Source organism: Rhinatrema bivittatum, chromosome 8 (assembly GCF_901001135.1).
Source record: "Rhinatrema bivittatum chromosome 8, aRhiBiv1.1, whole genome shotgun sequence".
Classification (NCBI taxonomy): Eukaryota; Metazoa; Chordata; class Amphibia; order Gymnophiona; family Rhinatrematidae; genus Rhinatrema; species Rhinatrema bivittatum.
Window position 1 is genome coordinate 210,596,846 of NC_042622.1, and position 253,937 is coordinate 210,850,782.

At 46.0% G+C, this 253,937-nt stretch overlaps 3 protein-coding genes across 6 annotated transcripts; 1 reads left to right on the forward strand and 2 right to left on the reverse strand.

Moving 5' to 3' along the window:
• The first annotated feature begins 6,186 nt into the window (after positions 1–6,186).
• On the forward strand, positions 6,187–119,877 carry POM121 (POM121 transmembrane nucleoporin). 3 transcript variants are annotated; one of them, XM_029612946.1, is made up of 13 exons: positions 6,188–6,713; positions 15,163–15,378; positions 33,911–34,072; positions 60,197–60,277; positions 60,770–60,941; positions 61,091–61,182; positions 63,250–63,323; positions 66,810–66,934; positions 73,938–74,040; positions 87,932–88,108; positions 90,329–92,047; positions 114,815–114,928; positions 115,333–119,877. In XM_029612946.1, the coding sequence occupies exons 1-13, from the start codon at positions 6,223–6,225 to the stop codon at positions 115,428–115,430; spliced, it is 3,624 nt and encodes a 1,207-aa protein (XP_029468806.1). In that variant the 5' UTR covers positions 6,188–6,222; the 3' UTR covers positions 115,431–119,877. The 3 variants fall into 3 exon arrangements, with proteins under 3 accessions (XP_029468807.1, XP_029468806.1, XP_029468808.1); XM_029612948.1 differs by having other exon boundaries at positions 6,208–6,299; XM_029612947.1 differs by lacking the exons at positions 114,815–114,928; positions 115,333–119,877 and adding an exon at positions 109,352–109,641 and having other exon boundaries at positions 6,187–6,713.
• Positions 119,878–126,379: 6,502 nt separating this feature from the next.
• On the reverse strand, positions 126,380–151,387 carry NSUN5 (NOP2/Sun RNA methyltransferase 5). The gene is made up of 10 exons (XM_029612949.1): positions 151,187–151,387; positions 150,141–150,263; positions 147,632–147,803; positions 146,239–146,344; positions 145,986–146,124; positions 145,735–145,850; positions 135,963–136,141; positions 135,274–135,484; positions 129,264–129,425; positions 126,380–128,752 (listed from the first exon to the last, which is right to left on the reverse strand). Exons 1-10 carry the CDS (start codon positions 151,280–151,282, stop codon positions 128,635–128,637), a joined length of 1,422 nt encoding a protein of 473 aa, XP_029468809.1. The 5' UTR covers positions 151,283–151,387; the 3' UTR covers positions 126,380–128,634.
• Positions 151,388–171,550: 20,163 nt separating this feature from the next.
• On the reverse strand, positions 171,551–232,974 carry TRIM50 (tripartite motif containing 50). Of its 2 annotated transcripts, none has more exons than XM_029613671.1 (7): positions 232,870–232,974; positions 211,649–212,136; positions 198,684–198,779; positions 179,058–179,288; positions 178,076–178,098; positions 176,103–176,227; positions 171,551–175,165 (listed from the first exon to the last, which is right to left on the reverse strand). In XM_029613671.1, exons 2-7 carry the CDS (start codon positions 212,051–212,053, stop codon positions 174,612–174,614), a joined length of 1,434 nt encoding a protein of 477 aa, XP_029469531.1. In that variant the 5' UTR covers positions 212,054–212,136; positions 232,870–232,974; the 3' UTR covers positions 171,551–174,611. The 2 variants fall into 2 exon arrangements, with proteins under 2 accessions (XP_029469531.1, XP_029469530.1); XM_029613670.1 differs by having other exon boundaries at positions 232,785–232,878.
• Positions 232,975–253,937: the final 20,963 nt, after the last annotated feature.

A 253,937-nucleotide genomic window follows, 5' to 3' on the forward strand; every position in this document is an offset into this window, starting at 1 on the left:
TGTAGTGTTTTCCGCTGTTAAATCCGCATAGTACATTATCTGTTAGAGAGATTAGTAATGTTTCGGTGCTATAGTGTTTTCTGAAGCCATGTTGTGAGGGGTAGAGTATGTTATTGTTATCTAGATGTTCAGCTAGTTGCTTTTGTACAGCTTTTTCTATTAATTTAGCAAGCATAGGTAAGTTTGAAATAGGTCTATAGTTACTTAAGACATTTGGGTCACTGTTTTTCTTTTTCAGTATTGGTTTTATTATTGCATTTTTAAGTGAGTCTGGCATTACTCCTTCGCTAAGTGATAGATTAATTATTTTGGTTATTGTGTAGGAAGTTATATCAGCTAGTTTTTTTACGTCCATGGTAGAAATGGTGTCAATTTTATGTGGGGCAGGATTCAAATTTTTTATCATGGATTCCACTTCGATCTGGGATACCTCGTCAAATGTGGACCATTGTGTCACGTCTCTTTTGTGCATCTTGATTTCCTGCTTTGTTAAGATCGGAATCTTCGCTTTAAGGCTTGTGATTTTGTCTGAGAACTAGTGTGCTATATCGTTGCATTTATTCTCTTGTGAGGTTTGGGGCGCCTCTGTTTTATCATTAGTCAGATTTTTAACTATGTTAAATAGTGTTCTCGGGTTGTTTGCAAATTTTTCAATTTTTGAACTAAAGAATAGTGTTTTTGCGTCAAGAATTACTTTTTTATAATAGGCTAGTTGTTTACTAAATTTGGTTACATTTTCTGCTGATTTGTCTTTTTTCCACTTTTTTTCTCAGATTTTGTTTGATTTCTTTTATCTTCTCGTTAAACCATGGGTTTTTTTGTTTGGGCTCATATATTTGAATTGTTCTTGTGGGGTTAATGTCATCTGCCAATTTACTCGTGCTCATCAGCCATTCTGTTGTTGCGGCTACACAGTCTTTGTGGCCAAAGTGCATTAGTGTTTCTTCTAGTTTGTTTTTTAGTATTTCAGTGTTAAAAGGAGGACGATATTTAAACTCTAAAGGTTCATTTTTCTGTATTTCTTTTGGCTTTATGCATTTAATAGTGGACTGAATTAGGAAATGGTCTGACCATGGAATTTGACTATATTTAGTGTTCATGTGTTCAAGGAAGCTATGGTTGATGGATGTAAGGTCAAGTGCATGCCCTGCTTTGTGTGTAGGTTTATCTGTAATTAAAGTGAATCCTAGTGCTGCCATCATATCGTTTAGTGTCTGGCATGTATTTGATAATTGATACACGTTCATGTGAAGGTTAAAATCTCCAAGCATGATGGTTGGTTTGGAAGTGTTTAGGTTTATTGTTAAATATTTGATTAGCGGGGATATGTTTAGGTCAAGTAGGCTGGGGGTGTTGTGTTCCACGCCCACGGCCGTCCACGGGCGCGGCCCCCTACCTCTTCTTTTGACCAGGCCAACGGCAGCGTCGGGGGCGACTGCCCTGCGCCAGGCTCGGCACCCCCGCGCAGCGGCGCAGGCCTTCGGGCTAGCCGCCGGGATCGGAGCCATCCCTGCTCCTCCCTCGCGGCCGCTGCTGCTCTCCTCCGCGTCCTGGATCCAAGATGGCTGCCGCCATCCTTAGGCGCGAGGCCGCGCCTCTTCACTAGATTTAAAGGGACCTCATCCCTTTAATTGCCTTCAGCTGATTCCTATCCACAGAGCCAGAGGAAGTATAAAAGGAGACTTCCTCTGACCATTCCTTGACTTGGCAATGTCTCCTGTGAGAGTTGTTTGAGTCTGCTTGCTTCGGTGAGTTCCAGCGTCTTGATTCCTTGTTCCAGTTTGTTTTGGTTTCCCTGGTTCCTGACTTCGGATCGGCTAGCAGTGATTCCTGGTATTGACTTCGGACCGGCTAGCGGTGATTCCTGGTATTGACCTCAGACTGGTAAGCGGTGACCCTCTGGCACTCGACCTTGGACTTCCTCCTGACCATCGTCTCCAAGGGCCCACCTAAGTCCCAGCAGCCCGGGTCCCTATGGGCTCCTCCCGGGGGGACCACGGGCTTCCAGGGGTGAAGCTCCAGTCAGCCCTTGCACCGTACGCTTGCTCCTGGACCTCTCTAAGGTCCACCTAAGTCCCAACGGTCCGGGTCCCTACGGGCTCCTCCCGGGAGGACCGCGGAGTTCCAGTGACGAAGACACACCTCTGTTCCTCGACGTCACGACTCTTCATCCGCCTCCACAGTCACGCCTGTCTAAGGTGCCGAGGGTCCACTGGTCACATCTTCGGTTCCTGCCTCGCCACCTGACGGGAGACCCTACAGATCTTCCTCCAAGGTATACCATCCTCCCGTCGGCCCAAGGGTTCACAAGCCTGAGCATAACAGGGGGAGCAATAAATAAGTCATATTTGAGTGTGTTCAGTATCAAATATTGCAATTTCATGGTTTCGAGGGGGTGTTGTTGGAATCAATTTACACTTGAATTTTTTTTTCAGTAATTAGAACTAGGCCGCCTCCGCGTTTATTTATCCTGGGAATTGAAAATGTGTCATAATTTCTGTGTGCTATTTGATTTTTTAGAATAATGTCAGATTTTTTTAACCAAGATTCAGTGATAGCGATGAAACTTGGTTTGATGTCGTACAGTAGGTCAGTTACTATTGGGAATTTCTTTGTTATAAATTGAACATTTACTAGAATGAAAGTTAAAGTTAACAGTTTATTCAGATTTAATGTGATTTGAGTTTTAGTCCTTTTTACTTGGATGAGATTACTTAAGTTAGTTTCTCTATTAGCTAATGATTTATAACTTTCTTTTGATTTTCTCAAGTATTTGTATTTGTTGCTGTACTTACCTTTGTTGATGCAGATTTCAGAGGGTTGTGTAGACCATCCATCCCCTCCTCTTAACGATTCCATCATGCGTTGATTTTGGTGTGTGTTTTGAAGTTCCTTTTCTTTTGGTGTACCTCAGGCGTACGAAGGGGCGTACAAAGGGACATGCCCCTTTGTTGCGCTCCTTCGGCGCACGACACTGGCGTGCGGCGCCTCCGGTCCTGGGCCCTCTTTTTAAATCCCCTTTTGGCGCGCTTTCCGACGTCAGCACGTCGGTAGCGTCAGCCAAAGGGGAGGGACCTCGCTGTCTCTTCCGGGTCCGGGGGCCTCGGATGCAGCGTCTGAAAAAAAAGGGAAAAGCAGAGAGAGGTAGATTTTAAAAGGTGCGCACGGGAGTAGATTTGTTCGCGCAACCTGGCGTGAACAAATCTACTCCCGATTTTATAACATGCGCGCGCTGCCATGCGCATGTTATAAAATACAGGGTCGGCACACACAAGGCTGTGCAAAATCGGCAGCCTGTGCGCGCCGAGCTGAGCAGCCATCCTCCGTTCCCTCCGGCCCCCCCCACCTTCCCCTCCCTTCCCCTATCTAACCCACCCCCCAGCCCTAACTAATTCCCCCCCACCTTTATTTTACGTTACGCCTGCCAGCCAGCTGCCAGCGCGCCATGTTCCGGTCCAGGGGCTGGTCCAGAGGCCGCGGCCATGCCCCCGGAATGCCCGTGGGCCGGAACCACGCCCATGGCCCTACCCCCGGAATGCCCCAATGACGCGCCAGCCGCGACACACCCCCCGACACGCTCCCGCACTCACTTCCATACATACCTCCATGCTGCTTATGTGTATCAAGCTCACCCTTATCTCCACGTACCTTGTATCAGAGACTCCCTCAGCCTGCATAGAATTCCCTCTAACCAGCACCCAGCTACAATCCAGCTCCACAGGTTCCAGCCAGCCCCAGCCTCCTTGCCAGCCAGTACTCTGCTCCACAGGTTCCAGTCATCACCCAGTACTATTCACTCCTGCTTCTCTCCACCTGGAGGCACCCCTGCAGGTGGTGTTCTCTACATCTGACCACTGCTTAAATGTAACAGATGGCGAAGTTGGGTAAAGGTTTATCACCTTGCTTGAGATGAATCAATGTAGATCCTGAGGTCGTGTACCTGGCAGGGTCATCAAATACGGATTTGAACAGTTCCAAAAACCCAGCAAGGTCTCTCAGGATGATGTCATCGTGCTCCCACAGCGCAGAAGCCCAAGCTAGTGCTCTTCCATCCAGATAAGACAGAATATATGTGGTCTTGGCATAAGCTGTGGGAAAATGGTTAGGTTGAAGAGCAAAATGCATACAGCATTGGTTAATGAATCCTCTACATCTCCAAGCTTCCCCTGAGAAGCGTGTAGGAGTGGAGAGAGGTACAACAGTCTTAACTGTCACTTCTGGTGGTATTTCTTCTTTACTTGTGGTAGTAGAAGCATTCATCTGTGAGTGCAGTAGATTAAAGGCCACAGTAAAGCTATCCAGCAAGTTCTGTTGTTCGGAGATTCACTGGGCCAGGCCTGGAATGGTCTGCAACATGGTGAGCTAAGCCGAATCCATGGAGCTAGCAATCTGTTATGTTTTCGAGGTGTTTGGTGGATTCTTAGGGCAACAGTGATAGTGATTCCCGCAGGGAAGAGCAGCACCAGGCTAGACTCAGTTGCACAGAGAGATAGTATCTTTATTATGCAGCTTGTAGAGTTCACCAGGGGTGGCAGTAGAGAGGAGTTTCTGTAGCACCAGTCTGGGATCCTCGGCTGAGGAGACCCGTCCCACAATGGTGGTGTAAGGCTCCGATGCAGGTATTCAGTGAGGAGCTGTAAGTGAGACAGACTGGAGATGTATTCACTCACTCTCTTGTAGCTGTTAAAGATAGAATTCCAGCAGGCTGAAGAGTTGGAAGCAGGCACCAGGTTAGACAACACAGGCCCTCGAGGAGCGAGTACCTGGATTCAGTATAGGCACCTGTAAAATAAGCAAAGGGCCCCCGAGGAGCGGGTACCCAAGTTAGTAGAACCCCAGAGGGTGTAGAGAGCTTCCAGCAGCAGCGAGAAGCGGCAGAGCAGCTTAGACTGGACAAATCCAGTCCTTGCTAACTCAATGGTGGTTAGCAAATGGGCAGGCTAAATAGTCGGAAGTAGTGACGTCACTCGAGGGGGACGACCCTGAGGTTCGCGCCAACTCTGCAATAAAGACGTGAGGCGTGTGCACGCGCACGCCCTAGGAGGCCCTCAGGTAGAACATGGTGGGACGCCACGCCATAGCCGCTCCAGGGACGCCGGAGGGTGCGGCATGGAGACGCTACAGACGCCATTCTCCCGAGGCTGGTGAAGAAAGCAGAAATAGAGGTGAAGCATGTAGGACGAAGCCGTCTGAGTCCAATGGACGCAACAGTCATCTGGAAATCTGATCACCTTACTCATCGTACCTCTTTCCAAATCATTTATAAATATATTAAAAAGCACTGGTCCAAATACAGATTCCTGAGGCACTCCATGGTTTACCTTTTTCCTGTATGAAAACAGACCATTTAATCCTACTTTGTTTCCTGTCTTTTAATCAATTTGCAAGCACCAAAAGGACATCTCCTCCTATCCCATGACTTTTTAGTTTTCTTAGAAGCCTCTCATGAGGGACTTTGTCATGGAATGTTCCCCAATCTTTATTTTTTTTTTGAAAGCATAAACAACTGATTTACATGTTCTTGTTCCTCTCCAATCATGATTTTATAGATTTCTATCATATTTCTCTTCAGCCATCTTTTCTCTAAGCTGAACAGACTTAATCTCTTTAGCTTTTCCTCATAGGGGCACTGTTCCATCCCATTTATCATTTTGGTGGCCCTTCTCTGTAAGTTTTCTAGTTCCACTATATCTTTTTTTGAGATGTGGTAACCAGAACAGCACCCTGTACTCAAAGCGCAATACAGAGGTAATATGATATTCTCTATTTTATTCTCCATTCCATTCCTAATTATTCCATAAGTTTGGTTTGCTTTTTTTGGCCACAACCACACACTGAGCCAAGGTTCAACCTATTGTCCAAGATGACACCTAGATCCCTTTTCTGGGTGGTGATTTCTAATATGTAATTGGATTATTTTGGGATAATTTTTCCCTACGTATGTCATGTTGCACGTTGCCACATAAAATTTCATCTGCTATTTTGGATGTGCGATTGCGTACATATTAGATTTCACCTGTCCTAAGACTCGTTTATTGACCTCTATATCAGTGTAACTACCGGATTTAGTCTTAAACAGAAAAAAAGGCGGGAAACCTATCTTCCACCTCTCGCCTCTATGGTGGTTGCTAGGCAGTAGCGGTGCAGTGACGCACGGCCGTGTGAGAGGGCGCGCGCAGGGCACGCTGGGATATTTAAGTCCTCCCGCGGCGCGGAGACGCCATGTCTCCGGCGGGAGAGGGCCTGGGGCAGCGGCGGAGACGGTGGCGCGGACGGCGGCAGCAGCCGGTGTCTCAGAGGTCGGTAACGGTAGCGGCGGCGCTGGTGCTGCTCGGGCTGGCCGTGGCCTGCACGCTGTTGCCGACGCTGGCCTGGCTGTGTCTGGCGGCGCTGGGTACGGCCGCTGCCGCCGGCTGCTGTTGGGGTTACTGCGGCACTGAGCTCCCCTTGGTTCCCAGGCTCGCGCTCTCCCAGGATGTGCGGCTGAATGGGGCCCCGGGGCAACGGAACCGGGCCTGGCAGCAGCAAGAGGAGGAGGAGGTGGTAACCCGGGCAAGGGCCTTGGAGTTCAGCCCCGTGGATCCGAGCCTCATGGGTAGCTACTTGTGCAGGTCTGAGGCCCCCACAGCCGGAGCCAGACCGCGGGACATCAGGGAGCGCCTGGCTAAACCCAACCCGGCTTTACCCTCCCCAACCAAAAGGCTTTCCTTTGGGTAAGAAAGGATTAGTGTCAGGTAGAGGAGAGGACATGTGTATGACTTTACAGCCTGATGTGGATGCGGGAAAGCACTGTATGTTTGTGTATATATTCAGCCTAGTATGGGCAGAAGATACGTCTGTGTGTACTATATGCAGCCTAGCAGTGTTGGGAGATGTCTATATATGTAATCCTTGCGGGGAAGATGCGTGTCTTTTATATACAGCGCAGAGAGGTGACCCTTGTGTCTGTATGCATGTATATATAGTCCGGTGGGTTTTGGTTCCCATTTCCAATATATATTTTTTTTTTTAGCTAGTCCAATAAGAACATAAGAAACTGCCATTATTTGTAATTACATCCTAGTGCATGGTGGTATTTGTAGTTTCCAATTACTTTCAGTGAAAGTGCTGCTGACAACAAAATGCATCAGAATGGACTTGTCAAAAATCTAGGACTGACACAAAATCTCCCTTCTGGAGTTGGGAGCTTTGGGAAATGTGCATAAGAGGAGAAAGTGTAATAGGGGTGGTTAAGTGTTGTATCAGTAGATGCTGCTGCTCTCTGGCCAGGAGATGTATGTATCTGACCTATAGGCAGGAATTTGAGGGTGATGGTTTATTTATATGATCTGTTGCATTGTATAGAGGAGTTGCAGTTTGCATATAGATAGGGACCGGATAAAATCTGTATGTTTATACAGCCCAGGAGAGGGGAGGACAGTCACACTTATATGTGAGTTGGTGCAGATGCGTGGGCAACACTGTATAACATCACCTTGTGTGTGTGTTGGTGAATGTGTGCATAAGACAGGGATTGTAATGTATGGTGAACATAGTTTGAGGAGAAACTTTATTATGCTGGTGATATGGGTGTGCAGTATAATATTGTATTTATATTTGGTGTATATTGTGACACTATGGTGTAGTGTGTTTTTGTATATGTAATTGAAAATGTGATGTGTATACTGTGTAGATGCATTAAATATACAGCATATTAGTGGATGAGTTTGACATGAGCTTTGCTACCTTACTTTCAAGAAAAAATCTAAGCTGTGGCTTTTCAGCCAGGTCTTCCATAGTGAGACCCCATTTCCACTTGAGCTAAGTACCTGAACTTTTAATTAAGCACTTTGTTATATTCCTCTAGTTCCCAGTGCTATTCTAACTGCAAATCTGCTCACTGTATGTTATGTTTTTCTATACAGGCATTTGTCAATAGATATCACATCGGTGTATAATTTGATTAAAATGCCTTATTAAAAGCATTAAAATAGTTAATGAAAAATGAAATACATAAAACTTAATACAATAAAAACATTTAGTGCCTATAATTAAAATTATAGCCACTAAAAGGACAAGATAAAGTAAAGTTTTAAAAGAATTTAGGACTCTGAAAATGCTTTCTGGAAAAGCCAAATTTTTTGAGTGCTTTTTTAAAAGCTTTAGTATCTGATTCGAGCTGTAGAACCTGAGGGAGAGTGTTCCATAGCAATGGAAAGTGCTCTTTCACGCATTGCTTGCTGACCTGGTATTCCTCTAGGGCAGAGCTTTCCAAAGTGTGTGTCGCGACACTTTAGTGTGTCGCCTGCAGTGTGCCGGTGTCACGCAAGCCCGGTGCACGTGATGGGGCGGAGCAAGTGGTATACCAAGGAGAGGTCAGAGGGAGCCAATGCGGCCGCCAGTGGACCTCATCCCACTGGCGGCTGAGTAGTTAACCATCGCTGTGCTGTGCCGGAGACACAGCAGGAAGATCGGCAGGGCCGTGGTGGAGCTCATGTCACCACGGCCCGAAGAAAAAGGTCACGTCAAAACGTGCAGGTGCTCCTCCTCCTTCCTGCCCACGTGGCCCCGGAAGAAAAATGTTGCCAGAGCCGCACGGGCAGGAAGGAGGAGCACCTGCACGTTTTGACGTGACCTTTTTCTTCGGGCCATGGTGACGTGAGCTCCACCATGGCCCTGCTGATCTTCCTGCTGTGTGTCTCCGGCACAGCAAGAGATGGTTAACTACTCAGCCGCCAGTGGGATGAGGTCCACCGGCGGCCGCATTGGCCCGAGAAGATCAGGGCTGCCGCAGAGCCCATCCTGCAGCGACCTGTGAAGAGGAGGCCCAGAGGTAAGAGAGAGAGGCTGAGGGCCTGTAGAGTGCTTGTATGAGATGAGTTGAGATTGTGTGCATGTATGAGGACCTGAATGCAGAGACAGCATGTGAGGGAGACAGCATGTGGGAGTGAGAGAGAGCCTGGGTGTGTGAGAGTCAGACAGCATGTGCAAGAGAGACTGTATGAATGATTGTATGAGAGAGTAGGTGAGAGTGAGAGCCTGTGTGTGTGTGTTTGAGGGAATAAGATAGATGGAGAGAAAAGAAATTAGAAAAAAAAGACAATATGAAATGAATTGGCAAAAAAATAAGAAAGGGAAACTGGAACAAAAAACCTGTGACCAACCGATTAGAAAACTAAGATCAGACAGCAAAGGTTAAAAAAAAAAATTACTTTTTACTGATTGGCACATGTAATCTTTGGTAATGTGCAAGAATAGCATTTTCTCTATGCGGATCTCACAATGTACGAGATCAACATGGAGGAAGTGGAAACCCACGGGGCCTGCACAGAGGAGGCAGCAGAATGGGCTTCAGTGCCAGTAGCAGCAATCGGCGCCTCCCCAATAGCCATGCGGCATCAGTGACAGTGGCAGCAGAGGAATGAGAGGCTCCGAGGTTGCTGACAAAAGAAAGAAAGGGGGTCTGCCTTTAGTGTGTGAATGTGACTCTGCCTGGGGGTGTAACTGTGAATGCATGGGTGCCTGCCTGAGGGTGTGTCTGTGTATGAGAATGAATGGGTGTCTTCCTGGGGTTTGTATGTGTGAGAATAGGTGCCTGCCTATGTGTGGTGTATGTGTGTGTGTGTGTGTGAGAATGAATTGGTGCCTGCCTGGGGGGTCTGTGTGTGAGAATGATTGGGAGCTTGCCTGGGTGTGTGTGTTTGTGTATGTGAGGGAGCCAGAGAGAGTGAGCATGAGTGTGTATGAGAAAATCCAGGGGAGGAAGAGTTTGTGTGGAGGGGGAGAGAGTGTCTTAGAGCAGCGGTTCTCAACCGGTGTGTCGCGACACACTAGTGTGTCGCCAAGCACCGGCTGGTGTGTCGCGTGCTCCCGGTCTCTCCCGCTGCTCTTTCTTCCCTGCTGCCGTTGCTGCCGGGCTATCAACACGTTCAAGCCCAGTGGGAACGGCAGCAGTGCTAAAAGAAGCTGTGGCACTTGTGGCTGGCCTTTTGTTCTTCCCGCGCTTGCCCCCCCCGTGACCCGGAACAGGAAGTGATATGCGGTGCGTGGGAAGGAGAGAGCCGTGCCGCGTGATAAAGTAGCAGCGGCGGCTGCAGCATCGGCCCCTGAGCAATTGAAGCAGACGGTAATTGAGAAAGGAGACAGCAGCTTGAGCCTCCCACAGCCGATGGGATTCTACTTTCTTGGCTTGCGGGGGCTGGAGGAGGCTGCTGCAGCTACCATTTGTGCTCGGGGAGGGGCGGGGAAGAGGAAGTGAGTGAGAGAAAGAAGCAGCCAGCCTGCATGTGATTGAGAGCATGTGTGTGAGTGAGAGAAACTGGTCAGAGAGCTGATGTGTGTGTATATGTGAGAGACAATGAAAGTGACTGCTCAAGGAGATGACTAATGTGTATGTGAGAGTGAGAGACATTAGTCAGGGAGGTGACTGTGTATGTGTGTGAGAGAGAGAAAAAGCGTTGAAGTGAGAAATCTGGGTATGGGAGAGAGCATGGGAGTAAGAAACCTGGTGTTGTGGGGGTGTGTGAAAAAGCATGGGAGTGAGAAGCCTGATCATGTGAGAGAGAGCATGGGAGTGGGAAGCCTGTGTGTGTATGCATGAGAGTGCGAGACTGGTTGGGAAGGTGACTGTGTATGAGAGAAAGAGACTGGTGTGTGTGAATATGAGAGAAAGAATGTGATTCAGGGAATGAGAAGCCTGTGCAGTGGAGAGCGAGCATGGAAATGAGAGAGAGACTGGTGTGTGTGTATGTGTGTGTAACAAAGTGATTATGGGAATGAGAAGCCTGTGCATGTGAAGAGTGAGCATGGGAGTGAGAAACCTGGGTGTGTGTGAGACGCAGCATGTGAGGGAGAAGCCTGTATGTTAGACAGGACATGGAAGTGGGAAGCCTGTGTGTGTATGCATGAGAGTGATCAGGTGACTGGTGTGTGTGAGAAAGAAAGTGATTATGGGAATGAGAAGCCTGTGCATGTGAAGAGTGAGCATGGGCGTGAGAAACCTGGGTGTGTGTGACACAGCATGGGAGTGGGAAGCCTGTGTGTGTGTGGATATGCATGAGAGAGATCAGGTGACTGGTGTGTGTGAGAAAGAAAGTGATTATGGGAATGAGAAGCCTGTGCATGTGAAGAGTGAGCATGGGCGTGAGAAACCTGGATGTGTGTGAGACACAGCATGGGAATGAGAAGCCTGTATATCTGAAAGAGAACATGGGAGTGGGAAGCCTGTGTGTGTGTATGCATGAGAGAGATCAGGTGACTGGCGTGTGTGTGTGAGAGAAAGAAAGTGATTATGGGAATGAGAAGCCTGTGCATGTGAAGAGTGAGCATGGGAGTGAGAAACCTGGGTGTGTGTGAGACGCAGCATGTGAGGGAGAAGCCTGTATATTTATTTTATTTATTTATTTACTTTTATATACCGGTGTTCGATATTACATATCACATCGGTTTACATTTAAACAAAATTTGCAGGAACTTATGCGTTACCTTTGTCAAATACATTAAACATTTAAATATGGGGATTGTTAACAAGGGATATAAAAGAACATGGGGAATGGCTAACACTATGGGATGCACGAAGGGAAGCACAAAGGGGAGTGCCCCTTCAGCGCGTGACGCCTGGTGTTATGGCGCCGTTTAACGTCCGTCACAGTCCTCAGTGACATCAGAGGGGGGGGCGGGTCTCTCAATCGAGGATCACACACCTCCCCTCCCCTCCCCTCTTAGTTCCAGATGGATTCTTTCACCTTTTTTTCTTTCTTTCTGTCTTTATCATCACTGTTAGTTATTTCAGGGAGCCCGGTGGTGATGGTGTGTGGCATCCCTGTGCATATATCTGAAAGAGAACATGGGAGTGGGAAGCCTGTGTGTGTGTGTGTGTGTGTGGATATGCATGAGAGAGATCAGGTGACTGGTGTGTGTGTGTGTGTGAGAGAAAGAAAGTGATTATGGGAATGAGAAGCCTGTGCATGTGGAGAGAACAAGCATGGGAGTGAGAGACTGGTGAGTGTGTGTGAGACAGAGAAAGTGATTATGAGAGTGAGAAGCCCATATATGTAAGTAGAACATGGGAGTGGGAAGCCTGTGTGTGTGTATGGCATGAGAGAAACTGTTCAGGAAGGTGACTGGTGTGTGTGTCAAAGACTGTTTGGGAGATGATTGGTGTGTGAGAGACAGAAACTGGTCATGGGGGCATGACCGGTATGGTGTGTGTGTGAGAGACATGGGCATTAAGGAAGAGGACCATGAGTATAGAGCTTAGCCTCTACTGCTGCTTCTGCTGTGTGCTACGGCCTGCATGGAAGAGGAGTAGGAGAGCTGCTGGAGGGGGTAAGTAGAGGTGGCTTTTTAAGTTTATTTTTCTTGATTGACTGCCATTTTAATTATTTAATATTATGTGATGTGTCTGCTTTTTTTGAAATATTTTATTGGTGTTTGGAGAATTTTTAATAGTTTTTGAGTTTTTAATTGTTGGATGTTATTCTGTTCATAGCTGTTTAGAAACATTTATTCTACTTATTAGTATAGTTTTACAATTATTTCTGTGTGGGGATCTATAGCTGCTTGCTAGTTCTGTTTTCCTAATAAGAGGTGTATTGGTTTTTAGGGCCTGATTTAATATTTATAGTGTTGCCTTTTCATAGATAGGGTTGCTCCTGTTTGGGTGTGTTCCATAATACAGGTGTAACTGTGTGCGGATTAGTTTATGTGCATTACTACAGATCCTGGGAGTATGTTAGGTCGGTTCTGTGTCTGTTACCGAGATGAGAGATTTTACTAGCATGTAAGAGTTTTATCAGTCTTATTTGTTGTGTTTTCTCAAGAGGACATGCATTGGTGGTAAACTGCTGTCTTTTCATAAGTAGGGCTATTGAGCCTGGAAGTAGAAGGAGTTTGAGTTGCTGTTACTGAGATGACACCAGAACCAGAATATCTTTTTTGTAGGGTGAGTTGTATGGGGAATGTCTTAATTCTGCTTTACATCCATTATTGTGGGTCAGGGGGGTTCCCGTGGATGCAAACTGTACTTTTACATCTAGCCCCGTGACGATCATGGGTCAGTGTCACGCATGTGAGAACCATCTGTCAGGTGTGTCCCGACAGAAAAAAGGTTGAGAACCACTGTCTTAGAGCCTGAGTGTGTCAGTGTCTGTGAGAATGAGGTTATGGTGTGTATAAAAGCATGAATGTGTATGTATGTGACAGTGTATGTGTGAGAGAGAATAGACATGTGAGTATGTGTAAGAGAGAGGATAACCTCCTAATCCTTGTTAATATGAGGGTGACTGGAAATCAAGAGCTCCCACATATGGACAGCAGGTGCTTTTTAAAATCCTTATTAGTTTTAATTATTGAGTGTTTGATATATGTGCTGTTTTGAAATATTTTATTGGTGTTTGGGAAATTGTAAAAAATGTATATGATTTTAATAGAAATTCTATTTATCTGTAGTTTTAAAATATTCTTTTCTTAGTATGGTTTTACTATTATAACTGATGCTTTGTTTCTTGATTTTATTTGTTTTATGAGGAATAGTGGTTCTGTTTTTCCATTGTTAATACAGTCTGGCTTCTTGGGGTTTCCATTTCAGTTTTTGTCTAATTTGTGCTCCTTTATTTTGTATTCTGTATTTGGTGAGGGTCTGTCTCTGCTCTGTGTTGTGACCATGATGAGAGATTCTGCTAGCATAGGGATCTATAGCAATCTGGTTTGTTTTGTTTCCTCAGTAGGTGGTGTATTGGTATTCTAGGACCCAGTGTAATATTTACCCTTGCTTTTTCAAAGGTTAGGGTTATTTTTGTTTGAGTCCTTGGTGATATTACTGTTATGTTACGATGGGATTGCAGTATAGATTTTAAGTGTCTTTTGCAGGGTTTTGTGTTAGTTCACAATGTGCCTGGCAGTGGAAGGTGTTTGTGCTGCTGTTACTGTGAGGTGACACCAGAATTTGAAAATATCTTTTAGTATGATGAGTTGTAAGGGAAACATCCAAGCTCCATTGTTTGGGGAAATTTCAGTGGATGCACAGTTACAGAACTGGAGGTGCAGGATTTATATTGACATTCTGTCCCTTCCTATAAATTCCAGACTTCACTCTCATAGCCTCATTCAACTAATTCTATGTGGCTATCAAATAATTTTATAGTGTGAAACTGGCCAGCTTTTTAAAATTACACAGAAGAACCTTTGGACTTTTTTTTATTAACACCAAATATTCAAAAGCTGTGTTCATCCCATCAAGCTCATATATCTCATTAGAGGTAAATTGAATAACACATTAACTTTGTTTTATTATTATTACTCATAAATTATAACATTAATCTTGGAATATTATATATTTTTAATATAAAAGGTTTTCACAAGATAGGTTGTGTTGTGAAACATTTTATTATGTATGTATTTAAGGACACATACATAAATTGTCGAAATACATTTCATTCGTTTAACCTTTAACCTCTGGTTTGCTAGTAGACTGAATTACTGTCACGAAATTTTGTCTGAAAAGCTTTTTTTTTTTTTTTTGGAAAGCTCTGCTAAATTTGTTAAAATCCACTTTGAGGCTATTCTTGGTAAAAGATGAACTATAAAATGTATATAAATCTAGTATTGTCAATTTTAATGACTTGCTTTCCAGAAATAAGGGGTAAAAGTAATGGAATTCTATAAACATTTTATTTTAGAGGGTATTTTTTGTTTTTTGGAAACAGAGTACTTTTAACATACTTTTTTCCTTCAATTTATTACTAAAATAACTTGACTTATATTTGTAGTTCACATGACCTGCAGTTATTGGCATATCAGTTCCTCATTTGATTTATTGAAGAATCCTGGCATCCTGATGTTCTGCCTTCCCTTTTTGTAAAGCCTAATTTGAAATAAAATGTTTATTCTCATCCTTAGTTCCATAGTGTCAGTCATGATTTCTATAATTTTCTCCTGAAGTTTCTTGCAGAAAGAAGCTGTCTGTAGATTCTTGGTATGCATTAGCCCTTCTCCAGCTTCTGTTTTGGCTATTTTAATGGAAAACTGATAAGAAAATGAAGTAAAAAAAAAAAAATTAAATATGGATATGTAGGCTGCATGCTACCTGAATTGGAGCTGAGAATAGAACAGGTCAGTTTTCAGAGCTCCCAGTGTGTACACTTTTTTACACATAGCATAATATTTCCTTTTCTTTCTCTTTAGGGAATCTCGAGGTATGGCAAATCGTTATAGGATGATTCCTCGTCGGCGATACCCCATTCATCAGCCGCAGTATTCTGCACTGGGATCCCTCCCTATGGTGCAGTGGGATGGTTATCAAAGGAAAAATGTGTTGTCTTTAAAAAATTCCTACATGGTGCATAGTCCTGTCACGGTGAAGATAGCGCCTCTAGATGTCAACATCTCTCGTTCACAGCTGTAAGTTTACTATTTCTCATTCCAGAAGCAACATACTGAGTTGAAAAGGGAAGACAAGGCTTCTATTTTTATCCACACGAGAAGAGGCAGTGTAAAGTCGGGTGCCTCTACTAAGCCTGCCAACAATATGGTGGTGGCAGCCTAGTGCTGTGTGAATTCTTGTCCAGTTAATGACACATTGGTGTATGACACAAAACTGCAAAGAGATTGAATATGTGCAGAATATACTAACTGGAAAAAAGAAGGGATGGAGGGACATCCTAGAAACCTTCAAATATTTGACAGGCTTTAATAAGAGGTGGTAGCACCAAAACCTTGACTTGTAAGAAGACTCACCTGGATGTGATAGGAAGTGATCCTGTAGCTTGGACCTGCTCTCCAGTTGATGCCTTAGACCAGCGGTTCTCAACCGGTGCGTCGCGACACACCAGTGTGTCGCCAAGCACCGGCAGGTGTGTCGCGTGGCTCCCGGTCCCTCCCGCTGCTCGTTCTTCCCTGCTGCCGTTGCCGCCGGGCTATCAGCACGTTCAAGCCCAGCGGGAACGGCAGCGGTGGAAAAAAAAAAAAAAGCTGTGGCATCCGCGGCTGGCCTTTTCTTCTTCCCGCGCCTGCATTCCCCCCCCCCCCCGGACCCGGAACAGGAAGTGGTGCGCGGGAAGAAGAAAGGCCGTGCCGCAAGAGAACCCACGCCTCGCGCGCCATCACGGCACACATGGGGAAGCGCTGCTGCGGCCGTATGGCCAACCGGTCTTCCTGTTCGGGGGGGGGGGGGAGCGGAGGCGCCGCGTGCAGCTTCCGCTTCCTCCCCCCAATGCAGGAAGATCAGCTGCCTCTCCTGCTGCCACCCGTTCTCCTGCTATCTTCGGGCGTCGGGCCGTATGGTCCGTCTATCTTCCTGCTTGGGGTGGGGGAGCGGAAGCGTCGCGCACAGCTTCCGCTTTCTCCCCCAAAGCAGGAAGATCAGCTGCCTCTCCTGCTGCCACTGGCCTCCTGCTATCTTCGGGCGTCGGGCCGTACAGCCCGCCGATCTTCCTGCGGGGGGGGAGGGAGGAAGCGGACGTTGTGCGCTGCGCTTCCGCTACCCCCCCCCCCCCCCTGACAGGAAGTTCGGACGCCCGAAGATAGCAGGAGGCCGGTGGCAGCAGGAGAGGCAGCTGATCTTCCTGCTCTGGGGGAGAAAGCGGAAGGGAAAGGAGAGAGCAGCATGAGCCTCCTGCGATCGATGGAATTCTTCCTTCTTGGCCTGCGGGGGCTGGAGGAGCAGGTACCGTTTGTGCTGGGGGCGGGGGGGGGGGGGGAGAGGAAGTGAGTGACAGAAAGAGAGAGAAGCAGCCAGCCAGCCTGTGTGTAAGTGAGAGAATGTATTTGATCGAGAGTATGTGTGTGATTGAGAGAAACTGGTCAGAGAGCTGATGTATGTGTATATGTGAGAGACAATGAAAGTGACTGCTCAAGGAGATGACTGATGTGTATGTGAGAGTGTGAGACAGTCAGGGATGTGTGTGTGTGAGAGAAAAAGCATGGAAGTGAGAAATCTGGGTATGTGAGAAAGCATGGGAGTAAGAAGCCTGGTGTTGTGGGGGTGTATGTGAAAGAAAGCATGGGAGTGAGAAGCCTGATTATGTGAGAGAGAGCATGGGAGTGGGAAGCCTGGGTGTGTGCATGTATATGAGAGAGACTGGTTGGTAAGGTGACGGTGTGACTGGTGTGTATGTGAATGTGAGAGAGAGAATGTGATTCAGGGAATGAGAAGCCTGTGCACGTGGAGAGCGAGCATGGAAATGAGAGAGAGACTGGGTGTGTGTGTGTGTAACAGAGAAAGTGATTATGGGAATGAGAAGCCTGTGCATGTGAAGAGAGTGAGCATGGGAGTGAGAACCTGGGTGTGTGTGAGACACAGCATGGGAGGGAGAAGCCTGTGTATGTAAGACAGAACATGGAAGTGGGAAGCCTGTGTGTGTGTGTGTATATGCATGAGAGAGATCAGGTGACGGGTGTGTGTGAGAGAGAGAGAAAGTGATTATGGGAATGAGAAGCCTGTGCAGGTGAAGAGTGGGCATGGGAGTGAGAAACCTGTGTGTGTGTGAGACACAGCATGGGAGTGAGAAGCCTGTATATCTGAAAGAGAACATGGGAGTGGGAAGCCTGTGTGTGTATGCATGAGAGATCAGGTGACTGGTGTGTGTGTATGTGGGAGAGAAAGAAAGTGATTATGGGAATGAGAAGCCTGTGCATGTGGAGAGAACAAGCATGGGAGTGAGAGACTGGTGAGTGTATGTGAGAAAGAGAAAGTGATTATGAGAGTGAGAAGCCCATATATGTAAGTGGAACACGGGAGTGGGAAGCCTGTGTGTGTGTGTATGGCATGAGAGAAACTGTTCAGGAAGGTGACTGGTGTGTTTGTCAAAGACTGGGAGATGATTGGTGTGTGAGAGACAGAAACTGGTCATGGGGGCATGACTGGTATGGTGTGTGTGTGTGAGAGACATGGGCCCTAAGGAAGAGGACCATGAGTATAGAGCTTAGCCACTACTGCTGCTTCTGGTGTGTGCTACAGCCTGCATGGAAGAGGAGTAGGAAAGCTGCTGGAGGGGGTAAGTAAAGGTGGCTTTTTAAGTTTATTTTTCTTGATTGACTGCTATTTTAATTATTTAATATTATGTGATGTGTCTGCTTTTTTTGAAATATTTTATTGGTGTTTGGAGAATTTTTAATAGTTTTTATGAGTTTTTAATTGTTGGATGTTGTTCTGTTCATAGTTGTTGTGAAACATTTATTCTGCTTATTAGTATAGTTTTACAATTATTTCTGTGTGGGGATCTATAGCTGCTTGCTAGTTCTGTTTTCCTAATAAGAGGTGTATTGGTTTTTAGGGCCTGATTTAATATTTGTAGTGTTGCCTTTTCATAGATAGGGTTGCTCCTGTTTGAGTGTATTCCATAATACAGGTGTAACTGTGTGTGGATTAGTTTGTGCATTACTACAGATCCTGGGAGTATGTTAGGTCGATTCTGTGTCTGTTACAGAGATATTTTACTAGCATGTAAGTGTTTTATCAGTTTTATTTGTTGCGTTTTCTCAAGAGGACATGCATTGGTGGTAAACTGCTGTCTTTTCATAAGTAGGGCTATTGAGCCTGAAAGTAGAAGGAGTTTGAGTTGCTGTTACTGAGATGACACCAGAACCAGAATATCTTTTTTGTAGAGTGAGTTGAACGGGGAATGTCATAATTCTGCTTTACATCCATTTATTGTGGATCAGGGGGTTCCCGTGGATGCAAACTGTACATTTACATCTAGCCCTGTGACGATCATGGGTCAGTGTGTCACGCATGTGAGAACCATCTGTCAGGTGTGTCCCGACAGAAAAAAGGTTGAGAACCACTGCCTTAGACATTCTCGGAGCAAGAGTATGTTTCTCTCCAGGGTTGTGTGCCCAGAAAGGAAGGGTTAGGACTGTTGCTGTAGTTGGTTATTCAGTCATTAGGAATGTAGATAAGGATGGCTGGTGGGTATGAAGATTGTTTGATAACTTGGTTGTCTGGTGGGAAGGTAGTGGACTTCACGCGTCGTCTATATAGGACTTTAGAGAGCGCTGGGGAGGAGCCAGCTGTTGTGGTATGTATGGGTACTAACAGCATAAAGTGCAGAAGGGAAGTTTTGGAGGCTAAATTTAGGTTCTTAGTTAGGAAGTTAAAATCAGAACCTCTAGTGTTCCATTCTCAGAAATGCTTCCTGCCCCATGCAGCAGAGGCAGACTGAGCTCCAGAGTCTCAATGAGTGGATAAGATAGTGGTGCACAGGAGAAGACTTTTAGATTTGTTGGAAACTAGGGAATGTTCTGGGGAAAGGGAAGCCTGTTCAGACAGTGTGCACCACCTTAAATCAGCATGGAAACTTGGTTGCTGGCACCAACATCTGAAAAAGAAAGCTTTTAAATTTAAACCACGGGGGAAAGTAGAGAGTTTAGAAACACATGGCTCAGAAGGAGGTATACTTAAGATACTGGCAAAGCAGGGAAGTTGGAATATCCCAATAGAGGTGTTATAGTAAAGGATAGCCTGGTTGGGTTTAAATAATACACAAATATGAATAATTCCAAACTGTATCTACTAATAAGCAGGTTGTGAATACAAATAGAAATGACAAATACATTTACAATATCTATAATATGAATGTCAGAAGTCTGAAAAATGGAGTTGAATGAATTTATAGAGATGAGGCCAGTTTATACAAAGGGATATATCTATCCATGGATGAATACAAATCTCTATACGTTAAAAAGATAATTAAGGTATTTTAGTTCCTCCTAGGGTGACTAAGCTGTTTTTTTTTGTGTTTTTTGTTTTGTTTTTTATTAAATCATAGGATCAAATCAGTTTCTTTTGATTTGCCTTTAGGGGGAATCATCAGATGAAAGATCTTGCTTTTTTATAGTAATGAAGCTTGTCTCTAATAGAACAAAACCTTTCATCAGCCATTCCTGAAAATGAGGCGAGGTTGTATGTCCAGAATTCAGTTCAGATAGCATCATTAGAGGTCAATATTCAAAAGCCATTTAGACAAAACTTTTCAGTTATCCATCTGAATGGCAAAATGTCTATATCCAACACCATATGCGGCTACTTTCTAGCCACATAAGAATGTAGCTGCGTAAATTGGGGGCAGGCTGGAGGTGTTTCTGGCAGGAGTGGCTCACTCTGGGCTGTCCTAGAGTTAAGCCAGTTAAACATAACCGGCTTACTTTAAGTTAGCTGCTTGCACTGCTGAATATACCTGGCTAATTAGCTGAATGTTTATCTGGCTAACTAGCTGAGCTGCATAGCAAATGAAAATGGACCCCATTAGTATATAGTTTATCCACCCAATGATTTACAACTACAGAGTTGGCATTATTGAATTAAGGGGCTATCATTTGTCCCTACTTTTCCTATGTGATCTGTTTGCAACATGGTTTGTTAAATTCTTTAGAAAATTGCCCACTTTTTGAGTATAGTAGGGGGTCATTTTCTGTCCCTTTTCGCGTGCGATAGCTAGATATGGGCAGAGTTGGGGCGTTGTCAGGGTGGACGCCACGGAAGCTTTGCTGACGGCGAAAAGGTAAGATTCCCCCCCCCCCCCCCCCCCCCCCCGTTATCGCTGCCAGTAGCACGTGCCCAATAGCACCACCTTTCACGGTGGTGCTATTGGGTGCGAAAGCCGGCAGTGATAACACTGAGGTAGTGTGATCGCTGCCGGCTTTTGCAGCCCCACCCCACCCCCTTACTGTGGGATTCACAAACCTTTGCAACGTCAGAAAATCCTGCCCTAAATTTGTGTGAAAATCTAGAGATTTCTCTGGATCCTCCTGATCCATTGATTGTAGCTTTAGTATTTTGAGATTTGAGTGTGATTGAGCAGAAACAATATTAAATGTAATCTTTCTGTGAATGAACATGGAAGTGATGAGAGTTCATACAAGGAAAAGTCTTTAATAAACCTGCTTGTAAGGGAGGTGGCATAGTAAGCATGGACAGATCAGTATATTGCAGAAGTTAAGTATCAGTCATCCAACAACTTCAGTATAGGTTGATGTGTTTGGGGTTTTACAATCAGGACTATGGAGCAATTTCCTTACAGCTAAGGAATTTTGTATCTGTATGAAAAGTATCCCATGATACCTAGCTTTTATATTGTTCCTAAGATCCATAGATCTTTTGGTACTGCCAGGTTTGCCCAATTGCTTTGGGAATAGGGTTATTATTGAACCAGTTGTTTAAGTATGTAAATAGGTTACAAAAAGCTAAGATTCCACAGATCACTTCCTATATACAAATTCAATTTTATCTCATGGTTGCATAAGTTACTTATGCTGCTTAGTTACTGCAGATATTACTGCATTGTATACTAACATTCCAAAAGACTTGGCTTTGCCTATCATTGATATAATTTTAGATAAGCAGGGTTATTTGGTTCAACGGAGGGAATGCATTATGCAATTAGACTTATTGGCAGTGTTGAATAATTAACTTTTACCAAAACAAAAATAATTACCAGCAAATCATGGGGATAATCTGTAGCTTGCTTGTATGTGGGCTTCTTTGAACAGCAGTTAATGTATCAATCTGCCTTTTTTGTCTTATGTTTTGGTAGAGGTTTGACAACATATATTTTGGATTAAGGACAAGTACTGTGGAAGAAAGCCAGTTATTTTCAACATGATTAACACTTTTGTTGTACATTTAGTTTACAATATAGTAGCATGGAATGTGTCACTTTTTTGGACATTATGATTTATTGGATTGCTGAGGGGCTTTTCACAACAATTTACAGGAAGCTGGCAGATCCACGACCTTCGAGTGAGAGTATTCCTGAAGGACAATTTTTGTGGCTTCATAGACTTTGCATTGCTGATAGAGAATGTAAACAAGCATCTGCTATGGCACAAAGGGTCCTTAGTAGGGAATATTGTTAACCAAGGTTAAGAAAACACAAACAGGATAACTTATGCTAATCAAGTTATTTGATTCTCACATAAGACCCATCTCCTAGATTAGTATGTGCAATTTCTTATTCTAATTGATCTACAGCTATTAAACAGATAACTTTGAAACATTGGGGGGTGTTGCATGCACACAATTTACAGAACCACCAATTTTTGCTTGTTTTTAATTACACACTGATTATAAAGGAAAGTATCTGTGCTAGGACTAGTTTGGGTTCATGCACTGACTATAACGAAGAATGGACAAATTCAACTAAAGATACTATACTGTACAAGATATCTACTCAATTTGATTGCAGTACACAAGTGGTATGCCCATTTGATAAAACCTACATAGGACAAAGAAAATGGTCTATTAGAAGTCACACATTCGAGCATAAGAGCTGTATACACATTTGAAAAATCAGGCCCCTCTAGTACAACATTGGACTTCTTATAAACATACTTTGGACAACTTCAACATTTTTATTATATCCAAGGCTTTATTAAAAGGGTATGGTGTTTCCTGTTCAGCAGGAACATTTTATTTTTGTGGCATTCTTTAAATCTTTTTGAGCTTAATATCGATTTTGAGGAGTGGTGTGTGGTTTGTGTGTGTTTTTTTTTGTAATGTGGACAATAGTATTGGTCCCTGGGGGTATGAGCCAATTTAGTGCATTTTATTCAAATAAGATAGCATTGACTTAATTGGTTCTTGTAGGTTGCTTGATTGGCTTTGTTGCATTTAAACAGTGGTATTTGTGTGGTGTACATAAACATTGTTAAAGAACGGCATTCTTTAAAGAGTTAGAATGGTTGCTGCTTGAATGTAAACAAAAAAAAAAATTTTTTTTTAGCAGTTTTGAATCATTGAGGATAAATGAGTCATGACACTTCAGGGAACCATACCTTATACCTGTCAACCTTTCACCTAAGGACAATAAATACGTGGCTGACACACAGTCGTCTCACCCTTAATGCAGCAAAAACTGAAATCATACATTTATCCACTATTCCAAATTCTACCTGTGCCCTTCCAACAGAACTTACCTTTGAAAACGGCATCATTTCCATACTTAGCCAAGCATGCAAACTAGGTGTCATTGATTCCAATCTATCCATGGCTACAAATATTTCAGCTGTTACAAAAACATCATTCTATAAAATCCACTTACCCAAACCTTTACTCTTTCCCAATGATTTTCGATCCGTTTTCCAAGCTCTGGTCTTGACTAGTTTTGATTACTGCAACTCACTATGTATTGGATATTGGTCTTCCTGACCACACTATACAACCTCTCCAATTGATTCAAAATTGTGCTGCTACACTTCTTACTAATACCTCACGCAAAACTCACATAACCCCAATTTTAATAACAATTACACTGGCTGCCCATTCATCAACATGTACAATATAAACTTTTGATGATTCAGTTAACCATATAGAGGAAGCAACTATGTAAATGGTCCGCTATTCATCTTTACCAAACACCTCGTCACTTATGTTCCACAGAGAGAAACTTTCTTCAAGTTCCCACTCTAAAAACTACTAGATTAGACTTAACCCATAACCAAGCCTTTTCTGTTGTGGGTCCCAGACTGTGGAATTCTTTACCCAATTCATCTGTCAATTCATCATTAAACATGAATTTTAAAAAGCCATAAAAACTTACCTATTTTCATTAGCTTTTCCCCCAATCTTAATCTCTTTCCACTTTCTCAACTTAAGGATTGTTCCAACCTTGCATCTCTTTATTCACTTATCCTATTCTTTGACAAGTTTGTTTTAAAATCTGATTACTAATCGTATTTTATCAATTATGTATGTTTTAAATTGTAAACCGCCTAGATCAGTCTGTATAGGTGGCATATAAAAGCCTTTTAAATAAAAAAAAAAAAAAGCTGGATGAATGTGAAATTTTTGCAGATAATTCTGGTCACATTTTTTTCTTCTGCTCATGGTGGCCTGAGTAATGAGCATTTTGGGATCAATCTAGTTCCCTGTACATACCCGGATCAGTCCAGACTCCTGGGTTTTGCCTCCCCACCAGCAGATGGTGACAGAAAAAGTTGACAGACTCTGCCATATATACCCGGGTGCCACCCAGTCTGCCAGTATTACTGTCTCTAGCAGATGGTGGGGTTGCCAAACTCAATCTTTACTTAGTAGCTAGGTTTTTACCTTTTTTTCGGTTGTTCAAAAGTTATAAAGCTTTTTAATTAAAAAAAAAAAAAAAAAAAAAAGTAAAGTAATATTGATAAGTTAGACAGGATCTTCTTTTTGCTTCAGAAGGTTACCAGTGTGAGTGCTTCAGCCTCCCAGGGGGTTGGCAAGTCCTGAGGGGACTATTCCCCCCTGGTGTGAGGCGGCTGCAGCAGGGGTTGAGAGCCTCTTTTTGTCTAGTGCAGCAGATGCTGGGGTGATACTGGGGAGACCAGATCACTCACTCCAGCATCACCAGCCAAGGATCACTTCGTCAGACCAAGTTTAAAACAAAAAAAAATTTTTTTACTTAATTTTCTCTCCGTTGTTTCTTTGCTGCGGCTGTGTGGGCACTGCGTTTAATCACGCATCGATTTCTTACTGTGCGGGGCTTTCCCTGTGGTATATTGATACCGCGTGTGCGGCTCCAGTCGGGTGCGCCTGTCCCGAGACGGACTCTGTTCTGCCTGCCTTCCTGGCGGCGAGTGACCTCAGCGGGGGCCCGGGGGGGGGGGGCGTTCGCAATCTGTCAGTAGCACTGGCAGTAGGGGAGCTCCCAATTCCTCCTCCTTGTTCCTTTCCACTGAGCACGGGAAACGGTGCCATTTTGGATGCCTTTGCGGCAGGGGAGGGGAATCTCCCGCCGCAGCTTTCTCCACAATGGCCAGCTCAGAGGCCACGATCTAGCACACCGGCAGAGCCCATGACACAGGGAAATGCCACGATACAGATTCGGTTGATTCTGACTCCTCATTTTCTTCTGAGTTTGTGCTGGTCATGCATAAAGCCTTTAAGGCCCAGAAAGCTAGCAAGAAATGCGCTATTCCGGTGTTGGAGCCGTTAGTCTCCTCCTCCTTCTCGGGCGGCCCAACCCCTGATGGGGGTTGAAGGGGACAAGGACCAGCAGCAGAGCGCTGCATCAAAGGCGATGATCTGAAGGTTGCTCATCTGTTCAGAAAGGAGGAGTTGCTTCCTCTCATTCCTCCCATTTTGAAAGAGTTGGGAATAGACTCTCCTCAGGAAGAAGCACGCTATGGATCCAGTGTTATTGGGCCTGAGGGGTCTGGCTACTTTTCCATATTTTTCTGTCACGGATCTCCTGTTTCATGAATGGGACACCCCAGATTTGGGGTTGAAGGTCACTTAAGGCGATGGACAAGCTTTATCCACTGCCTGAGAAAGCATTGAGGTGCTTCGGGTTCCCAAGGTGGACGCCGCAGTTTTGGCGGTGACGAAAAGGACCACTATCCCGGTCACAGGGTCTCAGATCATCTTTGTGTGGAGTGGTCTGAAAAGAGGTAACATGGCATCCAAGACCACGATTGCCCGGCGCCTCAAGGAGGAGATACACTCTGCGTATTTACTGCATGGTAAGCCCTTGCCTGTAGGGGTTCGGGCACATTCGACAAGGGCGCAGGCAGCTTCCAGGGCAGAATGCCAGCAGAGGAGAATCTGTTAGTCATGTCTGACAACACAACAGTGGTCTACATCAACCGCCAGGGAGGAACCAGAAGCCAAACAGGTGTCCATGGAGGTAGACTCCTTAATGACGTGGGCGGAAGCAAACCTGCAAGGGATCTCTGCCACCCACATTGAGGGAAAAGACGACGACATTGTGGATTACCTCAGCAGAGCGAGTCTAGACCTGGGGGAATGGAGGCTATCAACCACAGCCTTCCAGTTGATAGACTGCTGGGGAACCCCAGCCATGGATCTTTTGGCAACCCGGTCCAACTCCCAAGTTCCCAACTTCTTCAGTTGTAGATGAGACCCTCCATCCCAAGGGATCGACCTTCTCGTCCAAACCCTGCCACAGGAGGACCTGCTGTACACCTTCCCTCCATGGCCATTACTGGGTGGGATCATCCGCAAGATAGAACACCACAGGGGGCTAGTACTTCTAGTGGCCCCAGACTGGTTAAGAAGACTGTGGTATGCAGACATGTGAAGATGTCTGGCGGGGAACCCCCTGTGCCTACCTACTCCAGCAAGGACAGATCTCCACGAAGACCCAACTCTATTCTCTTACGGTCTGGCCATTGAGAGGACTCTCTCCTGAAGAGCAGATACTAGAGGGCAGTAATTGACACCCTGCTCCAAGCACACAAGTTTTCCACATCTTTAACTTATACGAATATGGAGAATATTTGAAGCCTGGTGTGAAGACCACAACATCCTTCCGCAGTCAGTCAAAATTCCCATGATCCTGGAGTTCCTGCAGGACAGCCTGAAGGGGTTGTCTCAACTCCAAGGTTCAACTAGCCACGCTGGCCTGCTTCAGAGCCAAAGTGAATGGCATCAGTCTGTCCTCACATCCAGATGTCTCCCGCTTCCTGAGAGGGGTCAAGCAAATCTGACCACCACTAAAGTGGCCAGTACCCATATGGAATCTCAATCTAGTACTCTACTTCCTAGCGGGAGCCTCCTTCAGACCTACATGCGGTCTGTCCCTACGGCTCCTGACCTTGAAGACTGCATTCCTAGTGGCAATATGCTCAGCCCATCACATCTCCAAACTTCAAGCACTATCCTGTAGGGAACCGTTCCTCAGATTCACACCAGGATCCATACAGCTACGCACTGTCCCCTCCTTTCTTCCAAAGGTGGTTTCTCATTGCCATCTCCAGACAAGCATAAGGATGTGGAAGACTCATGACGACTTCGCCATCTTAACGTCGGCAGACTTCTAGTCCGATACATGGAAAGATCGCAATCCATACGAAAGACTGACCACCTATTCGTACTTCACAGCAGGAAGAAATAAGGGGAAGCAGCCTCGCGGGCAACCATAGCCCACTGGATCAAAGAAGTAATAAGGCAGCCTACGTAGAGGCAGGCAAGCCTCCACCTCTACAAGTCAAGGCCCATTCTACTAGAGCCCAGGCAGTGTCCTGGGCAGAAACCAGGATGCTGTCGGGTGGCGACGTGGTCCTCCATTCACACCTTCTCAAGGTTCTACCGCCTAGATGTTCAGGCCAGGGAGGACACAGCATTCACAAGGGCAGTACTAAGTGGGCCATGGGCAGCCTCGCACCCGGCTCGGGAGTAGCTTTTGTACATCCCATTGGTCCTGAGTCAATCTGCTACACGCTAGGAAATGGAGAAATTACTTACCTGATGATTTCCTTTTCCTTAGTGTAGACAGGTGGACTCAATATCCCACCCACAGCTGACTCAAAATGCAGAAACCTCAGGTGACAATCCCCAAGAGGAAGACAAGCATGGGTAAGCCAGTCTTACCTCTAGTTAAGAAACCCATAGTTACCAGGTGTCGGCATTTCTCGGTTGACACTGGCGGTCTCCAGCTACAATTCACGTCAACTAGTTCAAGTTATGCAAACACACACACATCCACCATTGCTTTTTGAGGAGAATACTGAAGAGTAGAGCTCCCTGCACAGGTATATGTAGTGCTGACGTCAGATTGAAATCTGACTCCGTCTCCAACTGCTATCAGCACACTGGACCCATTGGTCCTGAGTCATCTGTTTACACTAAGGAAATTATCAGGTAAGTAATTTCTCCAATTAAAAACCTCTTAAAAATAGGAATGCTTTCACAATCTTTCTAAATCTCAAATCTGATTCACTGCATATCTTCTAGGGCATAGAATTCCAAAGTTCAAGGCCTAAAATAGAAAAAAGCTTTAGCTCTCATAACATTGAATTGAGTTATTGACAGCACAGGAACTATACTTATACATTGCTGCAGAGCTGAGGATGATTTGGCCCAACATTCCACTTGTTTCTTCGAAGTGTCTAAGTGTATGGATTTATGAATTAATGTGAGTAATTTAAATGTAATCCTTTGGGGAGCTGGTAACTAGTGCAAACCTTTTAAATGAGCAGAAACACGATCTCTAATTTGTAATCCAAATAGTCTTTAACTGTGGCATTTTGGATTAATTGGATAATCAATAAATAGGAAACCCTCATGACAAATTACAGTAATGTTAATACAATGGCTTGAATAACTAAAGTCATGAGAAGGATCAATCGTAACTTAAATCGCAGTCCTGGCTACCTTCTACATTTGTGCAGTTAAGTCTAGAATCAAGATAAAATCCAAGTTTTGTGCTTGAGTTACTAACTATAATGTATCCCCTCCCAATATAGTTAGCTGTGGTGCAATAGGCAAAGGAAGAGATCCCAACCATGAAACTGAGGTTTTAGCACCCCCCCCCCCCACCCCGACTTCTCACGTGGAAGGTGTAACTGCATAATTGTCAGCATAAATCAGATAAATTTTATCTGCAGCAAGGATAACTCCCGTAAAGGTTGTTTAAAAAAAAAAAAAAAAAAAACTGCAGACAAGGATAACCCCTGTGCAACTCCTCACTCATTAAAATACCAATCTGATCAGTTGCCATCCACTTAAAACTCTATCGAGAAGAAACAAATCACTATAAAATACCACCTCCTATACTGATTTAAGACATATATCGTGATCAGTTTTGAATATGAAATATCAAAGGCTGCTTTAACATCTAGCTGTGGTAAGTGAGGTGCAGCACTCAAAGATGCACAAGACAGACGTCTGCAATCATTCTTAAACAGTCCTTTGACGTTGCTGCTATTTCTCTACAAATAATGGCCTGCTGCACAGTGGTAACACGTGCCTGCCTATCACACACCAGAAGCAACACCCCTGGGGAGGCCATGGAACCAGCAGTATCATTCCTCGTGGACGCGGCTTCCGAACTGGTGTGCACCACAGCTAGAGGTTTGTCATCAGCTGTGGCAGCCAGGAGGCAACTCTGGCTTCGAAACAGGTAGGCAGAGTCTTCCAAAACGAGGCTCACAAGGATGCCCTTCAAGGGATCCCTCCTGTTCAGCAGCAAACTAGAAAAATTGGCTTACAAATGGTGATCCCCCACTGCCGCGGCTACCGGAGGACAGGAATAAGAGAAACCAGCGACCCTTCCCCCTGATCTTCCAGAGGCAGAGGATCACAGTGCTTCAACCCATATAGAAACAGTTATCAAGCACCTCGTCCTACAGACAGGAACCAGTCCTTTCGGAACAAGCACAACAAAAGGGGAACCAGCTCGGGTCCAGGCCCCAGCCGCACCCCACAGTGAGAATCAGCCAACCTGTCTAAAGGAAGAAGCAATAGGGGGCAGACTTGCCCTATTTTACCAAAGATGAGTCGATAACTTCGGACAGGTGGGTCCTAACCATCATTCGGGAGGGGTACTACCTGGATTCCCTCTGGACAAGTTCGTGGAATCCCCCTGCCACGACCCCTCCAAGAGTGTGGTAGTGGAAGCTACACTGACCAGATTACTGGCACTCGAGGCCATAACCCCAGTACCTCCACAGCAAATAAATAGTGGGCATTATTCCATTTATTTTATCATCCCCAAGAAAGAGGGGACATTCAGGCCCATCCTGGACCTCAAGTTGGTCAACCGCAACCTGAGGATTCCTCGTTTCCGCATGGAAACCCTACACTCTGTAATAAGGGCGATACAACCGGGAGAGTTTCTCACCTCCCTGGATCTTTCGGAAGCCTACCTACACATCCCGATCCATCAAGAACATCAGTGCTTCCTACGCTTCAAAATCCTGGACCATCACTACCAGTTCCAGGCACTACCCTTCGGGTTAGCCACAGCACCCCAGACATTCACCAAGATCATAGTGGTGGTGGCGGCACCCTAATCTAGACGATTGGTTGATCAGGGTGAAATCCCCAGAGGAAAGTCACCAGGTAACCAACAGTCAGAACTCTACTGGAGAGCCTCGGATGGGTGGTCAACACAAACAAGAGCTGTCTGCAGCCCTCACAGTCTCTAGAATATCTAGGAGTCCAATTCGACACCAAGGAAGCAGGGTCAGACTGACTCTGACAAGGAGATCAAAACTGATGAACCAATTGCAAACCCTGCTGAGCGAACCTCGCCCTACAGCATGGGATTACCTACAAGTCCTCTGTCTCATGGCATCACTCTGGAGGTAGTGGCATGGGCTCATATGAGACCCCTACAGCGCTCACTTCTATAGCCATGGAATCCACTGTCCCAGAACTACGCCGTTCGTCTACAGCTCCCGGGCAGAGTCCGGACTAAACTACAATGGTGGCTACAAGACTATCCTCACAGACCTGGATCCTGCTCACCACGGACACCAGCCTATGAGGTTGGGGAGCACACTGCGAGGAACTAACCGCCCAAGGGCAGTGGAACGCAGAAGAGTCGGGGTGGAACATCAATCGCCTAGAAGCTTGAGCAGTCAGACTAGCCTGCCTATGGTTCAGTGTTAGACTCAGACAAAGTGGTCAGAGTAATGTCGGACAACGCCTCAACAGTGGCCTACATCAACCGCCAGGGAGGAACCAGAAGCCAACAGGTGTCCCTGGAAATAGACCCACTAATGTGGGTGGAAGTGAATCTCTAGGAGATCTCAGCCGTACACATCACCGGAAAAGACAACATCATGGTGGACTACCTCAGCAGAGAAAGTCTAGACCCAGGAGAATGGAAGCTGTCGACCGCAGCATTTTCCAAATGATAGTAAACCATTGGGGGAATACCAACCATGGACCTTCTGGCGAACTGGTCCAAAACCCAAGTTCCCAGTCCCAGGGGATCGATGCTCTGGTGCAGACCTGGCCACAGGAGACTTATTCACCTTCCTGCTGTGGTCCCTATTAGGTGCAATCATTCACAAGATACAACTACATGGGACCAGTACTTCTTGTGGCCCCGGACTGGTCAAGAAGACAGTTGTACACAGACATGCGAAGACTGACAGGGAACCCCCTGCCACTTCCTCCGCACAGAGACCTGCTCCAACAAGGGCCGATCCTCCACGAGGATCCAGCTAGATTCTCTCTTATGGTCTGGTCATTGAGAGGGCTCGCCTGAGAGCGGATACTCGGGGGCTGTAATAGACACCCTACTCTGAGCACACAAGTTCTCCACATATCTAACATAAGGATTTGGAGAATATTCGAAGCCTGGTGCAAGGACCACGACGTCATACCATGCTCAGTCAAAATTCCTACAGAAGGGATTGTCCTTCAACTACATCAAGGTACAGGTGGCCGCATTGTCATGCTACAGAACCAAGAGCGACAGCATAGTCTCTCACACGGACGTTTCACGCTTCCCGAGAGGAGTCGAGCACATCCGCCCACCCCTAAAGTGGCCGATACATCTTTGGAATCTCAACATGGTCCTAGATTTCTTAGCAGGAGCCTCCTTCAGCCCCTCGGAGGCCTGTCTTTCAGACTACTAACTTTGAAGACAGCATTCCTGCTGGCAGTCTGTTCAGCCAGTCATATCTCGGAGCTGCAAGCACTGTCCTGCTGTGAGCCGTTCCTCAGGCTCACCCCGGGAACCATCCAACTATGCATGGTCCCCTCGTTCCTCCCCAAAGTGGTATCTCTCTTCCATATCAACCAAACCATCTCACTACCATCGCTGGATGAGCATAAGAATGTGGAAGAGACTAAAGTCTATGCCACTTCAACATCAGCAGACTCCTATCCAGATACCTGGAAATGTCGGAACCCGTACAAAAAATGGACCACCTATTCGTTCTTCACGGCGGGAAGAGGCAAGGGGAAGCGGCTTCGTGGGCAACCATAACCCTTTGGATCAAAGAAGTCATCAAGGCAGCCTACATAGGCGCAACCTCTACAAGTCAAGGCTCATTCTACTAGAGCTCAGGAAGTGTCCTGGGCAGAAACCAAGATGCTGTCACCCGCCGAGATCTGCAGGGCGGCGACATGGTCCTTCATTGCACCTCCTCCAGGTTTTACCACCTGGATGTTCAGGCTCGGGAGGACTCTGCATTTGCAAGGGTTGTATTAAGTGGGTCACGGGCTCCCACCCAGTTCAGGAGTAGCTTTTATACATGCCATTGGTCCTGAGTCCATCTGCTACACGCTAGGAAATGGAGAAATTACTTACCTGAAAATTTCATTTTCCTTAGTGTAGACACTCAGCATCCCACCCACGGCTCCCGTTACTCATGGAATTCTCAGGGGACATCCCCAGGAGAATGGTGAGTCAAAGCATAAATTGTCTTGAATCAGCCATTGATGGAAAAAAATTAATTTAGCTTGTGCCAGTCCAAATGTTAATGACTCCATAGAATCACATGAGTGCAACTTTTTTTTTATTTTTATTGAAATTTTCAATTATATAGACATCAGTAACATGTCACAGAAAACAGTGATATATAATCACCAGAAAAAATTAACAAATCTACTTCCATATTTAAGCCAGATCTTGAATTACAATGAAATTGGGGAGAATCAATACAAAGTAGAGCAATACTTAGTATGAGTGTGCAATTTTGGTCAGATGCACTGATCCATATGGACTAGGCTTATATAATATCAAAGCTGCCACACCACTCAAATTCAAGCCCTGATGGTACAGTACAGCCTGGCATTAGGATACCAGTTTTCTCAATTTTGTTGGACAATACTGGAACATAGTTCAACAAATATAAGTGCAAAAAGTCTTTTCTGGTCACAACTTCAATATAATATTTTTATTCATCAATACGGCAACTCCTTCATAATAACCACTGGTTTATATAGCAGTCCCCCGACATGGACGGTGTTTCGCCTGTCCGGCTGCTTCGGGGGTGGGGGTGCAATTTTTACAACAAGACCATCTGTAATAACACAAACACATACACATTGACCCAGATATTATCGGGCAACTAGGCATAACAATATCATGTTATAAGAAGACAAATACAGCAAACATACCTTTGTTAATAAATCCAAATTTTTAGTACAGGAGCGCCTTAGATATGTAACATTGACAGCCATTTAAACCCTCAATACTGGAACATATACATAAACCATGTATTGATACACTACTATATTCTATATTATAAATCATCCAGGAAAAGAACCTCAAATCCATGTGGACAATTTAAAATACTCAGTGTAGTGTGTGCCAGCAGTGAATAAAGCAAAAATATTAGGAATTATTTTAAAAGGAATAGAAAAGATCGTAATGCCTCTGTATCAATCCATGATGCAACCCACCTTGAGTGTTGTGTGCAGTTCTGGCTGTCCCATTTCAAAAGGACATAGTGGAACTAGAGAAAAGGGCAACAAAACTGATGAAGGGGTTGAAATGGCTCCCTTATGGAGAGAGAATGAACAGGTTAGGGCTCTTCAGCTTGGAAGAGATGACTGGGAGGGGGCATGATAAAGGCTTATAAAATTGAGTGGGGTAGAAGAGGTAGACTTTTTTTTTTTTTTTCTCTTTTCAAAGGATAAAATATCACGACACATAAAGCTAACCACAGCAGATTTAAAACAAATTGTAGAAAGCATTTTTCACTCCATGCACAACGAACTGTCTTCACCAACCTGAACTGGATTTGAAGTGATAGCCTAGAGTTGACAGGTTCCATAACCCTTTGGCAATTCAGTGAACCATCTTTCTCTTAAACATGAGAAAAATACTAACCTAAGAAATTCCATGCTGGGTCAGACCAAGGGTCCATCAAGCCCAGCATCCTGTTTCTAACAGTGGCCAATCCAGGCCACAAGAACCTGGCAATTACCCAAACACCAAGAAGATCCCATGCTACTGATGCAATTAATAGCAGTGGCTATTCCCTAAGTAAACTTGATTAACCCAGAGCATTTGCCTCTTAAATCTGGTAGATTTTGTTCCCTTGAGATTAGTTAGTATAGAAAAGTGGTTTTGCTGTTGCATTCTAATCTGGTAGAGGAATAAAGGGTAAAGTTTGCCATCTATGGAAAATTGGCAGACAACTGCTGCAGCCCTCTGATACAACCACATGTGCCACTCGGCCAGCCACAATGAATTTCTTGGCTACATGTTCCTTTTATTTATTTATTTATTTATTTATTTCCCTCCTACAGCGTTGACCAGCTGCTTTCTCCAGTGCTGACAGTCTCACCAAAAAGAAATGCACCAGATCCATGTGCAAGGGAGACAGTGCTGAATGCCATCAAGGACTGCCGTAAGAGGGTGATCGAGGAGGAAGAACAAACTGCCTCCAACGGCCAGGAAAATAAAAGAAGGTAACAGGAAACTTGGAATGTGGTACACTGGATTGGTTGATTGCTCTTTGCTGCCCTGCCTCATTCTTATTTTGGCATTTTTATAAAACATGCTAAATGTGATTCTAATGACTGAGATTTAGTAATGGGATTGTTCAGCTGTGATATAGTGAAATTGTTTTCCAAGATGTAGGGAGATGCGAATTTTCTTTTCTTACAGTCACCATACACAAATCATTTCAGAACTTGTAGTACATATCTTGTCAGTAATTATGCATTTGAGATTTGTTGGTGCCCTGTCATTCTTAGGTAATCAAATTGCAAGTGATATGCTTTGTAATACTACTGCTGCTTTTTTTTTTTGTGATCTAAGTCTTTTTCTCAACCCTTTCCTGGAGGCACACGTAACCAGTCAGGTTTTCAGGGTTGCCACATTGAATATGCATAAGATATGCAAATCTTCCTAATTATGGATATCCTTAAAACTTGACTGGTTAAGTGTATGCCCCCAGGAGAGGGTTGGGAAACTGATCTAAGATTTTCATCAAACAGGGCAGACAGAACTGCTTATCTAACACCATTAATACTAGTTCAGACCAAGGGTCCAAGCCCAATATCCTGTTTCAAACAGTGACCTTGCCAAGTCACAATTACATGGCAAGTAACCAAGCATTAAATAGATCCCAAGCTACTAATACTGGTGTCAAGCAATGGCTGTTTCCTATTGATTGTTTACAAATTTCTCTTCCAGGAAATGATCTATACCTTTTTTTTAAACTCTGCCACATTAGCTGCCATAACTACATCCTCTGACAATGAATTTCAGAGCTCAATTGTGTGAGTGAGAATTTTCTCAGATTTGTTTTAAATGTGCTACTTGCTAACTTAAATACAAGGACTGGGGGCACTCCATTATCTAAAAAAGTAAATAACAGATTCACATTTACCCATTAAAGTCCTTTTATGATTTTGTTGATCTCTACCATACATCCCCCTCCCCCAGCCATCTCTTCTCCAAGCTGAACAGCCCTAACCTCTTTAGCCTTTCCTCATAGGGGAGCTGTTCCATGCCATTTATCATTTTGGTCTCTTTATACCATGGCAACATTGTCCAAAAATATGCCATATCTTGCTCTTGGCACATGGCCATTATTGTGGCTGTAAATATCATGGCAAATTTAGGCATTGTTATAGGTTAACCATTGATGTCTGACATCCAAGAAAACAAGTGGTGGTTAATTTTTTCACAGATTATGTAGTCAAAGCAACTTCAGATATCATTTACGCATAAAGACATTTTAAAAGAACAGTATGATAGAGAATTTATTTTTGACCTGGCAGTTTTCTCCTTCACTTTTGGGCTCAATTGAAACCAAGGCTAGGATCCTGCTGTAGTCAGCCTTCATTCACAACTATGTGGTCACTGCAGTGACAATCTTTTTGGCCAGAGATTGTGGGCTCCTTTCAGAACCTTGCAATCATGGATCCTGAATACAGTGATTTTAAGCTTCATCCTTGAGCAATGAACACAGTTTCCTGCTTCTAAAATGCCAAGCATGGCCTCCATTGTATGCAAATATATTATCTTATTCATTCAAGATGTCTTGAAAACCAGAGCTTTGTGTGTTCACAGGACAAGCAGGATGGTAGTCCTCACATATGGGTGACATCAGGATGGAGCCCAATCACGGAAAACTGTCAGTTTCCAGAACTTTGACTGCAGGGTTCCCCCTTCAGTCTTTTTCCTCGCAGCAATAGCCTCACAGTAAAGGAGCTCTGAAGAGATTCCTGACAGGAATTTTCCTCACGGAATTACTAAAAGTTAAATTGCCCCACAGGGGTCCCTGCTCTACCTTTTTATAAGTCCGCAGAACTCCGGTAAGTCTTTACCCATTTCCCATCAATTACTGTCTAGTTTGGCCTTCGCGGCCTACTAGCCGTCGACTGTACCGCGGCTAAAATTTTTGCCATGGCGTCTGTTTCATCGGTGCCCGGACTGTACCCGCACCATATCTATCAAAGACCCTCTTAAGTCTGTGTAATGTATTTAGGATGCGAGCACGATGTCTTGACCTGCACCAAATGTGCCCTAATGACACTGAAGGGTCGCAAGGCCAGAATGGAGAAGATAGGAACTTCTCTTCTGTGCTCAAACCCCAACTGAGTCCATTGCATCGACCGTCGTCAGAACCAGCACAGTCGACTTCGTACCAGCATCGACTTCTCGGCCATCGACACCCTCTACTCCCCCCTCGGTATCGAAGGGAGAAACCTTGCCATTGACACAGTAAGACTCGCACCATCGAAGGAGCGAAATCATCGTCTGAGCCGCTGTCAAAGAAGCCCCGTCCAGGAAAGGCACCGACCATTCCTGTGACCGGGTCTCCGAGGCAACCCTCACCCGATCAGGGATCGGGAGCCGCGACTCTGCCTTTAACAGTGGTCCCTCCGGCTATGCCTCTGCCTCCTTCTGTTCCGGAGCTGGGGCTACTTGCACCAGGTCTCTGAAGAACTGGACCAGATGGTCCAGGAGGCCATAGACAAGGCGATGCAACGTCTCCAGGTTCCTCCGGCAGTGCTGGCACAGCTGCTATCCAGGATGGAAGCGCTTATGGCCACTCTTCCACCGATGGCTCCAATGCCCTCCCCACTGACAGCATCATCGGGAGGAGAAACACCTTGCGCATTCCTCCATCCAGAGTTGGGCCTCAACCATCAATGCCGATACACCCCTTGCCACTGATCCAACCATCGGTGCAGATACGTCAATCGGCGCCACAGTTATCCATTGATGCCCTCAATGCCTATACCGGTGCCTTCACCATCATCGGTGCCTCCGATGATTCCTTCGGAGCCTAGACCAGGACCTTCAGGTATCCAACCACCCTCTCCCCCCTCTATTTCCTAGAGGAAAGGGTGTTGCTCCTTATGATACCTGGGGAGATGATACCTCATCAGACACTGATGACTTGCCTTCACCACCTTCACCCACAGAGTAGAAAGCATTCTTCTCCAGAGGACCTCTCATTTATAAAGTTTTGAAGGAAATGGCTGAATTGGTTCCTTTTCAATTGCAGACAGAACAGGATGATAGGCACCAGATGATGGAATTGCTCCAATTCCTGGATGCCCCAAGGTAATCTCTATTCCCGTCCACCAGGTTCTTCTTGATCTCTTCAAAAAGAACTGGGAAAATCAAGGAACAATTGCTCCAGTACACAGGAAAGCTAACACTACTTATTTAGTACAGTCAGCCCCAGGTTTTCAGAAGTCATAGCTTGATCACCACTCGGTCATGGTAGAGTCTGCACAAAAAGGTCAAAACCTCTCATCTAACCCTCCTGGTAAGGAACAAAAATTCCTAGACAACATTGGTTGCGGAGTTTTCCAAGGGTCCATGCTCATCTCCCGAATTGCTGCCTATCAGCTTTATAAGACCCAATATAACAGTGTCATCTTCAAGCAGATACAGGACTTCTCAGACTCCCTGCCTCAGCAATTCCAAGACAAACTACAAACCCTTGTAAGCAAAGGTTTTGAGGCAGGCAAGCATGAGATCAGAACATCTTATGACATTTTTGACACCTCTACCAAAGTGTCTGCAGCTGCTATTTCGGCGAGACAGGCCTGGCTGAAGTCTTCTGACCTTCACCCAGAAGTGCAAGACAGGTTGTCTAACCTGCCTTGTGTAGGAGATAATCTGTTTGGCAAACAGATCCATCGCATGGTGGCTGAATTAAAAGATCATCATGAGACCCTAAAACAGCTCTCTTCAATGCCTTCCGACTTCTCCTCAAAGCAGCCCTTTACAAAGGACTCTAAGAAGTCATTCTACCGTCCAAGGAAATTCTACCTGCCACCAGCCAGATCCCATGCTACGAGATCTTATCAAAAACCTCAGTCTCGTCAAACCCGAAAACAAAAACCACAAGCAGCTCCCCAGCCCGGGGCCAGCTTCAGGTTTTTGACTTCCACTTGGAGAGCAGTAGCCAGATTGCTCTGTCGCACATGCCAGTGGGAGGTTGACACTGCCACTTCCACAACATGTGGCATTCAATTACATCCAACTAATGGGTATTGGCAATCACTGCTCAGGGTTACCATCTGAATTTTCTTGCCCTGCCACCGGACTCCCCACCTCTGCAGACGTGGAGAACGTCTGAACACTCCATTCTTCTGGAACAAGAGGTCTCCCTCCTTCTCCAGTCAAGAGCAATAGAACCCGTTCACACTCTCAGCAAGGCTTAGGGTTCTATTCCAGGTACTTCCTAATCCCCAAAAAATCGGGGGGTGTCCGTCCTATTCTAGATCTACGGGCCCTCAACAAGTACCTCCAGCGAGAAAAGTTCAAGATGGTCACCTTGGGATCGCTTCTACATCTTCTACAAAGAGGAGACTGGCTCTGCTCTCTGGACCTCTAGGATGCATACACCCACATTGCGATAAGTCCAGCCACTTGCTATACAAAGTTATTCCTTGTTACGCAATTGTTATTTACCATGACTTTCCTGAATGATGTTATTGTAAAGCACTGCTGCTAATTGCTATGTTTTGTTCTCTGTTTAGCGCAGCTGCCAAGTTCTGTTGAATGTAAACCGATTTGATGTTACTAAACGAATGTCTGTATATAAAAGAATTCAAACAAACAAACAAACAGCTCATCGCAAGTACCTGAGATTCCTAGTAGGCCTCAAGCACTATCAATACCAAGTGCTTCCATTCCGCCTAACATCTGCTCCACGAGTCTTTACAAAATGCCTCGTAGTCGTCTCAGCATTCCTCAGGACACAAGGTGTTCACGTCTACCCCTATCTGGATGATTGGTTAATCAGGGCTCCCACTCAGCAAGCTGCTCTGTCATCCCTCAGTCTAACTTTACGCACTCTAATCTTGTTAGGGTTTCTCGTCGATTACGACAAATCCTACTTAGTCCCATCTCAAACCTTATCGTTCATTGGGGCAGACTTGGACACCTTATAGGCAAAGGCTTTCCTGCCTTGACAGCATGCACTGACTCTTGTCTCTTGCTCACCAGCTGCAGTCTCAACACGTGGCAACTGCACACCAATTTCTCATCCTCCTAGGATACATGGCATCCTCAGTCCATGTCACACCAATGGCCTGCTTGGCCATGAGGCTCATGCACTGGACTCTGAGGTCTCAATGGACTCAAGCTACCCAGCCTCTGTCGACCATTGTCCACATCACAGACTCACTCAGTTTATCCCTTGCCTGGTGGAAAAATCAGACCAATCTCCTCCAGGGATTGCCCTTCCAGGTTCCAAATCCTCAAATGATTCTCACCACCGAAGCTTCCAACCTCGGATGGGGAGCTCACATAGCAGATCTGCAGACACAAGGGTCTTGATCTCCAGAGGAAGCCAAACACCAAATTTCCTGGAGCTTTGAGCAATAAGAGATGCTCTCAGGACCTTTCAGGATCGCCTATCAAATCAGGTCATCCTAATTCAGACAACCAGGTGGCCATGTGGTACAACAAACAGGGAGGCACAGGCTCCTTTCTTCTGTGTCAGGAAGCTGTGCAGATATGGGCAGAAGCCCTCTCCCATTCGATATACCTCGGCCACCTACTTGCCGGGAGTGGACAATGTGTTGGCAGACGAGCTGAGTCGCGTCTTTCAACCGCACGAGTGGTCTCTCAACCCCTCTGTAGCGAATTCCATCTTTCAACAATGGGGATATCCTCAGACCTCTTTGCGTCCCCTCAGAACCACAAAGTGGACAACGACTGCTCCCTCATTTGCAGCGAACACTCTCAGCCCAGAGTCGCATTCTCCCTCTCATGGGCAATCAGTCTACTTTATGCGTTCCCTCCACTTCCTCTTCTCTCAGACTCTCGAAGTTACGTCAGGACAAGGGAACCATGATCCTGATAGCACCTCACTGGTCACGCCAAGTGTGGTTTCCAATACTTCAGGATCTCTTCATCCACAGGCACATTCCCTTGGGAAAAGACCTGCTCCTGATCACTCAGAACGACGGGAGCCTACGCCATCCCAATCTTCAAGCCCTGTCCCTGTCAGCATGGATGTTGAAAGGTTTATCCTTCAACCACTTAACCTTTCAGATCCAGTTTCCCATGTCTTGATTGCTTCACAAAAGCCTTCCACGAGAAAATCTTACTCTTACAAATGGAAAAGGTTCACGTCATGGTGTTCTTCTCAGTCCCTTGACCCTTTTTCCTGTCCAAACCCGAAGTTTCTGGACTATCTTTGGCATTTGTCGGAATCAGGTCTGAAGACCTCTTCCATCAGGATGCATGTCAGTGCGATAGCAGTCTTCCATAAGGGTATCGGGGATGTTCCATTATCTGTACAACCCCTTGTAACTCGCTTTTTGAAGGGCTTGCTCCATGTAAAGCCTCCACTATGTCCTCCAGCCCCTTCTTGGGACCTTAATCTGGTTCTGGGTCGGGTTATGAAATTACCTTTCAAGTCTCTTCATTCTTGTGACCTTGGATATCTCACATGGAAAGTGATCTTCCTTTTGGCTATCACTTCAGCTCGCAGAGTTAGTGAATTGCAGGCTCTAGTTACCTATCCGCCTTACACTAAACTTTTGCAGGGCCGGGCGGTACGCTGCACTCACCCGAAATTCTTACCTAAGGTAGTTTTGGATTTTCATCTTAATCAATCCATCATACTACCTAGCTTTTTTTCCCAGGCCCCATGCCAACCCAGGAGAACAGACTCTGCATACCCTTGACTGTAAACGGGCTCTAGCGTTTTACCTAGACCGTACAGCAGCCCACAGGGAAAACACTCAATTTGTCTCTCTCCACCCTAACAAGTTGGGAAAGCCTGTGGGTAAGCAGACTCTCTCCTCCTGGTTGGCAGACTGCATATCCTTTTGCTATCAGTAAGCGGGCATTCCATTTAAAGACCATGTCAAATCACACTCTGTGAGGACCATGGCAACTTCAGTAGCACACCTTCGATCGGTGCCGCTTCCTGACATCTGCAAAGCTGCAACCTGGAGTTCACTCCATACATTTGCAGCCCACTATTGTTTGGACAAAGCTGGAAGACAGGACTCCATCTTCGGCCAATCTGTCTTGCGTAACCTTTTTCCATCGTGATGTACCAACACCCTTCCACCTGCCCGGTAGGGTGCGGATGCCCTTTCCAAAAATCCACCCCAGTTGTTGTGCCTGTTGCACGCCGTTGGGTGCATTTGGTGCAAGTCAGGACATCCTCAGCTCGGTACTTACCCATTTGTGAGGACAACCATCCTGCTTGTCCTGTGAGAAAGCAAATGTTGCTTACCTGATGTAACAGGTGTTCTCACAGGACAGCAGGATGTTAGTCCTCCCCCGCGGTGTTGGGTTCGTTTTAGTTTTACTTTTTAGGCACTGCCTGTAGCTTTGAAAATCAGACTGAAGGGAGACCCCTGCTGGCTACAGGGTCAGTGCCGTGCTGGGCATGCCCAGTAGGGGCCAGTCAAAGTTCTGTTAAACTTTGACAGAGGTTTTCCGTGGTGGGCTCCATCCTGTTGTCACCCATTGAGGACTAACATCCTGCTGTCCTGTGAACACCTGTTACAGGCAAGCAACATTTTGCTATACTCCAGGACTGGAGTTGACTGTCCCTACCCCAGCCAGTCTAGTTTTCAGACTGTCCTGATTGAATAGGCATAAGATTTGCATACAAATCTCTCAAAACCAGATTGGCTAATAGGGTATTCTAGATTTGGCTTGAAACACTATTGAACAGATCCTTCCTTCAGAAGGAACTGCTAACATCTCTTTGAGCTCACTTAGTATCCTGGGATGTATCTTATCTGGCCCCACTTTGTTTTGCTAGTTCCACCTAAACGTGTCTGTAAATGAGGTGATGTCTACCTCACGCTCATATGAATTCTTGCCGACCAGCAGTGGACACCTTCCAAGGTCTTTACTGAACATCAAACTGAAGAATGTTTATCTGTTTTTTCCTAGTCTCTAGTTACATTGCTTCTTGCTACCTTTCAATGTTAATTTCGCATCTGGCCTTCCGTTTTTTTTCTCTTGGCATACCTGAAAAATGTTTTGTCCACTTGCTTTATCTCTTTAGCATTCATTTCTTCCACTCGAGCTTTTACCATCCTGTTTTTCGTTTAGCTTCACAAGATTTTTCCCTATATTCTTTTTGAACTCCTTTGTACTTTTTATGAATGCTAATCTTTTTTACTTTTTAGCCACCTTTTTAGAGACACTGAGGATGGCTGAGCAAATCTTATGGGCTGGATCAGGAACCACGCGGACTCCAGCCTTTTCTTATGCAATTTCAACTTTAGTATTTGAGCCATAAAATATAATTAAAGTATAACAACTTTCATGTCAGTGTACTTAAATATAGTAGAGACTGAGCACATCACAATTTTAATACAATTTGCATGCCCAACCACCACCCCATCCCCCATGAATCCTACATACAGAACAAAGATATCACAATCATAACTCAACTAAACTAGGATCAGACTATGTCTTAGAACAGTGTTTCTCAACAGTTTTTCCCATTGTGGCACACCTGACAGACCACGCTCACATGTGACACTGCTCATTACAATTCATGGCGGAAATTAAAAAAAAAAAAAAAAGTCCAGTATTTTTATTGTTAATGACACAAAAGATACGTATTCTGTGTGAACAGAAATTGCATAAATAGTAAACATCCCGCCCCAATTTCCAACACTTAAATAGTAACCACCTTACCTAAGAAAAGGCAACACTGAAAAATTACACCAGGCCTTAAGACACCAATACATCTCCTGTTAGGAAAACAGACCAAGTCAGGCTGCTATAGAGCCCTACACAGAAACTACACAGCAGCAGAAAACCTCACCTGAATCACATGTGCTGATCCTCACCTAACAAAGAATAAAGAGACCAAAATGCATAACTAGAAGCATGCAGACAAAAACCGAATTGGAAACCACAAGCAGCCAGGGTCTCTGTATGCAGTGTAACAAAGGAAAAAGGAAACATCACCCATCCTTATAAAACAAATCAAGAAATATAAAATCAGTAGCAGTAAAACCATACTAACAAAAAGAACAGATTATTTCAAAACAGCTGATTAATGGAATATCCAATTAAAAACTCATATCAAACATTTCTAGATACCAATAAAATATTTCAAAATAGCAGACCCAAAGACCCAGTAATGAAAAATAAGGATACAAAAATTTTGCCCTGCATACTTGGAAACCTTTGATATAAAGGTGCCCTGAGATTCTTTTGAATTAGGAGGAGGGATGGTTTGCTTGCAACTTTCTCCTCTCTCTCTCACACTGGCTCACAATCGCTCACATATACACATGCTTTTTCTCTCTCACTTATATAGGCTCTTAATTACACATTTACACACATGCTGTCTTTTTATCTCTCACATTCTCATTCACATGCTTACAAACATGCTCTTTCTCTCATTACACACAGGCTCTCAATTACATACTCACATGCTTTCACCTAAACCAGCTCTTAATCATACATACACATGATCATTCACACACATGCTTGCTCATTCACTCCCCCCCCCCCCCCCCCCCCCCCCCCAAACCTAGCAGCAGCCTCCCTCATTTTCAGCCCTTGCGGAGAAAGGTGTCCCATCAGCTGCGGGGGTTGACATTGTTTCTCATTCTACTCCAAGCTGTGCTGCTCATCTTTTAGGCTGTGCCTTTTTCTTTTTTTCGGGCCGATGCTGCCCGCTCTAGCATGGTCTCTTCTTCCCGTGCACGCACCTGCTGCTCGCCACTTCCTCTTCTGGGGCACGGGAAGAACATAAGAAATTGCCATGCTGGGTCAGACCAAGGGTCCATCAAGCCCAGCATCCTGTTTTCCAACAGAGGCCAAACCAGGCCACAAGAACCTGGCAATTACCCAAACACTAAGATGCCATGCTACTGATGCAATTAATAGCAGTGGCTATTCCCGAAGTAAACTTGATTTAATAGCCGTTAATGGACTTCTCCTCCAAGAACTTATCCAAACCTTTTTTTTTTAAACCAGCTATACTAACTGCACTAACCACATCCTCTGGCAACAAATTACAGAGCTTTATTGTGCGTTGAGTGAAGAATTTTCTCCGATTAGTCTTAAATATGCTACTTGCTAACTTCATGGAATGCCCCCTAGTCCTTCTATTATTCGAAAGTGTAAATAAGTCACATCTACTCATACAAGACCTCTCATGATCTTAAAGACCTCTATCATATCCCCCCTCAGCCGTCTCTTCTCAAAGAGAGCATGCTGGTGCTGCTGCGTTCCATCCGGGCGGAGGACCTATTTTGCTTGGGTAGGGGGAGCAGCTGGGTCAGCGGGGACCGGGAAGTGTGGCGACACACCTGTGTGTTCTTGGCGACACACCAGTTGAGAACTGCTGTCTTAGAAAATAGTCCATCCATACAAGAGAGAGCAAACTCTTATTAGCCTTCATAATAAAGGCCAATCAGAGGCCCCATCCCAAAGTCAAAACAAGACCATGACCTAGAATGTCCACCTCTTAAAAGGATCCCACATCTTTTCAAATCTAGCTAAGATACAATGGTGAATTCACAGCTTTCAAACAATAGGCTATTTAACACCTAGCAGCAAGAAAGATCTGTTGAACTTAAAAACCATGTAGAAGCTGCTGTCTAATCAGGGAGGCTTGGGAGAGTGTAACTGTAAACTAAGTTAAAGACTTCCCACCAATAATTTTGTTAGGGCAAGTCCACAACATGTAGAGAATTGGGTACATTCTACCATAATCCCTCTAAACCAGGAAAAGCTTTAAGCCGCTCGGGGATAAAATACCATCTCAATAAGACTTTATAACTGTTTTCTGTAGTATACGCAGATATGGAGCTTTTCTTCATGTTACCAGAATCTAAATGGGACTTAATTTTTTAACTCATAAACAAAATCATGTTCCCAAGCCATTCCATAGGATGGTGTAGTAGCTGGGTCCTAATTTAAGGTAGGAGTGATTTCTAACTTGTAGAGCTATCTTCTGTCTGCATATTCACACCACTCTTCAAATTGCATTTTGCCTAAAAGCAACTGTTTTGAAATACCCCCAGATTGCAGCTAAGACATTTTTGTACATATAGGAAACATGAATCTTTAAAGAATACATCACAAAGTTCTGAAAAGGGGATAAATCTTCCATCTGCCCAAAGCATCCAACCTAGAAATCATATGGTCCATTCATCCCCGTAGATAACAAGCCTCCAATCCTGGTCTAAAGTCCAAATTATGACTAGAAGAGCTAAGAAAATAACTTACCCACAAGCTGCTTATGCCATTGTTTCCAAACTCTCAGGGTAGTGTCTGACTACGGCAGAGTATTAACCAAGTAGATTTAAGTTGCCACATCGATGCCCATAAAGGCATTTGTCCCACTGTAGCCTGTTCTAACTGAACCCACTGTGTTCCTTTTGTCTATTCCAGCCTATGATAGCTCTTAGTTGTGCAGCTGCATAGTCCCTCCCAATATGGGGAACCCCCAGTCCTCCTTGCAATTTAGATCTATACATAACATTCCTCAACACCCTAGGACGTTTGTTTCCACATAAACACGAACAGTCTTGTGCCACCTTTTTAAGTGCATTAGAAATATATATTGGTAAAGTTTGGAAAAGAGAACCCTGTCTCAGCAAAACAATTTTTATCACTGCAATGCATCAAACCAAAATACAGCATTAATCAAAGGAGAGTAGTTTTAAGGTAAAAATCGTCCCAACCTGCTACTCACATTAATGCCTAGATACTTAACTTTTTTTTCTTTTCTTTTTTTTTGTTCATTTAAATAAGAGCTGATGCTTCAATAAAGAAGTCTGAACTTCTGGTAGCAAAAGATTCAAAATCTTAGACTTCTCCATGTTTAACTTGAAGCAGACACCCTATTAAAATGACTTCTCTTCAACCACTCCCTGTAAAGAATTCACTGGTTCAGTTAATGTGAACAAGATATCGTCTGCAAAGAGTGAAAGCTTGTAGATGGACCCCCATGTGTAGTCTCCCCCCCCCCCCCCGCACGCTGCAGTTTGCCTTACAGTTAGGAGCTCTGTGAGAATTTTCTCACTACTTTTCCTCATGGAAGTTTTCATCACAAAAATTTCCTCAGGGGTCTCCCATCGTGACCTTTTTCTCAACACTCTGTGAGTAATTTCCACAGTCTTCAGTCTGTTCCTGCTACCTTGTCTTCGGTTCCCGCAGGCCACCAATTGTTTACACGCCCCTTTTTTCCACCATGGTGACGGGCTACAGAAAATGCCCGGCGTGTCCGCGTACGATGTCACTTACTGACCCGCATGATGTATGTTTGTTTGTTTGCCTCGGCTCATCACATGACGTACGTCGATGCCCCAGCTGCACACAGATGACCCCGAAGGGCAGGCGTGCCCACCTGGAAAAAATGGAGTCTCCTGTTAAAGACTAAGCTAGCTCCATCGACATCTACCCAGTCGTCACCAACAGGGACATCGTCAAAATCCATCGATAAACCTTGTTAGGTGCAGCAAGGCAGTGGTGACCCTCCATCACAGACAACATCCAGGGCATCGGCATAGTCTTCCTCTGTGCTGGCGAAGAACTGCACTGAGGGAATAACTGGCACAGACGCAATTCCACACCCAATGCCGGCACCAACACTGCATTGGCCTCTGGCTATCGAGCCGATTGAGAAGAGGGCACTGGGAGAGGAGCCTCCAACCTCCTCTGCTCCAGAGACCCTGAGGCGATCCCCACAGATATCTGTGCCTGGTACTGAGCCCCCACAGATTCCTGTGGAGGTGCCAGTATCACCTAGCCTCCCCCTATAGCTGAGTTACCTATGCCAGCTTCCAGGGAGGAGCTGGACAAAGTTGTCAGACAGGTGGTCCTTGATGCCCTCCAGAACCTTCATTCACCATCGATGCTGGCTCCCATACCAGCACAGACACCAGAGCCATCGTTCTTTACACCGATGCTCGACCGCCTGGATACACTCATCAGTGCCCTTCCGACCCAGCCTGGGCCATCAGTACCAAAACGACCTACTGAGTCTCCAAGATCCTCGGAAGACGAAGGTATGGACTCTAGTCCTGTTCCAGCTCTGCTTCCATTGATGCCGGAGCCAGTTCTGGTCCAGGGCTCTCTGGATCGAGGCGCCAGTGGTTCCCTTAGATGCCATCGGTGCCTCCATAGATGCCTGCACATTCTGGAGTCTCCATAGATGCCTCCATAGATGCCTGCACATTCTGGAGTCTCAAGCCTTTTTCCCTCCCTCAAGATCTCAGTCAGAGACCCCTTTTGATCCATGGGAGGATGTTGACACAGACACTTCTACAGAGGACATACTCTCAGAGCCATCTCCTCCAGAAGACCTCTCCTTTGCTAATTTTATAAAAGATGTCCGACCATTCCTTTTGATCTAATCACAGAGGACACAAGTCATAAGATATTGGAAGTCCTTCAATTTGCAGATGCCCCCAAAGAAACTATGGCCATTCCAGTCCACAAAGTGCTCTTGGATCTGCAACATTACCTACGGGAACACCTTTGCACTGTCCAACCAGTTAATAGAAAGACAGATGCAACTTATCTAGTCCAGCACATTCCAGGGTTTAGGAAGCCACAGCTACCACACCAATCAGTGGTGGTAGAATCTGTGCAGAAGAAGGCCAAAAGACTGCTCCCCCTGGAAAGGACCAGAAATTATTGGATGGTTTTGGTAGAAAAGTTGTGGGGTGGTGTGTTTGTTTGTTTGGTTTTGGTTTTTTTTTTTTAGGGCTCTGTTAGTGTCACACATAGCTGCCTATCAATTATACATGACACAATACCAGAGGAAGCAGGTCCAAGGGATAGTGGATTCTCTGCCTCAACAAGAGCACCTCACTGCCATTCTCCAGAAAGGCCTCAAGGCAGGAAAACATGAGGTCACAGCTGCATATGATTCTTTTGAGACAGCGTCTTGCTTATCAGCAACAGGAATTAGTGCCAGAAGGTGGGCCTGGCTTAAGGCATCTGACTTGCACACAAGTCCAGGATAAGCTCCCTGATCTCCCGTGTACTGGAGATAATCTCTTCGGCGACAAGATTCAAGACGCAGTGGCTCAACTAAAAAATCATCATGAGACCCTGCATCAACTTTCCACAGTGACGGCTGGAACTCCCTTCTCTGCTCAAAAAAACCATGAGAAGGGACCCTAGAAGATTCTTTTATCGCTCACACAAGTACTGCTCACTACATCTCGCGTGAGGACATCCATGGCAGGCCAAGACAACCAGATCGGTCTGCCCAGCCTCTGGATTTTGAAATCTGTCCAGAGAATAGCAGCCACTCTAGCAATCCAAGACCAGAATTGCCTGTAGGATGTCGCCTACACCACTTTATCACCAACTGGCTCCGCATTACACCCAACCAATGGGTAATATCCATCATGACCCAGAGATACCATCTAAATTTCTTCATGGTATCCCTGGAGTCACCACCCAATCCACTGTGGATCCGAAGAGATCACACAAGTCTTCTAAAGTCAGAATTGTCCACCCTACTGAGCTCCAGAGCTGTGGAAACCATTCCCCTGGCACAGCAAGGCAGAAGGTTCTACTCCCGCTATTTTCTAATTCCAAAGAAATCAAGCGGCCTCCAACCCATCCTAGACCTCTGCAATCTCAACAAATTTCTACAAAGAAAAATTCAGGATGGTGTCCCTATGGCCAGGCTTGCCATAAGAATAACTCAATAGACTTTGAAATCTCAGTGGCTACAAGCCACTCAACCTCTTTCCTCCCAGATCAAAGTAACCGACCAGCTACATCTCACTTCTCTGGTGGACAAATAATTCCAACTTGCTGACAGGTATACTCTTTCAGCAACCAGTTCCTCAAATGACCTTTTTACCACAGATACATCTAACTTTGGGTTGGGGAGCTCATGTGAACAACCTTCAAACTCAAGGGACTTGGACACAATTCAAAGCAAAGTTTCAAATCAACTTCCTAAAGCTTCAAACCATACGCTATGCTCTATTTGTGTTCAAGGACACTCTCTCACTCAAGACTGTTTTCATACAAACAGACAACACAGTTGCAATGTGGTACTTGAACAAACAGGGAGGCACAGGCTCTTATCTCCTCTGCCAAGAAGCTGTGCAGATCTGGGCCTGGGCCCTTGCACACGCCATACATCTCCAGGCCACTTATCTGACAGGCATACAGAACGTAGTAGCAGGTCGCCTCAGTCGACAGTTCCATCCCCACGAGTGGTCTCTGGATCCTGTGGGAATGAGCAAAATCTTCCAATGCTGGGATCAACCATCAATAGACCTCTTTGCATCCAAACTGAATCACAAAGTGGACAGATTCTGCTCCCTGCACAGGCAGCAAAACACGTTAGCCATGGATGCCTTCACTTGCCCCTGGAACACAGGCCTCCTATGAGCGTATCCCCCGATACCGCTGATAGCCAAAACTCTCTCATGAAACTACAACAGGACAAAGGGTCAGTGATATTCATAGCCCCGTATTGGCCTAGACAAGTATGGTTTCCCATGCTTCTTGACATCTCCATCAGAGAACCTATTCATCTGGGCACAGCGCCCAATCTCATAACTCAAAACCACAACCTGTTTTGCCACCAGAACCTTTAGGCCCTGTCCCTCACAACCTGGATGTTGAAAGCCTGATCCTACAACCGCTCAGTCTTTCAACTAAGGCTTCTCAAGTGCTTGTAGCTTCACTAAAGCCTTCCACATGAAAATCCTATCTAAGTGGAAAAGATTTACCATGTGGTGCACTCAAACAGGTATCTGCCCCAGTCCATCTCTGTTAGACTATCTCTGGCACCTTTCAGACTCTGGTCTCCAGATTTCCTCAGTACGTGTACACATCAGTGCCATCTTAGCATACCACAATGGAGTAGGGGGATTCCCTGGTAACAGCACAACCCCTTGTAAGTCTGTCTATGAGGGGCCTTTTACAACTTAAGCCCCCTCTATGGCCACCAGTTACTGAATGGGTCCTAAACATAGTACTTATAAGGCTCAAGTGTTCCCCGTTTGAGCCTTTACACTCCTGTGATGTTAAATTCCTTACATGGAAAGTTCTTTTCCTACTAGCCATTACATCTGCTTGAAGGATTACTGAGTTGCAAGCACTTGTCACATACTCACCCTATACCAGGTTCCTCAATGACCAAGTGGTCCTCCATACTCACCCTAAATTCCTTCCCAAGGTGGTAATGGACTTTCACCTTAATCTAGTGTCTTACCAACCTTTTTCCCAAGGCCTCACTCTCTCACCAGGGTGAGAGTTTTACACACCTTGGATTATAAACGTGCACTTGCTTTTTACCTAGACTGCACCACAGTCCATAGGAAATCTACCCAACTCTTTTTTTTTTTTTTTTGTTTCTTTTGGTAAAAACAAACCAGGAGTTGCAATGGGCAAGCAAACTCTCTCCAACTGGCTAGCAGACTATCTAATTCTGCTATGACAAAGCAGGCCTTCCCCCTCCAGGGACCAGTGAAGGCGCACTCGGTAAGAGCCATGGCAACCTCAGTAGCACACCATCGTTTAGTACCAATTGCTGAGATCTGTAAAGCTGCAACATGGAGCTCTCTTCACACATTTGCAGCACATTACTGCTTAGACAAGGAAGGTCGCCAAGACTCTGCCTTTGGCCAATCAGTCTTGAACTTATTTCCAGTATAATCCCAACTCCTTCCACATCCATCTACTGTGATTTGCAGGCTGCCTCATTTTTCCCAACAGTATACCAATTGTATGCTGTTGGTTCAAACAAATGAGTCAGCCTGTAGCTTGCTAATCACCCACATGTGAGGACTATCACCCTGCTTGTCCTGGGAGAAAGTGGAGTTGCTTACCTGTAACGGGTGTTCTTCCAGGACAGCAGGATGTAGTCCTCACGAAACCCACCCGCCACCCCGCGGAGTTGGGTCCAAATCAGTTTTATTATTTTTATTTTTTCGCTCACACCTTTTGCTACAAAAGAGACTGAAGGGAGACGGTGGCTACAGGGATTATTGCATGCTCAGTGTGCCAGTCAAAAGTTCTAGAAACTTTGGCAGAAAAGTTTTGTGATAGGGCTCCGTCTGACGTCACCCACATGTGATGACTACATCCTGCTGTCCTTTACAGGTAAGCAACTCTGCTAAAAGTGAAATCTGAACCCAGTCTTTCCACTTGGAGTTGCTATTAAATAGTACCCAGGTATACATACATTGGTCAATAAGGAAAAGGAGAGAGATGAGACTGAAAATCAGAGCAAATGAGGTCATGCCCTATATCATGAGCCACCTGTTCCCAGAAACTGTCACCATTTAACAAAGGATCCCAACTTTTCTGAAAGTATGGTAAACAGTTATGACATATAGCTGTTAGGTAGGTTGATAATAGTTATATAAGCAGCATGTTATACCCTGAAAAGATGGTATCTCAAATGTGCTTCCAAAACACACTATCTCATCTATCTGCAATACAAAATTTGACATTCATCGTTGGTGAGTTGTGAGTCCCTCAGCTGGCATACCAAGCAAAAGGTAGCAAACATCACACATGCCTCATCCCCACAATAGACGTCCAATTGTCAATCTGTCGCTATAAAGGCATTATTTATTTTTATATACAGACATTCGATCGGCAATATCACATCGGTTTACAGTAAACAAATAGATCAAATAAGAAATTGGCTGCTTATTTTTATAGAGTACTTTAGAAACAATATTAACCCCAGTAGTGTAACTGTGTGCTTACAGAGTAACTTAGAAAACATGTTTACAACATTAGTGTAAATTTAAAAATGTTTATAAGAACATAATTAAATTTAAAGAACGAGATGCTAGAGCGATATCGGCGAGTGTCAATGCAGTACATTTCTAGAGTTTCTGGGGGAGGAGAGATTCTTCTGGGAGATGGTGGTTAGAAGACATTAGGTCACTGGAGGAAAGGCTTTTTTGAAAGAGCCAAGTTTTCAGGGTTTTTTTTAATGTCATGGGTTTGGTTCTTAGTTGTGCTGGTAGATTGTTCCAAAGAAAGGGTCCTGCCACAGAGCGTGTTCTCTAACTGTAGTCAGGTGTGCCGTTTTGGGAGAGGGGATTGGGAGGAGCCCGAAGTTGGTGGATCGGAGGTTCCTTTGGGGGGTGTAAAAGCGTAGGGACGTATTTAGCCAGTCCATCTTGAGTGTTTTGTGGATGAGAGTTAGGGCTTTGTATTGTATTCTGAATGTGATGGGTGGCCAGTATAGGTCTTTGAGGATAGGTGTGATATGGTCAGATCTTTTGCTGTTTGTGAGTGATAATGCTGCATCGGTCTTAGAGTGATGGCAGTGTGGCCAAGGAGGAGGGTGTTGCAGTAGTCTAGTTTTGAGAAGAGGAGTGTTTGGAGGACTGTTAGATTTCTCTTGAATAGAGAAGCAGTTTGAGTCTTTTTAGGACCTGTAGTTTAAAGTATCCATCTTTTATCACTGTTAATGTGTGTGGGGGTTGTTTTTTTTTTTTGTTTAAGGCTTAATTCGCTTCTAGGAGGATGCAGAGGTAACTTACTGTAGAGGTTATTTTTTCTCTGTGGGATACTGTGCAATCATGGCTGAGAGCCATGGTGGTTTTGTTTCTTATATATAGTATTTCAGTTTTATTATGATTGCAAGAGTAGCTGTGGTGTTTGAGAGAGATGTCCCAAATTTTTAGTGTTTGGGTTTTTTTTAGGGGGAGCAGGATTTGGACATCATCTGCGTAGACATAATAAGTTAGGCCTAATTCAGACAATTTACAGAAGGGAAACATGTATATGTTGAAGAGGGTGGATGAAAGGGATGAGCCTTGTGGGATGCCTTGAGGGAGGGGTATTTGTTTGGATTCTGTCTATTTTTACTGTATAGGTTCTGCCAGATAGGTATGAGTCGAACCATTTGAGTGTGGTGTTGCTTAGTCCAACTTCTTTTAGTCTGTTTAACAGCATTTCGTGGTTAATGGTGTCTAATGCAGCAGAGATGTCTGGCAGAATCAATAGGTAGGATAGTCAGTGAGGGTAAGTAGTAGTTTCCATGCTGAATAGTTCTCTGAAACAGTATTGAGCTGGAAATAAAATGTTCTGGTTATCCAGATGCTTGGAGAGTTGGTGGTTTTTTGTTTTTTTTCTAGGATCTTGGCTATAAAAGGGAGATTAGAGAGAGCCTGAAGTTTGTTAGGTCAGATTTGTCAAGTTGGGGTTTTTTAAGAATTGGCTTGATGACTGCACATTTGAGTTTGTCAAGGAAGATACCATGTTCAAGTGCTAGGTTGATTGTTGGCTATGGGTCTGGCAATGATGTTGGGGATTAGTTTCAGGAAGTTTATTGGGAGAGCCGAGAGGATGTGCGGCTGGATTTGTTTTTTGGATAAGTTTCAACTTCAGTAGATGTGATTGTTTTAAACTGTGCCCATGTGGTTATTAGGTGTGATTGATTTTGGAGTTTCCTTGTTGATGTGAGGGATATTTGGAAACTTTGGCACGGAAAAATTGGGCTAACTCTTCGCAGGTTTTGGTTGGATTATTATTTGAGGGTGACTTGTGAATAGGTTGAGTCAGGTCTGGGACATAAGTGAATAGGGTTCTGGGTTTAAATTGATAGTCATGAATCTTCTTTGCATAGAATTCACGCTTGATTTTGTCAATCTGTTTTGTATATGAATAGTAGGGTTCTGTATTTGTCTTTTAGGTCTGGTGTTTGGTTTTCTTCATTTTTTTTTTTACAGCTTGTCTTAGTAAGCATTTAATATTTAACTCTGGGGTGTCCCATGGGGCTTTATATTTGGATGTCTTAATTTCTTTTCTTATAATTGGGCATATGATATTTCTACTTCCGAGTTGGTAATCCAGGAGTTTACTGCGGAGTCGGCGTTATTCTTGTTTACAGATTTTAAGGTGTCTGGTAGTATTTCTGTGAGGTCCTCACTGCTGCATGGTTTGAATTCATTGTATTTAGGAATGTTTGTTTCCGTGTGGGGATTTTCGAGTTGAAGTTTGGTTTGTATAAGTTTATGGTCGGACCGAGGAATGGTGGTCGCCGTGGGTGGGTTGTTTGAAATTTTTTCGTTAATAAATATTAGGTCAAGGGTGTGACCCAACTTCTGGGTTGGGGTGTGGATTATTTGCTTAAAGCTGCTTGCCGTCATGGTGTCAATGAGGAGTTTGCAGGTGGGAGAGGGTGGTATTTTATCAATGTGGAGGCTGAAATCTCCCAAGATGATTGCAGGGATGCCCATATTAATGTTGGTTGAGATTGCTTCAATAAGTGGGATTAGGTTGCGTTTGTGATCCTGGTGGGGCGTAGAGCAAGAGAATTTGTAGGTTTTTTGCTTTGAAGAAGCTTATTTCAAAGGGGTGGACTAACTTCTAATTTATTTTTTTTTAAGGCCATGAATAGCAGACCACCGCCTTTTCCTTTCAGTCTGGATATGGAGTAGATGATGTAAATTGATTTGGGTAGTTGGTTGATGAGGGCTGTCGGAGTTTTTGAGCCATGATTCGGTTACACATAATACATCTGAACGGTTGTCTAATAAGAGGTCGTGAAGAATCGTGGTTTTTTTTTTTTTTTTTTTTTTGTCACGGCTTGGGCGTTGAGTAGGAACAAGGTTAAGATGGTAAAGGATGCCATATGGGCATTAGGGTTGATGGGGATAGCGGTGAGTGCTCACAGGTATATTGTATATTTTGTATTGTTTCTATTTGTATTCCTGCTGTGGTTTAATTTTGGGATTGAGTGATAGATAGCAAGGATGTTGTAGTAAGAGAGGTACTCACAGGTGGTGATGACGCTGAAGTTCAGGAGTGCTGTGGGCAAGGCGGTGATGTTGGTATAGGAGGCAGGCTTTGAGCTGGTTTCCTGGGAAGGTCATGTAGACTATGGTGGGAGCAGCACCAAAGGGCAGGCCCCTGTGGCGCCTGCGTTCCGAGTCTGCCCTTAAGGGCTCCTGAAGCGCTTGTGACGTGTCCAGTGGGTGGGCTTCTCTGCCCGGCGGAGGAGGGGCGCAAGGCTCTGCTGGGGGGACCAACGAGCGGTCCAGCAAGGCCCTGGACTCCGACAGGTCTGCACCGGTCATGCTACAGTGCCACCAGCTATGCATGTAGGTACCTAATGCACTACGATTTCTCCAGCACAGATCACTCACAGAAGGATATGCAATGCAGCCGAGCAGGGGTCAAATGCCAGACAAATAATTTGTAGCAATTTTCCTGGAGACTAGCAGAAATTGAACACGTGCTAGCACTGGAGTAAATGGCGTACCGATCTTCTGCACGCAAATTTCCTAAGTCTACCTCCCATGCATGTATATGTGAAAATTTAGCAGGTATGTGCCCATTAAGCAGGCCATAAACTTTAGAAACTAAGCCATGTAGCTTGTCAACCTGACCAAAAAAGTTTTCAAACAATAACCTGCCTGCTGTAAGGCTGATGCTTTGTCATGCCTAATTTGAATATATTCCAAATAATGTAACGTCTTCAAATGATAGTGGCAGATATCACTGGGAAGCATCAGTGCACAGTTACAAAGTAAATGATCCACTTGTGGTCCATGGTTCTTCCAGCTAGCAAAGTTTGTAGGATGTATGCACATAGGGAAGGTCACATTATGAAAAGTGTGAAAGAGAAAAATAGGAGCTATTACCAACCAATTTGGATTTCCACTGAATCCAAGTTGTTTGACTAATGGGTAACAATTTAAAGAACACCAAGTTGGGTGTGGTTGCCACGGGAGTGCAGATAAAGGCATTGACCCAATCTGTGCCTGTTCAAGTAAAATACATTGCTCTATAGCGCAAATCTATGAAAATCGAGTAGTGCTTGAAGCTGGGAGGTCGCATAATACCATAGCAAATTGGGGACCCCTAAACCACTCTGCTTCTTAGGTTGAAACAATATTGTCCAAGAAACCCTAGGTGGATTTTTTTTCCTCCCAAATATAGTCAGTGTGGAATCGCCACAGACAAATATATAGGTAGGGTTAAAAATAGACTTCTTGAAAGAATATTCATTTTAATAGCTATGTGACCCAGCCATGAGAAATGTTCCTTATTCCACTTTTCCATGTCAGTTTCTAAAGCCTTCACCAGAGGTGCATAATTCAAAGTAAACGAGTCTGCTACATTAAAATATCTTGGGGTTCATGTTGGTTCTAAACAATCGCTTAGCCCAATGAAATGGAAAGTCCTGTCAATTTGAACAGTAGACTCTCATCTAATTTAACATTCAAGATTTTGGACTTATCAAAATTAACTTTAAATCCAGAATCCACACTATAAAGCAGCTTAATTCAGCCGAGACACTAACGAAGAGCATGGGTTGGAAAGGAGATCTGCAAATAGAGCTTGAACTGCAAGTCCCCCAACAGAACCCCCCCCCCCCCCCAATCTGATTGGAGAGGCAGACCCTTGTAGTAAAGTTCCAGAAAAAGGGCAAACAGTAAAAGGGATAGTGGGCACCCCTATTGCATACCTCTGCCTATTGGAAAGCATTCCCCATAGCCCCAATTAATCTTCACACGAGCTCATGGTGAATCATACAATTTTCTCAATCCACTGAATGAAGAGAGGATCAAACTGCATTTTCTGCAGCATTTTGAACAAAAAGGACCAGTGCACCGTATCAAATGCTTTCTCCAAATCGATAGACGGCAGTATAGTGGGAACATTTTCTTTATGCACCCACCATAACAGATCAACAATCTTACAGACCTTGTTTGCTGCCAACCAATGAGGAATAAAGTATACTTGATGCTGCTGCTGATAACCAAAGCTGGTAAAATATTCAGGCACTCGACCAAGACTCTAGCCAAAACTTTGAAGTCCAAATTAATAAGAGATTGGCTGGCAGGACCCGCAAAAGGTAGGATCTCTGCTAGATTTGGCAATAACTGAGATTCCAGCCGCATTGGAATTTACTTCTAAGGAGCCCCCTTCCTGAAGAGAATTGAACATAGCCAGAGGAGCAGCTACAATGTGGGAGAAGCGTTTATAGTATCCACCAGAGAGCCCATCTAACCCCGGTAACTTACCCACCTTTAAATTCTTAATGACCTGCAAAACCTCAAGAGTACTAATTGGGCGATCCAAAAAAGCATTGTTGCTCAGGAGAGACACAGCAAGAGGGAAGAAAGTTACATATTAGTATCAGTTATGATTTTGTTCAAACTATAGAGATTTGTATAAAACTGCATAAAGCAGCACCAGATATTAGCAAATTTGCTAACAACCCTATGTGGTTTTAACTTGAGCAATAGAGCTCTGAATATGAAGAGCTTTCAGGTGCCTGGCTTTATTCCCACCCTCAGAATATTCCTGTTTAGTTAATTCAAGTTTATGGACCAGCATACCATCTAATGACTGACCAAGCCATAGATGGTTTCCGAAATGTGGATTTGGATTGGGTCCACATAATGAACGCACGATAACTGTAATCTCATTTAACTGGGAAGGTTTAAGTTCCTTTTCTTTTCTACTTGCAAAAAAAAAAAAAAAAAGGCTCATGAGAGTAAAAGGCCCCATATGACAGCCTTGAAACAATCCCAAATCAAAGGCTGTGAAAAGGAAGTATGGGCCTGCAGGTGGAAATACACTCTAATTTGCTTACTTTAAGATGACTCATTAAGAATCTGAGTAAGCTTTTGTTGAGGTGCCAAACTCATTGACCGCTATCCAAATCCTGACTAGAAATGTCCACCAAACAGATGCGTGGTCAGACCAGGTGGTAATCCCTATATCAGCTCCCACTACTCCCTTTTTTTTTTTTTTTTAATTTTTGTAACTACTTTCTTATAGATCTATCTCAACTGTAATATGATCTATTGTGGCTAGAACTACTTCTTTGCAGAAGGGTCTGCAGAGGGGTTTGGCTCTATATTCTCTCAAAATATGTGTGGCAGTGATACAGGGGTTGCCATACATTGGGGGCAGTTCCTTAGCAGCACATGTAGATGTAGCTCATTTCTTGTGAGGGGTTAAACACTTGAGACCTCTGGTTAGATTGGTTCCCAGTTGGAGCCTTAAGCTGGTCTTAAAGGCCTTGGGAGTGTCTCAGTTTCAGCCTCTTAAAGTGTTGCTGAAAGTTCTGACTTAGACTGGCTTTTTGGTCATGATTGGTTTGGCCAGATGTTTCAGACCTGCAAGCCTTATCCTGTAGGGACCCTTTTTAGAGAATCATGCTGAACTGTGGTCTTTGCTTTTCATTTGGGACAGTCTATAGGATTGTCAGTTTTTAGGAGAGGGTGGCGTTGTGGACTTCATGTGCTGGGTATTTGCAGACCTCTCATTTGTGTTTGGTTATTTATAAAACCGCCGGCTCTAGGCAGTGGACAAATGTACATAATTAAAACAAAAAGCAAACACAAGATAAATCGTACATCTTAACCACAATAAAAATTGCTATACCCTCATATCCAACAGTCTCTTCAGCCTTGCTAAACTGTATCAAGTGAGCATGCCAGACAAGAGCAAGGGGGTTTTAAATTACTTTGTACAGTTTAATAAAACATACATTGAAAGGATTTGAGTTCCATAGCTCTGGAGTAGCCAGAAAAAAGGTGTGTGCTCCAGTCTTAGCTAGATGGGCATGATTTGAAGGTCAACAGTTATTGTTTGTTTGGATCATTTGTTAACATTATTTAACAGGCACAGGAAGGATCAGATAGCATTGAAGTGTACAGTTGCTAGATGAATTATACCCATGCAATGGCTTCCTTATATTTGTAAGGGTCTGGTGCCAAAGGGATTGTGGGCTCATTCCACTAGGGCCCAGGCGCCATTGTGAGCAGAGTCTGTCACCACAAGAAATTTGCAGGGCTACTACTTGGTCTTCCTCGCATTCTTTTGTCAGATGTTATCACTTGGCTGTGTAAGCTGGAATGCTTTTTATTTGCAGTGAGTGTCTTTGAAAGTAGATCTTACAGGGTCCCTCCTAGGTTGGTTAGCTTGGGTACATACCATTCATCTGGATTGGTCTGGTAGGGATAAGGTACAAGATTTCTACCTGCTAACATTTTCCTGAAGTTCTACCAGACCAGTCCAGTGTCCCACCTGTGGTGTTGCTCATTTTGTTTAGTCAGTATTATGAATATGGCACTATCTGACCTTTAGTATCTTCCTAGTATGACAGTTTCAGTGGTTTAAAAGGTTAACAAAGTCTTGGTTAGTATTGGCAAGTTCACCTCTGCTCGTGGGGAAGAGTTGTATTGAGAGATTCATACTGACAGGCTGTAAGAAAGCTGCTTTGTCTCCATCTGCTGGTAGGGGAGAAAAACCCATGTCTGGTCTGGTGGGGCATCATAAAAGAAAACTAGCAGTTAAGAAACCTAATTTACCACTTTTGAAATCCAGGTCTTTCATCTTTGTGTGGCTGCTTCTCTCTCTTTTAGCCCTTATATCGACCTATAGCATGTGATCATTGGTGCCTAGTTTAAGCACCTACTTGGACATTAAGAGTATTGGGCTCAGCTTTACCGTCTGTCCAGTTCATCATAATTTGAGCAGAGTCCTTTAAGACATCCACAATCTCTTTACTTACAGATTCTGCAGAAGGGATGCTTCAGCCCACATCCGGCAGGTTAAAATTTCCAATCAGCATCACTTCTTTCCTTTCCACCTTTTGGAGATCTTCGCCCAGATCTGTCCATTTCATCTGAGTTGGATTCTTTTGTACACTGACCAATGTAAATGGAAGTGCCATTGTCCTTTTTAAGACTACCCACAGTGCTTTCTTTTCCCTCACTCCCTGCATTTCTTTTGCTTGGATGCTTGATCTGCTTGATTTCAGTGCTTTAAATTTATTAAACTTGATTTCACACCCCTTTTTATCTTTGCATATACTATCTGGTGTGACCTTGTTTACTCCACACTAACTGTTGGTAATGGTGGCAGAACGGATTCCAGGTTATAGTGTTCATTATTAATTTGCTTCATTGATGTCACGCTAATAATTTCTGATCAAAGTAATCCATTACATAGTAGAGCAATATGTGCAAGTTTGATCAATAACTACTTATTTCTGTCCTCCGGCAATAATACCAGTTGTTCATACTCTGTATACTGTCTCTTCAGCATGTGTTGGGAGCTACTTTTACTTCTTAGGCAACCAAATTCTGTGTGTGAAATATTGGGGATTCATTTTGTCATTCTGTCTACAGACGTCATGACAGCAGTGGCAGTGGGCAATCTGCATTTGAATCACTGGTGGCCAATGGAGCTCCTGCTTATCTAATACCAAAGTAAGTTCTCCTGTAGCAAGGAAGTACAAGAAAGGTCTGATTTTTGAGTGGGGATAGAATACCTACTGGCAAACTGCTTGTCAGCAGTTACCTGTGCATGTATCTGCAGTACCTTGCATCCTTCGGCATTGGAGGCTGTGCACAATGGCTCCTAGTGACAGCTAGGTATCAAAGGGTTTTAAAAAAAAAAATTTTTTGTTCGTTCATACTGAAGGATACAGAACTTTTTATATTACTCATGAGAATTTGCTGAATTAATCAACATGCCTACTGGCAGAGTTGCGTTTTGAGAATTTTTGCCATTTAAATGTTAATCTTATACTAATCTTAGTTCCTCTTGTGTATATATTGTTGTTTTAAGTGATTTATATTTTAATGCATTTTGTATGGAATATTTTGAGGGGAGGTACTGTAACTCTATCATTTTGGATAAGTCAAAAGACCCATGTTGCTGTGTCTCTAACCCTCTCACCTTTTTTATCTCTCTCCCAGGCCAGGGTCTCTAAAGAGAGGATTGAACTCACAGTATGTGGAGGATCCTCTGAACAAAAGGTCTCGTACATCCTCCAGCAGCTCTCTAAATAGCACATCTGCCAGAGGAATCCTAAGTTCTGTACGGAATGCCATCACCAGCTCCTACAGCTCCACCCGTGGCTTCCAGCAGGTACAATAAAACTCATGTGTACCATGCCTTGGACTTCCCTTAGCTGTTCGCTTCAATTTACATCCTTAACTTGACGACCCACAATTTTCATACACGCTAAATCACCCCCCCTTGGGAACTGCATGGACCTTTGTCTTTTTGGGTTTCAGAAATGGAAGAGAATTGTTCGCAGCACCTCTGCATTGTCCAGCCTATCATCGTCACGTTCTCAGACACCCGAAAGGCCAGCAAAGAAAGCAAAGTAAGTGCATTACAATTTAGTTTCCAAATGTCTGGTGTGGAGCTTAATCTGCTTCTCTAAAGAGCAGATGGGACTATGAAGTTGATGGCAAAGTGCTACCACTATCTTGTACAGTCACTCTCCTTGCTTGTGGGACTTTTCAATCTATGAGAACTTAAGAGGGGATGGTGTAGATCATTCTCTGTAGTGATGAGCTATTCCTAACTGCCTTCATCTTAGCTTTACGGATATCTTTATTAGTGTATTGCCAAAAAAGTAGTGGGCTAACTTGTTGCTAGGCATCTGAGGCTCTTCAGGGTCCCCTTATATCCAAGAAAAATGGGGAAATATGAACAGCAAACAAAAATCTGGCTCTTCCTGAACACTAACTATATACATTATGGCAGTGCTCTTATTGCAAGATGACAAGTTGAGTTTTTGTTGGCATCAACAAGCTTAACAGTTGAAATTTTCTTAAACGCAATTTAAGTTTCCTTCCTGCCTCTGGGCTTTTTTTTTTTAATTTTGTACTTAGTGTAGCTTTTTTTTTCCCCAGGATTTGACACCAGGTCCTAGTTTTTAGATGTCAAAGTGACCTGGCTCTTGGGACTTTTCCAAGCCTTTTTTCTTTATCCTTGGGATTTTTTTAACTCTGCTTATTCTGGTGCTTTATAGGAAGATCCCCTTTTTGAAAGCTGTTGGGAATGGGGTGCAAATGACCCATAAATGTTTCTGGCGCAAAATTGACTGGTTCCTATGGCATTGCACCAGGAATGTATCTGTAACTTTTTTTTTATCCTGTTCTCTCTATGCATCTGCTGCTTATGCCTTCCCTCAGTGTTTCTACTGTAAGACTGTATGTATTGTAAATTAAGTGGGATATTGAGCCAGATGTCATGATTTGTGATGTTGTTGAAGGCAGAGCTACAAATGTGTGTTTTCTGTTCATAGCCCAGATAAGTGGGTTTTGCATTCCTATCAGCAGATGGAGGCAGAGAAGATCTTTTCAGGCACTGCTACATAATCGAGAGTGCCACCTGCAGTCCTTCAGTACTTTTCTCCAGCAGGTGGCTCCTTGAAGTCTTAGGTTCCTTCTTGGCCCATCCCTCAGGTAGAGCAGGGTGAGCAGGGGGGGTTGGATATCCCTGATCTGGCTTGGCCCTCATCTTCCAGAGGGAAGGAAATCCAGGGTTCCTGGTTCCCTTGTCCCTCTGTACTCCTCACCCGCAGCTGTCAACATCCACAAGCATGGAAGTATTCATTTTCTTTTGGCTTACCTTGCTTTTTTGGTTGCTTTAAAAAAATAAATAAATAAAGGAGAGGAGCTTGGTGGCAGGGCTGACTGTGCACTGGGAAGCCAGAGACTCAGATGAGCAGGGACGCAAGTGATTGGGCTGCTGGGCCAGGGCAGCACCTGAGGTATTCAGTGTGCTAGCTGGGAATTCCTTTAGCAGCAGGAACTTGTTTACTGCTGACCGCAGCATCATGGCGCCACCTGCTGAGCCCAGGAAACTGTCAGTTGTGGCCTGAAGTGATCACTTGTCCCACTTGTCTGGACTGATTTGGGGTTTGAACTGGAAAAGAATTTTTGGTTCTTATCTGCAAAGTTTTTTCTGGAATGCCACAGATCAGTCTAGAAGAACATCCCCCTTGATTTTTCAAAAGACCTTCCTTGCTTCTGGATGTTGCTCATGCAGTTTTAAGTAAAATGAATTGGTTAAACAGGGTTGCAAATTTTAATGACCCTTGTTATAAGAGAGGGGGGACCCTAGTTTTATGGGACTCCAACTGTTGAGTTTCTGCTCACCCAGAATTTTTTCGGATTGGACATCTTGGCTTGGGTATGGGTCAATACTGAGGGACTGCAGGTGGCACTCCTCTGTATAGTAGTACCTGAAGAGTTGTTTTTTTTTTGTTTTTTTTTTTATTCTCTGCCTTCATCTATTGGTAGGGATACAAAACCCACTTATCTGGACTGATATGTGGTATTCTGGAAACAAAAATTAGCAGGTAAGAACCAATTTTCCTTTAGTGATTGGGAGGTGAAATAACTCCAGGATTCTGCTTGTTCCCTCCCTCTTCCAACAGAGAAGATGAACTTCTGCAAACCAGTGCATCTCCTCCTGAGAAACCAGGTGTGAAGAAATCTCCTCCAGGAAAGGGTGAGTACAGTATCATATAAACATAAACATAGAAATGACAGCAGAAGAAGACCGAATGGCCCATCCAGTCTGCCCAGCAAGCTACGCACTTTATCCTTTTTTTTTTTTTTTTTTTATCTTTTTCTATCACCCGCCTGTTACTATTGGCTTCCAGTACCCTCCAGCCCTAATTCCCCTCCACCCCACCACCAATGTAGTGAGCATCCAGCTCAATTAGGGGTAGCAACCACTGCAACAAGCAGGCCACACCCCTGCCTCATACTCTTACCCATCCCTGTTTTTTATTTTTTGGGGGGGGGGGGGGGGGGTTTGAGATGGCAGCCCTCCATCCTTCGGCTCCGTGAAGGTGGAACACCAACCACTGGCATCCCGCTCCGTGAATGCCTCTGTGGCTACTGCCGCTCCGTGCAGTGTTTTGCTGCCTTTTTATTCACATCCTCTAGACTTGATGGACTCACAGTGTTTATCCCACGCCCATTTGAAGTCCTTCACAGTTTTAGACTTCACCACTTCCTCCGGAAGGGCATTCCAGGCATCCACCACCCTTTCCGTGAAGAAATACTTCCTGACATTGGTTCTTAGTCTTCCTCCCTGGAGCCTCAGCTCGTGACCTCTGGTTCTGCTGATTTTTTTCTGATGGAAAAGGTTTGTCGTAGTCTTTGGATCATTAAAGTTTTTCAAGTATCTGACAGTCTGAATCAGATCACCCCTGCGCCTCCTTTCCTCCAGGGAGTACATATTTAGATTCTTCAATCTCTCCTCGTATGTCATCCGATGAAGACCCTCCACCTTCCTGGTCGCCCTTCTCTGTACCGCTTCCATCTTGTCTTTGTAGATATGGTCTCCAGAACTGAGCACAGTACTCCAGGTGAGGCCTCACCAAGGAGACCTGTACAAGGGGATAATCACTTCCCTTTTCTTACTCGATATTCCTCTCTCTATGCAGCCCAGCATTCTTCTGGCTTTTGCTATCGCCTTGTCGCATTGCTTCGCAGACTTCATATCATTAGACACTATCACCCCAAGGTCTCTCTCCTGCTCCGTGCACATCAGCCTCCCCCCCCCCCCCCCCCATCGAATGCAGTTCATTCGGATTTCCACTCCCCATATGCATGACTTTGCACTTCTTGGCATTGAATCTCAGCTGCCATATCTTCGACCACTCTTCCAGTTTCCTTAAATCCCGTCTCATTCTCTCCACTCCTTCCGGCGTGTCCACTCTGTTGCAGATCTTCGTGTCATCCGCAAAAAGACAAACCTTACCTTCTATCCCGTCCGCAATGTCGCTCACAAAGATATTGAACAGGACCAGTCCCAACACCGATCCTTGTGGTACACCACTTAACACTGCTCTCTCTTCAGAGAGAGTTCCATTTACCATCACACATTGTCTTCTGTCCGTCAACCAGTTTGCAATCCAGGTTACCACCTCGGCACTCACTCCTAAGCTTCTCGTTTTATTCACCAGCCTCCTGTGCGGAACCGTATCAAAAACTTTGCTGAAATCCAGCCAAGGAGCTGTATACACTTTCTATTTCTTACCTGGAGAGAGAGAGATGACTGGCAGCAGATGGCCCTTTGCCCTTACTATGTCACAGCCAACTCAGTTCAGTAGCTATTTTACTGAGCATGTGCAAGAGTTTATGCATGTGCACACTGCCTCATGAGCCCCTCTTTGTCCGAGCTACCACACAGACATGGTCCAGCCTCTTATAGTTGTGTGTGGTTTTGGTTTTGGTTTTTTTGTCCTTCATGCCCTTTTACTGCCTTGTACTTTCTAAATTTTCAGCTTTGCCTCAGCAGCTCCTCAAACTTTAATTTCTGGAAAACATTTTAAAAGAACTGTGCATGGAACTGCCTAAGATCAAGAAGTCCTCGGTTGCAGCTTTAAGGCTTGCATCTGTGTGCACTGATGCCCATCATGGATATATACGCTCTCCTCTTGCTGCCTGGTTGCAGACAAAGGTCCTCATATTGCTGCAGCTCTTGTCAGATGTCTGTAGGGCACACCACCGCCATGCCTGCAAAACAAAAACCTTCAGGAAGGTGGTAAGATAAAGCCTCAGATTGAAGCTTAGCAATAGAGCTGCTCATCCAGGAGCAAGGCATCATCCCTATCTCTCTCCCACAAGCACAGGAAAGCCCTCTCCTTCCCAAGCCATATGGCAACAGTTTCCAGATCTATCTCATGCCAGATGTTGACTATGGCGTGGAAGCATGAGGCACGGAGAAGAGCACCTAAACAAAGTGAGACCCCATCATATATATATGATGGTAGTGGTGTGCCCTACAGACATCTGACAGATAGATAGAGAGAGAGAGAGATATTATCTATCTTGCTCGCGCGCTCTCTCTCTCTCAATTGACAGGTTCCATTACTGCAGGACTGTGCCAAGGCAGGCCCCTCCTTTCCACCTCATCCTTTCGTTCTAGACCTCTCATGATCTTAAACACCTCTATCATATCCCTCCTCAGCCGTCTCTTCTCCAAGCTGAAAAGTCCTAACCTCTTTAGTCTTTCCTCATAGGGGAGTTGTTCCATTCCCCTTATCATTTTGGTAGCCCTTCTCTGTACCTTCTCCATCACAACTATATCTTTTTTTTGTGATGCGGCGACCAGAATTGTACACAGTATTCAAGGTGTGGTCTCACCATGGAGCGATACAGAGGCATTATGACATTTTCCGTTTTATTCACCTTTCCCTTTAATTCCCAACATTGTTTGCTTTTTTTGACTGCCGCAGCACACTGAGCCGACTATTTCAATGTGTTATCCACTATGACGCCTAGATCTTTCTTGTGAGGGGAGAGGTTTAATTCCTTATGATACTGTGCAGAGCAATTTCTCATTGGACTTGCAAGATGGAGTCCCATACATTCAGGTGACACTTTATCAAAGCTTTTTTAAAAGGTAAGACTATGTTTGAGGGAGTTTGTGATAAGGCTGACAGCATTGCCAGGTTCATCTCAAAAATGTATGCTATGTTGAACGAAGAGCTGAGAGTTAAAGCCAAATACATTCTTGCTTGGGGGAGAGATCTCCATGAGGTTATAGTTGATGAGACATCTTGTTGCTGCAATGACTGAATTGAGGTGGGAAGGGGCTATCAAGTAGATGGGAGGGAAACCCTTGGTAATTAAGAAAGAAGGCTTATGGTGCTGTAGCCTAATACAGCCTGGTTTAAGTTGGGAGCCTGAGGCAGTGGAAGTAAACAGCTGGGGATATCTATCCTGATTTATATGCACCAAAAACTTCTTGGCTGCATATAACCTGCATTTTTGCTATGAATTTTAAAATGAGAAACGTTTTAGCAGCTTTGCCCTTGTTAGTAGAAACTGTTCTCAGAATTTAAGCACACTTACTCACATACACCCCAGACTGAGGGAGGAGTCTTGCTGACTGAAGCATAGATATATTTTGAAGGCTGCAGCAAAATTACAAGCCACCTGACTAAAACTTTTTTTTTTATTTTTTGTTCCTTATTAGTCCCAGAGACTCCTGTGCTGAGGAAACAAATTTCTGCAGTTTCCTCGTCCTCTCCTGAGAGTGGAGGGAAACGCAAGCGCAAAATCCCACTCCTCCTCTCACGGCGAGGAGATCCGCTGACCCTGGTAAGCTATGTCTCTGTGCTCTCGTAATGGTGAGCTCCATCTCTTCTCACTTTTAGTCAGTGCATAATTGAAGGTGTCTGGACTGGAAAAATATTTAGAAAAGTAGGTGCCAGCCAAGAATTTTTTTCCTTTTCCTTTTTTCTTTTGCTTTTTCCTTCTGTTTGTTTTGTTTTCTCACAGGACAAGCAGGATGGTTGTCCTCACAAATGGGTGACATCGAGGATGGAGCCCAACCACGGAAAACTTGTCAAAGTTTCTAGAACTTTGACTGGCCCCTACTGGGCATGCCCAGTACGGCACCAACCCTGCAGCCAGCAGGAGTCCCCCTTCAGTCGTCTTTTTTCCGCGCAGCAGTAGCCACGCGGTTAAGGAGTTCTTACCACATTCCTGACAGGAAATTCTTCTTGAACTTCTTTCAAGTAAAAATCGCCCCACAGGGGTCCCTCTTCTATCTAATTTAGTCCGGTGTTTCGTTAAGTTTTTGGCCGGTTTTCACCGACTTCCGTCAAGTTTGGCCTTCACGGCCTGCTGGCCGTCTACCGTCCCGCGGCTAAATATTTTGACTAACAGCCATGGCGTCAGGGTTCCGTCTGTGCCCAGACTGTACGCACACCATGTCTATCACAGACCCACACAGAGTCTGTGTATTATGTTTAGGGAGTGAGTATGATGTCCTGACTTGCACCAAATGTGCCCTTATGACACCAAAAGGTTGCAAAGCCAGAATGGAGAAGATGGGACTCCTGTTCCATGCTCACACTCCGACGCCGTCCATCGCATCGACGTCTACGGAACCGGCACCGTCGAAGTCCCTCCATCGGCGGCAACCTCCCGGTGACCGGCTGCCATCGGCGTCTCCACGGCCATAGACTCCTGTCCCTTCCCCCGAAGATCGTGGGGATCGGAGGGAAAAGCATAGTCATAGACATCGCAAGTCTCGGACCATCGAGGAATCGAAGTCATTGACCTCGGTACCGTCCGAGCCGCCACCGAAGAAATCTCGATCAGAAGTGGCACCATCCACCTCTGTTTCTGAGACACTGAGGCAACCCTCTCCCCATCGGGGTTTGGGAGCCACGATTCCACCGGTGACGGTGGTCCCTCCGGCTCAGCCTCAGCCTCCCTCTTCCGCGGAGCCGGGTATTGTTACCCCAGGTCTCCGGGAAGAACTGGACCGGCTGGTCCAGGAGGCCATCGATAAAGCGATGCAACGGTTCCAGACTCCTTCGGCTCCGACTCCGCCACCGAGAGTGGAACCAGTCACCAACCAGATTCCAGCAGCGCTGGCACCGCTGCTCGCCCGGATGGAAGCGCTAATGACCGCCCTTCCACCGGTAATACCTGGGTCACAGACAGCACCGGTGCGCTCCCCGATGCCAAATTCATCGGGTACGGAAACACCGTATCGAATTCCTCCTTTGGGAGTAGTCCCATCGATGCCGTGTCGTCCATCGCCACCGATACATTCCTCCGGGGCGATACGTACATCGGCTCCATCGATGCCTTCGATGCCCGCACCGATGCTTCCAAAGGTATTCTCTATGCCTCCGGTGATTCCTTCGGAATTTTCGGAGCCTCAGCCGGGACCTTCAGGTATCCAACCCCCTCGTGGTCCTCCAGGTCAACATACTGACCCTTATGACACCTGGGGTGATGATACTTCCACAGACACCGATGATTTACCTTCACCACCCTCTCCTGCTGAAAGCAGAAAGCGTTCTCCCCTTGAGGACCTCTTTCACAAATTTTGTGAAGGACATGTCTGAGTTGGTCCCTTTTCAGCTTCAATCGGAGCAAGATGACAGGCACCAAATGATGGAATTACTCCAATTTTTGGATGCCCCAAAAGTCATCACTTCCATACTAATTCATCAGGTTTTTCTAGACCTTCTTAAAAAGAATTGGGAAACTCCTGGATCTGTTGCTCCAGTAAATAAAAAGGCTGACTCTACTTACTTGGTACAGTCAGCACCTGGGTTTCAAAAACCACAGCTACACCACCACTCAGTGGTGGTAGAATCCGCTCAAAAGAAAGCTAAAAGAATGAAGCCATACTCATCCATACCTCCTACCAAGGAGAGTAAGTTCTTAGATAGTATAGGCAGAAAAGTATACCAAGGAGCCATGCTCATTTCCAGGATAGCTTCTTATCAGCTATATACGACCCAGTACAACAGGGTCATTTATAAGCAGATACGAGAATTTTCAGATACCTTACCAGAACAATTCCAACAACATCTTCAAACCCTCGTACTTAAAGGATTTGAAGCTGGAAAGCATGAGATAAGAACATCTTATGACATCTTCGATGCTTCCACTAGACTATCTGCTACAGCCATCTCAGCAAGACGCTGGGCTTGGCTTAAGTCTTCTGACCTTCACCCGGAAGTGCAGGACAGACTCTCTGACCTGCCCTGTTTAGGGGATAATTTGTTTGAACAAATTCACCAAATAGTTGCTGAATTAAAGGATCATCACGAGACCCTTAAGCAGCTTTCATCCATTCCTTCTGACCTCCCTTCTAAACAACCTTTTAAGAGGGAGCTCAAAAGGTCATTCTTCCGTCCGCGGAAGTATTATCCCCCGCACACCAAGTCTAGATCAACGAGGCCATATCAAAAGCCTCCGCCTCGTCAACCTAGAAAGCAAAAGCCCACAACAGCTCCACAACCAGGCCCTGCGTCGGGGTTTTGACTTTCAATTGGAGAGCAGATGCCTAGTCCCTCTACCAAACATACCAGTAGGAGGTCGACTAAGCCACTTTGCAGAAAAATGGCATCGCATCACCACAGATCAATGGGTGCTAGCGATAATTGCACAAGGTTACCATCTAAACTTCCTAACTCTTCCTTCAGACTCTCCACCTCTGCAAGCGTGGAGACTTACCGACCACTCTGTTCTTCTAGAGCAGGAAGTTTCCCTTCTCCTCCAGTCAAATGCTATAGAACCCATTCCTCTCTTACAACAAGGACTAGGGTTCTATTCCAGGTACTTTCTGATCCCAAAAAAGTCAGGAGGACTTCGACCAATCCTGGACCTATGGGCCCTCAACAAGTACCTTCACAAGTACTTGTTGAGGGAAGTTCAAGATGGTAACCTTGGGCTCGCTTCTCCCTCTGCTGCAAAGAGAGGACTGGCTCTGCTCTCTAGACCTAAAAGACGACTATACCCACATTGCGATAACTCAGAATCATCGCAAATACCTCCGATTTCTAGTAGGCCAAAACCACTATCAATACAGAGTGCTCCCTTTTGGCCTAGCATCAGCACCACGAGTTTTCACCAAATGTCTCGTAGTGGTTGCAGCGTTTCTCAGGAAGGCAGGCGTCCATGTCTACCCCTACTTGGACGACTGGTTGATCAGGGCCACAACCCAGCAATCCGCTCAGTCTTCCCTGACCCTGACAATCCAAACTCTAATTTCTCTAGGATTTCTTGTCAACTACGAGAAATCCTCCTTACTCCTGTCTCAAACCTTATCCTTCATTGGAGCAGACTTGGACACCTTACAGGCAAAGGCCTTCCTTCCTCTTCAACGAGTCCAAACCCTGGTGTCCCTAGCTTGCCAGTTGCAGTCTCAACCCGCAGCAACAGCTCGCCAATTTCTCATTCTTCTGGGACACATGGGCCGCCTCAGTTTGTGACTCCAATGGCCCGTTTGGCCATGAGAGTCATGCAATGGACTCTAAAATCACAATGGATCCAAGCAATTCAGCCTCTGTCGACCATTGTTCGCATCACCGATGCGCTCAGTCTGCCTCTTGCCTGGTGGAAAAATCAGTCCAACCTCCTACAGGGCTTGCCCTTTCACCCACCAGATCCTCAAAACATTCTCACCACCGACGCTTCCAACCTCGGCTGGGGAGCCCATGTCAACGGTCTACAAACTCAAGGATTCTGGTCTCTAGAGGAAGCCAAACACCAGATAAATTTCCTGGAGCTTCGAGCGATCCAATATGCTCTCAGGGCCTTTCAAGATTGCCTATCAAATCACATAATCTTGATTCAGACGGACAACCAGGTGGCCATGTGGTACATCAACAAGCAGGGAGGCACAGGCTCCTTCCTTCTCTGTCAGGAAACTGCGCAGATTTGGGCAGAAGCCCTCTCCTGTTCCATGTACCTCAGGGCCACCTACTTGCCGGGAGTAGACAATGTGTTGGCAGATCGGCTGAGCCGTGTCTTCCAACCGCACGAGTGGTCACTCAATCCCTTGGTAGCGACCTCTCTTTTCCACAAATGGGGTTATCCCCACATAGACCTCTTTGCGTCCCCTCAGAACCACAAAGTGGCCAATTACTGCTCTCTCATTCGGACACAGCACTCTCGGCCCAGGGATGCATTCTCCCTCCCGTGGTCAAATGGTCTGCTTTATGCATTCCCTCCACTTCCTCTTCTATCGAAGACTCTTGTGAAGCTACATCAGGACAAGGGAACTATGATCCTGATAGCACCGCACTGGCCACGCCAAGTGTGGTTTCCCATACTCCAGGATCTCTCCATCCGCAGACACATTCCCCTGGGAACAGACCCGCATCTGATCACTCCAAACGACGGATGCCTCCTCCATCCCAATCTCCAAGCATTGTCCCTGACGGCATGGATGTTGAAAGGTTAGTCCTTCAACCACTTAACCTATCGGATTCAGTTTCTCGTGTCCTCATTGCTTCACGAAAGCCTTCCACAAGAAAGTCTTACTCATATAAATGGAAAAGGTATACATCATGGTGCACTTCGCAGTCCCTTGATCCCCTTTCCTGTCCAATTCCTAAATTTTTGGACTATCTTTGGCATCTGTCGGAATCAGGTCTAAAGACCTCTTCCATTAGGATGCATGTGAGTGTGGTAGCCGCCTTCCATAAAGGTATCAGGGGTGTCCCTATTTCAGTACAACCCCTTGTAACACGCTTTCTTAAGAGCTTGCTTCACTTGAAGCCACCTTTACGTCCTCCGGCCCCATCTTGGGACCTTAACCTGGTTCTTGGTAGCCTTATGAAACCACCCTTTGAACCTCTTCACTCCTGTGACCTTAAATACCTCACTTGGAAAGTGTTATTCCTTTTGGCTATCACTTCAGCTCGCAGGGTTAGTGAGTTACAGGCCCTAGTTACCTATCTACCTTACACTAAACTCCTGCAGGACCGGGCGGTACTCCGCACTCACCCTAAATTCTTACCTAAGGTAGTTTCGGAGTTTCATATTAATCAATCCATCATACTACCTATTTTCTTTCCCAGGCCCCACTCCAACTCCGGGGAACAGACTCTGCATACCCTCGACTGTAAACGTGCTCTAGCTTTCTATCTAGACCGCACAGTTGCCCATAGGAAAAGCACTCAATTTTTCGTTTCTTTCCATCCTAACAATTTAGGACAACCTGTGGGTAAGCAGGCTCTTTCCTCCTTCAGTAGCACACCTTCGATCGGTGCCGCTTCCTGACATCTGCAGGGCTGCTACCTGGAGTTCTCTCCATACATTTGCAGCCCACTACTGTTTGGACAAAGCTGGAAGACAGGATTCCATCTTCGGCCAATCTGTCTTGCGTAACCTTTTTCCAGCATGATGTACCAACACCCTTCCGCCTACCCGGTGGGGTGTGGATGTCCTCTACCAAATTCCACCTCAGTTGTTGTGCCTGTTGCACGCCGTTGGGTACTTTTGGTGCATGTTCGGACATCCTCAGCTCGGTACTCACCCATTTGTGAGGACAACTATCCTGCTTGTCATGTGAAAAGCAAATGTTGCTTACCTAATGTAACAGGTGTTCTCACAGGACAGCAGGATGTTAGTCCTCACGAAACCCGCCTGCCGCCCCGCGGTGTTGGGTTCGTTTTTCTTTTATTTTTAGGCACTGCCTGTAGCTTTGAAACAAGACTGAAGGGGGACCCCTGCTGGCTGCAAGGTTGGTGCCGTGCTGGGCATGCCCAGTAGGGGCCAGTCAAAGTTCTAGAAACTTTGACAAGTTTTCTGTGGTTGGGCTCCATCCTCAATGTCACCCATTTGTGAGGACTAACATCCTGCTGTCCTGTGAGAACACCTGTTACATCAGGTAAGCAACATTTGCTTTTTCTTTACCTTCTACCATCCCTGTTACTGGGTACACATTTCTCCAGCCTCTCTAAGTGGCCTTGCCGTAGTGGGCAGCTCCAAGCTGCAGTAACTTCTTCCTGAGCGTTGCAGTATGTGCTGAAGTGTTTTTAGATGTCTGGGTGACCTAGCAGCTGGAACATTTCCAGCCTTGCAGGGTGCATGGATTTTGGTTTAACTTGTGAAATTGTATGTTTAAGTTTTATTAACACTAACAGCAATACAAACAGTAGAAATACAAGAAAAAACTTTACAATTATCTCCCTGCCCGTATCAAAGGCATATACTTGCAAATCTTGGGTCAGTTGGCAGCCTATCAACTTAAGTGATTTCCAATAAGCACTACTGAATAATCCCAGAATTAGCACAAGAAACCTATTCGACTGCTTATTGAATGCAGCTAACTAGATCTGTATGATATAAATCTGCTTTGGCTCACAGGTGATGGTTTAAACTGGATGCATTTTAGTGTTTATAATATGGTTGGAAGAATCTTATTCCCTGTACCATTGTATAAGAGATTAATAATGCTACTTCAAAAGCCATGTACTGGATAAAAAAGAAAGCTGTCTGAAATCTCTTCCTTAAGCCACTTTAAAGTATGTGTGCAGTTCTGTACTTTAAAGTAGTGTATAACTTTTAGCCATATTGGAAGTAGGTATTCCCAGTAATATGTTTAGGTTGGGGGAAGAAAATAATGCATGCATAGTGCATTCTCTAATCTGTGTGTTCTTCTATATAGAAAGTACCTGTAGAAAAATCAGGTGCAAATGTCGCTGAGTAACTTTGTATCTGCAGCACAAAAGCTTGTGCATGTAAAATTCCTGCAGACAGCATCTGGGTGGGCTGTTTTTGAAAATTGCCCCTGCCTACCTTGTAGCTAGGCATATACTGAATGTGTTCTGGTTCATTGCAGCCACCCCCTCCCCAGCTGGGACGCAGCGTGACAGCAGAGGACTTGGATGCAGAAAAAAGGGCAGCAATTCAGCGTCTGAATAAAGCCCTGGAAGAGAAGAACAGTAAGAACTTGTCCATCCCTACCCCCAACTGTTTCAGCTGGGACTTCACAAAGCTGTTAAGAACAGAATTGGTATATGGATAAACAGTGTAATGGGGAATAGCCTAAATGGACTTAGCAAAGGGAAGTCCTGCCTTACTAATCTGGGATGGGTAAATAGGGAACAGATATTTACCTTTTCAAGCAAGCTGGGACTAGGACTCACTTCATGCAACTGGCAGATTGAAAACACATTGTAGGAAGTAATTTGTTTCCAATTTTTAAATATTAAAGCACAAATGCTTTGTAAAGAAACAGAGGGGAAATAACATCTCAGAAACAAAGCTTTCCTAAATATAAATCCTCAAACAATTTAGAAGTAACTTGGATGAGGGGGTAGAGAGAAAATGAGTAATACTAAGAATATACAGGAAATGGCAATAGCAAAAAGGGTCATATGCTCAGTGAATAAAATTCAAGGCTACTTAGAAGTAGTGGGAATAGGAGATGATAAATCTTACCTAGCATTCATAAGATTTGAATTTTTCAGGGGAAAAAATACTTTGACCGATATCCATGTAAATGTTTTGTTAAATATCTTAAGGTAAATGTAGTGCCTATATCCAAAGTATCTTTCCTTAGGGCTAAAACCCCCAATCCTTTTCTCCTGGATAAGTCTTGAGATGTCAGGAAAAAATCCTTATCTTTTTGGCTGAAAAAAGAAGCATCTAAATTTCTGAAATAGGACATCACATTACTAATGTCTGTCTCAAATACAAAAGAAACCAAAAGCGTTGCCCGTTCAATTATTTCTGGGCCAGTTGTCTTAAAAAAATGCAATCAAATTCAACATAGAAACACCACTAATGGGAATGAGACAGAGCTGATGAAGGAAGAAAAGAGAATTTATTGAAAATTCCGGAAGTAACTGATGGTTAGAAACTGGAGGTTCCAGTTAAGCCAATACTGTGTCCATTTTGGAAGTAGAAACAGCCAAAGCTTTTGCAAAATGTTCCATAAGTTCCCATGTAGTATTCAAGGTTACTACTGCCTGTTTAGCAAGCCAACACAGTAACTTGCACAGAACAGAGCCATCGGGAAGAACAAAGACCACAGCAACCTTGACAGACTGAAATTAAGGAGAAATCCTTGGAGCAGTGTCTCCATTCAAACGAAACTGGGAGAGTCCATGTGAGCTGCACTGGAACAGCCCCCTCAACCCCCACCCACATGAACGCAAAGGACATGTCAACAAGCATAGATGCTATTTCCCGGGAAGGAGTTGATCTCTGAAATGGAGGTGTCTTGTTCACAGGGGCTGAGAGATCTCATCGCCCTGGTTGGACTAATGCTCCTTTGATACCAACAATAGGGACTTCACCTTCGGGGATTATGGGCATAGTAGACACGAGTCACAAATTGTTGTCCAGGTATTAGAAAGTGAGGATTTATCCTACAGAGTCCTCTCAAACAGGACAAGCAGGATGGTAGTCCTCACATGTGGGTGATATCTGATGGAGCCAATCACGGAATACTTTTGTCAAAGTTTCTAGAACTTTGACTGGCACCTACTCGGCTTGCCCAGCATGCCAATAACCCTGCATCCAGCAGGGGTCTCCAGTCTCTTTTTTTTTTTTTTTTCCCCCCCCCACACAGCTATAGCCACGCAGATTTTTGGAGCTCTTCACAGTTCCTGACTGGAATATTTCCTCAGGAAATTTTCTTTATTTATTCGTTTTTATATACCATCATTCTGTTTAGCCATCACAACGGTTTACAGAATCAAAACAATCAGATAAATTATACATAGTTGCAAAAGAAGAAAACAATAATAGTGAAATGATAGGTAGAGGAGGATGGTGGGGTGAAAGAGGGGGAGAAGGGAAAGATGTAAAAAGGAAAGTAACAAATAGTATTCATCTTAAAGGAGGGCTTCATATTAAATTTCTGAAATTGTAATACTTAAGGTTGATGCCAGTTGTAGTTAGTTTTTTTTCTTGTTTGGGTTTGAATGGTTGAATTGGTTGTAGATGGATTGTTAAGGATGATCATTGATGTAGACTGTATGGAAGAGGAAAGTTTTTAGGTCCTTCTTGAACTTTTTAATGTTAGATTGAGTTCTTAAATAAGGCGGTAGAGTTCCATTTTTTTGGGGAAGCAATGGAGAATGCTCTGTTTCTAGTAGTTGATAGTCGAGCATCTTTAATGGGAGGAATTTTTAGACAAGAAGTGTTGCTAGATCGAAGATTTGTTCTGGTAATTTGTGGAGTGATTTTTAAACCAGTATGTTTATGATGATCAGCATGTATTAATTTGAGTGATCAGGATCTTATAATCTATTCAAGATTTAATAGGAAGCCAATGAAGCGACATTAGTATTGGGGTGATGTGAACATTTTTTTGTTCCTGTTAAAATTCTAGCTGCTGAATTCTGAAGAATCTGCAGAGGTTTGATGCTTGTTGATGAAGGCCAATCAGAAGAGAATTACAATAGTCTATTGAGAAAATTATAAGTTGCAAGACTGTTCTGAAGTCCATTGAATTTAAAAAAGGTTTTAAACGTCTGAGAACTAGGAGCTTATGATATCCTTCTTTAAAACTTGCAAAAGTTTTTCTCACAGGACAAGCAGGATGGTTGTCCTCACAAATGGGTGACATCGAGGATGGAGCCCACCACGGAAAACTTCTGTCAAAGTTTAAACAGAACTTTGACTGGCCCCTACTGGGCATGCCCAGCAAGGCACTGACCCTGCAGCCAGCAGGGGTCTCCCTTCAGTCTTCTTTTTTCCGCGCAGCAGTTGCCACGCGGTGAAAGGAGCTCTCTTACCATGTTCCTGACAGGAATTCGGTATTTTTCTTTCCGAAGAAAATTTGCCCCTCAGGGGTCTCCCTTCGACAAATTTTTGTCACCTCCGCGGAAACCGGTAAGTTTTTTGCCTTTTTTTCTTCGACTACCGTCGAATTTGGCCCTCGAGGCCTGTTGGCAATTACCGAGCCCGCGACTAAATTTGGCCTTAAGCCATGGCGACGGGGTTCCGTCGATGCCCGGATTGTACCCGGACTATGTCAATCACAGACCCCCATAGGGTTTGTGTTTTGTGTTTGGGTAGTGAGCATGATGTCCTGACTTGCACCAAATGTGCCCTAATGACACCTAAGGGTCGCAAAGCCAGGATGGAGAAGATGGGGCTCCTCTTCCATGCACCCACCCCAACGCCATCGATAGCATCGACGTCATCGGAACCGGCACCGTCGAAGTTGCACCACCATCGTCAACCCTCCGGTGACCGTCCACCATCGATGACTTCTCGGCCGTCGACTCCTGTCCCCTCCCCGGATGGGCGAGGAGACCGGAAGGACAAGCATCGCCATCGACGGCACAAGTCTCGGCCTGTCGAGGATCCACAGTCATCGACCTCTGAACAAGCCGAGCCACCGACTAAGAGGCCTCGTTCAGACTTGGCACAGTCCACGTCTCGTTCGCAGGCATCGAGGAAACCCTCACCCTCTCGGGGTGTGGGAGCCGTGATCCCACCGGTTACGGTGGTCCCTCCGGCTCTGCCTCAGCCTCCCTCTCCCGTCGAGCTGGGTATTGTTACCCCTGGTCTCCGGGCAGAACTGGACCAGCTGGTCCAGGAGGCCATCGAGAAAGCGATGCAAAGATTCCAACCTCCATTGGCACCGTCTCCGGCACCGATTCCGGCACCGCCACCGGCATCGACCCCGGCACCGACTCCGCCACCGAGGAAGGAACCGACCACCGAACCTTTGGTGGAAGCGCTGGCACCGCTACTACAACGTATGGAGGCACTTGTACATGCCCTCCCATCGATAATTCCAGTAGCACCGACAGCGCCATCGTCTCCGACTGGATTTTCATCGGCGGGAGAAACACCGTTCCTGATTCCCCCTTCCGGGGTGGTCCCATCGGTGCCTTCTCGTATATCTCCACCGATTTATCCTTTGGCTCCATCGGTTCCAAGACCGGCACCGACTCCATCGGCAGCACCGAAACCCTCGATGCCGTTCCCAGTACCGATTGTACCACCGGTTCCTCCAAGGTTTCCTTCGATGCCTTCGGATCCTCAACCAGGTCCATCGGGGCTTCAACCCCCAAGTGATCCCTATGATACCTGGGGTGGTGATACATCTTCTGACACAGATTTACCATCACCGCCTTCTCCTACAGAGAGTAGAAAAAGATCTCCTCCAGAGGATCTCTCCTTTATTAATTTTGTAAAGGAGATGTCCGAAATTGTACCTTTTCAGCTGCAATCTGAGACCGATGACAGACACCAGATGATGGAACTGCTTCAATTTTTGGACGCTCCAAAAATCATCGCTTCCATCCCCATTCACCAGGTGTTTCTCGATCTCTTAAAGAAAAACTGGGAATCTCCTTCATCTGTATCACCAGTTAACAAGAAGGCTGACTCCACATACCTCGTCCAGTCAGCACCAGGCTTTCAAAAGCCTCAACTGGATCATCGCTCTGTTGTGGTGGAGTCCGCACAAAGAAAAGCCAAGCGTCTCAAGCCACACTCCTCCACTCCGCCGGTCAAGGACAATAAATTCCTAGACAGTGTGGGACGGAAAGTGTACCATGGAGCTATGCTGATTTCTCGCATAGCCTCATATCAACTCTACATGACGCAATATAACAGAGCCATCCTTAAACAGATGCAAGATTTTGCTGACACATTACCTGACCAATACCAGCCACAGCTTCAGGCCCTTCTTAACAAAGGGTTTGAAGCGGGGAAGCACGAGATCAGAACGGCTTATGACATCTTCGATGCCTCCACAAAGGTTTCAGCTACTGCCATCTCGGCCAGACGTTGGGCTTGGTTAAAGTCATCCAACCTTCGCCCAGAGGTCCAGGATCGTTTAGCGGATTTACCCTGCTTAGGGGACAATTTGTTTGGAGAACAAATTCAGCAAATAGTAGCTGAATTGAAAGATCACCACGAGACGTTGAAACAACTTTCTTCTGTTCCGTCTGAGGTTTCCTCCAAACAATCACTTAAGAAGGACTCTAAGAAGTCGTTCTTTCGGCCACGCCGTTACTACCCTCCATCGGCCAGGCCTCGTCCAGCTCGATCCTCTACTAGGCCTCAGCCGCGTCAGCCTAGGAAACAAAGGCCTACTGTAGCCCCTCCTCCTGGGCCTGCGGTTGGCCTTTGACTCCCCTGTAGGGAACACATGCCAAACCCCTCTTCCAGACATTCCTGTAGGAGGTCGACTGTACCATTTTCTACAACCTTGGTTGCAGATCACCTCAGATCAGTGGGTGCTAACAATTATCGCACAGGGTTACCACCAACTTCATAACTCTTCCGGCAGACTCCCCGCCTCTTCAAGCGTGGAGTCTATCCACCCATTTGGCTCAATTACAACAGGAAGTGTCTCTTCTTCTGCAATCAAATGCTATAGAACCCGTTCCTCCCTCTCAATGAGGCAAGGGATTCTATTCCAGATACTTCCTAATACCAAAGAAATCAGGAGGACTACGTCCCATTTTGGACCTTCGAGCCCTCAACAAATACCTTCAAAAGAGAAGTTCAAAATGGTAACCCTAGGCGCGCTGCTCCCTCTGCTACAAAGAGGGGATTGGCTGTGCTCTCTCGACCTCAAGGACGCTTATACCCACATTGCGATCACACAATCCCATCGCAAATATCTACGGTTTCTCGTAGGCCACGACCATTATCAATACCGTGTCCTACCTTTCGGTCTGGCTTCTGCCCCACGAGTCTTTACCAAATGTCTCGTAGTGGTAGCAGCATTCTTAAGGAAGGAAGGTGTCCACGTCTACCCCTACCTGGACGATTGGCTAATCAGGGCCTCCACCCAACAGATAGCTCAATCCTCCCTAAAATTGACAATTCAAACTCTCCTTTCCTTAGGGTTTCTTGTCAATTACGAGAAATCTTGCTTAGACGCGTCTCAAACCTTATTCTTCATTGGAGCAGACTTGGACACCTTACAGGCAAAGGCTTACCTTCCTCTTCAGAGGGTCCACACCCTAATGTCCCTGGCTCGCCAGCTCCAGTCTCAGAACACTGCCACGGCTCGCCAATTCCTCATTCTCCTAGGACACATGGCATCCTCGGTTCAAGTCACTCCCATGACCCGACTAGCCATGAGAGTAACACAATGGACTCTACGACACCAATGGATTCAAGCTTTTCAGCCTCTGTCCTCCATAGTCACAGTCACACAAGCGCTGCGCCTATCCTTAACCTGGTGGACGACTCAGGTCAACCTCCTTCAGGGCTTACCTTTTCTTCCACCGGATCCGCAAGTAATCCTAACCACCGACGCTTCTCACATCGGTTGGGGAGCCCATGTGGACGACTTTCAAACCCAAGGGTTATGGTCCAAAGAGGAAGCCGAACACCAGATCAATTTCCTGGAACTTCGAGCAATCCGCTATGCGCTCCGCACTTTCAAAGATCATCTCTTTCATCAGATAATCTTAATCCAGACGGACAACCAAGTGGCCATGTGGTACTTAAACAAGCAGGGAGGCACAGGCTCCTTCCTTCTGTGTCAGGAAGCTGCGCAGATCTGGGCGGAAGCCCTCTCCCACTCCATGTACCTCAGGGCCACTTACCTGCCGGGAGTAGACAATGTATTGGCAGACCAGCTGAGCCGTGTCTTCCACCCACACGAGTGGTCACTCGATCCTCTGGTAGCGACCTCTCTGTTTCACAAGTGGGGTTCTCCCCGCATAGACCTCTTTGCGTCCCCTCAGAACCACAAAGTGGACGATTACTGCTCTCTCATTCGGAGCCAGCACTCTCGGCCGAGGGATGCATTCTCCCTCAAGTGGACAACCGGTCTGCTCTATGCATTCCCTCCACTCCCTCTTGTGTCAAAGACTCTCGTGAAGCTACGCCAGGACGGAGGAACCATGATCCTGATAGCACCTTACTGGCCACGCCAAGTATGGTTTCCAATACTCCAGGATCTCTCCATCCGCAGGCACATTCCTCTGGGAAAGGACCCGCATCTGCTCACTCAAAACGACTGATGCCTCCTCCATCCCAACCTCCAAGCCTTGTCCCTGACGGCATGGATGTTGAAAGGTTAGTCCTTCAACCATTTAACCTTTCAGATTCCGTTTCTCGGGTCCTGATAGCTTCACGAAAGCCTTCCACAAGAAAGTCTTACTCATACAAATGGAAAAGGTACACATCATGGTGCACTTCTCAGTCCCTTGATCCCCTTTCCTGTCCAATCTCCAAATTCTTGGACTATTTATGGCATCTCTCTGAATCAGGTCTTAAAACCTCTTCTATCAGAATGCATGTCAGTGCGGTAGCCGCCTTCCATAAGGGTATTGGGGGTAATCCTATTTCAGTGCAACCCCTAGTAACACACTTTCTTAAGGGCTTACTCCATCTAAAGCCACCCTTGCGTCCTCCGGCCCCATCCTGGGACCTTAACCTGGTTCTTGGTCGTCTAATGAAACCTCTTTTCGAACCTCTGCACTCCTGTGACTTGAAATATCTCACTTGGAAAGTGTTATTCCTTTTGGCTGTTACTTCAGCTCGCAGGGTTAGTGAATTACAGGCCCTAGTTACCTATCCGCCTTACACTAAGCTCCTGCAGGACCGGGCGGTACTCCGCACTCACCCTAAATTTTTACCTAAGGTAGTTTCGGAGTTTCATATCAATCAATCTATCCTACTACCTATCTTTTTTCCCAGGCCCCACTCAAACTCTGGAGAGCAGACCCTGCATACCCTAGACTGTAAACGGGCTCTAGCTTTTTACCTAGACCGTACAGTTTCCCACAGGAAGAGCACTCAATTATTCGTCTCTTTCCATCCTAATAAGTTGGGACAACCTGTGGGTAAGCAGGCTCTTTCTTCCTGGTTGGCGGACTGCATTTCTTTTTGCTATGAGCAAGCTGGCATTCCTTTTCAAGACCGTGTTAAAGCACACTCTGTGAGGGCCATGGCGACGTCAGTGGCACACCTTCGATCGGTGCCGCTTCCTGACATCTGCAAAGCTGCAACCTGGAGTTCTCTCCATACTTTTGCAGCCCATTATTGTTTGGACAAGGCTGGAAGACAGGACTCCATCTTCGGCCAGTCAGTCTTGCGTAACCTTTTTCCAACCTGATGTACCAACACCCTTCCCCCTACCCGGTAGGGTGCGGATGCCCTTTCCCAAATTTCTCCTCAGTTGTTGTGCCTGCTGCACACCGTTGGGTACATTTGGTGCAGGTCGGGACATCCTCAGCTCGGTACTCACCCATTTGTGAGGACAACCATCCTGCTTGTCCTGTGAGAAAGCAAATGTTGCTTACCTGATGTAACAGGTGTTCTCACAGGACAGCAGGATGTTAGTCCTCACGAAACCCGCCCGCCTCCCCGCGGTGTTGGGTTTGTTTTATTTTTACTTTCTAGGCACTGCCTGTAGCTTTGAAAATCAGACTGAAGGGAGACCCCTGCTGGCTGCAGGGTCAGTGCCTTGCTGGGCATGCCCAGTCGGGGCCAGTCAAAGTTCTGTTTAAACTTTGACAGAAGTTTTCCGTGGTGGGCTCCATCCTCGATGTCACCCATTTGTGAGGACTAACATCCTGCTGTCCTGTGAGAACACCTGTTACATCAGGTAAGCAACATTTGCTATATCCCCTAGGGGGTCTCCCTTCTTCACCATTGAACACAGTCATACGGTAAGTTTACCCCATTTTTTGGTCTGTTCCCGGTGGGGGACCTCTGTGGGCCTTCTTGGCACCGACGGTGACTGGTTTTCGTCTATGCCCGGACTGTCCAAACTATGTCAATCACAGACCCTCATTTGGTTTGTGTCTTATGTGTCAGACCATCGCACGACGTGGAGACGTACCAATTGTGCCCAAATGACCCCAAAGGGCCGTAGGCACGATTAGAAAAAATGGCGCTATTTTAACGCCCGTCTCCACAGGCGACATCGATCTGAGGCCAAAGACTCCCGATCGCTGTCTCAGTCCTTGGCATCTACGTCATCGATGCCGGAGTTGGGGAAAAGCGGAACACCGAGAGAAGCACAGACACAAACATCGAAGACCGGTGCTTTCCACTTCCACAGCGTCAGTGGAGCCATCGACTGAACCACCGAAGACCCAGGCCGAGGAGCGTTCCCTGCCCTCGAAGCCAGATGCACAAAGGCGTCCCGCGCCTTCGGTGGAAAGGGCTACCGAGACTCCACCAGGACCGGTGGACCCTCCGGTATTGTCCATGAGGCCTCCCACTCTGGACCTGGGGCTCAGCGCTCAGAGGAATTGCACCAGATGGTGCAAGAGGCAGTGGTCCAGGCTATCCAAGTCCTCCTGCGACCACTGACACCAGCACTGGTGCCTGTGCTGGAACAGACACCAATGCCTCTGGTGCTGCTGCCTCTCCTGGACAAGCTGGATTTGCTCATCTGTGCCCTGTCCGGGGCACAGAGAAAATCAGTTACCCATGGTTCCATAGACATCCATCCCGCTTTCATCGGGAGAAGAGGATAAGTCTGTGCCGAGCCCATCCCAGGGCTGTCGGGAATACCGCCACCGGTACAGACACCGATGCCATCGGTGCCCTTGCGTCCAGTACAGATACCGGATCTCGATTTCTTGATGCCAAGACCAGGTCCATCGATGCCGGCACAGATACCTGTAAGACCTCTACCCCCAGCTGCGCATAGATGCCAGCACAGATACCTGTAAGACCTCTACCTCCAGCCGGAGAAGTTCCAAGTTTTCCGCTTGGACCACCAAAGGATGCAGGAGATCAACCCTATGATCCCTGGATGGATGATTCAACAGAAGTTCTGTCTGAGCTGTCTCTGCCAGAAGATCTCTCCTTTATCAATTTTATAAAGGAGATGGTGGAGACTATTCAATTCCAACTGCAGACGGAAGAGGATTCCAGGCATAAAATGCTGGAAGTGCTGCAATTGCTGCAATTCCTGGATCCCCCAAAGGAAATCATGTCCATCCCAGTTCATGAGGTGCTGCAGGATTTGATGCAGCACAACTGGGAGCATCCTGGATCTGTTCCTCCAGTGAACTGAAAGACAGAAGCTATTTACCTAGTCAACCTTCCCCCTGGGTTCCAGAAGTCAATTAGCTCATTAGTCAGTGGTGGTGGAATCCGCCCAAAAGAAGGCCAAGCGTCCGAAGTCCCATTCCTTGGCGCCACCTGGAAACGAGCAGAAATTTCTCGATGCTTTAGGCCGCAGGGGGTTTCACCGGGCCATGCTCATCTCGCATATTGCCTCATATCAGTTATATATGACGCAGTACAACCATAACCTGTTTAAACAGCTGCAGGAATTTGGAGAGTCTCTTCCAGAACAGCTTCAAGACTAGCTGAATTCCATTATAAAGAAGGGATTCGACACGGGGAAAACATGAGGTCCAGCATACGATGTCTTCGACACAGCATACCGTTTATCTGCGGCTGGGATCAGCGCTCGCTGATGGGCTTGGCTGAAGTCCTCTGATTTCCGTCCTGAAGTACAGGATCGTTTGGCCGACAGGGGATAACCTGTTTGGAGATAAAATCCAAGAGATGGTGGCCCAGCTGAAGGACCATAGTGAAACACTTCGGCAGCTCAGGTGGAGTTTTCAGCTCCCTCCATGCGCCCGTTCCAACGTGAAACTAAACGGACGGCGTACAGGACCCAAAGGTAATTATCTACCAGCGACTCGGGCTCGCCCTTCCCAAAGTCTACATCACACCAGCGTCAGGCTCAGAAGGCTCAAACTCCTGCCCAACCTGCTCCTGCAGTGGGATTTTGACTTCCAACTTCAGAGCGAAGACCATCCCCCATTGCCCAAATCTACCTGTGGGTGGCCGTCTATGCTCAAGGCTACCATCTAAATTTCCTCTCCGTTCCGTCGGACACTCAACCTCGGCTGGGGTGGCCCTCTTCCAACAACTGTCACCAATTGCAGAAGGAGGTATCATCCCTGCTGCAAGCCAATTCCATAGAACCGGTTCCTCTTTCCCAGAGGGGGCATGGATTCTACTCCCGGTACTTTTTAAATCCTAAAAAAGACTGGAGGAATTCATCCGATATTAGATCTACGGGCCTTAAACCACTTCAGAAAGAGAAATTTTGGATGGTAACCTTGGGCTCTTTGCTTCCACTTCAACAAGGGGATTGGCTTTGCTCTCTCGACCTAAGACGCATACATGCACATCGCAATTACCCAGTCTCACAGGAAATACCTCCGCTTCCTGGTTGGGAATCAACATTTCCAGTTCAGGGTCCTTCCATTCGGCCTAGCGTCAGCCCCTCAGGTTTTCACAAAGTGCCTGGCAGTAGTAGCTGCATACTTAAGAAGACCGGGCACTCATGTCTATCCTTACCTGGACAACTGGTTGCTGAGAGCTCAGTCATCGGAAGGAGTTCTTCACTCCCTCCACCTTACAGTACAGCTACTACTATCATTGGGGTTTCTAATCAATTTTCAGAAATCCCATCTGCTCCCGTCTCAGTTCATCTCCTTTATTGGAGCAGATCTCGATACAATCCAAGCAAGAGCTTTTCTTCCCAGGAACCAAGCTCACACACTGGCATCGTTGGCGTGGGACATAAGGTCTCGTCCAGCCACATCTGCTCGTCATCTACTAGTCTTGCTGGGGCTTATGGCATCTTCAGTCCATTACCCCCATGGCTCGTTTAGCCATGCGAGTAACACAGTGGACATTAAAGTCCTAGTGGTCACAGGCACATCATCCAATGTCCAAGCTTGTCCACATCACCAGACAACTTCATCTCTCGCTGGCATGGTGGATCTGGGAATCCCATCTCCTTCAAGGTCTACCCTTCCAAGCTCAAGAACCTCAAATAGTTTTGACAACAGATGCTTCCACTTTGGGTTGGGGAGCACATGTCAACAACCTGCAGACTCAGGGAACTTGGTCAGTGGAGGAGTCGTAACATCAAATAAACTTTCTGGAGCTCCGAGCAATCGGATATGCTCTATCTGTGTTTCAAGACTGTTTGTCCAACAAAACAATCCTGATCCAAATGGATAACCAAGTAGCAATGTGGTACATCAACAAGCAAGGGGGAACCAGATCCTACCTTCTTTGTCAGGAGGTAGCACAGATTTGGGCTTTTGTTCTCTCAAACCATGCTTCTCAGAGCGACCTACCTGGCGGGTGTGGACAGTGTTCTGGTAGACTCTGTCAGGAATTTCAGCCCCACAAGTGGTCTCTCAATCCTATAGTTGCGGACAGTCTATTCCAGAAGTGGGGGTGCCCGACCATCGACCTCTTCGCATCTCTGCAGAATCGCAAGGTGGACAACTTCTGCTCTCTTCATCGCAGTCGTAACGTTCCACCTCGGGACGCGTTCACCCTGTTCTGGAAGGAAGGCCTCCTTGATGCCTACCCACCACTTCCTCATCAGCAAGACTCTCTCGTGAAGCTACACACAGACAGGGGTCTAATGATTCTCATAGCCCCCCTACTGGCCACGTCAGGCTTGGTTTCCCATCCTTCGGTATCTCTCATTGTGTCCAGATTCCTCTAGGCTTGGACCCGTCCCTCATATCTGAGGAACGGCCAATTGCGCCACCCCAACCTTCAAGCCTTGTCACTGATGGCTTGGATGTTGAAAGGTTGATCCTACAGCCTCTCAATCTTTCAGAATCTGTATCTCAGGTCCTAGTAGCTTCACGAAAGCCTTCTACTAGAAAGTCTTATTTGAAATGGAAAAGATTTTCGTTGTGGTTTACTTCAAAGGAGTTAAATCCTTTTACCTGCCCCACAAATCAGTTTTTAGACTACCTCTGGCACCTCTCGGAGTCGGGTTTACAAACCTCCTCCATCAGAGTGCATGTCAGTGCGGTGGCCACCTTCCATAAGGGGTTCAGGGGATGTCTCTATCTAGACACAGCCCCTGGTGGTGTGCTTTATGAAGGGCTTGCTTCACCTGAAGCCTCCTCTCCGTCCACTGGCCCTGTCTTGGGACCTTAATGTGGTTTTAGTGCAGCTCATGAAACCTCCATTTGAGCCTCTGCATTCCTGCGAGTTGCAGCATATCACTTGGAAGGTCCTTTTCCTTCTGGCGTTAACATCTGCTCGCAGGATCAGTGAACTGCAGGTGCTGGTTACATACCCTCCTTACACGAAATTTTTTCATGATCGGGTGGTCCTTCGCACTCATCCTAAATTTATACCAAAAGTGGTATCTGAGTTTCATTTAACAGTTAAGAGGTAGAATTTGTTGCTTAAGGATGTATAGGTTAGTGGATAGCTAGGTTTTAAGGGTTTTGGACAACCTATCTGGAGGGCAGGTTCATTAATAGCTGTTAGCCAGGTAGAGTATGGTATTATCACATCTTAATTCTGGGAATGAGCAATAGGAAATGGGTGTCTCCAGTAAGATCTACTTGGTACCTGCAAATGACCCAGAGTAGCCACTATCAGGTAGTAGGCAGAGTTTGATAGACCATTTGTCTGACCCAGCATAGCACATGGTCTTGAGTATTGAGCAGCCAAGGGGAATAAAAATAGATACCCATACACAGGTGGGGAGAAGCATTGCATACTAGAGAGATTTAATTTTCTTCCTAAATTTGGGCCATTTCACGTAACTCGAATGGCATGTTATAGATTTGATAGTTTAAATACTCTGCTTTAGCTTGCCATATACAAATAAGAGTATGGTATTCCTTTCCCCTAATGTGCTCATAAATATTTAAAAAAAAAATTAAAAAAAAAAAAGCTAGGAGAATAACTTCTGGCAGCTTGGCTGTATTACATGGGCTTTCAAGTGGACTTGTATTTCTTTAGTGTCCTGCAAAACATGAGTTAAAGTCCTTCAAGTATCCAACAAGAGTTGGCACATCGGCGAGTTCTGATATTTGGTTGGTGATACTATGTACGCTTTTGTTTTTCTTTTCCAAATTTTTATAGATATTCCAAGCTCTGCTATAGAAATTACACCCCCTGAATCGTCTCTGCCATTCACACTGTCAACCACTGGTACGTCGGTGTCTGCATCCACACCAGTACTGCCACCACTACCTTCAGTTGATACGAACCCGCTGCTCAAGAATCTGAACAAGATACAATGCCCCCCTGCCCATACAGGTCAGTAATAAAACAGCAGTGAAGAGGGAACATCTTCAGGGGACATGTACAAGTTTTCATATTTAACTTGTAAGACTAGTGATTTCTGAAAGTGCTCTATGGGATTAGAGGACACAATTGAATTTCTGAGAAGGCAGGAAAGATCCTAGTAGATGGTAAGAAACTGAAGTCATAAGGTGGGAGGGAGATGAATAGAAATCGGGTCATTGGTAGAAGTGGGGACACAGGATTTAGATCTAAGAAGAAACATCTGTGAAAAGTAATGGGGTGAAGGAGGCAGTAGTGTGGCCAAAATTGGAGCAGCCCAGATAGTCTGTTCAAAGCAGACCATGTGGATATAATCAAAGGAGTTCTGTTTCAGTTATGTAGAAAGAAGCAAGGGTATCTGCTGATGGAGCATATGACAAGAGTACAAAATAGGGAGATGAATGTGGAAGAGGATGCTGGCACAATTAAGGAGATGGTGCTCTGAGGGCCATCTGCAACCTAAAGAACATATTAGGAGAGCCTGAGGAATTAATTTTTAAATCAGAGCTCGACATGCAGTTGTATAGATTGAAAAGGGACTGTCCATGAAGAAATGATGAAGAGGTCGGTAGTAATTCCCTGTACGTACCAGGATCAGTCCAGACCGCTGGGTTGTGTCTCCCTTCCAGCAGAGGGAGTCAGAGAAAAAAACTGAAAAGGCACCCCCTCTTAACCTGGTTCGAACTCTCTAGCCAAGAGAGGATGGATCAAATATGCAGGCTGTAACAAAGGGAGAAGGAGAATTAAGAATGTTGAAATGGTCAGATTAGAATGGAAGAAACTAAGATTTGGAGGGAGATTATATAAAGCAAAGATGAAGTCATGAAATTAGTGTTTTAGTTGGCTTAAATTAAAGATCAGGGTGGTTTGACGTAACTCCACAAGAGTTGAGAGCAGAATTAGACAGGCATGAACCTAGTCGTGGAATATTGCCTCCAAAATAGTGCTAAATGATAGAAAGCCTGGGAATAGTGGGAAAGTTAGAGATGGTATAAAAATGACACCAGTTGGGTCATGAAACAATTCTCACCTCCCTCCTACTGTGTGAAGGAAGAGACAGACATTGGGATGGCATAGATTGGATTATTTGGTGGTTCAATGGCAAGGAATCAAGGTGGTGAAGAATAGCAAGATCAACTCAATGGAAATGACCAGCTCCAAGGAGAGCACTAAATGGACTTGGAGCAGGGAGCTAGCTAGGGTTAGAGAAGACTTTGAATAATTGGAGTTGGGCAGCATAAATTGTAATGGAAGGTGTGTGGTAATTGTTCTAGAGAAAACTGCGTTCTTTGTGAATTGCTACCTTTTTTTTTTTTTAATTGAACCAATAATCAGAATTCTTCAAAAACTGATGTGCCAGAGCTTTCAAGACCACACAGGTCCCTTCTGGTCAAATCTGACAGAAGGTTTATGTAGTCTGTAATCTCATGTACAGCATAGTCTTCAAAGGAACCTTTTATGTGGCCCAACTTAGAAATCACCATCTGCCAAGAATTCTAGGGGGCGTGGAAACAAGTGGGGAAAGAGGCAGAGATAAAAATAGGAAGGAAAGTACATAGCAGAAAAATGAGTTACTATCTTGCAGGATGAACTTACCTATGCAGGATGGAAAACAAACGATTGCAGCTGAAGCTGTGTTCAGATGCGGGACAGACAGCCCAAATTGGGAGCAGTGTTAACCATGGGTGGTTTAACATTGTAATAAAAGTAGAATCCATTTTGTACCGAATAAAGGCTCAAGGAAGGGAGGGTAAAGAGTTGAAGGAGCACTTACATTAAACAATAGCAATGATAAAACAAATGGAACTAAGGCAGGAGGTAAGTGGAAGCTATAGGTCTGCATGAAGTAAGAGTAAATGCTCAAATTGTTTTTTTCTTGGGCCAGAAAAATCCACTACTGTCAGATGGTGACTCAAGGAATGTGTGGTGTCATTGAGCATAGTCTGCATCCATGACTTGAGAGGGTGATCAGCTTACTGTCCAGTATAATCAGAGTATGGCATGAACAAGCATGCAAGTGTGATACTGACTAGGAAACTGGGTAGATATGACGTGAAGTGATAAGAGATGCTCTTGAAACACTTTGAGAATTTTCTTTGGGGGTCACGTCCTGTGCTCTTATCTTTTTTGAATAATGTATATCATTGACTGGTCTCTGTCTGTAAACATTTTCTTCTTCTTCTTCTTCTTCAGAGCCTGCTGGTGGAACCACTCAAACGCCTTCACCTTTGGCAAGCATTTTTACTTCAGTTTCCAGTGGGACACTAGGGACGTGCACCCTCACAGTTACTCCATCCAATCCTACGCCTGTGCTGGCATCTCCTTCAGTTTCCATGGTACCTTCTGCTTCAGAGCCTGCCAACAGCACCACTCTGCCAAAGCTTGCTGTTCCACCAAGTGAGCCACTGGGCACCAAACTCTCCTCATCTTCCTCCCCCAAACAGGGAATCCTTTTTGGGATGCTGAGTGGAGCAACACCCAACTCTACAATGTCACCTGCCAACAAAGAGGCAGCATCAACCTTCAAACCTGTCTTTCCTACACCACTGAAAGTGGAAAATGCTGTATCGCCATTAGTCAACTCTTCTGAAGCATGTTCAGCACCTCTTGGTCCTGTAACTGGGGTTGCTACAAACACTACATTCAAACCAATTTTTGGGAACTTTACTCCAGCTACCAACAGCTCCACAACGGTATCACCTTTCACATTTAATAAGACACCTGTGGCAACCATCAATGCTTCTCCTGCAGCAGCACCCACAACCAGCAGCTCTGTACAAGCTGGGCTTCACAATGCTATCTACACTGCTAGTCCTGCAGTTGGCACTAGCACTACACAGAGTAACATCACTGATTCTACTGTCAAAGCATCCTTTAACTTCGGACTCTCCAATGCACCCAGCAGTACTGCTGCTAACACCACTGTAGCACATTCATTCCAGTTCGGAGCCATTCCGAACCCAGCTCCCTCAACGGCAGCAGGTTTTGGTACAGGATTTCAGTTTAACAAACTGCCGGCCACTACAACAGTCTCCTCCACGGCTGCTCCTCAGCCCGCATCCGTCTTTGACCAGGCACCACCTGCTGGCACCAAGATTCCTTTTGGCATTTTCGGCAGTGCCTCGACAGCAGTAACAACCACAAGCAACAGCCAGCCCAGTCTGACGCTTGGTTCCTCCATATCCGCCTTCAGCGCACCGTTTGGCAGTAGTGGTAATGCACCTCCTCCCTACCCTGGTACAACTGGCCAGCCCGCCTTTAGCAACAATACAGCGGATGCCCAACAAATAGGCAGCAAGCCTGCCTCTGTTTCTTCAAACTTTTCTACCAGTAATGCCCCATTCAGTTTCGGGGTCTCCACCGTTCAGCCGGCCTTTGGAAATGCTGCCCAACCCCATTTCCCACAGAACAATTCCCAGGCACCTTTCAGTGCCAGTAATACTCAGCCAACATTTGGCAATACCGCATCTGCCTTCTTTGGAACCGCCACCCCAACAACTGGCACTTTCGGTTCTGCCAGCACCCAGACCACAACCAGCAGTACAAGTGGACTCATGTTTGGAGGGATTACGTCTTTAACCTTTGGGATGTCAAACCCATCAAGTACTGGAAGTTCTGCATTTAACACTGGAGCACAAAGCAGTGGCCCGGCTCCTGCCACAAGTGGATTTAATTTTGGACAGAACCAGTCATCGAGTGCAGCAGCCACCTTTGGAATTGGCCTTCATAGCAGCAGCTCAGCCCCTGTGATGACCCCGTTCGGTTTTGGAGGGGGACAGAGTGGGTCAGCAAGCACAGGAGCCACCTTTGGTTCCCCTGCCGTACAGTCGCAGGCGCTGAGCACGCAGAATCAGAGGGCACAATTCTCCTTTGGTACACCTGGCGCAGCAGAGAGCAAGCTTTCCTTCGGAGGTAAGGAGCAGAAGCAGGCGGGATATTCCCTTGCTTTATAAATGTATGTAAGGTTGGGGGAGGCTGTCTTGCAATCATTGTTAGCATATTAAAACCATTCACATATTGGAATACACCTAATCAAAAAAAAAAATCACACAAACACACCAGGTCTTTTGGGTACCGATGTGGCTTTGCTTCTCTTACTGGCTTGATTGGCTGGGATCACAAAGCGGCACATGATGTGGAATCCTAGGGCAGACAGATTTTTGTGCCAATCCTGAGGAGACCTGGGTTCAAGATTCTGTGAAGGACTTGGCCACGCAAGAAGTATTCAGTAAAAGGCAGGTTTTGGATATGGAACACAAAGATGGGTCTGGAAAAATTTAGAACAAGAATACTTAGGTGCCAGCTAAAATTTTAGGAGCCAGAAATTTTTTTTCCTTTTTTTTTTTGTTTTTGACAACTTTCACTTGTTTTCTTTAGTCCAATTTTTTTCATTTCTTTAAATTTTCTTTGCTCTTCCCATCTCCTTCCTACATGTACTCTACTCCCCCCCCCCTTCTAGCTTTGCCTTCCTACATGTACTCTACTTCCCCCCCTCTTCTAGCTTTGCCTTCCTACATGTACTCTACTTCCCCCCCCTCTTCTAGCTTTGCCTTCCTACATGTACTCTACTTCCCCCCCCTCTTCTAGCTTTGCCTTCCTACATGTACTCTACTTCCTCCCCCCCCCTCTTCTAGCTTTGCCTTCCTACATGTACTCTACTTCCTCCCCCCCCTCTTCTAGCTTTGCCTTCCTACATGTACTCTACTTCCTCCCCCCCCTCTTCTAGCTTTGCCTTCCTACATGTACTCTACTTCCTCCCCCCCTCTTCTAGCTTTGCCTTCCTACATGTACTCTACTTCCCCCCCCCCTCTTCTAGCTTTGCCTTCCTACATGTACTCTACTTCCCCCCCCCCTCTTCTCGCTTTGCCTTCCTACATGTACTCTACTTCCCCCCCCTCTTCTAGCTTTGCCTTCCTACATGTACTCTACTTCCCTCCCCCCTCTTCTAGCTTTGCCTTCCTACATGTACTCTACTTCCCTCCCCCCCTTCTAGCTTTGCCTTCCTACATGTACTCTACTTCCCTCCCCCCCTTCTAGCTTTGCCTTCCTACATGTACTCTACTTCCCTCCCCCCCCTTCTAGCTTTGCCTTCCTACATGTACTCTACTTCCCTCCCCCCCTCTTCTAGCTTTGCCTTCCTACATGTACTCTACTTCCCCCCTCCCCCCCCCTCTTCTAGCTTTGCCTTCCTACATGTACTCTACTTTCCCCCCCCTCCCCCCCTCTCTAGCTTTGCCTTCCTACATGTACTCTACTTCCCCCCTCCCCCCCCCTCTTCTAGCTTGCTTCTCACATGTACTCTACTCCCCCCCTCCCCCCCCCTCTTCTAGCTTTGCCTTCCTACATGTACTCTACTCCCCCCCTCTTCTAGCTTTGCCTTCCTACATGTACTCTACTTCCCCCCCTCCCCCCCTCTTCTAGCTTTGCCTTCCTACATGTACTCTACTTCCCCCCCCCTCCCCCCCCTCTTCTAGCTTTGCCTTCCTACATGTACTCTACTTCCCCCCCCTCCCCCCTCTTCTAGCTTTGCCTTCCTACATGTACTCTACTCCCCCCCCCTTCTAGCTTTGCCTTCCTACATGTTACTCTACTACTCCCCCCCCCCCTCTTCTAAGCTTTTGCCTTCCTACATGTACTCTACTTCCCCCCCTCCCCCCCCCCTCTTCTAGCTTTGCCTTCCTACATGTACTCTACTTCCCCCCTCTCCCCCCCCCTCTTCTAGCTTGCCTTCCTACATGTACTCTACTCCCCCCCCCTTCTAGCTTTGCCTTCCTACATGTACTCTACTTCCCCCCCCTCTTCTAGCTTTGCCTTCCTACATGTACTCTACCTTCCCCCCCCCTCTTCTAGCTTTGCCTTCCTACATGTACTCTACTTCCCCCCCCCCCTTCTAGCTTTGCCTTCCTACATGTACTCTACTTCCCCCCCCTCTTCTAGCTTTGCCTTCCTACATGTACTCTACTTCCCCCCCCCTTCTAGCTTTGCCTTCCTACATGTACTCTACTTCCCCCCCCTCTTCTAGCTTTGCCTTCCTACATGTACTCTACTCCCCCCCCCCCTTCTAGCTTTGCCTTCCTACATGTACTCTACTCCCCCCCCCCCCTTCTAGCTTTGCCTTCCTACATGTACTCTACTCCCCCCCCCCCCTTCTAGCTTTGCCTTCCTACATGTACTCTACTCCCCCCCCCTCCCCCCCCCCCCTCTTCTAGCTTTGCCTTCCTCTAGGTACCATTTCTCTCCCTCATAGCCCCTGCAGCCTTTCTTTTATGTGACTCGGTGATAATAATCAGTCCTGGGCTGCCACTACAATGACAGCACCTGGGCAACCTGGCACTCGGGTTTTTCTAGCCTTGCCAAAAGATAGATATGGACAAAAATAGGCTGAATATAAAGTTAAGTAAACCTGTGGCTTTCCCTGTATTCTGGAGTGTTAGAGGCATACATCTTCCCTTCTATGGGAGGTCTCTCACTTTTTATTTTTATTAAAGTATAATACTGGAAGAGCTAGTGAAGACAAGTACAGTAATGGAATTCAAAAGGGCATGGGATAAACACAGAGGAGCCCCCTAGTGGCTAGAGGATGGAAATGAAGAAACTGGGTAACCTATGGTCACTTTTGGTATAAGCCTTTGGCATGGGATGTAACTTGCATGGAGCAGCAGTTAGTCCTAAACAACTTGCTAGGCAAATTGGACAGACCATTTGGGTCTCTATCTGCACTCATTTACTAGGTTACTATAAATGAGTCCTTGAGCTAGCATTTAAAACAAATGTTCATTTTTAAACATGGTACTTGTATTTGATTCCAGTAGAACTCCTCTGGTAGAAATTTGTATGTTTAATCTCTTCTCTATATAGAAATGAATGAAAGATAGAAGATAGCAGCTGCACACTTTTTTTTTTCTCCTTTCATTTTTTAAACCACTTTTATTCATGATGTGAAACTCAAGAAAAGACCAAATAGCATTATAAATACAGTAGGTGAAACAATTTTCTCCCTCATAAGCATCCCTCCACACCTGTCATAACTCTTATCCCTAGCCACCCTCCCTTATCTGGACAAATTGCAAACCAAAATTATAAACGACATATAGTTCTGTGTTCATGGATGCTTCTCAACGACTATTAATGATAACGGAAGGCAGGTCAAGTTCTCCCATACTCTAGATATCATGAGGGATCACTCTGGTTGGTCCCTTGTCATGAGTTTCCATTGATTGGATTTCAGCTTGAAGACAAAAAGATTTGTCTTCAGTTATCTGTTTGAGAGGGCATCCATCAGTTTGGAAAATCTGACATAGTGAACTTATCAAAGCTGAAGTACAAAATTCCACTTGAAGCATGTCCTACAATTTGACATACCGTAATGGTGGTGCTTTAGTATCCAACCAGTGTAAAAGTATACAATGCTTTGCTACTAACGCAGCCTTAAGCAAGAAAATTCTCTGTAGGTATTTCAAAAACATGTTTGATATTAATACCTAGCAGATAAAAATAATTATGCATAGGTACAGAAGAATGTAACCTATTCCTCAGACAATTACTGAATCCCAAAAGCAAGCAACTTAATACCATAAGCAGTGTAATATTGCTGGTTCTTGAACATTTTCTACAAACTACAAATTCTGCAAACCTTGCCTTGAATTCCTGGAGGGCAGGCATTACCTATGTAATGCAAAACTGGGTTTTTTTGATACATAACATTCTCAGAACTTTTGGATATCAATAGGCTTTCTCCATATCTTTGAACAAGATATTACAATTTAAGTCCTAACTCCCAGCTAGGTCTATCAGTCTCATATGTAGAAATGGTATGAATGTATTTATATAACTACAGAATCATTTCCTTTTTATACAGTTGAAGCAAAACAAACTCTTTAGAATTGAAAGATGTCTTCAATAAAGTGACACAATGTTGAACTTGTAAATAGAGAAAGAGGTCCATATTACTCAAACCCATCTTCAGTTTGTTCTACAAATGGTGGTTTTTTCCTAGCCTGTAGCCAGACTCAGGACCAATGGGTTATGTGCTCCCCTGCTCTCAGATGGAGACTGAGTCCTGTTTCAAAGATGTCACCTTAGATATACCCCTGCAGTGACCTCAGCCCAGCAGTATCTCTCTGTCTCCTAGCAGATGTGGACATGCTATCCCCACACCAGCAGTGGTGTTTAGTGGGATTGCAGTACTCATTGGAAGAAGAACATTTACCTTTAAATTGGAGAGAGATCGAGCCCCACTCTCCTGCAGCGATACCTAATGGTCCCTCCCCAGTTGAGAATTCCTGAGGTCCCCTAGAGGTGAGCCTTGGTCCGGTAGCCGGTTCCCGGCGTGTACTTTACTTTACTGCTGAAGCAGCTGAAAGGCAGTGGGTGCAGGAAGCCTAGCGCGGAGGTGATGGCCTAAGCCAGGGCTTCCCAAACCTTTAGCCAATGCATCCCCCATTTTAGCACTTGAAAATTCACACGATCCCAGAAGACAACCAAAACTAGCAGGCGTGTGGTCCCCCCCTCTCTCTCAACCTACAAGCCCTACAGAGGTCCCCCTCTCAACCTCCACTCCATCCAATCCATTTCACATCCCCCACAGCTGATCCTCTCTCCCCAAAGCCCTTCTTATAACCCTCAACTGATTCTCCTGCATCCCCTCCCTTTCATTCGATTCTCATCCCATTCTCTCACATTGACCCCTCCAGCTGATCTCTTCTCAGCCCCCCTCGTCCTCTAATGCTGCTGCCACCTGAAAATTGCTGACATTTGAGGCATTTGTGACCCCCATTTGGGGTCCCGACCCACAGTATGGGAAGCCCTGGCCTAAGCCCTCTTCCCCTGCAGCCAGAGACAGTCTCTGTACTCAGCCGGTAAGTGCTGAGCCCAGGTAAGTATAAAAGTAGGACTCCTCTGATTCAGAGATGTGGAAGGGCTCCAGTAAGCCTTTTCTCCAGTCTCTTGCTCGGTGCGCCGTACCAACTATGTTCCCAATCCCGTTGGGGCAGGGAAGGGGGTTTCAGAGCGGATTGAGCCGCCCTCCGATGGGCTAGGCCCCACTACAGGCTTGGTGGGCACTCTACGTGGCAGGCCGTGGAGGTGCCATCTTGCATGCAGTTTTGTGCGGTGCCATTTTTCCCCATAGACCATCGGAATGTGCAGTGTGGGCCGGCCCTATTGTGCACTTAACACACAAGTACACTCATATATTTATGTACAACTGGACACTTATCCTTACACACATCTGGGTGTATTTGTGCGTGCTCGAGTCCAAGCACTAGCTGGCTGAATGCACAAACTACACTGAACTATGGCTCTGGCAACAAAGCAGCACAAGTGACACTTTGTGCTGCCTGCCATATTAGTGCTGCACAGTCTGACCTAGAATCTTTTCTATGTCAGCACTGTGAGGAGGCCTAGGGAGGGCTGGACTCTCAGGACTTCTACAAGCCCAGCCCCTCCCAGTTGGAGGACTGGTCAGCTACGACCTTATACAGTAGCACCCCAGATCCGTGCCAATCCCAGGGCTGCGCCGTCCTAGAGAGGGCAGTTCAGCAGTACCTATCCCAGTTCCTCCTGGGCTAGGTATGGACCTGTTGACCTTTTCTTGGATGGAATTCTTTCAGGGCCTTCAAGCCTTTGTTCAGGTGCAGTCAGCTGCTGCCCCTGCCCGGACTGGGCCCTAGCTAGGAAGGCCTTGTTCTCCCAGCCCTATTAGTATGCCTTGGGACATGGCTTGCCTCACCAAGGGTATCTCTGACAGAGACCCAGACCCCCCTGGACGTCGAAGGGGATGCAGACTCATTGGAGGATAGGGAAATCCCTCCAGGCTTGGAGCCATACTGGACCATGTCTTTGTTAGCACATTGGAGACCATGGATTTTCCACAAAGATGAATTGCCGGCCCTGGTTTCCCAGACCCTGAAGACTGCTGAGTTCCTGGCACGGACTCATTGACGGAACGAAAGAAGAATCCCATCCTGGTGTCTCTATGGAAAGTCTCTTGCTATTTCCCTATGCTGGAAGCTATCCAGGAGTTGATTGATCTGGAGTGGGATGCCCCGGAAGCCAGTTTTAAAGGAGGTCCTGCATTAGAGGCCCTGTACCCTCTGGACCTGGCAGCCAGAGAACACCTGCATTTCCTGTAAGTGGATGCCCTGGTCTGCATCATTTCAAAGTGAACTATCCCAGCAGAGGGAGCAGCAGCCTTGAAGTATGTACACGATATGCGGTTGGAGTCTATCCGTTAGCCTTTGATGTGACAGCAATGACACTGCAGATCGCTTCCAGTTGTGCCCGGGTGGCTCGTTTGTGTCTGCTTCTCTCGAGAGGTAGATAGCTCAGGGAAGCATTCCAGAGAGGTGATAGCCTGCCATGGCCTTCCTAGCGGATGCTAGCTCTGACCTGGTGCATACCTCGGCCAGAGTAGTGGCCAGAAGACAGCTATGGCTGCGAAATTGGTCAGTGGACGCAACCTTTAAGGCAAACCTCACAAAGATGCCTTTTAAGTGATCCCTCCTTTTGGAAGTGAATTGGAAAAGCTAGCCAGTAAGTGGGGTGAATCTCCAGTGCCGCAGCTACTGAAAGATAGGACGCAGCGCCCCTCGCCCATGAGGGGTTGGGCCAGGGGCTCCCAGCGCTTTTGGCCCTCCAGAAACTCATTTTAAGGTATATCGACCCTCTGGAAGGTCTGTCCTTTCAGAGCCAAAACCAAAAAGAGGAACTGGTTTGGGCTCAGGTTCAACCCAAACTTCTCATTGAAGTTTGGCTGACCCATCCATGGGACAAGGAGGTAGGGAGCAGACTATACCTTTTCTATTAGCGGTGGGTGGAGTTCACATCAGACAAATGGGTACTGGACATCATATAAGAAGGATACGCTTTGGAATTTTGCAGCATCCCTCTAAACATGTTCATGTCACCTTGTCACTCCCAGCACAAACTGGCAGTGGAATCTGTTAAGGCTCCTCAGTTTGAGGGCTATAACTCTAATACCTACACCCCAGGAACATACAGGCATTACTCCATCTATTTCATCGTACCCAAGAAGGAGGGTTCATTTTGCCCCATCCTGGACCTCAAGAGCATCAATTGTCACCGGATAATTCACTTCTGCATGGAAACTCTTTGCTCTGTCATAATGGCCGTACAACTGGGAGAGTTCTTAACATCCCTGGGCCTCTCTGATATCTTCATATTAGAACCAGTCAGGACCACCAGCGTTTCCTATGCTTTGCGGTACTGGGCTGCCGTTATCAGTTCCAGGCCTTTTTCTTTGGCCTGGCAACTGCCCCCAGAACATTCTCAAGAATTATGGTGGTCATGGCGGCAGCACTGAAGAAAGAAGGGATCCTGGTGCACCCTTACTTAAACAACTGGCTGATCTGGGCAAAGTTCTTGGCAGAGAGCCTCCAGATGACCAGCAGGGTCATGTCCCTGCTCCAGGAACTTGGTTGGGTCGTGAACATGGACAAGAGCAGCCTCAAGCCCTCCCAGTCCTTAGAGTACTTGAGAGTCTGACTTGGCACCAAACAGGACAGTGTCTCCCTCTCTCCCTCCCTCAATGATAAGGAAGCTGTTGTACCAAGTGCATCGGTTGAAACCAATGCGCCCCAGGGTGTGGAGCTATCTCCAGGTCCTTAGCCTGATGGCGTTCAACCCTGGAGATAGTACCATGGGTGAGGACAGCCACTCCAATGATCCCTGCAGTCACGATGGAACCCACTGTCTCAAGACTACTCGATTCATCTCCACCTACTGATGGAAGTATGTTCTCGGCTCCAGTGGTGGCTACAGGAAGTTCACCTAAGCAAGGGTGTAAGCCTGTCCCACCGAACTGGCTAGTCTTCACAATGGACGCCACCTACGAATCTTGTCCCAAAAAGCTACCACCTTAGGGCAGCGCCATCATATATGGATATAGGTTCCTCCTTGTCCACAGTGTCTCCAGCACTTGCTAGACGTGGTTGGAAACATAGCGTGTAATTTAACAATGCTCTTGTATAGAAGTGGATATAGAGCATTTTGCCACCCTAAAAAACACAAAGTCCCAGTCCTCAGATAAGGGGGCACCAAGATCCTGAGACCAGGCAGTAAGATAAGAACTTGTATGATGATAAAGCATTGTGAAATGCGCATATTTTGGAAATCACTCCTTTGATTTTATCAGTGTTCACAATAGTTTTCGAATAAGGATTTGGAGGGATGCAGCGCCTGGCCCCCCCCTTTAATGCCGTCAAAGTGCAAACCTGAGCAAAATTCAAGAAATGCTGTGCATACCCTGGATATTTACTCTGAAAATTAGCAAAATGTATTATAGTACCCTCCTTCCAAAGGTGTCCAATGCAGACAATACCCCCCCCCCCCCCCCCCAAACAGCCCACGCACAGAACTGAGGAGTCTAATCCTGCCGGGAAAACTAATATTGTAGAATAAATGAAAATATTTAAAGGAGCCCAATAATTTGATCTGCCATTGGGTCCAGTTTTTAAGCATATTCCCCATCGCTAGGGGCATAGAGGTCACTGGCCTCCACATCACCTAGGGCTGCCAAGGTAAGGCCTACAGCGGCATCACGTCCAACATGGCTTGTTCCAATCTCACCCACTGTTTAACTTCTCGTTGATTGTAGATATCTACCAGGGCCCTGAGCTGAACTGCACCAAAATACCACAACAGGTTTAGGAACACCCCATCCACCATTGTGCTTGGGAAGATATAGGACAGCTCGAGCCACACGAGGGGGCTGCTTCTTCCAAATGTAGTGAAGTCTTTTTCTGCCACACTTTTTTTTTTTAAAATGTTCGCAAAGATATGGATGGGTATAGTTGAGAGAGTATAAAAGCCTAGGTAATACGTTCACCTTAATGACCGCTATTCAGCCTACCCGGGAAAAATGTCTAAATCCTTCTCAATTTTGAGACTCAATTCTAGTTCTTGCCCCTAGTTCGGTTTGGTTGGGATTCTGCAATTTGTGCCCCAGGTTTTGTTTTGTTTTGTTTTTTTTTTTGTTTAGAGGAAGGGAATCTGGAGGTGGTTTAGACATCTTGGCTTAGGTACAGGTCAATACTGAAGAACTGCAGGTGGTGCACTTGGATATGTAGCAGTGCCTCAGTTTTCTTTACCTCAATCTGCTGCGTATAAACCCTCTTGTCTGGACTGATCTGTGGGTTTCAAGGAACAAAAAATTAGCAGGTAAGAACCAATTTTTTTTTTTTTTAATGTGCAGCAACCAATCACCCAGTGCTCTTATTAAGCAAGCCATATTATATATTTTAAAATTTGGAAAGTTGAATCCTCCTTCCTCTTTTGGTAACATTAATTTGACCAGATTTCCTAGATTTTTCCCCCTCCCAAATAAAATGGGAACAAGCTCTATTTAATATGTACCAGAGAATCACTGGAAGCATCTGTAGTACATGTTTGGGTACTTGCCAGGTTCTTGTGATCTGGTTTTTTACCTCTGTTGGAAACAGGATGCTGGGCTTGATGGACCCTTGGTCTGACCCAGCATGGCAATTTTTTGATGTTGTAGTTTAGGTAGTAATACCTTCTTGATTAGGATTATGCATCTCTGGATGGAAAGAGGAAGATTTAACTATCCTAACAGTTTTTGTTGGAAATTAGCATAGGCATAATGTTTATGGGATACCAATGAGAAGGGTGTCAGTGGACTTGTATCCTTACATATTTAAGGGACTAATTTCCATTGAAGTGGAAAATTTGGCAGTCATGCAAACTGCCTAAAATGTCCAAAGCCTCTGGTTTATCTAAATTGATTTTTAATCCAGAAAAGGACTCATACATTTTTTTTTTTTTTTTTTTTTAGGATGATTAAGAAAATGATATATTAGGGGCTCCAATGTTAGCACAAATAGTAAAGGGGATAGGGGACACCCTTGTCTGGTTTCCCTCTTCAGATCAAAGTGGTCAAAGAGGGTCCCATTCACCAGAATTTGTGCAGTGGGGATTAGTAGATAGTTAAATATGACCAGTTAAGTCCATGCACTGTAAGATATATTTCAAAAAGGACCATGAAACTGCCAAGCTTTTTCAGAATCAAATCCCACTATTAGAGTGTCTGTCTGATATGGAACCCTTGTAACAACTCCAACACCAATAACTCCTTAAGTATGTTAATACTGGATTTTCTTCCATATATGAAGCAGCCTGTCCTTTGATTAAAGGCAGTATATATATTAATCTATTAGCTGTACCCGGCCACACGTTGCCGTGGCTCAGTCTGGTTTAATTTCACAATGCGCATTAGCTCTGCTCCGGCCGTCCCAACTACCCCCCCTTCCCCGGCGGTGGATGGACTGGCTCGGTGATTCTTCTACCCTTTCCTCCTCCTGTGTGTAACTGTCCGGCAGTCCCTACTCCCTCCTCCCTTCCCCAGCGGCAGAGGAACGGGCTAAGCCGTTTCTCAGAGCAGCGATTCATCTGCCCTTTCCTCCTCCCCTCTGACACCCAGCACGTAGCGCAGAGCTCTATGGTCCGCACATGGGGGTAGAGCTGCTCTCTACTGCTCATTTGCGGGCCGTGGGTCAGAGGCCATTTATGTTGTAGATAGCGTGTGTTGCTTTAACATCCAACAGATAGTGCTGTTTTTCCAAAAGAACCATGGTTTTACCTGTCACAGGTGACATCTATATAATATAGGTATATAAAAACACACGCAAATTCGAATGCAACGTTGTGTCAAAATTTCAAAGCAATCAGTGAAGAACTTTTGGAGATTTAAGATTTTGAACAAATGAACATTTACATTTTTTATTTATATAGATTAGCCAAAACGGAGGCATAAACTCTAATATCTATATTCAAGTGATATCTGCCTATAAGATCCAGCCAAAGTCAGGTTTCTATCAGATTTAGGTAGGACCACTCCATTCCGTATATGTTCAGGCATAGACCCTATTTGCCATACTTTCAAACAAAACCCTTAAGTCATCTATGAATAAATCCTTCAAAGATTTATAAAAATTGGCATTGAATCAATAAGGTCCTGGAGCCTTAAAACATTTTAAAGAACATATAAGATGGAGTTCCATATTGGTAAAAAGGGCATTTAACTTACGGGCATCCATTTCAGAAATATGAAGAAGACTAACACTTTTCATAAATTCCTCCCTAGAAAGAGAATTTTCTTTTTCTGCTGCTTAAAGAGTAGCATAGAAATCTCTAAATACAGAAAGCATCTGATCACCTGGGTTTTTAATACTTGCATACTGTGATCCCTGTTGACCCTTAAGATTCAATAACATCCTATTAGCTTTATTCCTATAAAAATTTGTAGCTAAGATTGGATAGAATATCCAGCTTTACAGTGCAACAAATCGTTCAATTTATGCGGGGCAAGAAAATATTCCTGTTTTTGTAGGGGGGAACATGATTGTAGTCAAGGTAACTTTTTGCTCCTGGCTTACATAACATAAGAGATGCCATACTGGGTCAGACCAAGGGTCCATCAAGCCCAGCATCCTGTTTAGAACAGTGGCCAGTCCAAATCGCAAGTACCTGGCAAGTACCCAAACATTAAATAAATCTCAAACTACTATTGCTTAATAGCAATTTATGGATTTTTTCCTATAGGAACTTATCCAAACCTTTTTTAAACCCAGTTACACTAACTGCTGTAACCATATCCCCTGGTAACAAATTCTAGAGCCTAACTGTGTATCGTGTGAAAATTGTCTGATTTGTTTTAAATGAGCTATTTGCTAACTTCATGGAGTGCCCCCTAATCCTATCTGAGAGATTAAATAACTGATTTACATTAATCATGAAAGCACTTGAACAAGTTATGTAGACATCATATCCCTGTCATCTCTTCTCCAAACTGCACAACCCTAACCTCTTTAGCTTTTCCTCATAGGGCAACCGTTCTATGCCCCTTATTTTGGTCACCCTTCTCTGCAGTTTTTCCAGTGCAACTCTTTTTTTGAGATGCGGTGACCAGAATTGCACAGAAGATTCAAGATGTTTATCTAAGGCTACCCACAAAAGCGACACCATACCCATTACAGAACTTAAAAAAATAGCAGACACAATAACCCCAACCTTAACTAAAATAATCAACCTCTCACTAGACGGAGTAATGCCGGATACCTTGAAAGGAGCCATAATCAAGCCAATTAAGAAAAGAACCTTGACCCCTTAAATCTTAGCAACTACAGACCAGTCTCCAACTTACCCCTAATAGCCAAACTAATTGAAAAATCAGTTCAAAAACAACTATCGAACCACCTTGAAAATAACATACTATATCAGCACAACATGGATTCCGCAAACACTACAGTACAGAAACGTTGCTATTAGCTCTATCAGATAATATCTTAAGAGGATTCGATACAGGAACACACTACATTCTGGTTCTATTAGATCTCTCTGCAGCATTTGACACTGTAAATCACAGAATACTAATCAATAGACTGAAAGAAATAGGACTCACTAACAAAACACTAAAATGGTTCGAGTCATACTTAAACAATAGATGTTTTCAGGTACAAATCAAAAATGCACTTTCAGACAGTCAGACTGCTAACTGGTGTCCCACAGGGATCAGCCCTATCTGCAACACTCTTTAACATCTACCTCCTCCCAATATGTCACTTACTAGCAGGACTGGGAATCATACATTACATTTACGCAGGTGATATACAATTACTGTTACCCATTCCAAACACCATTGAAGAAACAAACTAGCCAATGTGTACCTAGAAATAATCAAACAGCTCCTAAACCAGATGGAATTGGTAATAAACATTGACAAAACTGAACTCTTACACATTGAACGTAAAAACACTCACCACACACAACCAACATTCACAATCAAAAATATTCAAACCACCAAGTTAGCAACAAAAGTTAGGGATCTAGGAGTAATAATTGACCCTGAGCTAAACATGAAACACATCTCACAGAAAATAAAAGAAAGTTATGCAAAACTAATGATCCTAGGAAGACTAAAACCTCTAACGATTAACAATTTTCGCACAGTTCTACAAGCAATGATATTCGCTAGCACAGACTATTGTAACGCCCTGCTTTTAGGACTACCTCAATCTACAATTTGGCCTCTGCAAATATTGCAAAACTCCGCTGCCAGAGTTTTGACAGGCATAAAAAAGTGACCATATTACAGGAACACTTGCTGAACTCCATTGGCTTCCAATTGAACAAAGAATACAATATAAAGCACTTTATAGATTATACAAACTAATCCATGATGATAAAGCAGACTGGCTTAACACGGCACTGCGTGTGCATGTACCACAAATAAAGCTCTACTAACTGTCCCCTCTGTCAAATCAGCACATCTCACGCAAGTAAGGGAAAGAGCACTGTCACTGGCTGGTCCTGTACTCTGGAACACCATGCCACTCGAAATAAGACTACAGACAAATCTGAAATTATTCAAAACTAATCTGAAAACCTGGCTTTTTAAACACACATTTTATAAAGATAAAGAAAAGGAGAAAAATAGTTGAGAGATAAGGATGCACCAAGCTAGAAGTTTTTTTAGTAACCTACATAAGCATATTAATGTTAAAATCAAACTGCCTAATTTGTTCCTAACAATCAGGTTTAACTTACACACCTAGTTTATTATTTTAAATTTTTACTGTACTATGATGGCACACGAGTAATTTGTAATCTATACCACCCATATTTCTCTTTATCGTGCCCTTCTGTAAACCGTTGTGATGGTATTTAACCTAATGACGGTATAGAAAAACTTTTAAATATATCGGCATTCGGGCTTCTTTTCTTCTTAATTAGATAACCTATGATATTGCCTCCCAGTACAGTCCAGGATTGTCTCTATGAATAGGATTGTGGAGTTCCTATTCCTGTCAGCACTTTGTGAAAATTTTGGAAACTCCTTATCCAAGGACAAGGACGGGGACCTCTTCCATAAAGAAGGCAGAGAGGAGTCTGCACCACTAGACATTACACTTGAGACAGGACTGTTCTCAGTTTGAGACATTCAGCCTCCTGAACAGTATCTCTGAGCATAAAATATAGTCTATACGGGTACACATGGGCCCTGGCCTGGTGAGTATAATCTTTAGAAGTAGGATTTAAAATTCTCCATAAATCAAGGAGTCTCAAATGTGAGCACAAAAAGGTATTCCTTTACTAGGATTTATAGGTTCATCTCTGAAATCCGTCCATTCCAGGGTCCAAAAGGACAGGAAATTCCCCTAAGGAAAGCACTTGGGAGACCAATGAGCTGAAAAAGCCATGATCATATATATTAAGGGCTGGATTTTAAAAGGGTTACGCGCTTAAGTTAAGCGTGTAACCCTTAAAAACAAACAAAAAAAAACCTACGCGCGCAGAGTCCATTTTGCATAGGCTCGGCAGCGCGCGCAAGCCCTGGGGCTTTGCTAGGGGGGCGTGTCGGGGGCGGCGTGCCGGCACGGCAGCGGGCCATCGGCACGCGCGAGTTACGCCTGCTTCGAGCAGGCATAACTTGTGCGATAAAGGTGGGGGGTTTAGATAGGGCCCGGGGGGGTGGAGGGAACAGGCAGCGCGCGCAGTGCTCTGCGCGCGCAAGTTGCACAAATGTGCACCCCCTTGCGCGCATGCCGACCCCGGATTTTATAAGATCCACGCAGCTACGCGCGTATCTTATAAAAATCCAGCGTACTTCTGTTCACGCCTGGTGTGCGAACAAAAGTACGCGTGTGCGCTGTTTTTAAAATGTACCCCTAAGCGCATAGACAGATAAAATTTAATTTTGGGGGGTATAAAGTACCCATAAGAAAATATATCTCACTTTCCTATGACTCTTCCAGTTTAAAGGGAACATTTAACAGAATGGCAACCCCTTTACTTTTGGTAAAACTAGAGGCAAAATAGACTTGAGAAACCCACCTTCTTTCAATCTTTGATGTTCCACATTAAGGGGCGGATTTTCAAAGGCCCACGCACGTAAATCCGGAAGGATTTACGCGCCCCGGGACAGGCGTAAGTCCCGGGGCTTTTGTAAGGGGGCGTTTCGGGGGCAGGCCCGGGGACGTGGCGCCGGCCCAGGGGCGTGGTCGAGGCCTCCGGCCAGCCCCCGGGACCGGAGAACGGAGCGGGGCTGCCGGCTGACGCGCGCAAAGTTAAGGGGGGGGGGTAGATAGGGCTGAGGAGGTGGGTTAGGTAGGGGAAGGGAGGGGAGGGCGAAGGAAAGTTCCCTCCGAGGCCGCTCCGAAATCGGAGCGGCCTCGGAGGGAACGGAGGCAGGCTGTGCGGCTTGGCGCGCGCAGGCTGCCGATTTTGCGCAGCCTTGCGTGCGCCGACCCCAGATTTTATAAGATACGCGCGGCTACGTGCGTATCTTATAAAATCAGGCGTACTTTTGTATGCGCCTGCTGCGCGAACAAAAGTACACGCTCGCGCAACTTTTTAAAATCTGCCCCTAAGTGCATTTCTTGCAGGAACACAATGGAACATTTAGCCTGTTTAAGAGACTGAGAACCTTTTTTCTCTTTTGATAGTTATGCCTAAGCTACCTACGTTCCAAGTGATTAGCTTTTAAATTAGACATTTTAACCTTTCTAAAAGGGAAGAAAAGTAAAGTCATTCGAATCTTCGATCTGCATAATTAACTTTCCCCATGGCTATTGTGAATCGTATCTTATACGATATACCAGAGAAATTGTGTGGGATTCTCCAGCATGAGGTTTCCTAGAGAAGCATACCAGAGTTAAGAGAGAGCAATATCTTGATATATTTCTCAAAGAACAGATCTCCCAGCAGTCATCCAGCAATACTCTTCAATCCCCCCACCGCCCCACCAAGTATCCCATATATAACCAAACAAATGACAAATTAAACCTTTAACTGCTATATATATCAGGGAACTTAGATGCATAGGGCACCACCCTTAGTAGTTACCCTTTATTTAAAAAAAAAAGTGTGTGTATATGTATAGCCCCAAATTAAAAGATCCATATTATCCCAATCTGAGGAAAACCCATATCTTGGCTAAGAATTAAACTCCACTACGCAGAATCCAGTTAATGTGGCAAACAAAACAAGAGGCCTTGAGGCGTGCATCTCCTCCATAATACTGCATGCGGAAAAAACACACCTTTAATTTTTCACGAACTGATTTATTGTAATTTATTATTCCTAGGGTCTGCTGTATCAACATTACAACGCCATACAACTTTTACAAAATTCTGCAGCTAGATTAATCGCTGGAAACAAAATTCAATCATATCACACCCATTGTCATTAACTTACCCTGGTTCTTCCCTTTTAGAGCCAGAATCAAATTATAAGATACTAACAATAATACATAAACTTGTGAAATATTCAGCTACACCATGGGTTTGGTTTCTAAACTACATATTTATGCTCCAACACGCTCCCAAAGGTCCACTTGAAATTGCATCTATTAGAATAGCTCATATAGGTGAAGTAAGAGCTTTTTCTATTGTTGGACCGACACTTCGGAATACAATAACCTGCCTGCCTGAGATCGATGACTGACTCAGAAAAAGACTCAAAACATGGCTGCTTAAAGAAAGAATTTGGTTAACTCTCAAGTTATAACTATATATCCCAGTGTAAATTTGTAGTTTTTGTTTTTATATTTTATTGGTTTTTAAAATACTTTGATTTCCAATGTATGGTTATGACAATCTTGTTGATTGCTGTTATTTTTTTATTTATTATGCATATTGAGTTTGTTAAACTATTTTTGATCTCCTTTTTTGGAACAGCAGTATACAAGAGTTTTTTTAAAAATAAAAAGAAAAAAATGCTGTATTCTGCATAGTTCAGACTGCAGTCTTACACAGAGGGATAACACAAAACTGCCATTACACCAGAAACAGCATCTCATCACCATGGTATCCAGTTGAGAACTTTTTTAATCATTCGTTTTCATCCAAGTAGAGTTACTAGGGATCGAGATGTGCAGAATTGTAAAGAAATCTTTCCCTCAAGCCAAACATGAGCTTTGTCTCAGTTTGCTCAGACCTGTTTAAACATAAGATTCGTTTTCAACTGCAACACCCAGATTCCTTCCATTTTAAGGGCACCACATTGGAAAAATCTTGAAAGATTAACATTTTGTGATTCTTAGTCCTGATTGCATGCAGTTTGTCCAAATTGGTGGTTTTTGCCACATAGCTCAAATTTCACCAAGACCATTCTCGGACGCATGTTGGTGGATGTCTTGGGAATACACTGTGAGCACGCTCAATTGTATCTACCCTTCAGGTCAGGCAACTGCAGAGCATGAGGAAACCAATCCTGCAAGGCTCTTCATCGCCTGATGTCCGGTAATCCAATAATTCTCAAGCTCTTCTGGCACGATCTGTTCTTGGTCATTTGGTTTTGGTTCTTGTGCACATACGTGTTCTCCAGTTAGCCATTTAATTGGCCATATCTGACAATGTGTCCTCCGCCAGTGAAATCCTGAGTTCTGCAATGTCATTAGTCTTCCCAAAATCAGCGAATCTTTCAGTTCCGTGATATTTTGATTAATTTATCCAGTTTATGATCCAAAGCATTTACCACCACTGAGGTTAGTGTGTAGTGATAAACTTTCAAAAGCGAAACTGATAAAATGAGAAAAATTGTTAGAAAAAAACTGAAAGGAGCAGCTACAAAAGTAAAAAATGTGCAAGAGGCATGGTCATTGTTAAATACCATTCTAGAAGCACAGTCCAGATGTATTCCACACGTTAAAGGTGGAAAGAAGGCAAAATAATTATCGGCATGGTTAAAAGGGGAGGTGAAAGAAGCTATTTTAGCCAAAAGATCTTCATTCAAAAATTGGAAGAAGGATCCAACAGAAGAAAATAGGATAAAGCATAAACGTTGGCAAGTTAAATGTTGATAAGACAGGCTAAGAGAGAATTTGAAAAGAATTTGGCTGTAGAGGCAAAAGCTCACAGTAAACTTTTTAAAATATATTCGAAGCAGAAAGCCTGTGAGGGAGTCAGTTGGACCGTTTAGATGATCGAGGGGTTAAAGGGGCACGTAGAGAAGATAAGACCATCGCGGAAAGATTAAATTATTTCTTTGCTTTGGTGTTTACTGAAGAGGATGTTGGGGAGGTACCCGTAATGGAGAAGGCTTTCATGGGTAATGATTCAGATGGACTGAATCAAATCACGGTGAACCTAGAAGATGTGGTAGGCCTGATTGACAAACTGAAGAGTAGTAATCACCTGGAAGGATGGTATACACCCCAGAGTTCTGAAGGAACTAAAAATGAAATTTTCAGACCTTTTGGTAAAAATTTGTAACCTTTCATTAAAATCATCCATTGTACCTGAAGACTGGAGGATAGCAAATGTAACCCCAATATTTAAAAAGGGCTCCAGGGGCGATCCGGGGAAACTACAGACCGGGTTAGCCTGACTTCAGTGTCAGGAAAAATAGGTGAAAGTGTTCTAAACAGCAAAATCACAGAACATATAGAAAGACATGGTTTAATGGAACAAAGTCAGCATGGCTTTTACCCAGGGCAAGTCTTTGCCTCACAAATCTGCTTCATTTTTTTGAAGGAGTTAATAAACGTAGATAAAGGTTAAACCGGTAGATGTATACTTGGATTTTCAGAAGGCGATTGACAAAGTTCCTCATGAGGCTTCTAGGAAAGTAAAAAGTAATGGGATAGGTGGCAATGTCCTTTCGTGGATTGCAAACTGGCTAAAAGACAGGAAACAGAGAGTAGGATTAAATGGACAATTTCTCAGTGGAAGGGAGGGAGGGCAGTGGAGTGCCTCAGGGATCGGTATTGGGACCCTTACTTTTCAATATATTTATAAATGATCTGGAAAGAAATATGACGAGTGAGATCAAATTTGCCAGATGATACAAAATTGTTCAGATGTAGTTAAATCACAAGCAGATTGTGATAAAATTGCAGGAAGGAAACCTTGTGAGACTGGAAAATTGGGCATCCAAATGGCAGATGAAATTAATGTGGATAAGTGCGAGGTGAGTGCAATATAGGGAAAAATAAACCCATGCTATAAATTCCACAATGTTGGGTTCCATATTAGGTGCTACAACCCAAAGATCTAGGTGTCATAGTGGATAACACATTGAAATCGGTTCAGTGTGCTGCGGCAGGTCAAAAAAGCAAACAGAATGTTGGAATTAATAGAAAGGGAATGGTGAATAAAACGGAAAATGTCATAATGCCTCTGTATCGCTCCATGGTGAGACCGCACCTTGAATACTGTGTACAATTCTGGTCGCCACATCTCAAAAAAGATATATAATTGTGATGGAGAAGAGATACAGAGAAGGGCTACCAAATTGATAAGGGGAATGGAACAGCTCCCTATGAGGAAAGAATAAGAGGTTAGGACTTTTCAGCTTGAAGACGGCTGAGGGGCGTATGACAGAGGTGTTTAAAATCATGAGAGGTCTAGAACGGGTAGATGTGAATCGGTTATTTAGTCTTTCGGATAGTAGAGCTAGGGGGCACTCCATGAAGTTAGCATGTGGCACATTTAAAACTAATCGGAGAAAGTCTTTTTTTACTCCAACGCACAATAAACTCTGGAATTTGTTTGCCAGAGGATGTGGTTAGTGCAGTTAGTATAGCTGTGTTTAAAAAAGGATTGGATAAGTTCTTGGAGAAGTCCATTACCTGCTATTAAGTTGACTTAGAAAATAGCCAGTGCTATTACTAGCAAGGGTAACATGGAATAGACTTAGTTTTTGGGTACTTGCCAGGTTCTTATGGCCTGGATTGGCCACTGTTGGAAACAGGATGCTGAGCTTGATGGACCCTTGGTCTGACCCAGTATGGCATGTTATTAGAGCGGCATGAGGACCTTTCTTGCACACTCCCACTTGCTGGATGTGAGGCATCTTCATCTCAAGAGTTCTTCATTGACATTGCAGAAGCAAGGATCTGGAAGACAGCAGTCATTTTGAGGTTCCCAAAGATCTTCCAGGGATGGTGCTGGTCAGAGTACCGGAGGTAGTGAGTCCTCACAATGAAGCCACATTTGTCTATTCTCTGAAGGAAGTAATTAGGGGACACCTGACACTATTTTTATGGGGAGTGGACCAGGATCACCTCTTAACCTGTGGGTTCTAGAGGTGATAAGAGATGGATACACTTCAGAATTTTCTTGCCCTGTCAGGGAAGCATTCATGGAATCTCATTGCATGACCCAAAGCAAGCAAGAGGAGGTCCTGGATACATTGCTCAGACTTCAGAGGTTAGGCACAGTCATTTTAGTAAAGGAGCAGGGTCAAACGAGATACTCGGTTTATTTAGTTCCCAAGAAGGAAGGAGCCTTTTGGCCCTTTCTCGACCTGCAAAGAGTTAATGTGCTCTGCATGTTCTCTACTTTCATATGGAGATGTTGCGAACAGTGATAGTGGCGGTTCGCCAGGGAGAATTTCTGGCTTCCTTGGATTTAACAGAGGCCTATCTACACAACCCCATACACAAGGAGCATCTGGTTTGTTTGTTTTTTCGCTTTGTGCAGGGGCAGCATTTTCAGTTTCATGCCCTACCTTTCAGGATATAGACAGCTCTGTGGACTTTCACACAGGGTGATGGCGACTGCGCTCTAAAAGGAAGGGGTTCTGGGTTACCCTTATCTGGAAGACTGGCTTATCCAGGTGAAGTTGGAAATAGAATGTAGCTGGTTTGGTTCAAAGGGTGCTGGGTTGTAAATCTAGCAAAGCATCATCTTGTTCTGAGTCAGACTTTGGAGTATTTGGGGAGCAAGATTCGACACTTGACTGAGCAAGGTGTTTCTTAGCCGAGAGGATTCTGAAGTTGCAGTCACAGGTGACCTGACTGTTAAGCATGCCAGGGCCAGGGACTACTTGCAGGTTCTGGGTTCTCTGGCATCTATGCTAGATTTAGTACCATGGACCTTTGCTCACATGTCTGCTTTAGAGGTGCTTCTGTCCTGTTGGGATCCGTTGTCTGAGGAGTTTCATTAACCCTTAACACTGCAGGGGCCTCCAGATCCAGTCTCTTATGTTGACTGTCACAACCCAATTTGAAGAAGGGGGTGGATCTGGATGTCCCGGACTGGGTGGTGGTGACTATGGATGCCAGCCTTTGACTGGGGGGAGGGGGGTCTAAGGGCAGACGGCCCAAGGTCGGTGGTCACCGGTAGAGGCGACCTGGTCTATCAATCATTTGGAAAGAAGGGTGATGTGCAAAGCATTGAAGTTCTTTCCTCAGATTCGGGATTGAATGGTGAGTGTTCTCAGACAATACAACAACGGTGGTGTATCTTAATCATCAAGGCTGGACAAAGAGTCTGAGTGGCTCTGGAGGCCCAGGAATTGTCTGGGTGGAGCAGTACCTACCAGGGATTGTAGCATCTCATGTTGTAGGAGTGGACAATGTACAAGCGGATTATCTCAGCAGGCAGCAGTTGGACCTGGGGGATTGGGAGTTGATGGAGGCCTGGGACCTCATCCGGGCCAGATGGGGAGAGCCCCAACTGAATTTGATGGCGTTATGCAGTAATGCCAAAGCAAGGAGACTCTTCAGTCACAGGAACCAAAGCATCGACACTCTGGTTCTTCCATGGCCAACAGGATCTGATTCATCAGGCTGTGGATGGGCCTATCAGATTGGCTCATCTTCAAGGCCTGCTCAGGCAAGGACCTAACGTTTTGGATCGGGCAGATTGCTTTTCTTTTGCAGCTTGGCTTTTTGAGAGGAGACATTTACGATCAAAAGGGTGCTCTGAGTCTCTTATCACTGTTGCTTCAGGCACTGAACTGCCATGTCGCTAGCCTATGACAAGACGTGGAGAATGTTTTTGTCCTAGTGTGTAAAGGAAGGCCTGGATGCATTATGGGTAGATGTTCCACACATCCTGGCTTATTTACAGCAGGGCTGGACTAAGGGTTTCACGTATAATTCGTTAAAGTACAGGTGGTAGCCTTGGGATGCTTCTGGGAAAGTTACAAGGAAGGCTGTTGTCTCATTTAGATATTAGTTCTCAAGGGAGCCAAGCATCTATGACCTCTGATGCAGTGGATATGTCCTACTTGGATCTTAAACTTTGGTGTTGTGAGATCTGTGTAGTCCTCCAAGCTGCTGTGGGAAGGCATCTTTGAAGGACCTTACTTTAAAAGTGGTGTTTCTGATAGCAATTTGTTTGATCAAAAGGATTTCTGAGCTTCAGGCTTTGTCCTGTAGAGAACAGTTTCTGCACTTTTCAGATTATTGTTAATAGTCTGCAGATGGTACCTCGTTTTTGCCAAAGGTTGTTCTTGTTTTTCCATTTCAACCAGATGGTGTAGCTTCTGGCTTTCCTAAGTTTGGCCTGGGAGGGACAGTAGGCAAGGAATCTGCTCTTCCTGGATGTTCGGACTCTGTTGCAGTTACTAATGGCGTCTATCAGATCATCTTTGTCTTGTTCAGAAGTGCAGGGAAAGGAACTAAGGCTTTTAAAGCCACTATTGCTTGTTGGTTGAATTAAACTTTTTTTTTTTTTTTTTGGTTACTGCATCCTTATTTCACATACTGCATTTCACGCAACTTCCATTTTCTTTCCCCCTGGCCATCTCCTGCCCCCTCACCACCACACATCCCCACACACACACACACACATCCCCCTTGTAATTGGTCATTGTTTGGAACCTCTTGATCTATTTTTTTTAATGGTTTTGAAAATATAGATTTTAGAATTTGAATTCAGGTGTGTTTAAATATCTTCTTGCTTCCTTTAGGGACTTCCACCCCTACTTTTGGCCAGAGTGCTTCAGCAGCACCAGTTGTAAGCAGTCTGACGTTTGGGACCCCCAGCACTACTGGCTCAAGTTTTGTCACACCTGGCCCTTTTGGTAAGCTTTTTTTTTTTTTTTTTTTTTTTCTTTACCATGATGGGCATTGCAACTTTAGGGTAGGAAGCTGCATTCAGAAGCTTCATGGCATTAATTTTGGCTTCAGGATTCCTGAGACTTGTCAAAAGCTGGTCCCCTGCACATATGGGAAGATCATAAGTAAAACTGAAATCATCTGAGTTTGTGGCACTTTCACCCTTACAACAAGGCTTTTTGTACTGCCAGAGAAATGTGCCTCAATGACTGGGCTCAAGTGTATTGTGACCTTGAAAGGTGAGCCTATAATATTAAAAGGAAGTCTCTGCTCCCAGCCCTAACTTTAATCAATGCCAAAAGCTGTTTCTTGTATAGCCTATGTATGGGTTGCATGCTGTTTAATCTCTCCTTTGCTTGTCTCCTTGTAGGATCTTCACCCCCTACGTTTTCCATCGGTCTGGGCTCTAAGCCTCCTGGTGCACGACAGCGGCTGCAGGCGCGCAGGCAGCATGTTCGCAAAAAGTAGCTTTGGTAGACTCATATAGGAGCTTGCCTCGCCAAGAGGTGTGGATAGCACAGAGAAACTCAAAAGACAAAACTTTTAGTATCGTACACAGAAGCAAGCAAACTGATGTGTCGTGTTGCAGAGGGAAGCGCATTGAGTCACCTCTCGAATGCAAGATCCTGACACAGCATATCCTCCTATTTTTACTTGAACAGTTCAGTTTGTCTGGCAACACCCTATGTATGTAGCTTCTTAATTTTGCTGACTTTCCTGTTCATAATGCATTGTATGTAATCCTCCTTAGGCTCCTCTACCTAATCCCCCCCCCCCCCCCCCCCCCCCCCCCCCATCCACTCCCATTAAGACTGCTTCTCGGTCTGCATCCCCTGTAACCCTAGCATCCTCCTCTGGTGCATAGAGACTTGGCAGTAGGGGGGGGGGCATCAAGATGGAGTTGTCTGCCCTGGCTGTGGGCAGCAGGATGCTGAAGTCTGTCTCTAAAGTGAGTTGCGCTTAAATTCCCCCTCTTTTAATCAGTGCATCTCTGCCACTATCCTAGGAAGCTGTGCCGTAAACAGTGGTCCCCCACCTCAAGCTTGATGAGAACATTTCAGGGTACTTGGAGGTTTCACCCTTTTTGGGAGGGAAGGGGGGGGGGGAATTCTGTCTATGATTTAAGGGCAGAATTGCTGAAAAGGGGGGGGGGGGGGCTGGGAGAGGAGACGGGGCCTCCCCCCCCCCCCGCACATAACGCATCATTTAGTCATATACAAGGTGAGACGGGTAGAAGGCACACTCCTGTCAAATTTGAGAGAGAATGCATAACAAGGAAGCCCATGACACATTACACTCTCCCACCTATCTGAATTGCTTCTGCTGTATTATGTATATATTTATATATAATTTTTTTTTTTTATTTTGGCAATCTGTTTGGGATCCTGCCTGTAAAGATTGTAATTATGTCTCAATCGCAATTACCTCTCAATGCTTTTGATTTAGTATTTCTATATATATATAAATATATATATAAATGTGTATTTTTTTTTTTTTTTTAATAATCCTCTCCATGAATCGAGTTTGGAGGAAGGCCTAAAGCGTATGTATGGCGGCATGTTGCTAATGCCGGATTTACTGTTGCACTTCTCTGAGAGGGGGGCCTCTCCAGACCCTTCTCTGTCGGGTGTTGAAAACAGCTTCTCTTTCTGATTACAAGTGCTGTGTGAATTCTGTATTTTACGAGCGATCTGAATGGGATAACAGTTGTGGGGGTGAGGGAGAAGGGGCTTTGTGTGAAGGGGGGGGGGGTCCTGCTGTAAGGCTATCCTCATGTTTCGGCTCTTTACAATGCACTCAGGAGGTAGTGCAAGGAAAAGGGTGCATTATTTAGTGGCTTTTTGTGTAGCCCTCAATCATTACAGCTACTATGAAGCTATGGTGAGGATGGGACTCTCAAAAATGTAGGCAGAGTATTTTCTGTACCTACTGTTGGAATATAGGGAAAAAAAACCCCCAAATCCTTGTTTAGGACCTCCTTCCTTACTATGGATTAAGCCAATAGGTGCAGAAAGAGCCACTCAATTTTAATAACGAGGAGGGGGGGAAGTGGGGATAGTCAACATTCAGTGGATTCATTGCCCCTGTTCATATGGGCTTGCAGGCTTTTTATTTAGAAGTATAGTGAGAGAGGATAATACCTTCCTTCCTTCTGAGCAGGAAGTAGAAGCATTTCTGAGTAATGCCTCACCCCAGGGCCTCTGTTCTCTGGTGCTCTCGTAATTCTTGGGTATGAATGTGTGTGGGTGATTTGGCTAATTCAAAATTAAAACAAAAAAGTATTTAAAACATTTTTTTAAGAAAATAAAAATTTATTTTTGTATTTAAGCAAAATAATGCCTTTGAATTCCTTCAAGCTTGGTTCATGGAGGTGGTCAGAGTATAAGATTGTTGGCTAGGATGTAGCTATTTAATTATTCCTCAGCAAGGAGGAAAGGCCAGGCCCTGCAGCCTGCCAGCACTGAGCTGATGAGAGAGGGTTTGGCAGCTTCATCTGTGGAATATCAAAGGGGTTTTTAGGCTGCTGGGCAGAGCTAGCCTGAGCCACCCTCTCCTGCTGTGGCATATATTGGGGTTAACTCAAAGTAGGCAGTCTGCAAATGGCTTGGTTGGAGGGCTCTCATTTTTCTCCCTGAGGGAAATCTTATGTGTAATGTATTAATTTTATAAGGGTGGTGCATGTGACTGGAAGTCTTCACTCCTTTTGGAGGGAGCTGCAGAAGATGTGAGCTTGTTAGAGTACTCCCTCCTTCCCCCTTTGTTTGCAGAGAGTGGAAGTTGTGTGTATGTGAGGTGGGCTTAAAGGTTTTCCTTCTCCTTCAGATGGGGCATCAGTTGATATGAAATGCATTGGGGGGGGGGGGAGGTAGGAAGGCTGAATGTCCAGAGATAAAATTCTACAATTTCTAAGAGGGTTGGTGTAAAGGGGGAAAACTGTATTGAATGTGTCCCTCCTGACAACTGTGGATAGTGACCAGCTCTAGTGCATGGTTTGGATACAGGATCTAAAACTATATGGGGGACAATGCTGCCTTGTTTTCTGGCGTTCTGACTGGCACAAGGTGCTGTTTATAATCAACTGAAAATCCAAATTTTTCTGTTTTTGGCCGTGGAGCTGGAGGGGGGGAAATATTTTCATCACTCCTCAACTTCTTGCTAGTGGACATGTTGTACGCATTGTTGTGAAAGGTCTTCTAAATTTTGAGCTGCCTTTCCAATCCTTCTTTACTTTCCCATAATGGGAGATTATTTGGGACCCAGTGTGGCAGGATTAGATAGGCCCATAAATGGAGGGTGGGGAAGAGTGAGTGGAGGCCAATGCCTTATTGTCTCACCAATGTTTGAGAAGGCTGTAGTTCAGTTATAGTGTCTGCTGCAGCTCTTGCCCTAGACGTTGGGCTGCGTGATTTCTGTTCCACAGCATGGGTGAGTAGATTGCTTTTTCTTACGCAGTCAGTGGAGAGCTGGGCCCTCCTGGACATTGCCCAGCTTTTTCTGTATGTCTTTTAAGTGTGCAGTGCAGAGGGACACAGGCTGAGGAGGGTTTAGGAGAAATGGAAGGATGCAGTTGCTTAGGAGTGAGGAATACAGATTTGCCTCATAGACTGCCAGTGTTCTGGAAAAAAGGTAGACAGTACATGGTAGGGGTGTGGGCCTCACACTACTTTCAAAGTATTCTGGTGACATTTTCCACTATCCCTCCCTGCCTTGGTAGATTCTGAATGGAGGTTTCCAAAACTTAGTTCCTTACTGAGATGTATTTTTAAGATCTTTTAAGTGTTCACAAGATTTTTTTTTCCTAGTTCACAAATAGGTTACCATATATAATAATCTGATCCTGCAGTGAGCATTGGTATCTGAAGCTAGACACATTTTACAGAAATTAAGTATTTTATTTTTTTAAATTGACAGAATATTTTTGAAAATCCATTCCGTTTGAGAAGCCAAAGTCTGTATTCCTCTGTGTGTAGTTGCCGTTGAGGAAAGATGGCTTCCTGTGTCCTGCTTGATGCAGACTATGTTGGAACAGCTCAGCTGCTCATGCCCCCTGTTCAGCAGCCTGCGTTGGCTGACTTAGCACTTTTGTTTGAGGGTTCCCATTTTGATGAGAAAATGACTTCAGCGTTGGACCCAGCATATTAAACAATTTGTGGAAACTGATCCAAAAACGGTTGGGCCTTGTTACATGAATTTTGCCCACAGCTTCCATCCCATTTTTAAACTTTTTTTTAAATGCTTTTACAGAAAATGTCATGTCTCTATTTCAAAGTGTGTAATCTATCTGTACCTTTCAAGAATACCACAGGCAGCCACCCAGCTCTATCTAGAGTGGCTGCCACTCCCTCTGTGCATGCAGTAAGGCTGCAGTCTCAGCTTTGTTTTCAAATTCTTGCTTTCTGTTGTGGATGCATTTCTAAAGGGGAGGTTGCAGTGGTCATGATAGTTAAGGGGGAATAAAGCAATTTATAGGTGATAAGCGGCAGCTCCACTTGGGCCAAATCAGACTTGACTGCTCCTGGAGAAATGTCCTATAAGCTGTAGGCTAGGGCTAGTGTTAAATACCTCCTTCCTGGGGCTTGGCCTTGCTCAGTTTGTGATGTTCCTTCTTCAGACAGGAAGTAGTTTCTGCATAGGAGTGAGACTTTTTTTTTTTTCCCTTAAGTGTTACTGCCCCATCTGTGTATATGATGTGAAAACCTGAAGGGTGAGGAGTCTGTAGTGAATGAATGAAAGTTCAGAAGGGGGTGGGGAAAGGACAGGGTTTTTGTTTTTAGTGGAAATTAAGACTTGCATCATTCCTTTTGAGCCTGGTGGAAATTTTTTTGTGTGAATGTGCATTTTTTTTGTCTTGCGTCTTATGAGATGAAACTGATTTTTCAATAAAAACTGTGATCTGTATTAAAATTTAAAAAAAGCTTCCTCCTTTCACTAACCTACAGCAGCTGCTCTACCATTGTATCTGCTATTCCCACTCTTTAGAAATGGCAGTTGCTAGTGCCTCTAATCACCATAAACTGAACACCTGTACATGACCTTCACAAACTGTCCATGTGCATACCTTTTGCGCTGGAGTGAGTGGTAAACCGTTTCAAAGCTAGGTCTCACATTTTTTATTTTTGTACGTGGCGAAATGGTTTAGAGGGAGGAAAAAACCCCCAAAAACTTCCAATTCAAAAGGAAGAAGACATACCCCTGTTCTAGACATATGCAACAGGGGGCCTGGGTTGGGTTTTCAGAAGCTACAGCCAGTGTGCTCTGTATTTTTTTTTTTTTTTTTGATTGCCCCAGGCACAACCGCTCTCCACTAAAAAGACTACTTTGAATGTAAGAGCCTTCAGAGCAGCCTCTTTAATAGGTAAAAAGATGCTTTGTCTCACACCCCCAAATCTCAATTGAAGTCCCACGAGGGAACCATCCTCACAACTCGAGGTTGAAGATGTGTAGCCTCGCTCAAAAACTTGATCACATCTAGGTGAACTGTCAAGGAAAATGTTTTGAACTGTACAAGACACTATCACATGCAATATGTGAGAATTCAGTGCCAATCCTCCAAAAGGATAGAATAGCTGGAACTGATGCCCTTAATGGGAAATGCCTGTCTCTGAATACCATGCTTTGAACACCTTCCATATCTCAATATGTTAATAAAGTGGAACCCACCTCATTGTAATATCCCCTTTCCTCAGCCTTTCTCTCCTCAAAAGCAGAGCCACAAGCAACCCTAATAAAGCAAATGTTGGCTGTGACCTAGTCTTGATGATTCCTGTACACTAAGCCTTATCAGGGCTGCAAGCCAAGCACTACTTGACCTCAATACTGCTCTATCTTCCTGATAACTCTGTGTCCAACTGGCCAAGGAAGGCCATGTCCAGGCTCATAGAATCCAGCTTTTTGTTGAGACTTTAAAAGCAAGGACTTTTAGCAGGCCTACCAATCACCATCAGATCCATCTGGCGTACTTGGTGCTGGTTAACTCCCATTCCCCTGTATGTAAAACATGCCTGCCTAAACATTCTCTACTCTTGCAATGCGGAATGGCAAAAGCACCTTTTTAAGATGCTTCCAGGCCCATTTGAACAAGACACTTATCTGCTAACACCACTGCATTTCCAAATTTATGTATGCACTACCCTTGCTATGTTCAACCACACTCCACTCTCCCCTGCACTAGAGGAAGAAATGCCAACAAGCCTCTTCTGATCGCCTTTGCTTCTAAATGATTTATAGACCAAACTGCCTCTATAATATTCTTGTGACCTTATGCTGCCTGAGTGAATGCCATTGGCTATTTTGGAGGCTCCAGCTTTATTCCTTTGGATAAATGCAGAAGCAAGAGCCAACATTCCAGGCTACTTGTGCCCTCTACTCAGAGGTAAATTAACCTTGTAGGCCTGAGCCCTAGGACTCCATTGCAAAAGAGTTGCGGGCAATGATCTCATGTAAATGCCTGCCCAAGGAACTAAAGCCAGAGTTGATGACATTGCTCCCAGAATATGAAGATAAGCCTAGGCTTCAGCAATCTGTATCTCCAGTAATGTGGGAATCTGCTTTTGAAGCTTTCTCTTCTATAAGGAACACTTTTTTTTTTCCCATATCAAATTGTGCTTTGAGAGATTCCAGCATGTGGAGGGCTGGAGCCTGCTTTTGGAAAAATTGATGAACTAATATCTGCATTACTCTTGTTGCTTGATAACCTTTATCCTCTGACTTTGCCTGAATCAACCACTTGTCTAGACAAGGATGTACCAAAACTCCTTCCAGATGGAGTGCTGCTGTACTTACCACCTTCACCTTAGTAAAGGTTTCTTGGTCCTAGCACTAACCCAAAGGGAAGGATCTGAAATTAGTAATGACCTCTTGGAACCACAATGGTGAGAAATTGTTAATGATCCCATTAAATCGGGATGTGCAACTATGCCTCTGTGATGTTTAGTGATGTTAAACTCATCCTTTAACACTGTAATGATTAGCAATAAGTCTCAATGTGAAAATGGCCCAAATGTGCTGCTTTTCTTCTGCACCATGAAATAAAATAATCCTAACCCAATTCTCCCTTTAGCATCAGAATCATGATTGCCAATGGGAGAAGGTAAACTAGTGTATTTCTTACTGGTGCCTTTTATTTCCTTTTAACTAACAGGAGAAGAGTATGCATGGATCCCCTTACTCCATGAGCGAATTCTAGCAGCTAATCTTCCCTTAGCATTGATAGTAGCTATGGGTCTGTTGTAATTTTGGTCCCTTTTTAGCTGCTGCAGTGGAGAGTGCTGCTGCTGACACTCTGCCTAGAGCCTCTTCTATTTGCATGAAAGGGCTGAGCCTTGTTTCCTGCCTGCCTCTATGGATAAGCCACCAAGGCAACCAAAATATACACTGTGCCAGTAGTGCCTTGTTTCTCTGAATTTTGGTCGACTGGGGACTCTTCTATGAGAGCCCTTGGGCTTATGCTCCAGCAAATTATGGGACTTTAGGAAAATCAAATACTTTAGCAGCTTCTCAAACTCCTCTACAAAAAGAAGCCTCCCCTGCAAAGCCAACTTTCCCAACCTTGATTTTAGTTTGTCTGCTGAGCAGTTATATAGCCAACCAAATGCTGTGCTAAAATTGAGGCTATCCTACCCTTGGTCAAGATTCCAGTAGCATCAGAAAGGGTATCTGCATTAAAGGCTAGACCAGCATTCAGCTTGTCTCTCTTTTTTGTTAGGCTAGCCCCTGCAACACCTGCTAGGCCCAGCATGACCACCCTGCTCAGAGTGTTAATACCGATACCTCAAAAATCTACTTAAGATAGACCTCAATCTTTCTATCTTAGGCAGCCTTCAAGGCTACACTGCCTTCAAAGGGAATCCTTGTCTTAGTAACCTCTAATATCAACAATTCCAGCTTGGGAATTCTCAACTACTCCAAGGTCTCATCTGGAAGGAGATAGAGCTTTGGCGGTGCTCTTCCCACCTTCATCCCTGTCTCCAGTTTCCTAGCCACCACAGCCTTCATTACCCGTGAAAAGGAAATTCTTTAGCTGGATGCTGTGACCTTCTAAAATACAATCTTTCCCATGCTGCACCAGCTCTGCTTGCCATTCCTTAATGCCCTATTCCTGCCTAATCATACGTGGCACTTCTCTTCTGTTAACCTAACCATGCTGGCATTGTCACCTTCTATTAGTGGGATTTCACTCTGATCCAGCTTCCTGTCCAGCCCTTCTCCTATACCCAAATCACTCAGGAACCTCTCTGCTGAAGAAACAGGTGCCACATCCCCATCTGGATCTAATTCCCATCTGGGTTTCTTAGCCCAAGCTGGGGCTGAAGGAGAAATCTGAGCACACCCCTTGAAGGCCTGGATTTGTTGACACCTATGCCCTGCTTTATTAAGAAGGCCCAATGCGTCAAAACCACAAACTCCAGGCAGAAGCTTGCTGAGGCGGATGGACTTCTCCCTTCACCCTGAGGTCTGAAACTGCATCGTTTTGCTGAATAAATGGGTCTCCTAAAGCAAAAGCACCAGGGGCTCTGCAAACCCCTCCTTCCAGTCCCTAGAACTAAAGAGGCAGATTCCAAGATGGCTGCTGGCCCAGCTCTGCCCAAGTCCCCCTTCTGTGAGCCAACCTTGGATTCAACTTTCCCCTTTCTAGTTGAGGGTCACTTACCTTTCTCCCTTAGTGGGAACATCCTGAGCTACATTTTAAATCTCTGGTAAAAGGCCTTCACCATTGGGCCTGTGGAAGGCCCACTCCCATGCTGGTTGCTATGTGCTGGGCATGGTTTCCCCCACATTCTGCAGTGGAGGCCATCTTGCGGTGGTATGCAGCTGACAACAAAAAATTGACTCTAGAGCTTACTCTCTGTGTTATTGCAGGCAGGGCATAAGAAGGGAGAAAAGAAGGAACCACTGGCACTGGTTATCAGTCCCATTTCCGTAACTAAGATCAAGCTAGTCTGAAGTTACCAAACTCTTCCTCTCCACGCAAACATGGGGCCAACCTAGTCTTCCTTCAGTCCCTGAGACTCTGTCTACCCCATTTTTAAACTGCAGGGACTGGCACCTCTACCATCTGCTAGAGACAAATACTGAGAGACTTGCAGGTAGCACAGTTCCTGATGGAGGCTCGTTCCTGCAACACTTTTGTTCTGTCTTCATCTGCAGGTAAGGGAGGAAAAAACCCATGCATCTGAACTAGTCTGGACAAAGAGGAAAGACAGATGTATTTTACAATGAGGAAAGACAGATGTATTTTATTCCTGAACATTAACACAGCTCTCACCTGATTACAAACCCCTTGACAGATTCTAGAAAAGATTCCTACAGCAAACTTGCTCCTTTATCATTTGTAACAAATACTATCTACCCCCTGCTTTGCATCGGTTTATTTTGTGCTGCACTGTTTAATTGTTGCTGGAGTTTCCCATGAGGTGCAAAAGCTCAACAAACAGGCTGTCATAATAAAAGCCAACAGTGAAGCAAGTCCAGGCCAACTCGGCACTGGGTGATTAAAAAAAACAAAAAAACAACCCTGGCCCATAAATTGCTGTATCCCATTATCCTTCACTCTTTTTTTGTAATTTTAATTTTTGCAACAGATCGAGATAGAAAACAAAAACTTTTCAGGCACTGCTACCTGACTGAGAGTGCCACTTACAGGCCCTTCACTATTTCACAGTCCTGGTTCCCTTGCTCACTCTAAGGAATTCTCATCTTCCACAGATAGCCAGAAGCAGGAAAGTAAATCTCTCTTGTTTCTTTAGGCTTCTCTGTTGCTGTTACTTAAAAAAACAAAAAAAGTGGTTTTTGAGAGCAGTGCTGATTGGTCAGCTGCGTCAGAGCAGTAAGGCTGAGAAGGGATGCGTAAGACTCAGCTGCAGCACCGGGGATCCGGGACAGCACTGGCAGCAGCGGTATGGCAATTGCAGCACTGGGGAGGTTATTTTGGCTGCGGCAGCAGCATGAGGTCTCCCACGGAGCATGAGAAAGTGTGTCAGGCCTGTGCTGTGAGGCAATCCTGCCTCTTGGTGGGCCAGCTGTGCCTCTGTGAGGAAGGGACCTCGGTGGAGATCGCACGAAGCAGTTGCTGCACTTGTTTTTCAGGCCAGGAAGGGAGGGGGGGTCAGAGGAGATGACTGTCATGTTGGCTCCAAGTGGCAGGAGGTATGCTGTTGCTAGAGAGCTCAGGGCCTCCCCTCGCCCACTGACTCCAGTGGATCAATGCCCTATAGAAAGTAGAGAAGGGGCAGGGGAGGCAAATGACATGGTGGAGAAGGGATCAAGGGCATCTGAGGAATTTTCCACAGATGTTATCTTGTTGCTACACAAGGCCTATCTGGCTAAGAAAGAAGCAGCGAATGTGCGACTGACCACACAGAAGTCCCAGCATTCAGGTAAGAGGCCTAAACCAGATATGCAGCCCACATCAGGGGGATCCTTTGGGGTGTGGGATGCCCATTGAGGGAAGATGAAGAGACCTCTGCAGACTTAGAGGGTGAAGATCTACAGGAGGGCCCATGAGATGACCCAGGCACTGATCCTGTGAGGACACCTGCAGGTAATGGGCCTGATGTGGAGGAGGTTCCTATCAAAGAAGAGGATAACCCTAGGATGGTGAGACTATTCCATATGGAGGAATTGCATTGCCTCATGCCCCATGTGGTGGAGGAAATGGGGATCAAGGTCACACAGGAGGATTCAGACAATGAAGGGGTGGACCCTGTACTGTAAGGACTACGTGGAACGCCAAAGGCTATCCTTTTGCTGAAAAAGATGTTTAGTTGACTGGGGATTCTTCTGAGGCAGGGCTGAAGGTGGCTAGGGCTATGACTAAATTGTATCCCTTGCTGGAGGAGAGCATGCAGCTTTGGAGACTTCCAAAGGTGGATGCGGTGGTGGCTGCAGTAATGAAGACGATAATCATTCCCATGGCAAAGTCAGTTGCACGAAAGGATATCTAGGATGAAACCTTGGCAATCCTGTTGAAGAGGGCTTGGCTTTTGAGCCTTTGAGCTGCAGTCTCTGTGCTAGCCTGATGCAGAGAGCTTGTTTGTGCTGGGTGCAGAAGGCACAGGGGGGAGAGGTCAGGGGCTCTCTTTGATTACAACCAGGTAGCTCAGTTGGAGGTGGGAATGGGCTATAGGGCAGATGTCCTGTACAACATGGTCCAGACATCTGATAGGAATACAGGATCTGCGGTTGCAGCCTGGAGATGCCTTAGGTTGTGCAAGTGGGCACTAGATCGGTGGTCTAAAGCTCAGCTGTATAATCTCCCCTGTAAAGGAAAGTTGTTGTTTGGAGAAGATCTGGAACAGCTGATGAAGTATTTAGGGGGAGTTGAAAGGAAACAAATTGCCCGAAGTTAAGCCCAGCCAGAAGAACTTTTCACCATATTCTCGCTTTTGAGAAAGGAAGAAGTTTCGCTCTAATAGGAGTTCTTCCCTGTCAATGCCGAAACAAGGTTTAAGAAGGCAGCAGTCCTTTCAGGAGTCACATAGACCTTCCAGAAAGAGTTCCAAGCAGGGGCCAGAGGAGGTTAAGACCTCCCCAATGAAGGCTAGATGGTCCACTCTTCCCTGGAAGCCAGTGGGGAGACTAGCCCTCTGACGAGGAGTGGCCCAACATCAGATCTGATCAGTGGGTTCTGGAAGTGATGAGAAGGCTACACCTTAAGAATTTTCATGCCCAAGCAGAGAAACCTGTGGGGTCCTGTTATGCTTCTCAGGCCAAGCAGGCACCATTTCAGGGATACATTGGCTTCCAGGTGCTACAGTTGCAGCATTGCCCGGTTCCCCTAAGAACAAGGACTAGGAAGATACTCAGTTTAGTTTATGGTTCCCAAGAAGGAAGGCACCATTCGGCCCATTCTCGCTCTGCAAAAGGTCTGCCTCGCTTTCACATGGAGATGCTGCAGAGTGTACAAGCAGCAGTTTGCAAAGGAGAGCTTCTCACATCATTTGATCTACCGGAGGCGTACCTCCATATTCCCATACATTCAGACCAGGGAAGCAGTTTCAGTTTTGCACACTTTCCGTCGGGTTGGTGACAGCGTCAAGGACTTTCACGAAGGTGATGGTGGCGGCAGCCTTCAGAAACCATAGCTGGACGATTGGCTCATCTGGGCAAAATCAGAGATGGAGTGGCACTGTTCAATTCAATGCATCATGGAGCGCTTGAAGGCCCTGGGTTGGGTGATAAATCTAAAAGCCTTCTGCAGCCATCCCAGCGGTTGGAGTATCTGGGGGGACATGGTTTGATACTCGCTTAGGGAAGGTGTTCCTAACTGCAGAGGGTAGTCAAGTTGCAGGCAAAGTGCTGCAGCTTTCGGTTCACAGAGTCTGGGATTACTGGTAGGTTCTGGGTTCTATGGCATCTATGCTACAGGTGGTCCCGTGGGCGTTTGCTCACATGTGGTTCACTCCAAAGGGCACTTTTGTCCCGTTGGAATCAGTTGCCAGAAGAATTTCAGCTTCCTTTAGCACATGAGGCAATCCATATCTAGTCTCTTGTAGTGGCGGTCCCATCCCAATTTGGAGAAAGAACTAGACCTGGAGATCCCAGCCTGGATGGTAATGACCAGAGATGCCAACCTCTGTGGTTGGGGAACGGTGTGGCAAGAGTAGACAGCTCAAGGTCAGTGGTCACTAGTGGAAGCATCCTGGTTGAAAAGCCAATTGAAACCAGGGCAGTTTACAGAATGATACTTGCCTCTCTTCCACAGATTCAGGGGGATTACAGGGGCCAGTGGTCTCAGACAATAAAACAGTGGCATACATCAATTGGCAAAGTGAGACAAAAAGTCAACTAGTGGCTCCGGAGGCCTAGGAGCTCTTTATCTGGGCCAAGAATCATTGAGCAGTGCTAGCAGTGTCACATGGGGCTGGAGAGGATAATGTGCAAGTAGATTATTGCAGCAGCTGGACCAAGGGCGATTGGAGTTGGCAGCAGAGGCCTTTGCCTTCATTCAGGACAGGTACCCTCTGCTGATAGGAATGCAAAACCCACTTGTCTGGACTGAACTGTGGTATTCCAGGACAAAAATTAGCAGGCAAGAATACATTTTCCTTTGCAACTGTTTAGTCAAACTTAGTCATAACCTATAGAACCTAACCAAATAGGGTCACCAACTTCGAGATGCCTCATTCCATACCCCTCCCACATAGCCCCATCACCCTATCCCTTCTCCCCTATTAACCACCAAGATACAAGAAATACTCGTATTATAATCTTCATGTATACAAATGCAAACAAATCCAGTTATAGTCAATGATCCTTCTGCCACTGATTAATAAAGGGTTCCCTTTTTTAAAAAGTAGTGAGTGATCCTTTACAAAATGAAGTTAGCTACCCCATTAGACATACATTCCAACTTTTTTTTTATGCAAGGCACTTAAGGCAGGTACAGTAACAGCTACTATTTTACACCAGGCTGCCACTAGAAATGGAGCTAATTATTTAATCTTCTTCAATGGCAGTTCAGTAAGAAAGAAAGTGAGAGAGGAGGGATCTTAGGATCTGCCTTAAGATTCAATTCCAATTTCCCCCCACCCTGCCATGCTTAACAATGAAGAAAGTAGCATGGGTCCCAGCATGACAGCCAGAAAACCTAGTGGGCTGGAGCATGCCCACTGCCAGTCCATACTGCACTGCCTCCATCTGTACTATCACAGCTTCATCTCATCATAAAAGGCTACTCCAACTTAGATTTCTTCTTCTTTCTTTTCTTCTTGCAGCTGGTGGAGACAGCAGCCAGCACTGGTTCTCGCTCCACCCCTGTATCTTCTGCATCAAAACTGTTACAGGAGCTACTGTAGATAAAAGAAAAATCATAATCAAACATTGATCCTGGGTCACCACCCTTGACCGACTGCCATCTGCTCCCCACCAGGGCAAACAAAATTCCCACTGCAGGATTAGTGGAGTGGATGCAACCAGGCAAAAAAGGATAGGGAAGGAGGGAGGCAATAAGAATAAGTGAGTGGAAGAAAAAAAAAAAGGGACTGGAAGCTATGGAGCAAACTGGAAAATATACAAGAAATTAAAGAGCAGAGACGAAGAAGAAGAAGAAAAAAAAGACTTGTGAGAATAGAGAAAGAGCCTGTTAATTCTGTAGCAGATTTTAAAGTACCACCCACCACTACACAAAATGTTCTTGTGCTGCTACATAAAAAAAAATATATATATATATATTCCCTATAAACCAGCCTAACATTTAATCTTCCAGGCTCAGATAGTTTTGTTAGCCCTGGCTTTTGACTGAGGACATCGCAGAAGAATAGGTCTCCTCAAGCAGAGTCATTTCAGAGAAGCAAGTTTTACCTAAAGGTCTCGCTGCACTCTCCCCCCTCTCTCTTTCTTTCAAAGACAGCAACAAAGAAGCCATTGGTGAGTGTTTCTGCTGGGGAAGCTCTGAGGCAGCACCTTGCACCACAGAAAGTGTCCAGGCCACGCTGGGTCCACGAGGGGAGAACGTTCATCAGCCTACCAAGGAAAGGAAGACAAAAAAACCCCCATATTACTAGAATGTCTTGCTCCCCTCCAGCACCTGTTTCTGCAGGTCAAAGCATGGTAACTGTCCAACCTGCCCAATGTACTTTCTCTTGCCAATACCCTACACCCAACTGATCACTGGCTTCCACTGTTAAGGATCCTCCATGCTTGTTCCAGGCAGCCTTAATGGAGAAATTACCAGATAATTTTGTTTTCCTCAGTGTAGACAGATGGACTCAGGACCAATGGGTTATGTTCTCCCCTGCTAGCAGATGGAGACAGAGTCAGGTTTCAAAGCTGATGTCACCTTTGATATACTCCTGCAGTGACCTCAGCCCAGCAGTATCTCTCTGTCTCCTAGCAGATATGGAGATACTTTCCCTACACAAAACAAGGTAGGTTTCACTGGTCATATTTTCTCATTTATGATATAACCACATGTGCAATACACCCACATATATTGTTTGCAGGACCCACACAATGAGTTTTGTCTATCAATCAAAGTCACGATTTGGTCATAGGTCCCTTTGCTGCTAACGTGGGCCAGAGACAGGCCTCAGGGAGGTTCCAGTTTCGGTTGCAAGCCTAACGCGGATGTCGAGCACCCCAGGATGGCTCCGGTCAGGGGTCTATAGCAGGGCCAAGTTTGCCCAATGAGTTATGGCTGACCCACGCCTTTGATCCTGTTATATGGGGGGGGGGGGGGTCAAGATCACGTCGGACCAGTGGATTCTCAGCGTGATAGAACATGGCTACACATTAGTTTGCTCATCCGCTCTGCAACCTTTTTCTGGAGTCCCCTTGCGAATCTCCGGAAAAAGAGTTTGTTGTGTGCCAGACTCTGGAGTGGCTTTGAAGTCTGGGGGCTATCGTTCCCATCCCTCACCCAGAACAGGGGACGGAACATTACTCCATTTACTTCGTCATCCCGAAGGAGGGGGGAACTTTTCGGCCCATCCTTGACTTAAAGAAGGTGAATGTGGTTCTCAAGGTGCCCCATTTTCAGATGGAGACGCTCTGCTTGGTCATTGCAGCAATGCAGACCGGAAAATACCTGGCATCCCTGGCTCTGCCGGAAGTCTATCTCCACATTGGGATTCACCAGGACCATTAGAGGTTCCTACACTTTATGGTATTGGGGCAACATTTCCAGTTCTGTGCTCTACCATTTGGCCTTGCCATGGCCCTGCAGACCTTTACCAAAGTTATGGTGGTGGTGGCTGTACGGAAGGAGGGAATTCAGGTGCATCCCCATCTGGACGATTGGCTCATCCAAGCAAAGGCGGCAGACCAATGCTCACAGGCAGTAGAGGTGGTCTTAGACTGCTTCAGATCCTTGGGCTGGGTGGTCAATCTCACCAAGAGCCATTTAGTCCCCTCCTAGGTTCTGGACTTTTTAGGGGCGCACTTTGATATCAGAGTGGGCAAGGTTTTTCTCTTGGACAGAATTCTCAAATTGCGCAGCCAGGTCCAGAGCCTGTTGCAAGCCTCAGTGCCCAGGGACTGGGATTACTTGCAGGTTCTTGGCTCCATGGCATCGACTTTAGAGCTTTTCCCATAGGACTTTGCGCATATGAGGCCTCTACAAGCTGTATTGCTGTCCTGCTTGAACCCATTGTCAGAGCAATTCCACCTCCGGCTACCGCTTACAGCTGTTGCCAAGTCTAGTCTTTCGTGGTGGCTTGCCTAGGGCCATTTGGAGCGCGGGGTGGATCTGGAGATATCCCAGTGGATGGTGGTAACGACGGATGCCAGCCTTGCCGGCTGGGGAGCAGTGTGTCAGACTCGATCAGTTCAGGGCCGGTGGTTGCCAGTGGAGGTGTCCTGGTCGATTAATCGTCTCGAGACAAGGGCCATTCGGCTGGCTCTGGAGAGCTTCCTCCCCCCCCTTCTGCGCAATCAGGCTGTTCAAGTTTTTTCGGACAATGCAATGACAGTAGCCTATATCAACAGGCAGGGAGGGACCAAGAGTCTTCCTGTTGCTCTCGAAGCGGTGATGATGATGACCTGGGCAGAGCAGCATCTGGCGATGTTGGCAGCATTATACATTGCAGGATCGACCAACGTGCAAGCGGACTTCCTAAGCAGACAACAGTTAGACCCTGGCGAATGGGAGCTGTCTGAAACAGCCATGCGCCTGATACGTCACAAGTGGGGCAATCCTCATGTAGACCTCATGGCGACTCACAAATGCCAAGGCACCATGCTTTTTCAGTTGCCAAAGGGATTACAGAGCGGAAGGAGTCGATGCCCTGCTAGTCCCTTGGCCACTCAATGTTCTCCTGTACATGTTCCTGCCTTGGCCACTGGTAGGCAAAATAATCAGGATAGAACTCCACCTGGGATAAGTGATTCTCATGGCTCGAGTGGTGCGAAGGCCTTGGTTTGTGGACCTTGTGAATCTAGCCTTGGACGGGACCCTGATTCTGGGTCATCTTCCAAATCTCCTTCGCCAGGATCCTATATTTTTTGATCAGGTGGATCGCTTTTGTCTTGCAGCCTGGTTTTTGAGAGGCAACAGATGAGGAAGAAAGGCTATCATGAGGCAGTTGTTTCCCACCATACTGCGAGCACCGAAAAACCTCTACGTCCCTAGCATACGTTCGGGTCTGGAAGGACTTCAAGTCCTGGTACCAATCTCAGGGGGTGGATCAGAGGAGAGCTTCGGTGACATTAGCTCTTTCCTTTTTGCAGAATTGACTTGAGAAAGGGTTGTCTTGTAATTCCCGGAAGGCTCAGGTCTCAGCTCTGGGATATCTGAGGGGCCATATCCAGGGTTCTCTGGCTGCTCATCTTGATGTGGTGCATTTTTCTCCCGGGGGCGGGGGGTGAAACACGTGCGCCCAGCGCCTCGCAGACTTTGCCCTTCCTGGAGCCTGAATTTGGTGCTTAGGGGGTTGTGCGAGGCCCCCTTTGAACCTCTCAAGAAGGCTACTTTGAAGAATCTCACACTGAAGGTGGTTTTTTTTGGTGGCGATCTGTTCAGCCAGGAGGGTCTCTGAGCTGCAAGCTTTGTCATGCAGGGAACCTTTTCTATGCATCTCGGGATTCCGGAGTCTCGCTTCATACGGTCCCATCCTTTTTTTTTTTTTTTTTAAATTTAAAGTTTTATTGAGACATGTATAAGAAAGATACAAGCTGTACAATTAACAATGATGAAGTGATACATATAAAACAACAATAAAGCAGTAGAAGTCCTCAGGAAGTGTCTCTCAATGATTTAGACAAACTACCTCCCCCAAAACCCCCCCTAAACCTCCCACCCAGATCCTTCCCAACCCTGCTATTGTTCAGCTACAGTGGAGATTGGATGTGCTCTAAAGAAGGGAAGTGACTTAAGTGAAGGGGATGTAGTTAATGAAGAATAAGGTAGGGAATCATCTGGAAGCTAATGGTTACCTGCATAGACTCTGTTCAGGAATTAAAGTATTCATGAAGCCTGTACCTTCCAGGTGATATAAGGCTGCCATATCTTTTTGAAAGTCTCACTGGTTTTATGTTTTTGCGCTGTAATCTCTGCCAATATTTAAATTTTGTCCAAGTGGCATCTAACGTCTGCTATTCCCGGGCAAAGAGGTGATTTCGGTCCCATCCTTTTTTACCAAAGGAGGTCTCCACTTTCCACCTGACTCAGTCAGTGGAGCTTCCGGCTTTTCCTGAGGTGGAACAGAGAGATCCTCATTCGAGGCAACTGCGTCGGCTGGATGTCAGATGGGCCTCGTTGCTCTATCTGGAGGCTACCAATAGTTTCCGTTTATTGGATCATCCATGTGTCTTGTGGCATGGCGCCAAGAGAGGACAGAAGGCATCTAAAGCTACGATTGCTCGTTGGTTGAAGGAGACCATTGCATCTGCATATATCTGCTGTGGTCTTCCAGTCCCCGAGGGCTCATTCTACTCCAGCGCATGCAGCTTCCTGGGCAGAATGTCAGCTGGTTTCCCTGTAGGAAATCTGCAGGGCAGCTACCTGGAAGTCTTTACAGACCTTTGCCAGACACTACCGGCTGGACGTCTCCATCTGCTAGCAGGGAAGCAGATAACCCACTGGTCCTGAGTCCATTTGACTACACGCTAGGAAATCCAGTTTTTGGCTCGCTAAAGAAAACACACAATCTCTTATTTGCCTCAGATGTGTACTCTGTATTGTAGGCAGTCAATAGTCCTTTACTTTGAGATCTTAGTGTTTGCTGCGGGGTATATGGTTGTAATGTCACACCTATCAGACCAGTGCTACTGGTGTGGCTGATTTTAAATATTAATGTTAATACTTTATAATATATTTGGAAGTGTACTGGCAGCCAGTGCAGTGAGATCAGCGAGGGTGTAATGTGATCAAATAACCCACGGTCTGAACTGATCCGGGTACGTACAGGGAACTTATCTTTTTTTGAGATGTGGCAACCAGAATTGTACACAGTATTCAAGGTGCGGTCTCACCATGGAGTGATATAGAGGCATTATGACATTTTCCGTTTTATTCACCATTCCCTTCCTAATAATTCCTAACATTCTATTTGCCTTTTTGACTGCTGCAGCACACTGAACCGACGATTTTAAAGTATTATCCATTATGATGCCTAGATCTTTTTCCTGGGTGGTAGCTCCTAATATGGAACCTAACATCGTGTAACTAAGCAAGGGTTATTTTTCCCTAGACCTTGCACGTGTCCACATTAAATTTCATCTGCCATTTGGATGCCCAATCTTCCAGTCTTGCAAGGTCCTCCTGTAATGTATCACAATCCGCTTGTGATTTAACTACTCTGAATAATTTCCTACCGTTCACCTTTATCCACGTTTATTAACCCCTTCAAAAAAATAAAGCAGATTTGTTAGGCAAGACTTCCCTTGGGTAAATCCATGTTGACTGTGTCCCATTAAATCATGTCTTTCTATATGCGCTGCAATTTTGATCTTTAGAATAGTTTCCACTATTTCTCCCGGCACTGAAGTCAAGGTCACTTGTCTATAGTTACCCAGATCACTCCTGGAGCCCTTTTTAAATATTGGGGTTACATTGGCCACCCTCCAGTCTTCAGGTACAATGGATGATTTTAATGATAATTTACAAATTTTAATTAATAGATCAGAAATTTCATTTTTTAGTTCCTTCAGTACCCTAGGATGCATACCATAATGAAGGGACAACTATTATCTAATATCCAATTTGTCCTCTCTCTCAAAAGTTCTTGAAAAAGCAGTGTGAGTAAATGAGTAAAGTCTCAGTTTGAGTGATTTTTCCTAAATTAAAATTGATTTGGGTATTTAATATCATGTTCTTACAAGTGGTTTACCAGTTGAGATAACACTGCTTTTTCAAGAACTTTTGAGAGAAAGGACAAATTGGATATTAGATGATAGTTGTCTCAATCATCAATTCTACCAGTTTTATTTTTAAGGGTTGGTTTTAGCATAGCTTGTTTTGCCCAATATGGAGCCAATCCTTCTGAGAGCGAATGATTGATTATGGTTGCGATTGCAGGAGTGATTACACTGTGTACTAGTTTCAAGGAACTAGCTGGAACTGGATCACATGGGTGAATAGCAAGATTAATTTTAATGAGGATTTGACTCATTTCAAGTTTAGTTACTCTGTTGAATGCAGTTTATTTAGCCTGACCATGTGTTTCTTCAGTTCTTTTGTTGGCGACTAGGTGGGGAATTGCATTTTCAACCTACTGATTTTATCTAAAAAAGAAATAGCATATTCATTGCAAGCATTAATACCTGAACACTGCCTTCCCCTTCAGCATCGCCCCCCATAATACCTAAATGTCACAACCACCACATGTTGTATCTCACTGCCACATTCCTCTCCAGCATTTCCCCTTGTTAATACCTGAATGCTGCATTCCTCTCCAATGCATCCTGCACCACATCCTCATTCTCCTGCTGGTGCAGCGAGCACGTGGAGTAAACTACTCGCTGCACTTTGGGGAAGCTGAGCACGTGACCCAACATCCTCTTCTGAAAGGCCGCCAACGACTGCAGGCGTTCCTCACATGAGGACTTCATATCATCTGTCAGCTGGTTCAGGCGGTCCACAATCCCTGAGAGGGGTGGGACAGACAGAGAAGGAAGTCTGAACAAAACACTCAGAGAGATAAGGACGACTCATCCAATCTCTTCCCACAACCTAAAGAACATAGGTAAGGGAAGCCCAGCACATTCTTATCCCAAGCACTGTCTGTTCTCTCCTTCCTAGTATCCCTCCTCACCCTCTGCTGCCAAGCCCAAGTTCTACTTCTCCTGGCAATCTGCCTTTTAGCATGGTTCTCCAAGTCTCACCACTCATTGGTTCTTGTTTCTATGACCTACTCCCTCCTTTTCGGCTCCTCACAAGTTTCCCATCTCGCCATGCTGACCAACTGTGTGTGCACTGCCACTCACTCTTCGTAATCTCAGGTTTGACAATCTTCCCCTCTGTGAGCTACCCCATTAGCCCCAAGCTTGCTGATCTGTCTCTCTTACGTCTGTGAGTTGCCCCCTAGCCGCAGGCTCACCGATCTGCTCTCTCCTCTGACTCACCAGAACCACTACAGGATGGGTCCAGCAGGATATGTCTCACATTGCTGTACCTGGGATCACTGGGCTCCACCTGCAGAAAATCTTGATTTGCCAATTCATGACATGTGACTCCAGCACGCAGCAGGAGGGTGCTCATGGTGGCCAAACGCTTTGTGTCCAGGTCAAAGGCAAATATTTTCCTGTGATTAAAAATGGAAGAAAGAGGAATGAAATTAGTTTCACTTCCACAACATGGTCAAGAAGGTTCAAAATGCACAAAATCCTTGCTGGGAGGCAGCAGCCAAGAAAGAAAATAGAATGCTAAGAATTATTAGGAAAGGAATGGAGAATGAGACAGAGAATATCACAATGCTGCTGTATTGCTCCATGGCGAGACTGCACCTTGAATGGAGAAATTACTTACCCGATAATTTTGTTTTCCTTATAGCGTAGACAGATGGACTCAGGACCAGTGGGTTGTGTGTTCCTCTGCTAGCAGATGGGAGACTAGTCAGGTTTCAAAGCTGACGTCACCCTACATATACCACTGCAGTGACCTCAGCTCTTCAGTATTCTCTTCGAAAAGCCAATGTGGACATATATATCGAAGAACTTGATTAGAATTTGGATATTACTTGAGTAAACCTTTGGTTAACAAAACTTGGTTAAAAACTGAAGACTGCCAGTGTACTCAACCAACATATGTGTCGAAACCTGCCCTATTGTGAATGCCCTGAACTAGGGTAGGGCAACGGCTTATCCATATTCATATGGAATCTAGGTTCGCCTCATGGGTGATTCTTTGGCGCCTCTCCTGGACAGCCATGGGCAGGAGTCCATCTGTCTATACTAAGGAAACTGAAATTATCAGGTAAGTAATTTCTATATTTCCTAGCGTGTAGTCAGATGGTCTCAGCACCAGTGGGATGTACAACAGCTGCTCCCGAATGGGGCAGGAGGCTGCCCGTGGTCCAGTTAGCACTGCCCTTGCAAAGGCTGCGTCCTCTCGAATCTGGACATCCAGGAGGTAGAACCTGGAGAAGGTGTGTAGGGAAGACCACATCGCTGCTAGACAGATGTCGGCGGGAGACAGTATCTTAGCTTCCGCCCAGGATACTGTCTGGGCCCTCGTAGAATGAACTTTGACCTGAAGGGGTAAAAGCTTCCCTGCCTCTACGTAAGCTGCCTTGATTACTTCCTTGATCCAGAGAGCTATAGTAGCTCGCGAAGCTGCTTCACCCTGATTCTTCCCACCGTGAAGAATAAACAAGCGATCTGTCTTGCGCACCGATTCTCAGTGCTCCAAGTACTGCACTAGGAGTCTGCCAACATTTAGATGGCAAAGAAGGCAGGAGTCTTCTGTGTCCTGGTGTCCCTCCGGTGACAGTAAGGAGATGAACTGATTTAAGTGAATCTCCAAGACCACCTTTGGTAGGAAGGAGGGGACAGTGCGAAGCTGTACTGTTCTCACAGGACAAGCAGGATGGTAGTCCTCACATATGGGTGACATCATCAGGATGGAGCCCAATCACGGAAAACTTCTGTCAGTTTCCAGAACTTTGACTGGCACCTACTGGGCATGCCCACCATGGAACTAATCCTGCAGCCAGCAGGGGTCCCCCTTCAGTCTTCTTTTTTCTGCGCAGCAGTAGCCTCGCGGTTTAGGAGCTCTGAAGAGATTCCTGACAGGAATTTTCCTCACGGACTTAATTAAAATTAGATTGCCCAACAGGGATCCCTCCTCTAACTTTCTCAGGCCGCGGTACTCCGGTAAGTTTTTACCCGTTTTCTGTCTATTACAGTCTAGTTTGGCCCTCGTGGCCTACTGGCCGACGACCGTACCGCGGCTCGATTTTTTCTATGGCCATGGCGTCGGGTTTTCGTCGGTGCCCGGACTGTACTCGCACCATGTCTATCACAGACCCTCATGGAGTCTGTGTAATGTGTTTAGGCCAAGAGCATGATGTCCTGACTTGCACCAAATGTGCCCTTATGACACCAAAAAGTCGCAAAGCCAGAATGGAGAAGATGGGACTCCTTTTCCATGCTCACACCCCGACGCCGTCCATCGCACCGATGTCATCGAAACCGGCACTGAAGTCGCACCACCATCGACAATCGTCCGGTGACCGCCCGCCATCGACGTCTCCACGGCCATCGACTTCCGTTTCTTCCCCTCAAGATCGAGGGGATTGTAGGGAGAACATCGGCATCGTAAGTCTCGGACCGTCGAGGGAGTGAAATCGTCGACCGAGCCACCATCGAAGAAGCCCTGTCCAGGAACGGCACCGACCACTCCTGCGACCGGGACATCGAGGCCACCCTCACCCGATCGGGGTTTGGGAGCCGCGATTCCTCTGTTAAAGGTGGTCCCTCCGACTGTGCCTCAGCCTGCCTCTTCCATCACGGAGTCAGGGCTGATTGCCCCAGGTCTCCGGGAAGAACTGGACCGGCTGGTCCAGGAGGCCATCGACAAGGCGATGCAACGACTCCAGGTTCCTCCGGCACCGACACCGAGCATGGAACCGGTCACCGACCCGATTCCAGCAGCGCTGGCACCGCTGCTATCCCGGATGGAGGCACTCATAACTGCCCTTCCACCGGTGATTCCTGGGTCTCCGATGCGCTCCCCGATGATAGCTTCATCGGGAGGAGAAACACCATTCCGCATTCCTCCTTCGGGGGTATTGCCTCAGCCATTGTTGCCATGTTGTCCCTTGCCACCGATTCATTCATCGGGGGCGATATGCACATCGGCGCCATCGATGCCCCCCAGGCATCCGCGGTGCCCCCGGTGATTCCTTCGATTTTCTCGGAGCCTCAGCCGGGCCCTTTGGGTATCCAACCCCCTTCTCGTCCTACAGGTCAGCCTGGTGATCCTTATGACACCTGGGGTGATGATACTTCCACAGACACCGATGATTTACCTTCACCTCCTTCTCCTATTGAAAGTAGAAAGCGTTCTCCTCCAGAGGACCTCTCTTTCATTAATTTTGTGCAGGAAATGTCGGAATTGGTTCCTTTTCAGCTTCAGACGGAGCAAGATGATAGGCACCAGATGATGGAGCTCCTCCAATTCCTGGATGCCCCTAAAGTGATCACTTCTATTCCCATTCATCAAATTCTTCTTGCCCTCCTCAAAAAAAACTGGGAAAACCCTGGATCCATTGCCCCAGTACACAGAAAAGCTGACACTACTTATCTAGTACAGTCATCCCCTGGCTTTCAAAAATCTCAGCTTGACCACCACTCAGTTGTGGTAGAATCAGCTCAAAAGAAAGCAAAAAGGACGAAGCCACACTCCTCTACCCCTCCTGTCAAGGAACACAAGTTCCTAGACAATATTGGCCGTCGAGAGTTCCAAGGGTCCATGCTCATCTCCAGAATTGCTTCTTACCAGCTGTACATGACCCAATACAATAGGGTCATTTTCAAGCAAATACAGGACTTCTCAACGCTGCCTGACTAATTCCAAGAACATCTTTAAACCCTTGTCAACAAGGGGTTTTGAGGCAGGAAAGCATGAGATACGAACAGCTTACGATATCTTCGACACCTCCACTAGAGTGTCTGCAGCTGCCATGCATTTCGTGGCAAGATGCTGGGTCTGGCTCAAGCCTTCTGACCTTCGCCCAGAAGTACAAGACAGGCTCTCTGACCTGCCCTGTATAGGAGATAATCTATTCGGTGAACAGATTCAGCAAATAGTGGCTGAGTTAAAGGACCATCATGAGACCCCAAACAGCTCTCATCGATACCCTTCTGACTTCCCTTCTACACAGCCCTTCAAGAAGGAACGCTAAGAGTCATTCTTCCGCCCAAGGAAGTACTATCCCCCACCAAAGGTCCCGAGTTTAGCGAGGCCTTATCAAAAATCTCAGCCTCGCCAGCCCCGGAAGTCAAAAGCCCACAAGCAGCTCCCCAACCGGGGCCTGCTTCAGGTTTTGACTTTCACTTGGAGAGCACAGCCTGATCCCTCTGCCAGGCATACGGTGGGGAGGTAGATTATGCCACTTTCATGGAATGTGGCAATCAATCACAACCAACCAATGGGTGCTAGAATCATTGCTCAGGGGTTACCACCTGAACTTTCTTTGCTCTTCCACCGGACTACCCATCTCTACAAGCGTGGAGAGAGTAGTCCTTCTGGAGCAGGAGGTTTCCCTTCTTCTTCAGTTAAGAGCAATAGAACCCGTTCCTCTTTCACAACAAGGCCTAGGGTTCTATTCCCGGTACTTTTTTGATCCCCCAAAAAATCCAGGGGGCTTCGTCAATTCTGACCTGTGTGCCCTCACAAGTACCCTCCAGTGGGAAAAGTTCAAGATGGTAACCTTGGGCTCCTCGCTTCTACAAACAGGAGATTGGCTCTGCTCTCTGGAACCTCTAGGGACGCATACACACCACATTGTGATAGCTCCAGCTCATCCAAGTACCCTCCGGTTTTTAGTAGGGGCCCAAGGCACTATCAATACCGGGTGCTTCCATTTGGCCTAGTATCAGCACCACGAGTCTTTACCAAATGTCTCGTAGTTGTCGCAGCCTCTCTCAGGAAAGAATGGTGTTCACGTCTACCCCTATTTAGACGGCTTGTTAATCAGGGCCCCAACCCAGCAAGCCGCTCGATCGTCCCTGGATTTGACCTACACACTAATTTTCTCTAGGATTTCTCATCAATTACGAGAAATCCTATTTACTACCCCACTCTAAAACCTCGTCCTTCATTGGGGCAGACTTGGACACCTTACAGGCAAAAGCCTTTCTACCTCTCAACAACGAGTGCAAACACTCGTGTCTCTCGCCCACCAGTTGCAGTCTCAGTATACAGCAACAGCTCGGCAGTTCCTTGTCCTTCTCAGACACATGGCGGTCCTCAGTCCATCTCACACCGATGGCCCGCCCTGGCCATGAGAGTCATGCATTGGACTCTGAGGTCACAATGGATTCAAACGACTCAGTCTCTGTCAACCATTGTCCACATCACCGACGCACTCCGTCTGTCTCTCACCTGGTGGAAAGATCAGAACAATCTCTTCCAGGGACTGCCTTTTCAATCTACCAGATCCCTCAACTCTTCTCACCACCGATGCCTCCAACCTCGGCTGGGGAGCTCATGTGAACGATCTACAGACACAAGGATCTTGGTCTCCAGAGGAAGCCAAACACCAGATAAATTTCCTGGAGCTTCGAGCAATGAGATATGCTCTCAGAGCTTTTCAGGATTGCTAATCAAATCAATCATCCTGATTCAGAAGGACAATCAGGTGGCCATGTGGTACATCAACAAACAGGGAGGCACAGGCTTCTTCCTTCTGTGTCAGGAAGCTGCGCAGATTTGGGCGGAAGCGCTCTCCCCGCTCGATGTACCTCAGGGCCACCTTCTTGCCGGGAGTGCACAATGTCTTGGCAGACAAACTGAGTCGTGTCTTCCAACCGCACGAGTGGTCCGCTCAATCCCTCGGTAGCAACCTCAATCTTTCGCCAATGGGGATACCCCCAGACAGACCCTCTTTGCGTCCCCTCAGAACCAAAAAGTGAACAATTACTGCTCCCTCATTCGGAGCGAGCTCTCAGCCCAGAGATGCAGTCTCCCTCTTGTGGGCAGCGGTCTGCTTTCTTCATTCCCTCCACTTCCTCTTCTTTTGAAGACTCTCGTGAAGTTACGTCATGATCCTGATAGCACCTTACTGGCCACGCCAAGTGTGGTTTCCCATACTTCAGGACCTCTCCATCCGCAGGCACATTCCCTTGGGAAAGGACCCGCTTCTGATCACTCAGAACGACGGATGTCTACGCCATCCCAATCTTCAGGCCTTGTCCCTGACGGCATGGATATTGAAAGGTTAATCCTTCAGCCACTTAAACCTTTCAGATTCGGTTTCTCGTGTCCTGATTGCTTCACGGAAGCCTTCCACAAGAAAGTCTTATTCCTATAAATGGAAAAGGTATACATCAGGTGTTCTTCACAGTCCCTTGATCCCTTTTCCTGTCCAATCCCAAGATTTTTGGACTCTCTCTGGCATTTATCGGAATCAGGTCTAAAGACCTCTTCAATCAGAATGCATGTCAGTGCGGTAGCCGCCTTTCATAAAGGTGTCGGGGATGTCCCTATATTGGTACAACCCCTCGTAACACGCTTTCTTAAAGGCTTGCTCCATATCAAGCCACCTTTGCTTCCTCTGGCCCCTTCTTGGGACCTTAATCTGGTTCTCGGTCGGCTCATGAAACCTCCATTCGAGCCTCTTCACTCCTGTGACCTAAAATCTCACATGGAAAGTGATTTTCCTTTTAGCTATCACTTCAGCTCGCAGGGTTAGTGAGTTACAGGCCCTAGTTACCTATCTGCCTTACACTAAACTCCTGCAGGACCGGGCGGTACTTCTTTCCGCAACTCGCTCTAAATTTTACTTAAGGTAGTTTCGGAGTTTCACATTAATCAATCCATCATACTACCTATCTTCTTCCCCAGGCCCCACTCCAACCCAGGGGAACAGGCTCTGCATACCCTTGACTATAAACGGGCTCTAGCGTTCTACCTAGACCGTACAGTTGCCCACAGGAAGAGCACTCAGTTATTCGTCTCTTTCCATCCCAACAAATTAGGGCAACCTGTGGGTAAGCAGACTCTCTCCTCCTGGTTGGCGGACTGCATATCTTTTTGCTATCAGCAAGCAGGCATTCCTTTTCAAGATCGTGTTAAGGCACACTCTGAGGGCCATGGCGACTTCAGTAGCACACCTACGATCGGTGCCGCTTCCTGACATTTGCAGGGCTGCCACCTGGAGCTCACTCCACACTTTCGCAGCCCACCATTGCTTGGACAAAGCCGGAAGACAGGATTCCATCTTCGGCCAATCTGTCCTGCATAACCTTTGGCAGTCTATCATTAAAACCCAGCCTCTAGCCTATATTAGGCACCGCTCATGTTAATTATGTTATTACCCCCATATATCTTAATCCAAGTTAATTTGACCGGTTCATTGTAAGACATTTACTTGTCATTGTTGTTATTGTTTAAAATGTAAACCGAATTGATCAATAATTTTGTTATTGGAAAGTCGGTATAGAAAAATGCTAAATAAATAAAATAAAATAAAATAAATAAATAACCTATTTCCAACGTTACGTACCAACACCCTTCCGCCTGCCCGGTGGTTCAAGATGCCCTCTACCAAATTCCACCCCAGTTGTTGTGCCTGTTGTACGCCGTTGGGTACATTTGGTGCATGTTCGGACATCCTCAGCTCGGTACTCACCCATATGTGAGGACTACCATCCTGCTTGTCCTGTGAGAAAGCAAATGTTGCTTACCTGTAACAGGTGTTCTCACAGGAAAGCTAGATGTTAGTCCTCATGAAACCCGCCTGCCGCCCTGCGGTGTTGGGTTCGTTTTCTTATTTTATTTTTCAGCACTGCCTGTAGCTTTCAAAACAAGACTGAAGGGGGAACCCTGCTGGCTGCAGGGTTAGTGCCATGCTGGGCATGCCCAGTAGGGGCCAGTCAAAATTCTGGAAACTTTGACAGAAGTTTTCCGTGATTGGGCTCCATCCTGATGATGTCACCCATATGTGAGAACTAACATCCTGCTGTCCTGTGAGAACACCTGTTACAGGTAAGCAACATTTGCTTTCCTGGAGTAAATCAAAGGAATGCTTCCCGACAGGATAGTGCCTGTAGTTCCGAGATGCAAAGGGCCGAGCATATCGCCACCAAGAATACCATTTTTTGTGTTAATAGACGTAGCGACAGACTGCACATCGGTCTGAAGGAAGGTCCTGCTAGGAAGTCCAATACTAAATTGATGTTCCATCGGGGGACCATCCACTTTAAGGGTGGTCGGAGTTGTTTAATCCCTTTTAGGAAACAGGCCAAGACCGGATGTGCCGACAGATGGTTTCCGTTCACCTCAGCCCTGAAGCAGGAGAGGGCTGCTACCTGGACCTTGACGGAATTGAGGGACAACCCTTTCTTCAGGCAGTCCTGTAAAAATTCCAGAATCATGGAGTATCTTGGATGTTCGAGGGGACACCCCGCGGTCCTCGCACCAGGCCTCAACAACGGATTTCATCATGACAGCAATGCCACCTGTAGAGCATGCATGTGGGCAAAAGCCCATGGCCAAATTCAACGTAGATGCCATTGAATCCAGGACCTAAAGACAATCCCATGCCCTGGGCACTGCCATCCACAAAATCCACACCACCTGGGATTGTAACTTCCCAATCCTCTCCAAGGTGAGAAATACTCTGCCGAGCTGAGTACTGAACTTCGCCCCCAAGTATTCCAGCATCTGTGTAGGGCTTGGGTGACTTCACCAAATTCACCACCCAGCTCAAGGAGCGCAACATATCCATCGCCGTGAGCACAGACTGCCGGCATACCTCCTCCGATTTCCCTCAGATAAGCCAGTCATCCTGGTAAGTATGAATTAGCATCCCCTTCCAGCACCATCACCTTTGTGAACGTGCGAGGAGCAGTCGCCAAGTTGAACAGGAGGGCCTGAAACTGGAAATGTTACTCCAGAACCATAACATGAAGAAACTTTGATATTCTGTAGTGGAATTGGTATTGTACCTTAAAAATCTTTCTTGACTTAGTCAGTTGTAAATTGTGATTGTCCACATATTTCTGCTACAAACTATTATGTTTGTAAAGTTAAAATTTTATAAAGAGTTTAAAAAGAAAAAAAAAAAGAAACTGATGTTCTTCCCAAATGGATATGTACAGATAGGCTTCCGTCAAGTTCAGCAAGGCCCGAGGCCCAAAAAACCTCCACTCGACGGTTCACAACGTTTACATATCCTCTCCCCTCCACTCCTGATGGAACTGACAACGGGGGAGGGAGTTCATCACCTTCCGAGCTGTAGCCTCTCTCCTGTCTGACAGGCTGTTTACACTCCCAGTGTTGATCCTGACAGGACTTTGAGAACTTGTGACTCTCCTACCAGCCTCATTTCCCCCGGAGAGCCCCTCCCCTCCAGAAATGAATCGCAGCATAGCGCCGCTGAATTCAGCTGTTTCCGAGCCAAGCTGCTGGCCAGCAAGCTTTCCTGTGCTGGGAAACCGCTGTCAGTGCTATCGTCTCCTTGCGGGCCTGCTGCAGAGAAACAGAAGCTGCATGATCGTGGAGCGCGGGAGAGGAGGGGGAACACTGCCCAACGCAGCCTCTGACTCCCCGAGCGGCCCGAAGCCGCAAACAAAGGAACTACACTGCTCCCTTCCCCAGCCCGGGCCTGCCCCAGTGATCAAACCAGGAAGAGCCAGAGTGGTTGCTGCTGAAAGAAAATGTAACACTTTTTTTTTCTTTAAAGAAACAGCAGACACAGCAAAGGAAGAAATTAAAAAAAAAAAAAAAGGAATACTTCCCTGCTGCTGGCAACACCTCTGGGAAGGAGCCTTCAGGAGATAAGAGGGAACCAGGACCCTTGGATCTGCTGCGGGCTAAAGCTGATCAGGAATTACCAACCCCCCGCTTCCCAGGCTCAACCTGAGAGATTGTCCACGAAGGAACCTAACACCTCAGGAAGCGATTTCTAACCTCTCTTCTTTCTTTCTTCTTAACTGCAGGTTTTCACCACTACCATCTGCTGGAGACAGAGAAATACTGCAGGCACTCTCAGTTATGTAGCAGTGTCTCAAAGATTTTAGTTCTCTGCCTCCATCTGCTAGTAGGAATGCAAAATCCACTTGTTCGGACTGATCTGTGGTACGAACATGAACAGGAATTACAACCAGACCCACAAATATGGTCTGCTCCATACTGGGGTTGAAGCCCTTTCCCTCTACCCTCACTCACCCAACATTGTTCAGGATTGCAGCCAGATGACTGGTTTTGTTTCCAGGGGCAGCACAGGCATCAATCACATGGCAGCCAGAGGGGGGATCCAGGAGGAAGGCTGGAAGGCTGCTAGCCTGCAAACACCAACAATCGATCAGAATGATCCACTCCCCCCCCCAAAAAAATATTTTTTTTCAACCCCCCTCACCACCACCACCATCACACTCTGGCATTAATGCACTTCCACTCTTTTATTCGTTTCACTGCACCTTGTCCTGCAGGATGATGTGTCCAGATTTGTACAGGAAATCCTGATGGAAGTCGGTCCTAGGTGGGAAGACCAGTAGCTCACGCAAGTGACAGTCTGTCAGGAACTGCTTCCCCGAGAGACGTCCCAGTTCCTGCACACTAATAGCAGAGAGTACCAATCAACCAAAAAGAGCAAAGTGGTGTGAGGTGGGACAAGACTTCGGAGGACAAGAGCAGAAAAGGGGAGGAGGAGGGGCAGCCGGCTGCACATACCTGGATGCTCGGCCCAGGTAGGTATAGTTCTGCCGCTTGAAGTAATCGATGACATCTTCAGTACTGGTTTTCAAAGTGTTTACACGGACATACCGAGGCAACAGAACTGTAGGAAGAACAAACTGGTGATACTTGGCTGAAGTGACACCATGACAGGCTGCCTATAAGGCATCATCTGGAAGAGGACCATCATTACCCTACTGCACAGTGTAAAACAAACTGACAGGAAAAGGCATGACGCCACTTCGACTGATGTTTATCCAGGTGCAACACCTTTCACACCTTCTCTCCACATCTATTCAGACCCGTGTGCCAACAACTGACCTGCCAGAGCACCATCTTCTATGCCTCCCCAACCTCCACTCAGCTACATATAGTACCATCTGAGACCCCCTTTCCCCCCAAAATCCAGGCATAGTTCTATTCCTCCCAGGTGCACCCAGATACAGAGCCACCTGCTCTCTCACTCTTCAAATCTTCCACTTTCTGCGCTAACCCATGTACACAACTACCTTCTGCCCCCTTCTAATGGCTGTACCATGAGGAGCCATCTCGCCTCTGCACATATCTGTATTCCTCTCCCCTTACCCCAAGCACACTAGCATCCAACCAGGAAACAGGATTTCAGATGGGGGCTCAAAAAAAAGAATTCATAGGAACTTAAACCTTTATGCTTTCAGAAAGGCTGGATTTCCAAAGCATCAATTACACGAGACATCTAGTATATGCTATAAAAATCCTTGCTTATGATGCCTTCTCACTTATGAGTATCTGAGGAGGGAGGTTTACAAAATCTTGAAAGGACTTGAACAAGTTAATGTAAATCGGAGGGACTGGGGGGGGGGGGGGGGCACTCCATGAAGTTAGCAAGTAGCTCCTTTAAAACAAATCAAAGAAAATTCTTTCCCTCAGTGCATAGTTAAGCTCTGGAATTCATTGCCAGAGGATGTGGTTACGGCAGTTAATGTAACTGGGTTTAAAAAAAGGTTTGGCTAGGATAGCCTAAACCCTAGAAACAGGGCAAGACTGCAGGGTTTGCACCATCTCCATCTGCTGGAGACAGAGAAATACTGAAGGGATGCAGAAGGCACACTAGATTAAGTGAGGGTGCCCTTCAAGTTTTTCTCTGTCTCCATCTGCTGGAAGGGAGGCATACCCCATGGTCTGGACTGATCCGGGTACGTACAGGGAATAATTAATAAGCAATAGCAGCTGGAGATTTATTTAATGTTTGGGTATTTGCCAGGTTCTTGTGGCCTGGATTGGCCACTGTTGGAAACAGGATACTGGGGCTTGATGGACCCTTGGTCTGACCCAGAATGGCATGTTCTTATGGGTTAAGGTTAGCATTAGCAGGCACACCCTCTCCTCCCCATCTCATGAGCGATTGTACCTTCAGTTGCCCCTTCCACAGGAGTCAGCAAATCCTCATTTCTGCTGACCTTCCTCTTTATCTTCAGGCGAGCAAGTTCTGCCTGCAGCCGGGCACGATGCTTCTGGAGTGTCACCTTCCAACCACCGCCACACTTCAGTCCTTTGCCAAAGAGGAAGTCATAGACCAGCACCTGAAGGCAAACGGGCTCTGTAATATACTCCTGGGGGAATTCTGCGCAAAACAATTTAAAATTCTGCGCACAAAAATTTAAAATTCTGCAAACTTTATATTGGTCAAAATAACACAATTTTCATGAAGGTCCTTAAATAATTACATTTTAAATTAATACAGAAAAAAGTTATTACTTAAAGATGCAGAATTTTAAATATTTTGAGCAGAATTTCCCTAGAAATTCACTGTAAGACTGTCCCTTCCACTCGCTCTACCTTCTCCCCGGGCCACTTTGCCCTCTCAGACCCCAACTCCTCCAGGAGCAGCAAAGTCAAAGACATCCAATTCCAGAGCAAAGAGTGCACCCTATATCCATCACAACTGCCACACTGAGGGCCAAACGAGCACAAAAAGCATGCATTGCAGCTGCCAAACCCAGGGTCAAGACCATATTCTGTACATATCCCATTTTCCAACCTAGGGACAAGAGAGCAGCACCCTACGTACACTATGGCCCCTCCAACCTCCAGAAGGAAGAGTCAGAAGACAGGGGAAGGCATGGAGAGGTGGTGTTCATAGGGAAGAGGTATAGAGGTCAGTAACATATTATGAGAGAGATACAGAGATGGAAAGTATATGGAGAAGAGCCGATCAGGAATGCCAGATTTAACTGACAGTTATTTGCCTGAGCTCAAAGGCTACAACTTTTCCTGAATTCTAGTTCAATGTAATAAGCTCTGAGAGCACAATCTCTCTGGAGAGAGATATGGGGAAAAGGTGCAATGTAGTGGCTGCAAAAAAGCTTGCTCTAAATGTCAATAAAAACTAAAATGATGATCCTTTCCCTTCTGTACATATCCCTGAAAAGATGTCTTCCAAGGACAGCATATTTCCTTTACAAGTAGTCCATAATCCGTGTTTTCATAGATCTATTACTGTCCATGCATGTTTTAAAGATTTAATGCGAGCAATCTTCTTTCTGTAAGCTATGCTTATTATGGCACTTGAAGCCTGTACTGGATCCACCTGATTTTCGAGTTCTTCAATCCCTTCTTTTTTCCCCCCAGACTTGAATACTGCAATTCTCTTTTCACTGATCTCCCTGCTTATGTTGTTCGCCCTTTACAAATAATACAAAATTCTGCAGCTCATTTGATAAGGTACCTCTACATGAGATCATATCACTCTTGTATTGCAAGCACTTCACTGGTTATCAGTTATATACCGTATTCAATATAAACTCGCTATCACTATCCACACCTTATTGAACAGCCTCTCGCTATGTATTACAGTCACATCAGCCCAACTCAGACACTACGATTGTCAAATCAGGGGTTGTTGGATGTCCCCTCTCCAAGACTTCTCAACTGCTGGACCCATGTTATGAACTCCCTTCCAACGAGATAAGATCCCAGATTCAAAATGTTTTAACACAGCTCAAAAACATCTATTTCTTAAGGCTTATTGCTCATTCTGCTAACCTCTGATTTATGATGTTCAGGCTCTCCAGTATTTGTGTTGCGACTGCTTATGATTGGAAACAGTTTTATTTAGTTTTATTTTAATATTTATCTTGTTTTAGACTCATTATTTATGTTATTTTGTACCCTGCCCTGACCCTTGAAAGGGCAGGTAAATATTTTAAAATAAATAAGTGCAGCAACAACAGAAGAGTTAGCAGCTGGATCTGCAGCAATGCAGGCGCTCTAACAGTTCAGTCTGTCTGCGATGATAGACTTAATATGCAGCTGAGTCTGTCTGGTAGGCTGCAAGCACAATAAAAACTAGAAGTCCTAGTGGAAGCACAGGTGCTTGCATAACCAGGTCTACCCAGCAGGCTACATGCTCCTCGTGGTGACCGAATAGGTGGGTCACCGCATGGAAAGGCTACAGTTTAACAGCTGCACTTATTCTGGTGGCTGTTTGGATAAATGGGAGGAGAGAGGGGCTGGGTGTGAACTTGAAAAAAAGGATCTTGTATGCTTGGCTTTCCAGCAGGGTGGAATACAATGGAAGATGATGATAAAAATTGACTTGGATAAGGAGTGCTATTCTACAGGCAGTCATGCGCTGTGTCTGTCAGCTGGGATATACTCTTGGCAGCAGATAATTGGGCAAGCCTGAATGGACTATAGTTGGTCCTTTTCTGCCATCTTCTATTGAGGTATTATATATAGGGTACATAGTATAATGGGTAAAGGTGTGTTTGGGAGCACACTGTGCCAGGAGTATGGGTAAAACACAAACCTGGGAGATGTAAGGAAGAATATGGAGGGCATGGTAAGAGTGATATGCTCGATCATATCTTGAGAATTGTATACATAGTAAGAGCTAGTATAAAAAAGTTACGTAGTACCTTTGCTAAGCTCATCTTCAGCTTCCTTTCTTCCTTCAGCAGGTTAGCGCTAGAGATGATTTCCTGCAAGACGCCGGAATAGCGCAGTGTCTCGCATACTAATGCATACAGCTGCTTCACGTTCTGTTTCAGAAGGAACATGGAAATCAGGAGCGCAACACATCAGCACAGGAGTCATATTCTGCATGAGACACCTGTGTATGTCCTTAGAGACATTTTCTTTTTGTAAGTTCTAACATGCTAACGTAATTTATAAATTATATTGACAAACTTGTAACTCGCCATCCATGTCTGCTGAATTTTGGAAGTAGAAGGAGGGAACTTCTCTACTGCACGGAGCCTACAGCCACAATTTATTGGGAACAGTTTGCACCAACCAGTGAAAAATTCTCCCAATGATCTGACAGACAACCCAGCCCAGAAATCTCTCTTCACACCCAATAGGGTCAAGCATGCTGAACTCCATTAGCAATAAGCGCAGTGGCTACCAGAAAGGAAACTTGTCAGCTTCATTTTTTTACACAAATCACAATTTTCAACCTTTTCTAAATATATTATTGAATGTTTGATAACGACCCTCACTGGATTCATTACTTGGCTTGGCAAGTGGGGAGCCTGCGTTCATATAGCAGCCAAAGTAAGCAGAAAGTTATCCTGGAGGAAGGCTAACAGGAGAGAACCCGGGTGGGGGCAGGGCCCAAGCCTCAGAGTGCAAGGAGAGGAAAGGACCAAGGCTAAGGAGTGGTCCAGTACTCAATTAGGATCCATAAATGCATTAAGTAACATCAGTAAATTCTATAAAGATCTTATTTATTTTGAACTTTCTTCGTAAATTATATAAATACATATATACGGTTTTAGTACAATTAAGTGTTCAATATAATGTTTATTTAAAAGTGTAAATGGAGCATTTTATAACGTGAAGTATCCACGCGTTGCACGTAAAGGCGGCAGCGTCCAGGCCTCTTGCACCGATACCGATTCTGAATTTAGTTTTCCTCGGGCCCAAACTCCTAGACCTCATAGTGAAGTCCGGCTCCGCTCACCGTGTACTTGCTGTTATACACCAGGCTCTTTACGGCTCCCTGCTGCCGCTGCGCCCGCTCCAGGATTCCGGCCGCCGTCTGATACAGCTGCGCCATGTCCCCACAGCTTCCGACACCCACGCAACTCCTTTCCCCGAATTCGTCTTCTCTCCGGTCCACACACGTGCAGCCCACCACTTCGCCACAATGTCGCAAAAAAAAAAAAAAAAAAAAAAAATTTGACGACAGCTCCGCCTGCTTTCCGACAGAGGGCGACCTGTGATTCAGTCACCTGCTGCCGCCCGAATAACTGAGCACTTCCGCGTTGTTCTCAAAATCAAGAGGTCTCGCGAGAAGAGCGCGCGGCTCCCATGTATATTCTAAGAGCTGCGGGCAGTCCTGAAGCTGTCGCGTCTTCTGTGGGTTGCGGCGGAAACGGTCGGACTGACAGCCAGGTCTGCTGCCTGGTGGAGGGGGTGGCAGGGTAGGGAGGGACGTGCTTGGTGAGCTGCAGTGAGAGAAGGCATGCAGGCTAACTGCTGGCGAGGTGGGGGTGGCAGAGAGAAAAGGTTAGGGACGGGGCGCAGAATTGGAGTTTGGCTAGGGACAATGCCGGCTCTTGGACACCTAATGTCACCCACCTCTCTAGATATTATCTCCCTTCATCCAATTTTTCGAACCCTCTAGCCCAGTGGTTCGCTACCTTTTTCTGGTCGGGACACACCTGACAGATGCTTCTCACGCGTGTCAACACACTGAACACGTGACCGTCGCGGGGCTAAATGTAAACATGCACTCGGCATCAACAGGTGCCGAGCAGAATTACAACTCACCATACAAAAAAAGATGTTATGATGACATCTCAGAAAAAGAAAACAAACACCCTCTACTACCAGCCCCAATATCCCTTCTTATGCAAAAAAAACCTAATTTACCACCAATGCATGTCCTATTGAGAAAACACAACAAAGAAGATTGAAACAAATGCCTACATGCTAGTAAAATACCTTGGTCACACACATGAAACTGACCACCAAGTACAGAAAGACCACAAATTATAAATATGGAGACATAAACTGGAATGAAAATCCAAAAAAATCACTCCGCATGCAGTGCAAACCTACAGGCCGAGTGCACTGTTTAGCCCCTGTTTGGCCGCGCATTTTAGACACACTGTTATTAACCCTTATACTGTAAGGGGTACAAATAGCGCGTGGAAACCGCACAGCCAACCCCACCGAAACTAATACTGCTCATCAACATGCAAATGCATGTTAATGAGCCTATTAGATAGTTGCCTGGAATACTGAAAGTAAAATGCCAAGGGCAGGTGTTAAGTTCTAAGGGACCCCTAAAAATGTTCAGAAAATTACAAAAAAAATCTGCCCGCCGGTCTGGGGGTTCGATAACGGATGCTCAGTTTTGCCGGCGTCTGTTTTCTGAACCTGTGGTTGTCAGCGGATTCAAAAACAGACACTTGTAAAATTGAGCATAGGTTGTTGGACCTGCTGACAGCCACCTCTTCCGCTAATAAGGAGGCGCTAGGGACGCACTATTATCCCTAGCGCCTCCTTATTAGTATCCGGCCTCATTAAAATACAAAATCGCACGCCCAGGAGAGGTGCCTGGGTGCGTTGGGAGAGCGGGTGCTCAGCTCTCCCTCACCTCTTATTGAATCGGAAAGAGAATTCCCTGTACATACCCAGATCAGTCCAGACTGCTGGGTTTTGCCTTCCTTCCAGCAGATGGAGACAGAGAAAAACTTGAAGAGCACCCCCTCTTAACCTGGTGTGCCACCTGCATCTCTTCAATATTTCTCTGTCTCCAGCAGATGGAGGTGGTGCAAAACCTGCGGTGTTGATCCAATCTCAAGCTTTCAGAAATAAATAAATAATAAATAGTAAGTTAAGGAAGATTCGATCAAGCAGGACAACAAGAAGTGGAGAATCCTCCCAGGGAGTCGGCAGATCCTGGTAGGTGCATAGAGGGGCCTCCTAGAAAGGTCCCCAATTGGCTGGAGCCACAGGGGTCTCTCAGAGTCCGAAAGATTCAGGGCCCCTCACTTCTGGGTCCCCTGGTAGCAAGTCTTGTGGAGCAGGGGTTGGATATCCCAAGAGGCTCCCCGCTCTAGTCAGGCGCCAGGGGTGATCACCGGTGGTCCGGTCCATCCCCCTCCCCCAGCCCGGATCCAGAGCAGCCTGTATGCCTTGCTGGGAACATTTTTCCGAGCTTTAAAAAAAAAAAGTTCTTCACAAGCTCTGTTACTGCTCGCCACGCAGTAATTGTCCACTCCTTTGCAATCCGAGGCTGTGCTTGCGGCCACGACCGCCCATCTGGTCCCCGGAGTCCTCTCTCCCATTTCATTTTCGCTGCAGCACCTCCCCCGAATGCTTCCCCAGTGACCCTGCCGCGCTCTGCGTTCTGCTCGTGATGTGGCCGCGCTCTGTGTTCTGCTCGTGATGTGGCCTCCTTGTGGGGAGGCCACATCACGGCTCTCCCACAGGGGTCTATGCGCTCGTTGCCTCCCTGGTGGGGAGGGATCTTTGGGGGCCTCATCGGGGCAGCGGCAAAGTCCCGTGGTGCAGGAGGCACAAGTCGACCCTTTCCCGCTGAGCGGGGGAACCGGCCATTTTGAAAACTTTCTCTGCAGCTCAAGCTGAGGTGGCTGTGGGAGGGGATCTCCCGCCAGATTTATCCCCAGCTCAGTCGAGTCCTGAGAGCCCTCAGGACTCGCTGCCTGACCTTTCTGATGTCATTCCCGATCCCCTGGAGGGCGGTGCGGCAAGCCCAGCTATTTTTACTCTTGACTTTGTGCTGTTAATGCACAAAGCTTACCTTGCTACTCATTTGCAGCAAAGCAGTGGGTCACTGCTTGGGTGCATAGAGGGGCCTCCCAGGAAGGTCCCTAAGTGGCTGGAGCCACAGGGTCCGAAAGATTCAGGGCCCCTCATTTCCGGGAGACTTGAGCCCTACTTGGGGCGTCTCGGACCTCGGCGGACATCCTGACCCTTCCTTGGTCCCTCCGCCCCTTTCTGGGGTCAACCAGGACAAAGAGCCAGAAAAAGCTTCACATCTGGAGGGAGGCAACCCGAAGGTTGTTCGCTGTTTCAGAAGGAGGAATTAGACCCTCTCATTCCACATGTCCTAGCGAAGCTAGGAATTGCTCTCCCGCCAGATGTCTCAGCACAGGATTCGGTAGACCTGGTCCTGGCTGGTTTACGAGGTCCGGCCAAGACTTTCCCGTTCCATCATATGGTTCAGTTAATGGTCCAGGAGTGGGATACTCTGGAATCGGGCCTGAGAGTGGGCTGGGCTATGGACAAACTTTATCCGTTGCCCAAGGAGACCGTGGAGCTTTTGAAAGTTCCAAAGGTGGATGCCTCCGTGTCGGCGGTCATAAAAAGAACCACTATTCCCGTAGCAGGTGTGGCGGCTCTTAATGATCTCCAGGACAGGAAGCTCAAAGTTCATCTCAACAGGATATTTGAGTGTCGGCGCTTGGCATTCGAGCTGCCATCTGTGGCAGTTTTATGCTTCGGGCAAGTCTGAGGTGAGTGCAGCAGTTGCTGACCACCAGGGACCTACCACCTCAGGACTAAACGCAAGCGGAGCGCTTGGAGGAGGCTGTCGCATATGGTATGGATGCCTTATATGACCTCCTTCGTACCTCCTCCAGGACGATGGTCTCCACAGTCTTGGCAAGGAGGCTCATGGTTACGCAGTTGGTCGGCTGATACCTCCTCCAAGGCCCAGCTTAGCACTCTCCCTTTTAAGGGCAAATTCCTTTTTTGGGGAAGACTTGGAGCAGCTGATTAAGTCTCTAGGAGACAATAAAGTCCATAAGCTTCTGGAGGACAAACCTAAGGCGTTTAAAGGTTTTCTCCCGACCCGCTCTCGTTTTCAGGGACAGAGCAGGGCTCCTGCTCCGGGTCAGCAACAAGCCTCGTGGAGGTCTCAATCCTGGTCGCATTCCTTTTGTGGCCGTACAGAGACTCAAGAAGGCATCAGCCAGGGGTCCCTGGGGCCCACGTTCTCCCAATGAAATGCGCCTGGCCCATTTTTCCATTCTGGTTGTTGGACGGCTGTCCCTGTTTTTGAGGAATGGGCCAAGATAACATCCGACCAGTGGGTTCTAAGCATCATAGAACACGGCTACGCGATAGAATTTGCTTGGCCTCTCCAAGACTGGTTTATGATCTCTCCATGCGGATCCCCTTTGAAAAGACAGATTGTTCGGCAGACCATCCACAGGCTGCAGGGCCTAGGAGCCATTGTTCCCATTCCACAGGGAGATTGGAAGATGGGGCGTTATTCCATCTGTTTATTTATTTATTTTTGAAAGCTTGAGATTGGATCAAGACCACAGGTTTTGCACCACCTCCATCTGCTGGAGACAGAGAAATATTGAAGAGATGCAGGTGGCACACCAGGTTAAGAGGGGGTGCTCTTCAAGTTTTTCTTTGTCTCCATCTGCTGGAAGGGAGGCAAAACCCAGCAGTCTGGACTGATCCGGGTATGTACAAGGAATTCTCTTTCCGATTCAATAAGAGGTGTGGGAGAGCCGGCATTCTGAGTTGAGCGCCCGCTCTCCTGATGCGCGCCCAGGCACCTCTCCTGGGTGAATGATTTTATATTTAAATGAGGCCGGATGCTAATAAGGAGGGGCTAGGCACAATAGCACGTTCCTAGCACCTCCTTATTAGCGGAAGAGGCGGCTGTCAGCGGGTCCGACAACCGACGCTCAATTTTACCAGCGTTGGTTGTCAAACCCGCTGACAGCCACGAGTTCAGAAAACAGATGCCGGCAAAATGGAGCGTCCGTTTTCGAATCCCCCGACCGGTGGGCAGATCTTTTTTTTTAATTTTCTGTACACTTTTCAGGGTCCCTTAGAACGTGACGTCTGCCCTTGGCAGGCAATTTCTGAGAGACTGAACAGCTCAATGAACGATGCTATCAGCACTCAAGCTGCCCCTCCTCTTGCAGCATCCTGGGCAACCACCCCACTTTCTGGACCCAAAGGCTAGGCCTGGATAGGGACACCTGAATCCCAGATTCTGTCTCCCAGATCCTGGAATCTTCCCTCCAGCTCCGACCTGGAGTTAAGTTTCCAGCGCTAAAAAAAGCTGCGCTGGCCAATCTCATTTGCATGGGATTTCCATGCGAGGACGCTAAGCAGTACTCCCGTTTAGAAACGCACATTTTCTGTGCGCAAAAATCCTTGTTGCATCAGCAGTAAGTTTTGCACACAGAAAATGTGCGTTGAAGTACAGGCAGAAAGGTGCATTCAGCTGACCGAACCTTTCAGCATCGGCCTGTGAGTGAGAAAAATAATGCCTTGTGGCTCCTCATGTAAAATGGTTGGACAACTCGATTGTAAGGAGAGCTGTACCAGATCATAGGCCAGAGATCATTTATCTGAGCTTATACTAATTACAGAGTGGTTATTAATTAGAGGTGACAGGCTAAAATAGAGAGAGCCTCTGCCTGAGAAATTCCAGATCACACTTGGAAGATTTTCTTTTAGTTTATGGTCCGTGCTGTTGGTCTGTAACATAGAGTATCAGAAATAGAAGGGCCAGCATGGCCTCTTCCTTGACTTCTGCAGCTCTGCTTGACAAATTATGAAAAAAAAGTGCCGAGCATGATCACATCCAGTGTATGATCTTAGAAAACTAAAGCAGATATGTCCAACTGCCAGGAGATACTGGCACCTCTAGTGATCAGTCACAACAGCAGAACCTGGATTTATGGAGCACTTTTATCCAAACAGTATTCTACAATGCTTCAGCCTTTAAAGCTTTTCATGCTCTCAATAGCTGCTGAGATGTAGATGGTCTGTTGATACACTGACACAAGCCCATACCCTCCAATCCCCACCCAGGCTTCATAAAATACTAAAATCTTTAGTGTACTATCATCTGCAAAAGTTCTGGGGCAAGTCAGCCCCAGTAACATTCAGACACAGGGACTTCTTCAATTTAATGTTAAAACTTTAGAAAACATTTCTCTCAGACCTCATCATTAGCTCCCTAGATTGTATAATACAAGCAAGAGGATCTTTCTATTTTGACTTAGAGACATTAATATATATGATCAGAACATGTTAGGGGTGACATCTCTTTATTGGGCTGTTAAAGCAGAAAACCATGGTTGACGACATTGTGTTCAGTTTTCTTTTATTTTATATGTTGCCATAGTTAAAACCAGCACCGGCTCACCTACCCTCCCAGTCTTGTTCCTGCCACTGCATTCTATATCCATCCAAAGCATCTATAAATTCTGCCACAGGGCTGGCTTCCAGCACTGCTGCTGATAGGCCATTCCAAGCCCTGTCATCTTCCTGTCCGGCTCTTACATGACACATACTTAATCCCACACCCAGGCCTCCTCCTATGTTTTTTACTCAATTACTCGACCCTCTTCTTACTGCCGCCTCCCCTATCTGAGCTACGTTAGGACAGATTTCACACAGACCAGAGTTAGTCTTGAGCGCGTTTTGTGCTGTGAAACACACTTATGCATTTAGTTCATCCATCTGTAACCCTGACAATACAGGGTCTGGCACGTGGACGAGCCCAAATATATACGTGTTATCAGCAGCTGGAGCAATGGGACTTTCCTCCTGGGCCTAAGCCAGCTGAAGAAAAGGAGTAAGGCTGGTGGGGTTTTCCCAGGACCTTCCAACTGAAGAAAAGGAGGCAGAGCCAGGACCAAAGCAGCGGGGAGAGAGAATAAGGGAGCAGATGGAGAAGAGAATGCAGAGAGACGGGAAAGAGCATGAATAAGTGCAAGAGTGGAGTGGGAAAGCAAGTGAGAGTATTGAGGGGGAAGATCATGTGAACGGGTAGTGGAGAGGGTGCAAGAGTACAGTGGGGTGGAATGAAAAGGCTGTGAGAAAGCGCGTAGTCAAGAAAGATTGCTACAGTGTGGGAAAGGTCCAAGAGCATAGTGGAGTCGAGTGAAAAGGGTTTCAAGAGTGGGGGGGAGGGGAGTGAGCAGCGTGAAAGCATGGAATAGAATGGAAAGGGTGGGGAGAGTGAGAGAATGAAAGATGCTCTTTTAAGTTGTCATGCAGTTCTAGGCAGTACAGGAAGAAATCAAAATTAAACCAAACTACACATTTTTTGTATATTTTTTATTTACAACCACAATCCAGACACATGATTATATAAACTAGAACAAATTATTCATTTACATCATATAAATCAGACACTGCAGTAAAAGAAATAAGGTTAAACATTCCCACCTATAGTGCAGAAACATAAGAACAGAACAGAAATAAAACTGGATTAAAGGCATTATCAGAAGTGGTAATGGTAATTCCAATATAGACCCCAATCATATAATATTCAGATTCATTTTTGAGTGAATATAGGAGTCACTCAATTGCAGCGATAACATGGATTTGTGATCCCTAATGACCTAATTGGGCATCTAAGTTTCCACTGAGGATCTAGAGCACATCTAGCCACATGCACAAGACTAACTATTTAATCTGGGCAATGAGTTAGTGACCCCAAATTCTCAACAAACAAACCTGCAGAGACAGAGATAATAAAGACCTAATTGTTTTTCCAATTTCAGCTTCATCTCCTTTCATAAGAACACAAGATGTACTATGTTGGGTCAGACCAAATGTCCACTGATCCCAGCATCTGGTCTCCAAGAGTGGCCAATCCAACTCCCTGGGAAGAACTCAGTAGATCCCAAATAAGAGATCCATTCCTTGTTGTCCACTTCCCAGGGACAGGCAGTTGTTTTCCTCAAGTCCACCTGGCTAATATGAAAAAATACGTTTTCAGATTTGTTTTAAATCTGCTTCTTGTTAGTTTCATGGAGTGTCACCTGGTCTTAGTCTATTGGGCATAACTGCACAGACAGTACATATGTAGGTTATTTACCTTGATGACCACAAACTCTCCATCATAACAGATTAGCCAGAATCAAATTTAATACAGAAGAGTGGACATTATATTTGCAGTGTAAGAGATGAATACACACAGCATGTCATCGAAACCTTATGTCTCCATGTGCATATTACATGCTAATTAATCATCACTGATTAAATGAAGCTTTAAATCAGAATTCCAGTCTTCAAGAATCTTGGAAACTGCAAAATGTCCAACCTCATGAGTGAGCAAAGAATCGTATATTATGAAATCCATTTTGCAGACACATTTTTAGCATATAACACTACCTATAGGTGTTAAACCTCTAGGATGACAGCCAGAAACAGCTAGTCAACTAATGGCCAATCTCAACTGGAAATAGAACTATCTGGAGTGAGCTGGTGGAAGGGCGTGGTCCAAGAATGATTTAAATCTTGTACTCTGCCACAACTAAAAGAGAAGAACAAACCTTTGTTTCCAAATTTCCTTATCGAGAGACAGATACACACTGAAATTTGGGAGTCATCCTGTAAGACAGACATTAGAAGGATGTTTTTGCTCCAGATTTTAAAAGATTTACATACTGACCATCAACTCCGAAAGAGTATGTCCCATGATAGGGCATGCTCTACATATTTCATGCAGATGGGGAATTTGGGTTAATTAGGAATAGTGCCCCTAAGTTTAAGCCATTGGCCTGAATTCTCTCAAGAGCAGCCCATAAATCTTGCTCATCTTGCTCTAAAATTATAATGGACAGTATATTCCCCTGGCAAATGCAAGAAGGTGGACTGTAAGGAAAACCTGGGAGACGGATCCAGTGCATAAAATAAATCAGAATGGAGAAGAAACACCCAGGCGCTACTGAAAGTTTAATCTGTATGTCATACATTGTTCTTAATTCAATAAAAAGATTGAAATATAAAATAAATCAGCATAGGAGTCCAACTCCCAGGAGACACAGGGGTTATCAGACTCCAACTTCCAGAAGGAACAGGGACTCTGGAGGGGGAGGAACTTCCCAGGTTTTACCCTATCGAGAGGACGAGAGAGCCCGAACATGATGGGAGAAGGGAGAGAGCTTGTCAGAAGAAGGGGACAGACCATGAGTAGGAAGGAATTTTACTCGAACCAGATGGAGAGGCAGAGGAGATGGAGGTTGAGGGAGTGAACGGCTCTGAGAATGAGCATGAGCTGATGGACTTATGAACCAAGTGGCGGAGACCCCTACAGAAGAGGACACCCTCATGGAGATTGCAGGACAGCAGCTCTAAGTGAAAGGGGAACATAAACCCCAGTTGCAAACTACAGTGGTCGGTGGCAGTAGGGCTTGGTTCCTAACAGGCAGGCCCAACGAACACAGCCAAGCTTAGGTTGTGCAGAAAGCGGTTATGAGCAACATGCAGGAGGATTAAAGTGAGAAGTTGCTTCCTTACGGTTGTGTTTTGAAAAAACAAAGCTATGACACATAAGAGACTGTTGTGTTTTGATTAAGATAAGAGCTACAGAGACTTTAGCTACTGGGAGAACCTGGGTCTTTGTTTAAGAACAGCTCACCAACTGGCGTGAAAGGATTTGAACCCGTCGCAGTGACACTCTGGAAGGACCAGGGTAGGAATAATCAATAAAGATGTAACCAGGGGTTCAGTGTTATTTGTACCCAGAGGATTCCAGCTGCATTGTGACTGGGAGAGTGGCCGATGGTGCCAACCCGTAACATCATGCACATACACATGCAAGCCTTGTGGCCCATTAATAAAGCTGAAAAAGAAAAATGGGTTCTTACCTGCTAATTTTCATTCCTGTAGTACCACGGATCAGTCCAGACTCCTGGGTTTTGCTTCCCCTCCAGCAGATGGAGACAGAGAAGTTTGAACGGACTCTGCCCTATACCCTGAGGTGCCACCTAGAGTCTGTCAGTATCACAATGTACCCAAGCAGAAAGGATAAACCATAACTTCCACTACAACATAAACTTTCCTCCCCGAGGAGCAGAGGGAATGAAAACCTGTAACAGCACTAACAAAACATGCCCATACTCACACCCTGTAATAAGGGCATACACTATAAGAACATTTAATAAATCTGCAGAATATGAAATAACTAATGACCGAGCGGACTCTCCGTTTCCCCCAATGCCGAAAATGGGCGGGACTCTGGACTGATCCGTGGTACTACAGGAACGAAAATTAGCAGGTAAGAACCAATTTTCCTTTCCCTGTACGTACCCGGATCAGTCCAGACTCCTGGGATGTACCAGAGCTTCCCTAATCAGGATGGGACTGAGAGAGTCCTGCTCGGCGCACACTAACCCCAAAGGAACCTGGCTCTGGGGCTCAGACATCCAGGCGATAATGCCTGGCAAAAGTGTGTGTAGATTTCCAAGTAGCCATCCTACAAATTTCCTGCGGCGACACCTGTTGACATTCCACCCACAAGGCCGCTTGCGATCGAGTAGAATGAGCCCAAAGACCCACCAGGATCAGACGGCCCTGAACAAGGTACGCAGAGACATTAGCTTCCTTTAGCCATCGCGCAATAGTAGCCCTTGAAGCTTTTTGACCCCTCCTGGGGCCACTCCACAGTACAAAAAGAAGGTCCGAGAGACGGAAACTGTTAGTCACCTCCAAGTAACACAACAATACCCGTTTCGCGTCTAACGTCTTTAGATCCCTAGACTTGGGAGTAGAAGAATCCAGGTCTGCAAAGGAAGGAAGCTCCACCGACTGATTCAAATGAAAGGAGGATACTACCTTCGGGAGAAAGGAGGGAACCATCCGCAAGGTTACTCCTGCCTCCATAATTTGTAGGAAGGGCTCCCTGCAAGTTAAGGCCTGAAGCTCCGAAACACACCTCGCTGAGGAGATAGCCACAAGGAATACCACTTTCAATGTCAGATCCTTCAGAGTCACACGCTTCAATGGCTCGAAAGGTGCACTACACAGGACGCGGAGAACCAGATTTAACTTCCACAAGGGGCAAGGGTTTTGAACCAGAGGACGCAAATGCTTGGCCCCATGCAAAAAGCAAACCACATCTGGTTAGGATGCCAGGGCAACACCCTGTACTTTACCCTGAAAACACCCAAGGGCCACCACTTGGACTTTCAGGGAATTAAAGGCCAAACCTTTTGCCAGGCCATCCTGTAAAAAGGTCAAAACATCCGCAATCGAAGCCCCAGATGGGTCAACGCCATGGTCCAGACACCAGGTCTCAAAAACACCCCAAACTCTAACGTACGCCATAGAGGTAGAAGGTTTGCGAACTGTAAGAATGTGGCAATCACTGCATCTGAGTAACCCTTACGCCTGATCTCTGCCTTTCAAAAGCCATGCTGTTAGACAGAAGCGATTTGCCTCTTAAAAATAAACGGGGCCTTGGAGCAGAAGATTTGGAGATGGATGAAACCTCAAGAGTCCATCCACTGCTAGGTCTGCAAACCATGGACGAAGCAGCCATTCTGGCGCCACAAGCACTACTTCACCCGGATGAGCTTCGATGCGACAGAGAACCTTGCCTACCAACGGCCAAGGCAGAAATACATACAACAGAATGTCTTTTGGCCAGGGAAGGACCAGAGCATCTATGCCCTCCGCTCCTGCTCCCGTCTACGACTGAAGAAATGTGGAGCTTTGGCATTGCGGTACATCGCCATTAGGTCCATGGAGGGCATTGCCCAGTGGTCGCTCAGAAGATGAAAGGCCTCTTCGGAGAGTTCCCACTCCCCCGGGTCCAACTGGTGGCAGCTGAGAAAATTGGCTTGGACATTGTCCACTCCAGCTATGTGAGGGGCTGCTATCCTGTACAGGTGCTGCTCCGCCCAGCTGATCAAGAGCTGGGCCTCCATTGCCACTGGTCGACTCTTGGTTCCGCCTTGCCAATTGATGTAGGCCACCGTCGTCGCATTGTCGGAGAGCACTTTTACCGACTTTCCCTTTACCAAGGGATAGAAGGCCTGCAGAGCTAACCAAACCGCTCTGGTCTCCAACCAATTGATAAACCAGGAGGCCTCTGTTCTTGACCACTGGCCTTGCACCGCTGTCCCCCGACAGACTGCTACCCAACTGTAGAGACTCGCATCTGTGGTTACCACTGTCCAAGAAGTAATCCCCAAGTCCACCCCGCAACGCAAATTGTTCAGGAGTAGCCACCACACAAGGCTGGAACGCACCGAGTCCATTAGGGGTAGGAGAAGATGAAACTGCTCGGAGAGTGGATTCCAACGGGAGAGTAATGCTGACTGAAGAGGTCTCATTTGCGCAAAGGCCCATGGGACTAGATCGAGAGTGTAAGCCATCGAACCGAGAACCTGTAGATAATGCCAGACTCTGGGATGAAAAATGTACACAAGAAGAGGACCTATTCAACAAATAAATTCGTTTATTCATGTATACCAATTACCTATCCAACATTAAAATCTCTCTAACACACTCATCCATCACACATACACCCACATCTAAAATCAATGTTCATCATTAAACATGAAACATTCTGTATACAATGTGTGTAATTTTGTATTTATACAATGTATATAATGATTAAATTTAATTTAATAATTTTAAATATTTAATAATTTATATAAAGTGCTGATGTTAGTCCAAAAAGACTCTGGGATGAGGCATGGATCGCAAAGACTCCACCTGAGTCTGCACCTTGGCGAATCGCTCCTCAGTAAGAAAAACTTTGCCCAAGAGAGTGTTGAACCGAGCACCCAAAAACTCCAAGGACTGGGAGGGAACCAGATGACTTAACAGCGAGCTTAACAGTTGTAGGACACAATGTACTGCCTTCCGGCAAAGGTCCTCTGATTTCGCTCGAATCAACCAGTCATCCAAATAGGGGTGTACCAGAATACCCTCTCTCTGGAGAGCCTCTGCAGCTACCACCGTTACCTTGGTGAATACTCTGGGAGCCGTTGCTAGACTGAAAGGCAGGGCACAAAATTGGAAATGATGCTCGATTGAGAACCGTAGGTACTTTTGATGGTCGGGGCAGATGGGTATGTGCAGATATGCCTCTGTCAGGTCCAGAGATGCCAAGAACTCTCCCTTGTGAACGGACGCTATCACAGAACGCAGAGTTTCCATGCGAAATCGGGGCACTCTTAGAGCCCAATTGACTCTCTTTAGGTCGAGGATGGGTCAAAAAGTATGTTCCTTTTTAGGTACCACGAAGTAAATGGAGTAGCATCCGTGCCTGAGTTCTCCTGTGGATACGGGTATGATGGCGCCCAAGTCCTGCAGCCGTCTGAGGGTGTCGCGCACAGCCAGGCGTTTTTCTTGGTAAGAACACGGGGACACCAAAAATCACTCACGGAGCGGCCGAGCAAAATCTAAAGCGTAACTGTGTTCTATTATATTTAGGACCCACTGATCCGAGGTCAAACTGGTCCAATCCTCTAGGAAAAGGGACAACCTGCCCCCTTATCATCGGTATGAAGGAGTGAACCGGCATCATTTCATTGTGCGGATTTGAGACCCCCATGTGCCTGTGAGGCTCCTTCTCTGCAAGGATGTTGGCCACGAATGGACTGATTCCAAGAATGTTGTCATCCAGGACCCTACCGAGACGAGGACCCGGAGGATCGGGAGGATAGAAAACGGCGATTCCCCCGGAATCTCAACTGCTGCAGAAAGGATCCCCTCATCCTGGGCTTATCCTCTGGTAACTTATGGACTTTGTTCTCTCCCAGAGACTTAATCAGGTCCTCCAACTCTTGACCGAAGAGTAGCTTTCCCTTGAAGGATAAGGATCCCAGCTGGGCTTTGGAAGAAACATACACGGACCAGTTCCTGAGCCAGCTGAAACCATAGTCCTGCCTGAAGTGCGAAAAAGATCATAAAGCGCATCTACACTGTAAGCGACCGCCGCCTCCAACCAATCGGCCTGAATAACATCTGCCTCAGAAAGGGATGCCACTGATTGCAAGTGCTGTACCCAGCGGAGGCTGGCCCTCAGCACAAAGCTGCTGCACATAGCGGCACGTACACCGACAGCTGACACTTCAAAAATCTTTTTAAGCTGCAATTCCAATTTGCAATCCTGCAAGTCCTTAAGGGCTGTGGCTCCCATCGCCGGAATGGTGGTCTTTTTTGTCACTGTGGAGACCGCAGCATCCACCTTGGGCACTTTGAGGAGATCTAGGGCGTCTTCTGGCTGTGGATACAATTTGTCCATGGCTCAGCTGACTTTCAAGCCCAAGTCTGGAGTCTCCCACTCCTAAAACAATAGGTCAGTGACTGACATGTGAAAAGGAAAAGAGCGAGCTGGGCCCCTGAGGCCGACCATCACCGGATCAACGGCTCCCAGTCTTGAATCCTCCTGAGGAACCTCTATCCCCAACTCTGCCAGGATAGCGGGAATAAGCGGTCCCAACTCATCTTTTCAGAACAAACGCACAACTTTTGGATCATCTCCTTCAACATCTGTGCGTTCGACTGCTTGGAAGGCTAAGGCTTAGTGTCTGGATCCGCATCCGGACCTTGAGGATCTAGCTGGTGGGACTGATTGACATCTGAAATCTCCGAAGACGAACTGTCGGTGGGGCAAGATACAAATCTGAGTGGCCATTTAGGTTTCGATGAAGTTACCCCCCACAGGGGTTTGTGCCGCTTGTGGGACAAAATATCCTCTTTGCCCCAGCCGAGGGCGCCGGAGCTGAACGAGGAGCCTTCATACCATGTTTCCTGTGGGGCCGATGCGATACTGTGCACTAGCTGCTGTGCACGGCTTAACATGCGATTGGGCACACATGAACCCTACATAATTTTCTTGTGTTGTATATAAATGTCTGTATTTGTTTTTAAAATTATGCATGTCTCTTGAATATTGTAAACCGCCTAGACGGATATATTATATCCATTTGTGCGGTATATAAAACTTTTTAAATAAAAATAAATAAATAAATATCCATAAACCCCAAACCAACATGGGGATCAGCGCATTCAAAATGCCACGGCATCAGATGCATCATAGAAAATGTTTTTCCCTGATGGAACACAAGAAGAAACTATTTTGTACAATATATGGAGCCAGAGAAGATGGTTGAGTACCGAAAGATGTAAATAGAGTCCAAGGAAATGTGGCTGAAAAATACAGAAATAGTCACAAACTGTACCGGGCGCCACCAGCCTGATTCAAAGGAGTTTTCAGGTACACCTCGATGTGTTGCTTGCACAAGTTTCGCCCTCTGAACTCCAGAAGGAAGCTGTCTTGGACATAATGCAAATATTAACAACACCAGCAGCAAATTTAAGAGACTGAAATAATACCCAACATGCCATGGCTTACGAGCAAGGTTCACTCCTGGTATGGTATACACAAACTAATTCCAACCCAAAACCAGATAATTCACCAGATCAATATAATCTACACAAAGCTACCCCGTTTGGAGACACTAGCCCCTCCTTCCCCTATTCCAGAGAGCAATGCATAGCTGATCCCATGTTTTTTGTCACGTCATTCTTTATCTCCATAAGAAACACTCTGCCTGTCCTGCGAGTCTACCAACAAGTCAAGAAGAAATGTTTTGAAACAGGAATTCCTCTGCAGCATGAGCAGCATTTCAAGTCTTCATTTTGTCCTGAAAATTATGAACTTTGTATGGTAAATAAATGCCCAAGGTCTAACTCCTGACACTAGTGGGGGAGAGGCAAGGCCTGCAGGCTCAGTCCCACTTCACAGAATCGGGTTTCAGAATGGATAAGGGTCCTACAGTCCTGACCTCCAGCTCTTTCAGGGACTCCAATGAGCTGAAAGTTAATTCTATTTCCATCTCCCGCCTCATCCTGTCTCCTGTTACATCTTGCACCTTCATTTTCCGCATTTCAGTTTTCCCCTTCTGGCAAGTGGCAGCCACCCAACAAATCCATCCCATCAGTTAGCTCCAGAACTGCAGCAGTACTTGGCAGAGTTACTGTTTTTAATAACCTGAAGATGTCACAATTATTTTATTGTTCCAATAATACTTGTAATTAAACAATATATCTTATCCAGAACTGGCTTTGATTATATATTATTCTGCATTAGAAGAAATCTTGGCAATCACCACAATAAACACAAGCCTGCTGGCTCTAAATTATATGGCTAGTGCCTGCATACTGACAGGCAACATTACCACACTCATGACCACATCAAGTCTCTCACTCACATTGGCAGTCATTTTTTTGACTGCCAAGGCACTTGAAACCTCTTCTTGATCTTTCAGAATTTTGCATGGTGCTTCTGTCTCTTCTATTCTCCAGGCTTGACTATTGCAACACTCTTTTCACTGGTCTTCTGGCATATGTAACGTGGCCATTGCAAATAATACAAAATTCTGCTGCCTATCTGTTACCAAATACACCTTTACATGAACACATCACTCCAGTTTTGCAAGCTCCCCACTGGCTTCCAATCACTTACCACATTCAATACAAATGAACTACAACTGTTCATACTCTCCTTAATTCTGTCTCTTCACCCTGGATCACTGCCTCATTGAAACTGTGTACCCCTTGCTGCTCATTGAGGTCTGCAAACCAATATCTGCTGGATGTTCCCTCTGCAAGATGGCCCACCTTGATGAAACCAGAGAACGTTCCTTCTCAACAGCTGGTCCCACCCTCTGGAACTCGCTTCCCAGAGATATACGATCCATCACAGATCCTAAATACTTTAGGGAGGCGTTAAAACAAATCTTTTCTGGATGACCTTTAATTCTGTCAGCTGAGTGATTGTATTTTTCTATGACATGCCGCAGTGGGGGGGTTTTTTTCAATATGTATATTTACATTTATGTTGTCTTGCTTTTCTAGTCGTATAACTATGGATGTTTTTACTGTACCCCACCTTGAACTTTGGAAGGGCGGGTAAAAAATATTTTAAATAAAATAAATAAATAATCATGTATTAGCATGTCCCATGCTCTCATTTTCATCATCACATTCATGCCGGCCTGTCAATTCTGAGGTGAATTTTCAAAGACGTTTATGGGTTTTGCACACAAAATCATCATGTGCGTGCAGAAGTAACCTTTGTGTAGACCCTGCAAAGTTTAAGAAGGCTGCCAGGAAGTGTGTATTTCTGCTGCCACATGGAAAAATCTGAGTGGAAAAACAAGGCATTTTGGGGACTGAGCACGGGCATTCCAGGGTAGAACTGCCTAGCACGTGCACACTCAGCTATATTATAAGCGGAGTCATCAAACATACACACATGCTTTTACCCCTGATAATCAAGTTGTGGAAATTAAATCTGACTTCTCTTCTGCCTGTAGTTTTTGCATCTAGGGCAAGCAGTGTAGGGTATGGGTGAACTTGATTGAGGGTCTGGGTTAACTGGTACTTGAAATATTGCACACAAGTATTTTCATAAGCAAGCTACGCACAAACATCAGCCAACTTTGTAAAATACCTGCCTCCACACATAAACTGAGGGCTATTGTGGAAAATATATGTGCGTACGTTCATAAAATATGTGTACAAACTACGTGAATCTCTGCATAAAAAATATTGGGGTAGATTTTCAAAGGGTGCGCGTGGACATACATGTGCATGCAGTACCCGGCGCGTGCACATGTATACCCGATTTTATAACGCGCAAGTTATAAAATCAGGGGTTGGCGCACGCAAGGGGGTGCACAATTGTGCACGCCGAGCCGCACTGCCTTCCCCCCGTTCCCTTCCCCTAACCTTTCCCCCCCAGCCCTATTCTAACCCCCCCAAAAGTTTTATCATACCTTTTGCGCCTGCCTCTGGGCAGGCGCAAGTTGTGAGCGCCGGCAGCCTGCCGGCATGCGATCCTTCAACACAGCAGCAATGGCCGCTGTGTCGGAGGCCTCTGGCCAATCAGGCACCAGCCAGCAGCAAGCACAAGAAAAGGGCTGACATCTCCTTAATATTCTTCACTGAACTGATGGCAGTGCTGGTTGCGGTAACAATATCTGAAACACTGGTTCTTGCATAATTATTAGATCTGTTGGCTTTACTTTTCAGGGTCTATTATAAGTATGCTGATGGTTATTAATATTTTCCAGGTTGTTATTTCTAATGTTGTTTGTGGGGGATGGCTATGCGGGAGGGGGTTCACTTCACTTCAGATTGGTAGGCATCCCCGGAGTTTGATATTCCATAGAAGTATGACGGAATACTCCAGGACTAATGGGGATGGCAACTGGGTGTTTTCTTTTTTTTATTTTCAGATTGGGAAAGAACGGGCAATGTCTATCTATCATGACCAACAATTTGAATTTGATGGGAACATTTTTGAATGCCTGGAGCACACAGAGAATGGTTTTGCAGTATTATTCAAGTGGGTTAGCTTTTTAATTAGATCATATGGCGACCACACAAATTCTTTCACTTAATGTGAAAGGGTTAAACACTCCAAGGAAGCGTTTATTATTAAAAAAAAGGAGCTGCAGACCAAGCAAGCTACTATAGCCTTTGTACAAGAAACTCATGTTAGGAACTGTCATGAGCGGCTTTTATTCTTCCCTTCATACTCTTGTGCTTACTGGGCCGCAAGCACTAAAACATCCAGATATGCAGGGGTAGGGGTAATAATTGGTAATGCTTTGGTTCATGAAGTACTGCTCCAATGTCAAGATCCTATAGGCAGCTATCTCCTTCTTAAATTGAGGGTGGGAACTCGTATTATTACTCTCCTTAATGTGTATTTCCCAATTACCAATCATCTGTCCTTTTTGACTCACATTGATCAACTCATTGCCAAGCATATTGAGGGAGAGCTGATTCTTGGTGGCGATTTTAATGCCACCTGGAATCCCAGTCTTGACAATTCCAGTGGAACGAGTCTTTCCTATGAGAAAAGAATGGCAAGCTTTTATAGAACGCTGGAATTTAGTGGATATTTGGAGGCAAAGATACACAAGTTCACAATCTTACACTTTCTTCTCTGCACCACACAATACCTACTCTAGAATTGATTACTTTTTTATCTCTATACATTTACAAAATGTTATTGGCAAGGGAATGGGAATAGACAGTATAACTTGGTCTGACCATGCTTCTATATGGGTAGAAGTTAATAATAGGGATGCGGACAATGGATTCTGCTGCTGGCAACTTAATGATAGCCTTTTGAAAGATAAGGATTTTGTTGAGCGCCTGGCGAACCAATTGCAGGATAATTTTAGGGAGAACAAGACAGATGGCATGTCCCCTGCTATCATATGGGAATGCTCCAAAGCTGTGGCACGCGGCCTCTTGAAAGCTAGAGCAGCTTTTTTTGTAACAAAAACAGAGAGAGTAAACGTAAATCATTATTAATGGAGATAAATTAACCCAGCAACACATCAATACTCAATCCCCCCATACATACACCCGTCTTTTAAAAGTGAAAGATTCCTTAAAGTCACTGGATGATGAGGCCATCAGCCACCAACTGACCTTCTTAAACAGCATTTTTTTGAAGAGGGAAATAAAGCAGGAAGGTTTCTCGCTCAGAAGTTAAAATCGGTTAGAGCTTATCTGTTACTCTTGGCGCTTATAAGTAATTTTTTGGTTCTATTTCCCTTCCACCCCCGCCATCGATGTAGATAGCAGTGCTGGAGCTGCATCTAAGTGAAGTATCTAGCTAATTGGTTAGGGGTAGTAACAGCTGTTCATTCCCCCTGCCGTTGAAGCAGTGAGCTGTGCTGGATATGTATTCCAAGTGAAGTATCAGGCTTGATTCTTTACCACTATCCCCATTCTCATACCCTCCTTCCAGTTAAGGAAATGGCAACAAGTTCACTAGTTTGTGGCTTTATTTGGCGCAAGAGACCACCAAGGGTATCTAGGGCAATCTTGTATCTTCCCAAGAGCAAAGGTGGATTGAGCATGCCGAATTTATCTTGGTACTATTGTGCAGCCCAATTAAGTGCAATGGTAGTTCTTCATAGAATAGTAGCTGTCCCACAATGGATTTTATTGGAGCTGGAGTTAGTGCCATTATCCCTAAACTGCTTATCTCTTAGTGTCTTCCTTTTGTACATATGTATATATTTACAAACCTCGTTGATTATTTAATGCAAATTTCCCCTTGTTATTCACACCCTCATTTATTCATTTGTTAACTTGTTTTATTTGTTCAATGTAAAACGCCATGCCTGGCGTTTGTTTGTGTTACACTGTAAACCGATGTGATATCCTGGATGAATGTCGGTATATAAAAATTTTAAATAAATAAAATAAATAAAATTATCTGCCCTACCCTGGCAACACAAAAGCACATGGAAAGCGATCTCATTCTTGCTATGTGCTTTGAACAACACTCTTAAGAGTTTGGACCCAGTGGAAATCCTCCTTAATTGGGCCGGAACAATACACATTATTAACCCACCTGTTTACCAATGCAGTTCTTCCGAGTGCTCTACAGAAGCAGGCAGCGCCGACTTGGGTGACCGTTGGCATCACCCGTCTCAAACATATTCAGACACAAGATTCTCTTATGACACAGGAGGAGCTGCGGGCTAATTACCATCTGCCAGATGTAGACTTTCTGCTGTATGCCAAACTACACCATTTTGTGGGAAAGGAAATGAGAGCTGGCACACTGCGTTTATCTGGTTCTTTATTTGAAAATGTCTGTATGAATGCACTTGTTATGAAGGGACTAATATAAAAAATATATGCCTTATTAAATAGAAAACCCTCTGGCATATTTTGCCAACAACTTGCTTGGTCTGATGATTTTGACCACCATTGTGCTCTTGCAGACTGGGACCATATCTTTATGGCAGCTCATAAATGTTCTATATCCGCAAGGCTGCAAGAAAATTGTTATAAGATGCTATACAGATGGCACTATACTCCGACTACACTACATCGTTTTACATCAACACTATCGGAGCGATGCTGGAGGGGTTGTGGGAGTGTTGGTACGTATTATCATATTTGGTGGCAATATAAGAATTTAAATAATTACTGGATGGCCACAGTTGATTGGATTTCCACTGTCTTACATATACCAATAAATGTTGAACCTTGACATGTTCTACTGAATCTACCAATTGCTGCGTTAAATAAAGAGGCCCAGCGTTTCGCACAACAAGTTTTTATTGCAGCGAGAATTGAACTCGCAGCCCACTGGAAATCTAGTCGTATACCTAGCCTTCCCAAAGTCCAACACAGATTGCATAGTGTTTGCCAATTAAGTCGCCTCACTGTGGTACATCATGACCCAATATCCTCTTTTCAAAAGGTGTGGAAACCATATAATCCAGTGGGTAGAGGACCAAACTTAAATGAAACCATAGGATTCTCTTTGGCGCTTCGTTTAGGCCTGAGGGTTCTCTTGGCAATGTGTGGCATACCATTGTCTCTGCATGGCCTCCTCGTAGGGTTCTTGAGGTTCTCCTCTTTTGGCTCACAAACAATTCCACGACCTTCCGAGGGATTATTACTCATCATTCTCTTAACCATTTTCTTACTTATTTTATTTCTCTGATCACTTTGACTTGCCATGTTAAACTTGCTCCCATATGATTATATGTATTGATTTCCATTGCCAGGAGGGGAGGGTGGGTGGGTGAGAAAACTTGAAAATTTGTTAAAAGGAACTTTGAAGCAAATAGTAGTATTGTATTGTCATGTATGAAGTTGTACCAAACGGTCTGTACTTTTGCTGTGTTAATGACATTGTTGTATATGTTATATTTTGCAGGATTTAATAAAAATGATTAAAAAAAAATAGGCCCGGTGCACGTAGGGCTTTTAAAATCCAGCCAGTGCACACAAGCTGAAACATATGTACACACATTTGGAGCAGAGATATGCAGTATTTTAGATGCTGTACAGCTACTGCTGCACAGTTTATAACATGCAGGCGCACCAACATGCATATATGTGCTAGGTTATGCGTCCTATAGAAAATGACCCTCCCTGTGTGACTGCATCAAGTGTTATCACATCACCATGCTCGTGCTCCTGCATGATTTCACCATCACGCTCATGCTCTTTTGTTACTCATGTGTGACCACTCACTGTTCATACAGTAAGTGACTTGTGTTGAGCTCATACTCTTGCTTGACCACACTTGCACTTTTATGTGACTGTCATCCTGCTCACACATCTGTATGACTGAGGCACCGCCCTTATGCTCCTCAGTGAATAAATCATAAGCTGTGAAATTATTTGCCACCGGTCCCTAAATGACTAAGAGCGATATAAGTACAGCACGAGACTGCTGCTAAACAAGGAACTGTGGAAAAATACAACATATTCATGGAAAAATAATTTTCCAATCAGATTCCAGCAGCCAGCTGTGGTTGTGTTCAACTCAAGTGCAATAAAATGCACTCCACAGTGCCACAGCTGGGCTCCGGATCTGTCTTTTCAATTGCCCTAAACAAGATGTCATTTACTCTGTTCACTATGAATAAAATGTGTCACAAGAGGTGTCATATGTGCCTTGTTGAAAATACAACTCCTTTGTACCATGCCTTTGTTATAACTCAGGGCTCAGCAGGGGACAGACTATGATGCAGGACTTTAGAAGAGTTTGCTTGCCTGCTGTGTTTGCATCCCAGCCCCAGACAGAGTGAAGTGGTGGATGGGGGATGAAAAGGCAGGGAAGCCAAGTGTCAGTAAACCTTTTGACAGTCAGTAAAAAAAAAATAAATGTCCATAAAAATAATTTCATGTCGGTTAAAAACATCATGAGTTATGGAGCCTGGTTCCGGTGCTGTGGGCTCAGGCCCTGAAAGGCTTCAGAAGTCAAGAATCAGACACTATATCTTGGTGCATAAAGGGGTGAAATCTTGGCACAGTGAGTCCAGCTGTGCACCAAATGGAGACATTAAAAGGTAAGTCAGTAAAAACTTTAGATTGTTGGTAAAATGTTTGCCATAAGTCTGTAACCCTGGTTGGGGGGATCTAACCACTGCAGGACTCAATCCAAGTCCTGGACAGAGAGTTAGGCAGCTTCTGTCTCACTACCTCATGGAACAAGTACCAATTTTCATAAGTTTTCAGATCCCAAGAGTCACATACAGCTCATTAAGTACCTCTTTAATGCAGACCGTGTGTACCAAAAGTTTCCTTTTTCGTCTGATCCTCCAGTCTTCGCTCTGACAGAAACGGCACCAACAAAGACCAAGAAAATATAAGACAGACATTTACTTTCCAGGAAATCTGCGGACATAAATGTCAGAGGCAAAAGCTCAAGGACCCAACTTCCAAGTCTAGTATTTTCATTAGGATTTGAACAAAAAAGCTCCATTGGGACGGGGATTAGAAAACAATGACTAGAATGTAATTTCATGCTAAAATGAGGTCAGGATGGCAACACGAGCACAGAATATAGCTCCCGTAGTCTTCACATTTTCTTACTTGTAGACAGTGCAACTGGATCCATTCTCGCTCCTGGAATCCAACATGGCACATGCTCAGCAAGTGAAAGAAGTAATTGTATCCTCTCTACCTAGAGATCCCCTGCAGGTTCAGGTGCAGCCAGCATGCAGCTCACTGGACGGTCCATGGATGCTCGCCCCCAGCACACAGGTTCAGTCCCACTGCTGTTTGATGACAGCTAATATGCTGGCAGATCCCCTAGGCATGGACTTTTCATGTCTTTACATGCCAGGCACAGGTAGGAGCAGAGGCAGGGTGTTGGTGCCCCTCTCCTGCCAGCAGGTGTCCAGGAGTGGGTACAGCTTGCCCTGAAATTCTGCCTGGAAGGTGTAGATGTGGACAAGCTCTAAGGGGCTGTCGGCATTGTAGAAGGACAGTTCACCCTTCTCATAATCTAAGAAGACGCCAATCTTCTGCGGTCGTGCAGTGAGTGGCAGCACCACTCGTGGGTTGGTGAAGGCCTCATAGACCTTGCCTTCTTTCAGGCCAATGAGCCACACACCATTGTCAGGGGACTTTTGCAGCTTGCCCTTGCGACTGGTGGTACCCTTGATGATGCCAAGACGCCACTTTTGCTTGGCTCCTACAACCACCTCCCAATAATGTTTGCCTGTGGAAAAGCCTTTGTTGGCCAGAACGCAGTTGCTGTTGTCAAAACGCTCAGGGTTGCTGTCCCGGCGGGTATACAGGAGACGGCACTGCACCACCGTATCCCCTTTGGACAGATCCAGGACAGGATGAGCAGTCATAGGGTCTAACTTCAATACCTCAGGGGCTGAGAAAAAGCAAAGGGAAAACAAATATAGCATTACATATGCTAGAACTTGGCCTATACAGTGAGAAGCCAGTCCAGGTCTGTAACGTGAGATGTTGGTAGTAAAACCTTTCATTTGAGAGGATGAGGAGTGGTCCTGCCCTGGGAGGTGGGGACCAGGTCTGTGGTATTAAAGGGAAGAGAAGAAGCCTGTAGTGTAAGAGGGGGATTCCTTCAGTATATTTGTTTCTCTTTAACTTTAGATAATAAAACTTAAATAAGTTTTTTAAAAGCACAATGGAGTAAAATGCATCAAAAAACAAAACACCTAGACCCATAATATACAAGCAAAAAAATCCTTGATCTTAACAGGCCATGTGAAAGAGAAGAGGGATGGTGTGACATCTGGCATTATGCGAAGAGAGGGATGGAGGTGGAAAGTAGCTGTTTATCTAGCTGGATGAGGGGTGAAGTTTCAGGATGGAGCCTGGGACATCTGCCTATGAGAGAGTTGTAGGATTGGGATGGGATCTGGAGGCGGCTGGGCTATGCTTCAGGCATGGGATCAGGATGGGGATCAGAGTTTGGTTGGCTAGATGGCTATGGGATCGGCATGGAGTCCAGGAGCTGGCTGGCTGTGGGAAAGGTGTGGAATTGGGATGGGGGTTGAAGGCTGGTTGGTTGTGAGGTATGTATATGATTGGGATGCAGCCCAGAAGCTGGCTGATGGGCTATACAATAACTATGGTTGCAGCCCGACTTACTGTGGGACAGGTGTGGGATGGGTTGGAACCCAGAGGTTGACTTACTGGCTGGAATCAGAATGGGGCCCAGGGACTGGCTGTCTGGATATCTGCCTGGCATGGGATTGAGTTTGAGGCCACAGACTGGCTGGCTATAGAATGGATCAGGATGGGGCTGGCTCAGTACATGGGACTGAGATAGGGCCTGGGCTTACCTGGCAGCACCCTGCGGAACATGCGTTTCCATACAGTGATTTTAATGTCATCATGTCGGAAGCCTGGCTTGAAGGATACAGCACTAAAGCCACCATCTGCAGGGTGCTTCTGGGGAAGGTGAGATCTAATGTAAGAACATAACAAGTGTCATGCTAGGTCAGACCAATGGTCCATTGAGTCTAGCATCCTGTCTACAATAGTGGTTAATCCAGAATCCGGAAGATCCAAATGGGAAGATTCCTTCCCTGTTGCTCATTCCTAGAAGAGCTGGTGATCCCCACGTCTACATTATTAATAGACCTCTCCTCCTGAAAACTGTTCAAACCTTTTTAAAATCCAACTATACCACTAAATTACTTATTTTGATTTATATTTTGTTTTTCAGCACTTCAAATCTTGAGCACATCTTCCATCAATAAATTTCACATCGTTGACTGAAAAAACACTTTTTTAAATTTGTTTTGAATCTGCTACTAGTTAGTTTCATGGAGTCTCTCCTACTCCTAGTACTATTGAAAGTAAGTAACCATTCCCTATCAATTTGTTCCACAACATTTATGATTTTATAAACCTCAATCTTATCCCCTCTGTTATCTCTTCTTCAAGCTGAAGACCATTGTGACATTGTAAAGGACAGCAGATAAAGACCAAAATGGCCCAACTTGCTGCCCAGTTGAGATTCCTCTACTTTGAGGAGAATTCCCGTATGCAACCTAACCTACTCTATGTCTTTTACCTGACATCTCAACCTTTTTCTTACCACTGCCTTCAATATCTGTCCCAAGCATGCCTAAAATGTGTTATAGTGATGGCCTCCACCACCTCTGCTAAGCCTTCCAATCTTCTGCTTTGCTTCTTGCAAGACCAGTACTTGCAAGCCAAACACTCAGGCCCCCCCTTCTATGTCTTATTGCCAAGTTTTGGTAATAACGTTCCTAGCCACCAAAGTCAGCGAGTCTATTGTAAAAAATCTGGCTTCCGCATGCCTTCTTGGAAAGCCAGCGTTGTTTAAGACTGAGTTACCCCAATGCCTCTTTGGAAGCAAAGTGCTATCGTATCACTGCTTTTTTTTTGACTGAACCACTGCTCTGTGCAGGTTACCCTTCACTACCATCCTCTTGCCATGCGGGATTCTCTGTTTATTTCCTGTGTTGTTTTTTTTTAATTCCACTGCCATTTTTGTCTTCATCATCTCCTCCTGAAGGGGATTCCAGACACCCATCACCCCCTACATGAAAAAATATTTTCTGACGATGTTTCCGAGCCTACCTCTTTGGAGCTTCATGTGAAGACTCCTAAACTAACCCATTTAGCCTTTCTTCATCCCAGGTATCATTTCTAATGCTCTCCTCTGCACACTTTCTACTTCTGCTATATCTTTTTTTGGGATGGAGCAAGTGGAATTGTGCACAGTACTCAATTTTTGTCACACCGCAGATATATACGAGGGCATTATGATACTCAGATTTATTCTTTATTCCTTTCCGAATAATTTCTAATATTCTATTTGCTTTTTTGACTGCGGCTGTACACAGAACGAAGGATTTCAATGTCTTGTCCACAATGACTCCAAGGTCCTTTTTTTAGGTAGTAAGAAGATGGAGAGGCCAGAGCTGCAGTTCCCTCTTCTTACCTTCTAATTTTGTTGTAAGATCTCCTAAGAAGTAAACACTGGAGATCCTATGTTTCCTCCTGTTGTTTTGTATTACTATTTCCCTCAGCCACAACAAACATTTCCATGGTCTTACTGGCAATTCTCTCCTCTCTTTACCCCATATATACCAGTGATCTTCTTCCTTCTTCTCCTTCCCATATGTGCCTAGAGTTTCCTCTTCTCCATGCTTTCCATATATTCCTGTGGACCCTTCTGTTCCGCACCCCATACACACCTCCCTCCCTTTAGCACTCCATTCATGCCTGCAGAGCCTTCTTCTCTCTAGGCTATACACACCTGTGCTCCCTTTTCTCTTACCTTGGAGGGAGAGAGCCATATTTCTGTAACAAACAAAATAAGGACAATATTAAGGAGCTGGAATGTGCAAAGACACTATAAAACACCACAGAGCCCAGGATTGACTACGGGTGTGCAGGGCAGCACCCCCGACACACTACAGGCATGCAGCATGGTGCTGCATCCTCAGCAGTAGGTGTACAATACAATATTATACCCTCAGCTATGGATGTACAGTGCAGCATCATGCTATCAGCCGTGGGCGTACAGCTCTTAAGCATTTGTAAACTGAGCAGCACTTTTCCTTCAGGCATGGTTACACAATGCAGCACTATGCCCACAACCATGGATGTACAAGGCAGCAATATATAGCCTCAGCTTTGGATGTACAGTGAAGCACTATGCCTTTAACCTTGGGTCTACAGTACAAAAGAGTGCTGTCATGCAGCATTGTACATACACTAGAGATGAAAAAACCCTTTCTACACATACAAACACTGTAATACTAGAGGTGTCATATGGCAGGAATTCTTTTTTCCCTTCCCTCACTGTTATCCAGCTGCACCCTAAGTGGGTCTTGATAAGAGCCTGGGAAGAGAAGGGAGGCAAATAAGAAGGCTTGTGGCAAGTAGGAAGAAGATTCAGGGGAGGCTGAGGAAAGTGTGAACAAGTCAAAGGAGATGAGGGAGAAGTAGCCTAGAGGTTAGAGCAGTGGGCTACAAAGCAGGGAAGCCAGGCTTCAAATCCTACTGATGCTCCTTGTAACCTTGGGCAAGTCCCTTCATCCCCTATTACCAGACCCTATTTACTAAGCATTTTTCTCCATAGACACAAAATGGGAGAAAGCCCTTTGATTGTAAGCCCTCTGGGACAGGGAAATACCTAAGGAATTGGCTGTGAAGTGGCTGATCTGTCAGAAAAGTTGGTATATAAATTTGAGTTTTCTTTTTTTTTTTTTCCCAGAAAGGGAGGCGGGAGTTCAGGCGAGGGGAGGTACACTCACGCGAATAAAGTTCAAGTGATTCTCATTGTTCAGTTTCTCGAGCGTATTTTGAATCTCCACAAATTGCTTCAGGCTTCCGGTCGTCTGCTGGAGCTGGGACTCGATGGAGGCAATGAGGTTTGAGGCCTTCCTCTCTGTGCTTTCTAGGAAATGAGCTTCCTCATCCTCTATGTACCTGTGCAGCTCCTGGAACTCCTTCCGTATAATACACTTGAAGACATCCAACTCATTCTGCATAGGGTGGGGTGGGAAAAGGCATGTTTATTTATAATTTACATGTTTATGCCACTTATCTAATACAGCTCCAGGCAGTCCTACAGTAGTTATAGTACTTAACAGAAGGCTACAATAATACAATAAAACAAATAACACAAAATCACATTAATACAATAAAACAAACCATGCAGACAAATTAAAAAATAAAAACAGCAAATTCAGCTATACAAAACAGATACCTTAAAACAGCAGTAAAAGATAATCTACATTGCTATAATAGTAATGTAGTCATTTAGAGGTCCATATTCAGAAGCATTTAGCTGGATAATTAAGAAGTTATCTGGCTAAATTAATATCTGTTTTAAATAAAAATATTCAATGTTGAAATTTTTATTTCAATACCTATATTCAAGAGTAGGTCTAGTAATTTTTCACTGAGTCTGATTATTCATTTAACGAATTTTTATCTGAAAAAATATTTTTTAGGAAGAACAGAAGGTTTCATATAGGGGTAGATTTTAAAACCCCTGCGCCCGTAAATCCTCCCAGATTTACGCGCGCAGGGCACTCGTGCGCTGGCACGTCTATTTTGCATAGGCCGCCGGCGCGTGCAAAGCTCCGGGACGCGCATAAGTCCCGGGGCTTCGTAAAAGGGGCGGGAGGGGGCGTGTCCGGGGGCAGGGGGCGGTCCGGGGCGACGGTTCGGGGGCAGGCTGGGAGGGCGGTCCCGAGTCCCCCGGCACTGCGGCCTGTGCCGGGAGATGCCGGGGCGGCGCGCGCAAGTTACGCCTGCTTGAAGCAGGCGTAACTTGCCCAACAAAGGTAGGGGGGGGATTTAGGTAGGGCTGGGGGGTGGGGTAGATAGGGGAAGGGAGGGGAAGGGAGGGGAAGGTGGGGGGATGCGAAAGGAAAGTTCCCTCCAAGGCCGCTCCTATTTCGGAGCGGCCTCGGAGGGAACGGAGGCAGGCTGTGTGGCCCGGCGTGCACAGGCTGCCGATTTTGTGCAGCCTTGCGCGCGCCGACCCCGGATTTTATAAGATACGCGCGTATCTTATAAAAATCTGGTGTACTTTTGTTCGCACCAGCGGCGCAAACAAAAGTACACGCGCGCGTATGTTTTGAAGATCTACCTCAGCGAGTGTAGGTGTCCCCGCACCAATATTATATTGATTATAATCATTAACCTCCTGCCACCTCCATATACATAATTGTTTTGAAATAATTTAAAAAAAAAAAATTTTCTCTATATAGTTCCAAGATTTCTATGACGTCCGTGTTGTGGTTAACACTGCTCTCTAGGCGGAGAAAAGTAAAACTTTTAGGATGAGAATTATGCTGATATTTGAGCGGGTACATTCAGGTCTCTTTGGTGTTGGCTTTCTTAAACTGAAGTCGTGGCTTTTCCTCCAAGCCTTCCCCTAGTCAAAATGACACTTCGGACTCAGCCCAAGGAATGAGATAATTACTAATCTCATAACCCGTTTTATATTATTTACAAGCCGTTAAGCCCGTTAAAACGGGCTACATTAACATTTTTTTTGGATCATTTCCTTCCCCCTCATTCTCCCTCCCACCTCCCCCACTCTCTCCCCTCAGTCACTCCTCTCTCTCCCTCCCTCCTCCCCTCAGTCACTCCTCCCTCCCCCTCGTCACTCCTCCCTCCTCCCTCCCCCTCCCCTCTCCTCCCTCCCCCTCCCCTCAGTCACTCCCCCTCTCCCCCGAGTCACTCCTCCCTCCTCCCTCCCTCTCCCCTCAGTCACTCCTCCCTCCCCCCTCCCCTCAGTCGATCTCCGCCGAAGACCCAGAGCGGCGGCGGCCCGAAGACGCGGAGCGGCGGCGGCATGCGCGCGAGGGAGGGACAGACGGACGGAAGGAAGTCTGTCCCTCCCTCGCGCGCATGCCGCCGCCGCTCCGGGTCTTCGGGCCGCCGCTCCGGGCCGCCGCTGCCGCCGCTCCTGCCCAGGTCTTCGGGCCGGTGCCGCCGCCGCCGCTCTTCGGGCCGCCGCTGCCGCTCCCACTGCTCCGGGTCTTCGGGCCGCCACCGCCGCTCCGGGTCTTCGGGCCGCCGCTCCTGCCGCTCCGGGTCTTCGGGCCGGTGCCGCCGCCGCTCCGGGTCTTCGGGCCGGTGCTGCCGCCGCCGCCGCTCCTGCCGCTCCGGGTCTTCGGGCCGCCGCTGCCGCCGCTCCTACAGCACCATTTTTATTTTCAAGAGGCACACTGTGACCGATGTGCTCGCATGCGCGGTAGAGCTGCTCTCTACTGCGCATTTGCGGCACGTCGGTCAAGCTTCGTTTATTAGGTAGGATTTGTTGCTAATTCCGCTCTACCTTTCTTCCTGGCTACTTTAGCCCCCAAGTTCAATGCCCTTGTTCAATGCCTTTGCTTGTTTCAGCCTTCTTGTTTGGTTACACTTGTTTATCCCCTAAGTTCCATGTAAACCGGCCTGATGTGAATTCTATTCGTGAAGTCCGGTATAGAAATAAATATTAAATAAATAAATAAATAAATGATGAAAACAAATCCCGACACGTCCATGTATCAGCCCTGAGTCTTTCTTCAGGGGAATATCACCGTAGAAATCTTCAACTACTGAAATAGTTTACCTCGCTGCACTGTTGATTACTCTGCTTTTTGCCGCTCCATGTCTCGGAACAGATGTTTCAAGATGTCAGCTGATGCTCAAATATCAGCATAATTCTCATCCTAAAAGTTTTACTTTTCTCCGCCTAGAGAGCAGTGTTAACCACAACACGGACGTCATAGAAATCTTGGGACTATATAGAGAAAATATTTTTTTTAAAAATTATTTCAAAAAAATTATGTATGTGGAGGTGGCAGGAGGTTAATGATTATAACCAATATAATACTGGTGCGGGGACACCTACACTCTATATGAAACCTTTTGCTCTTCCTAAAAAATATTTTTGCAGATAAAAATTCGTTAAATGAATAATCAAGACTCAGTGAAAAATTACTAGGCCTACTCTTGAGTGTAGGTATTGAAATAGAAATTTCAACATTGAATATTTTTATTTAAAATGGATATATGAACTATGAAAAAAAATTGTTTCTACAGCGACAGAGCAACACTTTGTTCTTGATTGGTTTAAGAATTAAGAGGATCACTGTTCACAGTGGTGTTTCTATATATTTTGATTTAAATTAATATCTGGGCACTTATCTAGCTAAATTATAGCTGGATATTTTGTCAGAGCCAGTGCAAGCCTATTTGGCGCCCTAGGCAAATCTTTGGTTATTCACCACTTCCCCCAATCTCTACTGGTGGCAGCTCCAGAACAGCGCTCCCTCCTACCCACAGCAGTGGCTCCAGGACTGGGCTTCCTTCTTTGACAGTACTGGAATAGCACCTCTCTGGACCTCACACTGGCAGGATTTTTCTTAGCGCTCTAAGCAACCACCTGGTTTTCCTAATGGACACACTGACCCAGTTTATTATCTGGCTAAATCTTAGTCAGATAACTTAAGGGCTTTCCGGAGGTGGGTCAAGGAGTAGTTATGTTAGCCGAATAAGTTATCTGGCTGATTCCAATATTCAGAGTTAGCAAATAACTTGTCTGGCTGTGTCAAAGAGTGGTCCTAAAAGTTAGCCTATAGCTTTAATTCCCTCCTTAGCTAAATTAATCGAATCAGTGGTCCTACGCCAACTCTCAGATTTTCTATCTGATAATGATCTCTTACACTCAGGTCAGCATGGCTTTAGAAAAGGTCACTCTACAGAGACACTCCTACTCTCCTGTTTTGACACAGTATTTCGTGGTTTTGATGCATACACCAATTACATTCTTATTTCCATAGATATTTCTGCAGCATTTGACACTCTGGATCATCATGTACTCTTATCAGGTTTAAAATCCTTAGGTATTCAGTCCACCGTTCTTTCTTGGTTCCAATCTTTTCTAACTAATCGACAACAACAAATACAAAGTTAATAATCATTGTTCAGACTGCTATTCATTATCATCTGGTGTTCCTCAAGGCTCATCATTATCTCCCATACTTTTTAATATATATTTACTCCCACTTTGTCATATTCTTGCAGCTTTAAATGTATATTTTCAAATCTATGCAGATGATATTCAATTGTTAGTTCCTTATAAAACCTCTTGGTCCGACACACTCTCTTTAATCTCTTTGTATCTGTCTACAATAAATTCCTGGCTCGACCACAACCGTTTAAAATTAAACCCATCCAAAACTGAACTTACATCTATTGTCAATTCTTCCATAGGACCTCCTTCTCATTTAAATTTCAAGGGAATTTCTATTCCAATTTGTACCCATACTAATAGCCTGGGAATCATAATTAATTCAGACCTTTCTATGTCTAATCATATTTCTAACATTACTAAAAAATCTTTCATCAAATTACATTTATTGAAAAGAATTCGACCGTTCCTCTTTTTTCAGGATTTTCGTACAGCTCTACAATCTTTAATATTTTCAGGTCTGGACTATTGCAACACACTACACTTAGGTCTATCCAATTCTGCAATCTATCCATTACAATTAATTCAAAATTCAGCCGCTCAGATTCTCTCAGGCACTTCCCGTAGAAATCATATCACCCCAGTTTTATTCTCTTTTCATTGGTTGCCGGTTAGGTACAGAATTCAATATAAAGTATTGACTATCATTCATGCTCTTATTTACAATGCATCATCAACATGGCTCTGCACTAATCTTCGTATTTATAAACCTGCTAGATAACTTAGATCTATTTCAAAAAATCTCTTAGACATACCTACAATTAAACTGGCCAGACTCGAATTAACCAGAAAAAGGGCTTTTTCAGTAGCTGGCCCTATTCTGTGGAATTCACTTCCTGATTCTCTTCGCCTTATACCTTCCACATAACAATTTAAGAAAACATTAAAAACTTACTTATTTCAGAAAGCTTATAGTACACTGATCAATTCTCAAACATAAAACATCCATACAGCACCTCTACTTTCTTCATCACCGACCCCGCCATTCAATCCATCTACATAATTCAAAACATTATGAAGGTACCATGTTTGGTCTATTAGAGTTTGGTTAAATTTTATGTATTTTATTTGTTTATTTATTTAATTTTTATTTTTATTGTAATCTTATTTTTTATGTATGTTTATTGTTAACCATTTTGATTAATCCTCAAATTGTAAAAGCGGTATATAAACATTTTTAAATAAAATAAATCAATAAAAAAATAAAATAGCCAGAAACGTTATCCGGCTAACTTTAAGACAGCCGGCTAACTTTAAGACAGCAAAGTTAGCCGGCTAACTTTGCTATTGGACAGTGATTGAATATGGACCTCCAAAAAGCCAGCAAGAAGAGTCAGGCCTTATACATCTTCCTAAAAAAGCAAGTTTGCTTACCGTAAACGGTGTTTCCGTAGATAGCAGGATGAATTAGCCATGCTGTCTGGGAGCGTGCACGCGACCGGGAGTAGACAGAATTTTCCTCAGTGATTCACAGAGCTTTGACTCTGTGCGGCTGCGCAGTTGTCTTCCCGCGCGATTCCCCTCTTCTCCTCAGTCTCTTTGTAGCCAAGTGTCCTTCGTGGGACTGTCTAGAGAGGAGGAGGGATTGCATGGCTAATTCATCCTGCTATCTAAGGAAACACCGTTTACAGTAAGCAAACTTACTTTTTCCTGTCGATAGCAGGGCTGAATTAGCCATGCTGTCTGGGAGTCCCAAGCTCCTGGGTTGTGTCCATTTAATCTGTTCTTGAAGGTCAGGACACCAGCCCCTAGAGTAGTAGACTGTCTCATCGGTTTTGAAGAGTCAACAAGACTGCTGTGCCCAGCGCCGCATCAGAGGTCGCTTGCTGTTATAGACAATAGTGTGACGTGAAGGTATGGATGGAGGACCAAGTTGACACTTTGCAGATGTCTAGTAATGGAACCTTGTTCAAGTGGGCAACTGATGCCGTGGTGGCGCGTATTTGGTACGCCTGAGGCTTCTTGTGAAATTTGACTGACCATTTGTTATAACAAAACTGAATACATTGTGATAACCAACTGGCGATGGTTCTCTTAGAGATGGGTTGACCAGGATCATTTGGATTAAATGAAAGAAAGAGCTGAGAAGGTCTTATAGGAGACTGAGTCCTTTGTTTATAGTAAGCCAGAGCCCGTTTACAGTCCAGCAAGTGGAGTTTTTCTTGATCATTGTGATGAGGCCTTGGCATGAAGATGGGAAGAGTGATGGTTTGATTGAGATGAAAAGCGGAGCCACCTTGGGAAGGAAGGTGGGATGAGGACGAAGGGTAACATTGTCATGGTAGAATTCTAAGTAAGGAGAGTAGTGAACTAAGGCTTGTAACTCACTTACTCTCCTAGCTGATGTGATGGCCACCAGGAATACTGTTTTCCATGTCAGGTATTTAATGTGGCTTGTGTCTAACGGTTCAAAGGAAGGCAGCATTAGCTGCTCCAAGACAATGTTCAAGTCCCATGGTACAGGTGGCTTTTGTCACCGGCGGACGGAGGTGGAGCATGCCTCTAATGAATCTGGAGATCAAAGGATGGTTAGAAATGGGAAGGCTATTATGAGAGTGGTGGAAGGCTGCAATAGCACTAATATGTACTCGAACTGACGTGGTAGCCAAACCCGCTTGGTAAAGAGTGTGAAGATACTCCAGCAGTTGGATGGCGGTAGAGGAGAACAGATCTAGGTTCCGTGGCTTACACCACGTCTCATAGTGATGCCATTTGCCAGCGTAGTTACGTCGGGTTGAAGGCTTCCTTGATGCGATAAGTATATCTTCTATGTGTGAAAGTAGGCCGAGGTGGTTTAATATTTTCCTTTCAATCTCCATGCCATCAAATGGAGGGATTGATGCACTGGATGGAGGAGGGAGCCGTCTTCTTGTGCTAGTAGTTATTGATGGGCTCCAAGCGGAATCGGCGGGTGAATGGAAAGTCACATGAGAATCGCATACCATGGTTGTCTCGGCCATGCTGGAGCTATAAGGATCACGTTCGCTATGTCTTGAATACATTTCTGAATTGTCCTTGATATGAGCGGAATGGGAGGGTAGGTGTATAGTAAGCCCATCGTCCATGGAATGAGGAAATCATCTGGGGCATACCGAAGGTTGCTGGGGTAGATGGAGCAAAAGATCTGTGTTTGCCAGTTGCTTTCCGTGGCAAAGAGGTCGATTGTGGGGAAGCCCCACTGTTGAAAGATGGTGAGGGCCACATCTTGATTTAAAGTCCATTCATGCGGGTGAAAAACCCTGCTTAGGCGATCCGCCGTGACGTATTCCAGACCCGGTAGGTAAGTGGCCTGGAGAGATATCTCGGCTGCACTCGCCCAATGGAGTATTCGAAGTGCTTCTCGACAGTGTCCATGTACCGGACCCTCCTTCTTTATGTAAAACATGGCGACTTGGTTGTCGGTGTACACCATGAGACGTTTTCCTTGGACTTGAGAAGAGAAGGTCTGAAGAGCCCTCCAGATTGCGCATAATTCCAGGAGATTGATTTGTTACGTGGATTTTTGTGGAGACCAAAATCCCTGAGTTTTGAGATCGTTGAGATGGGCTCCCCAACCTTTTCTGGAGGCATCCATTGTGAGCGTTAGCTGATGAGGGGGCATCCGAAAGGGAGCTCCTGAGGATAGGTTGGTGGGAGAGAGCCAGCATTGAATATCTGCTTTCATTGGTTTGGTGAGTTGAACTCTGGAGTTGAGAGATTGCAGGAACTGTGACCATTGAGTTTTGAGGCCCCATTATAACCGGCGCATGTGCAGTCTCGTGTGGGAAACTACATGGATAGCTGCCACCATGTGACCCAACAGTTGAAGAACTTGGTGTGCCGATGCATGAGTTTGGCTGCATAATTTCTGTGCTAGGCAGGAAAGTGTTCGCATTCTGTCCTGGGGAAGGTACACTCTCTCCTCTACTGTATTGATGAGAGCTCCTATGAAATGCAGAATCTGCGTAGGTTGTAGGTGCGATTTCTCGTAATTTATTAGAAACCCCAGTTTTTGGAGACAATTGATTGTGCGCACCATGTGTGCTCGTAGCATATTCTGATCCGATGCCACTAGCAACCAGTCGCCCAGATAAGAAAATATTTGGATCGATAGCTGTCTGAGATGAGCCACCACCACTGCTAAACATTTCATGAATACTCTTGGGGCTGAGGACAGGCCAAAACAGTAGAACCTTGTATTGATAGTGCATGTTCTGGATTTGAAAACAAAGGTAGCGCCACAAAGATGGGTGCATGGGTATATGGGAGTATGCATCCTTCAGGTTGATAGAGCATAGCCATTCATTGGGCTGTAACAGAGGTAAGATGATCTTGACAGAGATCATCTTGAACTTCTCCTTCCGGATATGTTTATTGAGGTTTCGTAAATCCAGGATGGGGTGGAGCCCCCCCACTTCTTTGGGATGAGGAAGTATTGGGAATAGAATCCATGATTCTGTTGTTGAAGAGGGACTGTTTGAACAGATCTCTGAAGCTGTAGGTTCGTAATTTCTGTGTTGAGGGATGATAATTGGGATGATGTACTTCAAAGAGGAGGTATATGGGAGAGGGATGGAAGGGTCAAGAAGTTCAGGCGATAACCCTCCTTGATTATGTCGAGTACCCATCGATCCAAGGTGATGGACTCCCAGTTGCTGAAAAAGTAGCACAGACATCCTCCTATGAATGGTGGTGGGGGTGGCTCGATAGAACTCAAAAAGCAGGCAGTTGCTTTTGCAGAGCTGCTGCCTCCTGTTTTGGTTGTCACTGTTGGTGTGGCCTGCCTCTCGACTGATGTGGTTGCGATGAAGGTCTTGGTTGACCATAGTGCTGTGTCCAATAAGGTATGAATGGTCTAGAGGATGCCCTTGGATAGGATCTTCTCCAATAGGAGGGGTAGAATCTTCGAGGGCCCTTGTGCCTGTCAGAGGGGGTGGTGAAAGAGAGTACCACCATGCTCTGCTCCTTTGGCAGATATTCCCGTTATTGGAATATCTGCCAACTTTTCGTGAATATCCTCACGAATCGCACTCGCCTTCAACCAAGCAAGGTGCCTGGCAGCTATGGCAGCTAAGGAAGAACTTGCAAAGGATTCGAATGCCTCGTAGACTGACCGCAGTAAGTGGCGGAGACCTTCTTCTATATTTGGAAGGCTTGTGGCAGGGTGTTATCCTCAGCCAGATAAACAGGGTGCAATTTTTGGAGACACGCGTATAGATATTGTTTCATGCAAAACTGATGATGCTGTATTTTTGTGGATAACATTGCTGAATGGTACACTCTTCGGCCAAAATCGTCCATAAATTTGTGATTCCTTCCCGGAGGTGCTTTTGCATGGATCTTGGAGTGCTTCGCTTTCGCCAACACAGACTCAACCACGACGGAGTTGTGGGGAAGTTGAGTGGCGTCGTATTTCATTCTGTATTTCAAGTCTGTCTTTCGAGATGCGGCAGTGGTGGAAAAGGGGGTTTCTCACATCTTGTGTAGGACCTCATCTAGAACCGAATGAGGGGGTAAGGCTGTCGGTTCTGGTGGCATCTCGAATATCTTGAGAATTCCTAGCATCTTGGCTCTGGGATCAGGAATTTTCTCAGTCTCCACCTGCAGAAGATTTCCCACCTTCTCAATAAATTTAGCATATGAGAGGTCTTCTGGTGGTGAGTACGGCTCTAGCAAGCCCTCCGGTGGATCAGAAGGCATGCCCATGGAGGAATTTGGGGAGGATGAGGTGATTTGTGAATCTGGGCGGTGTGGGAGAGCTGGAGATAGCAATGGAAGGTCGGCTGGAGCAGGAGGCCTAGGAGCAGGTGATGAAGGTGGTGAGTGGCAAGGAGACTCCACTGGTGGATCGGACTTCGCATGCTCAAGATCTTCAAAAAACGAGCTTAATGCCTGCAAAATTTTCATCATGGCTGTGGATGCTAGGGTTCCTGGCTGTGGGGGTAATTGTCCCGGTGTTGAGGAAGGACTTGCAGGTAGTGCCGCTAATAAAATATCCTGTGGAGTTGTTCGTCTGAGTTGAGGACTTGGCAGAATAACCGGAGATGGTCTGTGTCCTTTTTGAAGGGATATTTGCAGCTGAGGAGATAATCTTTGCTGCAAGATACCGAGGACAAATCCGAAAAGGCGCCTCCACTGACTAATGCATCCCTCGAAGACTGGGAATCATGGTCAGACAGGAGCTCATCTGAACTTTCACGTGGACGTTTTGGTGTGGTAGAGCACCCAGAGTGAGTAGATGGGGCTCTGTGTGTGTGTTTGACCTTGTGTGACTTCTTGGGAAGCAGTGGATGTTGTTCTTGAAGCATGCGTCGCATGTGTCAAGGTATGCGCCAGACATGTGGAGTGCGTCAAATGTGCCAAGTGTTTTTTGTATGCTGTGCACTCCAAACGCTCCGTGTGCATCGACGGAGTCGGTTGCGTCGAAGGTGCGCCGTGCGTTGAGTGCATCGGCGTTTTTAGATGCTTCAATTGCGTCGACGCCGGGGAGCGGGGTTGACCGGGAGCAGGGCTTTGTGGCCCGATTGACGCACCTGCGGCTCCTTTGTCCCGCTGAGGTACCACAGTTGGCACCCTGGCTCATTTTTGAGGCTCCATAGGTTTATCAAACCTGGACCCGGTACCTGGATCGACGCAGCGAGGCTCACTCAGGCCGAGGGAGGAGGCCTTCTTCATTGATGCCTTTCCTTTCTTCGCCGGTCCCAGAGAAGAATGCATTGAAGCTGTTGGGGCATACGAGCCCGTCCTCAGCCGTGCCATTTTCTCAGCGCGCTGATGCTGGGCCCTGGGGGACATACAACCACAGTCTCTGCAGGAGGCTTGGTCATGGTCCGGCCCTAAACAAATGTAACAATAGTTATGTCCATCAGTCATGGACATAACTTTGCCACACTGGCAGTATTTAAATAAGATGGCTTCGAAGTCATCTCGATGAGAAAAACTCGAAAAAATCTCCAAAATGGAAAAAAATCATGAAAGGAAAAAACCCCATGTGCGAAATGGCTTGCGGAAAAAAAGAGAGACTGAGGAGAAGAGGGGAATCACGCGGGAAGACGACTGCGCAGCTGCACAGAGTCAAAACTCTGTGACTCACTGAAGAAAACTCCGCCTACTCCTGGTCACGTGCACGCTCCCAGACAGCATGGCTAATTCAGCTCTGCTATCGACGGAAAGTTAAATAAATAAATGTTAGGTACGGCACATGTTCTGCAGAACATGAGAGAGGGGAGGCATGATAGGTGCAGCACGGGTTGCAGTACATTACATACAATGCACATTCTGCAGAGCATGAGAGAAAGGGAAGCACATTAGACACCCTGCACATTCTGCTAAGGATGAGAGAAGGGGGTGAGTATGTTACGTACAACACACTAAACTCCTGAAGCAGACTGTGTTATATTTATTTATTTAACCGCTTTTTTTATACCGACATTAAAATACACATCTTATCGGTTTACATCATTACAGAAGGTGGGTCCAACATGGACACAACTGGGTCTTGAAACTCATCACAAATGGGATTTCTTATGCTGGATCCCAGTGCTACGTTAATTGCAAATTCTCATTCAGTTGTAAGCTGTTCTCATGCCTCTGCTCAAATTTATTGCAATCAGCCTCGAGATCAACTTTAGGAAAAGACAGAAAGACTATCCAATGCGCATAAATAAATAAATATTAAACTATTCACTACACAGTGGACTCAGACCTGAAGCAGCTGGATATAAATCTTCCTGACCCAACTCACCCAAGATGCAGGCGGCCATTACATGATTTGTGACTGTTGACCTGAACCCAGCTACAGATTAAAGGGGTTGGAGTAAATGAACAGTCAACCAGGGGCCAAGTCTAAAAGGGGAACAATACAAGGTCATATTAAGGGCAAGACAGTAATTAGAGTAGGATGGGCCATGGCTGGGGTTCTGCCCAGGGTCCAAGGCACCATTAAGCTGTCCCTGTCTCAGTCATTGAGGTGAGAAATGGGGGCTTTGGGTGGGCACTCAATTGGTGTCTTTCTGCAGCACTGGTGTGTTAAGCAGGAGACCTGCTCAGACTGGAACAAATAGTCCTGGAGAGCTGAGCAAATCTGACCCAGCTGGAGTCCAGTATGGAGCTGGCCAGCATGAAAACACCTGGCAGTATTTTAACTGATCCACTGAAAACATGTGTAGACCTTCTTTTAAGGAGTCACATTCAGTGCCTGGGCTATGGCTATACAAAGTCCCTATACGTCCCAGCATGGATTATCTGACGGGGTGAGGGTAAACCTCCATGACCCAATGTGCAGAGTATACGTCTTTACTGTGGGTATTCTCCAGTCTTAATTCTGTAGGTTACTGGTGCAAGAGTAAATAAAAAGAACACACAAGATTGGTTTTCCAAAGAAAGGAGTTTACAGTAGTAGTTTGTCAATGGTCATGAGTTGGCATCAGTCATTTCCTGACTGTAACATCTATATTCAATATCAAGTCCAATTCAGCTCAATCTATGTAAGCGTCCTTCAGTGTCAAAGGCTCTGGGATAGCCTCGCTTTCAGGGTATGGAAAGCAACACTCCCAGGATGGAATGGGGTTCCCTATCTTGAATTGGTTCTCCCCTTCCAAAACTGGAAAAGTAACAGAGGTCACTGATGGTTCTCCAAGAACTCCAGTCCTCTCAGTGCTCTCTCTTCCAGGGGCAGAGACTCCTGTAATGATTTCCAGATGAACTCCTGGCACACAGAACACTCTTCTCAGATGTTAGCTGGTTCTTTCTGGCTGAAAGTCCCAAAGTCAGCACAGCAGGGGGAAAAACAACAACACAAAATCCTCTTTTCCCACTCCTGGGCACGACAGGTGGGCAAAAAAACCTCCTCCCGACACAAAAGACAAATTACATAAAAATCTCCAAAAGCTTCACAAAAAAACAGAGACACCACACTCCAGCTACTAGATGTGACTTGGAAGATATGGGGTTTCTCTCTTCCTAGCCTTAACCCAGAGCAGGATGTGTTTCCCTCCAGGAGCAGGAGCAGGGCAACAAAAAAAAATCAGAATAAAGACCTAACAACCCTTAAAAATATAAAACACTGAGACACACTTTACTAGCACGGGGCATAGACCAGCAAGGCATTTGTCCCACTTCCTATCCTATGTAACCAACCAACACAGGAATAGGTGAACAAAGAAAAAGATCATCTCTCTACAAACTACAAACAAAAATTCCACACCAATCGCTCTTGAGCAGACAGGAGCCCACCACAGCAGCAACCTCATGAAAGTGCTGCGGCAAAGTAGTATGATCCAACTCTTATTTCCCCACAGGTCCTAGACTAAGGCCAAATACTAGTAGAGATTTCTGTGGGGTCTCTACACATGTGAACTGGATTCAGGCCAGCAAACATGTCAGCTGTAAGACTACAAAAAAAACTAAAGATCCAGATATAGCAAGGATAGAATAAATAGCAAAATTATAATGAATCCAGTTATGAAAGGGTAAATTGTAAATGTTATCTTTATAGTGACCTCATATAGTGCCACTAGAGACTACGGGCTTTTTGAATTAAGCTCTAGAAGGTGCTAGGGCTTTTTTAATCATTGGTCATTATAAAAGTTAATGATTCTTCAATATGAAGCTATTGTGCACTTATCTGTATGATAGGTAAGAGTCCACCTTTTGGTCGAACTTCTGAATAGTTCTAATGTTGCCAGTCAATGTGCAGTCCACAATCAGGTCAGGCAGAGCGAAATGTTTTTGTTCTGTCCGACACTGCAATGTTTCAGAAGACGTTCCTTCTTCAGGGAAACAGAAATGCTTGATGCCGGCAAGATGCGACTTGTGGACAACCTAAAAAGATGTGCAGCAAAAACCCTTTAAATAATGAATAACTTCTTAGTATGGAGGCACTTAAGGTTTTGGAAGACACTTACTTGGTCTATGCGGAACGGTCAATGTGTTATTAAGACCGAGACTCCGTTATGCTGAAAAGGAGAGAAACGAGCCATAGCCTTGAAATAACATTTTTGCAATGTCATAAGTTATACTATTTTCAAACAATCTTTTCCCACCGCGCATGTAAATTTATATCAAAGATTGTTTGAAAATAGTATAACTTATGACATTGCAAAAATGTTATTTCAAGGCTATGGCTCGTTTCTCTCCTTTTCAGCATAACGGAGTCTCGGTCTTAATAACACATTGACCGTTCCGCATAGACCAAGTAAGTGTCTTCCAAAACCTTAAGTGCCTCCATACTAAGAAGTTATTCATTATTTAAAGGGTTTTTGCTGCACATCTTTTTAGGTTGTCCACAAGTCGCATCTTGCCGGCATCAAGCATTTCTGTTTCCCTGAAGAAGGAACGTCTTCTGAAACATTGCAGTGTCGGACAGAACAAAAACATTTCGCCCGGCCTGACCTGATTGTGGACTGCACATTGACTGGCAACATTAGGACTATTCAGAAGTTCGACCAAAAGGTGGACTCTTACCTATCATACAGATAAGTGCACAACATCTTCATTTTGAAGAATCATTAACTTTTATAGTGACCAATGATTTAAAAAAGCCCTAGCGCCTTCTAGAGCTTAATTCAAAAAGCCCTTAGCCTCTGGTGGCACTATATGAGGTCACTATAAAGTTAAAATTTACAATTTACCCTTTCATAGCTGTAAGACTACTGCATTCTGTTTCAACCTGGACATAGGCCAATGCAGACATCTACACAAAACCTCAAACTAAAACCAGGCCCACAATACCATTACCCTATTACCTCTGAGCCTTGTATGTTTGGATCCTGCTGCCTTCTGCCCTATGCAAGACCTGGTAAGGTTAATAGATATAGGGACACAGCCTTGGCTCAGCTCCAGAGACGACGTCTTCCACAACCTGCTCTGCCACCCTGCTGGGGTGTCCCATCTTACAATCATAAAAACAGGAGGAGCAGGAAGCTGTTTCTTGCTGGTCCCCTCCTGGGATTCCTTCAGTCTGCTTCTATGAGGACCCCAATAATGCCCTGAAGGTCCCCACCCCCTCCTGGTGTGAAAGGGAGAATTAATCTCCATGTTCATTTGATCTGTGACTTGAACACTCCTAGGGAGGGGGAAGAAGCAGTCCCTTGCCTCAATCATTTGCCTACCCAATATGCAGGTAAAAGTACCCGCTCAGTGCCACTAAGTGCAAATTTTTATCCAAAGCAGAGGGAGAAGATCTTTGAGGCAGGGCACGGAGTTATGCGCAGATTTTTGAGAAGTCAACAGCATGCAGAAAAATTACCCGCACAAACTAGCAGGTGGAAAGGCATGCGGATAATTATTCTTAGACAGTTTTCAAAGGGAAAGCATGCACATACTTTTACTCTGAAAAAAGTGCAAAGTCTACAGCCCACTGGAAATTACCCCAGAGAGGGACAATTTTCAAAGCCTCAGTTTAGAGGAGGCATTCCTGAGGCTGTGGGGAGTTTGGGTAGGGTTGGAGAATAGCTCCCTTGAATTGCATTTCCAACTCTACACACCTTATTTTACACACACACACACACACACATACAAAAATATCTGCAAAAAAAAAAAAGAGAGCAGGTGCAAAGGTACATGGCTGGAAGTGTCAAGGTGGAAGACCATGGATATATGTGAGATAACATGAAGACACAAAGGGGTATGCATAGAAGTCTCGGAAAAGGAGCTGTTTGCCCAGTGTAGAGTTAATGGGCGGAGAATGAATGTAAACCACCTAGAACTCAAAGCAAAGTCAAAATCTGTGTGTGGAGAATGAGTGCTGGGAAGGCTGTAAATATTTGTTCTGTAAGAGAGCCAGGGGGTGACCAGTGTTATTCTTCTGTGTTATCTCTCTTCCAAGGGCAATGTGAATGTCATCCCCTAAGACTGGGTTTGGCCTGGCTCTCCGTGTTTTGTGCATTTCTGCTATCAAAAGATAAATATTTTCAGGGCTATTATTAGGCTTTCTTTGATGCAGGAGAATACTTTATTGCTTTCACCCAGCATCAAAGCACCAAAGGCCACCGCTGGCCCCCAGAGTTTGGGAATAGAATGGGGTGCTATAATGCTGGACATCCAGGTTTGGGTGTCCTGTCAGGTCTGCAGGGTTTAGGTGCATCATCGAGGTGATACACCTCTTCCCATCTTGAAGGTCAAGTGTTGCAGGACTGCCCCCTTCTGGTAGAAGAAAATGGCACTGCACTTGGTTTAGCATCACTGGCTTCCCTTCCAGCCCTTGAAGAAAGGAGCTCAGACTTTCCAGTAAAATCATCATGGGAGGTGGGTGGGAGAGAAGGCGGAAAAACTGAGAAATGCAAAACCCACACCCCATAAAATCTTCATGCCACACAGAGTCAAAGGATCCAAAAGTTCTAGAGGCTTATTTTGCAATATGTGTATCTCGTTATGACTGCTAGGCCATCCACTGATTCTCCAAGGCCATCAAGCTCAGGAGACCATCTTAGAGGTCCTCAAATGTTGGGCCATGGCCAGAATATTACTGTTATTTGTCTGACTTATAAAAATGTATTAAAATTTCAAATAATTATATCAACAAATATCAAAACATTATACATATCAAAAATATCAACTAAATATAATAAAGCATCAAGAAACATAATAAATTACAAAAAGGAATATAAATATTCTGAAAACAATAAAAGATTAAAATGTCCACTAAACAAAATATTGGATAACTAAAAAATTAACTCTCCCCTTTATCATATCGAAGGCCATAACACAGTTACACCCAGCAGCAAAGCACTGCGCCAATAATAACTCAGTCAAATGCCAATTAGAAGAGCGAAGTTTTGGCATCTTTTTAAGGCAAGAGAGAGTTGTGTAGATGTAGACCTTTGGGGATCAGATTCCAAGGATGGAACTTAGCATTCTGCCTCATAGTAACCAACGTGAAGGCCTCAAGAGAGGGGATCTCCAACATGAAATTCTCAGAAGAGACTAGGAGCCAACTTTTCAAATTACTGTGGATGTGGAACTCAATACAAATTACCTCGCTCTGGACACAATGAAGGAGTTTGCTCAATACTGGGGGTGCTGAAGCACCGACTGCACTGACAAAACTGACACCTATGAGAGGAGCAGAGGCAGCTGCTCTCTAAGAAAATGAGGGTCTTAGTACCAACAATTCAAACATTGATTGATATTCCATGGGAAGCCAATGTGGAACTGGCCTGATTCATTGGAACCAAGGAGTATTTTGTTAACAACTGCACTGCCAAGTTTTGCACTAACTGCAAACCAGATACAATTTTATTTGGTAACCCTATATAAAGAGAGTTCAAATAATCTATTCTGGAGAAAATGAAAGTGTAGATTGCAGAGACAAATGCAGCCAGGACTTGTGCAAGGGCATTAGGCACTCTGGGCAAACTTTCAGCCTTGCATCCTCTTTCCAGATGAACTCCTGGCGCACAGAAAGTTAATATAATATTGTGCATTAGTATGAATACAAATTTTGCATTTATAATTACAGGTTTATTTTATATGAAAAGGAGGACAAGATACTGATTTTAACATAGAAAATGGTAGAAAACAACCAATTAGCACATTTAGCTGGATTAGGGAGCAGAGTAGTTCTTCTCTGTTCTGACTGCTACAGCCTTACCCTCTTCCCCTCCTGTTCCCTGCACCACAGGCTAAGCTGGGGAACAAAGCTGAAAGTCAACAACTCAGATCCTGTCAGAGGTATAGACAAAAAAATGAGTCAAACCACTTAAAAAAGCCTAATCCTAAAACATAAAAATAAAGAAAGTCACAGTGTGTGGCTGTGTATTTGTGCATACAAAAGATGTGAAGACAAAATGAGGATGGCACTGTGAGTCTGGGTGGCTATCAGGAGCTATGGCTTTGCGATTCCTGCTACTGTTCTTTGCCTTTTCCAAGAAACCGAGGCCCTAGGCAACTGCCTAATGTTTAAGCCAGCCCCGAATGCAGCATTATCTACAAAGGGGCACAAGCATTTCAACCAACGTAGCTTGAAAAAAGCAGATTTAGCTACAGCCTGTACCTGGGAATTCATGGGCAGTCTGGAATCTAAAAGTACCCCCTGGTAAAACACAAGAGGCACTCCGACGACAATGACTTTTCAACTTATTCAGTACTTTGTTTCCCACCCACAGTATTTCATCCGCAGCATAATGTTCTCCAAGCAGATACTAAGCTGCTTAATAACGGCCACTGGATCAGGGCCCAATTTCATGTAGAGTTGCAAATTATCTGCATACGTGAGATAAGAAACTTCACAACCTGAGATCAGTTTCCACGGGGGGTCTCATGTAGATGTTAAAAAGCAATGGAGGCAATATGGACCCCTGGGGGCATATCACAATCCAGAGGTCATGGATTGGCACAAAAGTCTCCTAAAGCTCCTTTTGGGGTTATACCAGAAAGCTAGAAATGAAACTGAGAACCATGCCTCTGACACCCCAGAAATGCAGCTGCCAAAATAACATTACCTGATCCAGGGTGTCGAAGGCTGCAAGACAAATCAAGCAATGCAAGCAATGCTGTGAAATCCCCTGTCAAGATTCTGACATAATTTATCAAGCAGAGCTAATAAAGCCATTCTTTACTGTACCGTCTGTGAAAACCTGATTGCAGGAGGTCCTGGCGATCATTTACATCCAGAAATTCTACTAGCTGGTTTGCAATGACCTTCTCAATAACCCTCCCAATAAAGGAGAGACTAGAGATTGGTCTGAAATTGCCAGCGTGCTCTGCAGAGAGAGTCAGCCATCCCTGGCAAGGAAAAGCACCCAAAGTGACAGCCATGGCCCGAGGAGAGAGACAGACCAGCTTTCCTAAAAGATTAAACCCATTTAAAAAAATGACCATCCTCCCTGTAAGTGACCATCTAGGTCAATTCTGTGGCTTGGTGGCAGCAAAGACCTGTAATTTGGCCTTTTGTCCCTCAGGCTGAGAGTAAGTGTGTGATGGATATAGCGAGTGACAGGAAATGTGAGGTTCACAAGCTTTGTTCTGTACGCATAGTACTTTTCTGTTATATTGCTGTTCTGCATACACATGGTACCTTTGTATTATGTGCCACTTGTAGCAAACTACTTATGTATTACTTGGCAGAAGTTTTGTAATCTTTGCTCTAACAGGGAAAGAAGCTGTGCATTACGGGAGATCTGATTCACTGAGAGGACCCTCAGATAAGCCTGCAGGTCTTGTTACATCTGCCTCTCTCAGAATCACAGAAAGCATTGCTTTTTTCACACTTGTTCAGCCAAGCAGTCAAAGATAGCTTTAAACCAGCTTTACTGTGTTACAGTTAAGAGACTCTTTCCAGTTGATCTTATTTCTGTTTCATCCTCCTCTATATTTTCTATTTGGTTTTTCTTCAATAAATATTTTGGAGACTATCCTCCTGTAGAATGCTGTATAGTTGTTGCTCAGCACAACACGCTGTGAGGACGCATGAGGCTTCACTTACCACAATTCGAGTTTTGTTGTTGATCAGTTTGCTGATGTGCTCCTCCAGGCTCCTTTTCTGTGCCTGGACTTCAGTTATCAGAAGGGAGAGCTCCTCCTGGGGAGGGAGGAATAGAGAGGAGGAAAGGATCATCTTTAGTAATACTGGAAGCTGCCAGGATTGTACTGCACACAGTGCTCTTGGCATACAAATAGGGGGCCACAATACAGGTACCAGCTAGATGGAAGGGCTTCTGGAAGAGGGTGGTGTTGTGAGGGGAGGGGGGAGGGAGGGAGGGAGGGAGAAGGTAAAATTGATACACATATTCAGCGGGGCAGGAGGAGGGAGGGCTGAGCCCGGTGGCGCAGATTTCTCCAAATTTAAAAATTTCAAGGGTTATGGGGGACATTCCTGGCCAGCAGCTGGATTGAGACTTATGGTGATCGTGGTGGTGGTAAAGGGGGGGGGGAGTAATAGGCCCCATGACTGTTTTTTTATTTTTTATTTTTTTTAAAGAGAGCTACATTCCCTGATATTTTTAAAGATATCTGGTAAACAGCTAGTTATCCAGCTACACAAGGCCATATAACTTTAGGCCTGCTCTTAAATTATCCAGCTAATTTATCGTTTAAAATCTGGCAAATTAGGGCCTGATTCATCAAGACATTTTCCCATACTCTGAATGGGAGAAATGCCTTAGTGAATCAGGCCTTTAGCTGGATAACTTAACTCCTCCCTTAAACCCTCTCGGAATGCCTCTTTTATCCAGCTAGATTTTAGCTGGCTAATGATTTATCTAGCTGGATAAGGAGCTAAGTATACAAAACCTTTCCATTTAGATAGGTAACTTTTTGTTCAATCATTTTTATTAGTATTGAAATATAAAATCAACTGTTGCAAATTGCAATGCGCAGGTGATAAATATAACATACAGTATCAATATTTACTCCAATAGCAATTAGAAAAAGAAAATGAACAAGTTATACAATTAATCTTACCCACAATATTATTCCCTCCCTTCTTTTTAAGTTCTATTTCAAAAAACAGTAAAAGTAAGTATTAATATAAGAACTATAAAAACTAATTAATTCATTTTCTAGCTTTTTGAAGACATTTCTGAAGTGTCAGATCTAGAGGGAATCTATGTTTAAGATCCCCCATTGTATTGATGTACAGAGGCTGACAAGGCCAGGCCTACGCAGTTAGAAATAAGGCTTTAAGTTCCTCTTTCTTCTATATAATTATAATTCTATATAATTATTTAGCAGAAACTGCTAAAGGCTGGACATGTGACAGAGGGCCTATGAAGCAAACCCACAGAAATAAGTAACCAGAAATCCCCAGTAGTTGTTTACTGCTTAAAAGACCATTAGGATTGCCTAAGATTAGCTACACCTGTGATTAATGGATATTAATAAGCAAAGTACTGCAATTCCGCTTTTCTTAGCCTATCAGCGCGATGATGCAGTTCCTCTTTTTCTAGAGATGATTAAAGAGAAACTAATTAATTAATGAGAGAGTACTGGAGCTGACATTTTATTGGATAATTCTCAATGCCTTGCCTTATATATGTAAGAAAGTCTATCTAAGTCTGAATTGTAAGTTGGAAGTCAGGCTTTGCTGGCTGACCTTTTCTTGGCTGCGAGCCTCTGAGGGCGCGCATCTGGAATAAAGGGAAGTGATTTGTCCGCTGTGAGATGGACTGTCTGATTTGAATCTTTTTACAGCCTTACCAGGGGAAACAGGGACCTCGCATCGTAACTCGGTTACGTCAACTGGTGCCGAACCCTTGCCAGGTGAAGAGTCTTTCTATTTTTTCCCCCCTCTCTCTGAACCTTTTTCCCCTTCCGATCAGCCCCTTTATACTTTTATTTTTAATGCCTGACATCCTCTTGTTGGGCTGCTCCTCTTCTTTGTACTTTTTCTTTTGGGCTTGTGGTATTGGCTTTGTATCTGAACCTCACTAAACCTGTGAGCCCCCTTTTCTGTGGTGTGGTCTTCCTGGTACTTTCCTCCTGCCTTTCCTTTGCTTTCCAGGTGACTTCTTATCTTTTTTTCCTTTTGCTTTGCTCTCTTTTGGCTCTGCTCTTTGGCTCTCTAGCTAGGTGGCAGGACCACGGGAGGGTGGTTTCTGTGCTCTCCGTCAGCTGTTAGGCTCATGTCGAGCTTTCTTGGTATAATGTGGACATTCAGACGTGTGAATGCTTTAAGTGTGGTCAGTGGCATCTGACTCTTTGGGTGAATGCTTTAGATGTGGTCTGTGGCATCTGACCCTTTGGGTGAATGCTTTAGATGTGGTCTGTGGCATCTGACCCTTTGGGTGAATGGTTTAGGTGTGGTCAGTGGCATCTGACCCTTTGGAATTGGTTTCGTGCTGTTCTAGCTGGCTTAGATAGGGATTCTGTGGTCATACATGGTCCTGAGAAGCGCAAACCTTGGGATTTTCCTGTGAGTAAGTCTGGGACTAAGTTCTTGATTCCTTGTTCTCGGGGAGGCCAAATCTGTAAAGTTTGTTGTGTTTTGTTGTGGTGGCTGTTGTTGGCTCTGTGAGCATTACTGTGGGGTGGCTTTTAGTGTTTATTTGATCTTGTGTTTAAGTGCTGTTTTAAGAAGAAACAGAGAAGTACTAGGTGTCCAGGCACAGCCTAGGTTTACAGTATATCATTGCCTTGGGGAACTTTAGTGGTTGTGAAGAGTGATTGATTTGTCTTGCTTGTGATATGCTAAAGACACTCTTAATGGGTTAGATCTTTCAACCATGGGGTCCGGAGACTCTAAAGATACCCCAGAACCTCCCCCAAATACCCCTGCCCATTATATTTGGGAGCAATACTCTAAGTTGGGTGTCAGGTATCTTAAAAGATGGAATTTTTCAACCTAGGACATTCCTACATTGCAATTTCCATTAGAAGGGAGTTTTGATATTGACAGAATTATACATTTGAGAGATGTGCTAGCAGCAGATGAAAAAACCTGACTGCCAGCAGAGATCTTTTTTTTTATATATTGAAACTTTTATTGAGAATTTCAAAAAAAGAAGAAAACAGACATCGGCCATCATCATCTTCTGTGCTTACATATAACAGGATAAGAGTAAGCAACCCAAGAACCCACCTTTCCCCCCCCCCCCTTCCCAAAGTTCACAGACATCCAGCATACCACAGCGTATAGTCCCCACAGCAGCAGAACAAAGCAATAGGATCCTTAATCAAGATCCAACTTTTACAGACCAATACTTGGAAGGCTGGGTAAAGAAGCATATAAAAGACAAGACTAAGAAAGAAAAAAAACAAAACAATAACCAGTACATTCAATGCAAGGGTCACATAAGTGCATAACATTCTTAAGGAAAATGAATCCAGACAGGGTCCCCGCACTGCTTTAAAAGATGCAATATGGTTATTCCGTACAGCTGTTAAAGAGGCCAGTCGGCAAAGGGTATGCAATTGGTCAAGGGCCTCAGGAAACGAGGAAGAGCCATCTTGCTTCCAACCCAGGGCAACTACGCAATGCGCTGCAATAAAGACTGGTAAACAAAAGCATTGCTGATGTTTATTCACCCCAGGGACAGGAAAATTTAATAAGATATGCTCTGCCCTTGGAATAATTTGAACTTTCAGTAAATTTATTAACCAGACAGTAACTTTCTCCCAGAAAGGGACAATCTTGTCACATCGCCACCAGATATGGAAATAAGAGCCCACAGAACCACAATTCTGCCAACATATGTCCAATTGTTGCGGATATAATCTGTGTAGCTTAACTGGGGTAATGTGCCGACGATTCAGAAGTTTGAAGCAGTTCTCCTGCAACTGGGCCGAGTTGGAGCATTTACTGGCACTGGAGTAAACAATATCCCACTCATCTTTACTAAGAGGCAACTATAAGTCCATGTCCCTTTTCCTAATGATGTTACGATTCCTCTCGTAGCTGTGCCACGAGAGGCCTCTCACCTTTTCTCTGGAGGCCGCACCAAAGCCAGGGCCTTGCCTGGACAGTCTGTCCTGCTTTTGCGCCATGGCCTGGGAGGCCACCGTTGCCATCTGGGCCTACCTGAGGCCTGCTCTGCTTCCTCCTTGACTTTCTGGTTTGGGCCTTGCCCTTTCTTCCTAAGGGGTCGGCCCTCAGCTCTTCTCTTTAGTTATAGGGCCAGCCGGGAGTGGCCCATCTAAACTCCTCCCAGGGAGTTGCCTGCTTCCTGCTCTATAAAAGGACTTCTCTTTCAGTTCTGCTTTGCCTTGCATTGGAGTTACTTGCTCCTGGATGTCTTGCCTTCCAGCGCTCTGTCAGACCTTTGTTCTTCGTTGGAGCTCCATGTCTCATCTTGATGTCAGTAATTCCGTCCTGATGTTCCTCGCCTGTTCCTGATGTCCTGTACCCCGTGTTCCTTGATGTCCACTTTCCTGGTGTGCTGTTGTCGTTGTCCACGACCAGCCCATGGGCAGGCTGTGTAGGACACCTCACGGTACAAAGGCCATCTTCATCTCCGCAGTACAAGCCTCTGGAAGATTTCTGCTTCAGTCCTAAATCTTGAATCCTGAGTTGTCTTTGAATCCTAGAGAATCTTGAATCCTGTGCTTGAATCTTGTCCCGGTCTTCAGAGTTCCTTGCATTGCATCCGTCCATGCCAAAGACTCTGACTGAACCTGTGCCACTCCAGCATGGTCCGTGACCAGCCTCGGATGGGCTGTGTAGGGCGCGCCTTGGTACAGGCTTCTACCGAATCTTCGCCATGTTCCAGTTTTCATCTATTCCACACCTCGTCTAGAGCCTGCTTCACATTCAAGCGTGGTCCGCGACCAGTCCCGTGGATCCGCCCTGTGGTGGGCTGTGTAGGGCATGCTGCGTCGCAGTCTCAACCCAGTACTTGATCTTGCTCCTGAATACCTTTGCCCGCAGTACCTTGCTTCTGAACCTTCGTCCAAAGACCTTGCACGAGTCTTCGTCTGTACCTCCAAGTTCCTCATCTACGTCTAGAGTCTCTATGTTCCAGAGCCTTCGTCTGCCATCGTCCCTAGTCCGAAAGGGCTGGAACGGTCGGAGTTTTGTTCAAATATCAACACTATGTGTTGGCTCCAGAAGCATGCAGGTCCGGCAGAGAGTCAGACCGTCCGTCTCCACCCATGCTAGGACACGCCTTGCCTACCTCGGTGCTGCCTTGGAGTCCTCTGGGGTTGTGCCGAGGCCTAAGGGCACGCTATCTCCACAAGTTGGGACCGCTCTCCTAGTGCTCCCTAACAAATAAGTATAAAGGGATTCGTCACCGGACCATTAAGAAGCATAAATATTTTAGACACTTGGCCACAAATAGTGTCTGCTTGAGCACAAAAATTTTCAAACATGGTTCTACTCCCTCTCAGCCTGTTAAGCCTTTGCTGAGAGACTAAGAAATGTTTAACCTGAGCAAAGGCCAGGAAATCTACAGAACTCAGTTGGTATGTCTGCATAAGTGCGTCCATTGTTAGTAAGCTTCCGTGCCCAAGTAATTGCCCAACAGAAATAATCCCAGCCTCCTTCCAGGAGTTAAAAAAAGATGACTAGTGTTGCGTCAGAGGTGGACCCTTGAGCCGAGGTGGGGTTGGCGCAACCCGTAGGTGAGGACCTACGGGTCCCCACCATCAGTAGGTGGAGTGGGCTGATAGGCAGAAGCCGCTGGAGCTTCACCTATACCAGCACTTGTTCCCCATGGGTTGAGCCTTTGGGTGCTGGTGCCGGCAGGACTTAGGTGGGTCTCGAGGTTGGATACCAGAGAAGGTTGGTTCAGCCCAGAGACAGCAGATGATAGGTGGCGTAGTCCTACTCTGGACTGGGTAAGGTACTGGAACTTGGGTGCCAATGGAACAGAGGCTGATTGAGGGCGCTCGAGCAAAGGTAGGCCGAAGCCTAATAAGTCCATGTCCAGGGAGTAGGCTAGGAGAAGCGTCAATGACAGGCTTGGATCAGGGCCGGCAGCAAAGTGGAAGTCGTGGTGCGCAATGCTGAGATATGATCACGGAGAAGTCAATAGCGTTGGTCAATTGAAGAAATGGTCGAGGTCTGGAGATAGGCAGTAGTGTGGTCGGGCGTAGCGGAGGTCTGGGTCTGGAGATAGGGTGACGCGTAGTCAGGCAAAGCGAAGTCGAAATCTGTGCAGTCAATCCAAAGCATAGGCAGGGCAGGAACAAAGAGAACAGGAACAACGAGGGTCAGCAGTGAAAAGTAGAGATGAATCTCTAGCAGCAACGAGTACTCGAGTAACTAGGAGACCTGCTGCAAAGTCAACACTATGGAGCGAGGCCTGAGCTTAAATACACTGAAGAGTTTGCTCCTATTCTTATTTTTTTCAGACCTCACTTTTTCTTAATATGTATTTCCCAGCTGGTTTCCAGTTGTTACGCATGCCGTCTGTGGCAGACCCGCGGCGCAGCCCCCTCACCTTCTTACACAGACTCCAGCTTCTGGTACCTCCTTGCTAGCGGCGGTAGGCCGCCAGCTTTGACCTTGGGCTGCCCCTGGTGCCTCCACGGCAGGCCCTTCATAAGGATCATTGATGCGCGAGTGCCTAGGGAGGGGCGCGGCGCAGTTGGTGGCATCTCTCTGCGGACCACGCGGAGAGGCTCAACAAGAAATGGCATCTTGACCTGAAACGCTGGGGACTATGGTGGAGCTGAAATCGGAGCAGCCTCGGAGGGAACTTTCTTTCGGCTTCCCCCCATCTTCCCCTCCCTTCCCCTACCTAACCCACTACCCCAGCCCTATCTACACCCCCCCCACCTTTATCGTGAAAGTTATGCCTGCTCCAGGCAGGCGTAACTCATGCGCGCCGATCGGCCACCGCCGCGCGATTCCCCGGCCCAGGAGCGATTTCGGGGGCCTCGGCCATGCCCCCAAAACGCCCCTGGGCCGGCACCACCCCCCGACACGCCCCCCGACATGCTCCCCTAGCAAAGCCCCAGGACTTACGTGCGTCACCGAGCCTATGCAAAATAGGCTTGGCGCGCGCAGGGGGGTTTTGAAAGGGTTACGCACATAACTTATGCGCGTAACCCTTTTAAAATCTACCCCTAATTATCATAGGAAGAACATTTCCTTGAGATATCTAAGAAAGAGGTGGGGGCCTGGCAGGCAGAGCCAAATAATCAAGGGATTTATAATTTACAAATACAAAGATACTTCCTGGGTTCTTGGGCTGATTCATATAATTTCTGGCCAGAATATGTTTCTGCCTGGTGGCAGGATTCAACATTCTGCTGCTGTTGTTATGCATACCGGCTCCACTCTCTGTCGCTCCCTCGCCAGTCCCGAGCCTCAGCAGGGCCCGTGCTCCTCCCGCGCCGCCGGGGCCACAGCGTCCTCCTCCCGAGCCAAGACATCGGCCATCTTGGCTCCGCTCCCTAGGCGTGTGTGCGCATCCTCTGTGCGAATTTAAAGGGCCCGCAGCAGGGAGACGTCGCCGGCCCTTCCTGTTCACGTTGGGCCTCCTTCCTTTAAATTCCCTGCAGCAACCCTGGATAGATGACTTGGCAATGAGTCTGCTTCACTTGTGGAGTCTTCTGAGCTGCGTGAGTGTCTTGAGCCCTGTTCCTGCTTTTTGAGTCCTGTTCCTGTCTTTCGAGTCCTGTTCCTGCTCCATTTCCCATCCTTGGTCCCGACAGATGGATCTTCTGGCTTCGACCTCGGACTGGCTATCGGCGACTCTCTGGCTTCTGACCTCGGACTGCCTTAAGGTGATTCTTTTGGCTTCGACCTCGGACTGGCTACCGACGACTCTCTGGCTTCTGACCTTGGACTGACTTCAGACGACTCTTCTGGCTGTGAATCCACCATCTTCGCAGAGGCCCACCTAAGACCAGCCGGCCCTACACACCCAAAGGCTCAACCAGCGGAGAACGGGGTTGGTATTGGTGAAGCTCCAGACGGCCCCTGCGTCAGCTCGGCCTCGCCTCCCGATGGTAGGGACCTGCGGGGGTTCGCCCTCTCAGGTAGCGCCAATTCCTCCTCGGGCCAAGGGTCCACATCCTCATCCGTCACTACAACAACTGTAGAGGAAAATTGGTTCTTACCTGCTAATTTTCATTCCTGTAATATCTCGGATCAGTCCAGACTCCTGGGTTTATTCATTCCTGCCAGCAGATGGAGACAGAGAAAGTTTTACTGACACTGCTTGATAAGCCTTGGTGCCACCTACAGTTCCTCAGTATTGATACATACCCAAGCAAAAATATTACGTGCAAAATTTGATAAAAACTAGTAAAACTGGTAAATTGTGAATAAAAAACATGTAGTCCTTTACCGAAACAAAAAGGTGTATGCCGAATTACAGCTGAGCGGAGAACTCTCCACCTCCAAAAATCAGGCAGGTTCTGGACTGATCTGTGGTACTACAGGAACGAAAATTAGCAGGTAAGAACCAATTTTCCTTTCCCTGTACATACCTGGATCAGTCCAGACTCCTGGGATGTACCAAAGCTTCATACAGAGGGTGGGACCTGGAGAGTCCAGCTCGCAAGACACTTACGCTGAACAACCGGGAGTCTGGATCCCTTGCATTCAGCCGGTAATGCCTCGCAAAGGTATGCAGTGACATCTGCCTATCTGCTGGTATCCCAAGCCCTTCTGCTGAGCCAGATAAGCCTGATGAAGCAGGAGGATAAAGTCCGGGAAAAACGCATGCAGAGCCACAGGCAAGGAAGAAGCCTGATCCCCCACGGGCCCCGGAGCCATCATATATGGCCTAAGAGACCCCACTGTGCCCCCCTGTCCATCTAAGGGACCTGGGTAGACAGAGGAGAGCCATGGGGGAAGAGCCCCCTCCCCTACAGAACATGAAAGTAAACGCGAACTGGAATCCAAAATGGCCACCCGCTCCCGCCACAAGGGAGCTGGCACGCCCGACGCGACCAGTGGCAGCAGTAGTAGGCTCGACCGCAGGCGCTGCGGGCCGCTCAATTTTCTTGCACTTCGCAGCCATAGGAAGGAGGGAGGCCGCCCCCAAAATACACACCGAGCAAAGGCCGGGACCGCGCTGCATGCGTGTCAAGCCGAGCCACGAACCACTCCCCCCTGGAGGCGAGAGAAGAAAACTCTCCCTGCTGACAGAAAAAGAAAAAATAAAAGCCGGTAAAAAAACACATGGAGAGGGGAGGAGGGGGGAGGGAAAAAAATCCCCAGAGCCTTACTGCTCAGCTGCTCCTTACAGTGACAACCTTCCTATTGTTTTGGGTTTTTTTTTAACTTTACTAAACAGAAAAAATAGCAGGCTCTCCTCTCCTAAGGCTGAAGGGAGCTGTCCAGCTCAGTTCAGCCAAAGTAAACTAGGAGAGGAAAAGGCCCTAAAGAAAAGGAACAGAGGCGAAAACCCCAAAACTGAAAGCCGCCTGGGCAGCCTGGTGGAAGGGAGGGATCTGGACCACCAGAATTGCACCCCACAGATCACCAAGGATCAAGCGTACAAAAAGGTCACCAACCTCCAGCTTGTCCACCTCAGCCAAACAGGGAAAGGGTCCCCTCAGGATCCAAACCCCTGGGAGGAAGACTCACCCGAAAAAGAAAAAAGAACTGAAAACCACAGGTTTATGCACCAGCCACTATCTGCTGGAGACAGAGAAATACTGAGGAACTGCAGGTGGCACCAGGGCTCATCAAGCAGTGTCAGTGAAACTTTCTCTGTCTTCATCTGCTGGCAGGGATGCATAAACTCAAATGTCAGATGAAATTTAATGTGAATAAGTGCAAGGTGATGCATATAGGGAAAAATAACCCATGCTATAATTACACAATGTTAGGGTCTATATTAGGAGCTACCACCCAAGAAAGAGATTTAGGCATCATAGTGGATAACACATTGAAATCGTCGGTTCAGTGTGCTGCAGCAGTCAAAAAAGCAAACAGAATGTTAGGAATTATTAGAAAAGGAATGATGAATAAAACGGAAAATGTCATAATGCCTCTGTATCGCTCCATGGTGAGACCGCACCTTGAATAATGTGTACAATTCTGGTCGCTGCATCTAAAAAAAGATATAATTGCGATGGAGAAGGTACAGAGAAGGGCTACCAAAATGATAAAGGGGATGGAACAGCTCCCCTATGAGGAAAGGCTGAAGAGGTTAGGGCTGTTCAGCTTGGAGAAGAGACGACTGAGGGGGGATATGATAGAGGTGTTTAAAATCATGAGAGGTCTAGAACGGGTAGATGTGAATCGGTTATTTACTCTTTCAGATAGTAGAAAGACTAGGGGGCACTCCATGAAGTTAGCATGGGGCACATTTAAAACTAATCAGAGAAAGTTCTTTTTCACTCAACGCAGAATTAAACTCTGGAATTTGTTGCCAGAGGATGTGGTTAGTGCAGTTAGTGTAGCTGGGTTTAAAAAAGGATTGGATAAGTTCTTGGAGGAGAAGTCCATTATCTGCTATTAAGTTCACTTAGAGAATAGCCACTGCCATTAACAAAAGTAGCATGGAATAGACTTAGTTTTTGGATACTTGCCAGGTTCTTATGGCCTGGATTGGCCACTGTTGGAAACAGGATGCTGGGCTTGATGGACCCTTGGTCTGACCCAGTATGGCATGTTCTTATGTTCTTATGATTTTCTCTTTTTCTCCAGGCTTCTAGAGAGTTTTTCCAGCTCAAGCTTTTGTGGGAAGTCTTTGATTTTCTCTGTTAGCTTTGGCAAATGTGCGACTCTGATATCTTATGTACTTTGCATGGTACAGGAAGAAATGCAGGCCTGTTTCTATTTCTCCAGTGTTGCATTGCATGCAGAGTCTGGTTTCCTGTGGTTTCTTGTTCAGTTTTTACCTACTTCTGTTTCTAATTTGTGCTCTACCACGAGCACCTCTTTCAATTTGGAGCTGGAACCATCAGTTGAGCTAGCAAAAAGCAGTCAATCATGGCACTCTCATCCACTGAAGCGGAATACAAAGCAATAGCTTGAGCATGCCAAGAAGCCATGTGGCTGAGCCAACTGATGACAGACATCACAGTCAACATGCGCAAATCCATAACTCTACTAGAGGACAACTAGCATTGCATAAAGTCAGGGCCGGCGGAAGCACTAGGCAAACTAAGCAGGGGCCTAGAGCACCAGGGACCCAGGGGCAGCAGCCGCAGCAGCAAGAGAGAAAAGACATCTGCTGCTGCGGCAGCGGTAGTGGCAGCTCAGCAGCTGCCGGCAGGATATTTCACCAACTGTCAACGAGCGACCTGCCCGTCGTCGCATCACCCCTACCAACTTCAAGCCAAGTCAGGTCAGGTGAGGACAGATGGGTCACTTGTCGGTGAAATATCCTGCCGGCAGCTGTTAAGCTGCCACTACCGCCACCACGGCAGTGCCTGTCTTTTCTCTTGCTTGACTCTATCCAGTAGGGGGCAGCGTGAAGGTGTGGGGGGGGGGGGGGGGGAGGGGGGCGGATGCAAGGCAGAAGGTTTGCCTACGGCACCTAATACCCTTGCACCGGCCCTGCAGAAAGCCGACACAAACCGAGAAGGTGAACTCGTGCACTAAGCACACTGATGTGAACCATCACCTTCTGAGAGATTTGTAAGAGAAGGGCACTAATGAATTTGAATACTGCCCATCAAGACTGAGCGTTGACCATTCAGCCATCATAAAAGTGTTTTTGGAGGACCGACAGTAAAAGGTCATCCCCTAAACAGATAACAAGAGGTTAAAGTTCTCTGGCTTTGTCACCTGACCTTGTGTGGAAAGGGGGCGGGGCTGTGAGGGTTCCCTAGAGAGCTTGTAACCTGTATTAGTCTGAGTGCCCTTCTTCCCTGCCATTGTGTCTGGTCACACCAGCAATATATACAGAACCTTGTAACTGTATAAATATTATTTATTTTCTTTTCCAGTTTCCCAAATAAAGTACCCTTGCATGCAAGCACTGAAGAGTTCAGAGTCATTTCCGAGAAAGTGCTTCTCCTGGAGGCATGGGAGTACCCACTCATACACCCAGTTCAGATCCTGAGCAACAAGATTGCCAGACTCGTGCTACTCTGCCAACACTGTTTTCCCCATACAGCGTAGCATAGTAATGACGGCAGAAAAAGACCAAAAGGTCCATCCAGTCTGCCCAGCAAGTTTCTTAAGTTAGTACCTGCTGCCTGTGCCGGTTACCCCCAAAGCCTTATGTTAACGGTTGTAATATTTACATTCAAAACCAAGCAACTGTCCAACCCATAACAAAATTACCACTAGCAACATTTTTTTATGGGGTGAGCAGCCTTCTTGATAACTCAGACAGTGCTGCTTGAACGTGCTTTGCTTTTGGACTTGGCCATAGAAGCAGTCCTGTGCTTTTCCCCTAATGTCTGCTGCTGAATATCCCCAGTTATCCTAAAGTTAGCCAGATAAGTCTATTCGGTCAACTTTAGGACAGCCCTACGACACAACTTATGTGGCTAACTCTAGCCCTTCCAGAAACACTTCCCGCCCACCCCTGGAATGCCCTGACTTATGCAGCTAAACGTTTGTCGCATAAATCATTATACTTCTAGAATTTAGCTGCATAAGGCTTTAAATACAGACGGCTAGCCATGACAATGGCGACAAACATTTATGTAAAAAGAGTAAATAAAGGTAAGAGAAAAAGGAAACTGCTGTGGTTCTCCAAGATGGTAACTGGGAAAATAAAAGCTAAAAGTATAAGGGAACTCAAAAAGAGGAACATAGGCAAGAATATCAGGTGAAGCTGAAGGAAATTAGGAATGAACTCAAATCTCACTGTAATATTTGCAGTGCTGCCTTTTCATAGCATTGTTTCTTTTGAAATCCTGGAGGTCAGCGCTGTATTGGTATTAACAGGTTTGCTACACAATTGCAGAGTGTGTCAGAGAGGGGAAAGGATGAGGCCACAACCTTAGTGACTGCGGACCCTTGTTATGAGCGCTCAGTGTATGCATTTGTGTGTCTGTCTTTGTGTTTCGATGTCTGTAGGTGTCGGTCTGTAAATCTGCGTCTCTCTGCCGGTCTGTCTGTGTATGTAAACGCACAGCGTTCCCTACCTTCATCCTTCCATAGACACTGGTGACTGGAGTGATCTGGTGCTGCCGGTGGGTTCCAATGGTGCCACACAGGCCACAGATGACCTGGTGATCCTTCTCACAGTACAGACTCAGGGGGTTATGATGGTCAGGGCAGGACTCCTGGTTGGGCTCAGTGTCACTCATGCTCTGCAGTGTCTCTATGACAGAGGCCAAAGACACATTGGGAGGGGAACTGCTGAAGTCCACCTCCTGCCGGCACACAGGGCACAGGAAGGGGTTCTCCGGGTCCCCCGAGAGTGATACCACGCAGCTCTTACAGTATGAATGTCCGCACTGCAGCATTAGGGGCTCTCTGAAGACCTCAAGACAAATAGGACACCGGAGCTGGTCTTCCAGCACAGGAATACTCATCTTACGGGCCATGCTGTCTTCTCAGATAGATGTACAGTCCTCTCTACACAGCTGTTTCACTCTACCATCTGGATAACAGAGATGGAGCAGCCCACCTGTGAGAAGAAACAAAGGGTTAATGATCTATCCACAAAGCTCAATTCTAACCTGTAGCACCTATTTCAGTACAGACATCCCTACTGCCAATGCATTTCAGTCGTACCCTACAGCACCGCTTTATTTCAATACTGGACCCCCCCACACACACACACACACATAGAGCTCTGTCAATGCAGATAATTTGAGTTCTGCACTAATCCCTATTTCCTGGATCTGACACGAGAGGGGATTACTCTAGATCTAATCCTCTCTGTAACACAGCATCAGATGCAAGAGGTATTAGTGGTGGAGCTGTTTGGCAAAGGTGATCACAACGTAATCAAAGTTAAGAATCACTGAAGGGAAAATATTAAGGAAAACGACTCAGTAGCGTTTAACTTTAAAAAGGGAGGCTATGATAAAATGAGGAACTTTGCAGGAAAAAACTAAAAAAGAAGTTTCAAAGGTTAAAAGGTTGCATGCGGTGTGGATACTGTTTAAAAAACACTATCTTGGAAGCCCAGTCTAAATGTATTCCATACACTGAAGGTAGAAAGAAGACCAAGCTACTGCCAGAATGGTTAAATGATGAGGTAAGGAGGCTATTAAAGCCTTTCAAAAACTAGAAGCTGGACCCAAATGAAGAAAATAGGTAAGAGCATAAGCTCTGGTAAGTTAAATATAAAGCATTAATAAAAAAGGCCATAATAATTTCATAAGAAGCTTGCTGGCAAAAATTCAAAATAAAACCTTTTACAAGTATATTTGAAGCAAGAAGCCTGTGATGTTGAGAGCGGCCTCGAAGGCCTTGCATTCTGATAAGAAGGGGGTGCTTAGGGTGCCCTTGGGCCTCAGCCCGACCCCAGACGAATCCAGGGCCGGACCGAGGGTTGACGGCATGCTCCAGCATGGCTGAACACGGTCTTACCCTCTGCCAGGCCTCAGCCATCAACAGGCAGCTCCAGGCAAAGAGGAACTCCAATGACGAAGCCGGTGTCATCTGAAGCTTCCCCCATGGCCGGCGGGAACAGAGGCTCAGGAACATAGGGACGGAAGTCCACTGCCAGCATCTCCAAGACGCAGCGGCGTCACCGGGAGATCACAGCCGGCAGTACGGAAGGCTCAAGAGCACTGGACGAAGACACAGGGAAGAACATCCTGGCAGGTGGACACATCAGGGAGAGGAAGATCATGGCGGAACATCAGGACATGGTCAGGGACCTCAGGCAAGACATCAAGACACGAAGACAAGGCACGAAGGCAGACGAGACAAGGAGAACAGAAGACCTTACAAGACTCTGGCAGGCAGGAGCCTCCAGAGGGAAGTCACATCGATGCAAGGCCAGGAACAGACTGACGGGGCAGCCCTTTAAAGGGCTAAGGCAGGAAGTCCACTTAAAGGTGGGGCCAGCACACTTCCTGTGCCTGGCCCTTTAAATCAGGCAGCGAGGCGCGCGCCGGCGCCTAAGGAGAGAGCAGGAAGCTGTGCAGGACCGCGGACAGTGGCCTGCACCGATATACGGCGTGAGGGAAGCAGGGCTGAGCTTGGGCGCAGGCTCCAACGTAGGCAGCGGCTCCAGCCACTGCAGGAGACTCGGGGAGCGGCTCCTGCCGCCAATCCAGCCCGGGGATGCGGCCTTAGTGCCGCAAAGATGAAGATGACGTCAGCGGCGTTCCCAGCCGCACCAAGAGGGCCAGAAAGTCCGCGGTTCTGGCCACGATGAAAGGAGGCCCGATGGGCGGCCTCCGGGCCGCAGGGGAGTGCGCAGACCGTGGCTCCAGCCGCATGGGGAAGGCCGACGGCGGCGTCCTGCTGCGTCGGCTGAAGAAAGGCAGCAACAGTGAGTGAGTCTGCTCGCGGGGGGACCCGCGGGCAGCAGTTCATAACATGTGAGGTACTCTGTTGGACCACTACATGATTGAGGGGCAAACGGGGCACTCAGAGAAGACAAGACCATAGCAGACAAAACTAAACTAAATTCTTTGCTTTGATCTTTACTGAGGAGGAGATACCTATACTGGAAAAATTCTTTGCATGACTAGGGGATTGGGTATCTAAATGATAGATGAAATTTTATGTGGACAAGTACAAAGTGATGTATATAGGGAAGAATAATCCAAAGTATAGGTGCATGATGCTGGATTCCATATTAGGCATCACCTCACAGGAAGAGGATCTTGGCATCATTGCAGACAATGCTTTCAAATCCTCGGTACATAGGCAGCAGCAGTCAAAAACACAAACAGAATGTTAGGTATTATTAAAAAAAAAAGAATGGAAAATAAAGTAGAAGATATCATAATTACTCTGTATTGATCCATGGTGTGACTGCACCTCGAGTATTGTGTGCAGTAATGGTCACCCCCATCTTAAAAAGGAAATAGCAGAAATGGAAAAAGGTACAAAGAAGAGCAAGCAAAACGATAAAGGAGATGGAACAGCTCTACTATGAGGAAAGGGTAAACAGATTAGGACTCTTCAGCCCACTGAAGACACGGCTGGAGAGATGTCTATAAAATCATGGAGTGCGTTGGAATGGTAAGTAGGGAAGGGTTATTTATCCTTTCCAATAGTACTAGAACTGGAGGACATTCCCTGAAGCTAATAAGTAGCACATTTAAAACAAATTAGTGAAATAATTTTTTTTCACTTAGCACACAATTAAACTGCAGAATTTGTTGCCAGAGGATGTGCCAAAAGCAGTGTAACTGGATTTAAAAAGAATGCAGACAAATTCTTGGAAGAAAAGTTCATAAACCATTGTTGGCTAAGTAGACTCGGAAAGCCACTGCTTATCCCTGGATTATAAGCAAAAAGAATTTGGGTCTAGTCTTTGGGATCCTACTGAGTACTTGTGACCTGGGTTGGCCACCATTAGAGACAGAATGCTGGAATTCATGGACCCTTGGTCTGACCCAGTATGGCATTTCTTGTCGGCCATGTTTTCAGTAATAAGAACATTTTCAGCACGTACAATGGGAAATAGCCCGGGCTTGTTCAATTCTCCTGACATGTCCTCTTGTAGCGGAGGAATAGACTAGTGGTTAAAGCAGAAGGCTGAGAACCAAGGAGGCCAGAGGTCAAATCCCACTGACACTCTTGGTGACCTCAGGGAAGTCACTTCACTGTCCATTGCCTCAGGTGCAAGCTTAGATTGTAATCCATCTTGGGACAGGGAAATATCTACAGTACCTGAATGTTATTTTCCTTGAGCTACTGTAATGCTTGGGATAAGGTCCCCCCTGAAGATTCCAAGGGCCACACCTGAAATCCCATTGTATATGTAACAATTAATTCCTGAAGGTATTATATCTGAGTGTCCATGATTTCCCTGACAGAGGCTACCTAGCTGGATATGTACTTATCCAGCTAAATGGTGGCTGCTGAACAGGACTGGATATTCAGCCACTGCCACTTAGTAGATAAATCTGTACTTATCCAGCTAAGTAGCACTGAATATCAGCCTCTAAGGTGCTTGATGGGTCTGGTACAAATCTCTTTGACCGGTGCAGGATCTACTTTGTCAGTGATTGACTGAATGTGCCATTGATTATGCATATTTAATACGCCATCTGAGGTCTGCAGCAGGTTATCAGGTTGCCTTTGTAACCATAGCTGTCCTATCCCAAAGCTTCTTGCCATCTCTTCTGAGGTAAACCATGGCTCCTGAGATGAGAGCTGGGAGCAGTTTCACTGAATGATGTGTATTATAGAAAGTCTCATAGCTGCTTTTAGTTTTTGCATTACTTTGTGCACGACAGTGAAATCAGGCCATGGAGGCACAAGGAAAATGCTGGTAGTGAAGGAAGGGTAGTGCAGCGAGTGCAGCTCATTAACAGCTTAGCTGCACTTTTTTTTCCCTTGAACATTCTGCTGGGGTAGTGCAGTAGCTCAGAAGGGCAAAAAAGGGATCTGGTTGACACAAGAATCGTTTTGCAGTGGCTATTGCTCTTTCTGCAAATCCATTCGCTTGCAGAAAGGCACAGGCTCGTTGCCACATAGTGGACTCCATATTGAGCTAAGAAGTCCAAAAATGACTGGGCCTTAGAACTGTGATCCACTGTCAGATACCAGGATCTCGGGTGATCCAAATTCGGCAAAGAAGCTTTTTAGCTTTCCGATTATTGCTGCGCTTGATGTCTATTTCTGGTGTTACAGAGCCTAGAAACTCCAGTTCCTCACTTAGAGTGGTTATTTCTTGCACCTGCTGTGAAGCAGCCAACTTCCTGGCACTTATTGTATTTTCTGCCTCAGGCTAGGCATGCATTGGTGGACAGATGATCTCCACCACAACTTCCATATTTTTTCACTTGTTTCTGGGAATAAGACCTCTGTGGGCCTGCTTGATATTGCAGCTCACTTGGGCTCTGCTTCCTGGTCTGAAGCTTATTTTTGCCATGTAACGCCTCCTCTAAGGCTATTGACAACCTCAGCTCTTTCTGCATTTCCAGCTTCAGTGTGTTATGGATTTGATAGTGGAACCAAGGTAGAGAACCGCCATACCTTATTCTGTGAGATGATCAGGGTTGTCCGAGAGGCAGTCCGGTTGGGGCAGGCAGCTGGCAAGAATTCCAGAGCAAACAGATCCGACGGCAGGCAGTACAGCAAGGCAGGTCCAAGAGGCAGTCCTGGTCAGGACAGGCAGCAGACAAGAGTACCAAGGCAAACAGATCCAAAGACAGGCAGCAAGGCAAGGCCGGTCCAAGAGGCAGTCCGGGTCAGGGCAGGCAGCAGACAAAGTTCCAAAGCAAACAGATCCGAAGGCAGGCAGCGAGACAAGGCAGGTCCGAGGAGCAATCCGGGTCAAGACAAACAGCAGAAAAGAATGCAGGCAGGAACCACCAAAGCTTCAGCACAAGCAAGCCTGTAGCCGAGGAGACGCTGTGCTGGAAAGCTCCCTTTAAATACAGTATTTTCCCGGGCTACCACTGGAATTTCCGGCCAGGCTGCTGACGACAAAAAGGGGGCGAAGTCATGCTGCGAGGTGCATAGTGCCACGCCAAGCCGAACGATGCCATCGAGCTGCATACCACAGGAGCCTGCTGGAGCCTTGCTGACCAGTAACAGTACCTCCCCCGCAAGGCCCCCTTAAGGGGAAACGTTGATGGAATTCTTTGAGCAGACGAGGAGCCTGTATATTGCGGGCTGGCTCCCACGTGTTTTCCTCCGGCCTATAGTCTTTCCAGGAGACCAGATATTTTAGAGTTCCTTTATTTCTTCTAGAATCCAAAATTTCCTCAATCTTGAATTGTGTATCACTTTCAACAATCGAGGTATTAGGTTTTCTCTATCTAGAGGGCCATGACAGAATTACCGGTTTGAGAAGTGAAATGTGGAAAACGTCATGGATACGTAGAGATGATGGTAGATTAAGTTTAAACGTGACTTTGTTGATTTGCTTGTCAATAGGAAAAGGACCAACAAATCTGGGTGCGAATTTCAAAGATGGTATGCGCAAACGAAGATTTCGAGTGCTTAACTAAACCAGGTCTCCAGATTGAAGTTGAGGAATCAGTCTCCTCTTTTTATCGGCTTGAGTCTTCATTTTCAAAACAGTATTTTGTAAGAGGCATCGTGTCTCCTCCCAAAGCTTAGCCATAGAATGGATGGTTTGATTAATTGCAGGACATGCTGATGGTGTAGTGAAGGGTAGTGGAACTCGGGGGGTGTCTTCCAAATATGACAAAAAAGGGTGTGTTTCCAATGGCCTGAGCCACATGATTGTTGCAACACATCTCTGCCCACATCAATAAAGATGCCAAATTGTCTTGACGTTGATTAACATATGATCGAAGGAAGGTCTTAAGGGATTGATTAGTCCATTCGGTAAGACTGTTGGATTGGGGGTGGTAAGTTGAAGAAAAATCAAGTTCAATTTTTAATTTCTTACAGAGTTCTTTCCAGAATTGGGCAGTGAATTGAACTCCTCTATCAGAAACGATGCTTACCGGCAGTCCATGAAAATGAAAGATATGTTGTAGGAATAGCTGGGCTAGTTCTGCGGAGGAAGGTAGTCCAGGGAGGGGAATAAAGTGGGCCATTCTGTAGAAATGGTCTACTACAACCCAAATGACCATGTTCTTTTCTGAAGGAGGGAGATCCGTGATAAAATCAGTAACTATGTGAATCCATGGTTTTTTAGGAATAGGCAGAGGCTGTAATAACCCCAAGATCTGCTGACAGGGAGTTTTCTGAGCGGCGCAGATGTGACAAGACTCCACGTATCTCTTAACATCCATTCTCCATTGGGGCCACCAATAATGTTGAGACACAAGATCTCTGGTTCATGGTACTCCAGGGTGTCCAGCTAGATGAGAATCATGGGCCCAATGGAGAACCTTCTGCTTCAGACATCTGGGTACCACCGTCTTACCTATGGGCACCGTGAAGGTAGTGGTGAGCATTATTTGAGCTGGGTCAATAATATGTCGAGGTGGATCGGGAACATCAGGATTAAAGCTTCTAGAGAGAGCATCTGCCCGCAGATTCTTTTGTGCAGGTCGGAAGTGGAGGTTGAAATTAAACCTACTGAAAAACAATGCCCAGTGAGCCTGCCAAGGGTTTAAATGTTGAGTCTGTGACAGGTATGCTAAATTTTTATGGTTGTGTAAATAATAATCATATGTCTGGCTCCTTCTAAAAGATGTCGCCATTCTTCAAGAGCGGACTTCAGCGCCAGGAGCTCCCGATCTCCAATGTAGTTTTTTTCCGCAGGGGAAATTTTTTTAGAAAAAAATGCACAAGTGAGTAATTTTCCAGAATCCAATGGTTGTAGAAGAATGGCTCCTACTCCCAAGGCTGAAGAGTCAACTTCCAAGATGAAGGGTTTGGTCGGATCGGGGTGTTATAAACAGGGGTCTTTTATAAATTCCTCCTTTAGACATTGGAAGGCATGGATGGCCAATTGTGAATAGGAGCTCCCTTCTTGGTCAAGGCGGTGAGTGTAGCCACTAGGGTAGAAAATGCTGGAATGAATTGTTGATAATAATTGGAGAAACCTAAAAATCGTTGTAAGGCTTTGAGTCCCACTGGTTGAGGCATTCTAGGATAACTCTGAGTTTTTCTGGGTCCATAGATAAGCCTCTTCTGGAGACAATGTATCCTAAGAATGGTAACTGTTCTTTATGGAATAAACATTTCTCTAGTTTGGCATATAATTTATTCTCTCAGAGACATCGGAGAACCTGTCATACATGATCCTGGTGTTGTTCTTCTGATCTTAAAAAAATTAGTATATCGTCCAGATAAACAAGTACATGGGAGTACAGGAGATCTCTGAAAATTTCATTAATCATAGCTTGAAATACAGCTGAAGCGTTGCAAAGCCCGAATGGCATTACCCTATATTCATAATGACCATCACGTGTATTAAAGCCATTTTCCATTTCTCCCCTTCTCGTATTCGGATTAAGTTGTAGGCCCCTCTTAAATCAAGTTTAGTAAAAATCTGAACCCCTTTGATTTGATCAAATAGTTCGTAAATAAGTGGAATCGGATATCGGTTCTTCTTGGTACTGTTATTTAACCCTTTGTAATTAATGCATGGTCGCAGAGACCCATCTTTTTTTTTTGACAAAAAAGAACAAGACTTTAGTCTTGTCTGAGGGAAATAGTAAGGCTTGGAGTGAAAAGTGTATGCGGCACTAGTTTATGAAGCCCCGATACTGCAGAGGGGCTCCATTAAAGCGAGGTGGAGTTGGAAGGCGTAAGGTGGCAGGTGGAGTCCCAGATGGAGCCAGTGCCAAGGCGTCCATACAAGCAGCTAGCCGTTCCAGAACTCCTGTTACCTGATCAAGTACTCCTTGCTGTTGCTGGATTTGGGAGGCTAATCCAGGTATGGCTTGTAAGGCGGTCAGATCTACGGGTTCCATGGCCTCGGCTAACTGTTACGAATTTGATAGTGGAACCAAGGTAGAGAACCGCCTTACCTTATTCTGTGAGATGATCAGGGTTATCCGAGAGGCAGTCCGGTCGGGGCAGGCAGCTGGCAAGAGTACCAAGGCAAACAGATCCGACAGCAGGCAGTACAGCAAGGCAGGTCCGGGTCAGGGCAGGCAGCGAGACAAGGCAGGTCCGAGGAGCAATCCAGGTCAAGACAAACAGCAGACAAGAATGCAGGCAGGAACCACCGAAGCTTCAGCACAAACAAGCCTGTAGCCAAGGCGTCGCTGTGTTAGAAAGCTCCCTTTAAATACAGTATTTTTCCCGCGCTACCACGGGAACTTCCGGCCAGGCATCTGATGACAAAAAGGGGGCGGAGTCATGCTACGAGGTGCGCGGTGCTGCGCCAAGCTGAATGTCGTCGAGCTGCTGAAGCTGGAGCCATGCTGAACAGTAACACAGTGACATACATTTGTCCTGAATTCCAGTCACCAGCCTGTCCTCAATCTGGTCCTCTTTTGTGGCTCCAACGTCACAATGTTCAGCCAGCTCATGCAGATGCCTAATGAATGCTTCCATTGGTTCCCTTTCAAGCTGAGATTGCTGGTGGAACCTTGCCCTCTCATAAATTACAGTGCATATTAGGATAATATACCCCTCATAATTTTCCAGGACCCTCTCATACCTGTTCCTGTCTCCTTCAGCCTGGAAGGCATATGGCTTGCTCAGCTTTGAGTCCAATAGTGTAAATGAGTCTGAACTCTTGCACCACCTTGTGTAGCTTGGTTGCCATTCTAAACATTGCAAACTGCTGGTACCAGTCAGACCAAGATGCCAGATCAGCAACGTTGAAGCCTGCGGGAGGATCGAGCTTCGCCATCTTGATGCACTGAGGAGTTCACTGTGGGTTGGAAACTGTCGTTGAGGCTGTCAGACCCACTTGAGGTTCAAACTTCTGACTCATGCCACATTCTAGATAGGTCTATTCAAGTTATTTAGTTATGGTAAAGGCCTATCACAAAGAGACACGGTCAGTCAGAAGAGAAACAATGAATTTCTTTATTGTTTCCCAGGGTGTTCTCTGGTACCCCATGACCTTTGCTAACCACTTTATTAGCACAATTTTAACTGAACGTTATTCCTTCACATCACAGTCTTTGCTCTCCCTCTGCTAGCCCCTTCCTTCCACACCTTGCATGCCCCCCTTCAATCTCATCCCCTTCAGTTCCATATTCACCATGTGTGCCTTCCCTCTCAATCATACTTCCTGGCCCCTTATCCAATACTCTCTATCTCCCTCCCCAACCATGGCAGATATACACTCAGCTCAGCCTCTTTCCTCAAAGTTAGCAACGTAAACTTGGGCCTCCTTCAAGTCTTGGTTCCACTGGGTAGGCCTTAAAAATACTATGACTTTAGCTTTAAAACTGGTGCGTGGGCGCACATACGTCAGCCCACGTCCAAGGACATGGCTATTTTATAATTCGCTTGCATACACGCACACGTTTTAAAATAGCCTGGCCGCGCGCACATGTGCGCCACATTTTTAGTGGGTGCGCAAATCACGCTTCTACCGTGCAAGACGGGGGATTTTAAAAGGGGCATGCACCGGCACCATTCCCAGTTAAACCAGTTCGGCCCTGTTCACCCAGTAAAGGGGTAGGTCCTCCAACCCCCCCTAGTTTAATAGCCTTCACTCCCCCCTCAATTAGCCCAGACTCTTAAAACCTCGCAGATTTGCTAGTTTTTTTTATTTTATAACTTACACCTCCTCCTTAGCATAAGTAAACTTATGCAACAGGGGATCTGGGCTTGCAAATATTTGTGCGCACATATCTGGTTCACACCCCAAAATGCCTATGCCCCACCCAGACCACATCCATGCCTCACCCCTTTTTTGGAAACTTTTGAGATTTGCGCACTGCAGGAGATTTGCGCATATCTGGGTGGCTTTTAAAATCCGCTTGGCACACTCGAGCCCAACTCCTGCAAGCATCCCCTAATTCAGGGGTGCTCGAACTGGTCCTATGGGCCCCCCCCCCAGCCAGTCAGGTTGTCAGAATATTCCTAATGAATATGCATGAGAAATATTTGCATACACAGGAGGTAGTGCATGCAAATAAGTCTCAGGCATATTCATTAGAGATATCCTGAAAACTCAACTGGCTGGGGGGGCCCACAAAACTGGTTTGAGCACCCCTGCCCTATTTGATGCATGCGCTGGGCTTTTAAAATTTACCTTTATAACTGTCATTGATTGTCCTCACCATTCCCCAAGCTAAGGTCCGCTCAGTTGCTATTGATGACAGCAGAGCCAGGGATGCAAACAGGCTCTACCCCACCTCTGTTGATGTTTTTGGGACATTCTCACCACTCTGTGACATACGGTGCCTCACCAGCAGCTGGAAAGCACAGCTCCAGCTATTCTCTGTACCCCCCCCCCATCCACAGTCACTCACTGGATTTCCATTCTACCTAAGGCAAGAATACTTCACATATTTCCAGCACCCGTGAGCTGTGATACTGAAATATTATCTGAGCCAGGAGTTGTATAAATAAAAATATATTTGTATATACACATTCAGATCTGTAGATACAGACAGACTGCACAGATTTTTGGCAACCCTAGTGACGATGAAGCCTTTAGCTAAAACAAAACCTGAAAGGATATCAAACACTTCATCTGTTATGATAATATAACTGCAGAATACAAAATACTACACATAAATATAACATCAATAAGTGTTTTATGTATTTGTGCCATTCTGTAATATCTTAACACCTGTAGTGTTTGGCCAGCTCTGACGACAGGGATCCTGGATAGTTTGTTTACATCTGCAGGTCGAGATTGGAAGTGAAGCCATTTCCAAGAGCAAAACAAGGCCATTAACAAAAAAAAAAAAAACAGAAAGGGAGCACTTTTAAAGGGGGTTTGAGAATGAGAAGTCCTCCCAAGTGACAAGAGGCAGCAGCTCCTGCTCCTTCTCAGTCACTTGTCCTAGGCTTGGTCATCCATTTCCTGTTGCTGATTCCTGGTGCGGCCCCATGAGTGTAAGATTCAGAGGAAAGTGGGAAACGTCAAGCCAGTCCTACCTTTCGGAGATCCTCTCCTGTTGCATTTTGGTAGCTGTGGTACTGATTTAACTTGGAAAACAAGCAGGACTACAAATCCCACAATGCACTGAGATGTAAAATCCCAAATCAATCTCCGTTCATGATTCAGATCATGTGGCAGCTCTGTCCATGGTCTGCTGACTAGTTTAATACTGCAAACAGGCAAGTATTCAAATAACTGTCTGTAGCCCATGGTTCATCCCTTTTCTCTGACTCAGGGATACAACAGGGAGCTTGGTGACCATACACCCCATTGGGGCTTTTGGGAGGGAAAGCTGAGCTGTGGCTGTCTTCTGTACCTCTCAGCAAAACAAAAAAAGCCACAGAAGGTTGAGGTTCTTCCAAGAATAAAGGTTTACTGGGGTGCTTTGTAAATGTGAATTTGGCAGATAGCGCACTTCCAATGCATTCCATATAGAAAGGGAAAAAATATTCAAACACACAATCAATGGTTTTATAAACACAGAATCTGCAGCACTAGGGTTTTTCTTGTTTCCCACCCCTAGCTGGGTACTATTAAGCGATGCTCCTACCCTGGAGCTTTTTCTGTTTTGGTACCTGAGTAAAGTTTGCAGATCTACTTCTTAAGCAGGAACTTGTTACTTCTCCTGCTTGCAAGTGAAGTCTCCTCCTACAAGAATCTTCTGAAATACAAATTTATGTAGCCTCTGCTTCCACTCCTTGGGGCAGAAACATCTGATGGAAATTCACAAACCTAGTAGTCTTTCTCTGCTCCAGACTAAGAATTTATTTCTTCAAACCTAGATTAGATAATCATCTCTTGAGCGTGGAGAGACCTTTTCACCAAGGATCACCTCCTAATTCTTCCACTCGGAATCCTCCTCGACTCCAAGCTTTCTCCTGCTCCTGAAGGCCTGGAAGCTCTATCTTTGAGCCCCAGCCAACTTCCCTGAAGGACAGCCAGAAGGAAAGAACAAAGAACCTCCTGAGATCCTCTTGTATACATAAATCTATTTCTCACTACTGCTACTAATTTCTAAAATGCTACCAGATGTAAGCAGAACTGTACAGATTCACACAGGAAAGTCCCTGCTCCTTGGAGTTTTACAGTCTAAGAACCATTCCCATTGGGAAGCATCTATAACACAGTACTAATACTCCCTTTCTCTGTCATGATTGGCTCGGAGGTGGAACCACATGTGATTCCGCTTCTAGAGATGAGAAGAAGTTGGCAAGGATCTCTGATATTTGGGACATAGCCTGGGAGTCTAATCTGCCCTTGTGGACTACAGTCTTTTCTGGTTTATTATCAGCCAGAGTGGGGGGGTCCTTCTGGAGCACAGAGGCAGTGCAGCCAGGAGTATATAGGAAGAAGAAACCCGAAGCGCCCTACACAGACCCCCATGGGCTGGTCACGGAACACGATGGTGGCAGGCCAGGAAAGGTGGACTCAAGAAACTGGGAACTGATTGCAGAGGCGAAGACGAAGGCATCAGGACCAAGACATTAGGAACACGGAACATCAGGACTCAGGAACAGAACCACGGAACAGGTGACGAAGGAGCTCCGACGAGGAACATCAGGACAAGGAGACCAGGAACGAAGAGCCATCTAGACAAATGAAGACCACAGAGGACCTGGACCCGAAGAAGAACACAGACAACTGTGGATTCTGGATCCGAAGGCCTCGAGGATCAGGAACTGAGCCCTTTTATAGGGCTGAAGCAGGAAGTGGAGTGAAGAGGACTTCCGGTGGAGCCGCAGGCTTTTCCCGCCACTGGCCCTTTAAATAGATTGAAAAGGCACACACCGGCGCCTAGAGGAAGGCCCAGAGAGAAGCAGGACCACGGACAGCGGCATCCCTGCTACACAGACAGAGGAGCAGGCCCCGACGACGGCATTTGGCTGCGAAGAGGAATCAGTGGCAACAGCGGTCTCCAGCTGCTTGAAGGGGTGCCAGCGGCGTCTTCCCCGCCACGAGGGCGGCAACAAGAGCGGCTCCTATGCTGCAGAAGGGCAGGACTCAAGGCGGCCTCCTTCCACAAAGGTGGAAGTCAGTGACGGCGGCACACTAGGCCACAAAGAACAAGCGACAGCTGCGGCCTCTAGGCCGTGCGAAGATGGCAGCAGCCTGTCATGGAAGGCAGGAGCAGATGTCCAGGTGGCAGCATGGTCCGGAGGCGGCCTAGGCTGCAGGAAGACAAATAACAGCGGCGGCCAGGGGTAAATGAGGGCCTGCTCACGGGATGGGCTCCGCAAGCAGGATCATAACAACCAAATGTTTGGCGGCGGTGTTGTGTTATAGACATTGAGGCATGGGTCTTTGGTCGCTGCAAGAGATGGCACCTCCCACAGGGAGGAGCCCTGCGGGGACTTGCAGCAATATGCTAGCTCCGAGCAGAGATGGACACAGAAAGTTAGTCTTTATTATACTGCAACGTAGATGGTAACCTGAGGAATGGGCAATGATCCCAGCCAGAAGAGGAGATGACTGATGGCAATGTTCCGTCTGAAAGATGCAGAGTGGAAAAGGCAGTTACACAGTCTCACCAGGTCCCGAGAGGGAGATGGGTCTGGTAATGGTCCGCGAAGTGGGGTAGGCCGAGAACCCAGGCCTAGATGGAAATGCCAGTGAGAGTAGATTCGGTAGTGATCCGCGGTGCGGGGTAGGCTGAGGATCTACATAGAAAGAGATGAGACAATGCAGAGACAGAACTGGAGCAGTAGTATTCACTCTGATGCCGGCAGTTGTAGTAGGAGAGAACCCCCGAGGAGTGGAGGTCTGGGACGGAATAAGGCCCCCGAGGAGCAGGTACCTTAGGCGTCCTTGTAGGTAGCAGGCAACCCCAGAGGGTAGACAGGAGCAAGGCAAGGCCCCCGAGGAGCGGGTACCTAAGTTGTCCTGGAGCGAGAGTACACAGAGCAGAAGCATCTGGTAACATAAAGAGATCAGCATGGAGGATTCCTTGCTAACTCGTATTAAGAATCGTGAATGGAATTTAAATATCAGAGCTTGTGACATCATGCAGTGGGGACGCCCCCGAGTTTCCCGCCATGACGCACATAAAGGATGGGGCTGCATGCGCGAGTATACCCTAAGTGACTTCTGGAGAAAGATGGTGAACGCAATCGCCCATACCGGACTGGGGACGCCGGAAGGGTCAGCGTGGAGAAGCGGAGGCAGCCATCTTCCCAAAAGGAACAGAGTCAGGCGGGAAAAAGGTGAGCAATAGAGGGCGCAGCTGTCTGTGACCGACGGGTGCAACAGCGGTAATGGGGTCACCTTTGTCGAGCGGGCATCCAGCTCTTCCCGCACCTGGACAACTGGCTTCTCGTAGCCTCAAAATGTAAGCACCCTGAATGCTCATGTGGGCCAGATGATTCATTATCTGGAGGGACTGAGGTTCCTTGTGAATTACGAAAAGTCTCATCTTCATCCCATGCAACAGCTCCAATTTATTAGTGCTAAGATCGACACATTCGCAGGGAAAGCCTACCTGCCAGAGAACAGAGCGCTAACAATTCAATCCCTGGCAGAGAGTCTATGGGCGCACACCTTACCCTTCTGCCCAGAAAGTTTTGACTCTCCTGGGCCACATGGCAGCGGCCATTCACATAGTACCTCACATCAGACTCCATATGAGGCGCCTGCAGTGGGGTCTAAAAAGACAATGGACTCAATTCATGCAGCCATTACACTACCCTGGTCCATTACTCGCCCTATTTACAATGTTTTCATGACAAAGTAACTTAACAACCTCACCCCACCTTTCTCCCTAAGATGGTGTCAGTTTTCCACTTCAATCAGACAATTACTTTGCTGACATTCGTCCCAAAACCGCACAACAACTATAGGGAGCGTCCCCTTCACACTCTGGACTGTAAAAGAGCTTTAGCATTCTACAAACAGAGGACTCAAGTGCTCTATAGACCTTCACAACTCTTTCTTTCCTTTAACCCAAATTCTCCAGATCAACTGGTTTCAAAGAGGACTATTTCCAACTGGATATCTCAATGCATACATTTTTGTTACACAAAGAGATCAATGACACTCCAAGATAAAGCTCATGCGCATCAGATCCTAGCTGTCGCAACTTCTCTAGTCCACTTCCGTATTGTGCCGCTACTTGACATCTGCAAGGCAGCAACATGGTCATCTCTTCACACCTTTGCGTCCCTCTACTGCTTAAATCAACAAGCGGTTTCAGATGCAGCTCTGGGCTCGGCAGTCTTGTCAATTTCCCTAGGGCTATAAGACTGTCTACTCTTGGTCTCGGATTGCGCACTCCAGAGCTTGAAGGATACGGATAGAATCAGGACACAACCCGTGGGCTAGGGACGCCCAGACAGCATGGCTAATTCAGCTCTGCTATTGACGGGAAAAAGCAAGTTTGCTTACCGTAAACGGTGTTTCTGTAGATAGCAGGATGAATTAGCCATGCGAACCCTCCCACCTCCCTAGACAGTCTTCGGGATAATCCACTTCCTGGGAGAAGCTTTGGTATGGACTGAGGTGAACAACGACATTCATGCGGGAAGATGCATGCGCAGCCGCACAGAGCCAAAGCTCTGTGGTTACTGAGGAAAGCTCTACCTAGAGGTCGCCGGGAACGTCTTCCAGTCAGCATGGCTAATTCATCCTGCTATCTACGGAAACACTATTTACGGTAAGCAAACTTGCTTTTGTCACATATTTCAATAAGCACCAACAACCCCCCCCATGATTTTCTATCTTTGTTGTATGAATATATATATTTTTTTATTGTAAGGTATGCAAGTTTTTCTTTTCTTGGTTCTCTTTCCATTGTTCCTTTGCTTATATGTTTCCTTTCTCATCTCTCCTGTGCTTTCAACCTCCCTTTACAACAATATCTCTCATCTAAAGTCTCATTTTACTCCTTTTCACATTTGTCTTTGCTTTCATTTACTTCTCCCCATCTCATCTGTCTTTTGTCTCTTACACCCCTCCCCCTCCATCTCTAAACTCACCCATCCATCTATTCCTCTCCTATCCCACATCTTCCCCCTAGGCCTTCACTCTCAATCTTTTATTTGCCTTTCCCACCCTCCCACTGCTCCCAACAAGGCCTCCATCTTTCTTCCTGTCTGGCTCTCAACTGCATTTAAGCCCTCTACTTTCCTGCCTCCATCTCCCCCTATTCGTGAGCCATATTCCTCCATCTTCCCATGTCTCCATTTCCCTTTCTCAGCCCCTCTTCTTCATCTCCCCCCTTCTGGGACCCCCTCCATCATCAGCTTCAATCTCCCTTGCCCCCCTTCTCCCTTGTCCTCTCCCGCCCCATTTGCCTCAATCTCCCCAGCTTCAGCCGGGTCTCCTTTGCCCCACCCTGCCTCATTCTTCCCCCAGCCTCAGCAGAATGGCGGCCTTCAGCGTGACCTGCGAGGATGAGAGTCCAAATGCCTGTACACTCACTGTTCTGGGAAGGTCTTGCTACCTCTAATTCACAGTGCCTGTGCCTATTTTCAGAAGCGGATGCTGCAAGGAGGAGGTGGCAAAGGTGTGCGGATGCAGTCTTTCAACATCCTTGGCTCAGTGGATTGGTACAGCCTTTCACCTCTAGGCCTGGAGGGACAGAGACAGTCACAGTCAGCCTCTCATCTCTAGGACTGGCTGCCTTGGTTTGGGTAATGCATAAACATTTGCCACAAATTTACAAGCTTGGCTACATTTTACTGTGTCACTAGGCAAGTATACAGTTGGTATCGCTGGTCCAACTTCAGGTCCTGATCTTCTTCACTCGATCTGAGTTTATGATTTTATGGTACATTCTGTGACTTTCTGAGAGGACTGCATTGCCTGGCACTGGGTAAAAATACTCATGTGGTACAGTCTGTAATGGGGAAGAAACCAGCCAGGGACCTTCCTCTGTCCGCAAAAATCAAACAAGATACGTCACTGAACAAATGAACTTATCGCCTACTGCTGTCAAAGAAAAATGTCAGTAATCCCAAAAGGAAATGGACAACCTCACCGTGACTTCTATGTAGTCACCAGGTTTCATCTGATAAACTCACTACAGATTTTGAGTTGAATGTCCTATCCTTAACCCTTAGAACGCCCACAGCAGCAAACACGCAAGGAATGCCTGGGTACTTCCTATTAATCCAAGTGATCTGAATGAAATGGCTGATGGAAACACACTAAACGTAAAATTAAACTGATCTGCAGACAAAAGTGCCTGAATAAGGTAAATCCAAGGAAGGCGTCAGGTCTGTGTTGGGGGGAATTGATTCTGTATTTTCCAACAGACTGTAACCTTTCTCTAAGCTTTGATGACTGTCTTTTCAGAAATTTGGAAGAATAAACAAACACAGAACTAACGCCTTCCTTGGATTTACCTTATTCAGGTGTTTGTGTCTGCAGATCAGTTTTTGATTTAACGCACCGGCTTTATTCAACTTTTTCCTTGCGTGTTATTTCCCCACTTGCTTCCTGGCTAACACATTAAAGGTGACATGCAAGAATTATGCAAAAGCACTGTGTCAAAGTAGCCGCACGCGTGTTATAAAATCCGAGGTCGGCGCGCACAAGGGGTACAGACTTGTGCACCTTGCGCGTGCCTAGCCCTAGGGGGAGGCCCAATGGCTTTCCCTGTTCCCTCCACCCCCCACCCTCCCCTCCCTCACCCGCCCCCCAGCACTATCTAAACCTCCCCGACCTTTGTTGACGAAGTTGCGCCTGCCTCTGGGCAGGCGTAGGTTGCGCGCGTCAGCCAAGTGCCGGCGCGCGAGCCCCTGGCACAACCGCTGTGCCAGAGGCCTCGATCCCGCTCCTGACCCCAGCCCGCCCACTCCCCACCCATTTTTTAAAGCCCCGGGACATACGCGCGTCCTGGGGCTTGCACGCGTCGCCGGGCCTATGCAAAATAGGCTCGGTGCGCGCAGGAGCGGGTTTTCGGGGTTATGCGCGTAATATACGCGCGTAACCCTTTGGAAATCCGCCCGTTAGAGGGGATTCAGTGTGCACCTCCAGTGGTTTCAGCATTTTAAGACAAGATGGACTTCTTTTTACTTTGGGTTTCAGTGGTATTTGCAAGTAAAAAATGTCATATAAATAAAGTTTGTCATTTGGGACTTATGATTATATGAGGGCAACGCAATATCAAATAATGCAATGCAAAAGATATTTCTGCAGTTCTAGCCATTGGCAATGCACATATCCTGCTTCTATGAAGGTCCTTTTGTCACAGTGTTTTTGTATAATTCTTGTATGTCACCTTAGTGTGTTTCCATCAGCAATTTAATTTATAACACTTGGGTTTACAAAGGGAGTTGTTTGTTCTGTAAATCTTTGTAACTTTGAGAGTAATTTTAAAAAGGTATTTAAAATTGCTCATCCAACATGCAGGTAAAAGTGTGTGTGCATGGAGTCTGGATATGTGCATTTCACCCACATTTAGGAGAGGCATTCAGAGCGGGGGGAAGTGTCACACACACACTTAGATTTTAAAAAGTATGTGTGTACGTTTTTATGGCAATACTGCCCACACTAAACACGCACGCACGTTATAAAATCGGGCGTAGATTTGTTCGCGCCGGGTTGCGCAAACAAATCTATGCCCGCGCTTAAGTTTTAAAATCTGCCCCTTAGTTTTTGGGTAATTGCCAGGTTCTTGTGGCCTGGATTGGCCTCTGTTGGAAACAGGATGCTGGGCTTGATGGACCCTTGGTCTGACCCAGTATGGCATGCTCTTATGTTCTTAACTTATGGGGCCTGATTCAAAACCATCCCTAAATGTACCGATAAGGACTGCTAGTCACAAAGTATGACTTTTAGTTGCTCTTTGTGTCAAGATGCAGAAAGACCCACAATTTCTCTTTCTGAACATGCAAACACTCTGGCAGGCAGGTGTAGTTTCCTTACAGTAGGACTGCTGGATTTTATTTCTTGTAGAATGAATTCATGCAGTATTCTCATCGTCACTTCTAAATTGGCAGACAAGGATAAATTTACTGTGAGGTGACAACTCTCAGATTCAGGTGTTTCCAGAGTCATTAAGAGGTAGATTTTAAAAGCGTTTCTCGCACACACAAAAAAAGCCCACATACGCGCATATGAAAGCAAGCGAGCAACATGGATTTTATAAAGGTGCAAAATATGTGCTGATATACTGGTGCACCCGTCAAAAATAAAAGGCTGGGAAAAGGGGGGGGCATGGGTGGAGCATGGGCATTCCGGGGGCGAGGCCAACAGTTATGCGCATAACTCCGTATTTTGAAACTGGAGACCGCGGCAATCGTCGGCTTATGTTCCGCATAACTTTACTGCTGTTCCAGGTGAGGAGCAAATCTGTAGATCTCGAGTTTCAGGGCTTACAGGACAGGGTGAGGGGTCTGGGGTCAACTGGGGGGGGGGGGTGCAGGGTGAAGAACCAGAGGAGTCTCGTGAATTAATTGGAAAAACGGGAGTTGTCCCTTGCACGAGAACGTTTTAAAATCCACCTACATTCGTGTGTAAAAGCCAACAAAGTTCTATGGAAGACGCGCGCTGGCTGTGCTCGAGTAACCTCTTAAAGTTAGGAGCATACTTACACACAGTCGATATGGTTTAGAAACGAAGGTGTGCAAGTGCGTGCACGATTTATCATTCCAGCGTATCCGTGCTCACGTGCCGATCTGCACGTGTACAGGCGCACGTGCGTTCATTTTAAAATTAGCCCGTGAGAAGATAACTTGTGAAACTGTAACTAGCCACATTTCTCTGGCAGCGGCTGGCAACTCTAAGCAGCAACGGAAACTTTACTGCCTTAGCCAGCACTCTGGGAAGGGAAAGAAAATGAACATGACAATACGGGTAAGTAACGGTTTTGAAGCTCAATGCCTCTTATTCGTAACCAGAGCAGCCAGGAAAGAGGCACAGAGCTGTCTATAGGGTATACAATCACTCACCCGCCTGCCAGCTATCTGAGGAAGGGGGAATGATGTCCTGGTGTCTGCGCCAGTCACAGCAGCACAATCTGACGCATCTTTCCTTCATTATTTCCCTCGTGTTTTCCCTTCTTATTTCTCCTGCCCCTCCCTCAGTATCCCATTATTTTCATCTTAGACCCACTGACCTAAGCACTAGATCACCTATTCCAAGTTACCCGCAATTTGCAATCGGTTTTTACCCTTATATGCAGCAACAGTTAACAGGTATTCCCATCTCTTTCTTATTTGGTACCCATTTGCTGTTCCCCAACCAGAGCCTCTATGGGGTGAGTCCTCTGCCTTTCTCCCCAGCCCCCCTAGTTTCCCCATCTTCACTGGAATATACACCAATTGTCCTTATGTTTATATGTTTTATATATTTTTATATGTGTATTTTATTCTGCAATGAAGTTTTTTACTCTATTGGTTGTAAATGTTCCCTGTTTCAAGCGTTTCAAATGTTCCTTGTATCGCTCCTAGCGACTGTTTCTGTTGCACTGTAAACCGGTGTGATCTGTATACTTTACAGGAATGTCGGTATATAAGAATTTAAAATAAATTGTGCTAAAGGTCACAGGTCCAGATGTACCAAAGTGTTACTCCCATTATGTATATATATGGGAAAAATGCGGAGTACGTAGGCCTCACAGAGTCAGTGGCAGAAGTGATACAGAATGTTGGCTTCCGTAGAGCCCAAAGTCATCCTCTAATCATTAAATGACCCTTCTTATATACTTTACTACTCTAAAAAAATATGCTGTAGATTTCAATACTCACATGTTCAAATATTCCTCCCCTGCTACTACACTGCTCGCCTTCCAAGTTACCGGCACACGAGAGTCCCAGCTACTACAGCACTCACCTTCCAATCCATGCACCTCCTTCTTTTGCAGCCTCCCTCACTGCCAATGCCCTTTTATGTTTCCTAATCAGTTCGCAAGACTTCCAGACTGGTCAGTAGGAGCTAACTGGGGCAGGGAGATTGGTAGGGTGGAGTCTCTTCTGATTCATATGGAAATTAATCCAGTTTTCAGACAGGAACTCAGCAAACATTCAAAAAAAGACTAACACGGAACTCTAGCAGATACTGCAAAAAAAAAAAAAAAAAAAAATTTCCATTAAGATTACTGTTCCTTGCCAAATCTTGCTCAGTTTGTTCCGGTTTCAGCACCTGAATAGGTCGGTGCTGGCTGAGACCAGCCTCTGAGGTACATCATGCCCCTTATCAAGCCCGGGGCTGCCGGCGGCTGGTTCCTCACTCATGTGATGTGCGGGCACGTGCTGAACCGAGGCTGTTGTGCCCGCATGAGGGTGTGGGCCAAGGGCTGGGTAGGTAGGGGGAGGAGGCAGGTTGAGAGCATGGATTGGTGGCGAGGGAGAACAATTCCATTAGGGAGGAGGCAAGGTCTGGCAGTTACAGCACAAAACTGCACAGAAAATGTTTACCTGCATACACTGGACACATGATAATGGATACACAAAGGGGTTCAAACAGCACAAGTCCGAAACTTGTGAGCAAAGAACTGTGGTGGCCATGTTAGTCCACTTGGACATGTAGATTTAAGGGTCAACAAACAAGTTGTAGGCAAAAGTATTAAGCTAATCCAAAAAAAAAAGGCATCAGCTACAACTTATTTGTTGACCCTTAACTCAACATAAACTTGTGAGTAGCATTGCCAGTTGTCAAGGCTTCAACCCTATAAATCAGAAATCCTAGGAACCATGAATTCTAATTATGGCTTTGTCACTGACTCTCTCTCTCTGTGACCTTGAGGGAATCACTTTGGCTGCTGTTCTACAGAGTTCCTCAGTTCTGGAGTATACTTTGAATACAACAGTAATTGCTAATGCTAACTGAAAAAAAAGACTTTGAATAGGAGTTGATAAAACTGGGAATGAGTGCACAAAACCAAGCAACAGCGGCCAAAGCTGGGCAGATGTTGGCGTCTCTTAAACTGGGAGTAGAAGCAAGGAATGAGGCGATCATCCTAGCAGTGGCACGAGCCAGCTGCTCAACATTACACAATACACTGACAGTGATTTCCAGACATGTTTAATTACAGGAACTGCATTTGCAGCTTTATTGGGCAGCCTATGATACTACCCATCGATGGATACTCCTCAGAAATTGCTGGAGATGACTAAAGACCAGTGCCAGGGAACAGATTTTCCTATGCTAGGGGCAGATAATTAGAATTAAATCCCCCCCCCCCCCTAAGCTCACCAGTGGATGCTTTGGCACAGTGCGCTCTCCTTTGGCAGTAAAGACACAGCAGTCCCTCCAGTAGCTGTGGCTCCACCAAAGCACCCCCTCTTCTCTACCCTCTTGCTCCACATCCCCCTTCTTCCTTTTCCCCTACATCTTACCTTCCCAGCAATCCCTTTTCTCTTTCCCTCCACTCCTTCACTTGCATCCTCCTCTCTCTCTCTCTCTGCTCCTTCCCATGCATCCCTTCTCTCTCCCGCTCTACTCCATGCACCTTCTCTTCCTCCACTCCTTGCCCTGCATCTCCCTCTCCCCTCTGCACCTGCCCTGTGTGCCCCTTTCTTTCCCTTCCTCTGCTTACCCTATGTGCCCCTCTTTCTCTCCCCTACTTCTTGCACTGCAATCACCTTTTTCTCCATCATTCTGTTTCTCCTCTCCTACCCATCCCTTGCCTATCAACTTCCCTTTTGCTCCTCCTCAGTCCCTGTAGCATTTTGGATTTGCCTGCTTCCTCGCTCCACACACCTGGTTCTGACCCTGACTAAGTAGACTGGGTCAGACCAGTGTCTGTAAAGATATATTTTTGCTAAATTCCTTCTGAATCTACCCCTTCACTCGTTTTGAGCCTCTTTTCCAGTGAAAGAGCCTTGTACATTTATTCCTTGGAGGTATTTACATTTTTCCATTATATCTCCCTTTTCCCTCCTTTGCTCCAGGGTTTACTTCTATTTATTTATTTTCATTTGATTTCCTTAGGAAAGGCCCGAGGTGGATTACAAAGAAAGATGTTGGAGGGGGGAAAAAGAAGAAGAGGGGAACATGTTCAGGTCTTTAACAGGCAGATGCAATATCAACGCGTAGAAAGCGGGCGTCCAATGGGCCAAGCGGTCCGGGTCAGACCCGAGGGTCCAGTACCTGAATTCGGGAATCAGAGGTCCTTACAATAAAATCACCCTTGCCAGACTGCAAATCTCCTCCCCCATTTTGCATCGGGGGTTATGGACGCACGTCCAATCGCGTGTTGAGCCGTACACTGCGGCCAGCACATGGTACTGCATCGGCCAGTAAGTCTGTCCCCTTCTACTTTATGATGAAGACTATTGACCACTATAGTAGCTACCCACTGACCTGACTCCACCCAGAAGTGTATCGCGGATGTCGCAGATCTCATTCTAGCTGCTCCAGCTTGGCCCAGACAACCCTGGTACTCCTATATAGTTCGACTCTCCATCACCTCACCTATTGCCCTGGGCGAGAGTGTGGATCTCCTGACTCAAGAGAATGGCACCCTCCTTCACACCACTCCTTGCTACATCTCACTGCTTGGAGGTTGAAAGAAGAGTATTAAGCCACTTGCACTTATCAACAGAGATCCAGGACGTCTTGGTGTCATCCAGGAAGACTTCTACTAGGAGGAACTATCAGGGCAAATGGCACCGATACTTGGCTTGGTGTGCTGGCAGAGATATAGACCCCCTTCTCTTGTTCTCCGGAGTTATTATTGGAATATCTCCAATTCCTGTATCTATCAAGTCTGGTGACGGCATCCATGCGTGTCCATGTGAGTGCTATCACTGTGTATCATCACCCTTGTAACTGGCTTCCAGTGTCCAACCATCCTCTGGTCTCCTGTTTCTTGAAAGGGATCTTGCGATTACGATTACCCATGACAAAACCTCCTGTTCCGTGGGACTTCAACCTAGTGCTGGAACAGCTCATGCTTTCACTCTTTGAACTGTTGCATAGCAGCCATATGAGGTATCTAACTTGAAAAGTGCTGTTCCTGGTTGCAGTGACTTCGACAAGAAGAGTCAATGAGCTACAGGTAGTGGTTCACTACTCCCCATATCTGCAGTTTCACCACAACAAGGTCACCCTGCAAACACATCTCTCCTTTTTACCTAGGGTGGTATCGGCTTTCCACTTGAATCAGACCATCATGTTGTCGACGTTCTTTCAAAACCACATGGGAATGAGAGGAAATGGCTACTCTATACACTGGACTACAAGAGAGCCTTAGCTTACTATAAACGAAGAACACATTCCGAGAAAAGTTCTTTTCAACTGTTTGCTTCCTTCAACCCTAATGCACAGGGACTCCCGATAGCCAAACGAACTCTGTCCAATTGGATTTCTCAGTGCATTCACTTCTGCTATGCCACGCAAGCAACAGGCCTTTCTGTGCTGGGCTTGACAGTGCTAAAATCAGCGGCAAGATAACGATACTTACCACAACAAGGGCGGGTTGAGTACAGAGTGACCATCCAGGACTGCAGAACTCTGTAACATCCCAGCTCTAAGTCTTCAAACTGTGCTCACAACCCTCAGCTGGGGACAGTCAGACAATATGGCTAACTCAGCCTCCTTATCAACGGGAAAAAAGCAAGTTTGCATACCATAAATAGTATTTTCTGTAGATAGCAGGCTGAATTAGCCATGCTGACCCACCCACCTCCCTGGACAGCCTCTGAGTTCTTCACTGGATAAGCTGTATTACAGACTGAAGAGGGAAGATGGCGCCGCACGGGAAAGTACACGCAGCTGCACAGAACCGAAGCTCTATGATCTTTATGAAGCTCCGCCTAGGCTGCCCCAGACAGCATGGCTAATTCATCCTGCTATCTACGGAAAACACCATTTACGGTAAGCAAACTTGCCTTTTTGTTTGTTGGAAAAAAGTGTGTACAAACGCGCTTACAGACCCACGGTTTTTCTGCTCGAGTGTATGCTAATGGCATGTAAAGGAGGCAATTATCTATTTATGGACAATGCAGGAATCCACGCTAGCAGGGAGATTGGGTTAGTGCAGATTTTTTAATGCGGGTTTTTAGTAGCTGGGTCAGGGCAGGAGGTAAGTGAAAGCACTGGTGTGGAGACCAGTTTTTTGATGCTTTTGCTGGCCAGCCAAGCAGTGGATGGAATGGGTAGAGAAAAGGCAGCTTCTCAATGAAGCAGAATCGCAAATTATTATATTGCTCTACCCACCTTCATATCAACTTCTGTACCACTAATTTATTCATTTTTTTGAAAAAGAAAGGCTTTCGTAAACATTCACATGCCGATGAGTGTCTGCGCGAGTTTCTGCGCGGATGGCTGTGCGTTTTATTACATAGGGCTATTAGCGCGTGTTACTGCATGCATTATGGCACGTACGTTTGCTCTGCATGGATTCTATGTATGTATCTATCTAATTAGCATACACAGCCATAATAATTACATCCCGAACTGCCACTAATTTTTGCCATGTGTGCCCAAAAACTCTGCGCACAAAAATCTGCGCGGATTTAGCGCTTCTTATTACATCGGCCCCTATGGGAGGAGATTGTGAAGGATTGTGTATGTGTGTGAGATTTTGGGAGATGGTGTGTGTGAAAAAGGGATTGTGTATATGTGAGGGTGCTTGTTTGTGAGAGAGGGAGCCTGTGTGAGGGTGTCTGTATGTGTAAGAAAGAGAGCCTGTGTGAAGAGATGTGTGTGTGTTGCGTTCGTGCCTCTTCTCGGCCCTCCCTCCACCCTCTCTACCTTGGGAGTGACTCCCTTCGGCTCTGATGGACAGATGCAGCCGCGGCTTCTCCCACCTCTTGGTCCCGGTGTCCCTGGGCTGGCTTGACGCTATGGATCCGCCATGTTCCTGATGACATAAGGGCATGCGAGCGCGCGCTCCAGACTTTGAACCAGCAAGGGCGCGAACCTCGGGGGCGTCCCCCCGTAGTGACGTCATCCATTTCCACTTTAAAAGGTCTTTGTTTGCTAACCTCTAACGAGTTAGCAAGGAACTCCATCAGGACTTGCTTCGGCAGTCCATGATACTTGCACCAACGATCTGAGTCAGCGAGGGGAATCCTTCCCCACTGCTCGGCCTTTTCAAACCTACCAGGAGTACCCGCTCCACGGGGGCTCCGCTCTCTCTTCTTGATTTCAGATTGCCAAGACGGGATCCGGTACTCGCTTCTCGAGGGCCTACATCCCTGAATACTCAGAAGACTCCTCATTGCCTGGAAGCGATCGCAGATGTGAACACAGTGGTTCTATTGTAGATAGGAACGGTACTCGCTCCACGAGGGCCTACATTCCTAAAGCTCTGAAGACTCCCTTCCGTCCAAGACGTTATCGCAGGTACAGAGATCAAGAGTTACATTGGCAAGATTGCAGATAGGAACCGGTACTCGCTCCACGAGGGCCCATGTTCCTAGAATCCTTTACAGACTCTCTTCTACTCTAGAAGTCATTCCATATACAGCTATTGTGAGTTCTTATTACAGACTGTTTATAGGAACCAGTGCTCGCCTACGGCTCCTGTTCCTGAATATACTGAAGACTCTCTGTGGCATAGAGACCATTGCAGACATCTACTATAATGAGTGTACCATCTTGTATCCAGTATACCCTGTCTACTCACTACTTCTAGTCTCTCTCTACAGCTCAGCGACCCAGAGATTATATTCCAGTATCAGAAAGACTTCAGCCTTGTCGGACACATCGACTCACTACTGCCACCACTGGTGGTCCAGCGTCCAGTTTCCAACCTAATAAAGAACTATTGTGTTTATCTCATATTCTAGCCTAGCCGGTGGTTCCTCTCAGGATCTCCTCCTGGGGGCGCTGTCATCTGCCATCGGCCCAGGGATTCACCATTTCCTCCAAGTGGTCATTCCTTACAATACTGTCACTCTGTGGGAGCCAACCACTACCGACCATTAACACCGCTTACGGAAGTATTATATAGATAGCTACCTTCTCTTTCTATGGGACTTGCCAGCAGCCTATATATAACAGATTGCGGAGACATGATAGATTTCTATCTCAGCAGCGAAGTACAATATACCTATTGTTAGCTCCTCTCCTCAGAAGAGTATCATTGAACAGATTGCCAACTCCTCTTCCCTGGGGAGTTGATCCATAACAGATTGCTACCTCCTTCCCTTACAGGAGCATCTAACAGCAGTTTGCTAACAGATTACTAACTCCGCCCTCCTGATGGAGTAAGCACTACAGATAGTTAACTCCTCCCCTCTGGAGGAGATCATGACAGATTGCTAATTCCTCCCCCTTTCAGGAGATTAGCAGAATAAATTGCTAACTCCGCCTTCCTGGCAGGGTGAGCGATAACAGATTGCTAACTCCTCCCCTCTGGAGGAGGAGAGCGTAACAGATTGTGTGTGTGGTGTGTATGAGAGAGCGAGAGAGAGGGAGCCTATGTGTAGGGGAGGAATTGAGGGAGAGAGGAAGCCAGTGTGCAGCAGTGTATGAGAGAGTGAAACATAGGTATAAGCCTTTGTGAGGGTGTATGCCTGAGAGAGAAAGGGAATCTGTGTGTTGTGTGTGCAAGAGCGAGAGGGGAAGTCTGTATGAGGGGGTGTGTATGTGCACCTGAGACAGGGAGACTGTGTGTGTCTGCAGGGCCGGCGGAACCACTAGGCGAGCTAGGCCTGTGCCTAGGGCGCCGAGACTTAGGGGGCGCCGCGGCAGGTGGCAGAATTTTGAAAGGTTCAGAGCCCAATCGTGAAAATGAAATACAGTGGATCCTCGAGTTACAACCGGCTTGACTTACAAACAACTTGGGTTACAACCAAAATTTTAGTTTTGAGTTTAAACCAAGGCTATGTGTATCCACTCGTGCGTGCGGTTGCTTCTAACTGGGCGTTTTTTCCTATCAATCGTGTTTTTTTGGGCTTGGTGGGTGGGACTTCTGCTCTGCTGTTGCAGTGATTGGTTGCTGCTGCTGCTGCTGCCGATGAGGCCTGTCCATCTCAGGCGCACCCAGAGCTGCAAATGTTCATAGGAGCACATAGGCAGACCCGGCACGGCACTGCAGCAAGCAACAGCATCACTGGTGACCAAGGAAGCTTCTGTGCAGCAGCAGAAAGGGCATGTAGCACTCAGCTGGCTACAGCAAGGTATCAGGAAGGAAAGAATGAATATGCTGGGAGGGGGAAATGAGTGTTTGGGGGCCAGAGATGTGATCTGAGAGGGTGGGGAGCGGGGAATCCTCCCCCTCCTCCTTTCCTGCAAGCCAAAGATGTATTATTATTTGTATGTGTTTTGGATGGATCCCTGGACCTGTGGCAGATGACCACGCCCACAGGAGGAAGTCCCATGAGGGGCCACAGGTCAGGCTCAGCGTAGGACACACACACAGACTTAGTTATTTTATTATACAGGATTGGTGAACTACCAGAGGTGGCAGTAGTGAGCTGGAGAGTAGCCCAGTTGGGCTTGTAGTCCCTCAGGCTCTGGAACAGCGATCCCGCAGTGGCTGTGCTGTAATGGAGAGAACTGATATTGTGAGTAGTAGCAGTATATGCAGAGTTCAGGAATAGAGCCTCATTGGTAATGTACTCATGCAGCGGTCTCTCAGTGTGGAGCACAGGAGCTGGAGTCAAGGCAGGCCCTCGAGGAGGTTCCAGGGAATAGCTCTGAGAGGTAGAGATAGTAACTCACAGATGTTATAGGCAGCAGTGTCTTCCAGGCAGAAGTGAAGTCCAAGTAGTGAGTCCACGAACATGGGCCCTCGAGGAGCGAGTACCGGTTCCAGACAGTGACCTGAAAGATAAGAAGGGGAGAGAGGCCCCCCAGGAGCGGGTACCCCAAATTGAGTAGGTCCAAAGGAGGCAGAGTTGCAAGGTACAGAGAGCGAATCTCATCCGTTAGAAAACCTTTGCTAACTCGATTAGCTAGCAATCACGTAGGCCTTTTGTATCCTGGATGCATGACATCATCACAGGGGGACGCCCGAGGTTCGCGCCACTGAAGGTACTTGAAACAGGGCAGCGCGGCGCGCGCACCCTAAGGCAGCTGAACAGCATGGCGGGAGGCAGCACCCAAGCCGTTCCGGGGACGCCGGAGAGGACGGTAGGCAGATGCTGCGGCAGCCAAATGTCAGTCAACCGCAGGAGGAGTCGCCAAAGAGGTAAGGAGGGCGGAGTGGAGAAGTTGGGCAGCGACAGTCATAACAGTACCCATCTTCAAATGGCGGTCTCCACTTCGGGTACCAATCTTCGGTTTAGAAGGATGCACAAGGTGAAATTTATGGAACATCTCTTTATCAAAGATGTTATCCTGAGGCTCCCAAGAGTTTTCTTTGGGGCCGAAACCTTCCCATGACAGAAGGTATTCAAGTGCTTTGCCTCATCTTCGGACATCAAGAATCTCTTCAACCTTGTATTCTAGGTCGTCTTCTGCGTTGATAACAAGTGGTTCCTGAGTCTTGGGAGTAAATTCGCTGAGGATGAGCGGTTTTAAGAATGAAACGTGGAAAGCATTATGGTTGTTGAGTCTAGGTGGTAGCTTCAGACTATAGGTGATGTTGCCAAGATGCCGGAGGATTGGAAATGGTCCAACGTAGCGAGGACTGAACCGAGTGGAGGGTAGCTTCAGTCTGAGGTGTTTGGTAGATAACCAGACTTTATCTCCAGGCTTGAAGACCGGCGCTTGAGAATGGTGAGCGTCATAGTATTTATTTATTTATTTATTAGTTAGTTAGTTAGTTAGTTAGTAACTTTTATATACCGGCATTAGAGAGGCACATCATGCCGGTTCACATAATAACAAAAGCGAAGAAAATACATTATAACAGGGGTATAAGAGGGGTCAAAGCAAATAAAGTAAAGGCAGGAAGCGGGTGGTTGTAAACTAGTTACATAAGTAAAAAAACAACTGATAAATAAGTACTAAAACAACCGATAAATACAAGCTCTAACAAAAGGCAACATCTTGATATCTTAATATACAAGGGGAAGGTGGGTAAGCTCTAACAAAAAAGACAACATCTTAGTATACATGGGGAAGGTACAGGTAAGAGAGGGGTCTATTACAAATGGTGGTGCAAGTTCGCAGGGGAGGTAGATTAGTCAGGGTAGGTTTGATGGAATAGCCAAGTCTTTAATTTGGATCTAAATTTAATTGGGCAGGATTCTAATCGGAGCATAATGGGCAAGGAGTTCCAATGTGTGGGGCCTGCAATAGAGAGGGCTCTTTCCTAGTGGAAGTGAGGCGAGCTGTTTTTAGAGAGGGCACTTGCAGAGTTCCTTTGTGAATTGATCTGGTAGGACGGGTCTGGGTGACAGGGATAAATGGTGTATCTAGCCAGAGGGAGTTGTGCGAGAAGATGGATTTGTGTATGGTGGTTAGTGTTTTATGGAGAATTCTGAAGGGGATAGGCAGCCAATGAAGGCCTTTCAGAATAGGGGTGATGTGGTCTGTTTTACGGGAGTTAGTGATGATTCTAGCTGTTGCATTTTGCAACATTTGGAGCGGTTTGATCGTAGTGTGTGGGAGACCTAAGAGTAAAGAATTACAGTAATCGAGTTTAGAAAGGAGGGAAGTTTGGATAACAGTGCGAAAGTCTTGAGAGTGTAGCAGTGGCTTAAGTTTTTTCAGGACATTTAGTTTGTGAAAACCACTTTTAAGGATGGAACTTACATATTTTTTCATGTTTAATTGTTCATCCAGGAGGACTCCGAGGTCTCTTACAGAGGGTTGGTTTATAGCGGGTTTACAAGTAAGATCATGAAGTGAATGGGGTTTAGAATGGGGGGAGATTAGTAGTAGTTCCGTTTTGTTGGTGTTCAGAGCGAGATGGAGGTTCGTTATAAGAGCATTAATGGGGACGAGACAAGTTTCCCAGTACTTCAAAGCATCAGATATTGAATTGTGGATGGGGATTATGATTTGGATATCATCAGCATATAGATAGAAATTGAGTTTGAGATCAGTTAAGAGGTAGCATAGGGGGGTAAGGTAAATGTTAAAGAGGGTGGACGAGAGGGAAGAGCCTTGTGGGACACCTTGTAGTAAGGGGAGGGAAGTAGAGATAGCATTGCCTATTTTGACAGAGAAGGTTCTGTTTGATAGGTAGGATTTGAGCCAGGCTAATGCCAAACCAGAGATATCAATACTTTCTAGACGGACAAGTAGGTGATTGTGGCATATAGTATCGAAGGCGGCAGATATGTCCAGGAGAGCAAGAAGGTAGCTAGTGCCCTTGTCCATTCCTATAAGGAGGTGGTCGGTAAGTGTAAGGAGGAGGGTTTCGGTGTTCAGGTGTTTACGGAAGCCGAATTGTGCGGCATGAAGGATATTGTGGTTTTCTAAATAGTCCATAAGCTGTGAGTTGACTACGCTTTCCATTATCTTGGCAATGAAAGGAAGGTTGGATATCGGACGGAAATTCGCAGGGTCTTTAGGGTCAAGAGAGGGCTTCTTGAGGAGGGGTTTGACCACTGCTTGTTTAAGAGTGTCTGGGACAGAGCCTGAGGATAGTGAGCAGTTGACAATGCCCGCTATTGCTCTAGAGATGGTATTAGGGATAGCAAGAAGCGATTTGGAGGGAATAGTATCACTCGGGTGTGAAGCGGGTTTGAGTTTTTTGAGAATAGATTCTATTTCTTTGGAGGAGGTGAGGTCAAAAACTGATAGGACAGAGGTGGAGGGAGCAGGACTCGGGAAAGGACAGTTAGTAGAGTCAGTGAATCTGGAGAGGAGTTTCAAGATTTTATTATGAAAGAAGTGTGCAAGTTCATTACTTTTGGCTTCAGCTTCGGAGTCTGGGATACAGGGAGTAGTGGGCTTAATGAGATTTGACACATAGGCGAAAAGAGCTTTGGGATTATAGCAGTAATCATGGATCTTAGCGGCATAGAAATCTCGTTTATGCTTCAAAGTGGAAAGCCTGTAGTGGTGCAGGGCAGTCTTAAAGCTATCTGCGTGTTGGGGGGAAGGGTCCTTGCGCCAAGTTCTCTCTTTGTGTCTCAATTTATTTTTTAATGTTTTTAATTCGATGGTGTACCATGGATTGGAGGGTTTTGAGGTTGTATTTATATCACGCTTGGAGAAGGGGCAAAGTTTATTCGCTACCTCTTCAGTAAGGCTGTACCAAGAAGTTAGAGCAGCGCTCGGTTCGGAGCAGTCTAGATTGGGCAGGGCGGTAGTGAGAGCAGATGCAAGGTCCTCAATGGGGCAGGTTTTTCTGGCTATTATGGTAGTGTGACGAGGATTCTTCCTCGTAGGGGCTGTGTTGGTGAAATGGCTTTCAATAAGATAATGATCCGACCAGGGGACTGGAGTACAAGTAGGGGAGAGGGAGGACTGGATACAAGAATTGATGAATATCAAATCCAGAGAATGGCCAGCTTTGTGTGTAGGGGAGGTGATAATTTGCTGGAAACCAATAGCTTGGAGGGCATGAAGGAAGGTGTCGCATGAAGGTGATAGAACAGAAGAGTCTACATGGAGATTGAAGTCTCCAAGGATGATGGCTGGGGTGTCAATGTTGATACAGTCAGCAATGAATTCAATAATGGGTGAGGGATTGGATTCATTGGATAGTACTTCTTAGCACGGTCACTCGCTTTATTCAGCATGGCTTTTGTCTGAACCCACAAGTTATGAATTTCATCAGCAGTAGCTTGAGCTGCTGGGGACATCACTGAGAGCTTCAGTGGAAGTGGCGGTGTTGGAGAGCGTCCATATACCACTTCAAAAGGTGTTGATCTAGTTGATGTTGCTGGATGAGAGCTGATGGCGAATTCAGCCCATGGTAGCAGTTTGGCCCAGTTCTTCTGACGGGAACTGACATAAGCACGAATGAACTGCTTCAAAGTTCTATTCATCCGTTCTGTTTGGCCATTTGATTGCGGATGGTAGGCTGAAGTGTAATCTAGAGAGATGTCAAATAACTTGCACAAGGCCCTCCAGAATCATGCCGTGAATTGTGATCCGCGGTCAGAGACAATGTGACTAGGTAGGCTGTGAAGGCGAAATATGTGCGATATGAAGAGCTTCGCAAGCTCCAAGGCTGAGGGTGAGCCAGGAAGCGCTACAAAGTGGGCCATCTTGCTGAAGCGATCAACTGTTACCCAGATGGTATTCATTCCTCCAGAAGGGGGTAAATCGACTACAAAATTAGTAGCGATGTGTGACCAGAGCTGTTCCAGAACTGGCAGAGGTTGCAGCAGACCCCACGGTTGATCAGAAGCAGGTTTGTTCTTGGCACAATTAGTACAAGATGCCACATAGGAATAGGTATCCTTCTTGATCGTAGGCTACCAATACAACTTCTGTATTTTGAGCAGGGTAGGTGTTGACCAGGATGGCCAGCCAGCTTGGAATCGTGCGCCCAAAAGAGCACCTTCTTCCCGAGGTGTTTTGGTACGATGGTCTTACCAGCGGGCACAGAATGGGTAGTTGCCAAGATGACTTTCTTCGGACCAATTATGTGCTGAGGTTCTTCGGGCACATCCTCTGAGAGAAAGGAGCGTGACAAGGCGTCTGCTCTGGTATTTCTGTCTCCGGGGCGATACTTAAGCACAAAGTCGAAACGATTAAAAAATAAAGACCATCTGGCTTGTCTGTGGTTAAGACATTGTGTGCGTGGCGGAGATACTCTAGATTTTTGTGGTCCGTGAATACGGTTATTTGATGTTGAGCACCTTCGAGCCAAGACCACCATTCCTCGAATGCAAGTTTTATTGCCAAGAGCTCTTTATCGCCGATCCCATAGTTCTTCTCGGCCGGGGAGAATAGTCATGAGAAGAAGGAACAGGGACGTAAGGCTTTCGAGTCTCCTGTCTGGCTCAATACGGCCCCCATGCTGACATCTGAAGCATCAACTTCAATGATAAAGGGCTTGTTGGGGTCAGGATGCCACAAGCATGGTTCCATGGAAAAGGCAGTCTTCAGATTCTCAAACGCGGAAATGGCCTCCGCAGACCATTTTGAAGCGTTGGCACCCTTTCAGGTCATTGCAGTCAAGTGTATTGTTAAAGAAGAGTAGTTCTTTATGAAGCTTCTATAATAGTTGGTGAACCCCAGAAATCTTCTCAGGGCCTTCAGGCTGATAGGTTGGGACCAATTTTTGATACTCTCAAGTTTGTGAGGATCCATCTGGAAGCCTTCTTTAGACACAATATAGCCAAGGAAAGGCACTGAGTCTTTGTGGAATTCGCACTTAAAAGGTTTGGTGTAGAGCCGGTGTTCATGGAGTCAGTGGAGTACTTGTTTGACATCTTCAATGTGAGTGGGCATGTCCTGGGAGAAGATCAGGATATCATCCAGGTAAGCCAAAACACTCTTATACAGGAGATCCCGCAAGATGTTGTTCATCATGTTCTGAAATATGGCGTCGCCACTACGAATGCGAACTCAGTTGTAGGCCCCCTTCAGGTCGAGTTTTGAAAATATTTTGGCCCCTTGAAGCCGGTCAAACAGCTCCCAGATTAAAGGCAAGGGGTAGTGGTCTTTAATCGTGATCTCGTTCAGACCTCGGTAATCGACACATGGACGTAGGGTACCGTCCTTCTTCCCCACAAAGAAAAAGCCTGCGCCGGCTGGAGACTTCGATGGTCTGATAAACCCCTTCTGAAGGTTCTCTTCAATATATTCGGACATTGCCTTGTTCTCAATTGCTGAGAGAGGATAGACACGTCCTTTAGGTGGTTCAGTATTGGGTTTCAGTCTTATGGCACAGTCATAGGACCTATGCGGAGGAAGGATGTCAGCAGCTTCTTTGGAGAACACATCCCCATAGGATGCGTATTGGGGCGGCAGTCCTGGCATCGCTGGAGTCGTAGGCTTGCAGATGACAGGAGCAATCTCCTTAAGGCACCTCCCATGACACTCTGGGTCCCAGCGGGAGAGTTACAAGGATGCCCAGTCAAATTGGGGTTGGTGCACTTGCAAACAGGGTAACCCCAGGACGATAAGGTGCATGGCCTTTTCCAACACAAAGAAGGAAAGCGACTCCGTATGGAGGGCTCCGGTGCGGAGAGTCACTGGTATGGTTTGGCAAGTCACGTCGCCCGGTAAGGGCTCTCCATGGATGGAGAATAGAAGTAGCGGAACTCTCAAACTGATGAGGGAATCATAAGAACATAAGAAATTGCCATGCTGGGTCAGACCAAGGGTCCATCAAGCCCAGCATCCTGTTTCCAACAGAGGCCAAAACCAGGCCACAAGAACCTGGCAATTACCCAAACACTAAGAATCCTCAAGCGTTCCATTAAACGGAGAATAAAGTTGCCTCCTGCCCCTGAATCCACCAGGGCAAGAGTTTGAACCGTAGACCGTCCGCACATCAAGGAGACTGGGAGAGTGGAGGAGAGGGCGTAGTGAGGCCTAAGAACAGTCCTCCTGCAGGACTTAGGCCCTGTTATGAATCGGCTACTGTGGAGGGAGGAGTTAGCGATCTGTTATGAATATGCTCCTCAAGAAGGGAGGAGTTAGCAATCTGTTATGGAACAGCTCCTGTGGAAGAAGGAGTTAGTAATCTGATATGTTCAGCTCCTGTAGAGGGAGTAGTTAACAAGCCGTTAAGGTATAGACAGCGGAGTTGCAATCTGTAATGAATCTGTTGCTGAAGGAGTAGCAATCTGTTACCAGCGGAGTGCTTGGAGAGGGCACTCAGCTGTAGAGGAATGTAGATAGGTGGAACCTTGGGCCGATGGCAGATGACAGCGCCCCCAGGAGGATATCCTGAGAGGGACCACAGGCTAGGCTTGGGTATGGAGACAGACACAGATAATTCTTTTATTAGACAGGTTAGTAGAACCACCAGAGGTGGCAGTAGTGAGGTGATATGCCCAGCAGGGCTGAAGTTCCTCGGGTACTGGAACAACGATCCCAGGATTGCTGAGCTGTAGAGAAACTATAGATAGTGAGTAGACAGGGTATGCTGTGTTCATAGCCAGAACTGATGACAAAACTCACATAAGGTCTTAAGGAAGCTCAGTAGCTGGAAAGGATTAGGCCCTCGAGGAGCGAGTACCTGGTTCCAGGGAAAGCTCTGAGAGAGCAATGGTAACTCACAAATGTCTGTATCTGCGATAGCTTCCAGGCAGTAGAGAATCTTCAGAGTGTTCAGGAACATGGGCCCTCGAGGAGCGAGTACCGGTTCCTATCTGCAATCTGAAATAAAGAAAAGAGAGTGAGGCCCCCAAGGAGCGGGTACCCCTGGTAAGTCCGAGGAAGCAGAGTAGCTTCGACGAATCCTTGCTAACTCAATTCATTAGCGAATACTGAGACCTTTTATATTGGAAGCGGATGATGTCATCCCAGGGGAATGTCCCAGAGGTTCGCGCCCTTGCTGGTACATCAATCGGAGCGCGCACCCTACGTCATCGGGCAACATGGCAGATCCGCAGCGTTATGCTGGTCCGGGGACGCCGGAGGGAGACGGCAAGAAGACGCCGCAGCAGCCAACCGTCCATCAGACGGGAGTCGCCACAGAGGTAAGGAGGGCAGAGAGAGGGCGTCGAGCAGCGACGGACGCAACAGGCCCATCCGTTTCCCGGACTAACAGGGCATGTAGGGACATCATGGCCGGACTGACCACAGTACATGCAAAGACCACGCCTCTTCCGAAGTCTTCTCTCTTAGGAAGTCAAATGTCCGCGACCGAGTTGCATCGCTTCATCTTCACTGGCAGCAGTTTGTCCAGCAAGTCAGGTGTTTCGCGAGTGGCCAGCTCGTCTTTTAAACGGGTATCCAGGCCTCTGAAGAAAAGGGTCTTCAGGCATTTAGTGTCCCAGCAGAGTTCTGTAGCAAGAGTTTTAAACTCTATCGCAAAATCAGCCACTGGTCTGTTGCCTTGCTTCAGGTCCACCAAAGCAGAGCCAGCAACGGTAACTCGAGCAGGATCATCGAAAACGGATTTAAATAAGTCCAGAAATCCATCTATGTCCTGCAATATAGGATCCTTGCGTTCCCACAGTGTAGACGCCCAAGACAAGGCCCTTCCACCCAGATAAGAAAGGATGTAAGTAGTCTTGGAAAAAGCTGTAGGGAACTGAGAAGGCTGTAGAGCAAAATGCATGCAGCACTGGTTTAAAAAGTCCTGGTCTTCTGAATCTCTCCTGAGAAACAAACTGGAGCCGCCAGCGGTACAGCAGTCTTTAAAGTAACCTCCTGTAACTGACCTTCATTGCTGGAAGCAGCGCCTTGGGTCTTCTGTGTGTGCAGCTGATGAAACACTGAAGTGAGTTTCTCCAATGCATCTTGCTGCTCCGAAATGCGCAGGGCCAGGCCCGGTATGGCCTGCAGGGCATTAAGCTATGCCGGATCCATGGAGTTAGCAATCTGTTATTATTTGTAAGGGTTTTGGGTGGATCCCTGGACCTGTGGCAGATGACCACTCCCACAGGGGGAAGTCCCGTGAGGGACCACAGATCAGGCTCAGTGTAGGACACACACAGACTTATGGGCCGATATGCGCGTCCAATGGGCTCTTAACCCGCCATTGGACGCGCGTTTTCCCTTACCCCTTATTCAGTAAGGGGCAGAAAACGCGTGTCCAACCTGCCGAACCTAATAGCGCCCTCAACATGCAAATGCATGTTGAGGGCCCTATTAGATATTCTCGCACGATTCAGAAAACAAAATGTGCAGCCAAGCCGCACATTTTGCTTTCAGAAATTAGCGCCTACCCAAAGGTAGGCGCTAATTTCTTCGGGCACCGGGAAAGTGCACAGGAAAGCAGTAAAAACTGCTTTTCTGTGCATCCTCCGACTTAATATCATGGCGATATTAAGTCAGAGGTCCTGAAGGGTAAAAAAAGTGAAAAAAAAATTTAAAAAAAATTTGAAATCAGCCCGCAGCTGTCGGATCGAAAACCGGATGCTCAATTTTGCCGGCGTCCGGTTTCCAAGTCCGTGGCTGTCAGTGGGCTCGAGAACCGATGCCGGCAAAATTAAGCGTCGGCTGTCAAACCCGCTGACAGCCACCACTCCGGGCCAAAAGGAGGCACTAGGGACGCGCTAGGGTCCCTAGCGCCTCCTTTTGCCTGTTTCTACCGCCGGGCCTCATTTAAATACAGAATCATTCGCCCGCTCTCCCATGGAATTTACTGAATCAGCCCGTTAGTTCTTTTATTATACAGGGTTGGTGAACCACCAGAGGTGGCAGTAATGAGCTGGAAAGTAGCCCGGTTGGGCTTGTAGTCCCTCAGGCTCTGGAACAGCGATCCCGCAGTGGCTGTGCTGTAATGGAGAGAACTGATATTGTGAGTAGTAGCAGTATATGCAGAGTTCAGGAACAGAGCCTCGTTGGTAATGTACTCACGCAGCGGTCTCTCAGAGTGGAGCACAGGAGCTGGAGTCAAGGCAGGCCCTCGAGAAGCGAGTACCTGGTTCCAGGGAATAACTCTGAGAGATAGAGATGGTAACTCACAGATGTTATAGGCAGCGGTGTCTTCCAGGAGGAAGTGAGGATCAAGTAGCGAGTCCAGGAACAAGGGCCCTTGAACGGGTTCCAGACAGCGACCTGAAAGATAAGAAGGGGAGAGAGGCCCCCCAGGAGCGGGTACCCCAAATAGAGTAGGTCCAAAGGAGGCAGAGTTGCAAGGTACAGAGAGCGAATCCCATCCGTTAGGAAACCTTTGCTAACACGATTAGCTAGCAATCACGTAGGCCTTTTGTATCCTGGATGCCGGACGTCATCACAGGGGGACGCCCCTGAGGTTCGCGCCACTGAAGGTACTTGAAGCAGGGCCGCGCAGCTCGCGCACCCTAAGGCAGCTGAACAGCATGGCGGGAGGCAGCGCCCAAGCCAGTCCGGGGACACCGGAGAGGACGGCAGGCAGACGCCACAGCAGCCAAACGTCCGTCAACCACAGGAGTCGCCGCCAAAGAAGTAAGGAGGGCGGAGTGGAGATGTCTGACAGTGACAATCGTAACAAGATGTCAACTTGATTGGTGAGTACAGTATGAAATTGTTGTTCTGGTAGGCTAGGCACATTTTATAACTTTTTGTTGAGTACACTAGGAAAATTATAGGTGTTTCTGGTAATTATGCACATTATACAACCCTTTTTTATTCTGAAAATGTTAGGCTAAGGTGTGCTTTGGGAGGTTCGGAACGCATTATGGGTATTTTCATTATTTCTTATGGAAAAATAGTCTTGACTTACAACCAACTTGAGTTACAACCAGCCCTCTGGAACAAATTGAGTTTCTAAGTCAAGAGTCCACTGTATCCTACTTACTCTGTCAGCTTTTGTGTTTACAATGCCTGGGAGATAGATCACCTGGAGGGAGATGGATCGCGCCTCTGCCCATTCCATGATCTGAACCACCTCCCTGCATAAAATCCAGGAACCTGACCCGCCTTCTTTGTTTATGTAGAACACGGCCACCTGGTTGTCTGTGTGGACCATGATGTTCCTTCCCTGAAGGAGGTCGCAAAATGTGTGAAGGGCATTCTTTATCGCTCTTAATTCTAGCAGGTTTAAGTCCTTTTTGATGGTGACCATAACCCCTGTGTTTTCACGTGTTCCAAATGGGTCCCTCAACCCCTGGTTGATGCATCTGTAGTCAGATCCAGCTGATGTGCCAGGCTGCGGAACGAGGCTCCTATGGTAATTGCTGATGTGTTGCATGGCCCTAGTCAAGTTCAGCTTCTTGGACAACGGTTGCATGAATTGGGTCCATTGTGCTTTCAGGCCCCACTGTAGGTGGCGCATTTGTAGCCAGGTGTGCGGGACCACATATCTCGCTGTTGCATGTGACCAAGGAGAGTTGGGATCTGGTGTGCAGAGGGGTGCACACAACCCCTAGAGTGCGAAGAGTTTGGGCCCTGTCATCCAGCAAGTACGCTTTCCCCATGAATTGACAAGTTTGCATCAGTTGAAGGCTGGAATTTTCGTAGTTTATGAGGAATCCAAGCCCCTCTAAGCAACTTATTGTGTCTCCTAAATGCGCTTGGAGAGTAACTGGCTTTGCTGCAACAAGGAGCCAATCGTCCAGGTAAGGGAATAATTGAATTCCCTTCTGTCTCAAGTGGGCCACTGCTACCACTAAACACTTTGTGAAGATCCTCAGTGAACACGACAGCCCATAGGGCAGCACCCTGTATTGGTAATGTCACGCATTGACTTGGAAACATAGCATCATGAAGAACGGTGCATTGGGATGTGAGAGTAAGCATCTTTGAGATCCAGTGAGCACATCCAATCATTGGGCTGTAAGAAATGTAGGATCAAGTTGAGGGATGTCATCTTGAACTTTTCTTTCCAAATACATTTGTTAAGAGCACGCAGGTCTAAGATCGGGTGGAGACCCCCCGATTTCTTCGGAATGAGTAGAACCCTTTGTTTTGTCGGTGTGGAGGCATCCGTTGAACTGCCCATTGTCGAAGAAGGGCGTTTACTTTCCCCTGAGTAGAAACATGTGCATGTGGACCTGAGAGGGAGGGACGAGGTGGGGAAGTGTCGGGTTGTTCCTGAAGTTTAGCTTGTATCCATCGTGGACAATACTTAACATCCAACGATCTGATATTATCGCTTCCCAAGAGTTCTAGAACTGTGATATTCTGCCTCCCACTAATAGTGGTAGATGTGACCTGGTTACCCTCAAAAACCCTATTGTGGCTTGGGGTTATTGTTCTGTGGCTGCCTCTGTTGACATTAGCCCCTTGATCTGTTTCTGAGCTGCGACTATTACAGGTACTGCCTGCTCTGTTGGCAGGTCGGTGGACGGTAGAGCGGATATGGCCTGAAGGGGCGTCCTTGGTACTAACCCTTCATGTAGCTCTAGTAATACTTTCCTAGCAGATGGTTGTTGCTCTGTTGGGGACACCAGGGATAACACTGCCACATTCTGCTCCTTCCAACTGGGAGACTGTCTCTTGCAGCTTGTCCTCGAATAGGATGTCGCCGTACACAGGAGGTCTACCAATTTCTCGTGTACATCGTCCCATAAGGCACTGGCTCTTAGCCAGGCTATTCTCTACCCACTATTGCTGCTGCTGACATACAGGCAGATGTCTCAAAAGCTGCATATACCATATGAAGTAGATGACATACATCTTCTTCTAAATTGATGAAAGGCTGAGGTAGTGCAGCATCAGTTGAGTTGGCCATGAAGTGCAGTTTGAGGGACTGTAAGCGCTCATAGAGGTATTGGATTATGTAAAATTGATGCCGTTGAATTTTGCATTCAACATGCTTGCTTGGAAGGTCTTCTTCCCAAAGTCATCCAAATACCTGCTGTCCCTCCCAAGTGGAGCGTTGGAGCATAGGCGAGACTTCTTAGACTTTTTCATGTCCGACTCTTCTGAGGATGGGGGCTCACCGGTACCTTCAGTGGACTATGCTTCTTCTGAGGTGGAGACAGTGATTCCCCTACAGGGGAAAGTTCCTTTATGAAAGGGCTTGATGGATGACCCTGTTTGCCACTCTCTGTTGCGCAGGAGGTGGACCCTTGGGCCGATGTGAGGTTGACGCTACCTGCAGGGCAAGCCCTACGGGTCCCCACCATCGGCAGGAAGAGCTGGCTGATTGACAGAAGCTGGTTGGAGCTTTGCCAATACTAGCCCTCGTTCCCCACAGGTTGAGCCTTTGGGTACTGGGGCCGGCGGGTCTTAGGTGGACCTCCATCCAAGGTCTTCCCAGAAGCAATATGAGAATCAACCAGGGGCCAGCAGCGGTGACTGAGATCGGAGAACAAGTCCAGATGAGGCAGAGTCCTGGAGATCTGGGTGCCAAGGAGAAATGGGAGCAAGACAGGGGGCACCCGAGTAAGAACAGGCCAAAGCCTGAGAGGCCAAGTCCAGAGTAGATTCAGCAGAGGCGTGGTTGAGCAGGCTGAAATCAGGGCAGGCAAGGAGAAGTGGCAAAACGGACCTGGGTCAAACCAGGAGTCAATCAGAGGATGGTCAGGCAAGGCAAAAGGTCAAACCAGGAGTCAAGCAGGAACATAGTCAGATGAAGCGGAGGTCAAGCCGGGTATCAATCA

Bases quoted from the DNA above. Each gene is read 5' to 3' on its own strand.
- POM121 (XM_029612946.1), top strand. From the start codon at position 6,223: ATGTCTCCGGCGGGAGAGGGCCTGGGGCAGCGGCGGAGACGGTGGCGC. The intron at 15,379-33,910 runs GTAAGTTTACTA...TCCCTCCTACAG, and splicing joins AACATCTCTCGTTCACAGCT to CGTTGACCAGCTGCTTTCTC. The intron at 60,278-60,769 runs GTAAGTTCTCCT...TCTCTCTCCCAG, and splicing joins CCTGCTTATCTAATACCAAA to GCCAGGGTCTCTAAAGAGAG.
- NSUN5 (XM_029612949.1), bottom strand. From the start codon at position 151,282: ATGGCGCAGCTGTATCAGACGGCGGCCGGAATCCTGGAGCGGGCGCAG. The intron at 146,125-146,238 runs GTATGTGCAGCC...CTCTGCTATTAG, and splicing joins TACCTGGGCCGAGCATCCAG to TGTGCAGGAACTGGGACGTC. The intron at 128,753-129,263 runs GTAAAACTTGCT...TTTTATCTACAG, and splicing joins GAGTGCAGCGAGACCTTTAG to TAGCTCCTGTAACAGTTTTG.
- TRIM50 (XM_029613671.1), bottom strand. From the start codon at position 212,053: ATGGCCCGTAAGATGAGTATTCCTGTGCTGGAAGACCAGCTCCGGTGT. The intron at 178,099-179,057 runs GTGAGTGTACCT...TGTTTGTTACAG, and splicing joins ATCACTTGAACTTTATTCGC to AAATATGGCTCTCTCCCTCC. The intron at 175,166-176,102 runs GTAAGCCCAGGC...GCTTTTTCTCAG, and splicing joins GTTCCGCAGGGTGCTGCCAG to CCCCTGAGGTATTGAAGTTA.